Source organism: Sciurus vulgaris, assembly GCF_902686455.1.
Source record: "Sciurus vulgaris genome assembly, chromosome: 1".
In the NCBI taxonomy this organism is placed as follows: domain Eukaryota; kingdom Metazoa; phylum Chordata; class Mammalia; order Rodentia; family Sciuridae; genus Sciurus; species Sciurus vulgaris.
In genome coordinates, this window is record NC_136461.1 from 77,555,901 (window position 1) to 77,794,304 (window position 238,404).

The 238,404-nt window shown below is 38.3% G+C and overlaps 2 protein-coding genes and 1 long non-coding RNA gene across 12 annotated transcripts; 2 read left to right on the plus strand and 1 right to left on the minus strand.

Annotated features, from left to right (window-relative positions):
- The first annotated feature begins 23,392 nt into the window (after positions 1-23,392).
- Positions 23,393-145,740, plus strand: LRRC8D (leucine rich repeat containing 8 VRAC subunit D). Of its 7 annotated transcripts, none has more exons than XM_079151078.1 (4): positions 23,393-25,355; positions 47,978-48,125; positions 119,457-119,583; positions 142,778-145,740. In XM_079151078.1, the coding sequence occupies exons 3-4, from the start codon at positions 119,469-119,471 to the stop codon at positions 145,354-145,356; spliced, it is 2,694 nt and encodes an 897-aa protein (XP_079007204.1). In that variant the 5' UTR covers positions 23,393-25,355; positions 47,978-48,125; positions 119,457-119,468; the 3' UTR covers positions 145,357-145,740. The 7 variants fall into 7 exon arrangements, with proteins under 7 accessions (XP_079007204.1, XP_079007209.1, XP_079007208.1 ...); XM_079151082.1 differs by lacking the exon at positions 23,393-25,355 and adding an exon at positions 25,379-25,782; XM_079151081.1 differs by lacking the exon at positions 23,393-25,355 and adding an exon at positions 25,854-26,295.
- LOC306668304 lies at positions 100,573-117,083 on the minus strand. The gene is made up of 2 exons (XR_013765845.1): positions 109,731-117,083; positions 100,573-109,662 (listed from the first exon to the last, which is right to left on the minus strand). It is a non-coding gene; the product is annotated as an uncharacterized lncRNA (long non-coding RNA).
- A 49,511-nt stretch (positions 145,741-195,251) lies between the features above and the next one.
- ZNF326 (zinc finger protein 326) lies at positions 195,252-230,482 on the plus strand. 4 transcript variants are annotated; one of them, XM_079151297.1, is made up of 12 exons: positions 195,252-195,417; positions 197,328-197,372; positions 204,095-204,184; positions 206,469-206,629; positions 206,758-206,874; positions 209,207-209,405; positions 214,792-214,903; positions 219,828-219,975; positions 221,455-221,554; positions 223,083-223,213; positions 224,772-224,867; positions 228,829-230,482. In XM_079151297.1, exons 1-12 carry the CDS (start codon positions 195,402-195,404, stop codon positions 229,174-229,176), a joined length of 1,563 nt encoding a protein of 520 aa, XP_079007423.1. In that variant the 5' UTR covers positions 195,252-195,401; the 3' UTR covers positions 229,177-230,482. The 4 variants fall into 4 exon arrangements, with proteins under 4 accessions (XP_079007423.1, XP_079007422.1, XP_079007425.1 ...); XM_079151296.1 differs by adding an exon at positions 204,225-204,336 and having other exon boundaries at positions 195,253-195,417; positions 204,095-204,130; positions 206,469-206,874; XM_079151298.1 differs by lacking the exon at positions 195,252-195,417 and adding an exon at positions 204,225-204,336 and having other exon boundaries at positions 204,095-204,130.
- The last annotated feature ends 7,922 nt before the right edge of the window (positions 230,483-238,404 follow it).

A 238,404-nucleotide genomic window follows, 5' to 3' on the forward strand; every position in this document is an offset into this window, starting at 1 on the left:
TGACAACTTAGTTTTTAATGCAATGAAGTCACTGAGTTTATTGCTGGTTAGAATAAACCCATTTTTCTTATAGAGTATTTGTCAGCTGAGACAATGCAAAACAAGGTCCAAGAAGATCTCAAGTGTCTTTACCGCCCACCCCCACACACATACAACTGTGTGGTAATAGATGTGTTGATTGACTATGGTAATCAGTATGCAGTATATAACTGTATCAAATTACTATGTTGTACACCTTGAATATACAAAATTTTTGTCAATTATACCTCAATAAAGCTAGGGGAAAAATACTCCCAGTTCCTAACTGACAGAAACTATGATATAATCAACCCATGATGTTTAAAACCATTAAATTTTGGATTAATTTGTTACCCAACAACAAATAACAGTTACATTCATTGACCATGCTTGGTATGCTACATTATAGGTGCTGTAGCACATGACTTTCCCTGGTGAATAGATTAATTCCTTGGAAAATTTAACTTAAGCTCCTTAATTTTCTATAAGATTGGAGGTAATAATGAAATGGTTAAAATCCCTTAATTTTACAAAAGAGAATATTTAGATGAAAATCTCTTTACCATTTTTGTCATCTGGGGCTAAAAATTTCCTACTTCATTAGATTGCCCCTTCTCCTCCAATATGTTCCTGTCCTGGGTTGAATAGCATCACCCTAAAATTCGTGCCCTCCCGAAATTTCAGAATGTGACCTTACTTTGAAATAAAGGGTTTTTATATGTAATTAGTTAAAATGACATCATTCTGGAATTAGAGTGGTCCCAAATCCGGTGACTGATGTCCTTAAAAGATCATGTGAAGCCATAGAGACATACGTGCAGAAGTCCATGTGTTGATGGAGACAGAGACCAGAATGATTATCTGTATGCTAAGGAACACTAAGGGTTGCCACAGCCACCAAATGCTAGGAAAAGGCCAGGCAGGATGCAGCCTCCCGAAAGCTTGATTTATGACTTTTAGATTTCTGAAGTATGTAAGAATAAATTCCTGTTGCTCAGTTTGTGGTACTTTGTTTCAACAGCCCCAGGATGCTGATACAGAGTCTGAGACCCTGACCCTGACTTACTGAGGCCTAGGTGACACTCTTCCTGTAGGAAAGTCTACACTGATGATGTGAAACTGACTGAAATCCCGGGCACAGACACATAAAAGAGGGGCAGCAGTCATGAACCTGGAGAGCCACCAGCTAACACAGGGCCAAGGTGGTGCCAGTTGTAACTCTTCCCTAAGCCTCTGCTTAGCTGCAAGTGCTATCTCCATGAACTTCTATCAAAGTCTGTCTTCGGATCCTCCCTCCTACCAAAGAGTTAGGAAATGGGGACACTGAGAATAAACAACTGTAGACCTTTGTCTGGCAAGAGAAGGATAGGACTGTGTTGAGAAGACAAGGTTGCAGAAAAACTTTCTTTTATGCTTCACTTACTGAATGACTGGATGCTGTGGTCATTCGTCAATACACCATGGACAAAGTCTCAGACCTCACAGAGATTATATTTTAAAAGGATACTTTTAAAAGGATAAACAGATATTAATTGTAAAACAAGTGTAGAGTTGCTACCATGAAAAGAACATCTGGGGCAGGACGTTAACATGGGATTTTGACAGCACTTTGCTTAAAGACACAAGTTGATAGTTGGCAAGAGCTCCCTCGTTCCAAAATGAGTTGCTAGCTTGATTGTGTGGTGCAGGACTTGCAAAGGAGACTCTGAACTGATTTTGAGACTTTAGTCAACTACCTACCTCCAGCCTATGAAAGAGGTCAGAGAGTCTGAGAGAGAAGTCAGAAAGTATAGGAGGAGGATTTGGTAGGTGGATGATGCAGGAGAGATGGCAGGCCTAAGGAGACCCTCTGGAGCAACTGAAACATGTCCCTGGAGGCAGGGCTTGACCTGCTATCTGCTTTATGCCTGAGAAATACTACAGGCATCTGCATGAAACTATCTGTAGTGAGTGCACAGAGGCTGCAGTTTGAAGTGTATGTTTATTCCACTGACAACAGGTTAGAGGTGCATAAGTACATGACACAGAGAGCAGACATTGGGAGAGTGTGCTATGAACTGACCTGGATCCTCCTTAAAGGCACTTTGCCCGGAAGGGCCATTCTTAAAGTTATTCCAACAGAGAGCACTCAACCCAAAAGAACAAGGCCACAGGAGAGATTCAAGTGGCCAGTTGGTGAGAGGATTGCCCATGTCATGGAGGCAGGTGAAAGGTCCCCAGGATTCTTCAAGTCTCTGAAGAATCTCAGAGGAGTGCAGTAAAAAAGCCCACTTTGAATGCTTGCCCAGCCAAAGAGCACCAACCACTGGCTCTCAACAGAATATTCTCGACCTTTTTATCAGCCTTAGTATAGTAGAAGTCAGAAGCTACACCCAGTAGTAGAAGAGGGAAGTAAATGGCATTCCTGTTGTAGCCTTCCTTCACACAATGGGCCAAGTTTGAATGATTCACAACTTTTATTATTCCTCTTATCTGGACACAATTGATTACTGCTATAATTTGAGTCTTAAATGTCCCCCAAAAGCCCATGTATTAAAGGCTTTGTCCCCAGGGTGATCCTTTAAGAGGAGAGGCCTGATGAGAGAGGTTCTTAGGTTAGCAGAGATATAACCTTTCAAGGACAGTAAGACCCAGGCCCCTTTCTCTCACTATCGTTTGCTCCCTGGCCTAAAGCCAGAGGTTTTACTCCACAGCAGACTGTCTCACCACAGGTCTAAAAACAACGGAGTTAATTGGTCATGAACTGGAACCTTCCAACCTCTGAGCCAAAACAAACATTTTTTTCCTTATGAATCGATTACCTCAGGTATTTATTACAGTAAGGGAAAGCTGACTAAAGCAATTACCAAACAGACGGGGTCCTGAGATCTAAGTGACCAGAGCAGTTTCTATGATCCATGACTGAGCAGATGAGCCAAGGGGCTGGCTGAGGCCTCATCCAGGGAAAACTGTCCCATTTATGGGGAAATCATGGGGGAAAAAATAAGTCTCCTATATGACTGTGCTCTCAAAATCCTGCACTTTCAAATGCACCGTGAAAGAGAAGTTCTAGGTGCCATAAATGAACATGACAGGGCACTTGACCTAAGTAGGAAAGAGCTGAGGGGAGCACAGAGAGCAAGGGCCTCAGGGAATCTCTAAAGTTCACAGCATCAGTGTGAAGATCAAATAAGGAGGGGGAGTAGGAACTGAGGTCATAGGCTGCTGCAAAAGACTCTCATGAGTGATGGAATAGTTGAGGGTGACTTTTAGGTGGAGAGCATGCTCACAGTGAAACTGGAGTTTTGAGATGAAACTTGATTCCCTGCTTCTGCTGGCAGGTGAGACTAGAGTTTCTTCTCTTCTGCTGGCAGGGGAGTCTGCATAAGGTTGCAGGCCTCTGCTGGGGAGAAGTGTTATAGCTCTTAATGGTGGATTGTGCCCTCCAGTATTGCCGTAGACCCCAGCAAATTGCCAATAATTTCTTCTTCTTTCTGGGTTCTTGTCTTGGGAATTTGAAGAATGAGATCACAGGATGAGTGAGTAAGAGTAGGATTTACTGAGGAATAGGAACAGGAACAGAACTCCATGGTCGCAGATGGTAAGTGACTGGACAAGGCATTTGTAGGGCAGGGATCATAATAAAACAGTAAACAAGACAGCAAAATAATATTTATTTTCTGTCAACAATTAGCACAAAAGTAATCAGTATTTTATTAGCTACTCTCTGAAAACTATGAAGACAGTGACTCATTAAATCTTAGGGTGTGGTCTAATATGCCATTGATTTGTGAGTGAAGGTCATTTAAGACAGAAACATTAGCAGAGTTGTTAGAAATATATGCGTGATATTTAGATTCTATAATATCTTAGGTATCCTCTTGAGTTAAAGTAAAGATATTTAATGCCATCTTTTTTTGGGGGGGGTGCATGGCAAGGAGGGTGCTGGGGATTGAACCCAGGGTCTTGTGCATGCAAGACAAGACTATAAGCTGAGCTATATCCCCAGCCCCCATCTTGTTTTGTTGTTGTTGTAAAAAAAGTCATTGTCTCTCCTTGTAAACGTCCAGGTATGACTGTGCTTTGGTTATGCTCTCCGGCCAGGTGTTTAAGACCAAGTTGATTAAAATTGATCTTATTCCTAACTACTACTAAGAGGCAGCTGAGATTCGTCAGGGTCACTCTTGGGAACTTGTGAGAAGCCTCTTGACTCCTTTAGTTTTCCTCTACCAGTTGCACCATCTTCCAGGATGAGTCAGGGTCTTGCTGACCATATGTGCCTTCCTTCTAAAGCAATAGGAAGTGGTGTCTGGGATGAAGTGGAGAAGACAGTCAACTAAAAGCTGTGGTCCAGGGCCACCCATGAGGAGGAACACAAATCAAGATGACAGCAGGACTGGAGACAGGGAGGAGGACTACAACCACAGTCCCAGTGAGTGTGAGGAGCAGCTCAGGAAGTCTGTATGGATCACAGAGAGACATGGTTCACAGATATGAGCAGGAATTGGGAACATAGGGGATCTAGATGACTCAATAGGAAGGTTTGAGGAAGAGGACACAAGTGGGAAACTGGGTAGGGGAGAAGGAGCACTATGTTTGGTTGGGATGAGATCATGGGATAAGGCTCAAATCTGTAGTCAACCAATGAACATAGCAGTGTGAGGAAGATGATTCTATGCCTGATTGTCTTCTACAGCCCGGCTACTCAATGTGTGCTCTGGGGAACAGCAGCATCAGTATCACCTGGGAACTCAATGTCAGGCCCCACTCCAGGCCTACTGGATCAGATTCTACATATTACAAGTCATCTTGGGGTCGGGGATTTAGCTCAGTGGCAGAGCGCTTGCCTTGCAGGCGTAAAGCCCTGAGTTCGGTCCTCGGCCCTGAAAAAAAAAAAAAAAAAAAAAAAAAGTCTAAAAAAAAAAGACAAAAGGAAAAAAAATCCAAAAAAAAAAAAACAAGGTAACAAGTCATCTAGGTGGTTCTATGCACATTAAAGTTTGAGCAGCTCTGTTCTACAGTATGAAAAACTTAATCCAGCTGTACTTAGCAGAGCAATGTGAGGTCACCAGAGGTACATGGATATTCCTTTTCTCTTGAGTCCATTGGGGCTATTGCATTGAGCTCCTGGTACAAAAAAGTAGATGTTAGGAAGGGTTACAGGTGACCCATTGGACACATGGTCAGTCACACGTAGATGGGCTCAGGCTGCCGTGACAGTATTAGAGAATCTAGTGCTCCCTATATGGGTAGCTTTCATGGAGATAGTATGGTTGAAGGAAATTGAAAGTAATTTCATGTCTGGATAAATTACTGGAGAATGTAAGCAAAGACAAAATCCCAACTATCTATCTCCCCATTAGCTTTGCTTGCTTCATGCCTGATACCCTACCTATCTCACTCCAGTAGTCAATTCCAGTTATTTATTGGGCTTGACCCAGGGCAGGCTTTCTTAAATAACCTTTCGGTTTCCAGAGCCATTGCATATACTGAATCACATTTTAATTTTTTTTTTTCTCATAACTACCCTTTGAGTTCATGAGGAAAACTAGGATATACTTTCTCTATTTACAGCCCCTGAGGACTGACCCTATATCACAGGAATTTGAACCTAAATTTTCATAGAACACTAACACAAAGTGAGAAAAACCACAGAAAGCAGAGAGGCCCACTTTGGCAGACTTTTTTGGACAATGTTTGAAGTAACCCTGATAAGCTTTGCGGAGGAGGAGCCCTCAGATAAAACTTTGGCCTTTGTTTTTTTTGGTTTTGTTTTGTTTTGTTTTCTCTCATTCCCTGGGGTGTCAACTTTACAGCCGCCAGACCATAAAACGCCACTGTCTTGTCATGCTGATTCTACATGAACATATATCATGCTAAATATATTGCTGGTACAGGAGTCTTCATTTTTAAAACAAGGGAAATGTGGGAGGAATGAGCCAGGCTGGCCCATCACTTCAGACTCTGCACCTGTTTCTCCACATGATCCTCACCGTCCTCCACCCTGCCAGGGACTCCTCTGCAGTCAGGGAGACTGGTCTGGGAAAGAAGTGGAGGGAGGCTCAGAGACTCCTTCAGTACTGAGCTTTCTCTTTCAGTTACACAGCTTGAAGACAGGAGTGGTTTTTCAAAATCTAGGGGAAAGTGCATTAACCTGAGCTTCCTCCTAGTGCGAAAGGTGCTTCTCCCATCTCCCCTTTGGACAAAAAGGGCCATCTAGCTCCCCTGGGGCATTTTCCTCTGTTGCTTATGTAAATCTTTACCAGAGTTGGAAACTGTGACTGGGAAATCAAAGCAAACAAGCCTATTAAAATAGTCATTTCTTGGCCCAAAAGTACTTACCAGATTCCACAGGTTTTTGCTCTAATGATGGTTTAGAATGATTCATTGGGTTTCCAATTACAATTTGCTTTTATTTTTTAAAGGATACAATATAGTTACCAGAGTCAAGGACCCAGTGATAAGGAGTGTCTGTTCTACCATTAATTGTAACATTTTGTCTTTAACCAGGCAGAGCTGGTGCCTGCTCCCTGAGCAGCATAGTCCAGCAAGGCAGAGAATTCAAAGTTCAAAGAATCCACTTATTGTCAATTTTTGCATAATTGTCCTGTTTCTATTGCCTCCTAAAATCATTCAGGATGCTGAATTTCTAAACTGACTGTTCAAGTAGATTGCCACAAAAACCTCTGAACCACGCATGGGCCTTAGCCTGTCATTTCTACATTGTCTGAGGCCTTCTGATGAGTTTCCTGTTAATACATTTCTAGAATTAAGGATGTAGAATATATAGCAGGTCAAAATTTTTTTAAAATATTTAAAAGCCCATTTAAGGAATACAGTCACTGATGATATGAAAAGTCATTTACCTTTTCTTTCTTGGCTTCTTTACCCATTAAATGTTACAATGAAATTGATTAAAGAAAACAATACTATCCATGTATTAAGCTCTTACTGTGTGCCAGGTCTTGTGTTAGGCCCTTTCATGCCTTTCTTATTTAACCCCCACAATAACGTAATCTCTACATCCTGCCTAGACAAAATTCAGATATGCCTATTTAAAGCCCTTACCTGCCATACATCAATTACAAAAAGTTGACTGGAAAGGTGTCTTTATTTTGGAACATTGCATTTCTATAGCACTTTGTAGTTTTCAACTATTTTGTCAACAGCATTTTTTAAAAATAATTCTCCTTTTTTTTGGTATTGAAGATTGAACCCAGGGTTGCTTAACCACTGAGCCACATCCCTAGCCTTTTTAAAATATATTATTTAGAGACAGAGTCTCGCTGAGTTACTAAGTTCCTTGCTAAGTTGCTGAGCTGGATTTGAACTCATGATCCTCCTGCCTCAGCCTCCAAGCTGCTGGGATTATAGGAATGCATCACTGTGCCCAGCAATAGCATCTTTTCTGAATCTAATAATAACTGAATAGAGAAGAACTTCTCCCATTTTATAAATGAGGAAACAAACTATCATACAGGTTAAATGATTGACCAAGATTCCAGAACTAATAAATACTGGAATAGCAACAAGAATTTGGGTCTTGTGATTCCTACCAAAGTGTGATATCCATTCCCCCAATAACCTTTCTAGGTAAAAAAAAAAAAAAAAAAAAAAAAAAAAAAACATTTATTGGAAGAGACCCCAGTGATTCTGGAGTCTACAGTTCTCATTTTATATTTGCAAAAAGTAAGATCCAGACAAGGGGAGCTACTTAGCCAAGGTCACCCAACCAGCCAATAACAGAATTGGCCCCAGAAATCAGACTCCTGACGTTCCCAGTTCAGTAGCATCATTATTTGTAAGTAAAATCATAATCAATAAAAGAAACATTTGAAGGAAACATTTTTTCAGTTGCTTTGGAAGTAGGAAAGAGCAAACCTTAGAATGGAAAACCTTTGGATCTTGATTCCTATCCTCTATCTCTGCAATATTTACTGAGAGATTTTGCTTCAAGAAGAAAATCATTCATCAGTCATTGATGTTATGGTTATAAAATCACAAAGTAATTCTCCTTTGGGGTTAATGTGTGGTTTTCTAGTAAAGTTGTTATTATCTGCTTTCCTAAAGGATAGTTGCTTACAAGTCAGGAACATCTTGGTAGTTGGGAGATAGAATGAGTCATTATAGCATCTGACACTAGAGGGCACTCCATGAGAAGGCTGGATGCACAGACTTCCAGGGAGCTTCCAAATGAAGAAAATAAACAGTGAAAAGATACAGATATACACCAGATATCATCATGGCAAGTCATATGATGGGCTATGTAAAGGGGTGTGTGTGTGTGTGTGTGTGTGTGTGTGTGTGTGTGTGTGTGTGTGTCTGTCCTTCTGTCTTTGGTTTTGTTTTTGCTATTGTTTTAATATAACCTTGATCCAGAATAGAATTGACTTTTCATACATGTACTACTCAATCCTCACAACCCTGAAAAGTGGGTATTATTATTGCCACATTATAGATTAAGAAATTTAGGTTAAATAAAACTAAATGACGTGTCCAAAGTCATGAGTGCAAAAGTATTTTATTGTTAAAATCCTTCAAATAGCATTGTCAAAGCAATAGAGCTTTTATTGCTGAAGAACATAACCCCCCCATTATCTGATTAAGTGCTTTTATTTGCATAATTCCTTAGGATTTCTTTAATTAGAACTTTGTTATTCCAAAACCTTGCCCTTCCACTCCAGTTAGTCCAATATTTTTGCTATTCTAAACCTACCATTCTGGATCCCCTCACTGACTTTACTCCATATCCTCTCTTTTCTTCTTATACCTCAGAGAGGGCAATGATTTCATGTCCTAGGGTGCTCTCCTCTGGGCCCTAGACTACTCCACCCTGGTCCTGACTGCAGGGGCCTACTGAGCTGTACAAAGTGCTTGGTAAGTACTGACCCACAATGGTTCTCAAATCCTCACAGGCATCAGAATCACCCAGGGTGCCTGTCCAATTTGCAGATGCCCAGCCCTACCTCAAGACAGTATGATTCATGAATCCAAAATAATGTCTTTGCCTATTTAACAAGCATCTTGAATAATTCTGATATAGCTATAACTACACAGTTCAACCCAAGTGCATATTTTGGTGTGCTTTCAATGTGACAGGAACTGTGTTGGACACTGGGAGATCAAAAATACGTAAGACACACTTTCTAACTTGAGGGTGTGATATATAATGGGAAATTATTTTGTGATCTATATGCCAGTGTGTTTAGCTATTAATAGGAAACAAGAAATTATACTCTTGCACTCTAGGGGGAGTTCAAATGACTCTGGGTCTTATAATTGCCATATTATGTAAGATAAGATTTTTAAGAGCTTTATAAAATAGTTGGGTTCATCTCAACAAATTCATGCATTCACGGAATTCTATTTCAATCCACGTCTCCTCTCCTTCCTCCCCCATTCTCCTTCCTCACTCTACTGATCTTCCTTTCACTCATCTATGTGTTTTGATGGTTCTTTCTATTTATATTAAGGTGAAATTCCATGTGGCACACTTACATATGCACATAGCATAATTTTTAAAAACTTGTTCTCCATTTCCTCACCTTTCTAGTCCCTTCTCTCTTCCTCTTGATCTCCTTCTACTCCACTGATCTTCCTTTTATCTTTATAACATTCCATTCTCCCCTTCTTTCCTTTACTTTGCTCTAACTTCCACATATGAGAAAAAACATCTAAACCTTGATTTTCTGAAACTGACTTATTTCTCTTAACTTTATGTTTTCAGTTTACATCTTTTTACCAGCAAATGCTATAATTTCCATTTTCTTTATTGTGTATATGTACCACAAGCTCTTAATCCATTCATCTATTGACAGGCATCTGTGTTGGTGCTATCATTTGGCTATCGTGATTCATGCTGCTGTAAACATTGAGGTGACTGTAACATTATAAAATGCTAATTTTAGCATAAAACAAGTCTTAAGAAGAAATAAGCTTAATTGGAAAAAGCCAGGTATTAAAAGTCCCACAAACCCATGTTGGAATGCCTTAGCCACCTGCTCTTACTAATCATGCCACCAGCAGCCTGGGCTGCATCTTTTTTATTTTTTTTAGATGTTGATGGACATTTATTAAGATGTGGTGCTGAGAATCGATCCCAGTGCCTCACATGTGCTTGGCAAGTGCTCTACTACTGAGCCACAACCCCAGCCCCTGGGCTGCATCTTTAAAGTAAGTCTAATAATAATAATACCAATCCTGACATATACTAACAACAAGTAACATTTTTAAGTGCTGTTCCAGGCACTCTGCAAAGCACTTTTCATGCATTATCACATTTAATCCTCTCAGCTATCTAATATAAGTACCAGTATTATTCACATTTCCATACTGAGGAAACTAGCTATTATGGACTGAATGTGTGCTCCCCCCATCATATTCTGAAGCCCTAACCCTCAGTGTGGCTGTATGTAGAGATAAGACCTCAAAAGAAATAATTAAGATTAAATGAGGTCATAATGGTATGGTCCTGAGCCAATAGGACTAGTGTCCTTATAAGAAAAAACACAAGCTGGACATGGCAGCACACACAAATAATCCCAGTGACTCAGGAGGCTGAGGCAGGAGGATTAAAAATTCAAGGCCAGTCTGTCTCAAAATAAAAAAAAACTTTTAAACAGACCTGGGGAGGTAAGTCAGTGGTAGAGTGCCCCTGGGTTTAATTCCCAGTATCGCAAAAAAGGAAAAAGAAAGATGTCAGAGACACCCGCCTCAGTGAACACCCCCATGTAAGAAAACAATGAAAGGCAAATGTGATTTAAGGAGAAAGTCCTCATGAGAAACCAAGTCTCCTGGCAACTCGATCTTAGACTTCTAGTCTCCAGGACGATGAGAAAATAAATTTCTGTTGTTTGAGCCACATTGTTTTTGGTATTTTGTTATGGCAGCCTGAGATGACTCATTCACTAGCTCAGAAAGGTTAAGACCTAGATAATAAATGGTGCGGCAAAGATTTGAACCTGGGACTGGCTGATGAATTAATGAGATAAAGTAGGTAAAATGCTGGCCCAAAACCTGGCAAATAGTAAACCCTCAATAAAGGATTTATAATATTCTTATTGCAATCCATAAGTTGAGTCCACAAGATTACTGCTGTTGGGGTGAATTATTTTCCAAGATAGCAAGGAAGGCTGGGTTTCTGAGCCCAGGGCATAAGTCAGAGTCAGGTAAGGAGCCCATTGGGCCACCAGTGCTGCACCTGCTACCCTGAACTCAAGAGCCACCAGCCCTGGATCCCTTTCTTTATAGAACTGTAGCATGATGATGTTATGAAGACCTTGCCATCCCCCAGTAAGGTCCCCATCTGGTACATACATCCCCTACCACATTCCTGCCAAGTGCCTGTCTCTGAGTTAATCTCCATCTCAATCTTACCCACTGCCTGCACCAGCTCTTCACATTGCTCTTGGGTGGGGAGCATAGGGAATAGAACCTGAATCCAAAAGTTATCGCTGCTCAACACTTTCAAGATCTAAAAGTCAACCCCATCTGTTGCATGTGGGTCCTGCCTGGAGTGGAGATCACTGCTACATAACTAAGGAGAGACTGCAGCTCCTCCCTGACCCCTACAGAATGAGTCACTCCTCCCCACCCCACTTCCCTCCTTGTTTCTGGGGAGACGGTGAGAGGCAGGAAGGGGTCACACATCTGTGAATCCTAATTATCCTAGGTGCAAGCAAGGCAGCCCCTAGGTCCAGGGGTACTGGTGGGGTCAGCCTCCCCTGGGTGGTGGTTATCAGAGGACAGCTGGCTCAGAAAGCTGGAAACACACAAATTTACACCAGCTCAATCCGCAAGCCACACCTCCCAGCCGGCCTCTAAACCCTTGTTAAACAGGGTGCTGGATGGAGATGGATAGTCATCTCTAAGGCTCTCCTCAACTTTCCATTCCCAACATGAATCCTGGGCGGGGAGGTGTCTGAATACAATTTACTGCAGCCTGAGCCTTCCTGTTTAGCTTTCAGCACAGGGGATCATCAGTGAGGAGCAAGTGGATAAAATCTCACTTCCTGCTGTATTTGCACACCGGTGATCTGTTTGTCTTCTCTTTTCTGTCAGCACACGGCAGGCGAGGCCTAATCATCATTTGATGAGTAAGGACAACTGTCTTCAAAGGACTGTTGCCTCTGAATGGCACCATCCTTCAGAATTTCCACTCCCTACTCTTTCATGAAATTGTATCAGGATCCTGATATTCTAAGCAGACAGGAGTCAGGAACATATATTGGGAACACATATTATCACTGTAGCTTATGTATTACTAGATGCTTAATAAAAGCCAAATTGAATTGAGGGCTGATATATAGCTCTGTGGTCAGAGTGCTTGTCTAGCATGCACAGTCTTGAGTTCAATTCCCAGCTTGAAAAAAAAAAAAAAAAAATTGAGTGTGACCCTTGGAAGTAGTGCTCTGCCCCTACTCCCACAGGGTCTCTTTCTGGGCCTCCAGCCTGTCCCTCCTACTGGGGTTCCATAGCTCCTGCAGATTGCAATTGTGAAAACTTCCCCCAGACCTCATCATCAGTTCTTCCTAACAACTCTAAGACTTGTGCTTAGGCTATTTTTAACTTGTCCTTTCTTTTAAAAAATTACACCAGAGGAGCTTAATGAGCCCCATTTGGCTCTTTGTAGAAAAAGAAAATTTGCAGACATTAACCAATAACTGCTACAGAATGCCATGGCTGGCTGGCACGCCTCTTAAAACCAGCCTTTTTCCTCTTCAATACAATAGTTTATTTTTGGATGTCAGCCCCCGCACATCACAAACATACCACACTGCAGTTGATTGTGAACTTAAAAGAAAAATGAAGATCTAGGTGAGAAGGTCAGAAAAAGCACTCAGGGTACAGAAGGCAAGGTGAGGAGGAGGGAAGAGTACATGTGTTCTGGGAAGTCCTAGATGCCTGAAGCTGCTTCCAGAACCTCAACACCTGCCTGCTCTTTTCTTTCTTTCTTTTAAATTTTTATTCTTTTTAATTTTGCAGCACTGGGGATTGAACCAAGGGCCTCCCACATGCTGGGCTCTACCACTGAGCGGCATCCCCAGCCTTTTTATTTTATTTTGAGATAGGGTCTTTCTAAGCTTCCCAGGCTAGCCTCCAACTTGCTATTTTCTCTCCTCTGGAGTAGCTGGGATTACAAGTGCGCCACCACACCTAGCCACCTGTTTAACTGTGCCTCTAATCAGCCAGCAATATAAATGATAGGAATTAAGTGGAAGCAAGCAAATGACATTTCAGATTTTTGTATATTATCATGTAAAACTAACATACACAAACCACACCTCCACCAGCAATTTAGACAAGCAAAAAGGAACTCAAGTGTTCTTGCAGAGGGTAAGAAATGGTGACAATAAACATCTCAGCTGTTCATCCACCAAAATTCAGTCATTCACTCAGATCAAAGGTGATTCCAGGAAAGTTCCCAGAGAGATGTTACATGGCACACGGTCCAAGGCACAAGTTGTAGTACTTCCCCTGGGATCATAACAGCAGTTGGGCATGACGGCTTGCTCTCTGGACCTTAGCTAAAGAATTGTGAAGGCCCTTCCAGACATGACAGTAAAGCCCCATCATCTTGCTGCTCACACCCAGTTCTGCTGTTGTTGCAAAAAATGCTGATTACCGATTACAGTCTCTGTCACAGAATTCCCACTCTTAGCAGGAACTCAGGCAGGCCTTTATCTAATGGAGTCTAAACAAACGCTCTCTGTTTTGAAGTCTCTGGCTGCAGATTGAGGCATGCATAGTTTTTGTAACTGCTCATGGTGTGTCTAGGTCTGGGGGAAAGAGAAGGAGGTATTTAAATTTCATCAGAGGAAAATCTTCCTCCTTGGAGAAACAACTCATTCTCTCTGAACTATTAGGATTATAATGCACCATTCTGTAGAATTTTTGTTTAGGATCCATGTTATTTCAAACATCCCATAAAAATGTAGAATATAACATGGCTTGCTCAGAATACGATGAAGTACTTTCCGGACATCTTGGCTAAAAGAAAAAAAAATTAGGATGATTCCTTAGCATTACTGTAAAATTATTTGTGATGAAAAGGAGCATGAAGCATTATTCATGATGTATATAACTTTAATTAATCAAGAGGAGACAGGATAAGAGATTAATTCTTTTGAGTTACCACTCAAGTCTAGTGCTCATAATGAGAAAGGCAAAGAGTCTTGTGTGTAGATGCTTGATGAGAGATTATAAAGTCAACAAACCCCACTCAAAAAAAAAAAAAAAAAGCAATTATCTAAGGTCTTTACTTCCATGTTTGCTAGTGAGGCTGAAAAACAAAGCCAAGGCTTTTGCTTTATGCACAGTATAAACAGAAACTTAATCCTTATTCAAGGAGTCATTTAATTTAGGTTGAAAGGGAACTATCCCTGGTTACATGACAGAATGAAGGTGAAGACAAGTTCTGTGCCTGTACTTGTGCTGTTCCCTCTGTAGGTAGGATCTTTCCTGCCTTATCTACTAGGTGAACTCCTATTCATCCTTTGAGACCCAACACAAATATGTCCTCTCTGAAGGCCCCCTTGAAACAGAATAAAATCTTTCTATTTGCATTTCTGTCCCTCCTCACTGGACTATGAGCTCTTAAAGAATCAGTAAGTACTTAATAAATGTTATTATTATTTATAAAATATGTAAATAAATGCTTGTCAAATGTGCATGTAAGGCAGTGGTAAGGAAAACAAATAAAAATGATTGAGGGTGGGCATTTGTTCGTAAGCTTAATGATCATTGTCCCATCACTGTTGTAAGTAGTGGGAGAGACTGAAGGAACAGAAAAAGAGTCTAGTCCTAGTTGGAAGAGTCAAAATAAATAGCAGGAGACACACAAACAACCCCCGATTCATCTTGCAGCCAGTGGTTCCAGATAGTGAGGTAGGTGTTAGAGTTGGCTCTTTCAGTTCTACCCCTGTCCAAGAGGATCACACAATTTCATATCTAGTTGTTTTGACCCTACCTTGCTCTTTGTTCTGTTTGTTAAAAAACACTGAAAATCTGGGTGTTTGTATGAAATTTTCTGATTATTAAACATTGACAACTTCTTTTTAAAAGTTTAGAACATTATGCTTTAAATCAGACCTGTAGGTTGAGGCCGGTGGTGTGCCCTTGTAATCTCTGCTGGTCTGGAGGCTGAGGCAGGAGGGTCTCAAGTACAAGGCTAGTCTGGGCAATTTAGTTGAGACCCTGCTTCAAGATACAAAAAAAAAAAAAGTGCTGGGGATGTAACTCAGTGATAAATTGCCCCGGGTTCAATCCCCAGTACCAAACAAAAACAAAAACAAAAACAAAAAAACAAACCAACAACAAAAACACCACCTGTAGGCTTTGGGGCTACAGTTTGTCATCTCGGTGTCACACACGAAGAGAAGGGAGAATAATACCATTAACTCACAAAACTCTTACTCTATTAGAAAGAGATAAAAGAGAACAAATTTTAGGAGATAGGCAAATATTGGTGATGAAATGGTCAAGAGAAACTGTCTACAGTGTGCTGAAAATAATCTTCTGGGGTCTGATGATGTAGAGGAAAAAAACAAACTCCAATCAGTTTCTCCCACACCCTTACTCAACAACAATCATTAGAAGATTTTTATGATCTCAAAAAGTGTGGGGACCTCTCCCAACCAACCAACTAGAAACTTACTCTGCAGAGGACACTGGTTGGATTTTTTTTTTTTAAAGTAATGGCGATAGAACCCAGAGCTTCACACATACTGGGCAAGTACTCTTCTACTGAGCTTCATCCCCAGCCCTTTTATTAATATTATTTTATTTTGAGACTGGGTATTGTTAAATTGCTCAGACTGTCCTCGAACTTCCTGTTTCAGCCTCCTGAGTTGCTGGGATTGTAAGTGTGTGACAACAAGTGTCCAAGCCATTGTCCTAATTCACTTCAATTCTGAACTATTAGATAACAAAAGATCCCACAAATTGAGGGCTTAATCTCCAGGACTGCCCCTCCCCAATTTTAATGCCACTTGCAAGCAACAGGTTGTGTCCTGGGCTTCTGCCTAAGCAGTTGTAAATTGGGGTTTCCATTACTTCCTCTTCAGGTTTAATTAATTTACTAGAGCAGCTCACAAAACTCAGGGGAACATGTTTACTGGTTTATTATTAAAGCTTCTTATCACAAAGGACACAGCTGAAAAGATGCACAGGACCAGATACAGGGGAAGGAGCATGGAGCATCCTCTCCAGGCATGCCACCCTCCAGAAACTGCCACAAGCTCAGCTCTCTAGAAGTTGCCCACAAACTGTCCTTTTGAGTTTTTAATGGAGGCTTCATTGTATAGGCATTAAATTATTGAACACTGGTAATGATTTAACCTTCAGCCCCTTTCCTTTTCCTAAAAGTTGGGGGTGGGGTTGAAAGACCCAACCCTCTAATCCTACATTGGCCTTTCAGGATTACCCCCATCCTGGAGCTACTAGGAGCTGATAGCCATCAGTCAATACATTAGCATAAAAAGGACACTTACTGCTTAAAACAATTCAAGGATTTTAGGAGTTGTATGATAAGAAATGGGATCAAAGACCAAATATATATTTCACCATATCACACAGGGGATATCACAGAATCTTAGGAATGGAAGGTACTTGTTACCTGGTCTCATGTATGGATTATTTAGACTCATGACTTTAGCTTCCCTATAATAGTCAGGGCTCTTCAGAGAATCAGACCCAATAGAATACAGATGGGAAAGACTGAGAGAGAGAGAGGTGGGGGGGGGGGGGGAGGGGGAAGAGGGAAAGATAGATGGATGAGAGAGGATTTATTATGGGAATTGTCTTGTGTAATTATGGAAGCTGGAAAGTTCCATGGTATTCCTTCTGAAAGTTGGACAACCAAAGGAAAACAATGGTGTGATTCAGTCTGACTCCAAAGATCTGAGAACCAGGCGAGCCTATGGTATGTCTCTCTTAGGTTGAGGCTGAGATCCTGGTGTTGAGGATCTGAAAGTCTGACATCACAGGGCTGGAGAAGATAGGAGACTCCACTTCAGAAGGGAAAGCAAGTTCGCCTTTCGCCTGCCTTTTTGTTTTATCAGGGTCCCCAGCTATACCAATGGTGCCTGCCCACATTGGGTGAGGGCAGATTTTCCTCACTCAGACCACTGATTCAAATGTCACTTTCTTCCAGAGACATACCCAGAAATAATTCTTTACCAGATATCTGGGTATCCCCTAACCCAGTCAAGTTGACATATAAATTAAGCAACACTTGCCTTTGCTTTAGGCTCCCTGCCTGAGCTATGCAAGGGCAACAACTTCGAGAATATCAGAAATTGAAAAGGGAACCCCCATGTGCTAGAGAGCTGCATTGCCCACAGAGCAGCTCATATTAGGAAAAGGCTGACTTTGTTTCATGACTACAACCTCTCCATCTAAACTTCATTTTCAAACCATTGCCAGATCACACTGCTGTGAGGTGCTATCAGATGAAGTTTCAAACAATGCTCAGACATGACAATCCTTTCAACACTGGAATTTCACCCATGAGGAAGAAACCCCCACAGGCGGGCTTCTCTCTTCCTGTTGTCTGCATTCCTCTCTCTAACTCCAGCGCTGCTCAGCCTCATTTTGACATTTCAGTTTTCTGGTTGCCCTCGTCTTCTCTTCCCACAACCAAGATCTGCGAGGAGCCACCCCAGCCCGTGAGTTCCATGTGGATTTTAAAACATTCAACTCACCATTTGAAAACAGCAATTACTCTTCCTCTTTCCAAATGACCATACAAATCAGCTTGCTCTGGTGCCTTTTTAAGAATTTCCCAATTCCTTTTTATGGTTATTTTTCTGAGAATTTTTGTGCCATTTCAACGTTCAATTGACAAAACTATAATTAAGACTACCACTTGCTATTTTATGTCACATCTGTGTTCTTTCATTCTCACTGAAACCTTTTATTTAGTCAGATTAGAATACATAGCAACCTCACTGCACAACATGACAGTTTTAAAGTAAATAATGTTAGGGGGAAATGAATGTTTAATCTGCTCTAACTTATTCTTTTCACTCTTGTGTTACTTTGCTTAAATATTTTCCTTAATAAGAATGTAATTTAGGACTTTGCAATTACTGTTTTGTAATTTTGTCTGTTTGTTAATTCAGATAGATTATTTCCCTTATAGGAGAGTAAGAAAATGGTAACGTTTGCCACTAGGTTTCTTCTCTTGCCATGTAAAATACTAGGTGCTATTTTAGTGACAGTTATGATTTAAAAACTGAATATGAATACATTTTCTCAATCTAACAAATATTCAGGGAAGAGCATGAGATGGAAAAATCTTTTCCTGAGAAGTTTTTTCTATGTTTGCTATTGATTAGAAATCTAAAATAAGTTCATTAATTCATTAATAATTACTGACTTTTCCCTATATGCCAGACATTGTTCAAAATGCATGGTACACATAAGTAACCAAAACAGAAAATTTCCTATCTACAAATGACTTATATTCTAGCAGGGAGAGATAGGTAATAAACAAACAAAAAAACATAGCAAGCACAGGGCCCAGATGTGCATGTCTGTAATTCCAGCAGTTCTGGAGGCTGAGGCAGAAGGATCATCAGTTCAAAGTCAGCCTCAACAACTTAGCAAGGTTCTAAGCAACTTAGTGAGATCCTATCTCAAAATAAAAAAGAACTGGGGATGTGGCTCAGTGGTTAAATACCCATGGGTTCAATTCCTAGTACAAAAAAAAAAAAAAAAAAAAAAAAAATCCCAGAGTGTGCTTACACAAACTAAAATGGCTGTGACACTACTAGTTGATATAATCTTATGGGATCACTGTCTGTGGTCTGTTGTGGCCTGTTGTGAACCATCGTTGCCCAAAACATTGTTATGATCTTATACCAAAATATTAAAAGGTAGAGCCAACTGGATTCCATGACTATTTTAATGTGGATTACAAGAGAAAGAGTGCGGGGATAACTCCAGATCTTTTAGCCCAGGCAAGCACAAAGACAGCACAAAGCTGTCTAAAGAGAAAGGAAAACTGTGTGGGGTGCACAGGCTTTGGACAGAAACACAAGTTCAGTTTTGATTGTTTTAAGTTTGAGATATCTATAAGATGTCTAAGTGGAATAAACCAATTAGCCAACTGGAAGCATAAAGTGGAGCTCAGGAGAGAGAACTCAGAACTAGAGATAGAATTGTGGAGTTGGTCTAGAGAGGGAAGTCAAAACTTGTTGAAAGGAGTGAGTTTAGTGTTGTGGAAGGTGGGAGAAAACTGTCCACTAAAGAGGTAGGAGTGCCCCGTGGCGTGAGATGCTGCTGAGAAGTCAATTAAGGACCAAGAATTGTTCACTGTATTTAGCAAAATGGAAGTTCTCAGTTACCTTGGCAAGATCAGTTTCAGTGATACTTTTGAGAGTAAAACCCCTGATTTAATTGAGTTTGAGAGGAAAAGGGAAGAATGGAATCAGAGACAGTGAGTATAGACGATTTTTTTTTTTTTTTGACATGGGTAAATGCAAGACTAAGAAGAGAAATGGGGTAGAGAAGACAAGGTCAAAAGAAATTCTATTTCTTAAAATCAGAGACAATGGGCTGGAGATATAGCTTAGTGGTAGAGCACTTGCCCAGCACATATGAGGCCCTGAATTGAATCCCCCGAGCTGCAAAAACAAATAAACAAAATGAGAGACAGTGACTTCCAAGGCTGAGACAAGACGATCCCAAATCCAAAGCTAGCCTCAGCAACTTAGACCCTGTTGCAAAGTAATATATATATATATATATATATATATATATAAACATAAAGGACTGGGGATGTAGGTCAATAGTCAAGTGCTCCTGGGTTCAACCCCCAGTACCTCCAGAGAGAGAGAGAGAGAGAGAGAGAGAGAGAGAGAAAGCATCATTTTTTTTAAAGGTGATGATAATAACCCATTAGAGAGAGGAAATACATGATATAGGAGAGAGGGGACAACTGCTGCAGTTATCCTCTGAGATTGGATGAGTTCTAGTGCAAGTGCAAGAATAGGCTTTTGATAAGCACATGGGCAGTTTATTCATAGTAGTAGGCAGAAAAGCAGAGTATGTGGGTACAGATTTGCAGACAGTTGAATGTGGTGTCTCTGTACAGTTTCATTTTTTTTCTTAATTTAGTGTGAAGGGCATATTTAGTTCTACCAACAAAGAAGCACCTGCTCACCTAGGTAGGCAATCTGAATTTTACCACTTTATGAGCCTATTTGACAAAGCCTGGTTCCACTCCTTTCTTCTCATTCTGGCTAAGAATGTGCCCTTAGCTTTTCTAGCTGAGATTATAACAACTTATTTCTAACTAGAGCAGTCTGGCAATTTTCCTTCCTCTTTGGATTTTATGTTATGTCATGTTCTCATGGGAAGTTACCACACACACTCTACTCAGTTCTATTTTCTCCACGCTGTTTCTTCTCCCTCCACCTGCTCTTCTCTACTCTGGTCTCCATCTTTTGCTTTCCTCAGCTGTAAGGGAGACAATTTGCTTCCTACCTCCAAGGCTAAGAATTTATATAAATCTAAGGAGCAAGAATAGGAAGGAGAAGAAAGTGAAAAGTTGCACAGGGAGGACAGAAGATGAGAAGGATTTGCTTTACTATTTGCTTAGTTGAACTGCTAATAATTCAAAGCATTCTTCGAATTGAATTCTTTGTATGAGTTCTTGCCCTTTTAAAATATAAAGGTGCTCTAGATATTGCATTATTATGTTAGCTATGGTATTAGTAGAGCCACAATAGATTCATTCTGGCACGCTTATCATATATGGACATAATTATAATAGGTAATGCTTAATGAGCTACACCTATGTTTCAGGCACTGGCTAAGTCCTTTCATATATTATTTCATTTAACGGTTGCATTCACAGTAATCTGGGACATGTACTATTATCCCCATTTCAGAGATGAAGAAACTAAGGGGAATGAGAATAAGAGAGAGAACAATTTTAAATCCTTCAGCATTACTATCACTTTTTAAGCAAATACATTCTGAATTTGTTTGTGTAAGGTTAGCTAGCTGGTATATCTAGCTTTAGCCTCTTCCCCCAACACCAGGGCTATTTCTCACTTTATGAAGAAGTTATTGTGATAGTATTCATAAGCTACCCCAGTGTACTTGGGACCAATTTTAAGTCCAATTTCTGCACAATTTTCAAAATACGTTTGGAATTTATATTGCTTATCATATGTTAGCCACTCTACTACTGATGGAAAAAGGAAGAATGCAAAATTACTTCTTCAAGGACTTCTGATTCTTCTCTACTAGAAAAGTCAATTATTCATTAAATCATTCAGTAAGTATTACTGAGAGTCTTCAAGCATGTTAAGTGCTATATAGAGTTCAGGTGAGCACAAATCAACTTAGAAAAGAAGATGTGCAAATAATGGTTTTTATAACACATGGTTCTTTTAAACGGTTCTATGATTGAGTGCCTGGACTTTGGGAACAAGGCCGCTAGACTTAAAAGTCTAGCTCTGCCACCTAAAGGCTGTGTGATCTTGAGCTATTGCCGTAACCTCTCTAAGCCTTGGTTTGCCATCTATAGATCGAAGATACTTACATCTATCTCATATGGTTGCTGTGAAGACTGAAAATGACACAGGTATTTAGAACAGTACCATGTGTATTATAAATTATGCAACCACTTTGTATTAGCTGTTATTATTCTGATACAGATTTACCATGTGCAGGAACAATTACTAATTCCTGACTAAAACAACTCAGCAGAGGACAGTGGTGCTCTATAAATTTTTGTAAATTCTCTTCCTTTAACCTATTGTGTTTCCTACACCCCCATCCCTATAGAAATGTCTACAGTAGCCTCAGATCCCTTTTCTACCACATTTCTTAATTTTGAACCCAATGTCTGATCAATTATTTTCCTTTGTTGCCCATTTCCTGATAGTTTTCCTTAGGGAAAAGAGAAAGGTTACAGGTTTTCTTATACTTTTTTTGTTTTGTTTTTACATCCGAAACTATTAAAGATATTTTTCATTATTTGCTATGGCAGAGTGCCCCCTCCTCATCCACTGGGGATTCAACTCAGCACTCACATATACTACACACCCCTATCCCCAGTAGAGTTCATAATAATTTTACGTCTGCTATAGTCAGAATCCTTGTGTCCCCCCCCCCCCCCCCAAACGTATGTGTTGAAATTCTAACCCCAAACGTGATAGCATTAGGAGGTGGAGCCTTGGGAGATCATGAAGACAGATCCCTCGGGAATGGGAGTAGTACCCTTACAAAAAAGGCCTAAGAAAGAGTCCTGCACACCTTCTACCAGGTGCGAACAGAAGTGAAAAGTTAACTTCTGTGAACCAGAGTTTGCCGGTGCTTTGATCTTGGACTTTCCAGCCTCCAGAACTGTGAGAAATAAATTTCTGTTGTTTCTTAGCCAACCAGTTTACAGTATTTGTTATAGCCCATTGAATGTATGAAGTTAATGTTCTAATGATTTTTATTATTTTTCAGATTATCAAAATAATATGTGCTCAATATAAAAATAATTGGAATATACAGAACTTGGAAACAGAAAGTGAAAGGCCCTAGTAATCCTACATCCAGAGATAACCATTATTAATAGCTTGTCATATATACTTCCAGATTTCTTCTAGGCTACATGTAACCATATATTTTAATACAAAACCAATGAGATCATACTTCTTAAATGGTTCTACAGCTTCCTTTTTTGATCTAGAGATTTTGGACATCTTTCCATGCAGGGTCAAAGTAAACATATCTTATTTTTTAATGGTCATTGAAGGCATCATCCAGATCTTGTATAATTTACTTAAACAGTTCTCTATTGGGATTTGCTAAGATTTTTACACCATTACATGTTTCGACTGTTATGAACAAATTTGCAGTAAACACACTTGAACATTTATTTTGTACACACATATTTTTACATACATTTTTGCATAAATATGCTCAAAATATAAATTCCTAGATGTGGAATTGCCTGTTCAAAAAGAACACACATACTTTATTATTATTGTCATCATCATTATTTGTACTGGGGATTGAACCCAGAGATACTTTACCACTGAACTACATCACCAGTCCTTTAATTTTTTGAGACAGGATCTTGCTAAGTTGCTGAGGCTGGCTGTGAACTTGTGATCCTCCTGCCTCAGCCTCCCAGGTCACTGGGATTACAGGCAGATGTCACCACATCTAGCTAGAACACACATACTTTATCAACAATTTCCACATTGTCTTCTAAAAGGATTTGTCCAATTTACCTTCACATTTACAATGTGTGAGAACGCCTATTTTTTGTCTTTTTTTCCCCTTTCTCCTTCCTTTCTCTTCCTCTCTCCCTCCCCCCTCTCTTTCATTGGAGATGGGGTCTTACTGTGTTGCCCAGGCTGGCCTCAAACTCCTGTTCTCAAGTGATTCTTCCACCTCAGCCTCTGAAGCATCTGGGACTACAGATGTATGCCACCTCGCCTAGCTACACTTGATTGTTTTCTGAATATAATTTTTTTTCTTTTCTCAATTTATACCAATTTTGAAATCTCCCCTCCCCCCCCCTTTTTTTTCCCCAAGACTGGAGTCACAGTTTAAAATCCAGGAAAGATAGAAAAGTGCAGCAAAATACCGGAGAGTATTTTCACAAACAGCAAAATATTCTAAACTAACTATAATAGTGAGGCATTTTCAATCAAAACATCATATCACTAGTTAACAGTTTTAAAACTGCTCTAACATTCCAGATCAGTAAACCTAAGACTGTAATTAGATCATTGTCATACACTCACTGCCCATGAACTTCCTCTTTGGCAGGGTGCTGTGGAATAGAAGAAGCTGTTAGTATGCGGATCAAGGAGGGAAAGGGAGAAAACAAGAGGAGGGCAGGGGGCTCCAAATCTGGTGTCATCTTGTAACTGATCAGGGTCAGGCCCTTGCACATTCTGGACCTCTGTTTCATGCTCCTCCAGGTGTAGGCCACTGTTCTTTACTTCCAGTGTCTGATGCCCAGGTGTTCACCATCCAAGGGTCAGTTCTGTCACCTCCAATCTCAAGCCTTTCCTGACACCCTAGAAAAAAACATTCTCATCCATACCTCACTATATCTGACCCACACCTTCCTGACTACCTGTAACATTTTGTTTAGCTTGCTTATTAAGGACATTTAGAACTGAGTAAATGTTGATGGAACGTTTGCTGACATGGAGAAATCTTAGTAGAGAGATGAAACTTCCCACTGTTCCCAGAAACACACGGATACAGATAAAAGGAGATATTTAAGTATTGGGCCAAATCATTTGTTTCATTTGAACCAAATTCTTCCAAACGTCTTTCTCCATCCAGGAAAGACTACAAAGGAACTTCAACCTTAGGACAAAAATAAAAGTGAAAACTGTCAAGTTGGAGAACACGTATTATCACAGAACTTTTTCACTGACTTCTTCATATGTAAGATGATTTTTTCTGGTGGAAGGGACCTGGGGGAAAGGGGCAGACTGAGATTAAATAAAAATCTGACTCTCCAACATAGCTTTAATAGCAGAGGCAGATAGAATGAAGCTGAGAAACTATCTATGCAGAGATTCAGTTGCATGTGCCCCAAATCCCAGGTAAGGACTTTCTACTTAGAGTTGGAGGGCACTTAAATGACTTTTTATGTAATCTCTTACCCCCCAAATCTTAATATGAGTTTTAGTCTACATTATATGCTCCTTTGCAGAGGGCGTGAAGCTTCCAGACCAAGCCTCGCTCCTGACAGGCAACTGACTGCCTGGCACCGAGCCCAGCCCAGGTGTGCATTTGATAGATAAGTAAAACGCCGACAGCGATAATCGACTGCCATTCTTCTCCGCCCCTTGCACCTGCTTGGTGTCTCGCAGTCTCCCGCCAACAGCCCCCGACCCCGGACCACCTCCTGACTCCCTGGGGTCAGTCCGTAGGCCCCCTCTTAGGAAGCGCCGGGACCCCCGGCGGGCGCGGCAGAGCAAGCGGGGAAAGTGCTCGCAATCACATGGAGGCCCGGGCCCGCCCCATTGGCTGTGGCCGGGCCAGTCGCGGCGCTCGCTGGCTGCGGTTGGTCCCAGAGCTGCAGCGCCTGCACCGGCCCGGAGTCCATGTTACGCTTTGTCTAATTCCCCTCGTTACAGAGTCATGTGCTGCTGCTCTCGTCGCCGCCGCTGCCGCCGCCCGTGGTGCCCCGGCTCCTCCGCCGCGCTTCGAGGTGGCAGCCGCGGGAGGGGCCGCGGGAGCAGGGTCCTGGGCGCCGCGCGCCTTCGCCGCTCCGGCGCGTCCCGGTGCAGCCACCGCCCGCCGCAGGTGATGCCGCCACCTCCCTCCTCAGCATAAGCCGTGGCTCGGCGGCCGAGCTGCCTGGGCTGCCTCTCAAGGTTGGTACGCTACTCTTCGGGCCCCGAGTCTACGAGGGAGGGCAAAGCGCAGGTGGAGCCGCGGGAGCCCGAGCGCGCCATCCCGGCGCAGGCGTCCTGCCTCCCTGTGCGCGGCCCCGCAGCCGGAGCGGAGGCTGCGGCCGGGAACTCGTTCGGGGACGGGCGAGGGGTGTCGGGAGTAGAGGGCAGCAAGCGGGGCCGTGCTCCCGCCTCTGACCGCCCAGGCCGGGGAGATTGTTCCGCTTTCGGCAATCTGACTGGCGGGCGCCTTGGCGGCCGGCTGTGGGCCCTGAGAGGGAGGCGAGTGCCGACTGCTTGCTTACTGCTTGCTTTCTGCTTCCCGGCGCGCGCGCTCCCTTCTCTGCCTCCTTCCGCCCAATCGGAGGAGCCGGAGAGCGGGTTACGGCTCCACAGATTCATCCCGGAGGTGGGTGTTGTGTGTCTGGCCTTGTTGGCCCGGTGCCCAGAAGGTGAGCCCTTTAACTTCTCCAGAAACGCCTCCTCTCCGCCTCCGTCCCGCGCCGGGTGGGCCGCGCTGGGAGCCCCCGGGCAGGGGTGGGGAGGTGAGGGCTCAGGCTCGGGCTCCGCCCCCCGCGTCTGGGGGAGGGAGCTGGGGCCGCAGGTGCACCCAGCCCGCCGCGGGCCGTCTCTGGGTTGAGTACCGGTATAATCCGCTTCTAGCTTGTTTGGTAGCGTGGGCTCTTGGGAGCGGGACTTGTGCTTGAATCTTATGTAGGGGCTTGGAAAGCAGGGAAATTGGGGTGCTTGCCCAGAGGCCATCGCCTCCAGTTAGTGGAGAGTTGATGGGGGCCATCCCCCTTCTGTCTCCTTTTATTTGGGGTATGCCTGGCAAATAAATGAGATTTTTTTTTTTAAACTAAAAAAAAAGAAAAAAAAATCCGCAGTGAAGAAGAACTGCTACAGGTCAAGGGGAGGAGAGGTAGGTCCGCTGGAGAGGGAGAGGTGGGGTGTGACGTCCCACCGGTTCTCACACAGTTGGGGTGTGTGTGGCCGACAGTGGAGAGGTAGGGTTGCGGTAAAGAAAGCGAGCACGGAGAAGAGGGGAGAAGAGTATGCAGGAGGTAGGCAGAGCAATGGGGAATAAATATTGGGGAATCCTAGCCAAGTGACCCAAGAGTCACTTGGGTCCTTTCTTGGCTCCTGTTCACAGATTTCCTCCTCCTTGACTTGAAAAATGTTTTTCATTGGGCAAGAAAACTGTGAGGACATACTTTGGAAGAAATGTAGAAGAGCTGACTTTTGGAAACTTTCCTTGGCAGCTTTAATAATAAAATTCCATCCAGGAAGCATTTATTGAGCACCTATTATATGTTTTGTGCTGGACATTGAAAGAGTCTGAACAGAAAGGGAATTCCCATCCACAGGAATGGTGAGGGCTGTTCGTAAACAAACAAGGGCACGTAAACAAACAAAGGTTCCAACCAAGTGCCAGGAAAGAGTGATTCAGACCTTCCTTCCCAAAGATTATGGTGCCTCTGCATCCTACAGACCTTTGGGAAGAATCCTGAGCTGTAACCAGTAAATGGGGTCTTCAGACAGCATTTATTTTTACAGTCCATAAATACTGACTAAACGCCTCCTAGCTAGGTCCGGTTTAGAGTTCTTGCTTTTCTGTCTTGACACCTACTGACTAAAACCCTGTTAAAATCCAAGTGCGAGCTGGGCGTGGTGGCACATGCCTGTAATCCCACAGACTGGGAAGATTGAGGTAGGAGGATTGCAAGTTTGAGGCTAGGCTAGTGTCAGCAGTTTAGCTAGACCCTGCCTCAAAATATAAAATAAAAAGGGCTAGTTATGTAGCTCAGTGGTAGAGTGCTACTGGGCTTAATCCCTAGCGTGCGCGCGCGCACACACACACACACACACACACACACACACACACACACACACAGAGACCAAAATACAAGTGAGAAACAGAAAAGAACATCATTAGATTAAAATTAGGTAGGTTACACTAAGGATCTGGCAAAGTTGGAGTGTTTGACTTAGGCATGTTATTTAGGGAGCGCTCTATAAAATAATTAGATAATTCATAGAACTGAACAAAAAAATTTCAGAATCTTGAATTGTCATTGTTTAATCATACACTTGAACATTTTATCTTAGATTTGTCTAGTTTTTATTGAGGGTGTGTGTGTGTGTGTGTGTGTGTGTGTGTGTGTATACTTTGTTGACTAAAACTTAACAGATTAGAAGTTCCGAGAGGAAGCTGTCCTCAAATGACCTGGTCCCTCTCCCCCAGTCTCTTCCATTACCATGTGGAGGATTGTGTGATGCAACAAAGTATTGAGCCATAGTCATATCTTTTTTCTTCCTACTATTTTCTCTAGCATTTAAAAAACTGGATCAAAATTTGGCCTTTAAAAAAAAAAAAAACTAGCCCTTTTTTCCCCTTCCTTTTGACATTGTACAGAACTTTATTGGAATCATCTTAGAAAATTCTAGTGTTTTACATATCCAAATTGTTAAATTGTTTTGTTAAGCCTACTTTGGGTATTAGATTTGATTCCATTCTCAGGACTAAAGGTAAATCGGCACATTAAAAGGCTGAAAAGGCTGTATCCCATTTGTTTACAATAAAAAAAAAAAAGGCTGAAATTTTGTCAAAACTTTGTATTTGTGATCACATATGTTCTTGAGATCATGGTTTGCAAGGGATTTCACTTCTTTATATCTGGACATCGTGTCTGACATTCTAAGAAGGACCAGTTATTATTATTATTAAGATTATTATTATTATTATTAAGACTAATTATTATTAGCAATAAGCAGGAAACTAGAGTGGGTGCTCTGGGACCTTAAGAAAGGAGAAGATTCTTGTCATAGAGAACAGATAAGACAGGTATACATATGGATGCCAATTCAAGTAAACAATTGTAGTTGTTCCACAGTTCAGGGTGTTTGGAGCTAGATGAAAATGGGAGTAGGGCATAAATCTGAATTTACTTTGACAGTCCTTAGGGATGCAGTTGCCTCAAAGGAAGGCACGTATTAGGAGAAGCTCTGAGGTATGTCATAGATAAAAGCAATAAACTACCTGGGCCTACTAGTGCACACCTGTAATCCCAGTGGCTCAGGAGGCTGAGGCAGGAGGATCTTGAGTTCAAAACTAGCCTCAGCAGTTTAGCAAGACCCTAAGCTACTCAGGGAGACCCTGTCTCTAAATAAAACATAAAAATGGACTGGGGATGTGGCTCAGTGGTTAAGGACCTCTGGTTCAATCCCTGGTTACCCCCACCCCTAAAAAAAATAAATAAAGTAGATTTACCTGGCTAGAGCTAGAAACTATATGACTAACTTATTTAGTGGACAACTTAACTAAAAGTCAGTGATGTTAATTGTTTGCCTCAAGACCAGTGGTTCTCTACAGGTCTAGTGAGTTATTTTTTCTTCCCACTAGATATTTGGCAATATCTGGAGGGTTTTTGGTTATAGCTGGGGGGCAGGTTCTATGGGCTTCTAGTGAGTACAGGCCAGTGATGCTATTTCAACATTCTTTTTAAACATCCCCTTGCCCCAGTGATCTTGTCCAAAATGTTGATAACTACAGAGGTTAAGACACTGCTATAGACGAATGAATGGGATGAACACTGTTGTGGCATTCTGAGAAGTGAAGTTACCTCTGAAGAACAGATCTTGAGGGAAGTGGTTCTTGACTTGTGAGGAAGAATTACCATTGAGGTTAGGAAAACAATTTAGGAGACTTCCGCTGTGCAAATCCTTGTTGGAAGAAAGGGGCAGTTTTGAGACAGATTGCTGTTGATAAACTGGCAGGGCAGCATAATAATTGGGATAAGTGCAGAGTCATAGGATCAGAACTGGCATTTTAGAAGCCTAATCTAACTTCAGTAGCACATTCTTATACTTACTAGGTAGCCTCTGTTTAAATACCCCCAGGAACAAGGAATTCTCCTTACTGGAGACATCTTTGGACACATGTCATTACATCTTTGGACTCTTTGTGCTATTGTTATTATTTGAGCTGAAGAATGCCTTCTTGCAACTTTGTTCCATTGATTCTATTCCTGAGGAGCTGCCCACTTTGACCAGACAGCCCTTTGAATGCACAAAGACAGTATCAAGTCCCCTTCCCCTTCATTAACTTTTCTTATGTAAAATTTTCCCAGTTCTTGTCACAGTCCTTTGTAGAACATGGTTTGTAGATGTCTACTGAGTTTTTTAGCATCTCTCAGGGAGAGTCTGGAATTGAATAAAGTAATTGAGACATGACTGGCCAACAAAGAGCACAGTAGATTAACTGTTCCTGGAAACCTAGGCATAAATGTCTACTTATTAAGGTTTAAGTTAACAACTGCCTCTCCCCACCCTTGCCCCCCATCCAAGTTGCACCTAATACAGATGCAGGTATAGGTTACTGATAGTCAAAATACCCAGATATTTGTTGTATGAGCTGTCGTATCCTGTATTCATTGGGCAACAAATTTTTGAGAAACTGAGTGTGTTATTGTTCCTTTTCAGTGTTATCCAATTTATTTCAGTCTAATCTTTGAGATTTCTGAATTTTGGTTCTGCTTTCTAATTCTGTCAGAAAGAAGTGGAAACCGGGTGTGGTGGTGGAAGCCGGGTGTGGTGGTGGAAGCCGGGTGTGGTGGTGGAAGCCGGGTGTGGTGGTGCACGCCTGTTAGCCTAGCAACTCTGGAGATTAAGACAGGAAGATCACAAGTTCAAAACCAGCCTCAGCAACTGAGGCTCTAAGTAACGTAGTGAGACCCTGTCTCAAAACAAAAAAATTATTAAAGGACTGGAGATGTGGCTTAGTGGTTAAGCACCCCTGGGTTCAATCCCTGGTAACCACCCATTCCAATAAAAAAAAAAAAAAAAAAAAAAAAAAAACTGGAGTAGAGAATGGCTTTACTGAAAACCTTGCAGCCAATAAGTAGTATGTGAAACCTGGTAGGTTGGGGCACTGCTGGTCTTGAGATTTGGGAGTGCTGAGTGATGGAGTGAGTTCCAAAAGTCCTTAGTTTGGGGGTTTCTGAGGAATCTGTGTTTGTGGTGGGACTACATTGTATTGTTGCATTTAGCTCTTGTGATGTGATGTTTGCACCTGAGGTGCCATTTTGAAATTGTTTGAGTCTGTTGCAAGTGTCTGAAATCTGTACTTCCTCCCCCAGGGTCTTTGTAATTCTTTTTAGACATCTGGAAGAGAGATTTTATGTTTTATGCAAATCTGAAAAAATTTGCCAAAACAGAGTTGCTTTTGAAATTTGTGAGGTGGTAGAGAGTATAACTGGCAAAACCAGGTAGGTACTTGGTTCCCACTTAGGCTGAACTTTGTTTTCTTTTTGTTGATATGCCCAGAATACTTAGTGACAGCTTTACATTTAGGGAAGGGAGAGGATTGAAGCTTAGAAACAAACCTTTTTCCAGAGCTGAACTTTAGCTTATCATTGGTTTTACTCATCTTCACTGAGTAGACATTAGCAATTACCATTCCCAGAAGTCCTTTGAGTCAGGCAGGTCAGAAATCCCATGTAATTTAGTGCCACGTTCTCCAAATACTCTAGAACTATCCAACAAAGTACATTTAAATGAACTCCTTGGTGACCATTCCATAGTGTTGAAAGAGTGCTAATGTAAAACTCCAAATATTAGAGCCAACACATAATAGCACCTTTGTTAGAAATGTCCATTGTTGGGCCTGGGGTTGTGGATCAGTGGTAGAGTGCTTGCTTAGCATGTGTGAGGCACTGGGTTCCATCCTCAGCACCACATAAAAATAAAGAAAGGTATTGTGCCCATCTACAACTAAAATAAAATAAATAAATTAGAGAAATGTTCATTGTACTCGATTTTTTACTGGTGGTCAAATCTCTCCTGATTGTTCATTCTACTGGGTCTCATGTGAGAACCTGCTTATAGCCTCTGGAGATGAGGGGTATTCCTATGAAAAGAAGGAATGTTTCATGAATATATGAGTATGAGGAGGTTTCTTCAGGAGGAAAATAGCCAAAACCCCTTAGATTATCCTGTAGTTTCAAAGATTGTCAAAATCGAATTCATCTTGGAACTGAGGATATATATCATTGTATCATTTTTAATAGAAAAGTAGAATATTATGGCTGTAAGGGATCAACCTTTGAATTTTATAAATGAAAATATGTAGGCACAAGGAGGTGATATGATTAATTTAAGCTATAGGTGTAGTTTCAGAGTGGGCATTAGAATCTATCTACCTTAAAAAAAAAAGTTTAAGAATAAACAATTCTCTACTTCAGATGTATAAACAATGAGGTCCCTCAGGTCTTATTTACATAATTGAACCAAAAGAAGGAACACACAGTGGAATTTCTACTTTTACAAATGACAGTAAGCTTTTCTGGATTATGAAATATCTAACCAATAGGGATTTGCTCCAGGGAAACCACACTAGGTTGCATTAGTCATCAGAAGATTTGTAGGTATGTTTCTTTGTGGGCAAATACAAGGTCAAGTATTAAGGGGTTATTAGGAAATTCTGTAAGATGGTATTTTGTTGGGAAAACCCAGGGAAGGACTCTGAAAATACTTGACAATGTTGTCTCAACTTGTTGATGATAAAAAGGACAGGAAATGCTAATCTTCACCAAAAAGATTTGGAAAAAAAACAGAAAACATAGTCTGACTTCAGTTTCCATTGTACTGTGTTCAAAGTCATGGGTACTTCAGCTTAGGAAAGACTGATGTAATACCTTGAAGGTTTGGATGTTCCTTGCTGGAATCTAAGCTCCACAGGACAAGGTCCATGCCTGTGTATTTCTCTGATAAAAACATTAGTATTTCCAGTATCTGGAAAGAGTCAGCTGAGAGGTGATGTTATTGAAGCCCCTGGAACCACTAGGTTAGGGACATAGGAAGCCTTGATTGTTCACTGAATTCCAGTAAACCTGAATTACAGCATTTTAATTGCCTCCTTGTCTCCATGTTCTTAATACTCTGTCAGTGTGGTGAAGGCAGGGGCCTATCTGTCTTCTTCCTCTGGTTTTCTAATGTGACACATGGTAGACTCTCCCTCAGTATTTGTTGCCTAAAAAATTGAAAAGGTTTATCTTTAAGCTTTGTAAGACATGAATTCAGGATAAATGCGAAGAAACATGGTACCAGTCCTTGTTAACAATGGGTGGTGTCAAAGTCAGTCTGGGATTATTTTTAAAATACATGTGTCCAGACCCTTCCTTATGCCTATGGAATCAGAATATCTGGAGATTTTGAAATTCTGGAGGCAGACTTTAGTTTTTAAAAGTCCTTTCTCTCCCTCAAATGATTCTGATATCGGGCTGGGGAGATAGCTCAGTTGGTAGAGTGCTCGCCTCGCAAGCACAAGGCCCTGGGTTCGATCCCCAGCACCGCAAAAAAAAAAAAAAAATGATTCTGATATCTATCTAAAGCTGAAAACCACCATCTTTATGTTGTTGTGCCAAAAGGCTACATATAGTGACTAAAAACACCTTTAAAACGTTGTTGAAACACCTGTGGCTGACAATCCCATGACGTGTTATTAAGACAAACAAGAAATTTCAAGGAGGCATCAGATTCCTTAGAGGATGATGACAGTGATAGCAGGTGGTCCACAATATGGCCTTTGGTGCCCTGGACAGGACAGCAACTCTCAGTCCATTCTTGAGCAGTTGCGCCCATAGTGGGCCCATGAGGATAGTTCCAACATGTGGGGTAATGAGAATAAATAGGATGCAACAAGCTTTTCAGTTTCAATTTCAATGCTAAGTTTATTCAGTTTAAAGGATCTTTTTTTTTTTTTTTTTAAATATTGGGTTGTCCTTCCTACTTCAGGGAGTTTTGTTTTTTAATTTCGTGAAAGGATGGCGATTGATTTTTGGTGTTAATTCTTGGTCAAGTTTTAACATGGCAATTTTATGGCGGTTTCTCTTCTGAAATCTTACTGGCCTATGAAATAAAAAATTTGAGAATTTCCACTCCTCTGAAGATTTCAAGATGTTTATTTCTTCCCTTGACACCTGCTATTGGAGAAGGCTCACAGATATGGGGTTGGATTCCATTAAAAGCATTTCTTTTAAGAAAGAGGTCTCTCCTCCACCACTCCCTGTTTGCTGGCAATAATTAGGAACATTGTCAGAGATGGCTTCATTCTCCCAGCAATGCATAAATCCCATTGTTGAATGTCAGCATCAACAGACACCAAAAAACTGCAGCGAGTTCTACAGAGCAGAGAAGAGGATGTGCAAGACACCGTTCTCTCTGCTGGCGGCCAGAAAGCCACCTCTCTAGATCTCACTCTAAAGACAGAATGGAAGCCATCAGATGGGGTGTGAACTGCCATCAGTCAAAATTCTTTTCACTGATTTTTCCCAATCTAATTCTAAGAAATGTTAGAAAATTGATTCATGGGAAATGACCCTCATGATGCCTGGAATAACATCCTATTGAATGAGCTTTTAAAATCAGTTTATTCTCAGCTATAACTTAAAAACAAAACAAAACAGAAAAAAAACAAAACAAAACAAAAAAAAACCTTACATGGTCAAGAAGTAGTTGGACAATTTTTAGGCTACCCAAAGTTCTCAGTAATAACAAATAATTCATTTATTGCTTGTCCAAACCTATGCCCTAGAATGTATGTTCATTCTCATTTAATCCTTAAAACAATCCTGAGTGAAAGGAGGACTTATTCTCGTTGTATAGATGTGATGATGAGGCTGGGGAGGTTATGTAATTTGCAAAAATATCATACACACATGGTGAAGGTAGAAGATGAAACCAGGCTTGTTTTATTTCAAAGCCTGTTCTCAAAATCACTGTACATTGCTTTCTCATTTCTTCATTATGTCTGTATTTATTTTACAATAGCATTACTATTTATGCTAAATAAAAAAATGATCAGATTTTGAGGTGGGACTGCAGGGCTCATCTAGTTTCTGCTTCTCATTTGAAGAGTATGGCTGTAGGGGCGCCCTAGTGTTCAGGTCTCCAGACCATTGTTCTTGTCATCCCACAAGTGGCTTTAGAAAATGCTAACATTTGGGTGTGGAACACTTGGGTGTGATTTCAAATCACTTAATTGTTTTGATGTATTCTGTAACTCTCTTTTCTTTTTATCACCAGTATTGATGTTAGAAATGCCACAATAGTACACATTAAGCACCCTCCTCCTAGTTAGATTGACCCTTCAGTAACTATTATACATAAATGTATGAAGATACCGCTGTTGGGGCTGGAGTTGGGGCTCAGTGGTAGAGCGCTTGCCTAGCATGTGTGAGGCACTGGGTTCGATTCTCAGCACCACATTAAAATAAAGGTCTATCAACATCTAAAAAATATATTTAAAAAAAGATGCAGCCGTTTGCTAATGTGTCTAAGCTGAATACATGCTATAATAAATATATATAATGAAACATAATCATTTCCTATATGCTCAAAGTAAAAAAAATGAATGAATATGTATCATATATTCAGAGTCTGTTTCATTTTTGCATTTGTTATACTCAAATATAATAATTTATTTTCTACTTTAACAGTTCTACTTTTCATATTAACATTAAAGTGAGAAGTGAGCTGTGGATTCACATACATGTACCCCCCTTCATACATGTACCCCCTCTCTCTCGCGCGTGTATGTGTGTGTGTGTGTGTGAGAGAGATGGTGTATATATAGAGAGAATTTCTTTTAACCTTTTTTCCATTGGTAATGGGGATTGAGTCCTGTACTTCTGCGATAAATCCTCACCCCTTTTTATTTTTATTCTGTGATAGAATCTAAGTTGCTCAATGTGGCCTTGAACTTGGCTGTACTCTTGTCTTAGCCTTCTGAATAACTGGGATTACTGGTGTGTGCCATTGCACCTGGCCCTTTAACTTAATTCTTTTAAAATAATTTTCTGTTATAAAAAAGTTCATTTTTTGCTTAGTTCTAAATTGTTTTTCTTAAAATTGTTTGTACCTGGAAAATTCTACACTAAGAAGAAACTCTATTGTATCTGTAATTTTTGCTCTAACTAAAGAGAGAAATGGATATTAGCTATAGCCTTGAGGTTCTGGGCAAATACCAAGCATTGCCTAAAGTGGGCTTCACATAAGATTATTTATGGCAGCTAGTACTCAACCTCAGGGCAGGGTAATCAGGAGATAGTTGAAGTGGGGGGGCTGGGCTGAACTAGAAGATGGAGGTCTTGTCTATAGAAGGTCTGTTGAGCAGCTGATTGTTGCCCTGTGGAAATATGGACCAGATATTCTGATTTTTCACTGTCAGCCAGGAATCTGGATTATTGTGTAAAATCTGATTTTAAAAGGTTGGCTAATTCAACATTTTAAATAAGAACTTCCTGTAGACTAAATAAAACAGCTTTGTGGGCTGGATACAGCCTGTGAGCTTAGGCTCTTAAAGATAGATAGCCCTTTAGTGGCCAGATAAATGGAAGTATAGGATTTGAATAAAGGCATATTACACTTTAAAAAGTCAATTTAGGCTGGACATGGTGGCACACGCCTATAATCCAAGTGACTTGGGAGACTGAGGCAGCAGAATCACAAGTTTGAGGTCAGCCTTGGCAATTTAGCTAGACCCTGTCTCAGAATAAAAAAGGGCTGGAGGTGTAGGTCAGTGGTAAAGTGTCCTTTGGTTCAGTCCCTAGTACTGGAAAAGAAAAGTCAATTTAAATAGAATCAAATCAAAACTTGATTTGAGGGCTAAGGATGTAACTCAGTTTTTGCCTAGAACGTGTGTGTGAGGCCTCGGGTTCAATCCCCAGTACTGCAGAAACGAAGCAAAACTTGATTCTTTTGTGCCTCCCTCCCATACACACAAAAACAGGGAAAAAAACAAACAAACAAAAAAACCAGAAACAACACATACTTGCAAATATGACAATTTCTGACCTTTTAAATTTGGGATGTTACATCTGGAGTGGATGCATTTGAAGTGTCATCTGTCTTGCCCTAGGAATAACAGGTTCAGGTAGAAATAGATAGGGAATGAGTATGAGGGGCACCAGAGAGGTGGACCCAGTGGTAGAGAGTGAGGTAAGAGCCATTTGGAATTGAGTGGAAATCAGCTACTCAGGAGGTAATCGAAGAAGATTTGCTCCTACCTTGAAATTGATTTAGGGGTAAATGGAGAAGGAAGAGAGAGGAATAAGGAATCCTTACAGGGGAACTGGAAAATTGTGACTCTGGATTTTAGAATCTATGTGGAAGGGGTAAAGAGTACTATTCTTTTCCCATTTATAGTATATTTGTGTTAATTCACGTGGCTTCTGCAGAGGGGCATTGGCATAAAATGGAAGGGATAGGATTTGGGGCAGAAAGGAGAATATGGAATGAGGAAAAGAGGAGGGGTCCACAGAGCAGCCAGAAAGTAAACCAAGAAAGCTGGGAAAGTTTTGCATTGTGGAGAGTTTGTTATGTTAGAATACAAACCAACCTTCACCCTAACAAAGAAAAATGATAATATTGGTTGAGAGTGTGTGCCCAGCAGTCCCCAAGGAACTGATGGTTTGGGATATCATTTAGTTCTGCTTGGAGGGCCCTTGTGCTCAGCACCATGGACCTGCCCCCACATTATGTCTGTGTGACATAATGGCAGCCAGGCTGCATCTGTGTTGTTGGGTACACTGCTGGGAGAGCAATGTCCCATGAGTTTTAACCCCTTGCATCCCTGGCTGACCCTGCACAGGATGCAGCCTTGCCATAGTCTTTAGTTTTATTTGCCCTGGGAAAATCTTAAATGTGGTTGAAGTATGATTTGTTATACATATGACCTCTCTAAAAAAGAGGATAGTTCTGTATAACTAAGTCCAGAGTTCTGGTACAAAAGGAGTTTTGAAAACACACACACACACAAACATTTTTTTTTTTTTTTCCTCAACCATTGGAAGTACATAGTGCCTTGTTTTAGGAATTTTAGCATCTTCTGGAAAAATACCTTTTGGTTCATCAGCAGATTTTATCCCTGTCTATAGTACTGTCTGTAGGATTGACATGCTGTGAACTGAGCTGTGTTTTTCCCAATAGATATAAATAAATTTCTAACACTTTGGTTGCTTTTTGAAGAAGTACATTTAAAAATATGCTACTACTTTAGTGCAGTAAGGATCTTTGTTTTTTTCTCATTATGGGAACCCACTTGTGGTATTGGGAAAATGGTACAGATTTCTTTGCACTGTTGAGAAGGAAAATTCTTCAAATTCTACTACTTGGCCTTCCAGGGACTGTGGTCCATGGATGGAAATCCTGGAAAATTCTATCAGGAAGTGAAATTTAAAAATAATCTTTGGATTGGTTTTAGGCAGTATGGATTAACAAGTTATATAAGAAATGTTCTTTAACCTTCTTATAAAGTAGACTTAAAAAAAGAACTCAATTCTAGTGACTGATCTGGATGTAATAACAGGAAATGCTTATTGGAGTGCTTCTTGTGTGCCAGGCGTGGCTCGGACCCTTTACATATGCATTAGCTCATTTACTCCTCGCAACAGACCCGTTCTGGAGAAGAGGAAACCAAGGCTGGCTGTCCAGTCTGGGTACTCCTCCCAAGCACAGTGAATAGCCAGGTAATTCAAGGTTACATAGCTTGAAGTATAGTTAAGTGGCAGAGCTGGGATTGGAACCCAAGCGGTCCTGGCTTCAGGATCTCTGCATTAGTAGTCCTTGAACCCTCAGAACAGCAGTCACAAATTTGCCTTTAGAATTTTCTTTTGCTTTTTACCTCACTGCAGTCTTAAAGTCAGTATCAAAGTTTGACTGACAAAATAAAATTGTACTCCCTCCCTGATAACTTCTCTCCAAACCAATGAGCAAATAAAATCATGGCAATAATGCGCATCCTGGAACAGAGGAGTGATGTAGGGACCTTCCTGAAACAGTGCCCTAAGATGATGACTGATCCTTATGAGAGCTGTTGTTGGAGCTTGTGACAACCTTCATTCTTGGAACCCAGGATTGTTTTCAAGAGCATAAAACCTGCCTTGTTTTACCTTTACCTTTATAAGTAGTGCATTTGTTGAACTTCCAAGATCATTCTTTAAATTGCCATTTACAATTGATACAGTGCTGTGGGAGAGACCTTGGGTTTGGAGTTAGAGAACTTGAGTTCTGGTCATGACTTCTCTTTTACAGTCTTGTTTGCATTTCTCAAGACTTGAGTTTCTTCTCCTTGCAAATGGGGGAGGGGATAATAACTGCAATGTGATTGGTTCGGTGAATATAAGGCGCTATTCTATTTGATAATATATTAATATTTTATTAACAACTCAAGCCACATGCATTAGGCACTGAGCTGACCAGCATGTCCTTTGTGTGTCTTGGAATGCATTTCCCATGGGTGGGGAAGGGTGGTGCTGGTCTGAACTCTTTCTTTCTCCCGCTTTTCTTACCTGTTACAGTGTGGACCATAGTGTGGGTGTCAATTCAATTTCTGGCTGAAACTTCTTTTCCTTGTTTTTTCCCCTCCTACTTTGGGCTCGACTCCAATCTCCTGACAAAGTCCTGTTTGTTGTAAGGGAGAAGCAGGCGATTCTCTGGGCAGCAACACTGGCTGCAGGGAGTTACTGTAGTTCAAAGCAGAAAGCCAGGCTGGAGGAGGAGGGACACTGACAGGGCTTGTTCCTTAGAATTTTGTACATTGATTTTTGAGGGAAAGAAAGGAAAGTAAGAGATCGCTTTTCAATAGAAATATTCTGAAATGTCTTTCATAACAGAACAAAATTGAGTAAGGATAAAGGACTTTAAGAAGTCACTGTTCATTACATTGAAATCAAAATGGTGGTTTTTTTGAAAAAGCAAACGCTTCTTGAGCATTCACTTCGGCTTCAGTGCACTCCAGTAGGATGGGAAGCAAAAGTTAATAATCAAAAATCGTAACATTTTAAGTGGTCCATAGCGGGCCCTTCTCATGTTTTGTTCTCATCTTAGTCTTGAAGATCAGTGTCATTAGTGCCCTGTTTCAAGGATTACAAATGGAGGCTCTGTGTAGCACTAGTAAATAACTAGAAGAACTAAGCTTTGAGCCTGAGTCTGTCTCAACCAGGATATAACAGACGAGTCCAATATGCCCCTGCCCTGAAGGCGCAGCCAGCACATAAGCAGTGTGGGGCGATTCAGCACACTGTGCAGTGTGTGCTACATTCTCATGTGAACTAAATCGTTTGGACATTTTCTCAGAGGAAGGAGAGACAGATTTTGACAGAAAAGACCAGAGATAAACTTGATCAGAGCCTTGAAGGATGAGAAAGATGGTGGCAGAGAACAGTGGGGACGGTGGAGGGGACATTAGAACGGCAAAGTGTGGAGACCTAGAAGTAGGAAATGTGTTTGGGGAATGGTGCTGTGACAGACTGAGGGCTGTAGGAGGAGGGGAGGCAGAGGAGCAGTTTGGGATAGCTGAGTACAGAGGACCTCGAGTCCTGCTGAGGAATTTGGACTTCATTCTGTTGCCTTTGAACAAAGGTTATTCCACTGGAAGTTCTTGAGAAAGGAAATAATTTTCTCTGATCTGTGACTTCAGGGATTCTGGTGGGAGGGCAGAGAATGGAGAATTCTGCAGCAGGGGTTCCCTCACCTAAGGGTTTCTTGAATGTACGGATTCCAGGAGCACACCCCATGTCACTGTGATAACTGCAGATCTAGGATGAGGTCCGGGAAAGTCTACTTAAAAGCCCTCAGGTGACTCTCTGAAGCCTGGGGAGGGAAGGGTTCCTCAGGGCATTAGAACATGGGGAGAAGAGTCCGGATTGAATTTGGGGTTTGTCACTGTATGGATGCTTTTAGACTATGGGAAGGGAAACCTTGGTGAAGTATCTATTTAGGTTTTATGGTTTGCTTTTTATTCCCTGTAAATAAATAGTAATCTCAGAGCATCGTCATTTGACCGAAGTTTTTCACACCCATTTTCCCCTTCATATCTAGAATGTAGTATGGCTGATCTTATGCCTCTGTGCCTGTTATGCCTCTTTTTTGTTTGTTAGAAGGAAATGGGATGTATAGGATTTCATTGTTGGCTGTCTTCCTTGAACAGTCTCTCATAAAGCATGAGCTTTGGAGTCTGCTGCCTGGATTTTAATCCAGTTCTGCCACTTGCTAGCCATGGTACCTCGGGAAAGTGACTTCATTTTCTACAAAATGAAGAAACAATTGTTTTTACCCACTAGAGTTGGTTGTGAGGATAATTCATATAAAATGCATAGAACAGTTTCTAGCACACAGTTGACACTCAGATGTTAGTTGCTGCTCTGGATGTGGTCAGTAATTCTGCAGATGCCCAGGGGTCTTCTTTGCCTATAATTCTCACATATAGAGAGCTTCATTTTAAAAAGTAACCATACAGATGGCTGTGGAGAGTAATAAGGATGACGCATTAGGAAAGCTTTGATTATGTAGTGTTCCCTCTTTCCTTTGAGGACTTTTTATTTTCTAGAAATGTTTTCTGTCATAAACAAGACTGGTAAGATATAGTCGGAGCCCAGCTCTGGGAAAGAACCTTTCCTTATGTGTTGGCCATAGAGGTATTAGTGCCCTTTTCCTGTCTTTTATGGGTTGCTTGATGCTCACTTGTATACTTCCTGGGACCCAGCCTGAATATGAACCACTTTTGTCATATGTTACGGTCCTGTCTTAACTCCTATTTCTTGAGTTCTACTACTAACTTTTAAAGTATAATTTTTTGCTGGAAAGATAAGTGCTTCTACCAAGGGAGCGACTATTTCTCAACATTAAAGAAATTAGAAATTATAATTTATGCTTAGAAAAATAATGTTGGGCCAAGTTTGAGCTCCCTATTCTCCCCCTTCCCTGCCGTTCTTTATCCTGCCATGAGCTTGCAAAGCATTCTCATGACCTTCTGCCTGTGCGGCATATTTGTAGTGGGGCCAGATTATACATACACTACTGACTTGTTCAACTGACTTGTTCATCGGCCTTTGAGTCCCTTCTTTTCTTTGGGTTTTGCTAACCATGTTCTTTTCTTAAAAGGAATATTATTTCCCATGAAATTTTACTGGTGACGTTTGGAATAATAGGATCATACTATGTGAAGTTCAGACCTTAGGTCCTAAAATTTTAGGCATATCCAATTTTCTTTTGCTTAGTTCAGTCTTGGCACTTCGGGTCTAGAAGTGGTTACCACCTCAGCCCTTCCCTGCAAATTAAAGGGAACACAGAAATGCAACTGAATTTCTTGTTTTTCTTTACCTCTCTGTTAGTAACTAAGTCCATTGGCTTGTCCTCATTTGCCCTTTTCACACCTCACAAATTTATGTGCAGATTTGATTATAACAGTGTGAATAATTTGTAAGTTACTTTCGAATGCAGATTGAATACTATTCCTTGTGGCTTTTTCTTCAACACACTAACAAATGTATCCAGTATTTTTCTTTCTAGTCTGCTTAACTGCTGTGTGATTCTTGTAGGCACATAAGTTTTGGTTGATTTAGTGATCCTGACTCCGCAGGGCACTGGATCAACTGTTTCACCAAGATCAAAGTACATGGGGTTCACTGCACTCCCTTCCGTTGCTAATTCAGTTGTGTGGTAGCTAGGCAATCCTGGAGCCTTGAAATCTAGGATTCTGGTCAAGGTGAGGAAGCAGCTCATCTTCCCGGCTTTTCCATTCTGCAGATATCCTTTCTTTATTTTCAGTATTTATTTATTCAGCAGAATGTGCCAGGCTCTGTATTCCTAGACTCCAGAAGCTTTCTATCTAGTGCCTCTGTGACTAGTGGTTATATTCTTGCCATAAAAAGGAAAATCTTAGAGCCTTTTACTCAACTCTTCCCTTTTGGCTGTATCCATGATGTCACTGTACCGTATTCACTTCTACACTAGATAAAGCAAACCCCATTCAGGTGTCCTCTTGGCAGTAAAATGTATTGGTTAAAAAAGACTCTGGCCGACCAGGCCACCTGAGTTCTGGGACTTACTAGCAGTGTAACTTTGGGCAAATCACTTAACATCTCTATTTCCTGAGCTCCACTATCAAGATAACCTCATAGGGTTGTTGTCATCACTGAATGAATTAATACCTGTAATTCACCATATAGTCATATGTTCATGAGAATTCCGTGCATCCTCATCTTGCACCAAAGACAGTTTAGTGATAAATTATTTTTAAGTAACAGACAATTTAAAAACAAAAGCTTCACGTAATGGTTGTATTCCACTTTTTTGCAAAAAAACATTTGGTATAAAATCTGTGATGATTATGCAGTGAAATATGGTACATACGAAGTGATTAGCATTTATGAACTAGGGTTAGTTAAAAGAATGATGAATAAGCTTTCAAAAGTTCATAACAAAATTTCTGGATTTTCCAGGCACTTTATTTTCCTTTCATGCTATCTGCCATGGCCATTTCACTGCAGGGGAAAGGAAAGGGGGTAAAAAAGTTTTGCAACCTTAAATTATTCATGACTTGTATTTCTTCTTTTTGATTTTGTTATATGGATAATAGAGAATTGATGTACTCAAGATGGTGATATATGTGACTTATTCCCTATCTACTCCTAAATTTTACTACTTCCAGATGTATATTCTTACAGGTGTGTGTGTGTGTGTGTGTGTGTGTGTGTGTGTGTGTGTGTGTGTTTATTTTCTGGTATTAGGAATTGAACCCAGGGTCTCATACTGAACACATGTTCTACCACTTAGTGACACCCCCAGCCATAAAGTCATTTTAAGAGTATTTGTTTCTTTTCTTAATAATGAACATTATATTTATTAAATTTGTTAGGACCAATTCTTTGAAGTTACTACACTTTTAAATGTATTATTTTAAAAATAAAAATGACCAATGGAATTAAAATAAATTTTTTAAAGAAGAAAGCAGAGATAGGCACCACAGAAGATGAGCAGCCAAAAAACATGCCTTTTAAAGAGAAAGATCCTAAAGGGCACTGTTCAGTGTACACAGTACACATACTCAGTAACTCAGGCCTGCCCATCTCTGACAGTCTGGTCCAGGAACATTTTGGCCAGTCTTCACCTGTACACTGGTATTTGTGTATAGCCAAACTTTTGCTGTATCCTACCCTTCTTTCATTTTATACTGACAAAATCACACAGTTCATCAGCCAGCATGGTCCACTTTCCATGCGTCGTTGCATATTAGCTGAAAAATGAGAAGGGAAGCTTAAAAGACATGTAGCACAGAATAATAAATCCTCAGCCAAAATGCACCCACTCATTCTTCTCCAATTAAAAGGAGGAAGAACAGACCAGGGTGAGTTTTAACTCTGTTACCCACTGCTTTGAGAAAATCACTTCACATCTGTGAGTCCCCCTGCCTGTGCTGTAACATGGTGATAATGACTCCTCCCTTTGATGGGAGAACTCACTGAGGCAGTGTGGGTGCAAGGCAGCAGGTTCCTGATGTGTGTGTTTGGAAGCTGAGGATACTGAGGCACTGAGCTTAGAAGGATGCCCTCTCGGCCTTCAGTCACCCTGGCATGATGCTCCTCTTGTGGCTGCCTTTTCCAGGTTGTGCTGGAGTTCTCTGAGTAGTGCTTTCCCTCTCCGCTTGCTCAAAACCAGGAAACTGCCTGAGAGGGAGCCAAGCCATCATTGTGCAGGCAGATGTTTTAAAAAGATGATTTGCAGGCCTTTTCTGCATGAGAAAAGGCACTTGCTCTGGCTCCTTGAAGATGGCTAATGACCCTGTTTGGGAAATGCCAGTCAAGCCAGCCAGTTGGCTCTGAGAAAAGCTTCCTTGAAAGCCGTGGCCCAGGTTTTGCAGAGACCAGGAGGTGAGCTTGAGTGCCAGAGACCTCCTTTCCAAAAAATTCTGTTGTGTGTGGGGCATTAGGTGAAGGCTGAGACAGGAACATTATGCTGTGAAGCCTGCTAGTGCAGAGAGGCCATCTCTTAGGTAACCAGACAGATTGTCATTTTTCATTTTCTTGTTTGTAAAAATCTATAATAATAACCAAGAGTACATCTGATATTCACACAGAAATTTTATGACAAACATTTTTAACCTCCAAAGTAAGATCTTTCTCTTTAAGATGAGGAAAGATAAGCAACATTGCTTTTGGAGCTGAGTTTATCATCTCATAACTTAATTTGGAGCCTCTACAATGCCAGTGCCTCACACGTTAGGCAAGCACTTTACCACTGAGCCACAACCCCAGTTCCAGAATTTTATTTTTCTTCAGAAGTTTTCCTCCTGGACTCAGAATTATAATGAGTAGCAGAAATGCAGGCAGGAATACCAAAAGATACTTTAAAATAGAATTAAGTGTTTTACAATGTTTCTATCTAAGTGGACCATGGACTGTGGTACTTAGGGAGCGGAGACTTTCAAAGAAATCTCCCCAACTCTTCCAAAAGGAGTTTTATTGTTTGTGGCATTCATTATTTGTGCCTTCCTAGGAGCATATTCCTTTCTTTCCTGATAAGATTGTGATTTTAATTTTTTTTTCTGCTTAGCAGCAGTAAGGAAGAAACACTGCTCCATGAAACAAAGAAGCTACAGGAGATTTTGCCAGACCATGGGAACCGATGATGTGGTGTTTAGGCCTTGTGGTTGTTGTGATTAGAATAATGTCATGGACTATGTTGTATTTTCCAAACTACAAACTTCGGGATCTGAATACAGAATGAATGCCGATAAATATTTTTGATGAGGAAGAGGGTTTTAGATATGGAAAGCCTAAGAAGGAAATGGGATTGTACTTACTTACCCACAGCTGGCCACAGCTCTGAAAAAGTATATTATGAGTCAGGTGTGGGGTATTAGGTGAATATGGTTCCTCAGCTCCCAGAAGGTGTATTTTGTTATCTAATAAATTGTATAAACTTTATATCAGAAAATTACCACGCAGCACAGTACTAGGACAAAGTAGGAATGAATGGTTTAGTATTGACTGCTTTTACATAATGACTTTGAATTTTTCAAGACTGAGGGAGATTTTTAAATTAGTCTAATCCTAGGAGTTCTCAAAGACAGAAATTCAGGATCTGCAGGTTAATTTAAACCCATTTCCTTTACCTTTTCTTAAGAGTTTCATTTTTCTCTTTTTTTTTAATATATTTTTAGATGTTGATAGACCTTTATTTTTATTCATTTATTTATATGAGGTGCTGAGAATCAAATCCAGTGCCTCACACATGTTAGGCAAGCACTTTACCACTGAGCCACAACCCCAGTTCCAGAATTTTATTTTTCTTCAGAAGTTTTCCTCCTGGACTCAGAATTATAATGAGTAGCAGAAATGCAGGCAGGAATACCAAAAGATACTTTAAAATAGAATTAAGTGTTTTACAATATAGTGGTTATTGGCAGGGCTTTTAAAAATGAGCAAAGTTTTGGGCTAAATGTCCTCCTTTGAGGTTACCCTGCCATTGGGTACTTTGTGGGAAAGTAATGGTAGCTCTTTAGGAAGAAGCATTGTTTGTGAAAAGACATGAAGAACTGACAGGGCCAGGGTAAGCAAAGGACTGAGAGAAGGAAATGGGTGGCAGAGCAGGACCTTAAAGGATGTTAAGGCCCTTCTGGAAGTTTTGAGTAACAAGGCCTTCTTAGTGAGTGCTTGAAGGATAGGAATGCAAGTCACTGGATCTTCTGGCCCTTGGGCTCAGCCCCTGCTGTACTTGAAGGCCCTTAAAGTTCAACTGTGCTCCACATCTGGAGCCTGTGCTGCCTTAGTTGGAGGATGGGGATGGGCAGGTGAGATGCAATTCATCTGTGCTTACTCTGAGCCAGTGTCTAGAGGTATCACCATTGTCAAGACTCCTAACCACCTTTTCATGCAAACTATTTCTTGGCCTGCTCCAGGAGGTCACTACAGCAGCATGCTTCTCACAAGTGAGTGTAAACCAAGTCCTAAGGCAAAAGCAAATGGAAAATGAGAAATGGCCAACAGTTCTACTAGAAGTTGAGGCCATGTGTTTGTTTTTATAAATAGGGTTTACCTTCTTAAAACAGCATGTTAGGGGAAAAAAAGAATTTAGGGAACAAATATTAGTCAGCTGATTAGGTCCTGAACCGGATGGACTTTGTACCTTGGCATATGAGAGCCTATCCCAGCACCTTTTGAACTTTTGCCACCAAGTAATTCTGAAAAGGCTGACAGCCAGTAATAGATAACCAAATAGCACAGTGTCCTCTGATCCAGTCTTCATCAGTGATGAAGAACCCAGCTACCTCAACTGTGGTAGCTTGTAAATTGCAGACTCATTCTGAGATGGAGTGGATCTCAGATAGTCTCTGGGCTTGACTTTTCCCCTAGAATTCACTCTTGTTTTGGGAATTTTGAATGTAGAGGAAATAGTCCAGATACTATCCTTCACAAAGACCTGTACTCAATTCTTGATTTGATCACTTTCCAGCTGAGACATTAGGATAGTTACTTGACTTTTGTGATCTTTTTTCCTGGTTTGGGAATGTGGGAACAGGATTTTTGTGGATCTCCTGAGAAATCCTCCTAAGCAAAAGGAGATTAAAATGAGATGTCTAACACTCGAGTAGTAACTTAATATGCATCAATTTCTGTTTCAAAGTTCAGCTATTTATGTAGAATAATCATTCTTTATATTCTATTCTCCATTTTGAGTTTAGAAACAAGGATGACTTTTCTTTAAGCCAACAACATGATGATAAAAGGAGTTGTTTGTCAGACAGTTCTGTAAGTGCCTGTAACCTGATAAAGATTCTGGGTGCAAAGGCAGGCAGGTTACAAATTCCAACTCCTGGGGCAGGCACCCTCTCTCTACTTACAGCAGACTTTTAAACCATCTGTTTACCTTTGTTTCATTTTGCAATGCTGGGCATTTACTATTTTTTAACACTACTCTGAAAATTCACTAAGTCAAGAGTTCAGCAAAATAAAGGTAATCCTTTCGAACTTCAAGAATCGTCTTTTGGAAGAATGCACTCTGAGATTATGTTCCATGAGGACTTGGTATATGTAAATGCTGAATTGAGGATAATGAGGCTAGTCTGAGTAGAGACCCTAGGAAGAACCCAGAGTACTGTGTAATTGGTGGTCCGTGCCCCCCCCACCCCCCGCCCCATGTGCTCCCCCAGTTCGTGACAACTCAGTTTATGGTAGCGTGCACGCTTTCTCTTTTGAGTCAGCAGGAGGGCACAAGACAAGTAATTTCCCATCCTGAAGCTTTCTCCTGCTTAGCTGTAGAGGATGTACTGGGATGTGGCTATTAACTTTTAAAATTTGCATAAATCCAGCCTCCCCTCGGCTGGAAAGGCTGAGTCTTGTCTTTACACCTTCCCGGAGGTGATTCTTTTCAGCGCGCTGGGGCGGGGGTGGAGAGATGAGAAAAGGAGGAAAACGAAGGCCGACTACTGGGGTGCCCACAGGGAGGAAGCACGGAGTCCATTGATGTAGGTACAAGTGGGGAGCGGAGAAGCCAGATGGGCTGGGAACGGAAGGGCTTTGTGCCAGGGAGTGGGCGCTAGGCTGCCGGCAGGGGGAGGCCCGGCAGCGGTGGTGCTGGAGCCAGAACCGGTGTGGCCGGGTTGGGGGCCCGCCGGGGAGAGTGCCGACCATGGAGAGGCGAGCAGCAGCGGTTGTACAAGCTGCTGCCCCTTGTCTTCCCTCCCCACGACCCTGCGACCTTCTCTCCATGCTGCCAACACTCGGATCTCTCTCGCTCTTTCTCTCCCCTGTGTTTTCAAACAGGAAGTGCACGGCTGTCTGTAACGTGCTGCCCGGTCCCAGGATGGAGGAGTGAAGTCTTGCCTCGCTGCGGTTCCAGCCTCCGGAGCCCGCCCGAAGCTGAGTCCCCGGAGAGTGCCCTGAGGGAGCAGGGTGACCGCCTGGTCCAGGTGTGTGGGCCAGGCCAGGGTGGGGAACCCTTGGGGAAGCGCCGGGCTGGCCCTGCAGTTCCTGCAACCCGGGAGAGCCTTTGAGCTGGATCTCCAGCTTGGCTCAGCAGCTGCACTTGAGTGGATTTTCTTGATCGTCTGCCCCTACTACTGCTTTCCCATCCAAGGGTTTCTGCTAAACTCTGTCGCTGCCACCGCCCAGGTGTGTCACACAGGCTGGACGGCTTCGGGCATCTCAGAGCCAGGACCTTCGGGCAGGCACTTTCCATGCTGAGTTGTCCCAGGGCAGTGCTGCTCTGGTACTGCCTGTGGCCCCTTCCTAGTCTTCAGCAGCCCTAACCACACTCTCCTCCTTTGGTTGCTGCCTGGAGCAGCCGCTCTTTGTTCCTCACTGCTGGCTTGGGGTTGTCTACATAAATGTTCTGGGAGGCTTGAGACAGTTGGGGTGTTATCGAGATTGGTGTGAGGGCAAGTATAGGGACATGGGGAGAAAGAAGAGGATAAGTTGTGGGTGAAGAATATGTGAAAATAAGAGTTTTTGCATCCAGGCCCTGAAACTGAGGGTCCTGGTTCCTTGCTTTTTATTTTGAAAGAGCTATGCCATCACCGGCTGAGAGAATTGGTGATGCAGACACACACTGGAAAGGTAGAGACCAGAAGTGAGGGAGAGCAGGGAGTTCTGAAGTGTTTAGTCTGGTGTCTGGCTTGTTAACTCCACTGTGGTTTCCACTGTGCTGAGACAGAGGGTGCTTTAGAAGTATGAACCAGACATCTTTATTTATTAAATTTTATTTGTCACCAAAGTAAAATTGAGAATGATTTTTTTTCTCAAATTTACTGGGTAGATTTTAACTTTATGTCTGTATCTGATTCCACCTCAGATGTTCATAGGGGAAGGAAACACTAGGGAAAAGGTTGGTTTATGCTGTAGACTTCTTGCTTTTTCATTTCCCTGGCTGCTCTTCACTCTGCAGACTAAGTCAAATTGACTTCTCCTCCAGTGAAGGCCTGGCCTTATTATAATGCCTGTATTTATCCACCTGGTGAAATGCCAATCTTGGGGAGGGACACTAAGGGAAGTGGGATAGTAGAGAAGACTTACTTTGATAGGATGATTTTATGAGGACAAATTCAATGTTTGAACAATATGAAAGTCAGTAGCATCTTCTTAGGCTTTTTATTTTGGAGGAAGTGATGAAAACAAGTGACTAGAGGGGAGGAAAGTGAGACTCTGCAAAAGAGGATCTTTTTCTGTACGCAGGGAGAGTGCATAATCACAGCAATACACATACGCTACTCATTCACCTCATTGGGTGGCCAAGCTTTCTCAAGAGGCAGGTTGAGTTGTAGGATTCATGATGTGTAATTCTTTACCATTCTGATACTGAAAGGTTTATAATAAAATATATTTACTATGTAATTAACATGCTTTGAAATTAATTTTATCTTATGTACTCAGGTAGACTGATAATTTATATCACCCCCTTCCTTTTTTTGTTTCCACATATGTAGTATGGAGGTGATTTGAATTATAAGATCCCATTGTACCAATAGTCACTCAGAACTTTAATCTCTTTTAAGATGTACTTGCTTTGAGCATTGTGATATGAGTAATTGGCATAATCATATTTGCAATAAGTAGCAAAGATACAGTATATAAACCGAAGCAGTTAATTTCATCCTTGACGAATAGGTAGGCATGGACTTAAGTATGATTTAAGTTGTGAGATGTCTGGTTTATGCCTTTTGCTAAATACATCAAGGTGACAAGTGAAAACAAGTCATCAAGAGAGTGTTTTTTGCTTTGTTTTGTTTTGCAGTGCTAGGAGTTGAACCAGGGCCTTGTGTATGTTAGGGAAGCTCTCTACCACTGAGCTATATTCCCATCTAGCCCTCAAGAGAATTCTTGAAAGACCTGTACAGCCTTATTGTCTTGCCTCTGTTTTTATACCCAAGTATATTCCTTGTCCTCTGCTTTATTAATTTACTTAGAAACTTTCTTCAGCATCTGTCACTCTGCTCTGAGATACAGTAGAATGGTTTCTTTGACCCTCCAAACCTATTTCCTCTTTAGGAACAGGATCTACTCCTACCTTAGTAGGATTTAAATTCAGGAATAGTAATACTGGCCTTTAAATTGTCATATACTATTTGCAGAGTATATTTTATGTATCTCGTTTACAGTTGGTAAGAGTGTGGTGAAACAGGATTCATTTACTCTTATTCTAGTTTATGGAGAGATTCCCCTATGTCCAGCTCTGTTCCCATTTTTCTCTCCGTGGCTTTGGCCCAGTGCTTTTTTGACTTGGGTGCTTGACATTTACACCTCCTCTGTGTCTGTGACTAGATTTAACTGTGTTTGCATCAATGTAATTTGTATTCTGTTTCCAAAATTCTAATGGTATACTTTCATTTGCAGATAACTTTCAAGGTGTCTTAGTGAACATGTATCTTTTTGTGGATACTTTAACATTTTAGAATAACAAAACTCTCATTGGTTTGTGCTGCTCTTGCCATACACCACCACCACAGATACCATACATATCTACTACATTCTTGCCCCAGTTCAGGATAACCAACTGAGAAGTTTACATTACTGAAAAGTGTGGGCAAACCCATATGACTTAAAGTTATATAGTAAATATTTTTGGAATATTCCCTCTGCAGAAATAGATTTATTTTCTTATCTTTGCAGTATTTAAAGTTGAGGCTCTCTTTAGTTATAATTTTGATTTTGCGTCTTAATGTAAATTAAAATTTGGGGTATATTTTCACTGGAAAATGCTGAATAAGGTATTTATTTTCTCTTAAATAATAGGAGTATCTTTAGTGGTACATAATTTCTCCTCTAATATTGTGTCAAAATGTCAATAGTAGGAGAAGATAGGAAAGAGAGGTAAGATGAGGGCTCTTTCTTTTATAAGGTAGGAGTGAAATGATTGATGTATATTTCCTTAATACGCAATACACTGGCCATTTTTGTCTGTACTCCTGGTGAGCTCCAATGGCTTATGAAGTAGCTCTGTGTCTCTTCCAACAGAGAGTCTAAGAATTAAAGGGTAACTAGCTTTGATGTTAAATGCCAAGGAAAAGTTAATGGTCAAGAGAGAAATAGGAGTGGAAATAAAATCAAGTTAAGCTTTTCCTTTTTTTCCAAAACCCTCTTTTTTTCTTCATGTGAATTATAAAAATTATCATCTCAGTCAGAAATTGTAAGCAATTTGTAAATTGTAAAGCATTGTTTCTCAGCTCTTAAAAAATCAGAAAATGTTTAATACTAAAAGATTTTAAAGCTCTTAACTTTAGAGTTTTACTTTTTATCTCTGATAACAGCAAATATTTTGTAGAAAAGCTGCTTAATACCACTTCACTGGGTGTATATTAGTGACCATAGCATCTTCTGCATTTGTAAGTCATAGCACATATCCACATGAGATGGGTTCTGTCTTCTCATCCTTCCAGTACCTCAAGTCCACAGGTTGCAAATCAGGGCCAGAATAAAACAACTGCTGTAGACCAGAAATGCTGAAATGGTGATTAACATATATAGTATATTACCCTCAGGCTATAAAAACTTCTAGATGGAATTTTCCCTCTTTCTTGTACATTAAATTGGTAATATGTGAAGTTCTGACTTTGGATCTAATCTTGTTTCTGGGTTGTTTTCATGGTCAGCTTTGAAATCTTTTTAGTTACTCAATCATGGATAATGGGATTTCTTCAAAGAACATTTCCCTTATAGTACTTCTGTGAACATTTCTTCCTTATGTTTACCAGGACTCCAACACCAGTCACAGAATCACCAGGGTCAGAGCAGTCACCACAGCCTTGTATTTGTTTCTCAGAAGCTCAGAGAGGCTTCCCACCTGTAATCTTGATAGTTTGATAGTTTGCGGTAAGTGTATGGAAGGGGAGATACATTATTTGTCCCTATTCTGCAGTGGGAAGAACTGACATAGTTCATGTTGAGCCAGTCTCTGGTTTTTGCACCTGTTGTTAAAACTGTTTAGTCTGTATTCTGCTTAAGATGGGTTAAGCAGAGCAATGGAATAGTTCTTTTCTCTGGTTAAAAAAAAAATGACTTCCTATTTTTCATATTTGTCAGACATTTTACGTGGATTATGTCTAATTTTCTTGGTATTGTTCAGTGTGGGTTATAACCTTGGTTTATGTGAATACCCAGAGGCAGGCAGAGATTTTAACTTACTCAAGTCTCATGGACAAGGCCTTGATTCATCCCAGATGGCACAAGCCATCTCCCATCCTAAAACATTTCCTTTGCTGTCTTTTCAAGCTTTCTATATCCTTAGCTTAATGTGTGAAAAGACGTGATCTTGGTTTAGTCCCATTTGCCTTTTCAGCAAAGACTAACTTAATCCCATAGAGAAAATGCAGACATTCGGAACATAAAAGAGTCAACATTTTTTTTTTTTTAGATATACATGACAGACATGACAGTAGAGTGTATTTTGACATATTATACATACATGGAGTATAACTTCCCATTCCTGTGGTTGTACATGATGTGGAGTTACACTGGTTGTGTATTCATATATGAACATAGGAAAAAAATCAATGTTTTTATAAATATTTTTTACTTTCTTGTGGTATATTTTCATTTTTTTTCTAAAGAAACCTCAGCATATGGGATTTATTGGCCCTCATGAAAGTTTCTTGAGATGGTTGACTGTATGCATAAGTAATTGCTGGATTACAGCATATATGCGTACTACTTTCACTAGAAACTGCATAGATTGTTGTCAAGTTTATGCTTCCACCAATATTGCATAATGATTTCTTTTTTTATTCATGGATTTTCTGGTTATTGCTAACTGGATAGATGTTAATTGTACTTCATAGTTTAATTTTGCTTCTTTTAGATTACTGGCAAGGTCGAGATTGTTTCATTTATGTAATTTTCCTTTTCTGTGGGTTGTCTCTTCATATCTTTAGTCCCCCTCTTTTCTATTGGAGCTCTTGCCCTATTGCAAGAAGTTCCTTGAGAGTTTTTGTGGAATTCCTGTCTAATCTAGAAGTTAATCCTTTGTTGTCTTTAGATATTATGAATACTTCCTTCTGGTATGTCACTTCTCTGATAACTTTGTGTGCCTTTCAATAACAACAAAAATCTTCAGCTTTAATGTAGTTGATTCCATCAAAATTTTTTTCTTTTTCTTTCTTTCTTTCTTTCTTTCTTTCTTTCTTTCTTTCTTTCTTTCTTTCTTTCTTTCTTTCTTTCTTTCTTTTCTTTTCTTTTTCTTTTTTTTTTTTTTTTTTTTTTTTGCAGTGCCAAGATGGAACATAAGGCTTCACACATGCTAGGCAAGCACTGTACCACTGAGCCACATCCCCAACCCTGAACTAAGCAATTGTGATCTGTGCACTTTGGGTCATTTAAGAAATCCTTCTCTGTGACTGGTTTTACTTTCTTCCATTAACTTTATAGGTTTAATCTTATCCTTTGTGTTTTGAATGTCTCAAATCCCAAATAGTTAGAGTAAAGTACTATTCCAATTTTTATTTTTAAGACACTGGTCACATTTTGAGTCATTTCCCCAGCACTGTTAAATAATTCATTCTTTCTCCACAGATTTTTGGTGCTACTGTTAGCATGTAAGTGCATATTTTGTTCAGTTGACTTACTTGTGTGCTCCTAGCCTTTGATACACTGCTTTAATAAATATTACAAATAATAGTATATTAAAATAAATGTTATAAATTTGTAGATGTTTATATAACTTATTAGCAAGATTTCATATTACATGTACCATTTATTTAACAATCGTTAGCATGATTGACATACCAATGTATATTAAAAAGTTCGAAAATGTTTAAGTTTTTGTTTTGTTTTGTTTGTGATGCTGGGAATAGGACCCTTTTGCATGTTTGGCAAGTGCTGTACCACTGAACTACACCTCAGCTCCAAGATTATTTGGGGGCAGATTTCTTGCCCTTATTTTTGTGTGGTAACTGTTACATCTGCAAATGTATTTTTTAAAAATATGTCTACCTAAGGGGGAACATTCTGAAATTATTTGGTAACAATTTACTTTTAATGTACCTAACATTCCTTTTTTTTTTTTTTTTTAGCTTTTTTCGTTTGTTTTGTTTTCTAGTAGTTATGGCTCCTCTTCACACATAGTTCTTTATGTAGGGCAGTGTTGTCTCACTTCAAAGACTTCGCTTTCTTTTTTCAGTGCTCCATATGTGCTTATACAGCTATGATGTGCATTCTGGGTATGGCTTTGAATGAATGTTTTATGAGGTGTGGTGCTCTAATACATGGGTGCACACTCTTGAAAGCCTGTTAATTATAGATGTCCTTTCATTATTGGGAAAGCTTCATCAGTTTCAGCCTAGTTTTGTCCAAGTGTACTTTGCTCCAATCTATTCTCAGTTCACTGGGTCTTATTCCTTCTTCTGTCTCCATTTTATGTCACCGTGAATGCTATGTTACTTTATTTGATGAGTAGGTATTTGCATGCTTGTGCAAAGTACAATGCATATAACATGACTTTTTATTATAAATAAGTTGGAGATCACTATGAAAAACAAATTATGGTCTCAAGATAGAGGGCATGACAAGATTAGTATAGGACAAAGATGCTAGCTATCAATTTTAGGGTTATGTGCTGATAGACTGTAGTTTTATTTTTTCTTTCATCTTCATTTCTTAAGGTGCTTTGTAGATATAGGAGAGAGTTGCAGTGTTTTTTGTTAACTACTGAGATTTACTTGCATTAAGTCTGATAAAATTATAACAGAGTGTTATGGATTCTAAAACCTGCTTATGTAGATGAGATAGATATCTCTGGGCTATAGGAATTATTCTGTTGTGCTTTAAACAGAGTTTCTTAGGTATTTACCTGAGTTTGATTATAACAGCCTTAGCTATGACTTGATTGAACTTAAATACTTATTAGAGGACCTACCTCATCAGTGTGGATGTTTCCCAGTTCTCATCCATATTCTTCTGTGCTACCCTAACAAGCTGTCAGATCCACCTGTCCTACCAACTTCCTCTCTTATTCATTTATTCTACTATAATTGACAGCCAAGCTACTTATCCATTCAAAAGACATTTGCTGAGCTCCAAATTATGAAATCTTAGTTTCCTGTCTTCCTACCTCCTTATACCAGCCATTGTATTAAGTTCAGGGGATACAATGTGAATATCATAAAGTGCCTGATCTCAGAAGATACTGACATAAACCATTAACTGGAACATTGAATATAAGACATTTTACAGAATATATTCTGATAAATAGTAAAGATGGGACACAAAGGAGAGAGTGGTTTGTTCTTATTTGTGAGGAAAGAATTCCTGAAGGAGGTGATTTTTGGTGCCATTGAAGGGATAAGATTATTTACCAGGCTAAGCGGAAGTCTAGATAGAAGAAACAGCTCAGATTCAAAGCCCAAAGAGCTGAGGGTGTGAGGAACATGTAGCATGAGTGGTTGGAGCAGAGAGATTGTGATGCAAAGTGAAGAAGAGGTTGGGGACACCTCTGGGTTTGAGTTCTTAGCCCAGCCTGTGTCTGGGACCATGCATGCCACTTCTGGTAAGATGAACTTCATCCTTACAGCATTGTGGCGTCATCAGAGGTAAAATAAATGCTCAAATCACTATCTTATGATACGTGGAAAAGAAGCAGGGAGAAGTCCAGGGGCAACTCCAATAATCCAGGCTGAGTTCATGAGCACCCGAACTGAACCTTCAGTTGTGAGAAAGGAAAGGAGAGAATGAATTGAAAAAGATGTTTAGAAGAATTGGCTCCAAATTAGGTAGAAAGTGGAAGAAGAGTAAGAAGAAAGAAGTAGGATGAATGCTGGGTTTTCTGGTTGGAAGATTCACCTCAGATCTGAGGATATAGCTAGTGAGGATAAAAACGTAAGAGGAACAAGATTGGAGAGAATAGTGGGTGGGTCCAACTTGAGGTGAAGTTGGGGGATCTGTGGGGTATTCTTTTGACTCTCAGAAGTCTGGGTCTCAGGAGAGAAAGTCAGGCTTAGATATGTTTTAGAAGTGACTGAAAGCTGTGAATGTGGTTGAGATCCTGTAGGAATAGCTGAAGGATCAAAGACAGCAGACAAATGAAGAGGAGTTAGCAAGAATCAAGAAAACGTAGGAATAAAAAATGTAATATTCAGCACCATATTAGAAACATTTCATTTCCATATTTTATGTCATTAATCCCCCTAAAGTAATCATTGTTACTATCTTTCTACAGACAAGGTATCAAAACTCAAGTGACTTACCAAGTCACCCAGGTAGTAAATAGGGAACAACTATCACATCTGTCAAAGGACTCAGGAAGGTCAGTTAGAGTGAAGAGACATTGGATTTGGCAATCAGGCATTCAGTTGGTAGTTAGATGAGTTCTAAAGTCTAAAGCAGGATTGTTAAGTGATGAAAGTAGGAGATGGGAAGTATGGGCAGAGAGTGTGTACATGTGTGCATGTTTATAAAGAGATATTGTGTGTTGTGCGAGATGGTGACTGGAGCTTAAACTTTGAAAAGAGTGAAGAGGAAGTGACCAAAAGTTGAAGAGGGAATAACTAATCGAGGAAGGTTTCAAAAAGATAAGGGAGCCAGGTTCAGGAGCACAGGCATGCTCAAAAGGGGTTGTCTTGGTAATTGGGACATTCGCTTCTTTGCCTGTATGACTGTAGATGAGGGTACAGGTTGTGGGAAGGAAGTTGAGAGAATTCAGTCCTGACGGCTGGAGTGTTCTTGGTAAAGGTGGAGATGAAACTATCTTAAGAATGAGGAGCCTACAGATCGGGGGTGAGAGTTGTGTATAGCTAAGGGCCCCCTTGGAGCTCGGTCAGTGGGGTGAGATGTCAATGGTGGATTTTTTTTCCCTGCTTGATATAGTAATATGATTTAACATGAATGAACTTTTGAAATAGAACACAGAGGCCTTGCCTGAAACATTTAGTCTGAAATATCAAGTTTAGTCAGTGATTCAAGGAAGCTTAAGGATCTGGGGGGAAGGGAGGAAAAGGAAAACAGAAGGAGCAGGAGGTTGAACATCAGGGAACTTGAGTTCTAGTCTTAGGAAGGTGAGCTGATCTCTTGTGCCTTAGTTTTCCCATGTTTCAATAGAGAAAATTACACTTTATGTCAGGTCTCATATAGCTCTCAGAACTTCTATGAGATGTGAATACTATTAGGCAAAAATGAGTACATGAGAAAGATGAGCTAGATTGCTGTCTTTTATTTCCCAGAGGTTCTTTTGATAGCAGCTCTTGGATCAGTAACAGCTGTGAAATAATTGTGCCCCAGTTTGTGGCTGTGCATGGCAATCAGAGAGAGGTCACAAGTCAGAAAAGGGGACAGACAGGAGTGGGAAGCTGCATGTGAGGTAGACTAGTAGATCTGCACTGGGCCCCACCTGCTGTGTCATATGGTTCCCTGATAAATAACTGGTCACAGGTGATATTTCATAAGGGAGGGGATAGTTTTGCTTTCATCTTGGTGGTCTTTCTGTTCTGTATTTCCTCTCACTGGACTTCTTTTCCCCTCTCATTAAAAATATGCTGTTGAGGAAGAGAATTGAACTGTTGGAGAAGCCCAAGTCTAAGTAAGCACCTTACTTAAGAGTCCTTTCTCCTCTCTGCCTCACCCACCTAGAGTTTCCTTGCTCATAGAGAAGTCAGAAAAGTTGTTAGGACTTCCTCTCCCTGCTGAGTCGGGTCTGCTGTGCTCCTTTAGAGAGTGTACTCTTCAATCTGTTTAACCGTTTACTCCTCCTCAAAGAACAGGAATAACACTTTGAAATCCCAGAGGTGTGGCTGGCATTAAAAGGTGAATCCAGGTCAGGTAAGTGGCTCCAGAGATCACGGTAATAATTTAACAAGCCTAGGCAAGTGAAAGGACACTCTTTTTTTTTTTTTTTTTTTTTAAGAGTTAGCCTCTAATCTTTTTCTATGCTCTTACAGATTCTGGAGAAGCCTCAGCATTTCCTTTTTTCCTCATTCTGCTATTATACAACTTAATGCTTGGAAAAATTTTCACAGGAAGAAACAGAGTGTAATAATTTTTGTGAGACATTTTTACAAAAATCACGCTTTTAGCTTATGTCTGAGGATACTATTCTTTCTTCACTCAACTGCTCTATTTTCTTTCTCAAAGTCTTAATTTCTCCCTATAATTAAATACTCTTCAAAGTGAAACATAGTTTAAAAATTAAAACCTTTTAAACTTGAAGTTAAAACATAGTCTATAAATGTGTTCTTCCATTTCCTGAGAAACAACAGGAAGGATTTGCTTTCTCAAAATAAACGAAGTAGCCTGACTATGAACTCAGAGCAGTAGAGATCAAAGATTTCCAGCATGATCACATAATGGGAAATTTTCAGTCATTTTTCTAACCCAGAAAACCAAGTCTAATGCAGTTTTGTTGTTGTTGTTTTGGGAACAAGGCATCAAAGTGTACGTACAACTCACAAATGCACCTTGAGCATATTTGAAATAGCCCTTAGTATAAATGTTGGCTATCTACTATGTCTAAGAGTCTGTTGCCAAGATGTATTTGATTTGAATGGACATACAGCAATGGAAAATGTCCTTCTTGAGCATTAAATTTAGGAAGAATAGAGGACAACCAACTTACTTCCTGCATCCATCCAGCATCTAAACTTTAATTTGAATTCACTAGATCAGTAAATAATTTCCTAACTGTGCTAGTAGAAGTTTAGCAGCTCAAACACTGAACTGCATTGAAAATAGAATCTGCTGCAGGAATTTTATCTGTGTGTGTGTGTGTGTGTGTGTGTGTGTGTGTAGAAATATGGGCATTTATTATATTCATCTATTTCCAGAAACATGATAGGAGAGCCTGTTTTAAAGAAAGGAGGTCAATTCTGTTATAGTTGGCAGATTCATATTTGTGGGGAACAGGCAAGATGAGGGAGAAATGTATGCATTCATTTTTCATCTGTGATTAATTGTGCCAAATAATATGTGAGTCTTTGTTTCCCAAATGCTGTGAAATAGGTCAACATTTCGAAATATTGGGCAGTGTGTTGGGAAAATTCTGTATACTTTGAAAACTTCTAGAATTTTCTTGCTAGAATAATTTTTTTTTTTTTTTTTTTTCTGTATTAGTCTTTCAAGAAAAGGTAGGGAACTGGGGGTATAGCTCAGTGGTAGAGTATATGCTTAGCATACATGAAACCCTGTGTTTACTCCCCAGCAGAAAGAAAGGTAGAAAAAGAAAGGGAAGAAAAAAGGGTTGAAGGCAAAAGAGCAGATCTCAATGCATTATTCGTTATAAAACTTAGGATTCATTTTCTTCTCAGTTCCTTTATTTTAAACTGTCTTTGTTTTCAAAGTGGGTCTTTTATACACATCACATGTTTAGGTCTTTTTATCCTGTCCAACAGTCTGTGCTTTTAGTTGATGTATTCAAATCTATTATATTTGAGGTGACTTGGTAGAATTAAATTTATATCTACCATGTTTGTAGTTTTTTTTTTTCTGTTTATTGCATTTGTTCTCTGTTTCCATTCCCACACCCCCATCTTCTTGCCTTCTGTGATTTTAAGTGAATAATTTATATAATTCCATTTTATCTCTTTCTCTCTTTTTTTTTTTTTTTTTGTTCCTGGGTATTGAACCCAGGGCCTTGTGCTTAAGAGGCAAACACTCTACCAACTGAGCTATATCCCCACCACCCCATGTTTTCTCTTAGCATACCAATATACTTACTTTAAAAAAGTTTCAACTAGGGATGTAGCTCAGTGGTAAAGCACTTGTCTTGCATGTGTGAAACCCTGGGTAAATCCCTAGCACCAAAAGAAAAAAAAGCAAAAAACCTTTTAATGACCGCCCCAGAGTTTTCAACTTATTTCAGTCTTTTTAAAGGAAAAAAATAGTAATATTTATGTATATATGTACAGAAAAAAATTTGAAAGTATGTACACCAAGACATTACCACTCAGCTATCTCTGAGTAGTAGAATAATAGCTGATTTTTGCTTTATTTTTTATACTTTTCTGTATTATCTGATTTTAAAAAATGTAAGCAGGTCTTACTTTTATAATAAGAAACAACAAAGCTCTTTTCATTTTGAAGAACCAAGAGGTAGAATATAGCAAAACAAACTGAAAATGTCCTCTGAATCCGAAATTTACACCCTGACTCTAGCTTGGGGTAAGCACATAGTCTCTCAACAGCCTGCAATCCAATGTAGGGAAGAGAGGTTTGGCTGCTTTGCACCAAACCTGGGAAGGTTGTCAACCCTGTCCTGTTCTTCTGAGCCCACAGAGTGGTCAATCCTGACAGTGTCCTGGGAAACAATCCACGCTGGGTTTGGCATGAAACTTCTAAATGTAGAGTTTTTCGGACCTCGTCTATCTTCATGACTAAGGTTTTCTTCCAGGTTTTCCCTCACGTGAGAACTTCTTTATGCTTCTTCCCTATCTTTCAAAAAATAATGAACAAAAGATGAACACTTGAAAACTAGTTTAAAGTAAAACTTTTTAAATGAAACTTGTGATAGTTTTTGGTTTGTGGATTTGAAACCTGCTGCTGTCCTTTGGGGCAGCAGGGTGGAGAGGAGATGCTGGGGTAGGAGAGAACACTTGGTGACGAGATGGTGCCTCACGTGAGGCTCTTGGTCCATCTCAGTATCAGGGAACTTGGGCCTCTTGTAGGCCACAAGAGAAAATTACCATTACTCTTCTTGCCATGTGACTTATACCTTTTGAATTTATTTGGGTTTAGTGTGATTTAATTAGGTTTTGCATGGCTGTGAGCAGAATACCCAACAAGAACAACCAAGAGGAGAAAAAGTTTATTTGGGTCTCAGTTTCAGAGGTCTTGGTCCAGAGATGACTGACTCCTTTACTCTGGACCCAAGGTGAGACAGCACATCATGGCAGAAGGATGTGGCAGAGGAAAGCTACTCAGCTACTCAGGAAGGGGTGGGGTCTCGCGGAAGATGGATCCTTCCAAGGCATGCCCCAGCTGGCCCACTCCTCCAAGCATACCCCACCTGCCTACTGTTACCACCCAGTTGGTCCATTCAAACTGGGGTGAATTGATTAGAATATAGCTGTCACTATCTGGATCATTATTTTACCTCTGAATATTCCTGTTAACACAGGAGCTTTTGGGGGCTGCCTCATATTCAAATCATAACAGGGTGTAAACCAAACCCAAAATAAGGTTAAGAAAGTAGCACAATGGTGCAAACCAATGAAATAGTGTTTTTTTGTTTTGTTTTGTTTTTATTTAATGGTTTTAGTACTAAGTAACTTCCCAGGTGTTATCAAGAAAGTCTAAATTTTATAAATAGTAACTTGTTAGTCTGTAAAATAAGGACTATTATGTCTTGCTGCTTGCCTATGGCATTGAAATAAACAAATTACAAGTGTCTGAGTCTTCTGAAAGAAGGGAGTCTGTAAAAGAAAATGCCTTTTTTTTCCCCCTGCATTTCTAGATGGAAAATTAGGTCTCCATTTTCATGTATTTTACTATTGGAGCAAGAGCATTTTGCTGATGGTAAGAGATGAGGTAGTAATCATTTTAAAAAAAACTAATGTAAGTAAACATATAAATAAAAACAATTAGAAAATGTATGAAATAAATGTAAAAAGAATTTATTCACAGTATACTGATTATTGCAACTATATTAAAGTTCATACAGATTTTGAGGGGAACACAAAATATAAACAATTGCTGTGTAAGAGATATGAGTAAAATTTATTTCTTCACAATTAAAAAAAAATTTTTTTAGTTATCGAATGACCTTTATTTTATTTACTTATGTATGGTGCTGAGACTTGAACCCAGTGCCTCATATAGGCTAGACAAGTGCTCTACCACTGAGCTACAACCCCAGCCCTTCACAATATTTTGATGTTATTTTACAAGCAGTACAGCAGTCAGAAGGCAAGTTTCTAAGGTGCTTATGAAGATAATCCTGAGATGTGAGATGTTACTTGAGTTTTTATTATTTGTAGTGCAAATCCTATTTGTAGTATTCAGTAGATGTAGCAAGTAAGGATAGTTAATTTGACTTCTTTTTCTTATTTCCAAATGAGAAGTTTGACATGGAGTGGTGGTATCAGCGGAGGAACCATGGTGGCAGTCTAGGGACTGCTACTGTCTCAGCTCCTGTCCCCAAGCATTTACCCATGACAGCCTCGGTGCCTTTGGTCTCTTCCTCTGTTTTTAACTTACTGAAATTCGCAGCATAGAATTCTGTCAGCCTCTTGCTCCTCGGGTGCAGCTGTGAAAATTACTTGAGTGATAATGGTTCGGGGCTAAGGACTGTGAATGGAGGAAAGAAATAATCCTCTCATTATTTTAAATACGGGGAAACAGGATTATGTACAACCCTATGCTTTCACCCGAAAAGAACAGGTAGCATAATAAGTTATCTTTACTTTTATAAATGTAAACCATAATGCTTTAATAGCTACTCTTAGGAAAAGATTGGCAGGCACTAATTTCTACTTGCCTTTTCATCCTTTTATTCCATGATGATTCCTCTGCGTGTTCAATCATTTGCTCATTGAAAAAAGTGAGAACTCGTGGTTAGCTTTGCCACAAATGCCCAGTGTGAGATCTAGATATTACAGCAGTGCATTATAAATAGTGAAGTGAAAAGTTTTAAATGACAAAAAATTGCTTTGACAGTACCCTATAAAAATGTGAGCACCAAAATAATATTTATATGATTGTTAAATTAATGTACACTTTATAAATGTTACATATGTATAAAATTAATAAGGCATTTATTTGCATAAGTGAATTCCTCTTTCGTTCTATATGAATCGTTTGTATGTTGTGGGGGACAGTAATAGGCCAAAAAACAACATTTTACAGTAAGTTCAAAATATTCTTGGCCAAGTATTATTCCCATTTTGTGTCTGGAGCCTAAAAGCCAAGTAGTTTGTTTTGAGTTGAATGTCATTCAGGTTACTTGGTAGGTGAAGGATCTCCTACTTAACCTCAGGCTTATATCTTGAATATAAAGAAAATAGCTATTTAAGCTCTTCTGGAAGACATAGAAAACCTATGTACTCTCTGATTTGTCTCAAATCAATGACTTTATGTTAACACTTTTATGGTAAAACCTAATTAAGAAAACTGACAAATATATATCATCCTCCATGAAATTACTAACCAAAGACAGACCCACCTTCATCTTTCTCCTTAGTAAGTTTATGAGCTCTTTACTATATGCCAAAGTTCATTTTTTAAAAATAAGGATTACTTTTGGGATTTTCCTTAATCTTTTAACATTCTTCATTTTATCTTTTGAAGTTATTGATAAGGGCTTTGACAAGAAACCTTGTTTGCTACCACGTGATGCCCTTCTGGGGTGCAGGCAGGGAACGTTGTAGAAAGATATTTTCTTTATCTGAGGAAAAGACTCCCTTCAAAAGGATGGCAGTGCGAGGCTGCTGGGGCCCCTAGGTGCTTTGGGAAGGTTGTCCATCTTTGGCCCAGGGAGTGGAGAGATTCAAAACCTCCATGGAAGGGTGGGCCAGAGGCGCCTTCTGAGGTCACGGAGAGTATATATACCAATAAATAGCAAGCAGTGTGCTAGAAAAGCCCATGTGAAGGACTGTCTCTTCCCTGTTCTAGCTCTGTGACCCTAGGAGAATAAACTGAATTCTCTAAGTCTCAGTTCTCTCCTCTTTATTTTATTTTTTAAGAGTTACAGTAAAAATCTTTGTTTAGGTTTGGTCAGTACAGGTAAGATATATTGGAGTCACGGAGCAATATGCATTAACAGGATACAACAGTTCATAAAAATTGAGTTAACTGTGCACACAAATATCTTAAACATTCAGTCACCTAAAGAGAAAATGCACAGATGTATGGTGGAAAAAACGGTATCTAACACTGAATCTACTATAGGATTCCATCAACAAGTTCAACTTTTAGTGATAAAAATCTACGGTACTGAGTTCCCTTCTCTTTAAAAGAAGGACAAAATGATGTGAGGACTCGTGTGAATTTCACACATGTAAGGAAGGCGCTGTATAGTTACCCTTCCAGGTGAAGACGATTCTGTGGTTTTTTCATTCTGTGCCCCTTTTCCTTTTCCTCTGTTCTCCCTTTTTCTGTCTTCTCATTCTTTTAATACTTATGATTTTTTTCACCTTTTGTTGCCCTCTTCTCTGTCTGTGCCTTAGGTCTGTCTGCGGTGCCCAAGGGTGCCCTGCGTTCCTTTGGCGGCATCTCCTTCTATCTCCATTATCTGAACAAGTCAGTGGACAGGGATTGATCCTCTGTGACCCTATAATGACTCTGAAGACATGATGCCTTGCTATGTTAACTTCTTGTGTGCTTCTGCTGTACCACTTTGTGCCTCACAGATGAGGGGTCATGAAACTATCATATAGGAGTTGGATGTGTTTAGAGAAAAATCTTTTTATATAAGGACTTATGGATTAGAAATCTATGTTGGTAATTTTTTTTTTTTTTTTTTTTTTTTGACTCTAAGTTTCTGTTTTGGAGCCAGGATCTTAATTTCAAACATTGTATTTGAGAAAGAAGAATATCAGGTCCAGGAGGGCCAGAGGCATTCATTTTCTTTAAGAGGAACATTTAACATAACTTTGTGGAATAGTTAATAGTACTACAGAAGCAACGTAGAATTTTAGTCATTATGAACTCTTTGAAGAACCACTTGATTGGCAGAGTGATATTTTTTGAAGTACGATAGAATCTCATTAGTACATACTTTATGACTGAGAGCGAACTGGTTATATCATTAGAGAAATATGGATTATTAGAGCTAGAAGGAATATTTGGGGTCACTCAATGCAGTGATTTCCATAATGAAATGGAGAATCAGAGCAGTGAAGAGACTTGTTTGTTAAAACATAACTCTTGATATTAGAAAGGGCAAGTCAGGGAACTGTAGCCCCTAACACTGGTTATTTTTTTTTTTTACATCCCTGTGCAGCATCGACCCTCCAGCCTCTGGGCCTAAGAGTCATTTCTCTGTGGCTCAAAAATGGTCTTTGTCCTATTAGGACTAACTGCTTAGGAAGACATTAATGAAAAACTTTCCTTATTCTTACATTCTTCCTTTGTCCATATTTGATGACTTCATGAAAAGTTTGGTTTCTTTGGTTCCTGAAGTCCAGCAATATTTAAATAATCAAGTATTTGGACAATTTCTTTCTCCAGTGATCATCACTTTTTGACTTCCTACTCCATTCTGGATACTCCTGTGTTCTTAAGGCTTCATGTGTCACCTCTAGCAGACAGATCCAGCTGTACCCATTTATCAGGGGAGAGCTTGCAAAACTAAAGCATCTTGTTCCAGGTTGTACAGCTTCTAAAGGGAATCTAGATCCATCCCCCTTAGTATCCATGTGCTGGGAGAGCAGGGCATGGAATTGAAGATCGTATTGTGACAATTGAGCTAATGGTCATCTGGTCTGGTCTTTTAGCTTTTAGTAGATCAGATTCATGTTCCCTGTGATTTCATGGATGAAATATTTAAAGCCGTTGCTTCTTTTTTTGTTTTGCTCTTTCAAAATCAAAGTGATTTTTAAATTCTTTGTTATTAGAAAAGTAATAAAGCCTCATTTGAAGAAAATATGAGAATATAGGAGATCAAAAAATAAAATAACTTTAGTAGCTCCATATTCTGATTTAGTGAGTTCAGATCTCAGCTGTGTCACTTACTCTGGGCAAGTTGTACAGCCTTTTCCACGCTTCAATTCCCTGTATGTAAAACAAGAGTTAATAATAGTACCCGCCTCATACAGAGTTGTTAGGAGGATTCACTGGGTTCTTGTCTGTGAAGTGTTAGAACTTTGCATAGTAACTGCAACACAAGTGTGGAATAAGTGAAATAAATCACCACTCATGTAAGTAGTCTTCCTTTCTGTGGCCCCTGAAGGAAGAGGCAGAAGCAGACTCAGAATGGAGATCATGGAAACCCAGGCAGGGCAAGGGTGCCGAGGACCCACTGCCCCTGTTTGCCTCGTTCATAATCCTAACAACCAGGAATACTAATAAAGTTCTCCTGTCTCATTTTCCTTGTGCCAAAAATGATTGTGCTTCTCCTTTTTCTACTTCTTGCTTTTAGGAAGCCCATGTAAATGAAGCCTGTTTATTTGAGATCTTACTGTTGCAGGCTAGGCCAGACATGAATTTCCTTTCATGTGATATTTTCTGTGGTCTGTGTTGGTTTAGTTCATCCTTTGTTTTCTTGTGCTTTGGTGTGAAGAAGATGCCCTGTTTATAAAGAAAGCCTTGGTGTCTTTCATGTGTAATGCATTCTTAAACTAATTCCAGTTGCTCTGACCCTTTGAGATTTTAAAATTGCTTTGTTCCGGTTTTTTAAGCATTTCTGAAATATTAAAAATGTTCATGACGGGGAGGGTCATGGGAACATTTTCTCAGAGTTGTTTGTTTTTAGGAAATTATGAATTTGAGTAGAGAGGTTTTATGCTGGGTTAAATTTCACCAGGTGCACCGGTCAGTTGAACTTGAATTTGGTTCTTTTGATATTTAAATCCCTGTTCCTATGGTATGAAGTGCAGAGGCTGAACCTCTTAAATTTAAATGCCCATTATCCTTGAGCTCTTGCCATTGTCCCATCAAAGAAAGGTCTTAAGTAGTGCTTGGGTTTGCAGTGAAGCACCATGTCAGTAGTGAGGATCAAAAGATTTGTCTGTTCTCTGTTTTTTGTCTTTGAACCAAGGCTTTCCAGAGAGAACACAGACTTGTTTTGAATATTGCCGCCTCTGGGTGTGAGTGATTATGCAAGTCAGTTGTGTTTTTGTTTTTTCAAAAAACTTCATAATGGATGTGGAGATATGAACTCACAAGGAAAACAACAATATTTTTTTTTTTCAAACAACTTGTACAAAGCCGTCTTTGAATGTAGGTGGTCCTCAATATCCAAGGATTTGTAATTCTTCATCTTGTGAAAGACACCACTGCCCGCAGGTTAACCACTTGGGCATTTTCCATAACTCCCACCTGCACTGCATTGCCAAGTTTTCTAAATTTTTTCTTAAACTCAAATTCTTCGTATTATCTGATAATCCCTTGAATTTCCCTAATGTGCTTCCTAATATGACCCTGGAATCTGGCCTGGTCTGCTTCAGCTGTCTGTAATTGCCTTCCCTGCCTCTTGAGCTCTGGTACCCTCTATGCATTGAAGCCTCAGGTTGGCATAGAAAAAAATGCAATGTGTCATGACCTGTGTAAAGCCCTAGTGACTCCTTATCCTCAGATTCCTTCACAAGGTGTTAAAAACCAGACTTCTTTTAAAAAAACCTCAGGACCCTTCAGGAGGAAGTCCCTGCCTCTGTCTCCAGTCTAGAGCTGTTGCCTTACCCCGCCCCTACAGTCCTCCACACACCACATTTAGAGCCACACACAACCTCTTTCTGTGCCTCAGCTCTGCTACGCTTTGTGACCACAAGCCTTGACACAGGGCATGTCTCATGCTTAGCGCTCCCTCCCCCGTCTGCGATTTTACTTTGGCAAACTCTTTTTCTTTTGTCTTAATTTAAATGTCATATCCTTCAAGTTTTTTTTGACCCCTAAACCAGATCAGGTCCCTCTATTCCCATGGTACCTTGAAATCTCCAACCTGGCATGTTATATTTATTTGTCTTTTCTAATAGATTTAAACCTTATTAAGAGCTTAACCATGTCTGTCTTGTTTCTCACTTACCCTGGCACACAGTAGGATCTCAAATGTTTTTTGAATGAATGAACATGATCCAAATCATTCCTATATTATTGCTTGTAGTACTTATCAAACAGCTTGTGAATTAATTTCTTGCCAATAAAAGTTCATAGCAAACCCCTTTTATTGACTTAAGTTAGCTTTTAGTTGTGTCAAACATGTAGACATGAAATAGATATAACACATATACTTATAGCTCTTATGCAATTATTAAACCATTTGAAACATCACAAGTAAGTACAAACAATACTTTAAAATTTAAATGAATATGTATACAATGAGCAAAATCACCTATGATAATTTAAAAATAAATGTAAAGTTGTTGCCTTGCTTGCATAAAGCCATAGGTGCAATCCCCAGCACAGCAAAAATTAAAAATATATTGAAGTTGTTAATTTGGGTCCAAATATATAGAGTTCACAATAATTAATGGTACATGAAGTGGTTAAAAATATATACAAAAAGAGTGTTTGGGGCTGGGATTATGGCTCCTTGGTAGAATGCTTGCCTAGCACACATGAGGCACTAGGTTCGATCCTTAGCACCACATACAAAACTAAATAAAAGTTATTATTAAAAAAAAAAAAAGTGTTTTGCTGGGTCCTTAGGCTAAAGCCCCAAAGTTAAGTTTGACTTTGATAATAATAATGCAGAGAATACTCGTTTGCATAAATATGTTATTTAGAAGCACATTATGGATTGGAAAGCCTTGCATTCTAACTCAGGACTCTCAGACCCTATCAGACCACAGCTCCACCAATGAGCACTCCTTGTTACAGATTTTAATGACTGATAATTTTGTTGCTAGAGAGTTAACAGTCTTGCTCATTCAAAGGTTAACTTTTCGGTGTTACTAAAATCAACATAAAACGTATCTAATTCAGCTGTCACTAGAATCAGGAACAAATATGTTTGTTAATTTTAGTTTAGTCTGCAGTTAAGTGTCAGACTGTTGAAAGAAGTCAATAGATAATAGAAATGACTCATTCACACTACTTTGAAAATAACTTGAACACACCACTTTCTTATCATTGCCCCTCTTTGTAATTTTTGAAGTGCTAACATGAAGCCTTTATTCTGTAGTACCTTCATGCACAGAACAAGCCTTCATGTCATTTGACCTTTGCTTGGTATGACTGTGTGAACTGTGTCCCACCTGCTTCTGTCCTTTTCCCATTAGTCTGTGGCAGTTAGAGTAGTATGTTGCTCTACCTCCTGTCATTATTTGCTGGCATGAAATCAAAGTCTTGCTTGGTGAAAGTATCTTAATTGCACTTTATTGTTGCCACATTTGCTTACCAGTGTGCCATGAGAAGTACTGCAGGTGAGGGACACTCGGTGTCTCTGCAATCATAAATGCAACCTGGGCACCATATTGATAACAACAGGTTATTTACACGCCCCAGTTTGTATTTATATCAGTTTCTTTTTGATGAACATTGAAATAAAAACAAATGAAAAGATTACTCTGGAGAAGTCATAAGCTCTTGAAGGTGTCTGTGTTCTCTTGAGAGATCCTTGTTCCCGTGTTTGAGAACACTTGCGTCTAGTGCTCATAGTAGAAACTGTACATACACAGAGCCAGAGCATTGTGTTTCTGGAAGTGTTCTAATTACTGGTTCATTCCTTTCTCTACTCTTTAGCCTCATATTATCCCTGTGTCTTACAAAATCCTGTCTTGGTGAGAGGGATGGTGAACTGTTTTCTGGTCTTACTAAGGCCAGACAGGCTCTTTAGTGGAATCTCTCTGGCCATTTCTGGTTACCTTGGTCACTCTGCCCCAGGAGCATGGAGCACCTGTTTGAAGAAGAGGTGTAGTCTGGACCTGCAGAGCAGCCACGGGAGTTAAGGGAGGCAGTGAGGATTTCAAGTGTATCAGATTCTTATACTTCACATTAAAAGGAGACATTGGTGCTAATGTAGACCCAAAACTTGAAGGCATTTTGCTAAGCCAAACTTAACTTTTGGGCTTTAGCCTAAAGACCCAGCAAGGTATTTAACTTTATTTGTATAGATTTTAAACCACTTTATTGATATTAATGTACCATACCATTGGCCCATTTAAAGTGTACAATTTATTGATATTTAGTACATTCACAGAGTTGTGCAACCATCACCACAGTCAATTTTATCACTGAAAAAGAAACTTTGTACCCATTGGAATTCATTCCCTATTCTTAATCCCACTAATCTTTGTAGCTTTGCCTATTCTATATGTATAGCATAAATGGAATCATACAATTTATGATCCTTTGTGCCTGGTTTCTTTCTCTGGGCATAATGTTTTTAAGGTTCAGTCATGTTGTAGCATGTGTCAGTATTTTATTTCTTTTTGTTGGCAAATAATATTCCATTGTATAAGTGTGCCATATTTTTTTTCTTTTTCTTTTTTTGGGGGGTACCAGAGATTGAACCCAAGGGGCACTCAACCACTGAGCCCCATTTCTAGCCCTATTTTGTATTTATTTAGAGACAGGGTCTGACTTAGTTACTTAGCACCTCGCTTTTGCTGAGGCTGGCTTTGAACTCTCTATCCTCCTGCCTCAGCCTCCCAGGCCACTGGGATGACAGGCGTGTACCACCATGCACAACTGTGCCATACTTTTTTAAGTGTACGGTTCAGTATTGTTACTTGTACTAAAATTGGTGTGAAACAGAGCTTCAGAACTTTTTCATCTTATAAAAACTGGAAAATGGACCTTGTTTTATTTGCCTGTTTGTACTGGTTAATGGACATTTGCGTGATTTTCCACATTTTGGCTATTGTGTCTAATGCTGCTAATGAATATTGGCATACAGGGTTTTGGGTAGAGAGATGTTTTCACTTTTCTTGGATGTATGCTTAGTGGAATTGATAGATGATTATGGTAATTCTTTTATTTAACATTTTGAGGAACTGCCAAACCATTTTCCAAAATGGTTGTGCCATTTTACGTTCCCACTGGCCAATGTATGAAGGTTTCAATTGCATCACATCTGGCTAACACTCGTTATGATCTTTTTGATTGTAGCCATTTTAGCTGCTATGAAGTGGTATTTTGTTGTGATTTTCAATTTGTATTTCTCCAGTGGACTAAGGATGCAGAGCATCTTTTCATACAAAGACTAAAAAATTTTAACTAGGATTTATTTTCTTTTCTTGAAATTTCCTATTTTCTTGGGGTTATAACTTAAGAAAATACATCCAAATACATCCTTTGGGGATTTTTTTTTTTTTTTTTTCTATACTAGTAATTGAACACAAGGTCTCATGAATGCTAGGAAAGTTCTCTACCAGTGAACTATATCTATATCCCCCTTTTTAAAAATTTCATTTTGAGGCAAGGTCTTGCTAAGTTGCCCAGGCTGGGCTGGAACTTGTGATCTTCCTGCCTCAGCCTCTTGCCACTCTAGTGGCTGTGACATAGGCTTGCATTACTGTGCTTGGCTTCCTTTGGGAATTCTTGAAGGGTATAAGTTTTGACACAGATTATAAGGAATGGAAGAGGGAAGGACTGAGTATTGGCAGATCAGGATTTAAGTAGAAGCAGTTTAACAATCTCTCATTTTTAGGAAAATACTCAAGTCCTTGTTTATGATAAGGAAAGAAAGGCAGATAGGATGGGTGATGGACCGGAATGTAAGAGATTCCCTTTCAAGATGCCAGCATAGCCAAGCCAAATGGAGGGAAAATAGAAGCCAGGCATTGTGGCATACATCTGTAATCCTAGTGACAGGGGAGGCTGAGTCAGGAAGATTGCGAGTTCGAGACCAGCCTCAGCAACTTAGTGAGACCCTGTCTCAAAATCAAAGGGCTATGAGTGTAGCTTGGTAGTAAAACACTTAACTGGCATGTTCAAGACCCTGGTTTCAATCCCTACTACCATCAGGGGGAAAAAAAAAGCCATCTTAATAGTCCCAGTACCTAATTTAGGTGTTTCAGGCAGAAAGTATTTATTCTTGATTATAAAAAATATAACTTTGAATATAGCCAGCATACTAAGAGTTTAGAATCATGAAATGAAAAGATTGTAGCTAATGATACCAGCAGGAAACTTTGAGATTGAGTAAAAAGGGGTTGCCAAGTAAAGGATCCCTGCATCAAGTTTTTATAAATTGCTGGGGGCCTCCTCAGATTATTCAGATTTTAAAAACTATCTGCCTGTCCTCCTCTCTCCTGTGACTACCACACCACACATGCATGAAAGGCATTTGTGAATTCAGTGATATCCAGGAGGTCGATTTATGTAAATATATCTCACCTTATTCCCCCTTAAAAGGCAGATCCGTTCTTGTAGTCACAAAGAGCTAATTATTGAATTCAGTTATATAGTAGGTATTGTTATAAGCAATGTATTTTTGAGGGAAGGGTTTCTGGGGATCAAATCCAAAAGTGCTTTGCCACTTAACTACATCCCCAATCCTGTTTATTTTATTTTGAGACAGAATCTTACTAAATTGCCCAGGTTGACCTCGACCTTGCACTCCTCCTGCCTTAGCCTCCTGAGTCACTGGGATGATAGGCATGTGCCGCTGTACCTGGTGTAAGCAGTGTAATTTTGTCATTTAATTGACAACAACTCCCTGAGATGATCCTACTCTTATTACTGTTATTAACCATTTTATCAAAATGGAAATTTCATGATTCAGAACGTGGCCAGTATCACAACTTATATAGAGGCAGGCTCTGAGGATCTTGGGCTTCTACAGACAGTGTATTCAACTACTGTACTCAGTACAAAAAAGTCCCCTTCCTTATCCTCCTTAGACTTTGCAGCAGGAATTGGGGAGGTAGAGAATGAACACTTGCTATGCATGTCAATACTGTCTTATTTTGAGACTTTGTAACTGTTGCCTTGGTGTGCTTACCGCAGGTGCCCGGTGCAGGTGCCCGGTGCAGACTTACACACTTTGGAAAGTTGACTTGCTCCTAGATGTAGCAGAGGATTTTAACCAGGGGAGAGTCAGGATTCACTTTTCTTTTGCACTTGTGGCATTGAGGAGGAGGAATAGGAGAGTGGAGATGGAGAGGGAGTTCAGTTTGAGTTAGCCCTTCGATGTGGGCAGCGGGGAGGAGAGGGCCAGCAAGATTTCTGTGGGAAACCATTAGGTCTTGGTAACCTGCTTGTGAGATAGAGGACTTGAAGGGTGACCTCAAGAATTTTAGCTTGGAGACATGAAAGAGCTACCATCCTTGATATGGAGATGGGGTGGGGTGTGTAAGAGCCAGTGATGGACTTAGGTTCAGGGCTGTCTGAGAACCATGTGGTTCTCTTGATCTTGAATGTTTTTGTCAACTTAATTAGATGGTAAATGAAGTTAAATTGCATTAGCCTACCTTTTAGGTTTTCTAGAAAAATGCTGAAACTGAAGTGTCTGCTGGTGTCAGGTAATTTTTTTTTTTAAAGCAAGAAAAGGGTTTAGTTAAACTATGAGTATTTCTACCATAGTTTTCATTTGTTTTTGAAATTTTTTCTCTGAAGTAGGTGCATTTAGAAAAGAAATTTAGAAAACATTTTGTCACTGAGGAGGCAAGGGTCATTTTATACCCCTCCCTTTCCCAAGGGAATCCAGCCTGGTCATACTGATGCTTTCATGTCCATTCAGTCCCTGCATTGAGATTCTTTAAGATTTAACTTTAGTATAAGGGAAACAGACTGTGTAGGAACCATTGACAGCCTGGAACTAGGTGTCCCTCCCATAAATGTTTGTGAACATTTGTTTGGTTTGGTAAATTTTGAATGAACTAGTAGTTATTTTGGGCATTTTATTTTTGGAAGATTTAAATTTGTGTAATTTCTATAAATCAGTTCATACTTTAACCTAGGCAGAGAACTCAATTTTAAATAATTCTCCTGCAAAGTCTGTTTCAGGGTTGAGGTACTTAATTAATAATATAGCATGGAAGTGATAGATGATGAGGTTACTTCCTGCATTGTTTCATTCATGCCTCAAGGTTGCAGTTATGTAAGTTGTTTTCAGTAAAACGTTAGTGAAGAAAAGTTCATTTGCTGTTGCTAGAAGGTACAGACCTCAAGCATTTGGTGTGATGACTATCTGGCTTTTTCTTCCAGCTGTTTTATGTTTATAGAGTCAAATTATCTTATTTCTATCTAGGGTTAAATGTCACTGTCTCATGGGTAATATGGTGTTACAAAGTTTGTTTTTTGGACTCTGTTAAATAAAGTGAGTAGATGATTACCTGAGGTTGAGTTGGTATTTGGAGGCTTATTAATGATTAATTGAAAACACAGAAATTCTAAGTAACCTGTGTGTAGTGGTCTTTGGGGTTCCAGTATTCAGGAGAGACCTGCTTACTAGTCATAAAAATATATATTTACTCTTAAACCTAAAATATGTTTGAGCAGAATACAAAGTTTATGATTCTTAGAGTGTTTGTATTTACAGTAATTTATGCAGGGCATAATTACTCTTAAGGTCTCTGATGACAGTAGAGTTCCTTGTTTTTTTTTTTATCAACACTATTGTTTCTTTCTGCTACCTATAGGAATATTCACAAGGTAGCTAAAATGTTATTTCAGGGGCTAATGTTTAATATCAGTGAACTTATTTGAAAACTTCTTAGTGATTTACAACTGGAAAATGATGGCAACCCCTAGTGAATGCTTTGTTATCTATGGTTTAGTACAGATGATGGTTAGATTTATTTCAATACCTTCAATATCTCTCTTCTGTAGTAAAAGTTTGATGAAATTGTTATGAAGTAGGGTTGGGGGTGTGACCAGGTGGTTGAGCATGTGCTTTTAGCCCTGGTTTCTATCCCTAGAACTGCCAAAAAAAAAAAAAAAAAAAAGTCTATTTTTTGTACTTTTACCATCACTCTTTGCTTGTTTGTTTTCAAATGCTACCTCGTGTTTCTGTTTTGCTTTGGGGCACTTAAAACTTTTGCCTTCTTTTGGCATTGTGAATCAAGGTATTTCTATTGACCTGGTATTACTCAGTTCCTTATATGATTCTTCCTCAGTGCTGAGTTGCCTCTTGCAGAATTTAAATTGGAATAGATTTAATAAATTGGAATGTCACTTTCCTAAGTATATTTATCTCTAACTTAAATACAGGTTCTTGGTGCTTTCTCAGTAAATGTGCACTGAATTCTGCTGCCCTGAGTGCATGATAGACTGTCTTATCTGAACGTGGAACATAGGGAGTGTTCTGCTAGCTGTTTTCAGGCCATACCACTCATTGCCAAGATACAGACCTAAAACTACCCTATAGGTGAGGAGTACAGGTAGTTGGTACACGTGTTGATGCTTTGTTCCTTATGAGAGTCTTTCTATGGTAGTGACTAGGACTTTGCTCTGTTGTTTGTTAGAGGACATAGGACATGAGCCAACCCAGTTGTGTGCTGTACAAACACATTCTTGGTCTGCTCTACTTTCTCCAGCTTTGGTGTCACCATTCCATATCTCCAGGAAAATCCCCTTAAGGATTAAGGAAATTGTTAGAAATATATCTTGATTGATGTCAAGTGTCTGTATTTAGACATTTAACTTTCCTGTGAGTTGTCTGCTTACCAAATACAACTCCATTTCCCTGAAGTGAAATTTATAAAACATAAATTTCAAATTCTGCAAGAGATTGTGTTTTTGTTATCTCTCCACAACTTTGACCCTCCCCTCTTAGGCGAATGTGCATAACCAGAAAGTCTGCACCATTGTGTCTCCTACATGGCACAAGGTAGGCAATAAATAGGTAATTAGTGATGTGTGTTCAAAACTTGCTTGAAATAATATTTTTAAGAAGTTTAACTTTTAATATTTTGCTTAATTTCCAAATGTGGGAGCAGATTAGAGTCGAATTGGGATAGAATATGAGACTTTTGGTGGGAATAATTTGTCACCCAAGATGAATAATAAAGAATGATTTTTAATAAAGATTGATATTTAGACTAGAAGCTTTAAAAGGTTTTCTTTTTCTGTCCAGACTGAACAGTTGTCTTGTTCTCACCAAAGGCAATTTTGTTGAAATGTTCTTAGAAACAGTGTGTACAGGCTTCTACAGTTGAACAGGGTAGAGATCATAGAGATCCAAGGAACATGGAGATACTAATTCAACCTGTCCCCTTTAAAAATATGTGAGTCCTCCCCTCTAAATCAGCAAGCCCCTGAAGCTGTCAGCACTGTCTTCTTGGAAGAGGATACTAGGAGAAAAATGTATCTGAATATGTAATTGCATGTATACCCTTCATAGGGTCCTCCTGTGTTTTTAATGACCTAATACCTTGAACATTTTGACAAGTCTGGCTCTAAGAGAAACACTAAGCTGCTAAAAATGAAAACCAGCTGGGGGTGATGAGGGTCTAGCTGGTTTTGAAACTCATGGCTTTCTCTCAGTGGCTCCTTCTTTGCCCCGCCGCCACATTTATGACCACAGTGGACTGATAGGATTGATATGTTATAAGTGTGCTCTGGAAACAAAAGCAGGATGCTACTATCAGAAAAACTAGGACCCTTTTACAAATGCAAAGCTAACAGTTGAAGAAGTAAAATACAAAGTACATCTTTGCCATGAAGTAGGATTGAATGATCCTAGAATTTAAACCATGGAATCAAATTTGTAGCATGGTTCTCACAATCCTAAAATTTATTATCCTCTTAAGTTTGTTAATAAAGCCCAAGTGTTTTCCTTGATTCTGCAATGAATTTTGAAGGACCAAATATCAACCATACCGTAGCAAATGTAAGAGTGCCTTTTAATGCTAAATGACCTAATCAGTCCTTAATCTTTTCTATGGGGATTTTTTTTTTTTCATCAGCTGTCTGAAATAGTTGGGAAATTATATCTTGTGGGAGTTGCCATTCATCAGGAAATGCTTGTTCATAGATGTAAGCTAGACCACATGTAGCAGTAAGTGTTATTTATCACTATGGAAACCAGAAATTACAAATGGGATAGTTGTATTAAGCAGTCTGCTTTTATGGGGATAAGTCATATCCAGATTCAGTTCAGTTCACTCTAATATTTATGGAGCACTTATGATGCAAAAGTCAGTGAGTCCTTCGTTTAGTAACTAAATTCGTCTACATGAAACCCAAAAGAGTATTAAAGGGAAAAACTAGGAGAAGTGCCAGTTTACATGGGTTATCCAGCTCCTAAATGTGAATCTTCCTATTGTGAGGCAGAAGTCTAGGGTCTAACTCTGGTTCTTCCAGAAACTAGCTATGTGACTTTGGACAAATTTTTAACTTCCCTGCACCTCAATTGTTTCATGAAATAGAGTTGAACTGTATGACCTGCAAAGTAATGAATCTGTTTTCTTATATTGAAGACAAATAGAAACTTTTTGTGTGTTTTGAGGGAGGTGTAGTGTTTGGATGTTTCTTGTTATATCAGAAGTAATGAGGTGCTGCTCATTAATTCAGTAGCTTTACTCCTAAATAAACGTGAAAACTGGTGCTCAGTAAGAATTTGTGCCGCACATTGCCGTTTGTCTGTGGATCCTGCCCTCCTTTCCATTCCATATCGATTGACAAAGGATACCAGTACCATCTAGCAGTGATAGAGTATGTGATAATCTGAATTGTAGCTGGTTAATTTGATTTGTAGCCAAGAGGTGGCATTTAAAAGGTATAATTGCTATTCATAGATAAAAGTAAAGATAGTGCCTTCAGCAGTGATCCAAAGATGTTAAGAGGCTGGCAGAAAAACTGGCTGATTGACTAGCAAGGGTGCTGTTAATATAGCCATTAAGTTCTTAATTCTGAGACTTGGCCATGACTATCGTTCAGTAGTCCCTACAATGGGAATATCTCATACTGGAATTTGAGTCACTGTGCTCTACCCATTCAGCAGTGCTGTTGGCAGGGGACAGATGCCTGGTTTCCTGCTTTGTGATTGATCAGGTTCTGTGTGGATAAGGCAACCTCTTGCCTGTTTTCTCATTATTAAGTGGAGGAAATATCTGTCCCATCCTTGGCCCTCAGGAGCATTTTGAGGATAAAGAAAATATGTAAATGAAGCCATCTACTAATATACGTCAAGCAACAGTCAGAATCTTTTAGACTTGATTCAAAATACAAATCCCCTTTTCAGAGTCAGATATTGCTCTTTGATCTTTTTAATATGGTAAGAATTTACCAGATTACAAGTTTTAAAATATAATGTGATTAAAAAGTAAGAACTGGTCACTGTGGTGCACTCCTATAATCCCAGTGGGTCAGGAGGCTAAGGCAGGAGGATCATGAGTTCACATCTAGCCTCAGCAACCTAGTGAGGCCCTAAGTGACTGAGAGAGAGACCATGTCTCTACATTAAATAGAATAAAGGTCTGGGGATGTGGCTCAGTGGTTGAGTGCCCCTGGGTTCAATCCGTGGTAACACACACACACACACACACACAAATTTGACAGCATAGCCTTTGTAAAATATCATAGTAGGGATCCATTAAATGTTCTTCATTCACTTATTGATTCATTTTGTGAGCTATCTCTGACATTTGCCAAACACCAAGAACTATTTTAGAAGCTAGAGATACCACCATGATTATAACAAAGTCCTTATCTTCATGAAGACCATTTTGTGAATGAGCCTAAAAAGATATACATATCTTGTATATCTATCAGATGTCCAGCAATAAATGATCATAGGAAAAAGAAATCAGGATAAGGAGACAAGGAAGTGGAGAAGGTGGTATTAGGTGGCCAAAGAAGGCCTTTCACATATAACCATATTTTAACTTCCATCCTCCTAGAGGTTCTCTTTATTTCTATTCTCATCTTTCTGTCTGCATATGGCAGGTGCTTATTAAATGTTAAATTTTACTTTTATTTACTTAACAAATACAGAGAACTTACTCTAAGCCAAATAGTGTTTTTGGTGCTTTGCAAATATTAATTAATTTGATTTTCATGAGTACCCTTTGTATACTGTTTCGTTTTCTGAGGAAACTGAGGCAAAAGATGTTCCTGTCCAAAGTGTCACAAGAACTTGTTGCAGCAAATAATGAGTGAATCCATTTATCATGGAAGAAAAAATAATAGGAAGAAACATAGATTCTTGAAGAGTCTTTGTGCCACCTCCTGGGTTGCAGGTACATGAAGTAGGGCGGCACCCCACAAGCTAAGGGCAGAGCAAGTCAGACCTGATTACAAAGCTCCTTTCCCCTCTGCCTCCCTGACTGGGCTGATGTCACTTGCTCTTCCCCAAACCCCTTCCCCTCAGAGCTCTTTCCTGATCAACCCATTTGAAGCATCAGTTGCACCCTTATCTGCTCTGTTAAATGGGTACTTTCCTGGGGCTGCTGAGGTTAAGTGATGGCCTTTTCTCTCTGATTAGGTAATCATAACTACTAGGGGGGATTTACCACCTGCTTTTCTCTCCCTTCTCTCATCTACTATGTAAAAGAGAAGCAGTGTTTTTCATGCTGTGGTCTATAGACCCGCAGGGTTAAAACCACCAGGTGGCTCATTTACCATGCAAATTCCCCGGTTCCACTTCAGCCCCACTACATCAGTCCTTGGCAGATTAGGCCCCCAAATCTGTATTTTATGCTTCTTAAAAACTAGCGGATTAGAGTATGTGTACTTACCCTTGGGAGAGGAAGGAGATGAAATGAGTAAAGAGTTAACATGACTCAAGTTTATCTCCTTGAAGTTCAGGGTGATTCTATAGTTCTGTGCAATTCTTTTCTCTGCTAGTTAGTAAAGGGAGGTTGTAGGAGAATGGGAGATCAAATATTAAGGGAAAATCCAAGTATAAACTTTAAAGTAGAATAGGGGTCTGTGAACTGTGGCCCATGAGACATGGGGAACCTCATTCTTGTATTGTCTGTGAATGCTTTGCATGACAGCAGTGGAGTTAATTCCTGCAAAGACCATATTGCCTGCAAAACTTGAAATATTTATTATTTTACTGTCACGGAAAAAGTTAGTCAGGTAACTAAGCTATCCAATAGAAGTTCCAAGACAGAACTGTATCTGCTTTTTTCCAATATGGTCGCCACTTGCATTCGAAATTTGAGTGTTGAGTACTTGAAGTGTGAGTAATAGGATTAACTGAAAATTTCTCTTATTTGGTTTTAATTAATTTTATTTTTAAAATTAAATATAAATAGTCACATTTGACTAGTGGTTACTGTATTGAATAATATAGGTATAGATAGACGGTTTCAGATTAGGGTTGACTATAAGGTGTCATACTGACAAGGGTCTACTTCAGGCTTCTGGGAAGAGAAAGACTTGGGAAAGGACTATCTAGAAAGGATGCATTCTAGAGGAAATTTAAAACAATTCCCCCTTCCTCTTTCCTGTGGTTATTAAGAGTTACTTATGCCAGGATCCAGCTCTGGCACTTACCAGATTTTTAACATTGGTCAGATTAGCTTTCTCTGCCTCAATTTCCTCATTTATAAAACAAGCATAGTTATGGTACCTACCTGATAGGATTGCTATGAGGTTTGTGTGTACGTTCTTAAAAAGTGCCTTGCATAAAATAAAAGCTTTGTAAATGTTTATTGCTCTTATTATTCCAGAAGTACTTTGTGACATAGTTGAGAGGAATAATTCTCATATATTTACCCCAGTCCTTTTTTTTCTGGTATTAAGGAAAGAGGATTCTAAATTCCAGGGTGATGTGTACTTTAACCTGGCTAATGTACTCTGTTCCCAGTTTGGAGATCAGCTGTGCTTAGTATCCTTTTCTGTAGCTTCATTACACTTAAACTGGTTGGGTCCAGCATGTGACAAAGGCAATGTGGTACTGTCTGGGTTTTACTGGTGGTTACTTTACACATTGGTAGGTGACCAGATTATTCTACAGAAACTCTTCGAAATATAAACTAGGCATTTTTAATTGGAAGCAGAACATTGCGTAGTATGAGCACTTGTTCTTAAGCTGAAAAAAATGCTAGTAATAGTTGAAAGGAAGCATGTTTCTACTTTATCTTGAAATATGTCAAAGTCTCCTAACATGAGTAAGCTTGATGCCTTCCCTTTTATAGCATTGTGAGCAGAGCCGACAGGAACATACTGGGAGTTGGGTGGGACAACTGTTTATATAAATGATAACAGAGATGGAAATGAAATGGTGAAAAAAATCTTCAGAACCATACTATGGGTTCTTTAATTGAATGATTATTTGTTCACTTTCTCATCTTCAGTATTATCTACTTATAATCCAGTGCCGTGTACTTGCCATAGATAAATAGTATCATTTAAAAATGCCCCAGAAATCAACGAATGTAGCCCCCTGAAAGTCTGCTTTGAGGTTTTTTTGAGATATCAGTGATGTAACATTACTTTTTGGTTCTTAGGTCTGTTTTCCAAAGCTGGAATGACTGTCCATCAGACAGTCTATGTCCAACAGTCGCTCTCCAAGACTGCCTTTTGGATCTATAAGACATTGTTGCAACACTCCTCGATAAGCAAATAATACTAAGAAGAAAGCTTTGCTTCTGTACCAAGGGCTGTTTTATTATGCAAGCAGCCCCATCCTTTAGGACTTGGTATTCTATTTGTTTTCTAATTTCTGATTCTAGAATGTATCTGGGATGCATGGAACCTGCTGAGAGTTTTCATGGACTGATTTTGCATTGAGTAGAAAGAATGAGGGAATGGTCAACTGTTATTATCTTATGGCTTGAAACCATGAAGAGCCCGAAACTTGGGTCATATTAAGGAAGAAGGATGTGGAAGTATGGAAGTCTCTGATGTGATGTGGCTCCTGAGGGATTTGGTTGTCAGTAAGCACAGCTGTTTGGCTGCAGGCTCTGTTTTTCCTTGCACATCCCTGTACCTCCCCACTTGGTATCCAGCTGCCTTTGCCTGCTCGATATTATCAACTGCTTTTCTAGCACACTTATCTACAGCCATTGACAACATTTGCATCACTTCAGCTCAAAGAGAGTTAGCAATAAAAGCCATTTTCTCCTGCTACAAATTCATTATTTTTTTTCTTACATTTGAAATGTAGAGAAGGGGTACAGCTTGCAGTTTAGAAGACTGTGGTTCTAATTATCAATTTCCTAGGGTTATAAACCTTATTAATATAAATTGCAGAGCTAGAATTAATCAGAAGAAGTTTACGAGAAACTTGAGCTGAATATTAGGAAATATTTGTTAAGAATTAGGAGTGGTGATGGAAAAGACCTTGTATGCTGTCAGTGGAAACACTGGTAGGAGGCTGACTGTGTAGAAAGCTGTCAGGATGGTCTTGTGTACTTCAGTGTTGTACACTTTGAAGGTCGAATAATAGTAACTATTTTCCCATTAAATCTGTGATGTTATTTATAATATTGTGTACAAATAACTATTTTTTTACTAAATTATAGGTGAATGAGACTAACTCTAGTATCTATCATTTTTCTAATGTGTTATATAACCATTTTAAAATTAATTAATGATTTACTGATTACAGTATATTTGACTATATTTGGCAGTTATTTATTTGGTACTTCCTATACTCCATCACTCTGCTAGCCTGATGGGGAATAAAATATAAAGGAGAACCTGCTTTTGCATTTATATTGGAGAAACAGACACATGCACATGAGCCAGAATATAAATAGCACTATAAAAAACATTAAATTATAAAAACAAAAGTAGAAATGATTTAATTTTTCTGGAGCAACATAGAGGTGGTTTGGACTGAACTTTAAAAGATAAGGATGGAAAAGGAAAGAATAGAAATAATTTAAATTTATTTGGTATTTACTGTGTGTAAAAAAACAATCTTCTGTGTGTTTTGTGTGTCCTTAAGAGATTTGATACTGTTATCTTCATTTTATAGATGAGGAAGTTGGTTAGGGAGGGAATATGGTTAGGATGTATAAGGAAAGGAGTATCAAGTAGTCTAGTGTAGCTGATTATAGTGTCTGTGGGGACAGGGAGTTAGAGAAGAGATGAGAAAGGTAGTTTGGGTCAGATTATTTTATCTCAATGAATACATTGACTTCTCAGTGTTATTTCTAAGGACCATAAGAGGCAAAGAGTTTAAAGCAAAATTCTTTGAACTGAGAATGAGAAACTTCAGATTCCAGTGTTAGACTGTAATATAGTAAAATTTCATTAGATTGAACATTCATCATAAACCAGAATAATACACCAGAATAGTAGTTAAGAGACCTAGGTTTAATTTGGGGGGCTGGGTAGGGGAGGAGTTTCATCTACTTATTTTGTGCCCTTTGGAGATTTAGCCTCTTTATCCGTATTAGTAGGGGTTTTAAAACTCCTGTATGAGGATACAAAAGTTCTGGAATTGGTGTTTTGTGCTATATACAAAGGATTTAATAAATATTGACTGACTCTAAATCAGAAAATAAGATTTAAGGCAGCAGTTCTTGCCTTACTTGCTCGGTACCCTTTTATTTATTTATTTATCTATTTACTTTAATTTTTAAATTTGTTCTAATTGGTTCATATTTATATTTCATTTCTACATCATGTTAACCTTTGAGTTCACCACCGTATTTCTTCTTGCATGGACTATTACAGTAGTCTCTGAACTGATCTGTGCACTGCTTTACTGAATATAGAATGTCAGATTAATTTTTTCAAGTGTAATGTATCATGTTACTGCCCCGTTTAAAGTTCTTTGGTGGTACTGCTTCCCACAGAATGAAGAGCAGGTGCTTAGCTACTTGCTTTAGCTGTTCCCGTGTTAATCTCACCTTTCTCTTTCCATTTCCAGCTCCATTTCTCTTCCTAATCCAAGTCCAAATATTTCTCCTCCCTTTCTTGCTCTTTTCCTCTCGTGATATTTTTCATCCAATCGTCGGTCTACCCAACACTTACCCACATGATGTGCTGCACACTGCTAGACCACACACTCATCTTTTTCACCTAGTGTTATAGGTGTGCATATTGTATTTCTTGTAGACCATAAGTACTCAGGGGATTGGAACCATGAATTTATACCTTCCAACCTTGCATTTGTGACATCTAAATGGATGTCCAATTCGTGGTTGAAATCTTGCTAGTTTCACACAATTATTCCAACTTGTATAAAATTCTGGATGTACTGTGGAATTTGCATAAGACAAGGAACCACTTAACTGTCTTTGCATTAGTGAAATGAGTGCATTGTTCTCCTATAATGAAAGCATCATGGGCTGTCAAGAAAGTAGCTATTCTTTGAATTCTTCACACAAAAAGTAGTATTGGTAGGTATTTTTATATGTAATTCAGTCTGTTGTAAGAGGTAACATTTTAGATGTCTGTTAACTTCTCTATATATTTAAGTCATGACTTTGTTTATGCAAATCTAAACTGCTTGGAAATTAAAACACAGCCACCAAATACAGAATATTGTCTCAAACTATTTAAAGAGGAAGTTGAGAGTGACTGGGGACTTGGAACAGGATATAGACTCAAATATCAAGGTGCAGTAGTATGCAAAATAGAGTATGCAGTTGAGCTTTTTTGTGTGAATACGTATCAAAATTGTCTATTTTCTTAATTTAAAATTTTAGTTACATATTTAAAGTATAAATGCTGTATGATAATTTTTGGAAAATAATGAAAAAACAGCCTCACACAGTTGCTATTAATATGTAATCTCTTTCCTTTCTGTTTCCATAAAATGTGGTTAAAGCTGTAGTATACAAAGCATTTAAGTCACTACATTTTCATATCCGTATATAACCTGCACTGTTACAGGTTGTATAATATTCCATTTTGTGGCACCATTGTTTTTCTGTGGTTGGAAAACTCAGGTTGTTAGCAGTGTTTTACTGTTTTGCACAGTGCTATAAGTTGTAAAATGTTCCAAAATGACCATTCTTCTCCTAAGGTAATAGCAGAACCATTTGATGGAGTAGTTTTTCAAAAGATGACACTTGTTTTTCTTTCAACTTATTCCCTCCATGGACAATCACTGAAGAAAGATGACAACAGTTTATCCAGATAGTTTGAATATATTCACATTGATTGCAGCTTGAAAGCTTTGGGGAAAAAAGATCATGCCTTTGTCCACCAAGTGATTTGAGCATTGGAATGATTGTGAAATAATCTTGAAAACATCATTGACAAGCAACTGATCAAACAATATTATGTGCAGTACAGATGTTTTTGTGATTTGGTAAGTGGAAAGTTTATGTGTGACCCATCACATCAGGATGTGTGAAGAACTGTGTTGTAGTTCCCATTTACCTCATTGGAGTGACACATCTGAAGAGCTTCCTAGAGCCTTCGTAGCTGCAGGCATGTATCCTACAGAAAGACCTGGTCACCTCATGGTGAGGACCAAGAGGTCCCAATATCCCCCTCAAGGGCACCCCCAGTGATCTAAAAACCTCTCATAGGCTCCACCTCTTAAAGTTTCTACCTTATCTCAAAAGTGCCAAGCTAGGGACTAAGCCTTTAACAGTGAGCCTTCCGAACCTGTTCTAGATCCGACCAATAACAGTAAGATGGAGAAAAGAAGAGTCAAAGTGAGCTACAGTGGGGGTGGGGGGTTGTACTAGACAAGTGGAAGGAGAGGACATGGGAGGGCTGAAGAATGGTGCAAATATATAGGATGAGTTAAATCTAGTCCCAGGGGGAGTAACAGATCTTTAGAGTCAGTACCAGAGCCAGTGCCTGGAACAATTAAAGGGTTTCTGAAATGTTTAAAAGGTAAGGGAACCGTCATAATTAATTTATTGTGACAACTGAGGAAGAGTGAAGTCAGGGATGATGCTTGAGTTGTCTAGGTCACTGTGGTTTTTATACTCGAATTTTCACAGGGCCAGTCTATTGGTGAATGACAGGTACATGATCCTTCTAAAAGGGAGCAATAATTGTTATTATTGTGGGGCATGTGGTTCCAGGCTGCAAGATCTTTCAGTATCTAAAAGTGGATACGATTTTAATGTGCACCCTTCACATTTATAATTAGTTTTTGTTTTTTTTTTTTTAAAGGTAAACATAATGGCAATTTGTGTTTAGACCCCAGGCTAACACTTTTTCCCTTGAGGTTTTTCCTTTCTGTCAGGGAAATAAGATTTATGTTCACAAAATTGCATCTTACTTCACCTTCAGGAAAGAATTTGAAGCCCTGTGATGGAGGCAAAGCAGGTGCTGAGTTGTGTTGCCTGGGCCACAGAACACTGGGGTGGTTCTAGGAAGGGACACATGGGAGGTTACAAGTGCTCAACAGCGTGTGCCGTTCCAGGACCACTGACCTTGCTCTCAAGCACGGATTCATGGTGGTTTCCATTCCACTGACCTTGAAAGACTTCACTAAATTTTATTTTTAGCTTTTGCTTTTCATTTCCAAGTTGATAGCTGAGCAAAATGGTCATGGGCCTGGTGACCCTTGGCCCAGAGCAGCAAGGTCCTGCTGAGAGTGCCCCTGGCAGTGAGTGAGGAGAGGGAGTTGGTGCTGCTAACTTCAGGCCTTTCTGTGAGCTCTTCATGAGTCTTTACCTGGGCACAGCCCCTCCCTGCCCCTGGCCTTGGTGATGGGTCACTGTGTTGGGAGGGGTTGCAAAGTGAAGGTCCTGCCCAGCAGAGCAGCCCTCTGGAGTGGGGTGGGGAATGAGAAGAAGGCCTCACATTCATCAGAATTGGGACCAGAACCTCAGTTACTTGTTATAGGTCTTTCCACAGTTCTTTGGGACATATATTGGTACTAGAAACTAGATACTCTTGACCTTTGGTTGAGAGAAAAACTCCTCGAGAATAGTGGCTGTGGCTGTGGCTGTTTGCCGTGCTTGATATGTCCCCATTATATGCCAATTCTGCTGGACCCAGGGACACAAAGGTGAACAAAGCAGACATATCAGTGTTGTCATGGTGGTTTGTTTCTTGTTTCCTTCCTCCCATTCATTCATCAGATTTACTGTGTGACTGTTTGGTGTCATGGACTGGACAGACTGTTGGACATTTTAAATATTAATTAATGTGAGTCTACTCAAGTATAAGCAAGTAAATTACAATACCTTTATGTTTCTTCTGTAACTGAGATATCCTGAAAGTTCTGTGCGTTCACAGAGGGTAAGAGCTATGGGAGATTTTAAACAAAAGGGCGCAGCCTGCCCTTAGGAAGTCAGAGCTTATGTGGGATAAAGGAACACACACGCTCAAATACCTCCAGAAGTGCAGACTGCCACGTCAATTCTTCAGTATTTGGTCATTTATATTTCAGACTCCAAATGTCTTTGTGTCCCCAGCAGAGTACTGGTGCTTAAATGCTTAATAAATGTTTATTGAATTAATGGACAGATAACTGTTTATTGCAAGACAGAAATTGATATGCTACTATAGTAGTGATTCTTAGAGGAAAGTTGACATTTGAGCCATGCCTGGGAAAACAGGGGGCAGTCTCTTCCATAAGAAGAGAGGAGGAGGCATGCCACACACCAGAAGTGGCACAAAGCAGCCACTCATAAAACCCAGGAAGCAGCAGAGGACTCTGCATAGAGCAAAATGGAGAAATGGAGGGAAATGAGGAGAAGGGATGAGGACAGGTATTGGGTAGCACTTTGCTGGTGAAGTGAGTTTAGACTTTTATTTTCAAAGTAGTGGAGTTTTTAAAGGGCTGTTGGCGGGTGCTTTCTGAAGCTGCTGTGGCTGGAATGTGGTGGGCAGATCTGAGAGGTTGTAGAATCAAAACAGGGCTTCATTTTTTAGAATGGGAGAAGTTGAAACAGGAATGGAGGTAAAGAGAAGAGACCACTGGACTTTTCTGATAGTGCAAGGTCACTCTGAGATGATTAAAGAAGAGGAAGTGTGGTATACTCTCTGCGAAGTCCCTGCTAGAGAGAGATGACCTGAAGGACCTGACCCAAGCCCTTGACTCTGGGCCTTTGAGGCCACTGTTAAACACCTCATCATGGTGTTTCTGCTGGGTGGAGATTAGGACAAGAAACCCCAGAAGAAACTAATGGCAGACCCCTTGTGTGTTCCACAGCATCTAACATGGAGTACAAGTGTTATAACTGGAATATTGATAGTTGGGCAGAAAATACAGAACTGTTCATCTCTTGGGACCTTAATTACCTCATTACTGAAATAATCCTTCAGATCCTTTTCATCACTAGCAGCCTGTGAATGTCATTGGAGACACAGGGACTTTGGAAATGCTGGGTACTTCCTGAAAGCCCAGACAACCATCCACTGCCAGCATCCAGCTCAGGGAGGGCATGGGGTCCTTGCAGAGGGTGGACCCGCCGTCCATTTCTTGCTTACTTATTATTGCTGCTTCTTTGTAGGTAAGGTTTACAGAAAAACAAGTCAGCTAGTTGAGAGTTTCATGTTAACCTTTTTTTTTTTTTTTTCTTTTCCTTTCTCACTGCTGAGGAAAGTAGGGCACGGTGTTTGAATAGCATCTGTCGTGCTACAGCCTGTACCTAAAATTGCAGATGGGCCTTTCTGCAAGAATCCCAAAGCGTGAACACAGATTCTTCATTTGTTCTATACATCTTGGTGTAAAGGCAAATGATCTCACAGTAAGCCTTAATAAGTTCATCTTTAGGGTGGGCTGTAGACGAGGTAGACTGTGCGATGGGGCCCTTTCTATTTCCTGACATTAGTCACTGAAGGAAAACGCCCACCCAATAATAAAAATAATACCTAACATCTGTTCAGCACTTTAGAGCTCCTAAATGCCATATATATTCACGTCCAAATATCAGAAATCTTGTGATATTAATAATCTAATGAAAGCAGGAACAAGTCTCAGGCACCCAGGGAGTGCACTTATTTCAGGGTGATTTTTGGAGGAGAGCGGACTGCTCTGTTTCGGCAAGCCTTGATGCTGGGGAAGCAGGGAAGAGCAAGAGCCACAGAGGTCCATAAAATGAGCTTGCATCCCACTGTTTTCAGCAAGGTGACCTTCAGCCTGCTTAAGATCTCTGAGTCCCAGCTTCCTTCTTATAAACTAGAGTGATAATTACCCTCAGAATTGACATGACAATGACAAGAAGTTAGGTTTATGAAACTTCTCAGACAGGGCCTAAACCAGAGAAGTGCACAGTAACTGATAAGAACTTATTTGGATCCTGGCTTACTTACTGTTAAATCTTGGCATCCGGGGCCTGTTTCCACACCCAGCCTATCAGAGTTCCCACCCACATTGCTCCATTTAAAATGTTACATTTATTCTTTCTGCTTCAGTCCCACCAATACCAGCTGGACCTCCTCTCCAGTTAATTATGGCAGCACCTCCCAGACAGTCCCTCGTGGCTCTCATTCTCCTATTTCTGCCCACCCCCACCCCATCTCATATAGCATGGTGAGACTTCGCTTTCTAAAACTCTCTTCCATGTTATGAGCCCGCACTGTCTCTGTTGCCTACTAAATAAAACAGACTCCTTTTGGATCTTGGTATTCTCTGAAATCTGGCTAAATCTTTCCTTTTGACTTTATTTCTTAGGACTACTCAGTACATATTCTTTCCTCAGTCATACCATACATCTTAACATAGAATGAGCTCAGCTGGGGTGTGTGTGTGTGTGTGTGTGTGTTAGTGTTACTAAGGATTGAACCCTGTACCTCATGCATGCTAGGCAAGAACTCTACCACTAAGCTACATATCCCCAGCTCTTAAAGTAAATTTAATTTTTTTCTTTCTTTCCTTTTATTATTAATTTTATTTTTAATTTTATGGTGATGCTAGGGATTGAAACCAGCGCCTTATGCATGGTAGGCAGGCACTTTACCAGTGAGCTACATCCCCAGCCTGCTCATGCTGTTCTTCTGTCTAAAATACATGGTACATAGCATTGACTACATTTAAAAATATACATGTATGTATGTCTATGAAAGAAGCATGAGGGCCTCAAAACATGTCTTCCTTTTAAAGAATGGTGGGGAAACTCATATCTTGAAACCCCTCTTCCTTCCTCTTTTTTTAAGTAGTTGTTGTGGTGCTGGGATGGAATCTCCGGCCTTCAGCATGCTGGGCAAATGCTTTACCACTGAGCTGCACCCCCAGCCCTGCCTTCCATTTTATTTCTGCCTTGACGATTAGTTTCCTGACACTGTTGGGGTACGTTAATTTTGTAATGACATCAGTACATCCTGGTGAGGTTAGTGCCAGAGTATTTAACTGCAAGGAGGAAGATGTTATTGTGTTAGAATGTTTAGGAAGAACAAGAGGCAGTGAGTTTCCTATTTGTGTGTACTAAGAAATGTGTTTCCATACCTATTAGAGAATCCTTATTTTGCAATTGCTGGTATTTACTATCTTCCCTGAACTCTGTTTGCTTCAATGGAATAAGCACCTTGTTCTGAGGCCTGAGCGAGGACCTGGCATGCAGAGCCCCGTGTTGTAAAATGACCCACTGCCTGTCCCTCCCAGGAACCTCCTTCCCCAAACCACTGGCTGTAGAGGAAGAATAGGCAAAAAGTCATTTTAAATTCACTCCCTAGGTTTCCTTTACATTAGTTTTCTTAAGTGTAGCCAAATGTTTCTTGGACATACAGACAAATGCTATTTAGTTTGATCTTCGAAATGTAAAGTTATTCTGGTTTGTTGAGTCTTTTAGTCAGTTCTTTCACTGCTATGACTAAAAGACCTGACAAGAACAATTTTAGAGAGTAAGAGTTTATATGGGGGCTCATGGTTTCAGGGGTCTCCGTCCACAGCCAGCCAGCTCCATGACTAAGTACTTGAGGTAAGGCTGAACATGGCAGAAGAGTGTGGCTGAGGAAAGCAGCTGGCTCCATAGCACCCAGGAAGCAGAGAGAACACTTGGCTCAACAAGGACAAAATATAAACTCCAAAGGCACATCCCCCAGGGAACCACCTCCTCCAACCACACTCTACCTACCATAGTTACCAACAAGTTATTCCCTATCAGGGGCTTAATGCACTGATGAGGTTAAACCTCTCATAACCTAGTCATTTCACCTCAAAGCCTTCTCTCACTGTCTCACACATGACACCTCATATCGAAACCATAACATTGAGATACTTTACCTCACTGACACATTTTTCCTTCTATCCTTCATCTCATCAAAGATATGTTAAGAGATGGAGCAAAGGAAGGAGCAGTAAGGGGAGTATTTGTCCCCTCTTGCACATCATCCATGGTAAATTTCATTAATCTTCTAAACTCTCTTCCATTTTCTGGAGTACAGTGTCTCCTCCATGACAGTTGGTAGATTTCTCTTCATGCCGGTTCACAGACCTCTGGAGAAGGGAGGGACTACCTTAGACCCGGGAGTAGCTCTTCTTCAAAGGCACTGTCAGGGGCAAAAATTGATAATTGCCTCAAAGATGGAAGTCACACTTAGGATTTCCTTTCTCCTCCAAGTGTCTTAGAAGTCTAAGTCATGGAAGGATTCGGTAGCTCTTTAACTCACTCAGAAGAATTTCTCCTTATCTACTCAGGTAAGTGCTCATTGTCACAGTGGCAATTAAGAGACTGCCTTTCTTTTTCGATGAGCATTCATTTATGAGGACAAGGATATCTTTTTAGCAACCTTAGAAGACCCAGTAAAAAGTGATGGAAATGGGTGGGAGTGGCAGGAAGCATTTTCCTTGGTTTTAATCTAAAAACATGTTATATTCACAGCCCATAAATTGAAACTTAAACAGCCTATTTAATAATAGGGAATATCAGGTTAGCCAGGTCAAATACATATATGCATATGCAGTACAGCTTTCATTATAAAATGAAAATCATAAACTTATTCATAGCAAAAAGGGGGATACCATAATAATTAACAATAATCAAAAACTTTTATGTAATTTGTTTAGGTTTTCTTTTACTTCTGTGTCTGTATTCTGCAAATTTTCTTTGTTGAGTGTTACTATCTTTATAATCAAAAAGTCTCTTTTTAAAAAAGTACTTTTTAGAAATAAATGCCGAGTGATGATGAACATGGTGGTTTATTATTATACTGCTATTCTTATTTTATTATTATTATTATTATTATTTGATACTGGAGAACCCAGGGGTGCTTTACCACTGAGCTGCATTCCCATTCCTTTTGAGACAGGGTCTCACTAAGGTGTTTAGGGCCTAGAAATTTACTAAGTCTAGTCTTGAACTCACAATCCTCCTGCCTCAGCCTCCTGAGTCACTGGAATTACAAGCGTGGCCCACCATGCCTGACTTGGTGATTTGTTATTTAAATTTTACTTTTTAAAAGAAGAAAACTTATGAAAAAAGCATGTAAAATATGGAAAAATAAGTGGTTAGGTACAACCTGTTAAATACAGTCGTTATTCACATGTGCAGGAATCTGGAAATCTTAGTATCTGGGAGAATCACTCAGAAGTAATTTGCCTGATTAAATTAATACATACATGTGAAGTGCTTGGAGCAGTGGTTGGATATGATAAGCTAGTTTAATTATTATTTTCATCATTATCACTCCTGAGTACTAGCACATTTTATAATGCCTTATACAATAGTAGTATATACTAACTCCTTTTGAATTAATTTTTCCAGCCACTTTACAACTCTGGCTCATCTCCTTATGTCAGTTAGGACTTTGATGCCCAGAACTGAACTAAACCTGTAGGGACAAGCATGATCTGACAAGTGAAAAAAGTATGGGACCCTCTTTTCTCTAATCCTGATCATTGTCCTGGTAATGCTTTTTGTGACCAAGTCTCTCTTTGCCTCATCAAACTCCAAATCTATGAAAACACAAAATCTGTATCAGAGATGCAGCAGCTGTTAAGCCAGTCCTCTGACCCTGGTCTTTACTCTTGAGTTTTTAAAATCAAATTACTTAATTTGATTCCTGCTAATCTAGCCATTGTTACTTTGACCTTTTTTTCAATCTTTTAAGGTGTTTTTCTTGCTAATTCTCTTTCTGTTCCATTTGCTGTCCTCTTAAGCTTTGTGTAATCAAAACTCTTCCTGCGATAGTATCCTGGATTTAGAATGTAGGACAGGTCAGAGAGCCCTGTTGCTTGGCATTTGAGGCTTTCCCATAGGCCGGCATATTTGTAATGTTAACAGAACTCATTTATTTAGTTTGATGACTAATGACAGATTAGGGAGCAACAGGGAAAGAGATTTCTTAGACAAGGGGGAAGACTATCAAACTAAAGGCAAAGGAACTATATATAAGCACTATACTGTAGTTGATAAAGGTGTTTCCCTGGGTTACAGGTTAATGATTGGGAAACCGCTATATGTATATACTGGAAGTGAATGAATAAGTAAATGGATGATGGGTAGTGGGAGCCAGGTTTCTCACTTTGAAATGGCAGGTTATAGATAAGGAAGGGGAGGATTGATACATGTGATGGATTAGTTTGAGTTAGCAGTATGAGTTCATGGTTAACTTGATATCAGTACTGATAGATACATATAGAAATACAGATGTGTGTATGTACATGAGTTAGCACACTTATACACATTTCTCTACTCTTGTCAGCTGACAGGGAGGGTTTAGAACCAACAGTGTCCTAGTAGTAACAAGTCCCTTTTGTGTCCAGATCTTGGTTTCTAATACCATTTTCCCGTAAAAGAACCATTTTCCCATATTCCTGGCAGATGACTGATTCTGGATTCTAGACTGGGACAGAGAGTATAAACATAAAAGTAAGATGAACCTGGGGTATCTTGCATTGCTGGAAACAGGAAGTGCTCAAAAAACACAGTGAGGGAGGTTTGTCAAAGTGATACAGAACCTAACTGAAGTAGCTCTCAATAGCTAGAACTGAAACAGTCTGACCCTAAAATAAACTAGCAATGATCTAGAATCCAGATTAAGCAATATTTATTAATTCATACTGGTATAAATAAATGATTGAATAAGTAAATAAATGAGGAAGAATAAGCTGTGTAGAAAAAAATCCAACTGATTTATGTGGGTGTTTCACCCTCAAGGAGATGAATCACAACTTGCCACTCCCTAAGAGTGAACTGTGTCTGGTGCCTTCCCTCCAGCCTGTGAGCATGGAAAGGGCAAGAAACCTGACAAGTACTACCTCAGCCAGGTGAACAAATTCAACAACAAAAAGTCATGTTAATATTTCTCCTTGACATGATAAGAATAGCACTTTACCTCTAAGACCTTGCTCCCCAAAACCCCATAATTTCAGGCTAATCCTGAAAAAGAAAAAAAAAAAAAAAAAACATGAGACAAATCCCACCTGAGGGTCCTGCTAAAAAATACCTGACCAATACTCCTCAAAGCTGTCAAGATCATCAAAAACAAGAAAAATCTAAGGAACTGCCAAACGAAGAGAAGCCTGAGGAGGCATGACTGGTAAGTGTAGTGTAGTATCCTGGATGGGATCCTGGAACAGAAACAGAGCATTAGGAAATCTGTGGAAAAATATGGACCTTAGAGTTTCATACTGTTCTCATACTGATTCATACATTTAACAAATGTACAGTTCTGGTGTATTTTATTTTATTTATTTATTTTGTTTTATCTGTTTATAATCATTTAAAATATCTGAAAATTTTAATAGAAGCAGGGATTTTAATTGCACATGGCAGTCTACAAAGCAAAACAGAGTAACAAACAAAATACCATAGAAACAAAATTTACATAAACTGATAATATATTCAAATTACATTTAGATAAGGATCTGAACAAATGTAATGTATGCATATTTCTCAGAGAAGGTTTTTTTCTTTAGTGACCTAAAATTTGGGAAATTCTGTAAGCAGAATTAACTTTCTTAGACTGTTAACATTCTTGAGGAAGCAAATGGATATAAGCACATGATTTTGCAATTCACAAATTGTCTTTTTTATTCCATTAACCACTTCTTGGTTGATAGGCCCAAGGTATCCAGGAGCCTACACAAAGGAACGTGCCCAGGAGTCATAGAACAACAGTTGGATGGGCACTTCCAAAAGCTGTTGAGAGCCGTCAGAATAGCCTCCACCAACTGTGGGACTCCTTCCCTTCCTAACACTGGCATTGGCTGGTAGGCCAGATGCCACCCACACTGAAATTCTCCTGGCTACCATTCTGGTGGAGATTTTAGGAGAACTGTTTTTTTTTGTTGTTGTTGTTTGTTTGTTTGTTTTTCCTACATTCTGTCGAATCTGTATAAAAAGTATATCTGGGCCCTGTGTACACCTTTACAGAACCCTGCCATTAGAAAGGAAGATTTCTAAGGTAGGGAGCTCAGTGTCTGTTCTTTGTTTGAAAAATTCTGATTAATTATCAGATTTTATTTGTGTTTTATAATTGATTATATCAGAGACCCAAGTTGTATGGAGTTGGTCCCACAGTTATAAAACGCAGGTACCTCTTTCTTAGCTTCTTACCACTCTTACATGTAGAGCAGTAAGCTACAAATACCCTCATGGAAGTGGAAATTCATTCACTTTAGGGTAGGAAGAACAAAGGGAGCCCATGGAAAAGAAACTCAGAACTGGTGTATTTTATTAATAACAGGAAACGGGATATGGGATAAATTGTAACTCCGGGTGGTAGCCTCACAATTTTCTGTAAGTCTAAAACTGTATTTTAAAGATGTTTATTTATTTATTTTTTAAGAAAAAGCACCAAGAATTAAGCAGAATTGCAGGACAGGGCTGTACACCACACCCAGGAGCCCTGGGGCCTCCATGTTATAAAACTGTGTTGATTAATGCTCTTGATACTGGAGCTGAGTCATCAAGAACGCATTTGGCTATACCCTGAGAACCAGTTCACTTCTCCTCAGAGCAGTTCTCACTACATTCTTCTAGTTAGAGCCAATTTTTTGGTATTTATAGCCCCGGGCTCTGTACACTCTATCATCCGTTCAGTGTTCTTCCTGACATAGGTTAGCCTGGTAGTCCCAGTAACTAAAATTTAGGTCTGAGTCAGCCTCTCCACCTTCCCTTGATCTCCTGTCAGAATCTCTGGTTCCTGGCTCAGGTATATCCAGTATTGTAATGTTTTATTTTGAAATATTTTTTAGATTTAAGGAAAAGTCACAAAAATAATAGAGTTCTCAAATACCCTTCATCTGGCTTCCCCTAAGGTCATACATGTTGAAGGGTAATGACAGAAGACAGGAAATCAGTCTTTTCATACAGCACTATTAACTCATGTAGAGGCTTTACTCAAATTTTCCTACCAATGTCCTTTTTCTGTTGCAGGATCCCGTTCAGGATCCCACAGTCTCCTCCATTCTATGGTAGCTCCTCGGGGTGTCTTCCATGACATTAAGATTTTGGAAGCACACTGGTTATTTTGTTCACCATCACTTAGTTTGGGTTTTCTGGTATTTTCTCATGGTTTGATTGGGATTATGCATTCTTGGCAAGAATACCGCAGAAATGACATGCTCTTCCAAGTTAATCATACCAAGATGTACATGATGTTGCTGCTGTGTCTTATCCCTGGGGATATTAACTGATCTCTTGGTCAGGGTGGTGTCAGTGTTTTTCCCCCTTTTAATTAGTATCTTGTGTAAAGATACTTTGAGACTATGCAGATGTCTTGTTTCTCATCATACTTTTGTCCATTAATTTTAGCATCCATCAATGAGTCTTGTCTTGTAGTGATTATTACTAAAATATTTGCCTAGTGGTTTATTTTTCATAGTGGTTTTCTATCATTCCCTCTACATATATTAGTTGGAATTCTACTCTACGAGCTGGCAAGAAGTCATTCTTAGTAATTACTATAACTACAGCAACAATATTGATTATAATAATAGTAGTACCCAACATTGTTCTTGTGATTTGCTCTGTGTGGTAATGTACTAAACTCTTGATTTCACTTAGTTTCATCACACCCTCTGAGTTAAATCTTCTGATTCAGAAATCATCTTTTCTGGAGAACTTTCCTTAGCCCTTCCATGGATTGTTCAACTCTGCTCCCATAACTTACAGTTTGCCCCTCTGCCATTGCCCTCCCTACCTACCCTCTGTGGTAATGAAGTTCCTTCCCCCACACTGGACCTTAGATCTCTTATGCCTTCAGCTCCTGTCCTATCTGTAATGCCTGTCACATCAGAAGTGCTCAGAAACTGTTAATGAGATCAGACATGAAATTTATTTTGAGAATATTTAAAACTCTGGTTCATCCTCCCAAAGCATGTTTCAGATTCTTGCAGCCGTTCTTTGGTAGCCATGCTATGTGGGTGACCCACAGGAAGTTTCCAATAATAACACTAGACTTTTTCACAGGTGGTGCTGCTGCTGGTAAGTCAGGCATCAATCTCTACTCTTAGGGTTTTAAATTACATGCAAATCTTCAATGATTCTTATTAAATATCCTTGTTTGTTTCAGCCTGCCTTTTCAACCTGTAGAGGTCTTTTTGATGATATCTGATTCTGTTCTCCCACCCATTTGCTATCCTTTTTGGCTTTGTGCAGTTTAAAAATTTTGACCTCACAAATGTTTGATAACAGTGTAGGGCCAGGTGGGACCAAGTCCACAGAGACACCCTCCTACTCCATTGTTCAGCACTCTTGATACAGTCGTTCAGCCTGTAAGGAATCTACAGAACTGTCAATAGATCGCTCTTTCTGTCAAATTCATAAGGTTATTATTTCAGACTTCGTTAAATACTTTCCTGAAATCAATGTAGATTGTCTCTAGTGTTCTTGCCTACAGCATGCAGAGATAAGGTTCAATCAAACAAATTCATTTGTGATTACATGTTCATTATGACCTCTCATTGACTTCTGATTAATTTGTTCATTCATTCAGCATACAGTTATTGAATACCTATATGACAGGCACTGTTCTAGGAACTGAGACTATAGTGTGAGCAAAATAGACCAGGTCCTGGTTTATGGATACACGCAAAGAAATCATAAACAAGATAATTTCAAGTAATTACAAATGCTTGAAGACAGTGAATTAGGGTGGAGACTGTCAGGAAAGCGTCAGTGAAGAGGTGAGAGTGGATCTGTGGCATGCATGATGAGAAGACAGGAGCCCTGAGAAAATCTGAAGAAGCACAGTCCTGCAGAGGGACAAGCAAGGCAGAGTTGTCAAGGCACATGTGATCCTGGCCCACCAGATAACAGAAGGGCGGCCAGTGGGCCAAAACATGGCTATCGTTTCTGAGTACTTGATGGGTATACTTAAATGTTTTTGTTCTAGAAAACAAGAAATTTAATGCTGAAAATTTTACCTTGTTTGCTGAGATAGCTAGAAGAGAAGGTAGACAGAACTGTAAGATGAGATGTAGCACCTTTCCCTAGGAATAAAGTCTCATCTGAAAATAAAACAAAATACTGGAAAGTACAGCTTCAAAAGGGTTTCTAAGAACGTTCCTGTCTCTCCAAGTGTAAACTTTTCCCTAGATACAGTGGTACTCCATAGTAAAAAACCTGTCTGTACTGTAATGGGTCATGTTATCATTTGGGAGCTTTAATATCTAGTGTAAAACACTGTCTTGGGATGTGCACTTGATCTTCAAGCTTAAGACCTTTTACAGACTTGGTCTTTTTTTCAGAAGAGGGTAGTGGAAAATGAGAGTTTCATTACATGTGTATCTGGAGTAATTTATTCATTAGTTTGGATTGTTCTGCTTTGGTATTTGCAAATAATTGGTGTTTTGAGATTTTGACAACTTTTTCCGCCCAATCAATTTAGGATTTAAATGTTCTAAATCCTTACTTTATAACTCTCATTGGAACAATATATGTTGAAAGCAAAGGGGTCCTGTTATGGAATGTACGTTTAAGTCCCCCAACAAAATGCATATGTTGAAATCCTAACCCTGTTATGATGGTATTAGGAGTTGGGGCTGTTCGCTGATAATTAGGTCATGAGGAATCTGTCCTCACAATGGGATTATTGCCCTCAAAAAAGGGAATTCAGAGAGCTCTTTTGCCCTTTGTCCACCGTCTGAGGATAGAACGGAGGTCAATTCTCTGCAGTGTGGGAAAGTGCTCTGCCCAGAACTCAACCATGCTGCCTTCATGAGCTCAGACTTCTCGCCTACAGAACCATGAGAAATAAATGCTTGTTAAGCCACCTGGGCTTTGTCATTTGTTGTAGCAGCTCATGTCTCCTTGCATCTCTCACTTTGTACTGTCTCAGAGTGGGCCCTGTGCATAGCTTTCTTGGCATCAGCATGAGGGTTTGAGAGGAAATGCTTGGCAGATGTTTGGAATGTATAGTAAAAGTGTGATTCTTGTTTATCTGTGTGTGTTACATTTCAGAACATAGGAAATTCTGATGGTCCTTATGGTAAACATTTTTTTTGGACAGCACTTTAGACTCTCCTAGGGGACTTACTGTTTAAATCCCCTAGTAAATCAGATGGGATCACATTCCGTTGGATTTAGAGGTAATTGGTATAATCAAGGCTGTTGACATAAATTGACTAAAAATGAATTGAGAATAGAGTAAAACCAAGAAAAGTTTTGTATACAATATAGACTTGATATTATGAGCTTAGTATTAGGTAAATGGGTTATAGAAAAATAACATATATTTACCACTATTTGCATATGAGCATGAGTGTATTCATAAAGACAATATAAGTAGTCACTCAAATATTTGTCTCCTTTTCTCAGGATACAAGTGTTCTATATCTTACGATTGAGAAAAGGTATCAACTTTCTGTAGTATGGGAAGTTCTGGCAAGTTCAGGAAGAACAATATTATAAGAGGAAAAAGCTGTATTTCTCTGCAACAGGCTCATGTTCTTTCATTGTCAGCCCAGGACCCAAATCTGCCTTCAGACCAAGGTTTCCCATTCCTACCTTACTCACGCATCATGCAGTGAGCATGTGGTTTCAGGGACAGCAGTGACCGGTGTTAACTGACCTCTGTACTTGCTTATCTGAGGGCAGATGGGAGCTGTGTAAATAATAATAGTGGGTATGGTACTATAGTGAACATGTTTGAGAACAAAGTTGTTACATACTCTTATAACAATACACTAGGAGCACATGTAAGACTTTTGTATTACTGATAAGGAAAAGCCTACTCTATTCACAGAATGTATTATGAAGTCTGTGAGATGGAATTTTAATTTGTTTTTCTTACTTGACATGAGTTTTAAATCCCTATGTATTTACAAACCTGGCAGATGGGATATATTTTCTTCAAGCCATTATTGTAAACAAACAAGTAGCTTAGAAAATTTTTCAGCTATGTATCTGCTTGATTTCAAGGCAACTCAAGCTGGTTCTAAGCAAGCTCCAAAAATTGTGTATAAATGTGTGCATGATAAAATTTTATTCTGTGTAGTACATGTATTGTCTAAGGACCATAATGTTAAAAGTTTTATATAAAGATGTACGCATTCATTCCTCTTTTTACTTATCTTTAGTTTCCAATTTTCTGTGTGAACAGATTTGACTTATGTAATCTTTAAATTACTAAAATATCTTCATATCTACAAGTTTCTATTCATATATGACATATTTTATACAGCATTTGAGCTTCTGAAAAATTGTTGAGACCTTGAACTTTTGTAAGATAAATTATTTTTAGATGTCTTAAAAGAGCTCTGAGAAAATGAATAATCACATCTCATTCTTTTATGATTCTAGTGATCTCCATCATGTTTTCTTAAAGCTCAGTGTGCATCTGTGTATAATTTGTAAGGCTTAGGACAGAATGACTGAGCCCCAAACTCCAGAATATTATACCCAGCTCTTTGGAGAAGAAAATAGTTATGGCAGCAAATATGTTTTGAACATCTTACATAGTGTAAAGTTCCTAACAGGCAAGTGTTTGGGGCATTATTGGATACTGTGGTATTAATGTAATATAATCCCAGTGTCATTTATAGATACATTATCTAATAAACATAACATGTACATTAACGAATTAGTCAACTTTTGTATCTCTGTGACATAATACCTGAAATTTTGAACTTAAAGGAGGAAAGATTTATTTATTTATTTATTTATTTATTTAGGTGGTGCTGGGGATTGAACCCAGGGCCTTGTGCATGCTAGGCAAGCACTCTACCAACTGAGCTATATCCCCAGTGCAGAAAGATTTATTTTAGCTCATGGTTTCAGAAATTTCAGTCCATGGTCACTTGCCCCTGTTGCTTTGAGCCTGTGTGGCAGGGTTCATCATGGTTAGCGTGCTTAGAAGACTCCTGTTCACCTCTTGGCAACCAGGAAGCAATACAGAGAAGAAAGAGGAAGGGCTTCATTCCTAATCTGTCCTTCAAGGGCATGCCCCCAGTGATCTGACTGCCTTCATTAGTCCCCAACCTCCTAAAGTTTCCACTAATCTCCCAGTAGTGCCTTGACATGTGAGCCTTTGGGTACATTTCTGATTCCAACCATAGCTTTGAGTTTTAGGTTTCCAAACTAATCCCCCTAAATCCACGTCTCTAGTGGCCTCTTGTAAGTATATGGTGACTAGTGGTATATTTCAAGGGCTTGGGGCAGAGGTCAGAGTTTGGGGAGAAGGGAAGTATAAGTATCTGTGGATGAGGAGGAAGGTGGGGTGGGAGGGAATGTGTTAAGATAACTAGAAAAAAGGCCAGGAGTTGGGGAAAGAAGGGGTCATGAAACTCTGAATCTGGAAGAGACCTTAGAAATCATGACTAATGCCATCATCTTACAGAAGAGGAAGCAGAGGCCCACAATGTCATGTACTTGGCCCAAGATCACACAGCTGGTGGCCAAGCAAGACCTAGAATGCAGGTTTGCAACTCTAAGCACACTCTGTACACTGGTAGGTGCTAATAGAGCTGCAAAATGCATACCCTGGGGCTTGGAGAAGAGAAACTGTGAGAAACTAGAGAGCAGCCCAGTTATAAGCCCAGGGGCATCTTCTATGTGAGGATCAGAGTTTACCATCCCTGGAGGGCAGAGATATACGAACTAAGTGGGCAGTCAAAACCCCCGTTCAGGGCTGGGTCTGTTGCTCAGTGGTAGGTGCTTACCTCGAATGTATGAGGCACTGAGTTCGATCCTCAGCACCACATGAAAGTCAAAGATATTGTGTCCATCTACAACTTAAAAATATTAATAAAAAAAGAAAAAACCCATTCAAAGAGATTTCCCATTCCAGGCAGAGTCCAGTCTAGGATCTGTGAATTCTCAAACCACACTAGTGATAGCAGTAACTGTTACTACTTGTTGGAGATACCTGTCGTGTGCTGAAGGTTGGACTATAGACTTTATTGCCACATTTCACTTCATTTTCATATTAACTCTTTTTGAAAAATGTGGTGTTTCTAATATTTGTCAAAGGGGTTCTGGCTGATATTCAGAGTTAAGTTATTCACAATCACCTAATTTACTCTGAGAGAGTGTGCCATGATTTACACCTGTCTGCCTTAGCCAAATCTCATTAGATTTCTACCATTTTGTTGCCAAGCCAGAATGACAGATAAAAGAGCTGTCCAAATGCAGAGAGGTCAGTGTTTGCCTGGTGCAGCAAACAGCATTGTCCTAGAGGACACCCTTGGAAGTCACCTCTTTGGGACAGCAGATAACAGAAGGAATTTTCACCTAATTTCCACACATATTCCTAAGGAGCTGAACAAAGATGCCTCTGAAATGTAACTAAATCTCTGAATAGGGTTAGGGCCCACAGACAACTGCTACTGGGAGAGAAAAATCTTAGGCTCTTTATTTTTAGAAGAGTTAATGTGAGCCAGTAAGTGGCCACTGGTTTACTGTACCCACTGTGTACCAGAGTTCCCTGATGCTGTGATAGTGAGGCCACCACAGACACTTATCAAATCTAAGAGAAATTCATAGGAAGAGAGCTGGGATGTGAAGAATGGAAAAACCCATCTGATGAAGAACTATTTAAAAAGTCCATGGGTTATCAAGTATTATGGATGTCTAGCCTAAAAAATGCAGAATTTTGGGGGAAGACTGGTGCCCGTCATCATGGAGAAGGGAGGGAAGGAAAGCATTATTCATTGAATGTCTTTTCAGTTTTGCAGATATTAGATGCTTTGAGCCTGTGGTGGCTCAAAAATTCTACAAAGGAAATATGCTCACTTCCTATCAGGAGATTGGAGCTTAGTGAGAAATTATGTACTATGGGTCACTTATAGAATGCCTGAATTCAAACCCAGGTGTACCTGAATCCAGAATCAAGTAGAAGAATGAGACTTAAATTTGAGTAACTCCAGCAGCAGCGAAACTGAAACCAGTAGATATAAAGAAGTTAATTTCTCAGAATAATCCCAAAGCACTATCTAGTAATAATTGCTCTTCCCCAAATAAAATATCTTAAAAAAATAAAATCTTTACTAAGATATAATTTACCATAGCATGCTCCTGTTCTTAACACGAAACTCTAAAAGATCTTTTTAAGGTAGTGAGATCCCATTCATTGGAAATGTTTATATAGAGGAGGTTGGAAAATCTCCCAGATGTCATGAAGGAACATTCTTCTTCTGTCTCCCATGAAAGTTATACTAAGTGACTTAAACATGATTTACGTGTCTTAAATCTTGAAGGGCATAGAATAGAGAAAGTTTCAAAAGGCATTCCATTGTGCTTGTCATGTTAATTTTGGATCAACTAGGTGAGCTACTTTGAAAATACCCAGGCCTTTCGCACTGACCGTGTATGAGAATTGCAGAGGAGCTTTTAATCCACTCAAATGACCATGCAAGGGCCACCCTACGCCAGCTAATGCAGCATCTAGTTTCAGGTGCTTTTAAGAGGCTGCCCCATGCCATTATAGGGTACAGCTGTGCTGAAAACCACTTTCCTAAGCTGAGGAGAAGCTAAAGTGCTCCAGGGGTTAGAGTCGAGACCCACACCCATCCTGCCTCCTTCCCGAGCCTAATGGGGAATCAGCCACATCCAAGTTACTTCTGCTTTGGCAGCTTGCAGCTGTCCCATGAGGAGCTCTTTCAAGACGTCTGAGGCAGTGTTGGCAGTTCCCTAGAGACAGTTTGTTTCATGACCTTATAACCAGATAAACTTTGTTTGTATCTACTGCATGTGTACCAGACATTTCTGCAGAGCTTTAGGACCAAAAGGTCCTTGAGAAGAGAATTGATGTAAACTCCATCTCCATATCTGATCAGCATTCCTGCTTTCAGAATAGTTATTCTACCCATATTAGAATGTTTTGTATATTTGTACTTCACTTGTGTGGGTCTCTAGCAGATGTCTACATCAGAGGATCAGTGCTCTCTCTCTTGTCTTCTGTACTTGTACAGTCAACTGATTAGAATGTGGTCCTGTGAAAACTGAACCTGGGAGCTAGAGGAGTCAGAACTAATGGGTTTGGAGATTCTGTACAACCCCTGTGAGCGTCAGTTTCATAGTAAAAGGAGACCAGTGATTCCTGCCTGACAGTGTTACTCTGAGTCCAGCTAAAGAATGTGGTAAGCCTTACAACTGTATATTTATTGCACTCCTTCCCTCTGCTGGGTGCTGTACTAGTCCCTGGAAAAGCAAACAAAGGTTATAATCCCTGTCCTGCAAAAACTTACAGCTTAGTGAGAGAGACACAAAACCAAGCAATTGTTAAAAAGTTTGGAAGGGCAGAAATGTGGAGGATGTTCTGGGAGAATCAAAGAAGGATTAAGTAGGGTTACTAGCATGGAGATTTCAAGAATGCTTCCAACAGGCACTGATGCAGACAAAGATGTAAAATCAACAAGGAGAATTGGAAAGCAGAATGCTCCAGGCAGAGAAAACAGTGGGCAAACAGAACCTAGAAGGGGGACATTTTGATGCTGATGCTAATGGTGTTTTATTCAATTATTGCTTTCCCTTGGAAGAAATAAATGTTTATTGGGTCAAGGCTTCATTGAATTGAATTCAGAGGACAAAGCAGGTGAGAGATGTAGATTAAAACTATCATCACCTGTTTTCTTTTCTGCCTGATTTTGTGTAGATATTTGGAATATGGAAGAGGAATGAAGTTGAGTGATTTTTGTACATCATCAAAAACCCATGGTAAAAAATAGGCCTCTGTTCAGGTCAGGTGTAGTGTGTGTTTAACATTTGAGGCAGACTTTATAGTGACGCAGAAAGAATCTCTGAGGCAAAGGAGGCTGGTTTTCTCAAAGTCTTTTCAGCTCAGGAAGTCTGAATTGTAATTTAAATCAGAGAGTTGATCTACAAACTGCAGGGAGTACCGAACTGGAGTTTCTGTAGAGCCCCACAGTAATTTTTTGTGCCTGTCCCAGTTTTTCAACCATCAAAGCTACAACAGCATCCCTTAACAACTGCCTCAGTCAGTGTGTCTTGTCCTCACCCTGTTTCCTTCACAGTTGCACCATCTTAGCAATCAAGAATCACAAAGCCAGGTAACCAGTGGTGACTTCAGTCTTTCTGCAATGGTGAGTGGAGGCAGAAAGGGGACAGGAAGTATTAGGGGTACATAATTCTTGTGCTGTGGGCTTTCGTGCCATGAATTGTCACGTGTCCTGATAACATGCAGACTTCCTCTGGGCTGGGAAACAGACTGTGCCTCATACATTTTTAGCTAGTGAATCCTATCAAAAATGAATGGCCTCATCAAAAATAGTGTGATAAGCAGAGAGAGGCCCATTCTCTCTGGCATCTTCTGCTGACTGTCGACTTGCAGCACTGAACCAGAGAGTCCGTAGGGATTCCTCTCCACTGTCTGAGTACTGAGCTCTGTCCTGTAGGGGTGAGGAGGAGATATAGGAGTGGAAAGAGCTCTAAAGAGGCAACTGGTACAGTAAGAATGAAAGGGTGGGGTAGCAACGAGGGCAGCAGTGACGCATTACAGTAAGGTTAGCAACTGATTCCTGCCAGCCTAAATTCAGAGAGAACTTCAGAAACGATCTGAGCACAATCTTATTCTTTTACAGGGCAGAGACTATAGCCCATGATGAGAACTGGCCCCAAGGTCCAGCAACCAGCTGGAGGCAGGGCAGGAACTGAAACCCAACTCCCCCTCCACCTCACCTGCCCCTGCCAGATTCCCTTCTGTCATGCCTGCTTCAGTCGACCTGGCAGGAATCCTTGGTGCAAACAGGACTAGATCACCACATAGCCAGACTAGACATATTCAGGGCACATGGAGATGGGTCCCCAATAGGAAATATTTTTAAAAGAATTTGCTATTCAGTGCTTAAAAAGAAAAAAAAGGGGGGGGGGGACAGTGGTCATAGGGAAAAGCATGCTGAACTTCCTCAAACTTATTTTATGGTTTATCATTTCAATTTCAATTTTGGTTTGGAGAAACACCATGTTTTTGGCACTTGGGACCTTCATCTTCTTCCTTACTCTAACCTTCTCAGACTCAGCCCATTCACCAAAGCCTCACAGAGGCAGAGACAAGCCAGCATAGTCCCATCCATCTATATCAAGTGGCTCTACTTCACCATGTACTTTTCGGGTGAGCATCTCCATGCAGGGGATTGGTCCTGGGGCACAGGAAGGCACATTTGTCCTCCCTTAGTGTTTATAATTGAATTGAAACCTGTGCTTTCTCCACAACAACTAAATAACAGATACAGCCCTAAATATTTGAAGGCAAGCTGTAGGAATCCAAAGGCTGTGTAGTTGTCTAGAGGAACATTTGGCTTCTGCATATTCCTACTTACCCCCTAGTTCCTTATTTTCACAGTCTGGTTAAGCACATGTCATTATCATCAAAGTTAAACGTGCTGAGTGCTTGTTAAGTGTCCTGCACTTGTTGCCAGGGTCCCTGCCTGACAGTGTTCAGTCCTTGTCCCTGATGCCAATCCAATAACAAGGACACAGTTTTGAGAAAAAGGAAAAAGAAGTTTTATTGCTTTGCTAGCAAAGGAGAAACACAGGGACTCCTGTCCCAGAAGCTGTGATTCTGCCTATCAGCAGGAACAGGGGTCTTTTAAAGAGGTGGCTTAAAGGCTACATTCCATGTGTTCTCTGTTGAAGTTGTAATTCATTTGTTAATTTAGGAGATAGTTATTTCTGAGATCTTCTAGTACCATCCCCAAAGTCTGGATTACTTCATTCCTATGGTGGATGTGTGCTCAAGGACAGATAAATCTGCTTAAGATGGGGAAGAAAGGTAATCCTATTTCCCCCTTTAGAGAAGGGGGAAATCAGGGAGGAACGGGGAGAGAGGAAGAGCAAGAAACATGTTCATTTTACAAGTGGGTTGCAGTGACAGAGCAGCAAGGGATATTTTTTGTAAACAGCCCAAAAGCAATTAGTATTTTAGCCAGTTTCTGAAAACCATGAAGACAGTAACTCATAATCATATCGATGAAAAACAAATCAAGTTTATCAATGTAGGAGGTTAGGAGGATTTGTAGGTCTATGAGATCAGGCTCAAATTAACTCAGGACAAACTTGACTCTCAAGTACTTTGTGATCATTATTATTAGGCACTCCCACACAAGAACACTTCCTATTTAGCCTCCAGCTTAACTTACTTTTGGTAGGGCTAACACAAGTGTACATCTTTAGTTACATTAAAAAAAAAAGAAACATTGTTTTTCCTTTTACATGTCCATGTAGGACTGTACCTAGGCTACTCTCCTACCTACTCTCCTACCTACTCAGATGTTTAGGACTGAGTTGATTAAAACTGACCTTGTTCTTATCCACTCTTAAGGGTCAGCTGAGTCCTCAGACATCACTCTTGGGGATGCGTGTGAAGCTTCTTGGCTCCTTTAGCTTTCCTCTACCAGTGGTGCCATCTGCCAAGATGGGTCAAGGTCTGGTTGACCATATGTGGCTTCTCTTGGAAGCATCAGGGACATTTTCCTCTCTGATGACCCTCCTCTTTGCAGAATATGTACTGATTGGCTTCCTGTTTTCTAGGGTCCTCTCAGTCTCCCAAATCAGCAGATTGGGTGACTCACTGGAGTTGCAGGACCCAAGAGGTGTCCCATCATTCTCTGGGACTTGGCTGACCTTAGACGGCAAGTGCTAAAATGTTGGCTCCTCTTTCCTTGGTCCTTTTATTTCCTTGATTTTGGTCTCCAAGTTTTTGGTTTTAAACCCATCAGGCCAGTTTCACCAGTCTTAAAGTGGGAGTAACAGGTTAGAACTTCAATATCTATCATTTTACAATTACCCCTTTCATTTAATTGGGGTCAGTATTAGAACTGGAAGTCAGCATTATATACTATCTGTCCTGTAGGTGATGGCTTATTATCTCAAATTAACTCAGGTTCTATCAGAAGCAGTACCTATGCAAAACACTAACAGGCAACAGTTATAAAGTTTACAAGGAAAAATACAAAATGAAATTAACAGCAAAAAAAATTCAATTTATGTAATAGCTATGAACCAAGAAAAATGATTTTTATAATCTTAAACCTTTACTTAGTTATATCCACTATTCGAGATCTTTACAACAATTTCGATCTTTTGAACACTTTCTTTTGGGGGGTGTTTGCTGAGGTTCATAACTTTAGTACAATAACTATAATTCACAAGAATTCATCTCTTATGAACATTTCAACCTGTTATTTCCCCTGAATGAATTAAGAAATTCTTAATTCATTGAGTTGAGCCCAGAAGTTTGATAGTCACCTTTGTTTTGATTTCCAAAACAAATGTGCTTTTAAGATTCACTTAATAACTCTGGTATATAATATCCATATGTCATTTCATTTAATGATTCTAGTGGTTTGGGAAGCTCCTTTTACTTGTTGTTTTCACCCTTAATAATTATTATCATCACTAAATTCCCAGTTTGTCTTGAGACCACCCAAGCTGAGGACTCAAGTCTTTTGCTGTGTCTACAAGGACTAACCAAAGAAGGTGGGCCTAAAGAATCCAAGTGGGTGGAGCAGGATGAAGGGCTACTAGTAGAGACTGCTTTCCCTCCATTATTCCCAATACTGCTATCAAAGCCAAAAGTCTTTCATCTTAGCTTTGCTCCTTCAAGAGCCCCAGGCCAGCTTTCATGGCAGCTGTAGGTGACCATCTGACCACTGGCGAGTTCAAGAAAGCTGAACCTTCAGGTTCTTCTTTGAGTTTATGGGGCATCCTGTAGTTAGCAGATGGGAAACTGTTTCCCATCAGCTGCCTACGATCTGGTTCCTGGGCTGTGCCTTCTCAAATCAGGCCAAGGGCAAGGAGGGAAGGAAATAAAGTGAAAGACTTTACTCACTTTTCTTCCTTCAAAGGACTGTGCAGGAATAAAGAAGAAGGGTTGCAGGGAATTACCTAGCTCTTCTGTATGCTCCAGATTATTTCATTTGGGTCTTGCTGCAATGTCCAGGTCTGAGGACCAGAGACTATAAAGCTACAGGGAAAAGTGTAAACATCTTAGCATCCTCATTCCAGAATCGTGACTGAATGGAATGGACAACACCTAAGTTTTATTTATTATCAGAAGATCTGGGTGGGCTTCTTAGTGCCACTACTGTTAATGAGCTAATAATCTTGGTCAAGGAATTGAACTTCTTGAACACAAGTTTCTCCCGACTTGGGGTTGATAACAACACTAATTTCACAGGATTGTTGTGCATTTGTGGGCGTGAATTGTGATAACACATGTTGAAGTCACTGTGGAAGCTGTCAGGTGTCCTTGCTATTGTGATTCTACACACAGCTAACTTTTTCAATTGCAGGCAGATGGCTAGCTGCATGAATTTTTATATGAAAGCTGTTCATTTTGAAAACTTTTAATAACCCACACAGGAATGATAGCTTAAAATATTTGGTTGTAAAAATGGAGAAGAACTTGTGAAGTTCATGATGCCCTTCAAGTTTATTTCAGTACACATAAAAGAAGACTTGATCTTAGGTTTTCACCTGTCATTTGGTACATAAAATATCTGGGAGAAACCTTCTATGACATCAGTGTTCTGCATGGTTGAAAAACCAGTTTACATGTGCTAAGTAAGCCCTTTTTATTTTATTTTACTTTTTTATTTTGAAACAGGGTCTCACTAAGTGCTTAGAGCCTTGCTAAATTGCTGAGGCTGGCCTTGAACTTGTGATCCTCTTGCCTCAGTCTTCCAAGTCCCTGGGATTATAGGCATACACCACTGTGCCCAACTTGAATGTAGTTTATATTACTTTGCTCTAAGAATTCATATAGGAATTTCTGCATACCATGTTTTGTACTATCTTTTCAAAAATTTTGTGGGATAAGTTATGGTCAAATATCCACTCATGAACAAATAAGATGAGATTTTTGTTTGTTCGGGGTTTTTTTGTTTCCTTCTTACTGCATTTTTTAATTTTTGAACTTCTTGACACAAGTTTCTCCCATGACTGGGGTTGATAACACTAATTTCATAGGATTGTTTTGCACATGTACCACATTTTCTTGTGGTAAGAAGTTTCCTTACCACAGTTTTGCATATATATCTTCAATAAATATTCACTGAAACTGTAATATATATAGGCAATTCCTAACCACTGTTGAAGTTTAAAGGCTCAGTAAATAACTCTTTCATTCCCAAATTCAAAAGCAGTTAGATAGAAAGGAGTCAGGTTGATAGATACAAAATACCATCTTTAGTGCTGATAATGCTTTTTAAAGAATGTGATTCTGGGTCTGCCGCCAAGGGAGCCTTCTGAAATTTCATCCCTGAATTGGGTAGACTTACCCACCCTTTCCCTGGCACAGCAGGACAACAGAAGCCAGCAAGCTGCAGGGAAAGCCACCTATACCCACAGGAGAGGGATCCAGAATTCATCACCTCTGCACAAAGGCAGACCCCAGAGAGAAGAGCAAGATGGAATATTCAGGGAGAGAGCGAGCCCAGATGAATTCTTTTAGGGAGTTCCCTCCAGGTGATGTAACCTGAGGAGGCCTTTAGCCCCTGCTCAGTAAGCACATTGAGTGGGGAGGGAAAAACAACATTGCTACAGGGAGAATTGAATCTCAATGGCCCTTCTGCCCAGCTCTATAGAGGCAATTGTTTCCTGGTGTTTTAACTGACCCCATCGCTTTTCACTTCTGGCCCCCTTCCTACCTCTGAAGCTTATTTATGGATTATGTGTGGATTAATGCATTTATTTATGTTTCTGGGGCCTCATACATGCTAAACAAAGTGTTCTACCACTACCTCCCCAGCCCTTCTGGAACTTCTTTAAAAAGCACCTTTCAAAAAATCAATCCTTATTTGACTAAAAAAATGAAAGGATTCCTCTTCATAAAGTGCCAGACACCCTCTGGTGAACATGAGGTAGCCCAGAACGTTTTGCATGGCAGCTATCAGCTCTGAAAGCCATGCATCGCAGCTGCTGAAGAGTAGAGCCACTGCTGTCACTGAAAGGAGTTGATCATTGTGGCCATTACTGATTGCTCAGCTTTGAAAGTCGATTTGTGGTGCTTAACAGCCAGAACCCCATAGTCCCATCCCACCCTGCCTGTTCTTTTCTACATTCTTTAACTTGTGTGCCTGTCCAGGGAACAGTTTTACAGGATTTCAGTAGACTGTGATTACCAGGTGTCTGCTCTGTGTCCTTTATGTTGGTGTTCTTAGCTAAACTTTTGGGAGCTGATTGTTACCCAGAACCTGGGAATTGGGCTTCTTTAGAGAAGACTGCCTGTGTGTGTTGTGCCAGGTTGTTCTCAGATGGGCTCTGGGGTAAGACCAGTTCCTGTGCATGCATTTGTAGCAGCACTGGGTAAAGACTCCGGAAGTGAAGGGTTATAGCTCTACCCTGCTGAGTCATCTGGGCTCAGCCTTGCTGGCAAGGGCTCCCAAGCTGCATTTAGTTTGCTTTTCCTGCTGGTTGCATTCCAGTGGCTGTCAATGGCTCTATTTTGCAGGTCTGGGAGGACTCATGTAGAAATGGAATAGATCTAGGTAGAGCCCAGCAAACTCTGTTTTTATCTATCCCAACTCATCTTAATTCAACTGTTACTTCTTAGTAAACACCAGAATGGGTAAATCAGCCTCCTCCAAACCAACCTGTCAGCCTTTATTCATGCAGGGAGGCTACTGTGATTTGTCATTGTGAGAACACAGAGGGTCCCAAAGGACTCCCCATCCATCTTCCAGGTTGCTGGACTTCCTGTCTTCCACTGTGCCTTTATGCATGAGTGACAGCAACCTTCACTCCCTTTTGTTCCCAATCGCCTGGGATGTGCATGAACAAGGAAAATAAATGCCAAAGAATAGACGAGTAGTACGTGAAATTTTGTTTTGGAACTTGAAAGCTAAACACTTCAGGCCAAAAAACATATATCTTTTCTCTCCCTGGCCTTATGTAACCTCACACTTAATTTATACCACCTCTTTAAAATCTTTTGTTAACCTTTCCTAAATTTTTTCCCTCCTGTGAAGTACTTTAGTCTTTTCCAGCTCTGAATCAGTCTCTCCCTTTATGAGATCACTTTCTTTTCTGAACAGTTGAATCTTTAAAAATAAGCATGCTGTTGCAGAGCATGGTGACACATACACACCTGTAATCCCAGGGACTGGGGAGGCTGAGGCAGGAGGCTGGGAAGTTCAAGACCAGCCTCAGCAACTCAGCAAGACCCTGTCTTAAAATTAAAATTTTTTAAAAAATTAAAACAAAACAAACAAAAAAAAAAAACTAGGGAAGTAGCTCGGTAGTAAAGCTCCCTAGTTCAACCCCTCTACCTCCCTCTCAAAAAAAGCAATTCATTCCCATAATATGGAGGAAGGAAATAAAAAGTTAACAGCTCTACAAGGTGAATCACAAGACACTAAGCAAAGAATCATAGAGATCTGAAATTCCATGAGGATGTTTTTCCTTAAACTTATTACACACTTAAAACTTACATTTTTAAATGAACTAAACTTAAACTTGTAGTATTATTCACAGTCTCACATGATTGCCCTGTTTCCTCTTTTTGTTTTTTTCCTCTCTCTCTGTTCTGGGGATTGAACTCAGAGGGTGCTTAACCACTGAACAACATCCCCAGACCTTTTTATTTTTTGGTAAAAAAATAATAATAATAATAATTTTACTAAGTTGCCAAGGCTGGTCTTGAACTTGTGATCCTCCTGCCTCAGCCCACTGAGTTGCTGGAATTAGAGATGTATGCCATTTTGTCCAACTGCCCAGTTTCTTAATTGCAAATACTTTATGGATGAGAAAACTAGTGTATCTTTAAAATATAGCCAAAGCCCCCGACAAAGACAACTACCAAATGAATGCTTGAGAGTGTGATTGGAAGAGTTTATCCAGTATTTGTTGCTTGTCTTCTGTGTATCAGGCAGTTAGAATCTGTTAGATGACAAATGTGTAAAGATGAATAAGACACAGTCTCTCCTGAAATCATGTATAGTCTAGGCTGTTGAGTAAATAGTAATTATATGCTGATGATTAGCCTAATAAACTGAATAAACTAGGATGGAAACTCAAGAGAGGCCCAGCTAACCCTACCCCGGAGTGGGATGGAACACAAATAACTTTTCTCTAAGGACACATTGAGTTTGAATTTTAAGTGAACCAAATCTTTGAGATTAGGAAGGGGCCCTGGAAGACAATCTAACACAGTCTTTCTTTTATAGATAAGGAACCTGAGACCTAGAGGTGTTCATTATCCTTGCTGGGATCCAGCAGCTCATCAGTGTCAGAGCTAGAGCTCTGTTAGAACTCTCCTGCTTCTGCTAGAAATAGAGCTTGGGCCACTCATATGTTCTTCTCATGGAAATAATTGTTTTGGGGAAATAGAATCAACATTTGAATATAAATTCTCATGGAACTGCCTGGTTTTTATAGAGTTACCTTTATCATAAATCTTGGAAGGATTGCCTGTTAAAATTTTTCTTTTGTAGAAACCTAAAGTAATAACTCTTCTGGTACATGAACTATTTACATTAATATTTCATTATGAAGATAATAAAAAACAGAAGTCTAAAAAACCTGTTTATTGGTTTTTGTTTTTGTTTGTACTGGGGATTGAACCCAGGGGCAATTAATTTCTTAGTCAAATTCCTGGTCCTTTTTGTTTTGAGACAGGGTCTTGCCTAAGTTATTGAGGCTAGACTTGAACTTTCAATCCTCCTGCCTCATCCTCCTGAGCTGCTGGGATTATAGACATGTACCACTGCACCCAACTAAAACCTGTTAATTGCAATAGTTTTTGGCCTTTGGGTAATTTAAGAATTATAAATCATTACACCAAATACATCAGAACATCACACAACATAATTAGGCAGATAAAGGAAGAAATGAAAGAATCTTATTCATCTGTTGCTGAGTACAGATCCTGGTACCCAATAAAAACTTAAGAAATAGCATTGAATACTTGAATGTTGAACCCTTTGTCCTAGATTAACCTTTTCTATAAAACATTACATTCTCACCAAACTTTTGTTTTTAATTCTGTTTATAAAGATTGGTTAAATGATAGTGGTATAAGCTTTTGACCTTATACAGGTACTTAAAAGGTGAGTTCCTTCAAGTTTATACCTACATTTTTTTTTTTTCCATAGGCCCACCAAACACTTATAAATTAATTTTATCCTATAATTTGTAATTCCCGATTTGTAGAATTAAATGAACCAGTCTAATACCATCAGGAAGAAATGTTTGAATGCTTTTCTTTCTTTTATTTTCCTAATATGATTAGGTGGACAGTCTACAAAACAATAGGTGTTTTAGAAAAAGACAGCAGTTGCTGGGTGTGGTGGTGCACACCTGTAATCCCAGCAATCTGGAAGGCTAAGGCAGAGAATTACAAATTCAAGAGCAACCTGGGCAGTTTAGTAAGACCCTGTCTCAAAATAAAAAATAAAAAGGGCTGGGAATGTAGCTCAGTAGTCAAGCTCTCTTGGGTTCAAGCCCCAGCATCATAAATAAATAGGAGATGGATACGAAGGAAGAAAAAGGAAAGAAGCGGGCGGGGGGGGGGGGGGGTGTTGGAAAGTATAATTATTTCTTAAATTTAAGACTTGTTTTTGTTTGTTTCAGTTTTATAGAACTTGTTCTAGGCCAGCAATGTCTTTAAAGTAGGGTTGGTTAGGACCTGTCTAGAGCCAGCTCCAGTTCACCTGGTATCATTCATTCTTGCCAGTTTAAAAAAAAAAAAAAAAAAATGGGGACTGGGGTATAGCTCAGTGGTAGAGCACTTGCCTGCATTCTCACAACCCTGGGTTTGATGCCAGCACTGAAAAAAAAAAAAAAAAAAACAAAAAACAAATAAACCCACAACTCTTATATGTGTGTATACCCACATATTTGATTTTGCTTCCTAGACTATCACTTTTTAGCCTTTTAACTTCATGAGGACATAATGTGTTTTGTTTTGTTCTGTTTTTCGCACCAGGGATTGAACCCAAGAGCACTTAAATACTGAGCCACATCTCCAGCATTGTTTTAAAATATATATATATATATATATTTTTTTTTTTTTTTATTTAGAGACAGGGTCTTGCTGAGTTGGTTAGGGCCTTGCTAAATTGTTGAGGTTGACCTTGAACTCACGATCTTCTTCCTTAGCCTCCCGAGCCCCTGGGATTGTGCCACACTTAACGTTTGTAAGTTTGTTGTATTTTTTTCCCCCACTTGAAAAATTGAGAAAATAATTTATTAAATGAAATGATCTTGTAGAACCCCTCCCCCAGTGTGCGCAGCACATGCTTCAATTTCAGTAAATTATAGTTTGAATTATTTCGCTTCATTTCCTGTGGATATGTTGTAAAGCATTAAGAGCCATAAAGCCAAACCTGTTTTGTATTGAGAAAAAATTATCCCATTCTTTCCAGAATATAACAAGGGTATGATAGATCTCTTCCACCCCACCCCCACCCACTTCTCTTTCTCTTTACTCTTTTGGGGCTCTGGTAAGCACTTTTGCAGCAGCAGGTTTTAGTGATTAATTTCTAGGCCTGAACCTAAGCATTATTGACTACAATAAAAACTACAAGTCCCAAGAGTCAATAAGTATTGATGTTGGTTTAAAGCCAATGGATGAATGATGTTTAATATATTAAATATTAAAGGCAGAAACTTATGGTTTGGTGAGTGCTGCTGATGCTGCCAATTAAAACAGCCAGTTTGATTTACAGAAATTTAATTTTATCTGGATGCCATCTATTTCATCTGACAGTTACTATATAATAATGATAAAATACTGTTAAAGGCCCATATGATTTTCTAAAATTCTGTGTGAATGGAATAATAAAAAAATGAAAATAACTTCAATATTTAATGGTCTAAATTTTTTGATGGGTGGCCAAATTTGCATCTTTAATGTTACATGAATTCTTACAATTTTAGAGTACTGTAAACTATCTTTTTAAAAGATAGTACTAAGACAATGGAATAAAAGAAATCAGGTGGGAATATATAAATAAATACCCTTCTCCCTTTGTTTTTGTTTTTCTGTAATTTCCAAAATATCATTCAAAGACCTGATATAGTCATTTTTAAGGGGAATATTTTTAGAAAATACAAAGATTTCTGATTATGCCACCATTAAACTTGCATTAGTGTGTTGGCTTCACATCTGCCACTTCAAGTAAGTTTTTAAAATCATACTTGATATATTACAGTCCCCTAAATTCTGCTTAAGTATAGGTTGTTGAAACACAGCGTACATTTGATCATCAATTATTTGAACCTTCTATACATTTCTAAAAAGTGAAAATTGTGGGTTAAGACTAAATCTGAAACTTTCTATCTTAAGATAGTAATTTTTTGACTATCAACCCAAAAACACCAATTATTGCATTTTAGAAATGCACAGAGCCGCTAACTCAGGTCACCTTCATTTTGTGCCAGGAAAACTCTATGTATTTCTGTATATATATGAACTCATTAAATCCTCACATTGACCGTATGTGACAGGTGACCATTACTATTCTTACTACCACAGCACTGCTACATTTCATAAGGAAACCGAAGCACAGAGAGATAAGTAAGTTGCCCCAATTCATGTAGTGAGTAAATACAAAGTCAAAAGTTGAACCCTCCCAATCTGGCTGTAGGATTTTGTCTCATAATTATTGCACCTACAACTAGATATGGACTCTGTTTCCACAGACTTCTACAGACTTGCAAGTATAATGTATGTTTGAGTAATATTCTGAAAAATGTTATTTTTTAGAATTTTGTAACCTACAGTTTTCCCATACTTGAGATATCTGAATTATTGCAAATGATGTATTCATTGGCTGTGAGCAGGTGAATAAGAGGAATTGTGTTGTGTGTTGAGATTATTGCCAGTTGAATCCTAGTTTTCTCAAGAGTTTTAGCCCCCAAACAACCGTTGATGAATTTGTCTCTGATTCCCTTCTTTTCCCAGTTTACAAATTAGAGGAATTCTTCCATGAGTTCCCCCAGACAAAGTTAGTCATTTCCTGTCCTGTGATCCCACAGCATTTTGTTCATACTCCATATTTTAAGTAAATACTCTTTTGTAATTAATCTGTTTATATGTCACTGCTTTCCACCCCCACCCTTGCTTCCAAGAGTTCTTCAAGAGCTGGAACCAGGTCTAATTTATTTTTGTCTGCCACCAGCCTGTTGACAAGCGAATGAATCATGTTGCCAGAGAGGTGAAGGGACTTGCCCAGAGTCACAGGCCTGAAATGTGAGCAGCTTTCGAAACTCATCTGATACTTGTCACTCACTTGGTGCCAGAAATGTTTTAAGTGATTTGAATACTTGCAAAGGGGTTTCCGACCATGTTCCTTTAGACTGCTGATTTATAAGGATGAGAAGATGGTGAGGAGGAGGAGCATAGTGCCATGGCCACTGATGCTGCCGTTCTCATTTAGAGGATCAAATGAAATGATGCTGTGAAAGCTTTGAAACTGGTCAAGCCCCTTAGATAAGTATGTGTATTGCTGTGCCTCTGACCTGTTACTCTTCACATGTGCCTTCTAAGTATTTCACAGTCATTATCTCCTTAACTTTTTGAGACACCTCTGTGAGGTAGATGATCTCATTGCCATTTCACAGTGGAAGGAACTGAGGAACCAGGTACTTCAGCTATGATCACAAGTGGCTGAAAGGGGACTGGAATCCAGCAAGCATACTGGCTTGTTTCCAGTACAGCCACCAGAATAAGGCCACATAGTCCCTCAGGGTGTGTCCTGGTCATCTTCTGATGTCCTGGGACTCTGGAAACCTCTGAAATGAGGCAGGAAGAAAATACAATGAGAGATGAGAGCCAGGCTTCTCTAGGGCCAATTATATATATATGTGTGTGTGTGTGTGTGTGTTTAGCTGTTAGTCAGATTTTTCATTTTATCACAACACAGGGCTTGGACACCAAACGCTCCATAAGATAAAGTGAGCAGTTTGGTTTTGAAGTGGCCAACCACCATCTGCTGTTGTAACTGTCAGCTGCTGAGTGGGAATCCTGTAGGTCTGGCGGGAGGAGCTAACCTCTGCATTGCTTTTGTCTCAATGGGGAGTTCCTCACTGTGACTCTCAGAGGAAATGAAGGCTGATAAATCCAGCTGCTGCTTCCTGTTCCTATAATTCTGAGATTTATTTATTTTTTAAGAGCAGAATGCTTTATTTTTAAACCAGTGGAAAATACCCTAACCTGTTCCTTATTAGTATTTCCTTAAAAAGTGGATGTATTCACTTAAGCTCTAAGGACTATGTGTATGTGTGAAAGAGAGAAAGAGAGGGAGAGAGAGAGAGAGACTCATGATGCCGCCTGAGATGGCTCAGTTTTCTGTTTTTCAACAACAGGATGAAAACCAATTAAGGCAGATTTGACAGGGCAGGAAGTTCTATGTGAGGTTGATGACAGAGTTTGATTTAGGGGAGGCCTGCAATTTGTATCTGTGGCGTTACTATCTCTCACCCTGTGCTTGTGCAATTCAGGTCTGGTTTTTCTTCTGCTTGTGATTGTGACATTAGTGAATAAACACCTGCATCCTCTAAGAAATGTACTACTTCCTCAAATTCCGTCATTTACACAAAGCAGCCATTAGGATGCTAGGATGCAGTTTGGTGGCTTGGATTGTGTGACTAGTGATTCCATAGCTAAAAGTAATGTGTAGAAATATTTTCCCTAATGCCACATTTTTTTTTTTTTTTTCATTTCCTACTTTAAGAGATAGAGAAGGCATATGGGGACCAACGGTGCATCTTTCAGGAGCACTGAAGGAAATTTATTTGGCAAAGTAGAATTCTAAGAATGAGGTAAAATACCAAACCTCTTCACAGAGTAAGAATCTTAGCTCTGAATTAAGCCTTTTAAGCCCTTTCTTTATTATTTGTAAAATCACAACTAAGTTACTACTCTGTTCACAAAGAGTAACAGTACATATTTTACCCTTTGAATGTCAAAGTTACAGTTAATATTAAAAGATTTCCGAATAAAAGGAAATCTTCATGACCTAAGTTTAAAGAAGGGCTTATCCTGAATATTTGGTCTGTGTTTGATAACAGCTTCTGATGATGATAAGTAAAGAATTGATACATTGATGCTCATAGGAGGCCCATCTAGCACACTTGATGTCAGAGGTCTCTTTCCATTTGTAATCTCTGTTCTGCCATCTCCTTGTTGCAGCTGTTTCTTGGCTATAAAATGAAGTTCACATTATTTCTTTGTCTCTCAGTATTTGGTAGAGATCAGGTGCCTTGGACTCAGTGAAAGTGCTTTCAAAAAATCAGACTGATGATAAAGGTGTGAAGTGATGTTGTCATTAAATAGCAGTTAGGTAGTAAGTTGTAGCTTCATTTTTTAAACTTTGTTCCTGGTGTCCTGAGGTAGCCTTTGAACCTAACACGTTGTCTCCCTTGCTTTAAAATTTCATCTAAAATTTATAAACTGGGGGATTTAATTTAATTTGTGCTAATCTCTGATTTAAAGCGAGAGAACAGGGCAACTGTGGGTTTAGTAGTCAGTCAGGTCTGGAGTGAATCCTGGTTCACCATACATTAGCCATATGACTTTTTGGCAAATTACTCAAACTCTCTATCCCCCAGTTTCCTCTCAGTAAAACTGAAACTATAATCCTACTGCTCAGGCGGACAATTTAATGAGCCAAGTATGTGGGTGCTGGGTTCCTCAATAGAGATAATTTTCTTCCCGCCTTCCCTGCATGTTTTCGGAGCCCGGGTGTTGAATGGAAGGCACAGCCGAAGACTGCCCTGTGAGGACACCAGCATACTCTGCACCTCCCCTCCCCTTCCCTCTCCATACTGTGGCCAAGGAAATTAGAAGTAAATGGAGCTACTTAGGTAAACACTGACACTCTCCATAGCAATAAATCACTGTTTCTTTTCCCACCTTCCTTTCAGTATGATCTGACTTGAGTTCTTTGAATGTTTAACCTTCCCAGGGAGTTTCTCTAGTGAGAAAGTTAGGCCTGTTTGCCTAACTTAATATCCAGAGCTGCTCACCCCTGGGCCAGGGGCTATGTCGTGTGGGTGGGGTGAATTACATGGGATGTGGAATTGTTTTGCAAGGTATCTTTTTTTCCTTTAGTCTTTCCCCAGAAAGGACCCTATTAAATTTTAGGACTGACTGAGTTAGGTAGTGGCTAGCAAGGTTAATGTTCACCAACTTACTGAAGCGAAAAGCAAACACTATATATCCAAACTAAGAACTTCTATCAGAATTGGAATTCCTTGGTCTTAATTGTCTTCTGAAGGTGTGAATAGTAAGCATCCTATATATGTGAGTTGAAGGTCCTAGTGGAAATATTGATAGTATTCAACTTGCTTCATGCAAAAAAACATCTCTCTCTCTTTTTTTTTTTTTTTTTGGTGGTGGTGTTGGTATTAAGAATTGATCCAGGGTCACACGACCACTTGGCTATATTGTCAGCCATCCCACCCCCCCACCTGCTTTTTTAAATTTAGAGAAAGGATCCAAGTTGCTAAGGCTGGCCTCAAACTTTCAATCTTCAGCGTGGGATTACAGGTATACCCCACTGTGCTTGGCCTCACCCTGCTATTTTCAACTTCTACTTCCCTACTCCTTTCCCATCCTTAAAAGTATATTCTTCCATCAGTCCTTCCTTCCTCCTGCTGTTGTCCTAGCCTTTCTCTCCCCAGGCAGGTTTTGAGAAATGAATATTCAGTATTCACTTTCTCACTTGATCTTTGCATGTTATGATCCAGGCTTCACTGAAAGAGTTCTTCAGGAGTCTCAGGTGGCTTCTGGCAGGCACTTTTACTCCTGACTGCAAGACTAGTTTGTGATAGGGGTTGCTGCTCACCACTCTGTTCCTGGAGTGCTTCCCTGCTGTGGCTCCCAGGACAAGCCTCTCTTCCTAGTTTCTTGTGTGTTCTCTCTTTGGGTGATCTCACTTTCCATACACTGATTAGTCATAAATCAAATTCTATCCCAGAGCCTTCTCTTCAGATTCAGATCGACTATCTCTACTTAAAAAAATTATTACATCAATCCTCATTATCAAAACTGAAAAATTGCCAATTGTGGTGGTGCACGTCTGTAATCCCAGCCTCAGCAGATTAGCAAGGCGCTAAGCAACTCAGCAAGACCCTGTCTTGTGAATAAAAAAAATTTTTTTTTTTTTGGGTGCTGGGGATCGAACCTAGAGCCTTGTGCTTACAAGGCAAGCACTCTACTGACTGAGCTATCTCCCCAGCCCCGTGAATAAAATTTTTAAAAGGACTGGTGCTGTGGCTCAGTGGTTAAGCCTCCCTGGGTTCAATCCCAGTTCCCCTCCACCCCACCCCACCCAAAGAAACTGAAAAATTGAGTTTACCTGGAAATCTCCTTGACTCTCTTGACTAGGAACCTATCTGTAGTCTTTCCTCTCTCCTGTCCCACTTCTACACTCTGGACAGAGTTCTTTCTAAAATGAACCACTGATCTCATTGCCCCTCTTGTTAAAATCCTTCAAAGTTTTCTAATTTTCATCTGACAGTGTCAGTTTCCCTGAACCCTACTCCTGGAAAATCCCCCACCCACATCCTTCTTTAAATTTTTTTAAAATTTACCCCCTCTTTGTGTTCTGCAAAACCACAAACCACCACCTTGCTTTTCTAAGACAAGACCCATCTCCATCATTTCTCCTGACTGAGACACAGGTGACTCCTGTTTACCTGCCTCTATAAAATGCTAGGTCTCTGGTCCCCACTCTTCCTTTAAGACAGCCCTCATTAATGACTTTTTTTTTTTTTTTTTTTGCAACAGGCTGAATAAAATCATCTCCTTAATTTCCAGTGCAATTTTGTTTCTCACTGGTCTTATTCTGTGGACTTTTTTATAGTTATTATAATGTCATTTTATGCTTATTTTAATATATTTTAATATTGTACTAATTTATAACACATTATAGTGTATAAATTATTGGGGTTTTATTATTTATTAGTATAAAACCCTTTTATGTTGAGATCTCTACTCAAGTCTTTCAGTAGTATTTGTTAAAATACTAGAATTCTAGTTAAGGATTGGCTGTAAAGTGTGTCCAGATCTTTTTATTTCTAGATACTTTTATTTAAGAAGCATTTTTAGTAGTCAGATTTTATTAGTTAGGATACTAGCTGCACTAGTATAATGAAGACTCTCCCAAACAGAATGGCTTAAGTAAGTTAGATGTTTATTTCCTTTTCTCAGAATAGGGTAGGTATGAGCAGCCAAAGTCTGGCAGAAAAGCCCTGCCACACTTCACACGTGGGCTCCAAGGCTGTGCCTACTCTCCCCATTTCAAACCAGCAGGAAAAAGAGAAAAGAAAGGCCAACACAAATAACCTTGTCTTTTGGAAGGTTACCAGGAAGTTGAACTTGAACTTCTCACATCCTTTGGTCCATCTTCCCTGCATGATCATAACTGGCTGGGAATGAGACTGGGGATAGTTACCTGTACAAGGGCATTGGTGCACACCCAACTGAACTGTGTGGTGGCAGCAGTTACCAAAAAGTAGAAAAGGAGAGTGGTTTTCGGGAGATACTTTAGTGGTCCTTATCACAAAAATGAAAAATTATTTTGATTAAAAAGTCAACATGGGAAGAAATGAGGTCTTTGTTTTTATTTTCAAACACATCTAGACTACTCTGAAAGTTTCTGCAGTTAACATTTGTAGTTAATAGGATTCAGTGCTTCTTTTTTCCTTCCCCTTGTAGCTCTTGTCCTCAACCATGCATTTGTGGTGAAAATTAGTGGTACCAGATACATGAGTATATGTAGACTTGGAGCATGGAATTTCTCTCTACACTCTCCGCTTATGTCTTTGCCCATATTTTTATACTCATAACAATTTTTAGAGTCATTTTTATCACCATATTAAAAAAATTTTTCTGGAAAAAAGTTTTGACTATTCTCTAAGTAGAAGAGTTATCATTCCATTTCCACCATCTTGTGTTCTTCTGAGGAGTGTAAATAAGCCTCTTCTATCAGTGTGTTGCATAATTTGGGTTAATTTCCTAGCCAGTTTGCCCTGGCACATTAGTAACAGAATGAATACAAAGTGGGCAAAATGCAAATCCTCTCAGCCCATGGCACAGGGCATCCTCCAGGGTGGGCAGCTTCAGCTGTTTTCCATTTCATGCACAAGGAATGCTCTCTCTTTCTACATACATAGAAAACATTAATACATACACATACATGTATACATATTTGGGAAATGCTGTTTAGATGGCTTACATTTCATCATTTTTTAATTCAAATAATCGTATGCAACATACTACAACCACAATAAAATGTCAAAGTAATCCACCACCTGGAATGGGCTACAGTGTAAAATATCTAAGGTATCATGTATCTACAGATTGTATGACTTAAAAAAAATCTAGACTTGCGCTTATACATTCCCTTTACATATGGCATCAGGTATTTCTAGCCCATGTGACTGCTAGTAATACCTGGGTTTGTTTGTTTGTTTGTTTGTTTGTTTGAAAGAGTCCCTGTTTATACCTTATCCCGACATCTCGCCTTGTCTGTTATTCTCAAAAGTTTTCCAGTTTGGACAGTAAGTTGTATCTTTATTATATATTCCTGGTTTCACTTACCGCAGTTTTCTTGACATTCATATGCTTTACTATCATTTTAAATAGTATGATTATTTAAATAATTCTGGGCAGAATGTAGTGGTCCTTGCTCCATCTCTTCCAGAACATTTAACGTAAGCATGGACAGATGATTTAAGCTCTGGGAGGGCAAAGTCCTTTCTCTCTCTCTCTCTCTCTCTCTCTCTCTCTTTCTCTCTCTGTCTCTCTCTGTGTCTCTCTCTCTCTCTGCAATCTATATACAGCTGGCATCTCATTTATTACCTAAGTAAAACATTTGTGAACCTTTTGTGAGGCTCGATAGCTTCAATGACAAAGGTTTTGTGAAGTCTGTGATGGGGCAAGATTAATTATTTTCAACCAAAAATACCTAATATCTAGCATAGTGTGTAACATCTGAGATGAATTGATGAATGAACAGTCACCCTGAGTCTCATATCTCTTAGCATTAGCAGTCTCTGTCTAAATGATACTGGTCCATCATGACATTTGATGTTATTACAATTGTAGTGCTAATGTGTGATGTGTATAAAGTTACACAAACAAGTAACCTGTTTCTTAGTTACAATGTTTTATTTACAGTCTTGTGCTTTTATGAGGAAAAATCAAGGTAACGTTTAGTCACTCTAAAAATTGTTACATCTCAGATGGGTAAATTTTGTTACTATAAGATTTAGACCTTAGTTTATGTCAAATTTCTGATATGTTGGACTGGGATTCTCAATGGATATACCAGGAATGGGTTTCACATGTCAAAAATATTGGTTAATTTGAGAGGGGTCTGATTGTGCTTACCCCTCCTCAGTTTACCTCAGAGTGTGAGTAAGTATAGTCCTTTCATCTATAGACCATGACGTGAAATGAGCTGGGAAGCTTAATTATTACCTCTAGTATTAAAATAGCAGGTGCTTAAGTATAGGTATGAGTATGCAAAACAGTTTTTCAGAATGTTGCCTTGAGGGTCGGATAGCCCTCGATAGCAGAGTGCTTGCCTAGCATGTACAAAACCTCAGTGTGTTAGTCAGCTGTCACTAACCAAAATATCTGAGAACAACTTAGAGGAGGAGAAGTTAATTTGGGGCGCAAGGTTTCAGAGGGGTCAATCCATGGTCAGCCAACTCCACTGCTCTAGGGCTGAGGTAAGGAAGAACATCATGGCAGAAGGGTGTGGAGGAGGAAAGCTGCTCGGCTCTTGGCAGCTGGGAAGCAAGGAGAGAGCAAGGAGCCAGGGACAAGATGTAGTCCCCAAGAGCACCACCACCCACCCACTGGTGTACCTTCTCCAGCCACACCCACCTATATACAGATACCAACCAGTGATCCATTCAGATTATTAACCATCTCACATCTGATCATTCCTGCATTTCCTAACACATAAGTTTTTCAGGGGACATTAAAGATCCAAACCATAATACCTTAAGAATTCCACAGTTAAAGCCTATAGTTGTTCAGGCTAACAGTACCTGGAATAACTAGAAAACTAGTGAAACAAGCAACATACACATACACATAAAATACTTTCATTATTTTATCTAGGGAGACAGGGAAAAGCAGCATAGTTTCATTCTTCACTGGTTTTTTTTTTTTTTTTTCAGGCTAATATTAAAATGAGTTTATACTCCATAAGTAAATGATAGCCAAGATGTAGGGCAGTGAAGGAGGCGGCAAAGCTATAAGGATGTAGAATGAGGATAAAACCAAATACTCTAAACCTATACAAGATAATCAACAAATAGCATAATTTATACGTAGGTAGCCTAGAGTCTCTCGTTGAGCTAACTTAAAATAGAATTTCAATTTTAAATTGTTCACATAATACAAAGAATGTGGTGTAAGGAGTTTCACTTGCCTTTTATGAATTCATCTGAAAAATGAGAATAGGCGATATCTGACATCCCTCACTGGGTGATCTCGGGTCTCTGTTTTTCTTATCAGTGAAATGGATTAAAACACGGGTGTAATAAAGCATACATATTGAATGTTCTCATGCCAAGGGCTCCCTGTAATTGAATTTAGACCAGAAACATCTATGGGGGAAGAAGAAGAAACCCATGAAGAAAATCCAGAATTCGGAATGTGGTGGCGATAGGAAAATAAAGGGGTCATGAAGGCTTTGAGAGGAAAAGAAATCAATAAAGAAAAGAAAGAATAGAAAAATCAAGAAAACCAGGAAGACACTTTAAGAGAGTAAAGGCATAAATCAGTCAATTAATGCACAAATTAAAGCCAACCCAAACTCTTAAAAAATCATTAATGACCTTCAACAGAATAATCTCTGTTGTGGTGGAATTCATTATTAACATTAGAAAATATCTTAAAAATAACTAAAAATTTCCCCAACTGGTTGACCTTTTAAAGTAACAGAAATAGAGCCTGATTTAGAATTAGTGATAAATCAGTAAACTTGATATTACTTTTGTCCTATTTCAAAGGATTTGATAAAACAAAGACACAGTTTTTCATATTTAATCTTGTTTTTAAGTACTTAGCATGTATTTCTGTAGCTCTTGTGAAAATTTACAAATAATCCAGGGAAGCAGTTCTGAGAGGACATTTAGCAGGAAGCCTTTCACTAGATAAGTTGTGCTGGAATTAATGGTCATTTCCCTGTCCCCAAATTATATGAACTAGTGGAGTTTTAATGGTGAGCCATAGTCAAGACATTACATAACACTTCTCCCAGTTATAAAGAATTAGTGGAGTTATAATACTGAACCAGAGTTAAGCAGCATATGGTTTATTTAAAAAATAAAAAATGAATTAAAAAAACTCCTAAACCTTCTTCCTTCTTGTGGTAGGAAGGTACAAAATATGACAAATGTAATTCCTAATTCAGAATGTTGTTACTTATTTTAGATGAGTTGCTGCTTTGGAAACTTCATGAAGATCTTTATGGATCATTTTGAATATTTACTTTCTGATAAAGCAAAACTATTTAACTCTGGGAAAATAGTACAAGGTAGCATTTTTTTTTTTTTTTTTTTTTTTTTTTTTTAGGTGTGGTGCTGGGGATCAAACCCAAGTATTATGGTTTGGATCGTTAACATTCCCCAAAAAACTTGTGTTAGGCAACATAGGAATATTCAGGGGTGAAATGATTAGATTGTGAGAGCTGTATTCTTAATCAGTAGATTAATCCATTTGATGGATTAATGATTTTAATAGACAATTGGGTAAACCGGTGGAACGTGGCTGGATGAAGTAGGTCACTGGCGGGGTATGGCCTTGGGCTGTGTCTTGTCCCTGGTTCCTTGTTCTCACTGTTTCCTAGCTGCCACAAACTGAGCAACTTTCTCCACCACACCCTTCCACCATGATGTTCTTCCTCTCTTCAGACCCAGAGCAATAGGGTTCACTGACCATGAACTGAAACCTATGAAACCACAGACCTAGAATAAAATAATCGTCTTCAAAATTATTCTCATCAGGTATTTTGGCCATAGCAAGGAAAAGCGGACTAACACATAAGGCAAGGAGACCCCTTTTGACTATTTTCCACGCAGTGTTGTATTTTTTAAATAAAGGTAAAGGCAAAATTAAGTATTTTTGGTTTTCAACGTGTGCTTCACTCCAGATATGTTTGCAAAAGAATAGTTATCAATTACCTATACATTGATAACACACCATAGTTCCAACTAAAGCTTATAGATTTCATGGTCTATTTTTTGTTCAAGCATAGGAGGGCTTATATTTCTTTTTATTTCATATAATCTGCCTACTTTTCAAAAAAGATTTGAATGCATGTGAAAAAATCAATTAACAACTAAACCTTGCAAATCAGAGTGAAAGCACAAATAGTGGAACAATGAAATGGAGAATTAAAAGAAATCTGGGAGTCACACTTGACACCTTTTCCTTCTTGACTTCTCCATGCAATCCATTGTTAAGTCCTGCCCCCCCCCCCCCCTTTTTTTCCCCTTCTTATAAGACTTGCTTCTACTCTTATAAGTCTTGCTCACTTCCCTGTCACTCACAGCCTGGTCGTAACTACCACATGTCACTTAACCAGAGTGATGCAAAAACTGCCTTCCTGAGCTCTTATCCTCTTCCACTAACCTGTACACTAGGCCCGGAGTATTCTTTTGATAAAGATACACAAATCTGATTTTCACCTGTCTCCAGCAAAAAACCTCATCCTTGTCTTGCCCCACTACCCTTAGTTTGATGATCTCAAACTAGCCTTCTAGGGCTCTGCATCATCTCACTCTCCAAGCCCTGGGCTCTGGCTCTGTATTCATACCTCACTTGTCCTCCCTGATCTTCTTGACTGAAGAAAACTCCTCATTGTCCACTTCCAGCTTACCATGCAATCAGGGAATGGTCCATGCTCTCTGGGATCAGAAATTTATGAAATTTGGGGAACTCTAAGAAAAAGAGCAAATAGAGATACAGAAGTAGTGCCAGCCTTGGGAGGGCCCTGTGCAAAGGTGGCGTGCTGGTGCATAAGCTGCTTTTTGCTGCATGACACATCTGCCTCTGCCCATTCCTCTTCTTGGCAGCTCTTCACAGTTGACAGTTTGATTTATGTATCCAACTAGATGGGTATTTCCTTACCCTACATTTTACACTGTGAGAGAGAAAGTATGGCTGAATTTGATCACCAAATTTTCTTCAGCAATTTGTGTAGCTTTAACCTTGAGTGTATATATAGTATGTGCTTCTTGGCCAGAGGAAACATGAGTAAATGAATAATTAAATGAAGACTTAGACTAAGAATCAGAGCTTATGATGCCTGTATAAAATTTAGACGAATTTATAGAAGCCAAAGTCAAGTGAGGAACAACTAAGTTCCATGGTTCTTTGCATAAGTTAATCTTGAAAGATGCTTATCTTAGTACCAAGTGGTAAAGATGAATTTTTATAGGATTCTTCATATAAAACATCTTATTCAATATGGTGAATATTAACAGCAACTAATTTTTATTGAATGTTTGCCGTGTGCCTAGACACTACTACACTTTGACATGGTATTCTGTTTTGCTCATTAGCTCCAGTGACCTGTGCACACACAGTGAGATGTGGCATTCACTGCTAACTCCAGGATCAGCCTCAGTAGCAATCCCAGCCCCATTCCCTCTGCAGAAGGGAAGAAAACCTCATGTAGGACAAGAAGACCTGAGGCTCTGGCACCTTCATAAACTCAAGGAGACTCCCTCTCTGGAGCTCCTTTGTCCCTGGCCTTTTCTGTTACCTGCTGTGAGATAAGACCAAGTTCTAAGCCTCTGAATCAGCTGGCTTCATACCTGCCCTCCATCAGGAATGAGATCTTGATCTTCACTCCTAGTAAGGATATGCCCACACTCACCTTTGTCTTTTTGTCCCTGTAGAATGTTTAAATATGAGCCAAAACTGCCTGATATTTGGTTTATTGGAATGAGTTAGGTTCCTAATAACCTGTTACAAAGAGCTATAATGTGCTGTCCATCTGGGCATTGAAAAAATGCCAATCAGAGCTGATCATTTTTACTTCGGGATAATTAATAGTGACCTTTATTTTTTAAGTTCTAGCCTGTGCATTGCCCTGAGGACATGCAGATTAAAGAAACTACCTTCCCTGTAGGGGAGGAATTCAGTCCCAGATGAGGAAGAAAGGAAGACAGCGTAAGGGTTGTGCCAGCTTCAGGAGCAGCCATTATTTGACTATGCATAGACTATGCAACCCTCTCAACTAAATCAGCTACCTTGGATAGGAAGAATTAGAATTTGTACCAATATCTTTACCTCATACTACCTTTGAGAAATTTTTGAGGGCTCACAGGATAAGCACTTGTATGTACTTGGGTGCTTTGCAGCAGTCTTCACCACAACAGGAGTAAGGACTGACAGGCTCCCAGCTGTCCAAGTCCAGAGCACCCCTGTATTAAACAGAGGGGCTCTCTGTCCCAGAGATAAGCCTCTGGGACCATGGAAAGCTGCTTAGGATGTTGAGGAACTCCATTCTAGCATGTTTTCCTTAGCTTGGTTTCAGGCATGTACCACGCAAACTCCAGGAAAATATACTCAAGATAAGTAAACAGAAGAATAAAATTGTCAATTTTAGTCCAAGATGCCCATCTTACAGGTAAAAGAAGGGAATTTAAAGATGTAAGCAAGGCTCTCTCCTTAATCCCACTGGCTACATCGTAAACTGGATAAAGTTAGGATTGTGAAGGTTTGAACACATGCTTCACTCAAGGCTTGGGCCAGCGTTCTCTGGAGCTTTAGTTAAAGACAGGTAGCTGCTAAAATCTGTTGTAGGGGCCAGTCAGATTTTTGCCATTATCCCCTGCCCGTTTTATGTTTCCTGTAGGATGTGTTCTCAGCAAGGGCACCTCTGGTTTCAAGTTATTCCCCAGTTTAATCCCCAGGAACTGTATCTGGCACATAACAAACACTCTGTAAATGTTTGTTAAATGAAATAAAGTTTCTAGTGGAGGGTGTTAAACTAAGTGGGGCCTGTAGGAACTAAAGCATTTGTGATATTCTGTTGTCCTGAGTTTGTAATTTAGGGTATGCGAGTGACGGTCTATTGAGGAACTCTGGGTCCTGTCAGTAAAAAACGGGTAAGCATGGACTTGGAGCCTCCTTTCTTCTGTTCCATGAGTAAGATCTCCTCTTTAAGCTCTCACACATGAGCTTGGGTTTTTAGGAGTGAGAGCTAGAACAAAAGGCCAGAAGTTCACAGTAGCATATTAACACTTTTTATTAATTCCTAAACTACTTTGCCTTAGATCCATTAACAAGTATTTAGAGTTTTGTTCCTTAGCTTTGAAGCAAATTTTCTCTGAGAATAGCATTGCTCTTGGGAGAAACTACTAAAGAGGTACTAAAATATTCTTTGTGTAAAGTTCTTTTTATATTTCACGAGTTCTAAATTTTCTTCAGAACTCTTCTTCCGGGTGTTAGATGGATTTATAAAAAGTTTTTAGTGGTTCACAAAATGGGTGAATTTTGCTCAGTGTGAAATCACATAATAGTAGGTTCTATTTAAGAAGTGTTTCTTTGGGCTAGGGATGTAGTTTACTGGTAGAGTACTTGCCTAACATATGCAAGGCCCTGGGTTCTATCCCCAGTGCTGCCCCCCAAGAGGTTTTTTTTTTGTTGTTGTTGTTATTAATTTAGGCGTCCCCCCAGCCCTTTTTAAAAACTTGTCTTATATTCTGATACAGGGTCTTGGTAAGTTGCTGAGGCTTGCCTTAACTTGTGATCCTCGGATCTGCCTCAACCTCTGAGTACCTGGAATTATAGGCATACACCACCATTCCAGGTATTATTTTCTTTAATTGTATGAATTTTTACTATCTCACTTGAGTGTATTGTGAGTCTTCGTACCTCCACATACATGCTTACGTGTATATTGAGTGTTGGGAGAGGGTTATTTGTGGTGACAGTATGGTTTATCATTCCTTCATAAACGTTAACTATTTTTCCTTTAACTCACTTCAGTGAAGGATTTGAGAATTTGGCCCTCACTGGATCTCTTGAATAGTCTCCCATTTGCCCTCCCAAGGGACAACAGTGGTCTTCAGAACACTGTAAAGAGAAAATGAAATTTAGTATTTGGTGGGTCAGAAATTCATACCTACATGAAAAATTAAGTATTGGATTGGTTAAGAAAGCCATTTGCTTCCTTACACATTGAACTCTTTTCTTTAAATATTATTTCAAAGCTACTCGACTAACTTATTTTAATAGGCATATTAAAGAACTTCTTAGTGCTAGTGGACCTAATATTTAAAGTTTCAATTTAGGTTATCATATTTTTCTGTTTGATACTAGAATCTTGCTGATTGGCAGTAGAAATCTAATTAATGTGTGTTTTCCAGTGTGTACGTAGTTACCTAGTACACTTAACAAATGTGAACAAAGAGCAAAATTTTTGAATTCAGGTCTCTGGGGCATCACAGTTGTGCCCAATCTAGTATAAGTAATTTATATTTACATGTTTTTTTAAAAAAAACTATGTGATATCGAATAACAAATTTTTAATTTTTTTTGGTTCTTTTTAGTTATACATGACAATAAAATCTATCCTGATGTATCTATACATATATGGAGTACATCTTACTCTACTTAGGGCATCTATATACATACATAGGAAAGGTATGCCAGGTTTATTTTACTGTCTTTTCTGTTCCTCTCCCCACTCCCTTCCCTTGGTTCCCCTTTGTCTAATACCCCTAAACCTCTATTCTCCACACCCTCACCACCTCCTTGTTGTGAGTTAGCATCCACATATCAGTGTCGTGTTGGGCTTACGTTTTCTTCTAGTGTATGCAGAGGTTCTGGTTTAGTACCTAAGTCTTTGATCCACTTTGAATCGAGTGGTGTGCAGGGTGAGAGAGAGGGGTTAAATTTCATTCTACTACATGTGGATTTCCAGTTTCCCCAGCACCATTTGTTGAAGAGGCTATCTTTTCTCCATTGTATGTTTTTGGCACCTTTGTCTAGTATGAGATATCTGTATTTATGTGGGTTTGTCTCTGTATCTTCTATTCCATTGGTCTTCATGCCTGTTTTGGTGCTAATACCATTGCTGTTTTTGTTACTGTAGCTCTGTAATATCCTTTAAGGTCTGGTATTGTGATGCCTCCTGCTTCACTTTTCTCACTAAGGATTCCTTTGGCTATTCTGGGCCTCTTATTTTTTCAAATGAATTTCATGACTGCTTTTTCTGTTTCTTTGAAGAATGTCATTGGGATTTTAGTAGAAATTGAATTAAACCTGTATAATGCTTTTGGTAGTATGGCCATTTTGACAATATTAGTTCTGCCTATCCAAGAATATGGGAGATCTTTCCATCTTCTAAGGTCTTCTTCAATTTCTTTTTTTAGTGTTCTTTAATTTTCATTGTAGAGGTCCTTCACCTCTCATTAGATTGATAACAAAAAAAACAATTTTTTTTTTGAGGCTACTGTGAATGGGACAGTTTTCCTGATTTCTCTTTCAGTTGCTTCATCATTCATGTATAGGAATGCAACTGATTCTTATGGGTGTTAATTTTGTATCATGTCATCAGCAGATAGAGACAATTCAAACTCTTCTTTTTCTATTTGTATCCCTTTGATTTCTTTCTTTTGCCTAATTGCTCTGGCTAGAGTTTCAAGAACTATGTTGAATAGAAGTGGGGAAAGAGCATCTTTATCTTGTTTCAGTTTTTAGAGGGATGCTTTCAGTTTTTCTCCATTTAGAATGATGTTGGCCTGGGTGTGTCATATACAGCTTTTATAATGTTGAGTTATATTCCCACCGTCCCTAGTTTTTCTAGTGTTTTAAACATGAATGGATGCTGTATTTTGTCAAATGCTTTTTCTGCATCTATTGCAATAATTTGTGATTCTTGTCCTTAAGTCTATTTACATGGTAAATTACATTTATTGATTTCCATATGTTGAACCAGTCTCACATCCCTGGAATGAAACCTACTTGATCATGGTGCACTATCTTTTTAGTGTGTTTTTGTATGTAATTTGCCAGTTTGTAAAATATTTTTTTGCCTTTTTTTTTTTTTTTTTAGTACTGGGGATCTAACTCAGGGCCTTGTGCTTGCAAGGCAAGCACTCTACCAGCTGAGCTATCTCCCCAGCCCACTTTGCCATTATTTTATTAAGAATTTTTGCATTCATGTTCATCAAGGCTATTGATCTGAAGTTTTCTTTCCTTGATGTGTCTTTGTCATGTGTGGTATCAGGGTAATACTAGCTTTATAGAATGAGTTTGGAAGATTTCCCTCCTTTTCTATTTCATGGAATAATTTGTGGAGGATTGGTATTAGTTCTTCTTTAAAGGTCTGAGAAAGCCTCAGCTAAGAATTCATCTGGTCTTGGACTTTTCTTTGTTGGTAGGCTTTGAATGGCATCTTTAATTTCATTTCTTGAAATTAGTCTATTTAAATTTTCTATACCCTCCTGGTTCTATTTGAGTAGGTCATATGTCTCTAGAAATTTGTCAACATCTTCCAAGATTTTCTAATTTATTGGAGTATAAATTTTCCAAATAGTTTCTTATTTCTTATTATCCTCTAGTTCAGAAGTATCTGTGGTGATATTTCCTTTTTCATCATGAGTTTTATTAGTCTTTCCCCTCTTTTGCTTAGCTTGGCTAACAGTTTATCAATTTTGTTTATTTTTTCAGAGAACCAACTTTTTGTTTCATTGAATTTTTTTTTTAACTTTTTTTAAAATTTCAATTTCATTGATTTTGGCTCTGGTTTTAATTATTTCCTGTCTTCTACCGCTTTGGGTGTTGATTTGTTCTTCTTTTTCTAGGAACTTGAGATGTACTATTAGATTATTTATTTGGCATCTTTCTATTGTTTTAATGAATGAGCTAGATGCTATGAACTTTCCTCTTAGAACTGCCTTCACAGTGTCCCAGAGATTTTAATATCTTGTATCACTATTCTCATTTACCTCTAAGTGTTTTTTTTTTTATTTCACCACTGATTTCTTCTGCTGTCCATTCATTATTCGATAGTGAATTATTTAATTTTCAGTTGTTAGAGTAGCTTCTTTTTTTATCTTTGATTTCTAATTTAATTTCTTTATGAGCTGATAGAATGTATGATATTATTATCTTTTTTTTTTTCTTTAAGAGTTGCTTTGAGGCCCAAGATATGGTCTACTTTAGAAAATGATCTGTGTGCTGCTGAGAAGAAAGTGTATTCAGTCATTAATGGATGAAATATTTTATATATCTCTGTTAAGTCTAAATTACTAATTGTATTTTTTGTTGGGAAGATCTATCCAGTGATGGGAGAGGCATGTTAAAGTTCTGAGTATTATTGTGCCATGATTTATTTGATTCTTGATGTTGAGAAGAGTTTGTTTGATGTATGTAATGCTCCATTGTTTGGGCATAAATATTTACAGTTGTTGTTTATTGTTGTGTAATTCCCTTAAGCAGAAGGAATTGACCTTCTTTGTCTCTTCTGATTCACTTTGGTTTGAAGTTTGCTTTATCTGAGGATAGAAACCCTACCCTGCTTATTTACATGATGCATGTGATTGATAGTTTTTCCCAATCTTTCACCTTTAGTTTGTGGCTATCTTTGCCAATGAGGTGAGTGTTTTAGAGAGAGCATGTTATTGGGTCTTATTTTTAAATTCAATCTGCCAGCCTTTGTCTTTTGATTGATGAGTTCAGGCACTTAACATTCAATGTTATTATTGAGATATGATTTTTATTTGTCATATTGATTTATGTCTAGTTTTTAATGTGTTAGTTGCTCCTTTGATTGACTTCTTATAGTATAGTTCCTCCTGCTGATTTTCATTTTCAATTTTTTTTCTTCATGAAATAGTTTATTGACTACGTTGTATAGTGCAGGCTTCCTAGTTGTGAATTCTAACTTTTGTTTATCACAGAAATGGTTTATTAATCTTCAGTTCTGAAGCTTTATCTTGCTGGGTATAGTATTCTTGGTTGATGTCCTTTTTCTTTTATAGCTTGGTACATATTATTCCAAGACCCCCTGACTTTTAGAGTGTGAGCTGAGAAATCAGCTGAGATCTGGATTGGTTTACCTCTAAATCTGACCTGTTGTCTTTCTCTACCACCCTTTCTCTCTCTCTCTCTTTTTTTTTTTTTTTTTTTTTTTTTTTTTGCAGTACTGGGGATTTGAACCCAGGGCCTTGTGCTTGCACATCCTTTCAATTTTTAACCTTATTCTGTATGTTAGGCATTTTCGTAATAATATGCCTTGGACGTGTGCCTGTTGTAATTTTATATATTTGGAGTCCTGTATGCCTCCTGTATTTGATTTTCCATTTCATCCTTAAGGTTTGGGAAATTTTCTGGTTTTATTAAGATTATATATATTTGTCTTCATTGCCTGCTACTCTGTCTTCTAAGTGGTCTAGTCTGCTGGTGATGCTTTCCATTGAATTTCTAATTTGGTTTATTGATTCCTTCTTTTCAGGTATTTCCATTTGGTTCTTTTTCAAAATTTCTATCTTTTTATTGAAGTGATCTTCCACTTCCTGTATTCTTTCCTTTTTCACTCCTTACATTGCCTTTTACCTCACAGATGAATTTAACTGTTAACTTTCTAAACTCCTCTAACATTTTCTCCACTGTGGTGTCAGTGGATTCTATCACTGAGGTATTTTGGTTTGTTTATTCCCTTGTTTTTTTCATATTGTTTGTATGTCTACCTATTTATCAGTATGAATATGAGGCTGCAGATTTTCAACCCTGTGAACCCTTATTATATCCCTGAAGGTTTCTAGTGCCTCACAGTTTATGGGGAGACATAATAACAACAACCAATGCAAACACTATATAGGATTTGAGTAAATACTTAGATCCTGCTGTGACATATACAATATTGATTGGCACAATAAACAAATGGTATGGTAAGCAGTTGTCAAGAGTAAAAACATTAACTTTGCCAAGTTTTTTTTTTTTTTTTTTTTTTCTTTATTTCAAAAGGTGAACAGGGAGAATGCAGAAGAGATGTAAGGTGTGATGATTATGAGGGATGAGGAGAGAAAGTAGAAGTAAAAAATTTAAGTGAAAGAGAAAACAATAAAATTTGTGTGTTGGTGAAAGGAAAAAGAGAATCAAGAGAGATAGACAAGTGAAAAATGATACAAAACCACAATATACTAATTTAAAACGCTTGCCCTCAGAAGACAGTCATGAAAAATAACTACCTTCAAAAGATACTAGAAATGAGAAAAGAGAGACAAATATATATAAATGTTCATGCAGCATTCAGCACACAAGCAAACAGAGAGAGAGAGAGAGAGAGAGATGAGAGGGGAAAAAATTGTTATTGTTGAAAAATTAAGGAATTGTTTCCATTGTGGTGGTCAAAATTGTCAATGAGAGTATATATGTTCATTGTCTAGTATTACACACAAGAGTAGTAGCCAGGCTAACAAGCCCTTTCTCTTTGTGTTGCTCCTCAAGTTGCCAGTTGGAGTTCAAAAATTCTTGACTTCCCTTCTCAGCAGTATGGGGTGGCGCAGGTTGAAATATGTTGTCTGATCCACTCTCAGGGTAGAGTCTCTGCAGAGTTCTCTGAGAAGAGTTCCTGTAGATACAGCTCCTAAAGGTAGGGTTTAGATCCAGGTAGGTCACAGGTGCTTCAGTTGAATGGCAATTTTCTGAAGATTTAAAATCAGCACTCCTCCAGGGCCCGGCAGCTGCTGATCTACACTGGGAGACTGCACCTCAGGAGTCTCCCCTGGGTTCCACTTCATCAACGAAGGAGCCAATCCTTCACCCACTGCGCAGCCTGTGGATCACATCCTTCCTGCCCTCCCAGGCTCAGTCCCCAAAACCATAGTCACTTCCACCTGCCCAGACTAGTTCCTGGCCCACCCCAGCTGGTTCTGCCAGCAGCCAGACTCCATGGGAAGGAGGGACCCAGGATCTCAGACCCATATTCCCCTGGGTGAAACACTCTCTGTGCCTGATTTTCTCCTGATCTCCTAGATACACTCTGGGTCATGTGGCAGGTCTGCTGGATCTGATTTTTGGATCTAGCTCAGATTTCCCAGGTCTGGGCTTTTGGACTTGTTCCCATAGCTGCACACCACCATAGCATGGTGGGAATATGGCTCCTGCCTCAGCTCTCTGTGAACAACTGGGAGGCATCTTTTTCACACAAGGATATAGTATAGCATACTCTCCTATCAGTTCAGCAATGTCCTTGATTTCTGATTTCTTCATATCAAGACATGCCAAGGTGCCACCTGAAATGCTGGTTCTCTTAGTCCCTCTCCCCAATTTGCCTGTGGTAGATCAGCTCAGGCAGTTGCTGGCACCAGTAGTGGGCTTTCTTCTTTTATTTTACTGTATCCAATCTTCTGAGCCCCAAGTGGTTCTGAGACTCTAGTGTTAAATCCCAGTAAAATCTTTCATCCACCTCACTGATAAGCTGTTTATCCACTTTCTTGTTCTTACACCACAGAGCAGCTTGGAAAGCAACCTAAGTTACCCTGTCATCTTCCCAGTTGAGTACCTGAATAGCATATTTTTATCATCGATATTTATTTCAGAATGATAATGTGTACTTAGTGCTGCATGCTAGGTCAGAATTCAAGAAATTGGCCTAATCATCTTTAGTTGAAGACTGAAACTGGCTTATCTCCTAAAAATTATTTTTTACATTCAGATTCAGTAACCATCTTCAGAGGCTTATTTTGTGCCAAACTGAACTGGGTGTTTCTGATACATTACCCTGTGAGGTTATTGTGAAGATTTTATAAATGAGGAATAAGTACATGCTGAAGATTTTTCTCCAAAACCAGTTCTATGTAATAATGATAACATGTAGCAATCACCTTAACACATATTTGAATTAGACTGTAGTCTAGCATGAATAGCTACAATAGGCTACAGCCATACCTACTTTCACTGTACTTTTTCTGTTGAAAGGCAGTGTGCACAATAAAATGATGATTTAGGAGTTCTACATTTTAGCAACTTTATTTGAGATAAAATTCACATACCGTAAACTTTACCCACTTAAAGTATACAAGTAATACTTTTTAGTATATTTACAGGACTACCCAACCATCACAGCTTTCTAATTTTTGAACCTGACATGTGGCCTATTGATTTATTACCTTTTGAACCTAATTTATTGGTTTTGATACTATTGACCATATATTTGAATAAGAAAACAGGATCATAGTTGTAAAAGAATTTAGATTGAATCCCTGTTCTTTTCTGATTTAGTTCTGTTCATCTGAAGTCCAGTAACTTCCCCTTTCAGTTCTGGCACACAAAAAAGAGGTTCCTTGACTTCCATGAGAAAGGTTAGCTTACAAGAATGTTAGCTGGTTTTCATCTGCACTATTGAAAAATAGAAGCCTTGAAATGTGAAATCACTTCCTTATAATTTGAAGTCCTTTGCAATAGACACACACTGTCTATCAAAGGATAACCCAAAAATAAATGTAATTAATACTTAAACTAAAGGTGCTTTACTCGGGTCAAAAAAAAAAAAAAAAAAACTAATTTTCTGTAAACATTTATAGCCAGTCCTGATTTACTGAGGTGATCAAAGTCCATGTTACTAGAATCAGAAAACTAGGCAAAGATCTCTCACTGACTTGAGCTCATATTAGAAAGTAACCCAAGGATCGTAAAGTACTTAATATGCTGTTAGGTGAATGGTATTTTAAGATACTTTATGCAGTCCTGTACATACACACTAGATGTATGAAAAGGTACTTTTCAAAGTTCAGCTTCATCTTAACTCATTTACTGGTTGAAGCACCCCTGGGAGGTAGGAAAGATTTGTGTCACGATCCCAGTTTTAAAATGGGATAGCAAACGTGTTTATTTAAGTCCTGTGTTCAAGATCCAAGCTAGTCACTGGCCAGTATTTCAGGAAAGTAACGCCTTCCTGCCTTGCGGGCCTGGGCTCCTCAAGACTGCAGTTGACCATCCATCGTCCATGCCTTGGTGTCCATATCTTAGCTTACTCTTAAGATGTGATAACACATAGTCTCTCTCACATCTCTATGCCTTAGCACTTATTATTTCTTTTGTCAAAATTGCATTCCCTCCTGTTCGCACCTCCCCATGTCTCACTACTCCTTCCTGTCTCATCAAAAAAATACACACTGTGGTGAATTCCTCCCAATTGCTACATGCTGACCTGGCCTGCCTTGTCCTAGACCTCTCCTGGACTCTGTATGGACCAGGTCAGGACAGGTTTCTCACAGTTCCACAGCTTATCATCCCCCACTAAACCAGGAACCCCTTGAAGGCAAGGACTACTTCATAGAACTCTGTATCCCTGCTTCCCCACTCTTCCTGCATGATGCCTGACACGTGGCTAGTGATTTTCTTTTGAGTGAATGTCAATAAAGCTTGTCTTAAGGGCATAATTCCATTGCTCTCTCATCAGAACCAAGGACACCAGTGAGAAGTTCCCTCCTTTGGTGGTCAAGTCTTTGCTAACAACAGACTTTGGATAGAAAGAGATTTGGAGATGAAAGATCCTATTAGCGCTTTCACTTAATTAACTCAGGGAGGCCATTTAAGCTTCTTGTGCCTCAGGTTTCCTCATACTCTTAATCAAAAATAAGGCCAAAATCACTGTGTTATTGTGAGAATTGATTGAGAGCTTATATAGAAAGCAGTTTGCAAATGTAAAGTATAGCATTGGGTAACATAAACTGATAGAAAGGACGTGTTTTGGCTGTAGATGGAATTAAAATATATATATATATTTTAGTTGTAGATGGACACAATAACTTTATATTTTTATGTTGTGCTGAGGGTCAAACCCCAGTGCCTCACACATACTAGGCAAGCCCTCTACCCCTGAGCCACAACCCCAGCTCTGTAGAAGGGATTTAAAGTCTGGACTAGAAGTTAGGTGGAATTCAGGCAGTGTTCCTTTTGTGTTCCATCTGTGCGTGTTCAGCTTCTCCATGTCAGTTTCAGTCCTTTGTAGTACAGGGAGAGTGAGCACGTTCCTTCTATCAGGCCAGGAAAAAAGATGTAAGAGGAGATGCAGACCAAGGGACTGGCTTCCCTGGGCCATGACCCCAGCCAGCCTGGATATGCTTTGGGAGAGGGACTGAGGCATAGTCTGGTCTGGCATCACAGTGCATTCCTAGGTTAGCTGTTTGTGCTATGGCTTCTTGTGCATTTCTTTTTGATACTTTTTATGAAGTAATAGCACACATTACAGCAAAGGCACGTAACCTGAGTATACAGATCACATTTTATAGACTGAACACACCCATGTAGCTTTATCATTCATTCTCATTGCTTTCTAATTTTCCATTGTGCAAATATACCAAATTGTGTTTTTCCATTCTGCTGGTAGACATTGAATGGCTTCCAGTTGGAAGCTATTACAAATTGTGCTACCATGAGAATTCTTGTACATATCTTATGATGAATGTATGCATGTTTCTCCCAAGTATATACTTAGCAGTGGAGTTACTGGGTCATAGAGTATGCATATGTTCAGTTATAGAAGATAATGTTCAAGGTTTCCCAGCATGGTTATGTAAATTCACAACTTCCCTCAGTGGTATTTGAGTTCTAGTTGCTGTCACATCCTCACCAGCACTTAGAATTATCTGTCTTTTTCATTTTAGGGATTCTGGTGGTTTTAAAATAATTTGGAAATGGAACCATTTGCTTTGCCCCTAAAACCTTAAACTCTAATCTTTTCATACACTCATTTTCAGGAATGCATTCTCTACAAACTCAGGGGTGGTATCGGATGTAAAGCTCCTGGGACAGTGCTTAGTATGTGGAAGGAAGGTGACAAATGATAACTATTATTACTATTGTCATTATTATTAAATGTCTTTTATGTGGAAGTGGGACATGGTGGATATAAAGGTGAACAAGACACCTTGTCCACAAGGAACTTACAACTGGAAACAGATTACTATTCAACAATATAATAGGAATTTTCAGGAAAAGGTGGGCTGGGAGTTAAAGAGTAAATAAAATTCAACAGAAGGAAAGTGGACTAGAGGAAATGCAGGGGCATAGAACCTCTGGGGGGTGGCAGAGTACACAGTGTACTGGAGAAGAGCTCACCTGAGGTTGGAGTTGCTGTACTCTCTGTTGTCATTAGTTGTATCAGGTTCTAGAAAAGTCAGGCTATTTGTGTTGGAGGATTGAAGAAGTGAATTTTGCCAGTAACTATCCAAAGAACATTGGTTACTTGTCTTTTACATCTTGATTATTTCAAACTATTCCCCCTTTCTATTCCCTTTTCCAAGAAACCTTTTAGTGAAAGAATTCAGCTTAATAAAATGCTCCTCTACCCAGTATCATATGTAGACAGCTAACAAGTGTTCCTGGAACTTTTATGTTGATGAAGGTGATGATCAAAATCTTGTACATTCTTTCATTGATTGAGCACTTGCCATGTATCCAGCATTGGAAATATAGGACACAGAAGGAAGATGGCCATAGTCCCTGTTCTTATTGAATTGATAATCCAGTAGGAGATCAGAGAGTTCAGTGTGATTGGGTCATGATGGGGAGAGGTACACAGTCATGCGGGAGCCTCTGACTCAGACCCAGAGTCAGGGAAGGCTTCCTGGAAAAGGGAACAGACACCTGACAACCTAGTGTAGAAAGGGGGAGGAAGTATTTCAGGAAAAGGAAACAAGAGGGGGTTGAACTCAAGGGGAAGAGCTTGTTAGAGAAACTGAAGTTACTAATTTAGAGCATAGGGAGTATGGGGAAGAAAGGAGTTAGCCAAAGGACCCGCATCAACGTGGAAGATTGACAGATTAGAGGAGGTCAAGACCAGAGGTGGGGACACCAGCTAAAATAATCAAAACGTAAAAGATAACTAATGTTCTTAGGATAGTCACTGTCAGAATTTACTTCTTGATTCAATCTTCCAACCCTAACAGCCTCTCTAAAACCTGATAGAACTATTTGAAAAGTAAAAATCCTAGCAGGAAGAAGTGTTATATGCATATGTGTGTGTGTGTGTGTGTATTTTTTTTTTCTTTATTTTCTGTTATCCACACAAATGGTCCTTTAAAACCATGGTCCTAAGTGGGCCATCACTTTTTTTTTTTTTAAAAACCAGGAATAAACCTGTGCAAGGTGTAGTCTCCATGCACTTGAAATAAGAGTCTCTTTGTAACCTGTGGCTTGGTGCTGTTTTGTGCTTTCTAGATTGGGACTGAAGAACTCATGGCATGAGATAGTGGTGTTTATCTTTTTTGATTCCAGAGTTTCAGCTATATATGTTGATAGATCCCAAGCGTGTACTCTATGACTTCTCTTAAAGTCTAGAACCTTTATTTCAGCTTCCCATGGACACTTCCAGCACAATAATAAGAGCTAATATAAACAGATAACAAGTACTTGTGACCAGGGGATATGCTAAGGGTATTTGCTGTCTTTTCCTAATTTAACCTTTCCAGTAGTCCTTAGAAGTTGCATAAGGGAAATACGAGGCTGAGAGAATCACACCTTTGGTAAGTGGCAGGATCAAGTCTGGCTGTCTAGAGTTGAATAGTATACACAGACCTGTTTGGGCTTATATAATAGAAGTCATCCCACAACGCCCCTGCCCTGAATTTAAGTCTGAATGTTAAATCAGTCCAGTCCATGACAAATGGGCCCCGCTCTCCTGTCCTCTTCCAGGTCCAGTCATCACTAGACTTGGTGCAGGCTGTAATCATTTCTTACCATGCAATCCTTGTTTTGTTTCCCCTCTTCTCTTGCAGTAGGAAAGAAACTGCTATAAACAATTGAGCATTTGCTTCATATATATTCCTTTTTGTTTATTTTTACTATGCCTAAGTTGGATAAAAAGTTAGGGCCCGAATGAGAACACTTTAGTTTGGAGCAGACATAGGAGTTTTTTTCTCATTTACTATTGTCACGTGGATCTCTGTAATAATGTCTTTTCTCTCTCTCTCTCTCTCTCTCTCTCTCTCTCTCTCTCTCTCTCTCTCTCTCTCTCTCTCTCTCTCTCTCTCTCTCTCTCTCTCTCTCTCTTTTGTTTTCTAGGAATGTTTACCCTTGCGGAAGTTGCTTCACTTAATGACATTCAGCCAACTTACCGAATCCTGAAACCATGGTGGGACGTGTTTATGGATTACCTGGCTGTTGTAATGTTGATGGTAGCCATCTTTGCAGGAACCATGCAACTTACCAAAGATCAGGTGGTCTGCTTGCCAGTATTGCCATCTCCTGTAAATTCAAAGGCACACACATCGCCAGGAAATACTGACATCACCACCGAAATCCCGAAGATGGAAACAGCCCCTAACCAAGACCAAGACGGGCGGACAACAAATGACATTTCCTTTGGCACATCAGCTGTGACACCTGACATACCTCTCAGAGCCACATATCCTCACACAGATTCCACAGTTCCAAACCAGGAGGAAAAGAAAGAAAAGAGAGATCCAGCGGGCAGGAAAACAAACTTGGATTTTCAGCAATACGTATTTATTAATCAGATGTGTTACCATCTGGCCCTTCCTTGGTATTCTAAGTACTTTCCGTACCTTGCTCTTATACATACTATTATTCTCATGGTCAGTAGCAACTTTTGGTTCAAATATCCCAAAACATGCTCAAAAGTAGAGCATTTTGTTTCAATACTAGGAAAGTGCTTTGAATCTCCTTGGACAACTAAAGCACTGTCTGAGACGGCCTGTGAAGACTCAGAGGAAAACAAGCAGAGGATAACAGGGGCCCAGACTTTACCAAAGCATGTGTCCACCAGCAGCGATGAAGGGAGCCCCAGTGCCAGCACCCCAATGATCAACAAAACTGGCTTCAAATTCTCAGCCGAAAAGCCCGTGATTGAAGTGCCCAGCATGACCATCCTGGATAAAAAAGATGGGGAACAAGCGAAAGCCCTGTTCGAGAAAGTGAGGAAATTCCGTGCCCACGTAGAAGACAGTGACTTGATCTATAAACTCTATGTGGTCCAAACAGTTATCAAAACAGCCAAGTTCATTTTTATTCTCTGCTACACTGCAAACTTTGTCAACGCAATCAGCTTCGAGCATGTCTGCAAGCCAAAAGTCGAGCACCTGACTGGTTATGAGGTGTTTGAGTGCACCCACAATATGGCTTACATGTTGAAAAAGCTTCTCATCAGTTATATATCCATTATTTGTGTTTATGGTTTTATCTGCCTCTACACTCTCTTCTGGTTATTCAGGATACCTTTGAAGGAATATTCTTTTGAAAAAGTTAGAGAAGAGAGCAGTTTCAGTGACATTCCAGATGTCAAAAATGACTTTGCGTTCCTTCTGCACATGGTAGACCAGTACGACCAGCTCTATTCCAAGCGTTTCGGTGTGTTCTTGTCGGAAGTCAGTGAGAATAAGCTGAGAGAAATCAGTCTGAATCATGAGTGGACATTTGAGAAGCTCAGGCAGCACGTGTCCCGCAACGCCCAGGACAAGCAGGAGCTACACTTGTTCATGCTGTCAGGTGTGCCAGATGCCGTCTTTGACCTCACAGACCTGGATGTGCTAAAACTTGAACTGATTCCAGAAGCTAAAATTCCTGCTAAGATTTCTCAAATGACCAACCTCCAAGAGCTCCACCTCTGCCACTGCCCTGCAAAAGTTGAACAGACTGCTTTTAGCTTTCTGCGCGATCACTTGAGATGCCTTCACGTGAAGTTCACTGATGTGGCTGAAATTCCCGCCTGGGTGTATTTGCTCAAAAACCTTCGTGAGTTGTACTTGATAGGCAATTTGAACTCAGAAAACAACAAGATGATAGGACTTGAATCTCTCCGAGAGTTGCGGCACCTTAAGATTCTCCACGTGAAGAGCAATTTGACCAAAGTTCCCTCCAACATTACAGATGTGGCTCCACATCTTACAAAGTTAGTCATTCATAATGACGGCACTAAACTCTTGGTACTGAACAGCCTTAAGAAAATGATGAATGTTGCCGAGCTGGAGCTCCAGAACTGTGAACTAGAGAGAATTCCACATGCTATTTTCAGCCTCTCTAATTTACAGGAACTGGATTTAAAGTCAAATAACATACGCACAATTGAGGAGATCATCAGTTTCCAGCATTTAAAACGACTGACTTGTTTAAAATTATGGCATAATAAAATTGTTACCATTCCTCCCTCCATTACCCATGTCAAAAACTTGGAGTCACTTTATTTCTCCAACAACAAGCTCGAGTCTTTACCAGTGGCAGTATTTAGTTTACAGAAACTCAGATGCTTAGATGTAAGCTACAACAACATTTCAATGATTCCCATAGAAATAGGATTGCTTCAGAACCTGCAGCATTTGCATATTACTGGGAACAAAGTGGACATTCTGCCAAAACAATTGTTTAAATGTGTGAAGTTGAGGACTTTGAATCTGGGGCAGAACTGTATCACCTCCCTCCCAGAAAAAATTGGTCAGCTCTCCCAACTCACTCAGTTGGAGCTGAAGGGGAACTGCTTGGACCGCCTGCCAGCACAGCTGGGCCAGTGTCGAATGCTTAAGAAAAGCGGGCTTGCTGTGGAAGATCACCTTTTTGACACTCTGCCACTAGAAGTCAAAGAAGCACTGAATCAAGACATAAATGTTCCCTTTGCAAATGGGATTTAAACTGAGATATTACATGCACATCCATGTGCAGGAACAACTTCCTAGATTGCAAATGCTCATGTACAAGTTATTGCAAGATAATGCATCTTAGGAGTAGATACATCTTTTAAAATAAAACACGAGAGGGTGCATAGAAGGCTGATAGAAGACATAATTGAATGTTCAATGTCTGTAGTGTTTTAAGTCATTCATTTCCAAATCTTTTCTTTTTCTCTCTTTTTTTTTTTTAATTAATTTTTTCTTCTGGGGAAAGGGAAGGAAAAATTATAATCACTAATCTTGGTTCTTTTTAATTGTTTGTAACTTGGATGCTGCCGCTACTGAATGTTTACAAATTGCTTGCCTGCTAAAGTATGATTAAATTGACTTTTTCTTTCTATACTATCTTTTTTGAGGTGTTGTGATTTATTTTGTTTAACTGATGCAATATTGCTTTAACTCGGATCACTAAAGACACATTGGATCCAAACCTGTACATTTAGAATTGCTGAAATACTGATTTCTTTCCTGTTTTAATTTAAATAGCACCTCAAATAAGCACTTCTTTTAATATTTGCTGAATGCTGCTGCTTCTAAGAATCCACCCCCTATGGAATTTACCCTCTTGAAGGCCTGGGATGTAGTAAAGGGATGTAGATTGTTGGGCCTTTTTGTTTTTCTTAAAAATAAGTGATAACAAGAAAAATTTAAATAACACATCCTTTAATAGTAACTTTTTTCCCATGGACTGGAGTTGATTACATGAGACACTTTTGTATTGATACGATAATATTACCAATAAACAGAAAAATGTTTTTTAAAAACAAATGTGTAATTACAGCCACAATAACTTTAGTGACTTAGTGATTCGCAACTTTTCAAATATCACCATTTGGAAGATAACACAAAGTAAGTATCACTTAATTTCCTACTCTTTTGATGGGGGTAGTGGTTAAAAATTAGCACCCGCAGTTCATTGAGTTGGAAAACTTTTGACTTCCTATTCATCTTAGTGATAAGCCAAATTTCCTGTGTTTGTCTAGAGCTAGGAGGGGTCATGTCCAGGGAAATTCTGGCAGAATACACTTTTTAGATTATGGTTTTCCTACTTTATTATCTTACAGATTGCTAAGTTGGTCTCAAAAAAAAAGTGGAAAATTTCCTGACCCCCATTTAGGTATTTGTTGGCAAGTGTTTCACGGGCCTTTTTTCAAGTGGAAAGAACTGTTGGGTGTTCTGAGTGACAAAGTAGCGTCCTCTCTCTACAAGACTGCATTCGCTCAATGAAACACTGGACATCCTCTGGACCCTAAGAACAGCTTGAAGGATTATGTACAGACTATGGAAAAACAATTCATTTCCTTGTTATCCTTCCCAAAATTGAATTCTGGGGCTCTATGTAGCCACTGGAGATGAATCTTAGCTTTCTGGAGAACTTGTAAATACTCTTGAGCTGAGAAGTATTGTCATTAATAGGAAAGGCTGCAGTCATAGTCACTATATTAGGAGCTGATCCCAGCTCCCACATCTTGGCTGTTCCTCTATATTCCTAAAAGGCTTGAGGTAGGAGACCACCTTATAAAAGCCCAAGTTTTGAAAATCAGAAGACAAGGATAATTTTTTTTTTATTCAAACATATTATCTCCTAGATATACTTTTTCATTTATCAGCATTCATCAATATATTCACTAGTGTTGATTATAAACCAGCATTATGTGAGGAATTAGGAATTCAGTACTGGAATAAGTCACAGGCCCTGGCTATACAGAGATTGGTAGCCAGGTAGGGAATATTAACGTTAATATGCATGTGATTGAAATGATTGATTATAGTTGTAATACAGAATGTGCACAGAATCTTTGTGAATGGAGAATGGCTGGAGCGAGGCTAACAAGGAGATTCAGGGAAGTTCGCACTTAACAAACTGCATGTAAACACTCCTGGGCATTTACCTGGGCCCACAAGGCCCTGCTCTTCCTGCTGAACAATTGCCACCACCTGAAATTGTTATAGTATTTTATAAGAATGCCATACCAGCTTAATTATGAGATCAACAGATCAGATATGACTTTGCTCTATGGTCCAAAAATGTCTTTTTTGTTTGTTTGTTTTGTACTGGGGATTGAATCCAGGGCTTCCTGTATACTAAGCAAGTACTCTACCACTGAACTATATCTCCAACCCTTTTTAAAAATTTATTTTGAGGGTCTCCCTAACTTGCCCAGTCGGGCCTCCCATCCTCCTCCCTCAGCCTCCTGATTGCTAGATTACAGTTGTGTGTCGTTGCACCTGCCCAACATGTGGTTGTTCGAGGTGTTTTTTTTGTTTTGTTTTGTTTTGTTTTGTGTGGTACAGGGGATGGAACCCAGGAGGATTCTTCCTCTGAACTATCTCCCTATCCTTTTTTTTAAATATCTACCTTGAGACAGTGTGTCACTAAGTTACCCAGCCTGGCCTTGATCTTGCACTCCTGCCTCAGCCTCCTGAGTAGCTGGAATTACAGGCATGCGCATGGGACAAGCATGTGGGAGTTTATTTATTTATTTATTTATTTTTGTAGATGGACAGAATGTCTTTATTTTGTTTATTTTTATGTGGTGCTAAGGGTCAAACCCAGTGCCTCACACATGCTAGGCAAGTGCTCTGCCACTGAGCTCCCACCCAAGCATGTCGTTTTTGAAGGGGTGAAGTGGCAAGATGCTCACCTTGCTTTTCAGAGTACTGCCATTCTACCAGGCCTGGGATCTGGACTATTCCGAAAGCTTAGCCACTGGCAGGTCTTCCCCCAGGCAACATGTTTCCTAATTAGTAATTGGGGTTCAGTCACTTAGAACTGATTGGCATAAGATGCCTCCAAACAATATCAAGGGGTACCTTTCCTCCTGTCCACTTTCTGTTGACTTTATCAGCCCTTCATAGTGTCCTTGAAATCTGAAGAGTTCATGGTCAATTGATTTAAATGCCACATTCCACACTGCTGTTTGCAAGTACTAGTGTTCTAAAAGAGGTTTCCTGAGAAAGGCTGATTCATTTAACAGACTTGAAATACAGTGGGTCTTGGAGTCTGAGCACATAACATGAGGGATTTGTGGACCTGTTTTGTCCACCTGTGTGTCATGAATTTATGTTGGTGTCATAGGCATCAGACCTGGGGTGATACAAATTGAATGTATAAGTTTTGACTTAGTATTTCCATATCTTTCTCCAAAGTTCCTTGAGTACCCATCTGAAGAAAATTACTGTAAAGAATCTAAATATTCCATGTTTTGGTGGAACCTCTGCAATCAGAGAGAACCTAATTTTCTTGTGGCTCTTTTACTTCTTTATTCCACCATTGTTCAGTTGGATTGACAGGAAAGACTGTCTTTCTTAAGGGTTCAGAAAGATGAGCTGAAATCATTACAGAGACTCCATTCTTGGTGGAGATTTAGCAATTTAATAATAGAGTTCATTCTGTATAACTCCCGGCCAGTGGATTCTGAGTGTTTGACATTTTTTATGTATAACCTGTCTTCAACTTTTTGGCTCTGAAAACTCAATGTATATCAGCTGTCCCAGATAAATATCACTTTTCTTGTGGAAATCCTGAGAAATACTTTATTTACATTTTATAAATACCCCTAGTAGTTTCTCTGTCTCTCCTGGTTTGTACATCGACCAGGAACAGACTCTTTTCAAATTGCTAATGACAGCAAACTCCAAAGTGCCCTTGAGACCAACGCCCAACAGTTGTTTCCATTCACCTTGCTGAATAACAGCCAGAGTGCTGTCCTCTCGCAAAGATTTCTGGCAGCGATTGCGTCAGTAATTCATTCCAATAAAATGGTCCCTTTATTAGCTGAATTCCCAAACAAAGACTGTGGTTAACAAAAAACCCCTTTCATGAAAAGAAGGGGGGAAAGAAACCCCTGGAAACAAGTTTTCAAATATCTTCTAATTTATGACTGACACAAAGTGACCCCATCTGGTCCTGACCAGTTGTGGCTCTCCTAGGACAAGGGCACCAGGCATTTAGGGTGATTTTTGCTGGAGATGGAGAGGCAGAAGAGCAGCAGGGCACAAACCAGGCACCTCTCAAGCCTGGTTGAGCAGCGGGGACAGGGTCATGCTACTGCAATGGGGAAAGCCACTTCATTCACAAATCTTAAAACTCAGGCTATCTGTTCAATGCTTGTCGGGGGGAATTGTTTGTTTGGGTGCTGGGGATCCTTCCAAGGGCCATATGCCTGCTAGACAAGTGCTCTACCACTGAACTACACCCCCAACCCGTCTTCAACTTTTTGCTCTGGAAACTTGATGTATATCAACTGTCCCAGATAAATATCACTTTTCTTGTGGAAATCCTGAGGAACAGTATTCTGGAAAGTTTCATATTCCTAGTCCTATCCATCCCCACTGCTGTGGAATCCATTGGTAGAAACTGCCCCAGCCCTGCCTGTTTTCCCTATGAGCTATCCTCCTCTTACTCCTCAGATTCATGTCTGGAGTACCTGCACCTGAATCTTGCCCCTGCCTTAGCTGCACAACCATGACAAAGTGGCTTGCCCTCTTACACCCCAGTTTCTTTATCAGTGGGAATATTGCCACATGATAGGGCTTGCTATATGGGTTTGTGTGTGACAACTGAATAAGGTGATTCTTTTGAGGTAGTGTGCCTGGCAAACAGTAAATACTCAGTAACACTTTTATTACTTTTGTCCCTAATCTACAACAGTGAGTCTTTCTAATACATATTCTCTTGCGATAGTGGAATTTTCAGCGGGCAATTGGAACACAGAATAAAATTATAAAAATATTTCCCAGCCTTACTGGGAACTTGATGTGACCACATGATTGAATCCTAGCAAAATGAGTGGGAAGTGAAAAACAATGCACTATTTCTGGATTGGGCCTTTAAAAAGAAGGGCATGCCACCTCCTTTGCCCTATTCCTGCTGCTTACACTGCAGATATAGAAATGGGTCCAATTTAGACTGTGCAAAGCAGAGCAATACAACAGATGTGGCACAGCAACACAACAGTAGTCTGGGCCCCTGATAACTTCAAGGAACACAGTTGCATAAAAGAGAAATAGACTTCTCTCTTGTGTAAGCCTCTATTAAATAAGGGCTCTGGTGCATGCAGTAAGTACTAAAGACCTTGCTACTCAAAAGAGCTGTGTACATCAGGATGCTGAGTCAGGACAATTGCAAGTTCAAAGCCAGCCTCAACACTTCAGCAACTTAGACCCTGTATCAAAATTAAAAAGTGGCTGGGGAGGTGGCTCAGTGGTTAAGTGCTCCTGTGTTTACTCCCCCAATCCCCAGTTACAAAACAAACAAAAAATCAAAATCGCTTATGTGGTTACCAGCAGCAAGAATGATGACTCGGGAATTTGTTAGAAATGCACAATCTCAGATTCCTCCTCACTACTGAATCTAAATCTATATTTTAGCAAGATGATATCCAGGTGATTTATAGGCATATTAAAGTTTGAGAAGCATTGTACAAAATATTTCTATAGAGAATGAATCAGCTGGTCATCCTCAGGAGCTGGGAAGAGGATGGTGCTGACTGGTTTTTTAGCACCACTGAGTTCTGCCTCTCCCATCAGTCTACTGTTGGACTCAGAAATTTAGGATTTGGCTGGTGCTTGTGGTTTACACCAATTCCCACACCCCCCAATTGCTCCTGCTGGCAGCATGCTGTTCATATCACCATAGCAACTATAGGAAAGATGGGTGGTAAACTGCTGCTGTGGGCTGCTTGCCAAGGTGGTAGCAATATATGTCATCCTCCCAGGAGTGTGAGGTCTGGAAGCTCCTTTAATTGCCCCAGTGCACTTGGGCTACACCCTTCATCCACTGAAACTGTTCACACACCCAGTAGCTAAATGCCCCATTCCTTTGTTTAACCTGCAGGCTAGATCTGGGTTAGCAGCAAAAGCTCAGGCAACCATAGGATAACCTGCCCATTTTGAACCTTTTCAGAATGAATGCTCCTGGGAAACTGCCAGGTGATCCAACATGAAACCTGGCAGGAGTAATATCAAGGTAAGATCTGCTCAGGGGAATCACATAGGTGTTAAACCACGCCATATAGATAATATAAAGAAATATATTTTTGCCAAGTGTGGTAGCACATGCCTGTAATCTCCAGTGACTCAGAAGGCAGGAGGATATTAAGTTTGAGGCCAGCCTAAGAAACTTAGACCCAAAGCAACTTAGGCCCTGTCTCAAAATAAAAAGTATTGGGGATGTGGCTCAGTGATTACACAAGCACACTTGGGTTCAATTTCTAGTACCAAAATATACATATATATAACCTCTTCAAGGTGCATTTCCAAATGCATCAAGATTTAACCCAGATTTTTCCTACAACTTAGGCCTACTGACTATCTGGCTTTGGTTGTAGTGGAAACATCTGGTTACCATCCTAATGATAACCCTTCACCATCTTGATAATGATGATTAAATTGCTCATCATCTCATCTTCCCTGGGATATTGTGGAGATAATGTCAGCACAGTGCCTACTACTCCCTGGAGATAAACCCTGCATAATAACAGTTTGCCATTAATTTATCATTGTAGTAGGCAGGAAGTTCAGTTGAAGACAGCTTGTTCATCTTAGCTTGAGAAGTAGCTGACACATATTCAAGCCCACACCTTCCACTGATCAGTTGTAAGTAACTGCTATTCAGGGGATTTTGTGCTTTCAGGTTTCCACCTATTTCTAAAGATGGAAGAAGTCATTTGGAAGTGGACTGGACAACATAAGTAGCAATACCTCCAACTCTGTGCCAGCTGGGCACTTGACTTGATCAGCACAGCAGAACAGGAAATTGTGAATGTCTCTGTTTTATAGACGAAGAAACTGTGAGGTTAGGCAATCTGTCCAAGGTCACCCTTCTGGCAGGAGAGGGGCAGTGCTAAATCAGGCACCAGAGCTTCTCGCACTAAACTACACAGCAGTAACTGGTGTTTGTCAGCAATTCCAAAAGATGTTTTGAAATCAGCGTTGACATCCAGTTACATAAATATGCCCGAAGCTAGGATTTTCCTTCATTCTTTAGCATTAGAGTGAAATTTTTGATGGGTCTCAGCGTCTGTCCTTAGCATTACAACTTGTTTCCTCAGTTGGGCTGTTGACAGTCATGAAAGGGCAATCCACCCCAGGTAATGTAATTATTTTCCCTTGCTAAATGTTAAAGGCATGACCGTCTTTACTCATGGTCACTTACTCAGAAATGAGAAAGCTCTGTCTCAGCTATTTGATGCAGAGTCAATGTGGTAGAGTGACATTCAACAGATCCAAAAAGGTGGGTGCAGGAAAACACTAACATTTGCTAGGCCCTCCGGGCAGATGTGACTTTTCTTTCCAGTTTGGCATTTCAAACACGGATTCTCAGGCTGTTACCAACCCAGGCGGCACCAGGCGCCTGCATCATCCTGACCTTTATTTTCACTGGATCTCTTTCCTTTTCTGTCAGCGGTCACTGTACTCCACCATCTGAGCTAAGACAAGAAATCAGATATTTGTGGTCTATGGGGAGCAAGGGCCCAGTTTTACACAGAAGAAACTGCTTAATGATAGAGAAAGAAGGTGAGGGAACTAACATTCCCACATCTCCTGGAAAAAATATAACCCCTCCAGATTTACATTTCAAAGCCTCTAAAATTAATTAATTTATTTATTTATTTATGTTGTTTTGTATGTGTAAATGCTTACTGGTTTTTTGTTTGTTTGGTTTTTGGCCTTTCTTCTTATGCACTGTAACTTGTTCTAACACTTCACCTCAAATAAGCTCAGTTTGGATGTAACTCAGTGATAGAGCACTTGCTTAGCATTCAATCCCTAGCACCAGGAAAAAAAACATACGACCAACAAAAAACTCATTTTGGCAAATGAATTTTAACCAAGACATGAATTGTCATTTGAGACAATTTGTGTGTGTGTGTTTTATATCCTCAACCCTTTATAAAATTGAGTAGACTTTTTTTTTTTTTAAAGATAATACAACTCATATGCAGTCAATAATACCAAGAGAATCTTCTCATACACTGGGACTAAAATTAGAGTCAGTGGTGACCAAGAAAGTCTGCCGACAGAGGAATAAAAAAGAACTTGGACGAAGCCAGGAAAAGGGGTGGAAATGTTTTTAAATATTGTAAACAGTTATTCTGTTATTTACAGAATAAAATTAGCCCGATGACACATTCTAAGTACGGCCTCAGTTCTTCCACCACAAGCAGGAGTTGAAGACAGAGCAAATAACACATGTGCTCAGTTGCAATAAACTGAGAACTCTTGCAGTTGCTTTTGAGAAGATTACAAGAGGAAACAAGTTAACTGTACTCATACTGAATTCCTTTTGCTACAATCCTCCTAATTGTATGAAGTTAAATTAATTTTCTTGGCCTAGGACTTAACTCCCTGTGAATAAACAGAGCCTCCTGCCAGCAGCTTAACCACCTGCTCTCTGTCATTGGAACTGAGAAACTGCAGAGTGCCGTGGCTAGGGCTTAAGCTACTGGAACTGCCTCCTGGAAAGCAAATTATTTAACATGGCGTGATTTTGCTTCCCCATCTGTGAAATGGGGTTAATAACAGTCTTCACCTGAAGCATAACTGTGTTGATTAAATTGGTCAACGCATATGAAGCCCTTAGGACAATGCCTGGCACACTGAATGTTTGATGCATGGAAGTGGTCTTCATTACCAATGTTTCTGAGTTTTGGGAGATGTGTCCATCAGTAAAAATAAAAATAAAAACTGGGAAACAAGGCTGTAGAAATGTAAGATTATAGTAGAGCTAAGCAACTGGACAGCACCCCAGTAAGAATTAATTTTGCCTTCCTCTCCTTTCAAAAGCCCGCAAGGACAAGTGCTTAGTGCCTTGATGCATAAGCAGCTCTTCATACACTTATTAATTTGTTTATTTTGCTTAGCAAATCAGGGTAATCAGATTTTGTAATGTTAAGAACCCTCTTTGGTTGGTTATGATGGTTTCTAAGTAGTTCTTTAAACTTGGGATAGACCCAGTGATCCATCTGGCAAAAGGCTCAGCTTGCTGGAAGATGTATTTCAGATTCTGAAGAATAGCTGCAAGGAGCTCTCTCTTGGACTAAGCTATTGGGTCCACAATAAAGTATGCTATTTGCTTCCATGGTGCAGGAGATAAGGAATTTGCTGCTTGGCTGACCAGCATTTTATATTTCTTTTGGTTAACTTGAAACTTATACTAAGATTGGGTTGTTGGGACTGAAAGTGTTCAACTTTTCTAGTTTATTCGAGAACATGAAAAGTCATCTCTTTATGAACACGGTGATTTTACTTCCTCTGAAGAGTTTGTTTAGTATATATATATGTATATGTATATATATAAATATATAGCATATATATAATTAGTATATACATAATATGCATATATAGATGTATATATGTGTGTGTATACATGTATGTATATATATTTGTGTATGAAAAATACTAGATCCATAAAAATCCCAAGTTAATAGAACAGATGACTAAGGGGATGATCATTTACTACATAAAAAGAATCTTTTCTTCTATCCATCAGGGTTAGCTCCTCTGGAACACAGGGGGAAAAAAAGAGATTATTCATGTTTGGGAAATACATCTGTTGGTTGTAGCAAAGCACAATGGCACTTTGGACAGGCCGGCACTGAGCATCTTTGTCTGTTCCCCCATTCCTTTACCAGAAGGGGAAGAAAAAGCAGATAACCCTTTCACAAACTAACAGGACTCATACAACACTTCCAGTGTGCTTTTAACAATTTCAGTTCTAGTCACACACTTAGACATAAATGATTTGATGAGATGTAAATGATTAACCAAAGACCTGTGAGATTTTGAACTTACTTTAAGGTTCAGCTCAATTTGCCATTTTTAAAACTAGATACAGACCATGAGGGTGCAGGGCTTAAGTATAGTAGACTGTTGCTGTTTTATTATATAAAATATCAACCCTCCACTCCCTCCACTCTTGTAAGACCTTCTGTAGAATTCAGTTGTACTGTCAAAGAAAAGGGGTGGGAATGGAGAAAGTGATGGGCATAATCATTTAAGAAGACTGGTCAGGCCAGCTCACTGATTTCTTTAAGAAATATTAACTGAAGATGGGTGCAGTGGTGCATGCCTACAATCTCAGCAACTCAGGAGGCTGAGACAGGAGGATTGCAAGTTTGAGGCCAACATTTGCAACTGAATGAGGCCCTCAGCAACCGAGTGAGACCCTGTCTCAAAATAAAAAGTAAAAAGAGCTAGTAAAAAGGGCTGATGTAGATGTAGTTCAGTGGTAAAGCACCCCTGGCTTAAATCACAGGCCAAAGAAATTTTAAAAAGAAAGAAAGAAATATTCACTGAAAGACAGTCTCTCTGGTATTCATCTGTAGTTCCAGCAACTCAGAAGGTTGAGGCAGGAGGATCACTTGACCTCAAGAGTTCAAGACCAGGCAGGGTAACATAGTGAGATCCTCTCTTCAAACACCAAAAAGGAAGGAAGTTAGGAAGGGAAAAAGGAAATAGAAAAAAATTACTAATTGAGCTTCTATGCCACACAAGTCAGGCAATGTACTCAGTGCTGGCATAAAACAGATGTACTTGATCCCCAGCAAGGAAGGACTCAATCTATGCTTCGTTTTCTGTTCTTGCCCATCTACCCTCTGCTCCCAGCCTCCTATCTCTTTCCAATACCACTCCACGGGGTGTAATTAAGAGCAGGAGGTCAATGCAAACATCTAAGTTTCATAGAACCCAAGGGTAGTAGCCCAGTGGAATTGGTCTAATCAGCTTTGATCTCTCCCCACTTACTCTCTTTCTCTGCACCTCATGTGCTGGCATTAAAGGACACAGCTTGTATTTGTTTACTTATGTAGCCTTCTAAGTGTTTTGGTGCCTTTTTTCCTGATTACAAAACTAACTCAGGTTCATTACACATCATTACACAAAAGTCAAATATTACAGAAATCCGTGCCCTTTGAAAGCATGTCATTCCACCCCTCAAAACTTTGTACCAACATTTCTTCTAATCCAGAGTAAAAAGCGAAGTCTTTAAATGGTCCACTGGCCTGCATACCACTCCCCAGACTCTCAGACCTCGTCCTCCCATCCTTCCTCTGCTGTGCTCTAGTCTCCCAACATTCCAGCTTCCCTGTGCTTCAAGGCCTTTGCATCAGCTCACCCTTCTGACTGGAGTGCACCCTCCTGATATCTGCACGGTTTCAATATTAGTCATCCCAGGCGGCCATGACAAATTATCATAGACTGGGTGTTTTGAACAACAGAAATCTGTTTCTTCACTGTTCTGGGGGATCAGTGTTCAAGTAAAGTTTCTGACCAGTTTGGTTTCTGGTGAGGGTTCTCTTCCTGACCTGTAGTCGGCCGCCATCATTGTCTTCTTCTCCTCCTCCTCCTCCTTCCTCTTCCTCCTCTTCTTCTTCTCCCCTCAGTTCTGGGGATTGAACTGAGGAGCACTCTACCCCTGAGCTACATACCCAGGACTTTTATTTTTATTTTGAGACAGAGTCTTGCTAAGTGGCCAAGACTGGTCTTGAACTTACCTCCCAAGCAACTGCGATTACCGGTATGCACCACCTGGGCCAGCGTCAGCTGCCTTCTTACTCTGTCCCCCACATATACTTTTGCTCTATGGTTCTCTTCTTATGAGGACCCTAATCCCATCATATCAATTCCCTTTTCTTACCTCCTCAATTAACCTAAATGTTCCCTTAGAGGCTCCATCACAAAATGCAATCACTCTGGGGGTTAGGGCTTCAAAATGTGAATTATGAGGGGGCCACAAATATTCAATCCATAATACCTACCTTCAAGCTTTTGTTTAAATATCACCTTCTCAAAGAGGCTTTCTCTAGCCTCTTAAAAACATCTATTTATTATTTCTCACAATTTATGGGCACCTGGGTTCAGTGGAGTCCTCCAACAGCTCAACCTGGGGCAGAGGAAATAAGATTGCCTCATTCCCATGGCTGACCCTCACCGCTGCTGTTGGCAGGGTCTCTCTTTCTTCCTGGGGTATCTCATTCTTCTAGAGACCAGTCCTGGCTGCCTTACACTACAACATGAATATTTCAAAAGGGAAGAGTAGCCACGTGAAGGCCTCTCAGGACCTTGGCTCCTGGCCAGTCAGGAATAGCAGAATTTATTGCAAGAGGGTGTGATTTTTCAGGGGCCATGATTGTAATAATCTGCCACATCATCCTATTTAAAATTGCAACCCCACTCTTACCTTTCTGCATAGTTTTTATCCTTGGTTAACAAACTATAAACTATACAAGTAGGAATATCTGTTTTTATTTCCTGATTTTTCTCCATTACCTATAATAGAACCTGGCCTATGTCTGTTAAAGGATTGAATATATTAATTTGAAGTGTTTTCCAGAATGTTTTGTCTTTAGTCACATTGTGACTTTGGGTATGTTTTTACTGTGAAAAAGTACTTTCCCATAAAAAGATCTCATTTTATTTTCATAGCTATCTCACTAAGCAGGCAAGGCAAATATCAATACCTCTACCTTAAGGATGAGAAAACAAGGCCCACACAGGGAGAGTGACTAACTCAAGTAAGCTTCTTACTTTACGACCACATTTTCTATCAGCCATCATGCAACTCCCCCCACCAAGCAAGAAGTCTCCTTAGCCTCTTCTATTTTCCTCCCCAGGGGATTGAGCTTGGGAAGTTCCGTAAATATTTCTGGTTAGCCAACTGGCTGTGGGCCAGGGACCAGGAGGAGATGGAAGCATTTATTTTTCTGATATTTCCACAGGGAGACCATAACCTGAAGATGTTCATGATCCAGAGCCATCAAGACACTAAAAGGTAAAGGTGTCAAGGTCTTTTTTTAAGGACCTTGCCCCAGACAGCTCTGTGCTGTTTGTCTACATTTAAACTCTGAAGTCATGCGTCTAACCTGTGGTTGCCAGGTTGTTCTGGTCTGAGCAGAGAACAATTTTTACTCAATCTCTGGCTGCTTTTCTACCTCGAAAAGGGTTTGGTTAATGAGCCAATCTTAATATTAACAGAAAATGATACCAGACTTGAGAAAATACTCAACCAAGTATATTCAAAATGTGTCTTGATGATTTAGGGGCTGGAGAAGAAATTTTGGCCCCATCAAGAAAATCCTTTTGAGATATCTTACAGACTATTCAGTGGCTAGAAGCAAGTTAGAGATAAGTCATTTTCCAAACATGATATTTTATTCTCTCTCCCTTGTTCTTTCTGTCAACTGTTTTTAATTTCTTACTGTCATCCTATGTTTAAAAATATTAAAATTTTAAATCATTAGCTTAAACTTTATCATTCATCTATTTATTGCACTATGTCTATTTTAAATGCAAATGCAAATATAAGAGCTTAAATTTCTATATAGAATTAGTCAAATGACACAATTTATATTTCCTAGCTCAAACATACATATGGATTTTTTTTCCTTTTTCTTTTTTGGTACTGGAGATGGAGCCCAGGGGCACATTATCAATGAGCCACATCCACAACCCTTTTTATTTTTTATTTTGAGACAGGGTCTTGCTGAGTTGCTTAGGGCCTTGCTAAGTTGGCTTTGAATGTGCGATCCTCCTGCTTTAACCTCCCAAGTCACTGAGATGACAGGCCTGTGCCACTGCACCTGACAGATTTTGTTTTTATCAGAACAATGAAAATGCTATATGACTGTAACTCAACTGTTTGTACTTCACCTGTTGATATATACACTTTCTGCCAACACTACCTCTGGTTTACTGATGAGTAAGGAATGAAGTTGTCATGTGTTATGGTTTAGATATGAGATGTCCCCCAAAAGCTCATGAGAGAGACAGTGCAAGAAAGTTTAGTAGTGAAATGATTAGGTTAAGAGAGCCTTAACGTAATCAGTGTATTAATCCACTTGAATGGATTAATGGGTGATAACTGTAGGCAGGTAGCATGTGGCTGGTGGGTCACTAGGGATGTGCCTTTAGGAGTCAAGCTTAGTCTCTCTCTGCTTCCTGGTGGCCATGTCCTGACCTGTTTTTCTCTTCCACCATGATGTTCTGCATCACCTTAGCCCAAAGCAGTGGAGTTGGCTGTCTATGGACAGACTTCTGAAACCCTGAGTGCCAAATAAACTTTTCCTCCTAGAAAATTGTCCTTGACATGTCTTTTGGTCCCAGCAGTTGGGTATCATGTAATTAATTTTATTAATTGGATGTTATCAACATACTTTTCCTTCTTAATAGCTATTAATTGATGCTGTATTCCATGTAAACAATAGGAAATGTAAAGCTTCACTCTTCAGGTTTTACAAAGTCGAGAAGGCAAGAAACTAGCATAATTTACACCATGCTGAGGGCCCACTGTGATCTTATTTTATTTCTCTCGGCAGTCCAAGTTTTTGCAAATACCATTTCATTATTACCACCTCGTCTTCTGAGGCCAGGCTTCTTTCCTTCCTTCCTTCTTTTATTAAATATGATTAGCATACAGCAAGCAAATTGTGCCAAAATAACTGACATGACTAATACTTTTTCTGGCTGGTAACTTGGTTAGAAAAAGCCCAATTAAACAGAAATCAAAAATTTGTTCTGTCCCACCAGCTCCTTGATCATGAAGATTAAATATATGTTGGAATATTCGTTCTTTTATCAAGCATTAATTGATGAGGCGGGTGAGTTGGTGACACAGTAGTGGACAATATAAACATAGTTCCAGCTTTCGTGAAACCTAGACTGTAATGAAGAAAAAATAGTAAGCAGGTTAGTTAACAAATAAGATGTTTTTGTCTAAAGTTAATTGCCAAGAGAAAAATCAAGTAAGTGGAAAAATGGAAAATTATTTGGGAAACTAATTTAGATTGGGGATTGGCTAAGTCTGAGAAGGCATCAGCTTAAGATGAGACAAAATTTGCATAGGAATCAACCCAGATCTTGTAAAATGTGGATTGTGATTCAGTAGGTGAGGATTCTGGCCTGAGATTCTGCATTTTTAATAAGGATGCAGGTGATGCTTATGCTGCTTAGCATATCCTTTCACATTGGACAGAAAGGATAATGAAAAAATGTAGAGATGAGAGTTTCAGAAAGAGGAAATAGCATTTAGTCAGCTTTCCATTATTTTGACAAAAAAAAACATATAATCAACTTAAAAAGAGAAAATGTTTGTTTTGGTTCACAGTTTTAGAGGTTTCAGTCCAAGACCAGTTGATCCCATTGCTTTGGGGCCTGTGGTGAAGCAGCACATAATGGCAGGGAGAGTGTGGAAAAGCACATTGCTTACTTCCAGGCAGCCAGGAAGTGAAAGAGAGGAAGAGGAGGGGGCTGGGGTCCCAATGACCCCTTCCAGGGTGTGTCTCAGTAGCCTATCTTCCTCCCACTAGGCCCACCTCTTAGAAGTTCCACCACCCCTTAGCAGCATCACAGACTGAGGACCAAACCTTACCAAAGGTAAGGCCTTTGAAGGACACTTACCCAAACCATAACACCTGGGTGCTGAGTTTGGAAAAAGCTGGTTATTTGGGTTAGAGAAACACAAGAGTTTTATTGAAACTAGGACAGTGAGTGAGGAATATTGGGTGTGAGATTAAAGTCAAAGAAGCAGGTCAATCATGTGTGGCCTTATAGACAATGGCATGAAGTTTGCATTCTATTTTAGTGTGATGAAAGACACTAGAAGATTTAGAGGGTTGGGAGCCAAATGAACAAATTTAAGCTCTTAAAACGCAACCTAACAGCAATAAAAAGGATGGGTTTTAGGGGAGCAGGAGTGCAAAGAGGATAAATTTTAGGAGAGTAGAGAAGTATTCCTTCTGCAAGATGCTAATGACTTGAAGCAGGACAGTAGCAATAGAGATAGAAGAGGAAGACTTGGATTCTGACTCAGTGGCAGATCCAACAGGATAAATGGATTGTTTGGAGATAGGGGAAGTGAGAAAGAGAAATCAAGGATGTCAGCTAGATATATGTTTTGATCAAACATGATTGTAGCTTGGTGGTAAACGTTTTGCCTAGTATGTGTGAGGCACTGGGTTCAATCCTCAGCACCACATAAAAAAATAAAATAAAGGTATAAAAAATACAATAGCATTGTTTAAAAAAGAATTAATAGGGCATTAAAAAAAAAAAAAAAAGTAGCATGTGACACCATTTCCTGAGATGTGAAACCCAAAGCAAACCACCCCAACCAATTTGTATTTTCAGTAAACGGAGAAGGGGAATTTGTCAAGAATGGCTTACCACTAAAGCATTTGTTTGTTATGTGTGGTGATGCAAATTCCATTTAGGATATGACATTAAAATGAAGGTTTATGGACAAATGTATCTGAGAATTTAGAATGTTTGCTAATACTGTGCCATATAAAAAAGTCTACTCTAGCCAAGTGCGGTGGCACACACCTATAATTCCAGCAACTCAGGAGGCTGAAGCAGAAGGTCTGCAAGTTCAAGGTCAACCTGGGTAATTTAGTAAGACCTGTCTCAAATTGAACATAAAAAAGAGCTGGGGGGCTGGGGTTGTGGCTCAGTGGTAGAGGGCTTGCCTGACTCTTGTGAGGCACTGGTTTCGATCCTCAGCACCACATAAAAATAAATTTAAAAAAGGTATTGTATCCATCTATGACTAAAAAAATATTTTTTTTTAAAAAAGGGGGTTGGGGGTGTAGCTCAGTGGTAGAGCATCCTGGGTACAATCTCTAGTACTGGTGGTAGAGGGGGTGGGAAGGGAGTATTCTGGAAAACTATTTTATCTTATAATTCAGGTTAATTTACCTATGCCCCAAATTTTCCAGTGGAGGTAGATGATGTCTTAGGACAGAATGAGTGGTAAACTAAGGTATTTCTGAGGACCCAATAGTAAAATAGCAGTGTTTCTACCTCGGAAATGGTTCCTTTTTAGATTCTCATGAATGATTTCTCACACATGAAGTAGTTTGAGAAAAAGTTATATTTTTTCCAATGACTCTTCTCACACATTTTTCCTGGCACTGTTTATGTACTCATATTTCCATGAGAATCCCCAGTAAGACTTATAGGTTTTAGAACAGACCATTTTGGAAAAATGCTTTCTTCCTTTGCTGTCAGGTTGACATGGCAAAATAAATAGTACTTTTTATGTTATGTCAGCCTTTGTTCTGGCATATTATTTCTCAAAGCAAGGGTATAGAAGCCATGAGAATTTTTCCCTGGAGAATACAAAATTGCATCTTCACCACTCAATCCTGCCCATAGAAGATACGCAGTAGACAGTAGGTGAATTGCATTGGATTCCAAGAATCCGCTTGAAATCTTTGATCAGTTCCTTTCATCTTACAAACAGTGAGCTGGAAGAAGAGGTCTTTAAGTTCAGGACAAAAAGGCACATGTTAATTAGGAATCTCACTATTTCCTTTGAAATTGAAGAATATGAAGAATATAAAGTTTCTTAATGACATTTTATAACTCGAGTCACTGAATCAAAAACCACAATCATTGCAGTAATCTTGCTAATTGTATATATAAACATCTAAATTCCTATTTGTTTAGCTAGATCCTCTCTATCACTACTCCCATGTGGGAAGAGATTTGGGGATCAAAAAATTCTATAGTAGGCTGGGCACCATGGTGCATGGGTATAATCCCAGCTTCTTGGGAGACCGAGGCAGGAGGTTTTCAAATTTGAGGCCAGCCTGGGCAATTTAGCAAAATTCTGTTTCTGAGTAAAATTTGGAAAGGGGCTGGAGATACAGCTTAGTGGTAAAACATTAGCCCAACATGTAAGAAACCCTGGGTTCAATGCCCAGTACTACCAAAAAATAAAAACAAACAAACAAACAAAAAATACCAAATCAATAAATCTCAATTCAGGAGGGAACTTTGCAATAAAAAAAATTTCAAAATAAAAACAAAAACTTTTTTACCACAATAATACCAAAATTTTAATAATAGGAATAGATGAAGAACATTGACTGAAAATTATTCTTTGCCTGTTCTACTGACCTGCATTGTCTTTAAAAGATAATAATAATGGCTTTGGGGAGATACTTGTCTTTGATAGTTCAGAAGGAAAGTTGTCTGAGCCAACAGTTTTCACTGTCCCACAGTAAATTACTTTAATCATTCCACTTTAGGACCAACCCACCTTCTTCCTACCTCAGAGTGGCTGGAACTTGGCAGAGGGAACTTCTTTAAAATCCAGCAGAGGGCTGGGGAGATAGCTCAGCTGGTAGAGTGCTTGCCTTGCAAGCACAAGGCCCTGAGTTTGATACCCAGTACCGCAAAAAAAAAAAAAAAAAAAAAAAAAAAAAAAATCCAGCATAAGCCCAAGAGATTAATCTTTGCATTCAACAAGAAAAGACAGCAGCAACTTTTTGTGGAAATGGGGCAGAATGGAATAGATTTCTTTGACAAAGATATGAGGATGCTAGAAAGAGATCATGGAGGAAGACCTAAGAGGAGGACAGCAGAGGCCTGAGCAGATAGAATTAGCAAGGAAGAAGTTGTTTGAGGTACCTCCTAAAGGCCTAAATTGTGAGTCCTTGTCCTATCCATTTGCCTCTGCCTTTCCCCACGTAGAAGGACTCTCCTCTATAATGAAGAAAAAGAGAAGTGCTGGGGGCCAGAACACTATACCCTATCGCACGGTACTAGGGCATGCCGAGTACATTGAACTGAAGAACACCAAAGGGTCTCAGAAGCAAGGTGCTTCTTACCTTCTCCACTCTCCTGTCCTTTGTCCAACTTTAAAGCAAGCCATAAAACCTAGAAATGTCACTCTCTGAACTTCTCTCTTCTTCCCTAAAGATCCTCATGTAACAGGTGTTCTGTATATACCCAGAGGTAAGAAGCTACACAGAGAGGCTAGAAGAATCTAAGCAGATAAGCCTTGCTATGTTCCCCCTTTGGTTTACAACCATTAAATCATACCTTTGTTTAATCCAATGGTATTTCTACACAGCTGTCCATTCTTCATGAAACCAAGCTAAAAAATATATCATTTCACCTGGATTTGGGGTTCTTCATCTTTGGAGATTCTCATGCCACATAAAACTTTGTTAACTCAATTTGTAATGGTAACCTCCTGCTAGCCTACCTTTGCTATATAAATGTTGGTGATGACTCTTACCATGGGTGACAAAAAGATATCACACCTTTTTACCCCTGCACAGGTCTGCAGAGGACCCCTTATTATGGGCGACAAGATGCCTGCCTTGTCTTGATCCCACCTGGAGCACTAGCAAAGCCTGGCCACACAGTGGGTCAGGAAGGGGTTTCTGGTACACCTGGGTCACGTGAGATTTAATTGTTTTTATTACAAGGTCTTTTATTAGGAATTTTCAGGCAGTGGGGAAGTGTGGGAGCAGTATTTCTTCCATGAGTGTTAATGAAATGTCTTCAGATGTCAGACTCTATGCTGGGTTCTGAGAAAATTACTTCTTTTTGGTCTCTGGCTTTAAGGTCAGGATATCCTAATCTGCTGGGGAAGACAACCATGAAGAGATAACTCAATTCAATTAGATGGAAGAAAGACTGAGAAATTAGACTGGGTCGTTCACCTAAAATATGATAAGGAGCTGAATTCGTACAGTGGCTGGAAGGATGAAATGAAAGAAGGAGGCTGAGAGGCATTTAAGCAGATTAAAACAGATTTGATAGGCAGTTGGATATAGTAGGATGGTGGTAGAGTGTTGGGGAAGAAGATTTTAGGCTCCTGCTTGGTATTTGACCTCATTTAGTTGAAACAAAAAATGGATCCAGGGATATAGCTTATGGGTAGAGTACTTGCCTAACATGCAGGAGTCCCGGGGTTCCAGCTCTAGCACCACAAATAATAATAATATTAATATTAATATTAATAATAATAATAATAATGAAATCTTATGGGGTGTAGTGGCACACACTTGTAATCCTGGCCACAAGGGAGGCTGAAGTAGGAGGATGGCAAGTTCAAGGCCAACCTGGGCAACTTAGTGATATCCTATCTCAAAGAATTTCAGAAAAGGTGCTGGGGCAATCTGTGTTCAATCCCCAGTGTGTCTGTCTGTCTGTCTGTCTCTCTTTCTCACACACACAAAGAAAGTAAAGTCCAGAGGTCAATTTTGTCAAAGTGAAAGGAAGTACTGAGAAGCTGCTCTAACTTGATTTGTCCTCCACTGCCCCACAAGATGATATTTATTCAACTTGACAGTTGAAGTATTTTAAACCTAGGAGCTTTAGTGTGGGTTCTAAAGCAAGCCACAAAGTGGAATTCACCTCCCGGGAGTGTCAAAGCTGCCTCTGGATGTCAAAGCCTAGACATCACCCACAAGGACAGACTCAGCACAGGTCAGGTGAGACCCGGGTCAAGGAGAGGTGGCAGCTGTGGTGTCAGGGCTTTAAATCTTCTGTCATGAAGGAGGGTGTTGTTTTGCCTTTTTGGATGAGTCCATGTGTGAGTTGGAGAGTTTGTAGATTCTGGCAGTCCTAGAAGGGTGGGGCAGGGCGCTCACCTCAGGGAAGGGCAGGGAACAAAGAACATAGGCAGGCTGAGTTGTCCAACACCAACAGCGGACTCGCCGTTTCCTCTTGCAAAAAATGAAACAAATGTCAAGACAAAGGAAATATTTTCAGTAGGACAGTGAAGCAGTTGAGAGCATGAGCTTCTGAGCCAGATTAGCTGGATTGACCCCTACCAGCCCTGAGATCCCGGCTGCTTACCCAAGCTGTTGGAACTCTTAACAAGAGCCGGCACCCAGTAAGTACTCCGTAAATATTAGTTTCTACCGTTCTAAGTAATTTGGGACAGGAAAGGAAAACCAGAACTACTTTTCCAACCCTGAATAAGAAGCTAGGAAAAAATAGCTTTCAAAACAGCCCTAGAGGCTATGATGTAGCTCAGTGGAAGAGCACGGGCTTAACATTTGCAAGGGCCTGGGTTCCATTTCCAGTACCACAAAAATAAATTAATTAATAAAAATAAAACCAGCACTAAAATATAACTCCAAAAGCACAGACAACAAAAGGAAAAAATAGATAAAGTGGAAATCACAAAATTAAAAACTTGATGCTTCAAAGGACATCATTAAAAAAGTGAAGACAACCCACAAAAATGGGAGAAAACTTTGCAAATCATATATTTAATAAGAGACTTGTATCTAAAACATATGAAGAACTGCTACAATTTAATAAAAAATTAAAAACACACACAAAGCCTGATGTGGTAGTGAAAACCTGCAATTCCAAGGACTATGAAAGTTGAGGCAGAAGGATTGCAAATTTAAAGCCAACCTGTGCAACTTAGTAAGACCCTTTTTCAAAATTAAAAATAAAATCAAAAAGACTGGAATATGGCTCAGGCCCCTGGGTTCAATCTTCAGACATTTCTCCAAAGAAGACACACAAATGACCGATAAACACAGGAAAAGATGCTCAATGTCTTTACCTATCACACACAAAACAAAAACACAAATCAAAATCACAGCACAATATCCCTTCACACATACTGGTAGAGGCTATAATCAAAACAACAAATAAGGGCTGGAGATGTGGCTCAGTAGTAGAGTGCTTGCCTGGCATGCATGAGGCCCTGAGTTTGATCCCTAGCACTTTGGGAAGGAAAAAAAAAAAAAAAAAGGATTCCCAAGGGTGTGAGTGGAGAAATTGGAACAATCACACAGAGCATGTAGAAATGTAAGATGGTTTTGTCACTGAGGAAAACAATTTGGCAGTTCCTGGTTAAGAATAGTTAAAAGGTTAAAAATAGAGTTACAACCTAGAAATTCCACTTCTAAGTATATACTTAAGAGAAATGAAAACATATGCTCCCGCAGAAGCTTGTACCTGAATTTCATAGCTGCATTATACATTATGTAACAGCCAAAAGTGGAAAAACTCAACATGTGGTATATCCATACACTGGAATATCATCTGGCAATAAAAAGAAATAAAGCCTGATCTATGCTGCAATGTGGGTGAACTCTGGAAATGTTATACTTAGTAAAAGATGCTAATAAAGATAGGGGGGAAACAGTATTTTCCCTGTTCTTACACACAAAACTTCCAACACCAGATTGGGCAGTGGTGGAGGGGTGGCCCTGGTGGCAGTGGTGGCAATTCCACAATAGTTCTCCAACAGACACTAATTGGCTAGACTACAATTTAACTCAATTCTGGACCTGTCTACCTGGTGACAGCGTCATATCCCACAGGTCAAGGGCTCAGTTCCACAAAACTGCCTCTGCCTTCTTTTGATGCCAATTGCAGGACCTAAATTGTGACTTGTACTTCTGATCCTCCAGCTATACATCAGAGTTTCCCACAATTACAGTATACAGCAAACACATACAATGATTTGTATATTGTAATGAGTAAATTACATTTCAATAAATCTGCTGGGGAGAAAAGCACTAGAAGAAGGAGACATCAGTGTGTTAAGAATGTAGAATAATTTCCCCGGTTATGATACATCATATGAACTGCATTTTTAAATTAATAGATCAATATCAAATGAAAAATTTCTAGTACTGCGCCGAAGATCTCCATTCATGGTCTTGGGTGTTCTACATTTTAATTAATGACCTGGAAATGTTCACGTGCTCCCCCAGATCCACTCTCTGCTCTAGGAAGGGAGGCAGACTTGTGTGAACTGTGCCAAACGGCTTTGGAGCCTGTTGTTGGGTCTGGACATGAGGATCTCCAACGGGAGATCCAAATGGAGAGAGGAGATAGAGGACTGCTCCCTCCCTGCAGGCCAGCACATGACTAATCCTGAGACACAAGAAGTTTCCTTTGCTTAGATGTTCACCCTTCCCTTGGGGCTTCCGTGAAGTTACTAGCCCTGCACCACCCCTTGGGATTTCTCTGAACTCCAGTCAGTTTCCTGTTGGGACACTAATCAACATACTCTCAATGCATAAGTGACATAAAGCAGTATCCAAAGGACCTGGACTGAGGAGAACAATGGGATGAATTTAATATGATATTTTTTTAGATTCATAAATGGTTTATTTTTTTCCATTGTTTCTAATGTTTTCCAATATTTTCACAAAGAAAATGAACTTTAAATTCTATACAGTATTTATGTTTTTTTTTTACCATGATAAATGAAGAGTAAATAAAATATGCCTTATAAATGATTTAATGGGAAACTAAGAAAAGTTGTTTCAAAGGGCACAGTGATTAATCATAATATGACGATGTTTAATGTATAGGTGTACAACCTCAGGACTGCAAATGCCCCAAGTATACTGCTTACCAATCCCAAATAAAGAACTTGGAGGACTCACTGGAGAGGGTTTGGACATGTTATTACTCATGCATTCTTGGCAGCAGTGGGCTGAGTTACAAGGGAGGGCTGAACTGCATCTACAAGCAGGGGGAATATATATATTGCATAGGTTGCATGCCCACTGCGTAGAATTTCTTCAGATATTTATGAGTATATTCTTTTACTTTACAACCAGGGTTACTGTGCTTTGATTTTCACCTGAAGATTGGAGATAAGAGAAGCGGCCAGCTTCCCTTCCCCATTTCAGTCCTTATCACATTTTCTCTGAGTTCTGATTTTGCAGCAAGCTTTCCCAGGCTTAAATCAGTTAGTGTTTAACCAACCATAGGTCTGAAGATGTAGTTGCTACACTACATCTAACCAGAGATGTGAAGCTCTGGTTATTACCAGCATATTGAATCAAGAGTTGACATGACGTAGACTCTCCAAAGAAAATTCTAGTCATGTTTGTTCACAGTGCTTGGAATTAGAACTATGGCCCTGTGTGGGCTAGGCATATGCTCTACCACTGACCTACATCCCCAGGACCCCCTCCCATTCTGATTTGATAGTTTCCCAAATAAAACAGTGTTTGAATTCTCTTCCTCTGGGGTTAGACCACCCTTAATGCACTGCATCCTACTCTAGGTGATGCATGAAAAAAAGCTGTGTCATTACTGCACAGGTTAATTGCATCCACTTAACTTTCAGTCCCATCTCTAGGGCTCTCAGACACGAGCAAATGGGGTCTGTGAGCCTGATGGTTGGACATGGAGCTATTTTTAAAAATCATCTTTCTCTTCTAATTCTTAAGACATTGTTTTTGAACTCTCACTTTCATTAAACTCATTTCTAGGAGAAATCTCAAATCTTCATACGCGTAGACTCAGTGATTCACTCTACAGACCTTAAATAAATCCAGCCCTATGAACACACACTGTAGTCTCAAATCTGGTACACACAGAAGAACTCTCTAATAGATAGAGCAGATCAGAAATAGTTAATAAGTCTAGTTTAAGTGTATGGTAAAATTCAAGTTAAGGTCAAATAATGTCAGAATGTTCATGCTAGAAGTGCTTTTGATATTTAATCTAAACCTCTGTTTTATAAGTAGGGAAACTGAGGCCCAGGGAGGAAAAGTGACTTGCCCAAATTCATTGAGCTAAGGTGGTAGAACTAGATAAAAATCTCAGTTCTTCTGAGTCTATTCACTGTGTCATATTGCCTCCCTGATTAAATCATGGTATTTTTTGAGGTACTAGGGATTGAATTCAGGAGTGCACTGCCACTGAATGACACCCCATACCTTTTTTTTTTTTTTTTTTTTTTTTGAGACAGGGTCTTGCTAAGTTCTGAGACTGGCCTTGAACTTGTGGTTATCCTCCCTCAGCTTATCTCCCTAGAGTTGCTGCGATCACTGGCGTGAATCACCACCCTCGGCGTGAAATCATATGTCTAAAAGTTGATGAGTTTGAGCCAATTTGAAGGGAACTTTGTGGATATTATTTTCTCAATGTTCTCTGGGTGTCTACAATAGAAGGCACTGGGTACCACATTTCCAAGGCATTCATTTGCCTTGTTGAAGCTGAAACAGCACATTATTTGTAATGTTTTACAAATAACTTCAAAAAAAGTTTTCCTGATTTTTCTTATCTATTAATTGCAAAAGCATTTGAGATACTGTCATGTACTAGGTAATGTCCAAAATACGAAGCAGTGATCAAACAGAAAAAAAAAATTCTTGCTGTCAGAGAATTTATGTCATTACTCTTGCTTTTATGTTCGGGGTGGGCTTCCAGTGAAGTGAGAGAATTCCTGTCTTCTTGGGTAGCCAGCATTCAAGATGTTGCCAATGATCCTTGCCTCCTGGTGACCGCATTCCTGTAAAATGCCCGCCCATGCTGCCCTGAGTGAGCAATAGAATACTGGAGAAGTGACAGTGTGTGACTTGGAGTTTCAGTCAAAAAGAACATTGCTGGTCTGTCTTTGCTTTCCTTGGATCACATCCACGGGAGAAAGGACGGCAACTTAAACAGCACTGCAGAGCAGCCACATATTGGGAGGAACTAATCCTCCTATTTACCGTCAACATGAACTTTCCAGCAAGTGAGTATGTCATCCTTGGAAGCAGATCTTCCAGCCTTCAGATAACTGCAGCCTCATGAGAGACCCCAAGCCAAGCCTGCCAGCTAAGCTGCTCCAAAATTTCTGACACAAAGAAACTGTGAGAAATAGTAATGTCTATTGTTCTTTTACATCACTGAGTTTTGGGATAACTGTTAGACAGCAGTAGATAATTGACACACCCCCTGGGTTTAAGGAAGGCTCCCTGTAGGGCAGTCTAAGAAGCCCCTGCATGTTAAAACAGGAAAGGTGGCAACATTTTCCTGCACTTTAGGGTTATAAGAGACCGATTTGGTGGGAAAGGTATATAAAAATATTGGCCATTTCAAACCCACAGTTTCCGATCAAGCATTCCATGTTTTGGGTGCTGGCAGAAATATGTGATTTCAAAATGTGAGTAGGAAAAGATTAAAGGAGTTCTACCTTCCTGACATGGGAGAAGGAAGAGACCCACAGACAAAAGAGGAGGCAGTTGTGCTAATAAAGAAGTCTAGAGCAATGAACTTCAGGTAGCTAAACTTAGCAGTGGGCATGGCAACAGAAAACATCGCAAAAAAGTGCAACAACTCAGCAAGTCTATTTGCTAATAATTTATTTTCATCAAGGAAAGAAAAACATCCTTGGTAATACGCCAGTTCTCAACAAGCTAATTCATGGCAAATCTTTCTCTGGGAAAAGAGATAATTAAATCTTTCTGAAGTCTTTGCTCCCTACCTACAGTAGTCATTAAAGCAGTTCACAAATATTCTTGTTCTTTCTTTCCTGACCTATGGTGGATAGTAATTTCTCACCCACGGGAAGGGAGTGCTACATGACTTACTTTGGCCAATGAAGTGTCAGTGGAAGTTTGAAAAGTCAGGATGCTATATCATCTTATCTTTTTCCTGTTATGGCAACTAGTGATGTTCCTAAAAGGGGTTTCTCTGTCAGTCTGGGGCCTGAGTGAGAATGATAAAGGTGTGGGACAGAGCCTCCAGCTACCATGATAGACTATTATGAATAAGAAATTTTATTTTCAAACTTAAGTCACTGAAATTTGGGTGCTACTTGTAATCACAGAAAAGCCTAGCCTAGCCCAGCTGAAATACTAATAAGGACTTGATGTTTGTGTTCATTACTCCTGTCTCTTCAGACACTAGCTTAGCAACTCTTACTAGGTTACGAGTTACTATGAATTAAAGTCTGGCTGGGAGCCAGGTACCTTCCATCCTGCATCTCAGTTCATTTCCACAGTAAACTTGAAAGCCAGGTATTATTCAACCCATTTTACCCTTTAAAGAACATGAGAAGTGAAGTGTCTTTCTCCACCTCACTTGCAAGCAGCAGAACTGGGATAGGAAGCGAGGCTTTCTGAATATAAAACTCAAGCAGAGGCACTGTGTTATATCAAGGCCTCCTATTACTGATTGTGAACCAAGTTAATTTTATCCTACTTGATAACTCAGATGTCACCTCTTCCTGAATTAGTCACTTTTGCGTCCTCCTCGTCTCTCCTTTTCTATTTTCTCAAGAACTAGGCTGTGGGAAGCTTCCCTTATCATGTTCCTCCACTTAGAGGTAATTTTCACTCTCCCACTTAACAGGCAGGAAATAAATACTTGGCAGGCAATCCCTGAAAGGTATGTTAAGCATTTTATGTGCATTGCAATCTTGTTTAATCCTTATAGAAACTCTGTAACAGAAGTATTATAAATGTTTTTTTGAAATGTGGAACTGAAGCACAGGCAAATTATGTGAATAGTCTAAGGTCTTAGTCAATAATGATTGGTGGGTGGAGTACAAACCTGTGGCCACCTGACTCTAGACTCCATGTTCTTTCTGATACCTCTTCCTACAGTGATATTTACTGTGCCTCATTCCTTCCAGGGGAGAGTAGGGGGTCCCCAACAAAGTGAAGAGGATTCAGCCACCCTGCAGTCAATGTGGTTGGGCTTTTCTCTACAAGAGCTCACTCAGAGTCTCCAAAGACCCAGCGATTCTAACATCCTCGGCCCCTCAAGCTCTTCCGATTCAAGGAAGAAGTGAGATCAGCAGGAAAACGTCATTTAATCTCCATCCTTTGCTTTGCATGAAGGAAGTGCCCACAATATACTTGTTCATAAATTTCAGTTCTTCAGGGGCTTATCAAAGTCAGCAGAAGATGAATAAGGCCCACACAACTTCTGGCTTAGGTAGTGGTTTTGGAAAACATCTCTGATGAGGCACCTTCTGAGCTTGACTTGAATGATAAGGAACCAGACTGGAAAAGAACATTCCAAGAGGAGGGAGTAGAAAATTCTAAGGCTTGCAGACTGGAGTAAGTTTGAGATGTTTAAGGAATAGAAAAAAATTTAGCATGATTACCATTCATACACGAGCATGGAACCAGGCATTGCATCATGTACTTTTATATTTTATATCATTTTGATTCTTATAATTCCCTCCAAGGCAGATATTATTATCTCTACAGGTAAGCCTTCAGGTTCTATCAGCACTTGAAATTTCCTTATTTCTGTGTTGTGGGCATTCAGAGAAGTTCTCAACTGGGGCCATTTGGAAATATGTGAATGGGAAAAACTAGCATTTAGTGGTCAGAGACCAGAAGGAAGAGACATGCTGCTATAAGTGAGTTGGCCCATGATGAACTGCCCCTCTTCACATATGAGACTTTGAAATGTCCCACCAGATGAGGTTCATGTAGATGAAAACCTGTTTATAATCTCCAAACCTAAAATAGAACTGCATTTTATGTACACTCTGAATGAAGTCACCAGCTAAAGGGAATGAAGATTGTATTCAAGTTGGAACTTATATGAAGAAATGTTCAACATTTTAGCAAATGTGTCATCTACTCTAATGCCGCTCATGATATCTGACTCACAGAATGCCAAGCCTGCATCTGCCTGCATTTTTCGCTGTCGTGTGCAAATATGCAACACAGAAGATCCCACACCCCTCTCAATGGATTTAGAATCAATCTCTTCGGATCTTATGAATAAAGGTTGTTTTAAAAATATTTCATATTACCTACCCTGAATTTTAACACATTTAGGCTCTGATAAGAAATCCATAATGTGAAAATAACAGAGTTATTTTGGGGTTATTCTGAAACTGTCCTCAGAGCTCTACCCCATAACCTCTGTAACTCTTTTCTAGTCTGTACTATTGTTCCATTGTTCATTCAAGTGCATGTCCCCAGAGTCTTTTTAAGTACTGTATAGATGCCTCAAAGTGCTGAAGAATTTCAAGAAAAGGGATATTACCTTGCCCATGTGATAGTCTATGGTGTCATAGAAAGAACACATATTTATGACAAGATCCACTAGTATGGGCCCAGGCATTATACAATATCTGTGTTTTCCATTTACATGAACCTCATCTGGTGGGACACTTCAAAGTCATGCATGGTGAGGGACAATTCATTGTGGACCAACTCACTTACTGTGGCAACTCATCACCATGGAGCTCAGATTCTTTGTGTTTTCAACCTTGACATTGTGTAATTTGTTTTGCATGTTATCCGAACAGTAGTCAAATCAAATGGACACTTTCCCTTCTCTTACATGAAAAATTTAGTCTGTTATTACTTCTTTAAACACTAGATTTTATTCTAATGCTCTGAACACTCTTGTTCCTTCATACTTTTGTATTTCTTATTTAGATCGTATAGTCTAACTCATTCACTGTAAATAAGTATAAGCAACTGATACTTCACTTTGTCTTGTAATATAGCCCAGTTCAAGCAGAGATTTCCAATATGTGTTAATTTATCTTAATTTATCTTTTATTTATCCTTTATATTGTAGTTAAGGCTTAGTGCTGAGAGTCATGTGTCCTAGAAAATTTCTCAGTCCCAGGTGGATGAAGACTCATAGTCATCCTAAATGAAGTGGGGTTATTCTCCCTGAAATCACGTAGATAGTTTATATTGTCTATGTGTTTAGTTTTATGATGGTGAAGAGAGTAATTACAAAATATTTTGTTGCAAGAAAAGGAAATTTTAAAAAAGGAAAGAAAGAAAGGGGAATTAAGTCTGATGGGGTGGAGAACCACCGCCCTAGAGAAAAACCTGACTCATGGAGAGGTTTAAGGGTAGGATCTGTTTGCACAAGCTTTCCAAAAGGGAAAACACCCAGGGCTGAGCCCCGACTCTTCCTGCATAGATAAGATTTGCATCTATGAAGCTGGGCAAGTGCTTTGGGGGGCCATTTGACATCTGTATCTTTACCACTGACAACCTCCAGAAAACACGTCACAAGGAATGTACTAATTTTTTTCCCCAAAAGGAGAAGTTTGTGTTTGCTATTCTTTCATCCTCTTTTGACACTTCTATCTTCATGGTCCCTAAATCCTCATGTTGAAAACTTTTCTCCGGTGTAGAAGGAAGACGTGTAGATTCTGGCTGCGGACAGATTTTGATTAGGGTTCCTGCTCCAACCTAATCATTCTGTGTCTAAGCTTCCACTGCGAAATGAGGATGATATTAATATATTTGCTTTATCTGGTTAATGGGGGAAGTAAATATAGGAAGTGGACTAATGTCACTCATTCTTAGCCAAACACATAGGGATTGTCTAAGAAACTTTATCACTTTTCCTATGCCTACCCAGCTCTGTTCTTCCTAGTAGTGGTTTGTGAATTGAAATTACTTACTTTTGATTTCTTGATCTTTTCTCTCACCCAGGTCACTGTTTTCCTACGGTTACTAGGAAAGCATCATTCTCTAAAAGGCAATTTTATTCTTAGGCTGTCTGTATTTTAAAACTTATTAACCTTTACCAGAAGCTTATCTATGAAAAAAAATTTTTTTCCAAGGAACTTATTTAACCTGACTTTTATAGGGCCCCAGAAAACCGCATTCTTAACAAGACATTGATTAAAAGTGTGGTTTGGGGAAAAAATTTTAATCTTCCTTTTGTATCAGATTACATGATACAATAAACTTAAATTAAAAGTCGTACAATAACTGGGTGTGTTGGCACCCATCTGTAATCCCAGCCGCTCAGGAGCTAAGGGTCGCAAGTTCAAAGCCAGTCTCAGCAACTTAGCAAGGCCCCAAGTAACTGATAAGACCCTGTCTCAAAATGCAAAATAAAAAGGACTGGGGAAGTGGCTTAGTGGTTAAGCACCCCTGGGTTTGATCTCCGGTACCAAAAAAATAGTCATATAATTAAATAAAAATTCTTTATGCAAATTGTTAGTAGATACCAAAAAACAATCTGGTTTGGAAAATGAAAAAAAATGAAATCATGTATATAGTTGTATTAATAATATAAGTATGCTAAATCAAAAACTATATAATAATTGGAAACATTAATGGCTCAAATCCAAGTATAAATGAAGACACTTCTCTGAATTCCCATGTTTCATCAAGCATCAAAACCTATCAACTTTTGATTCTTTTTTTTTTTTTTTTTGCAGTACTGGGGATCGAACTCAGGGCCTTGCCTTGCAAGGCAAGCACTCTACCAGCTGAGCTATCTCCCCAGTCCTTTTTTTAACTTTTGATTCTTTTATTGTCCATTATTTTGTATCCACATTCTCTGCTTCTGATTGGATTCCTAGATTTTTTTTCATTTTCAGTGTGACATTATATATATATATATTATATATATATTATAATATATATATATTATAATATATATATAATGGACTGCTGCTTTGGGTTTTGAACATCCTTTTGGGTGTCCATTGTTAGTACTTATACAGCATGGAGAAGCTTCTCTGCATTTTTTGTGAATTTTTTTTCATTGGAGGGAAAGGGGAGCACATTCCCAATGCTCCCTCTTATGGGACTGAATTATTTTTTTTTTGCTACATTCCCATATTTTGAACCCCTAACCTCCAGAATGTGAAAATGCATTTGAGAATAGGAGCTTTAAAGTGATCATGAAGGCTAAATTAGGTCATTAGTATAAGCCCTAATTCGATATGACTAGTGTCCTTAAAAGAAAAGATTGGAATACCCACATGCACAGAAGGAAGAATGTGTGAAGACAGAGAGAAGATAGCCATCTTTGAGCCAAGGAGAGAGGCCTCACATAAACCAACATTGCTGACAACTTGATCTAGGATTTCTAGACTCTGCAATAGTTGGAAAAAGAATTTTTTGTCATTTAAGCCAGCCAGACTGTGGTACTTTGTTATGGAAGTCCTAAAAAATTAATAAACCCCTTTACTCTTGTTATGGACCCTTTATAGATTTAAGCTTCTGGAACCATATTCCAAGTAAGTTTCCTGAATTCTCTGTTCTGCTTTTTCATCCTTATGGCAATTCCCAGAACTTCAGTGTATGGGTTCGCAATGGGGAGGGCTGGAATAAATAATTATTGAGCATCTACCCATGCATGGGATTTAACCATCATTGTAACTTACGGATGAATATCATTATAGATCAGGAAGCTGAAAGCCAGCGAGGTTACATATCTTAACTAAAGTAATCACTCATTCAACAAGTGTTTATTAAACATCTATGCCAATTATCTGTATGCCAGGTGCTATGATAGGTGCTGCAGAAACTTCAATGTATCCAACAGACTTAGCCCTTGTTTTCATAGACCTAATAGTTTAGTGGGAAAACAGATGTTACATAATTAAAAATAATATAATTCTGATAAAGAATTGAAAATGTAATAACTTTTGAAGGAGCACAACATACTAGTAGAAGACCCAAACCAGTTTAGTTTCATTCAACAAAAATTTTCTGAGAGCACATTATATGCCAAATATTATGCTAAGTAATTGAGAAATGTCAGTGAACATGACAGACATGGAATCTATACTCAGAGAATTTCCATGTCTAACGAGAAAAGACATCAAATAGGACTTACAAAAGAGAAAGATATGTTATGAGAACCAACTTCAAGATTAGGTGAGAGAATTTAGCATCAGGAGTCAAGGTAGAGCATCTAGAGGAATCACCACACATCCTGAGGCCTGGAGAAGCATCAGTGAGTAGGCAGAAGCCTTCTCCAGTCAGGCCATCTCCAGTTCAGACAGTACCTCCTCCATGTGGCTCTCTCTGAAGGCATCTTTTCTTTGACTGACCATAAACATGTCACTCAGGTAGAACACTGGGCTCTAACCAGAGAGCCATTTCAGCATTGAGTTGTCTGGAATGGAACATGACTTTTCTCTTAAGTGATAATCCTGGAAGCTTCCACCTCAGTGGGTGACTCTTCTCCCCTACTATTCTGTCCATGACAGACACTGGGGGCTGACTTCTAAAGTCTTTTTCATAAACATGGAAGCTGTTTACCAAAATGTGTGTCCTGACTTAAATGTCACACAGGATTGCTAGATCTGTCACCTTCAGGTGTTTTTTTCCCCACCTCTGTCGTTTATTTGTAATTAAACACATCCCTGTGTGGTTCATTCATTGCCCTACCTCCCTGGTAACAAAAAACTGGGGATTGAATGATTGCACCTCAACTTTGAAGGAGTGCAAATGCTTTCTATATTCTGTTTCATGTCAGGATGTTCGTGGTTGGAAAGCTCTAGGCATGGCTACAAACTCGAGCTGAATCATATTTGTTTAGGTTCATATTGTATAGGAATCATATTTGTTAGGTTCAGGATTGCAGAACCAGCTGCCTTTTGAAGTGCCGTCATTTAAACACCCGGGGCGCTCCTGTTGATGCTTCTTGTTGAAACAGGTAAAATGTATTCAGAAGAGTAGCTACTCTCCGAAGTCTGATCACAATAAAAAATGATACAGATTAATTTAAAAACTTACAGCCAAAGGGAAATAGAAAAGGAAAATGCGAAGGGAGGAAAAACAGCAAAAGTACACAAACTGATTTCAGCTGGTGCCAGATTGTACTTCCTTTTGTCAGATATAAGTGAGTGGAAAATAGAGCCTCCTGAAGAAAAGCTTCGTTGAGATAGAAAGTCCCCCAGTCCTGTGTGACTCCCTCCTTCCCAACAGACCCAGAGTCCTGGAGAGGTATTTACAAACAGATTTTGCTCAGAAGCATCATTTCAAAAGCATTCTTACTGGAAAAGTCCTTTAATTTATAAGAAACTTTCCTCTTGGAATACAATCTTAGAGTTTGTAAAATAAAACTAAATGTTTACCTTATTATGGAGTCGGAATTTTTAATCTTTGTAAAACTGATCCTCAAAGAGCCAGATTAGTAGCCACCTGGACTCAGTAGCTTATCCTGCGTGTCACCTGCCTAACCAGTTGAAGTGGAGAGACTGCATATACCTGAGTTTTTTGTTTTGGCCAGAATCTCTCTGTAGGCAGAGAGAAAAAATCAGAACAGCCACTTTCCACAATTCCACATCTATTCCTACTGGGTACCTGACAGAGGCCAGTGCTTTGGGTTAAATCAGTGAAAAATCACTGCTTGATAGAGAGTGGAAAGGGTCACTTGGTCTCAGAGCAGAGACAGGCTGAAGGACTCTAGGAGAGAAAAGATTATCATACATGTACAAATGGCAACCAGAGAGCTGATCAGAGTTGAGGCAGCACCAGGGACTGGAGATTCCCTTTGTTTCACTCATGGCTAGTATTCTCTCCCTTTTGTCATCTCTCTGCTTTCTCTTGTGATGTGTCCACCCCCACACTTAAATTTTTTTTTTCTTTTTTTTTTTAATCTATAGGACAACTAATTCCTCAGTTCAATTGCCGGAAAGAGCTAGTGGAAAGGACTTTGCTCACTGACATTGCCCTTTGAGTAGAACTCTTTGCCCCAGACATATTCATAAGCCATGAGACAAATGATGGACAGGCCACTTTGGGCCAGGTGCCTACCTCTGGTCCACTCAGCAACTGCTTTTGCACAGACACTAGCCCAACTAAAATGATTTCCCTAATCCTGGATGCTGTGGATGTAGCAGTTCAAACTAAAGGCAATTGTCTTGTAACACAGTCCCTGGGACATGCATTTAGGCTGCGTCATATGCCTGATTTCCTTGACCAGTTGACAATCAAATGTCCTTATCTGAAACAGAGAATCATAATGAAAGATATTTCATAGGGTTGTGGTGAGGCTTAAATAGGATAATGCATAGGGAAAAGTGCTTTGTAAACTGTTAAATATCACACTAATGATATTGTTATCAAAAAGGGATAACCTCCTGAGTCATTCTGAACAATTCAGCTTCTCAGAAAGGGCATCCATTCATTTAGAAAGGGAACAAAGATAGGGAACAATGAATGGGGGGTGAGATGGGCAGGAATCTCCTGTTATCCTGCATTAAGGGATATCCAGGGGCAGCTAGGGGGCTAACCAGGAATCCTGGTCACTAGGCTCTCACAAGGCTTTAAGTACTTGGTGTGTGTGTGTATGTGTGTAAAACAAGTGACAGAATCAAGGAATCTTTTATCTATCTATCCAGAGCTTCTTCTCCCCTCCATGAGTGCCACCCCCCTTCACTACCTCTCCCCAAATTTTTAAAGGCAAAGAGAAAAGCACACAGGAAGTAAAGAAATGAGAGCTGAAAAGAGAGAAGTGACAGTGAATAGGCAGAAGTAATAAGATACTGGGTGTGAGTTCCCAGAAGGGCTGGGCAGTTCAGCCCACAGAATTAAACTCCTGGGGAATTTTGGCTTCTAATTAAACATCCTGCAGCTGCTGGTAAATATCAAGCCCTTTGAATGAAAAGTGGCTCTGACCTTGAGCAAAACTGCATCTGGCAACCCCTGGGTCCCCTGACTCACTACAGAGGTAGCCAGTGAGGGCGAGGCACTGACAAGGGTATGGCAGCTTCATTGTTGACTCAACAACCAGGAGCCCTTATTGAATAGGACAGAGAGGGGAGAGCAGAGTGGCTGAACAGATACTCTAAAGCCTCCTGTCCCAAAGGTGAAACCAGGGTCCTGTCTGAGTAGGCATAAGTTGCTCACATTTAGTTTGTCACATAAAAATGATTTAATTAATGCGTGCTGCAGAACTTTACAGTTTATCCATAGAAACAAGTTTTCAAAAACATACTGCAAACTGGAATGTCTTGGTCCAGCATAGACCGTCTGCTGAATTCTGATGGTCAAGATGGTCCGATGCAAGAGCCATGTGGGATGGGAAGATTAAAAAGGAGGCAAGAAAAGTAGAAGTAAACTTCTGATATATTCCTTTGAGAAGGATACAGGAAAGCCAAGCAAGGGGAGATAGGGAAGTGGAAAAGCAGACGAATCACTCTCTTCTATATTTGGCTAATTTCCTCATTGGCATTGGCAGATGTGGCTGCTGGGGTCCTGGCTTTCTTCTTCCAGGGCTTTTCATTCTCCGTTAATTAGGACATTGGAAGAATTGTCATGATAATTACAGTGTCTAGACTTGGGAAACTACAGAAGGCAGTAAGAGAATATTTAATTGCAGAGTCGAGAAGACGCATGAAGATGACAAGATTTTGAAAGTCTCTCCAGAGAACAATGCTATACTGAGCTGAGTTTTTCAGGATTATCCTAACACTCTTTTATGCAAAAGGGGTATCTTGGTGTTTTGTCTGAGCACTTGGAGTTGTCAAAATTCTCATTTCTTCTGAAGGTGTTGCTCAGTGGTAGAACACTTGTTAGAGGCATTGAGTTCAATCCCTAACCTTCTCCCCTACCACTGCCACATAAAATCTTATTCCTTCAAGAAGATTCTAAAGATCTGGAGAGAAAACTGTATTTAGTTTCCTAGTCTTTGTCAACTTTGCCCTCAGAAATATTATCATTGTAAAGGATGTAGAGAAATATGCTCTCAGTTTTTAGACGGAAAGATATTGACCTTTTTTTTTTTTTTTTTTGAAAGATAAGAAAAAGCAATTAGGCATAGAAGCTTCTTACCTTGCCACATCTGATCATATTTCCCCTTCCCCGGTTCCATTTCATGTTTCTTCAGCTGGTTGGTGGAAGAATAAAAATATTTTCTTTTGCAATATATAGTGAATCCCTGTCTGTTGGTATTCAAGCAAATGGGAATCCCTGTTTATCAACATCTCCCCACTTGGAGAAGACAAAATGATAGATGTTCATAATGATGGTTGGACTGTGCAAAGCCATCCCTAATTATCTTTTAATTTTCCCAAATGAAGTATCATTTTTTTTTTCTGTTGATTGTGTGTGTAAAACTAACTACCTTATTGTAAAAAATCAACATTGAAAAATGAGAAAGTTAAAAATCCCTTTGTAAATGACTCATCTCATAAATAGCTCCCAGTTATCTACTCTATAGAGTAGTATAGATTCCCTGGAAAATATACACATGTGTATGTGATATAAAATATCTTTATGCAAAAGATCACATTATTCATAGTGTTGCTTTTTACTTTGTCATAAACTTCCATATCAAACATATGGAATTACCTCAAACTTTGTAACATTTTGTTCTACAGTATTGATTCATCATAAATGATTTTTCTAAACATCTGTTAATTATTATTAGGCTACTTCCTGTTTTTTGCTATTATATTCAATTCTCCAGTGACATTTTCGCAGTGCTCTGATTTGTTAAAGATACAAATTATAGTCTTTTAAATTATTGAAAACATAGCTTATGTACAGTAAATTGAAATATTTAAAAGTATACAATTTGATAAGATTTGAAAAATGCATCCACCCATGTAACTGCCACATAGGGCTATGGAAAGTTTCCATTACCTCAGAAAGTGCCCTCAGGCCCCTTGGAAGTCAAAATCCATCTCTATCCCTGGCACTAGGTAACATTGCTCTGCTTTCTGTTACTATAGGTAGTTTATATATTCATATATGAAGATGCACATTTTTTGAGTATGGCTTCTTTCACTTAGAATAACCTTCCTTCCTTCCTTCCTTCCTTCCTTCCTTCCTTCCTTCCTTCCTTCCTTCCTTCCTTCCTTCCTTCCTTTCTGTAATGCTAGAGATCAAATCCAATATACTCTATACCACTGAGCTACATCCCCAGCCCTAGAATAATGTTTTTAAGATTCATTCACGGTGTGGGGGAAGAGAAGAATGAAGGAACTTTGGATGGTGTAGAGGACAATGGGGCGAGAGGGGGTGGGGGAAGGAAAGACAGTAGAATGAGACAGACAGTATTACCCTATGTATATGTATGATTACATGAATGGTGTGAATCTACATTGTGTATAACAATAGAAATGAAAAGTTGCACCTCATTTTTGTACAATGAATCAAAGTGCAGTCTGTAAAAATAAAAAAAAAAAATTTTAAAGATTCATTCATGCTTTTGTCCTTATCAGTAGTTCCTATCTTTTTATTACTTAGTAGAATTTCATTATGTGGATGTACTACAATTATTTATTCATTTGCTTGTTGATGGGTATATGGAGTACTTCCAATTTTTGCTACTATGAATAAACTTACTATGAACATTTGTGTAAAAGTCTTTGTATAGATATATGCTTTCATTTTTCTTGCATATGAACTTCACAAAAAAGCTGGCAAGCTGTTTTGCAGAGGTCATGCCATTTTATTTTCCTATCATCAGTATTAAAGGTCTGGTTGATCCATACATCTAATTTGAATTATTCTATATTGGATGCATAGTAATATATCATTATGACTTTAATTTGCATTTCTATAACTAAGAATGTTGAACATCTATCACAAGCTCTTGACCATTGACATGCCTCATTTTATTATGCATCTGTTCAAGTATGTTGCCCATTTAAAAAATTAGGTTGTTGTATCCTTATTACTAAGGTGCAAGAATTCTTTATGTATTTTAGATACAGTCCTTTGTCAGATGTATGTGTTACAAATATTTTCTCTCAGTCTGTGGCTTGCTTTTGTTTTTTAACAATGTTTTCCAAAGTGGAAAAGCAGTTAATTTTAATAAAGTCCATTAATTATTTTTTAAAACAGAGAGAGAGAGAGAGAGAGAGAGAGCGAGAGAGAGAGAGAATATAGCGGTCAGTATAGTTTTAATGATGAGTGCATACAAAATTTCAGTTCCTTGAAAATGGTCAACTATCAGAGTTTAAAAAGACACCATTTTAAAATTAAAATTACCCTGGATAAGAGAAATTGCTATATTTATAAGTCCCCATGACTCTGAAATTTAAATGCCATCTTAAACCTTTGTTTTAAAATATGACTTAACTGGAAAATGTAGAGGAAAAGAAATACATTAGATCTTTGTTGACCATTCATATTGGAATATTATTTACCAAATTGAGTAATCTAAAAAAATCTGTCCAGAGTGAAAACACAGTTCTTTCAGAAAGATCACACTCACATGTGCAGGCACATTGCACACACACCTGTAAGACCCCTTGTAACAGTGATGTTGAGACTCCTTGGGAAGGGGAAAGCAGGTTGTCTAAAGTCAGAATGATGACGATGAAAGCATTGAGTGCTTACTGTGTATCAGGCACCGTGCTAAATGGATAATTTCATTTAATCCTCACAACAATAATCCTATGAGCACAACAAAGGCTTGTGGGACATACCCTTATTATCCCCCTTGATAGATAAACTATCTCAGACTGAAGCTTGTTAAGGTTCACTCAGCCTGGGGCAAAGATGGGATCTAAACCCTGGATGAACACTTGCCCATGTGCTTTAGCTCCCATCCACTCCTCACCTGCTTTGTGAGTTTCCTTTGGTGCATCGAGATACATTGTATGTCAATGACAAAATTAACCTAGCAATGTCAACTAAATTGTTGCACAAGAAGGTCATTTAATACTCAAATCTATATTCTGATTTCCCAGCTTGTTGATCAATATTTTTGTTATACCAATGCTTCATTCTATTAATAGATCTATACTAACCATCTATTATATATAAATATATATTTATATATACATAAATATATAAAATTATTTTATGTTTATATAATATATACAATATAGCTGATATATTATATTATAATATTATATATAATATTATACTATATTTTCTCATATAATATTATATTTTATGAGATATGACATTATATATATAAATATATATTAGAATGTTAGTGTCTGTCTGTCTGTCTCTTTCTTTCTTTCCAATACTGGGGACAGAACCCAGGGACTTGTGCATACTAGGTAAGTGTTCTCATACTGAGCTACAATTCCAACATTTTTCTTATTTTTAAATATCTTTTCTATGACTGTCTCATTATCCTTATTAGGCATTCATTGATTGTGAGTATAAACTATTTTGAGATATGTTTTGTTGCTGTTGTTTTTATGAGTGTGCATTGTGGGGTAGTCTTGGGGGGTAGGTTTCCTGGGGATGGAATGAAATTTCCTGTTCATGCGATATAAGTACACATTCTACCATGGAGCTATGTCCCCAGCCCCATTTCAAGATTTTTGAATATTTCATTTCAACCTCAAGAAGAATTTTTACAATATGGAATTTAATTTTGAAACTTACATTTGTCATTATTCTTAAGTAAAAAAAAAAAAAATTAGAGGATCCTAGTGTTGAACATTTTAACTGATAAGGTACAGTTTACAAGACAAGAATCTGGAGGGATGGACAGAAGTTGCTAAGGGGGATTAGGGCTCCCTCATAAATAAGAAATTTTGCTGAGTCACAGCTATCCCTCATTTTCAAATCAGTTAAAGAGACTCAATGGGGGCATGCAGAAATGAGCCCTCAGGGTGTCGCAAAGCTGGCTCCATTTTCAGGTGGGACTCAGACAGTTACAGTTATAAGCACTGGTGCCATGGTTTTGAAGGTTGACTGTGACTTTGTAGGTTCTATGGTTATATTTTCTAGTGGTTCCTTGAACAGTTGCCCTGGGGGAACAATGTTTGATGAGTTGTTATAGAAGGCCATTGTAGGACATGGAAGAGGACCTCTTCCTTATTATTTTGTGTTTTAAAAATTATGTTAATAGTCAAGTGTACTCTTAACATTTTTCTCTTTGGTTTCCTGAAGCAAACAGCAATAAACAAATTAAAGAATATAGAAAACCTTTATTTTGCCTCATATTCATTAGTGGACTAAACATCATAAAATTACAACCTTTCTCCCCTTGATAATTCACACCAGCATAATAGGACATAAGAAGGTTCTGGGGAGAATGGTGTCAACAGGAACAGCTACTCATTCCTTTTCTAAAAGAGATCTCTAATTTCTAGGGCCAGAACACGTTTGTCAAAACAGCTGCCATCTGTATCAGTCCTCTCCCAGGCGGCCTTGGGGTAAGGGTGGGGAGTGAGGAGAGAAAGGTAATTCCCAAAGTTAAAAGAGTTTTTGTTCACTGATCCTAGCCACAGCAAGTAGATCCCTGGAAAAAGCTGGTCTGACTCCATCCCAGCTGCAGTCTTCTCCCTCCCCACCTGCCCTCTTCTCTAGTTTTCTTTTTAGAATTCCTGAGAAGGATGTGGTTGGAGGGAAAGTGATTAGAGTGAAGCAAGAGGAAAACAGCTTCTCAAGACTTAGGGTGGGCGGTGTATGCCACAAGGCTCTCGGGGTACCCAGTGTGAGTTGGGGAGGGGTAGAAACCAACAGGCTGGAGAGTTCAACAAATTTCTGAAAGAGAGTGAAAGGGGAGAATGAATGGTTACAGTGGGTAGGAAGGAGTTTCCTACTCCCATGCCTTAGGCATGTAATAAATTTTGTGTTTTTTCCTGTTAAAATAAAATGTAATGGGCAGAAAATGCAACAAGCTGGAATATACACAATAAAATGGCTTGTTTTCTTACACTAATGCTTTCACTTATTTGCTGAGTGATCTTGGACAAGCACCTTCAGTTCATGGGGTCTTCTTGTCCTCAGCTGAAAAGCTGGGAATAAAGCCAGATAATCCCCAAATTCCTTTCAAGACTTAACAACTTCACCTCCCTTCTGACTCTTTTAGTCCTGCCTGCCTCATTCAAGACAATACTTGAAGGCCTATGAACCAGGTAAAACAGCATGTGCTTTAGGTAGGGGTCTGTTAAAAATGATCAAGGGAGTTTTCTGTTAAAATTACTCATTTTCCTATAATCATGTGATTCTTTAAAAACAAGCAAGAGAATTGCATCAATCAAAGTAATCTACTTTTAGAAGTATTTGGTAGCAGGAAACTATTGATAGATCAAAAGAATTGTTTTTCTCCTTAAGGACTCAATCTTAAGGCCAAAAGCAAAAGACTCCATATGCTTTTTTTTTTTTTTTTCCTTCCTGATTACAGGGTTTTGCTATGTTGTCCAGATTAACCTTCAACACCTGGGCTCAGGTGATATTCCCACATCAGTCTTCTGAGTAACTGGGACTACAGGTGCGTGCCACTGGGCCTGGTTTTACTTTTCCTTTTTAAAGCTGGATGTCAGCTACTAATATACCCACTGTAAGGAATGATGTTAAACCATAGGAAAGGTGACACTTTCCTGTCATGAGAGAAGAGGAAACCTATAGGCAGTTATCTTCCACCGTGACTCCACTGAAATACAAGTAGACACCTACAGGAAAAAAAAAAAAATTAGTGTGCATTGGGGAGATATGGAAATAGAAACCAACAGTCTGGAGATTTCGACAAATTTCTAAAAGAAAGTAAAAGTGGAAAATGAATGGTTAAAATGGGCCGGAAGGAGTCTAGTACTTCCAAACTTTACACATGTAATAAATTTCCTGTGTTCTTTTTCCTGTTAAAATAGAATGGGCAGCCGGGCAAGGTGCAAGCCTGTAATCCCAGGGACTCAGGAGGCTGAGGCAGGAGGATTGGGAGTTCAAAGACAGCCTCTGCAACTAGTGAATCCCTAAGTAACTCAATGAGACCCTGTCTCTAATAAAATATTAAAAAGGATTGGGGATGTGACTCAGTGGTTAAACGCCCCTGGATTCATCTTCTAGTACCCCCCCCCCCCAAAAAAAAAAAAAAAAAAAAAAGGCAGAAAATGCTGCAGACTGTATTGTCCAAAGTAAAATGACAATTGGAAACTCAAGAAAAAAAAATTCCGAGCAATAAAGTCACAAACTATACATGGAGCAAATTATGACCAGGCATAAATGTATCTCTTTCTTGAGGTTTATCTGATATTTTTCTTACAATTGGACTTGGTTATTGGTTCTGTAAGGAAGACCACAAAGGTAAGGTGCTAGGCTGGGGAGATAGCTCAGTTGGTAGAGTGCTTGCCTTGCAAGCACGAGGCCCTGGGTTCGATCCCCAGAACTGTCCCCCCCCCCCCCAAAAAAAAAAGGTAAAGTGCCATTTTTATCACATTCAACCAAGGGTGTATATACTATACCTGATTTATCACTGTTGATGTTGACCTTGATCACCTTTGTGTTTGCCAGGCACCTCTGATATAAAATCACTCCTCTCTTCCCCTTTGGCATAGTGTACTCTTGGAAGGAAGTAAGGAAGTAGATAGGTTTCCAACTACTAAAGTCAACTTAAAGATAAAGCAGAGAAGGCTGAGGATATAGCTCAGTCAGCAGAGTGCTTGCCTTGCAAGCACAAGGCCCTGGGTTCAATCCACAGTACCACACACAAAAAAAAAGATAAAGTAGAGAATTTTTTTTTTTAAATGGCTGCAGAATACAATGAAAATATTAACAATTTTGTTAGTGGCAAAGTGTAGCTGAAAGAAAAAGAAAAGCTGAGGAATAGTGGAGGAATGGGAAGAGGAACCACTATTCTTATTTTATAAACCAGGAAATCCACAGATAATACATCAAAAGAAGTAGAAATTTGAGTATTTATTTAAAAATATAAAAGTTTAGTACCAAAAGGGAAATAAAATGCTCTTATTGCTTGGAAGTGAAGAGGAGGAAGGCAGGATGTAATGCATGTCCATTTTCAAACTGTGGTACCTATAGATGCCAAAGACATTGGTAAATCAAGAAGAGATAGAGAGTGTGGTGGAAGTAAACATCAGTGTTCTTACACCAGATCAAACAGGGGTTTCCTACTGCAGATAAGCTGGAGCTGGATCAGGTCGGGGGAAAAACAGCTGCTTTTCCCTGGAGGCTTTTTTATTCTATGTGATTTGCTACCACCTACACAAATTACTTGCTTTAAAAACAAAAGATGAGCTGGGCATAGTAGTGTGTGACTCAAGCCCCAGCTACTCAAGAGACTGAGATAAGAGGATCACTTGAACTCATCCTGGGGAACACAATAAAACCCCTATCTTAAAAAAACAAGCAAACAAAACCACAAAATAACAACAAACAAATAATCCCAAAAGATGATGTTGAGGGAGTTTCTTCAGTTATCCAAGCAAGCCAGCTTACTGCCTAAACTATATCCACACAAACCACTTTACAATGTGGTGTTTTGTTGAGGCAGGCACTTCCACTTCTAAGATAGTGGAAGGGGTAATCCTAAGTCTTTAATTTGTAGGAAAGTCATTTAAAAAAATAATTTCTTTTGTTTAATTAGATGCAAGGTTAGAAAGAGTTTAGGTGCAAAAGAGAAATTAACCAAAAGAAATTAACCAAAAGATGCATCAAATTGTCTCTGGTTGAGAAGTATTGGTAATCAGTGGAAATCCTTTGTGTGTTTCCTGTTTAGCATTTATACAACATGTTTCAGGTTTAAAAGCCCTTTACTGTCATTAGCTAATTATCTCCCAAGGGCTGCAGGGTAGTTAGAGGGAATACTGGAATCAAGCCAGCTTTTAGAGCTGCAAGATGTACACATGTCTGTACCAGCCCTGACTCAGGGTGCAGTTGTTACACCATTTACCAACATATCAATCAGTGAATGTGTGGTTATTCAATCTCTAAAGTTCTTTTAACAAACTTGACATTTTCTCAAGTACAAGTTATTGAAACAAAATAATTTATTCTAAATAGCATCTCTTAGAAATATCTTAAAAATAATTAAACACTGAAGTGAGGCTTGAGTATTGGTGTTTACTAAAAAGTGCCCTGGATGATTCCAGAATAGAGTCACTATGATTAATAACCACTGACTTAAATGGCCATTGGAACAACCCACCTCCCACCTTAACTATGTCTCCAGAGAAGTAAGTACAATATTTGACTAAAGAAAACTTGTAATAAACAGTAGTCATTAATAAATACTACATTTTATTTTATGTCAAATACATATTTTCTATTATCAAAGTGCTCAAGAAATTTGGAGAATGTAGAAGAATAAAATATGCATGTATATATAGTAGGTCATTACAAAAAAAATACTATTCATGCTTTGGAATTTTTTATATTTTATTTCTATACTTTGTCCTTTAAAAATTTTTTAACATAGCAATTATCCAATTCCATATGCAATTTCATATCTTCCTTTTCAAAATTTATCATTCTAATAAGCATTTTGCATTGTTTCATGCTTTCAAAGTCATATCTAAAAATGAAAGCTAATGAAAGAAGTAAATGGGAACATTTATATTTATGATTGCACTGTAATTGAAGTACAGGTACCTGCAGAGCATAGACACACATGAGTATTCTCTACCTTGATGTCCATAGGACAGACCTTAAATCAGCAAGAACTAGAACTTGTGCTCAAATTCTCTTGTCTACATTTGGTGTATGGTGCCCTCTACTGACTATTCTAGGACTGTGCCCTTTTCTGTTGTAAGCTTTGTTATGGGGAAGGACTCCACAAGTGGTTTTGATGGCATATCTGTGTGTTTAAATGTTAAATGTCTGTATTTTTATTTCTAGGTGTTGACTTAATGTATAATGGAAGCTAAATAAATACAGAATCTGACTGTGCTTCTTTTTCTTTTTTATTTATGCAACCCACATCAACAACCTGGATATGGTTCTAGGGGTTTGGTGGCACAAAGATGAAATCTTTTCTTGCAGGGGGCTCATTACCTAGTGGGAAAAACAGGATCATGTGGGTTGACCTACTCAACAAGACTGATATATCTCTGTGGAAGAACTCCATGTCTTGTAGATCACAGTGCACTTGACAGATGTCACAGCCAGCTTGCTTTCAAGTTACTTGGAAAATTAAAATTTATGATTTAAAATTTATTTATAAAACACAGTAATATAAAATGAATGGCAATAATTCATAGTTTTAAATGAACCCCTAAAAGGAAATCAACCTCATTTTCCAAAAAAAAGCATACTCAATATAATATGTAGCCAAGACAGGAAGTAATAGTTACATTTTGAAACCACCTGTGCATTTGGAACTTTACCCTGCTTTTTTAGAAAGAAAAGTCATATAAAGTTGCTTGGTTTTTGTAATTTGAGGAAGGCCTGGAGCATAGGACAAAGTATTCATGATCACTTCTTTTCATAAGTAGTTCTCTTTGATCACATTATGTAGAATTATGTAAAACCATCTGTTATTTCCTTTTTGCACCTAGGACTCTGATGATGATATTGGGTCTACAAGGTTGGCTTCACACACCAATAGAACTAAGCGTGACTGAATAATATTTATCATGAATACGGAGCCAGCAACTTCTAATTGTGTAGTGTTGGGTGAATTACTTAACTTCTCTTCCATTTTACTCATTTGGAAAAGGGTACAACCTATCTCCTTGAAAAGATAAAAAATTAGGCATGTAGAGTGTCCACTGAAATTTCTGGCACACAATAGCTGTTCAGTATAGCATAGTAGGTACTTCAAGGTGATAGAGCTACAATCTGGGATTATGGAACCAGACTGGCTGGGCTGGAATCTCTGCTCACTCTCTTTATCAGCTGTGTGACTTTGGGCAAGTAGTTTTACCTCTCTAGGTCTCAGTTTTCTCATTGATAAATTGGGGATGATATTAGCAACTCCATCAAGGATTTTTCAGGTGGCTAAAATGAGTTAATACATGTAAAGTACTTTTGAAAACAAATTTATGTATAGGGCTTAATAAAAGTTAGTTATTATTTTATTACTCTTCCTTTCAACTGACAGAGACTCCCACACTGTTTTTGAAGTTCTATGTTAAAACCAGGGATAAACATCTTGTTATATGTATAAAACACATTCCATCCCAGGCCATCATACTAGTTGATTTCAGTTTTCCATTGTATGGCCCTGTAACCAACTCTCCTTTGATAAGTCCTCAGAATCCTCAGTGGGAATTACTTTTAAGTTTGGCTGCTTTGCTGTCAGACAGTAATTCTTAGGTCTTGACTTTATTTCTTAATTGTTTCTGGATTCCATAAAGAACATGGGAAGAAGAATTACTTGGTGGCAAAATAGAAAAGCATTGTGAAAACTGGTCTCAACTCGACTATCACTCTCCAAAATAATTCTATAATGTAGTAGTTTTGTGCAGATGAATCTCTGGGCAACCAGTTTCAATCAAGTCTTTTTCTCAGTAGTGATTTAGCTAATGCTCCTCTCCCTCAACATATGTAGTGACAGTGTGCTATGTACAGGCCACCTAAAGGGCACAAAGAAGGGTATTTATACTCGAAAAGGATGAGCAAAGAACTAAAGAAGGATATAACTAATTCACTCACTATAACAAAAATCCGACTGTGAAACTGCTAATAAGGTTACATAAAGTGAATGAGACTCTGGTTAAGAACTTGGTGAGAGGTTTAAAAAGAGGCCACATTTATAGTGAACCTGAAAAACCGAAGGAAGGAAGAAGATACAATAGCAGCATGGTATAACATGAGCAAAGGCACGGAAATGTGAAAATACAGAGCTTGTTCAGGGAACAGATGATGGTGCTGGTTGTTGGAACAAAAGTTATATAGGCAGAAAGTTAGGAGCTGAGGAACAAAGTTCTCTGTGTCCTCAGGGAGTCCATACACTGAGTTCTTTTCAGGATCAGGGGTGGGGCTTCTCTGGCAATTCCCTCAGGAACAGGTCCTAGGTGTGACCTTTATTTCCTCCTTGTCCCTGCAGTTTGTTCTTGATCTCAGCCCCCAAATCTTTTGCCACTCTGTAAAGTAAAAGAAAAAACAAACAAAAAAACCAAAACTCTTCTTTTTTCCCCATTAGACTCTGCTCTGAAATTTACTAACCTGTCACCTATTGTGATTGTGCATGTGTATGTTTTGGGCTGGGGATTGATTTTGGGCTCTTGTGCATGCAAGTCAAGTGCTCTACAACTGAGCCACACCTCCAGCTGTTTACCTGTTGTAAAATATATGGAAAACAAAGCAGCTTTTGACTTTGTACAAAAGATTGAGATCTTAGGGTAAAAGTCTGAGCCTAGCAAAGTAGGAACAAGCCAGGTAGCCCTGTTTAGACACTATGTGGTAGAGGTGGATGAAAAAGGTGACAGTGAAGTGAGAAAATGATGCTTGGCATATAGGTGGTGCTCAATCAATATTCGTTGAATAAGTGAATCAAGTAAAAGCTTCATGGCGTCTTGTACATTCATTGCAGGGTATCCCTGGAGTATGACCACCTGTGAAAGAGAATTTCCTATTTGGGAAAGAGGAAGAAAGCAGAGAAGAGATGTATGTATTCTGACTGTCCATGCAATTCTGGCCAGGCTTCTTCTGGAGTTAAGAATTCTTTGTCTGGCGGTTTCCTTTCTCAAGGAAGAAGGATGTGTGTGTGTGTGTGTGTGTGTGTGTGTGTGTGTGTGTGTGTGTGTGTGTTATATGTGATACAAAATATAGTGACCCAATGTTTATCTCCTTCCAGTCATGGCAAGATCTGAAGACGTTAGGTTACAAAATCATTTCTTTACCAGAGCAACCTGTGGGTAAAAACAAAAACAAGAAGAAAGAATTACAAACTTTGAGGGATAGCTCAATTTTACTTGGCAAACATATGTTTGGCACTAAGGATACAAGAAGACTTACAGGAGGGTACGGGGGATTGAACCCAGGGTCCCACAGGTGCTAGGCCAATGCTTCACCACTGAGCTACATCTCCAGCCCCAGAAGACTACTCTATAAAAAAAGAGCTTTGATTGTGGAGAGACATAACACCAGAGTACTTGATACAAGGGAGACAATGCTGTAAGAGTGCAAAGCCTTGCTACTCAGAGTGTGGTTCCAGCAGCAGCAGCATCCCCTATAGGTTTGTTGGGAATTCACACTCTCTGGACTTATCCCAGACTGACTGAATGTGAATCTGTTTTAACAAGTCTCTTGGTGAATAACTTGCATAGTAATACTTGAAAGGTTATGGCCAAGGGGGTGGAGATGAGGTCTGGAAATGTTTCCTAGAAAAGGTCAATCCTGAGTAGTGTTTTGAGGATACCTTGATTTAACCAGGTGATGTTCCAAGGAGAGGCAACAATGTAAGGAAAAGTTCAGTGGCACAAAAAGCACAGGAATGTTTTGGGTACTGGTAGTCTGAAACTGCCAATTAAAAAGGAGAGTATGGGAGAGAGAAAGGAGAAAATAAAGGGAGATGGTGGAGGTCAAGCTGTGGCCAGATGTTGCTACACATGTTCTAGGTTAAGGAGCTTTGACTAGACCTAAGCCACGCTAGAGATGTGTAATGACATGTTCAGGTTTGCATTTTGATCACTGCAGCTCTTAGGAAGCTGAAAACACCAGAAGTTGAAAACACCAGAAGCTGAAGGACAGAGAAATTAATGAGGAAGCTAAGGCAATAGTTGTGTACAGAGATAATGAGTTTTAACTGAAGTAATAGTAGTGGGAATGGAGAGGAGGGGACAGCTCTAAAAAAATTTTTAGGAGGTACTAAGTAGATGAAAGACTTCAGTCAGAATTGGGGGTGGGAGGTTGGGAGAAGACCAAATCTTAAGAGGATGACGCGTAGCCTTCTGGCTGGGATTAGTGGGTGGTTGCTCATGATGCCACTAACAGATGAAAGAATACAGGAGGATGAGCAGGTTTGAGAAGGGAAATTATGAGTTCAGTTTCCAACATGCTCAGCTCAGGTGAATAGAAAACATGTATAGGAGGATAAAAAGAAGGAAACAAGTAATGGGTGGAGAACAGGATGAGTCAATCAGGGTAGAGAAGGAAAATGATTAGAAGGAAACAATGCCCTGCTCAGATTTGGGGCTACATTAATAATACATATCTATGAGTTTTTCTTCCAGTTCTACTTCCAGTTCAAAGAAAGCTGCCTCCTTTGAGTAAAGCAAAGTTTCATTAGTGGTTTCCTATCTGGTGATCAATTCATTGTTGCCACCATTTGCTCTGTTTAAAAAAAATGTTTTTAAGGTGCGGTTCAAGATATTTCAGGATCAGAATGACCAAAACAGCTGTTTTTTTTTTTTTTTTTTCCCATGTTGCCCCATGGGTTAATAACTTTGCTTATGTCCCTAACACTATTTCCAAAGTGGCAATAATACAATACTAAAATGTGTGTTTGTGAGGGACATTCTTCAAGTTTTGGATTACTCCTGCCATAAATCTAAACCAGACTGGGAACTTTTACAGTTCTCTTATTTGCATCTTAAAATTCAGAATCAGCTAATATCTTGTTTGGATCATTTCTATAATTGTTTCCTGTTCAGTAATCTGTTCTTCTCTGCACGTTCCAGACTTCTGTGTCTCCAAGGCAGAAACTTGATAATTACTTAAAAATTTTCTGATCAGTCATCACTAGCCAATAAAAAGCAGAAGGCTGGCGCGTGTTTTATTAGTTTGGGCAGGAGGAAGATGTTCCCACCAGATCCTTTCGCTCTTGCCAGGTTCAAACATGGCGGGCCACAGCCAGCCCTTCCAGAACACTCAGCTAGCTCACTTTCCAGTAATCCCCTCCAGTCTTTGGCGCTCCTTTCCTACCTTCCGTCACACTCGGTGGCTCAGGGTATTAAGAGCATGACAGCGACCCTGCTTCACGCCCCCACGCGGAGGCCCGCCCACCACCCCGCGCCAACCAATCCCAGGCCGCGCTTCGGCGGCAGGCAGCGCCGGCCCGCCCCACCCCCAGCCTCGTTGTGGCCTGCGGCTTCCCGGCCGGTAGCGCCGCTTTTGGTCGCGTGAACTGGTCCAGTGGGACGGTAGGTCGCGAGTTCTCGCAGCTGGCCGCAGCTCCACCAGCCCCGCCGAGGTCGTCAGCCCAGAGCCTCCGCCATGGACTTCGAGGACGGTAAGCGCCGCCTCAGGCTGGTCGTAGCGGCATGCGGGAGGCGGAGTGGCCTACGCTGGGGGTCTGTTTACCGTCTCAAGATGGCCGTGTGGGCTTTGTTCTGCCGGCCCGGAGGCCGCCCGCCCTCCGCGGGCCCAGCGCCCGGAGTTGGTTTCCTCGCCGACCCGCGCGCCGCTGTTCGGCCCGCCCGGGGTCCACTGCTAGCGGAGACCTGGGAGGTCCGTGCTGATCTCGGTGCGGGAAGGAAGCGCACGGAGCGCGAGGGCCTCGGGGTTCGGGCCCCGGACTCGCCCTGCCCCCTGTGCGTGCAGATTGTTTCCACTCCTCCAACTTCCTGGCCTCGGGCAGTGGGGCGAGCGGGCCGCCCCAGCGCGGCTCGCTTTGCCCCATGGGTCGGCGACCCAGATCCTGCGTTTAGTTAATCCCCGACCCTGTGATTTCTTGCAGAATACGATTTCCAGAGGCTTGTACGCGGTGTTTTTTCTGGTTGACTTAGTTTAGGGTGAGTTTAAAGGGCGTCATGTTTAGGTAGATATTTATACGGAATGAGAAGCAATATATTTCCTGGTGAGCGAGTTGGGATATTTCATCCAGCAAAACTACCTAGACGTAAATACCTAATGTGCAGTAATTTTGTGAACCAAAGCACTTTTTTAAAGCTTGTGTTAAGTCAATCAGAATTCTGGCACAGCAAGCATCAGACGCCCTTCACATCAGTACCCAGCAGCCTGTGTTGAATTTACTGGTTAAATAAACGAGATTTTTAACAAGAGCGGTCATCTCTGACGCCAGTTTTTAAAACCGTATTCACAGGGTCACATAGTAGGATTATTTTGGTTGTCCTCAAATTTTTTTCAACTTTTATAGGACTTGGCATCAAGATAAAATGATATGTAGTGACAACGTTAGGGAGACATGGGAAAGAGTTTATATGATTACACTGATTTAATCCTCCGTAACCGGGCACTTCTAAATAAAACCAGATCACTAAGAATTGTAAGCATTCAATACCACCAAAAAATGATCTCTAACATTGAATGATTTCTGAGTCTTTCTGAATGAATTTCTGATGTTTTGTTTTTATACTACAAATAAAGCTGCCAAATCTAAGTATAGGAAAAGTGACAGAATAACTCTTGTTATTCTATTTTTTTCTTTTCACCATATGCCTACAGTTATAAAGTGTTTATAATTGCTCATCACTGCTCATCCTCAGCGACCACAGCTGTATTTAGAATGTGGAATTTGACTTAAACAGTGTATCTGAATCTAATCCTGTGGGGTGTTGCAGTGTTCTTTTGTATCCAAATGACCATTGAATTGAATTCTATTCTTTTCAGCACTTGTAAAGTTAAATAAAGAATTTAACATTGTGAAATTAGTTTTTGACAAAGAAATTGGCAATATGGTTTTTAGTGATGCCACATTGTGGATAGATGTAGTACAAACTCATATACATATATATGCATTTCTCTGATAAGACCTTTAGAGAGCAAATCTTTAGAGAGCAAATTAAGTGATAAACGAAATACTAACTTTAAAAACAATTTGGGTTACATAGAATCAATTCTCAGATGTATCTGATTTTTATTGTTTGATACATAATATGTCTTTTTGTGTTACTCAGTATAAATCTGTATTAAATCCCCCTTTTGACGGTTGCTATAATATCAGGTGTTACAAATTAATTTTTACATCCACATAACTTGGATTATGAACCTACCCTTGGTGAGGTAGTGAAGAAGAGATACATGTTTTCCCAGTTGAATATTGGTAATTATTTGTACCCTGTCTGTTCAGATAATTGAGTTAATGGCATTTAAAATTTGTGTTTTTTAATAGATGGATTTATAATTTTGGGTTTTTGCAAATACTTCACTAATTCCTTTTTGTTAAATATGTCTTCATAGATTACACACACTCTGCTTGCAGGAATACTTATCAGGGCTTTAATGGTAAGTATTCTCTTTCATTTGCTGTTAAATTTGTTGAGGGAATGTATTTTATCTTTTTCCTCCATATCCATAAAGTAAAGAGGCAATGTAAAAAGCCAGTCCCACTTAATTTCAAACGTTGTTTTGGCTTGTGATTTATTATAACTCAGTGTTGTCATACTATGTGTAGTATTTGAATTTGGGCATTTAGGATTAGAAAAAGGTCAGAAGTTACTCAAATTGGTTTGAATTTTTGCCTGTTTTATTTAAATTATGATTATTTTAATTAATTTCAAAGACTGACTACATACATTCTCAGTATAGCTGAGGTCTTTTATTAATGTTTAGTAATGTAGATTAATTGGATTATTGACTTGATTCTGTATTTCTTCTATAGTAATACATTTTGTTTTTGAGGTCATTTTTTTTTCTCAGTGTGTTCAAATGTGTTGGTATATGAAGAGTTGTCTGGAGAAGTACCTGAAAAGCCTGATTGTTTATTGACATAAGCATGATGATGTTAGGTGTTAGCTAGATAAAATCATAAGAGAGATGCAGAATAGAATTGAATGTTATTTTGATAGTTATTAGAGTTAAGTCCCTGTCGGACAGGATAATAACCCAGAAAAGAGCACAGAACAATTTAAAAAGATTAAAAAAGCATTATATGAAACACTTGAAAGAGGGTATTGATTCCTGACTGCCAGAGAAAGGCAAGATCCAGCCATTGTACAAAATATAATGTGTTCACAATAAAACTGAAGTAAATGTACTACTAAAGAAGACTGCCATTTTATGGAAAAAATGTGCAGTTTTTATTTATCATCTCTAAGGAATAAGAAAAACTTTGGGTTTGATGTAGGTAAAAAAGGCTCAACATCTAGGAAATAGCCAATATATAGTAAATAAGTGTTGAGATTACCCTCTATTTATGTTGATCTATCAAAATATATAAATGCATTCTACTGTCATGTATAACTAATTAGAACAAATAAAATAAAAAATAAATATTTTTTTTAAAAAGAATATGTTTTTGAGAGGAAAAATGACACAAAATTACCAAAGAAAGTTTATTTTATCTCCACATGTGGTCTATTAGATTGGGAACTGGAAAATTAGAAAACTTCTTCACAAATTTAGATGTAGGGATTTTCAGACCTTGGATTTTGATGATGATGATGATAAGATATTCTCTAGAGAAAATTAATAGAACTTGCAAGCTGACTAGTAATGGGTAGAAGTTTGAGAGGGTTGGGTAAAAATGAATACAAGGTTTTAAACTGAAATGAGTAGGCCTTATGCCTTTACCAAAGAGAGATTTGGAAGGACAAAAGGCTTTACTGAAGAATTGGATGTATAGTCTAAAGATAGGACTTGAAATGCAAAATCATGCAGGGCCAGATATTTTTTTCCTTATGAATGTACAGTGTTATAGAAGAGATCTAATGCTGACCTTTTTCTCTAAAATTAAGAGAATTAATTAATTAATTTTAGTTCCAGTAGTGTTCTCATCAGAGGGTGATTGCTAGAATCCTCTGGGAAGCTTTTTCAAAGTATGTTTGTTCAAATAATACCCTAGACTTCATAAACTTAATTTTAGGGCAAGTTATCCTGACTGTATGTATTGCAAAAGTACTCTGAATGAATGATTTTGGCTTTCATCTCTGGTTAAAGACCACTAATTGAAAGTACTTGAGGTCTTAGTTAACTATGTTTCACAGTGAGTAACTTAACTTTAGGGATTTTATTTGTCTTCATTGGACAAATATTATTTAGTGACTGCTGTGTATTAGATAGTAATCTAGGAGTTAGGAATGCAGCAGTGAAAAAAAATGGATAAATATTCCTGCCTGTGTGAAGTTTTCAGTCTAATGGGATGACATAGAAAACAAGATTTAAAAAGTAACAATTATTGTACGTTAAAATACTAGGGAGAAAAATAATGCGGGGAAGGGGTACAAGTGTGTGTACATAAGTTGTGATTTTAAAGACATTTCGGGGGAGGACTCACAAGAAAGATGATATTTAAGCATAGATTTAAGGGAGGTGAGGATGCAAACCTTGAAGCTATCTAGAGAAAGAATGTTATAACTTTAGGAAATAATCAGTAGGTACCCAATGAAACCAACAATATACTTCATTGTTAGCATTGTATTTTCTAGCTTTCTACTGAAATGAAGTAGAAAGCATTGGAGAAAAATATCAAGATACTAATTTCCTCCATACCATTTTTGAAAGGAAGATGTATTTCCAGTGTTTCCATGTTTTCCTTTTTGCTCATAATAACTTTTCTTTTTTAAAATTAAAAATTTTTTTTTTAGTTGTCAATGGATCTTTTATTTTATCTATTTATATGTGGGCTGAGTATTGAACCCAGGGCCTCACGCTTGCCAGGCAAGTGCTCTGCCACTGAGCCACAACTCTGGCCCCAATATTTCTTGTATAAATAGCCAATAGAAAAAGGGACAACATTCCAGGTAGAGGGAAAGGCATGAACAAAGATAGGACTGAGTACACAGTGCTTCAGAAGAGACTTAAGAAGACTGGTTTGACCAGAATAGATTATTTTTGCTGAGCAATCTGAAGACAAAGGCCAGGGAGGTGAGGTGTAGCCAGAAGGCATTGAAAGTCAGGTAATTTACTTATATATAAGAAGCTATAGAAAATACCTGAAAGAGGAGAGGTAGTGAATAGTGCGAATACAGGGGAAGAGTATTCCAGGCAGAGAAGTGCATAAACCGGTGTACACCTGCTCTAGAGACAAGGAGCATAGTGTAGCTGGAATGAATAAAGGATATTAAAGTTAGGAGGTGATGGGGCAGATTATATAGGGTAGGGTTTTTCAACTTTGACACTGTTGACATTTGAATTAGATAACTTTTTGTTGTGGGGTAATGTCATGTTAATTATAAAAATGTTTAGTAGCATCCTTGCTCTCTGGCCCCAGTTGTGACAACCAAAAATGCTTTCAGACATTGCCAGTGTCACTGGGGGGCCAAAATTGCCCCTGATTAAGAACGACTGGTATATGACCTTTAGTTTATTTTAAGGCTTTGGCTTTTACTTGGAATAAGATGCAAGCCACTGGAGGAGGATATTGAGCATTGGACAATCATGATATAACTTATATTTGCTAGAATTATTCTGACTTTTGTCTTAAGAATAAACAAAAAGGGAGTAAAAATAGAAGTGGGAAAACCAGTTAGGAATCTGTTGGGATATTATAAGTTGTTTTTTTTCCTGACTGCCACACTTTTATGTTTTAATTGTAAGTTTTAGCTGTTTGAACTTATCTATATGTATCTACTTACCTATATACCTACCTTAGCCACATGTGATTGTGATCTAAGCAGTAGCATGGATTTGATTCAGAGTATTATTCAGTTTTATTAAGTCCTGAGTAAATTACTTATCTAACACTAATACTAAAGGGATGTTATGTTTTTATAGTTTTATTTTTTAAATGATTTTTACAATCACTTTGGTAAACTGTAAGAAAATTCATATATTTACAGAATCTATTTTCCTTTAATTATATTAATTGTATACAATGTAAAGACTTCCTTTTTTAATTAACTGAATAGTGACAGTACTATGAACCATAATAAATCAGAATCACTGCTACATAAAAGCATTTTTTGTGTATCCCATAGTGCCTGACATATGACGTGTTCATAAATGCTATTCTGATTCCATAGTGAAACAAGACCACACAGAATTAAAGAAAAAGGAAAAAAAATAAAGGATTTAATACCCACACAGCCACTGCTAACTCATAAACTGGCAAAAATAACATAAGATTTTTCCCATATTATGTATGTTTATTTTTTATTTATGGACACAATACCTTTATTATTTTTATGTGGTGCTGAGGATCAAAACCAGTGCCTCATACATGCTAGGAAAGTGCTCTACCACTAAGCTACAACCCCGGCCCTTAAAATTATATTTGAATGTGAGACCTTATAGGAAAACTTTTTTTATGTCTCAAAATCGTCTGCTCTAGGAGAAACGCAGGTGTATGTTATACTATATATTGAAAACCTTTTAGACAAATAATTGAAATATTAGCGTAGAAATGTGTTGCTCATAATTTGGTAGCCAACAGTTACAGAAAACTGTTGAACACTTGAGATATGGGTAGTCTGAAATGAGAGGCCGAAAATAAATTACATACTGTATTTGAAGCCTTAGTATGAACAAACAATGTAAAAATCTCATTAATGTTTTTTATTTTGCTAAATGTTTTATACTCTGTTATATTAAAATCCTGGTATGTGCTGTACTTCAAATGGACCTTTTTACCCTGTATGATTCTGTAATATTAGTTATATTATAAAATATTCATTTACTGCATTATGCAGATTCTAAATATTGACAGGTTTTATTGTATGATATTTAGAAAGCCATGTTAATACTAACAACAGTCTTATCAGAACAGCATTTAAGTATTGAGACATTGTCAAACTGATAGATAAATTTTTTTTTTTAAATTCTGATTTTCACTTAAAGATATAATTTTTTTTTTTTTTTTTTTGGTGGTGTTGGAGATGGAACCTAGGGCCTTGTTCTTGTGAGGCAAGCACTCTACCAACTGAGCTATCCCCCCAGCCCTATAATTTTTATCATTGGCAACAAATAACTTTTAGCTTTCAGATGTTTTCCTTGAAGCAACAGTATACTTCATTCATTTTTGCAAAAATGTTTGCTAAATGCTCGTCTGAAAACCAGTTTCAGACTCTCAATCTTTCTAGTAAAGAGCCACTTTCCTAGTAAAAAGTGACTTTTAATTCACAAACAAAACACTTGAAGGAAGACTTTTCCTGGAAAGTTTGGATACTTTGATAGACAGCAAAAATGCTTCATGTGTACTTCCTCTTTCATTACACAGAATGTAAAAAAGATGTGGTAACATCAAAGATTATGATTTAATAAAAATAATTATTGCTTCATCAGGGACATGTTTAAGTGAAGGGTATATATATATATTGTTTTTCATTGTGGGTGTGTGATATTAAGTCTGATGCAAGCTACTGCCTTGATGTGTGTCTGAAATGCCTGCAATTTTACCCACCAGTACTTTTGTAACTTCAATGTCAATACCATGTAAAAGGCAAATAATTTTGCCTTAGTATTATTTATGAAAATATTTTTGACATTGTGGTCCCCCCTAGAAAAATGGTCTTAGCGAGTCCCAGGGATCAGCAGACCATTTTATAACTATTCCTGTAAGACATATAAAAAAATTAGTGGTCCCTGTCCTCTCTGAGGGGCCTCATGCTTCTCCCTTGAGAATGGTTCCCCTTTCTCCTCTTCTTTCCCTTCTAATAAACTCATGCCTGTTATTCTGAAAAATAAGATTAGTAAAAATCAGACCCTTAGCACAAAACTGGTGTTTAAGATGAGGCACAAACAACAGAATGTAAGGCTTAGTATGATAGCACAGCATAACATCTACAGCAGTTTTTGTAAATGGGAGGAAGATGATAATCAATGGAGACAATATCAGTAAAAGTTTTATTCAATCAGTTATTTCAAGTGGACTTTAAAAATTGCAATAAGCAGATGTTTGGAGTGGTAGAAGAAAATGTCTCATATACAGGCAACAGTATGAAGCTAGACAGGAGTATGCCAGTGAGGTTTGGGGGAAATTATTTTATCATTCTCATCTATAAAATGAGAAGATTAAATTTGACTGTTTAGATTGCTTCCAGATTTAAAATGTCAACATTCTCAGTAGTATTTTTAACTCGTTTATAATATTATTAGAAATATTAAATGATTATAAATAATATTTAGTGTTTTAAGAATATAAATTAAGATATTTGTATACACTAATGTGTACATACATAAAATGTAGAGAGGGTGGTAATGAAGTATTTTAAGGGAATTTATAGGAAACAAATTCTAAATGGTAGTTTTAATTTTTTATTTTTATAGTAAATATAAATTAATATTGCTACCTCATTGTATTTATTTTTTGTATTAGAGGTTGAGATATAGGTAGAATTGCAGTGTAATGAAATATACCTAATACTTTTATTGTATCACAGCTTTTTTTAGTATTTGTGTTGCTAGAATTTATTGTATCACAACTTTTTTTAGTATTTGTGTTGCTAGAATTCATATTCATTTCCTTTATTCAAGGGAATTTGAGTATTTGTTGCTGTTTGTTGAGTCATTATTTATAGACATGGTGCCAGTGATTGATCCCAGTCTGTGATTTTACTTTTTAAAATATCTGTTTCAGTTAATGTGAATGTGGCTAGTAAAAAATGCGACTGCTTCTGAGTTTTTAGACATTTAAGGGCAATTAGATACACAAAATTAAGATAGTAGATTTATATCACAGCATACTTAGGACAAAATATAACCTCTTTTCACTTTATTAAATGCTCACTTTTCTTGAGAATATGAATCGTGTATTAATTATCTTTATATATGCCAAATACAAGACTTTATAATAAAAAGTTTTTTAGTCAAGTAAGTATTGGTTAAAGTAAAAATAATTCTAATCTAGAATTTTTTAGTTTGCTTTTCTTTGAAATATCGAGCTTTGTTAACAAATATGATTTTGAATAGATAATCATTTTGGTGTGTTCTCCTTCAGTGTCTCTTTTCAGTTTAGTTTAATGAAAAATTATTATCTCAGGTGATTGATGTAAATATCTTGTGTTTTATGCCAAGTTGTCTGAAGAAAATGGTATATTTTATTGAAAATTTCTTCATTGACTGTCTTTTAGGAATGGATCGTGATTATGGCCCTGGATCTTATGGAGGTCTGACATTCAAGGATATTTATCTAAAAATTCTTCTTTTGAGTGCCAGTAAAGGTGAGCATCATTTAATTTTTTTCTTTTTAAACTCTTATAGGGATGGATCGTGACTATGGCCATGGATCCTATGGGGGTCAAAGATCCATGGATTCCTACCTAAACCAGTCATATGGCATGGACAATCACAGTGGTGGTGGTGGGGGTAGCAGGTAAATTGCTTAATCACTTGGCCAAATAATTAGACAACTATAAGATTCTGGATATATTATTTTAAGTATTCCTTAGGCATGTTATGATGCTTGAACTTTGCTGTTTAGTATTGAATAATCACCTTAAATATTTAAAGGTGTTAATGCTCATAAAAATTATCTCAGGATCACTGCCAGACATTATTTTAGGGAAATCTCAGCTAACTATTATCATTTCAATATAATAGAGTAGGAGGTTCTATCTTTAGCAATGAACAATTTTTTTACTTTTATTTTTAACTCCTTAACATTCAGAATGTCCTGAACAAATGATATGAAAATGTGTTTCTGAAAATATTACTTGTGAAGCTTTTTCTTAACAAAGAAAAAATCTTTTGAAATGTGGGGTGTTACATAAAGCATCAGAACAGTCTGACTAGAATGGGTTTAAATGGACCAGTTTAGCAGCATTCAATCTCTAAGAAACAATTAAGATAGTTTTTTTTTTTTTTTTTTTTTTAAAATTCTAAAGTAACTTGAAAGAGCATATTGTGATAATAAGAGTGTTCTTTAAATCACATTCAGGTTATTTATTGGCAGTTACTGTTTACAAGAACGTTTGTTCTCAAGGTTAGGAGCATTGTATTAAAGCCACGAGTACTATACTTTCAATTACAGTCTAGATTGTATTTATATTTTACTGTTGATACTTTGTAAAACTGATCTGCAAGCTTTAGGGTTGACTGTATTTCAGGAAAAGGGGTCTACTTTTTGAGGCACAAAGCTTCCTGCTGAATATTAAGTAAAACTAGTTAGGAGACATTTGAAATCATCGTCCTTCTTCATAAATTGAAGGATCTGGATTCCTTAATGATGGACCGAATGATGCTTACTTTTCTTCTTTCTGCTTCAACTGTGCCACTATGATATATAGTAGAGAAAAATCAAGAAAACGAACAGTTAACAACACTTTTTTTCTTATGTGATAGAAGTTTTGAAATATGTAGTTGAAAAGAGGAATAATTTTTATATGGCTACTAGGATTCAGAAATAAATAGCACCTTCTCTCTAGTGATCTGTAATTAACTGAAGTAATGTAACACATTTAAATGCTTGGATATATCAGTTATTGCCCTATTATGTTGTAAATGTAATGTGCATAAACTGTTTCTGTAGATGTTATCGTTTATCTCATGTGTAATTGTGGGCCTTTATAAAAACTGTGTTGTAAGATAACAAGTAATTTTTGTAATCTATGTTTTAAATTTGTGAGAAGTAAGATGACTTTTTTTTTTTCTGTTGACTTAAAACATCAAGGAGACTGTGTGCTCCCCTTTTTTAGAGTAGTTTAATGTGATAATTTCTGATAGGAAAGAGTTTTTCAAATAATTGAAGACATTTTAAAATGTGTTCTTTCTCATCTGCCTTGAAAATTCATACACAGAGGGTATATGTTGGTGATCTTTTTACTTTTTATGTTTTAGTTTACGTGTTTATCCTTCTAGATTTGTTAGGTTTACTAGTCTACAAGTAAAAAGTGATTAAGGATTGATTATTGACCTTGGCCGAAGTTTGGCAGATTGTCAAATTTTATAACCTGAGATAATTCCTTAAATTTTGATTATTACAGACACAATGAGGCAGCTTTGTGATAATAGATTATTGGGGGTGCGAAAGGATCGCTCTCTGTCACAAATAGCCTACATCTATTTAGTCTTCAATTTGTGTCCTAATGGAAAGCCAAAACATTGTTAATGCTTTGTAATTTTCAAAATTAGGGATGGAGTCAAAGAAAGTTTGAATAGTTTGTGAACTTTAGCAAATGACCTTTTCCAAGACTAGGGCTGGGCTTAAATAATCATAGACAAATCTTTTCTTCTTCATAAAATTGAAAAACTACTAAAAAGCAGATTTTTTAAGCTAAGGTTTACTACACTCAATTCATATTTAGAAACTGACTCAGATAGCTTTCTATCTGGTCTCATGTTGAACTGCCCAGCCCTAATCAAATGTGAATAAAAGTAGAACTGTGCAAATCAGTATGGTATAAATGAATTTTAGTTGATAAATGTCATCTGATAATTTTGTCTTTTGAATTGTCTAACATTAGTAAGCTTACTTTTGTTTTTTCCCTTACTGTGCAACTTTTCCAGGTTTGGACCTTATGAGTCTTACGACTCCAGGTCTTCTCTGGGTGGGCGAGATCTGTACAGATCTGGCTATGGTTTTAATGAACCCGAACAAAGCCGCTTCGGAGGTAGTTATGGTGGTCGATTTGAGAGCTCCTACCGGAATAGCCTTGACTCTTTCGGAGGTAGAAACCAGGGCGGGTCTAGCTGGGAAGCACCTTACTCCCGTTCAAAATTGAGGCCTGGGTTTATGGAGGACAGAGGAAGAGAGAATTACTCTTCCTACAGCAGTTTTTCTTCACCCCATATGAAGCCTGCACCTGTAGGCTCTCGGGGGAGAGGAACGCCTGCTTATCCTGAAAGTACGTTTGGAAGCAGAAACTATGATGCTTTTGGAGGACCATCAACAGGCAGAGGCCGAGGCCGAGGAGTAAGTACAACAGAATCTTTTCAGATTCTTTTCACTAGTCAACTCTTTTAAACCCTTTCAAGACCATGGTTTTCAACTAGAATAAACACTGTTCATCCCAGTGTATTTTAAGCAAAAGCTGAGTCACAAACATAAGTTTTAGGTTGACTGTAAAAGTTATTCCAGCACCTCAGAAAATAGGTGGCAGTTTGAGATGAATATTCATAAAATTATGCCAAATCTCCCTTTATTAAAAAGGTGAGGATGTTAGGTTTGGTCTAAAAGGGGTTAAAAGGAGTTGCATTTTTCCTTGTAAACACTAGCAGTTTTGCTGGTGGGATAGTTCTTGGATTATTATAAAAGGTAACTGAACCCTTTTTGAGTTTTTGAGTAGGTTAAAGGTGCAATGTATGATAAAATGTTTATGCTTTGTTACTAAACCCTAGCAGTTAGAATTTCTTCAGAGCTCTGTTTCACCTTAAACACAAGAGACTAAAAGTTGGTGATAGATCAGGATAGCATGGTGAAGAAGTCGATGTGTTTAATAGATTGTAGAATGATTTGTGGTCAGTATAATTTTGATAACTTATTGTCTTTCTTATGTCCTGTTGGTGGTTGCTTTATTTCCCTTTGTGTCACTAGCTTTACTATTGAGAAATAATTTCCTACCTGAAAATAGGACATGTTTATGGCTCCTTCCTAGGCAGTAATATTTTGTAAATTATTGCTTAAATGAGTATGTATATTAGTCCTCAAGTGTTTAATTTCAGGATATATAGAGCTTATACTTTAATGTTTTTAGGTCACATGATCAATATAAAATTTTACCTAGTAAGTGTATGTAGATTGTGGAATTATTTAGTTTGATCATATAAAGACTATTGTATTTTTGCTATAATGTAAGAATTTCTTTGGAAGGAAATTGCTCTTAATATTCTCTTTTTAGAGGAAAGTACTTGTAATAAAAAATGCAGTAGGGAACATATTTTTGACTGTTCATTAGCCCTTGGTATATCAGTATAGTTTGTCATACTTGTGTAGAAATTTTGCAGTTTTAATAGTTACTCTTTACTTATGTAAAATGCATTGCACCTTTAATGGATAATTAACAAAGATTTTTTTTGATGTGACTATGTAGATTACCAGGAAAGATTAATTTCAATCTACTAGGTTAGTTAGGTATTCCTAAGCATACATACAAATGTAAGCAACTGTGTTGCTCTTCCACCATACTTGATGATTGTAGGTTAATTGAAAATAGTCGGAGTGGTAAAAGACTTGCTCTGGGTTTTGAAACTGAAAATTCATTCCAGTTTGGAAATTGGAAAACACTTAACATTGTTAATAAGTTAGGCAAAGGATTTTTTTCTTAATGAGACCTCACATACCAATTTTGTTTTCATGGTAGTAAATCAAGTATTCCTGTACTTTGTATTTACCATTCTAGTCTGAATGGACTTTTCTTTCTTTCCTCCTGTTAACCAAGTAGTAGGATCTTCATTTTTAATCTTCACTTGTACAATTCCCATTGGGTCCTTCTCTTCAGATTACTCCTCAATCTTTACCTTCTAAAAGTAAGATTAGCAGAATAAATTTCTATGTACATGTGACTTCTTGGTGTAGTGGAGTTTGCTAATGGCAAGAGAAGAGGAAGGGATACAAAGAGTCGTTTGGTGGCATGACTCTTCGTCTGTAAACTTTTGCTTCTTGGGCTTCTGGGTCAGAATGTTTCTCTAGGTAAGAATGTGAATGGAACGTCAGATGCAATTCTTTATCTGAAGTGTGTTTTGGAAGTTGATGCATGGTTATGCTTTAACTCTCCTATTTCATACTAATGTTCCATCTCGCCTTCTCATTCCCTTTTTCAACAGGGAGGAAATCCTAAATGATTTCTGGATCTTTTTTTACTTCAAACTACAAATATGATCTTCTTTGTGTATCTTAGCTTTAAGCCAGGTTTTAGTAAAATAAAGATTTCTTTTAAGGTCTTTTCATGGAAAAACATCAATTAGGAACTCTGAAGAGGAGTTGTCAGAGAGTTGTACAAGTGGTAACCTTCTGACAGGCACATATGTTGTTCATGATCTCAGATAATTTTGAATTGTAAAAATCAAAAAGTAGGAATCACATTTGTTCTACTGGAAGTAAAAACACTAATTCACTGGATCCAAGTTCATGTAAGAATTTACAAAGCTTTTTAATGTGTTTTTTCCAAGTGGACATGTAAAATTTAGTCACATTTCAGGGAATTTTCAGGTGAAAACTAGTAAATATATAAAGTGAAAATTTTGTATGAATTCATATTTTATCTTTGAACTATATGCTGATATTTCTTGATTTCACAAATTTACAGCATATGGGTGATTTTGGAAGCATTCATAGACCTGGAATTGTTGTTGACTATCAAAACAAACCCACCAATGTGACAGTTGCTGCTGCGAGAGGAATAAAGAGAAAAATGATGCAGCCATTTAATAAGCCTGGTGGAACCTTTATCAAGAAGCCTAAGCTAGCAAAACCTATGGAGAAGATGAGCCTCAGCAAATCACCTAGTAAGTAAGAAAGTATAATTGTTACGGTTCAGGGTACTTTTTATTTTTAAAAATTTATTGCTTAAAGATAGTTTTCAGTGTTTATATAAAAAAAAGCTACATAATAATTATAACTATGCAAATTAGATCCGTGAATCTCGTAGTGTAGTTATTAATCAGACATGACTGCCCAAAAATACTTTTTAAATTTACATATACCAGTCTTGCTCTTTTTTTCTGAATCCCATGAGGTGGGGCCAGAACATCTTGTGTTTTTAAAAAGGCGATGCGCATAGTTTTGATTCACACCCCTTAATTGGCTGTTATATTTGTTGTTGAGGGCATTGTTTATGAAGAGTGGTTTGTTATGTCACACATAATTCACTTAGTGAGGACAAAGAAAATTTTCCTGGTCCTTGGTAATAGGTAAAACTGTTCTAGAAAACTCATTAGCTTTTAATCTTCTGGACATGATGATGCTTAGAGATATTTCTGTTTGTACATTGGCCAGTGCAACACTTTGAGCTGAACTCAAAATGGAATTTTACTCATAATAGCATCAAGCCAGGCAGGGGGACATGACCTGTAGTTTCAGCTGCTTGGGAAGCTGGAGTCATAGGATTGCTTAAACCTAGGAGTTTGAGAAAAGCCTTGGCAACATAGTGAGACCTTATTAAAAAAAAAAGCATTAAGAATAAAATACTTGGAAATAAATTTAACAAAAAAAAAAAAGAGCAAAACTTATACTTTGGAAACTATACAACATTGTTGTAAGATATTCAATTAAATGGAAAAACAAAGCTGGGTTAGAAGACAACAATGTCAAAATTACATTACTTTCTAAACTGATGTACAGATTCAACATCATCCCTATCAAAATTCCAGTTGTGTAAGCACTTATAACTCGCGATTTCAAAACTTACTACAAAGCAGTGGTTCAAGATAGTGTATGTAGATCAGTGGAATAGAGTTGAGAGTCTACAAATAAACCCAGACATCTATGGTGAACTGGTTTATAATAGGGGTATCAAACCTTTTCAATGGGGAGAGAATAGTCTTTTGACAACAGACTAGCTACATGCCAAAGCAATAATGCAAGATCTACTTGCAAGAGCTAAAACTATAATACTCTTAGAAGAAAACAGGAATAATTTTTCATGATTTTGGATTTGGCAAGGAATTTTTAAGACCAGATGAGCAACAAAAAATAGGTAAATCGACTATCAAAATTAAAACTTTGTGCTTCAAAGAACACCATCAGTAGAAAATGAAAAGACAACTCATATACTAGAAGAAATTTATTTCTGTATGTCATGTATCTGTGAAAGGACTTGAATTCAGAATATATAAAGAACTCTTAAAATTCAGTAACAAAAAGACAACTCAAAAAGTGGACAAAGAATCTGAACATTTTTTCAAAAAAAAATGTCAATAAGCACATGAAAAGGTACTCAATAATTATCAGATAAATGCAAATTAAGACTGCAATCACGTACTACTTCACATCCATTTGGAGGGTTAGATTAAAAAAGATAATACATTTTAGCAAGGATGTAGAGATATTGGAACCCTTATACACTGCTGGTGGGAATGTAAAATGGGGCAGCCACTTTGGAAAACAGTCTGGCAATTCTATTAAACACAATCATCACATGACCCAGCAATTTCACTTCCATCTTTATACCAAACATAAATGAAAATATCAGCCCATACATAAACATATACAGTTATACACTTTATAAAGATGTTTTGGTCAATGATTACTACACATACAGTGATATATCATATATTCTAGATGTGTAGTATACTCTACCATCTAATTTTGTGTAAATACACAACAAAACAGCCTAATGATGCATTTCTCAGAACATACCCTGGTTGTTTAGCAACGTATGATATGTGGATGTTTTAGAAGCATTATTCATAGTAGCCAACCTGAAAAAACTCAGATATATCATTATGAGATGAATGGGTAAACAAAATAGGCTATGTCCATATAGCAAAGTATTATTTGTTTATAAAATGGAATGAAGTGTACTAATACCTGCTATAACTTGAATGAATCTTGAAAGGATTTTGCTAAGTGAATTAAGCCAGTCACAAAAGTCCATATATGATTTTATTCAGTGGACATCTAAAATAGAAAATAGAGTTGAGCAATACCTAAAGAATAACCAGTTTCTTTTTTGAGTTGATGAAAGTGCTCTAAAATTGATTGTGATAATAATTGCACATATCTGTGAATATATTGAAAACTATTTTATTGTATACTTTAAAGGGGGGGATTATATTTCATAAAGCTGTTTTTTTTTTTAAAAAGCACAGAGCCAAATTACTTTGTTTTTTCCCTCCTTACTTTTATTTCTGTTCTCCCTTTACTTTTATTTTTTAACATTGTGATGTATCTCTAAGTGGGGGCAAGTGTATCTGAACAAATTGTATTAAGCCAAGGATATAAATAAAAAAGCTAAGGAAATATATCAGCATTCCATGAAAACATAATAGTAAAATAGTGTACAGTAAATTATTTGCCTGTACATTGAATTATTTTTGTTTTTCAAATTTTTGCCTTGATTACTGAAGTTTTTTGTCTTTCTTAAGTAAGTGGTATTGCAAAGGTACAAAAGTTACTTTCTTCAGGATTAATATTTAATTACCTGATTCAGTTAGAGCTGAAAAGGTTTAGATAATTGTAATAAGTAATTTAAAGTTGTTCTGGTGAAATTTTTTGATTTTCTTACATCCAGTTTTAAAAATAAGATCTAGTGAGGATTACAGTGAATGTTTTAGAGTGTGTTCTTTCCTACCAGAATTGCTATGAAAGTAGTGGATAACTTTTAAATAATTTCCCCAGAAAGGGGAGAGGGCAAAAAACATGAAGACCAAAGTATGTCCTAATTTTTTAAAAAACTGGGTGTTTTATGTTATACACTTTTGAAATACTAACAGTATGTATGTTTTTTAAAATTTTATTTTAAGGATGGATAATATCTTAATTGGATAAAAGTGAGATAATAGTAAGCTGGCACTAAATGAATGCTTACTTTAGTCACTGTTAAAGAGCAGAGTGTACATTACTGTTGTAATTCTCACATCAACTTGTTCAAGTATGGGTGTGTGTATCAGACCCTCTACAGCTGACAAAACAGGAATAGAACAGATAAATAATTTGCCACCCAGGTCAGACAATCTGCAATGGCAAAGTCAGAATTTATATCAGGGCAAGTTTTGCACAGAGAAACTCTGCTCTTAAGCTTCCAAATGATTATAATAGAAATTCGTATTTTTTTTCCTTTTTCTTTTTAAACAACTTTTTTCCTAATTATTACATTATAGATACTTCGATTTTATATTTTTAAAATGGAAATTGCAATATTAGATTCTTTCCTCAAAATATATGAAGTATATAAAACTAGGATAAGGATTAATTACTAGACTTAAATCTACTTTCCTGTTATACTTTATATAGTACCCACATTTTTAAATAAGAAATAACATTCTGGGACTAGGGATGTAGCTCTGTGGTAGAGCACTTGCCTAACACACGTAAGACCTTGGGTTTGATCCCCAACACTGCCAAAAAAAATTTTCTTGAAAAACTGATACCAAGTTAGTGTTATCAGGTCTTTGGACCAGAGATTGAACCCAGAGGTGCTTTATCACTGAGCCACATTCCCAACCTTTTTTATTTTTTAATTTTGAGACAGGATCTTGCTGAGTTGCTTTGGGCCTTGCTAAGTTGCTGAGGCTGGCTTTGAACTTGATGCTCCTGCCTCAGCCTCCCAAGTTGCCAGGATTACAGATGTGCGACACCGTGCCTGGCTGTGGGTACCTATAATTTTGAAATATCTCACTATGTACTTAGCGATTGTTTATTAGGTATTTATTGTTAAGTTCAAAGGAAAAGTGTAAGGACAAATAGGATAGGATTTTTAAAAGTTTAATGTATTGAAGAGAGAGTCTGCTTACAATGAGCTGCTACTCCATACATACTAGGGTGATCATAATTTTAAAAAAAAGTATAGTAACAAGTATTGGCAAGGATATGGAGAGATTAGAATGCTCATACACTACTGGTAGAAATGTAAAGTGGTATAGCCACTTTGGGAACAGATGAGTCGTTTCTCAAATTAAATAGACTGTCCATAGGTCCCAACAATTCCACTTCTAGGGGTATATATCCCAAGGAATTGAAAAGAGGTGTTCAAACAACAATTTGTATACTAATATCACAGTAGCAAAAAGGTGGAAACAATCCAAAAGTTCATCAGCAGGTGAATAGATTTTTTTTTTAAAGTATATTCATACAATGGAAAACTATTAAACCATAAAAAGGAAACATTAATGTATAATGTCTGACATTATACATTATAACATGGTTTTAATATGGATAAACTTTGAAAACATGTTAAATAGAAGAAGAGCTGAATAGAAAAAGGCAAGACACTGTGATTCTGTTTCAATGAAATAACCAGAAAAGAGAAAATAGATTAGTAGAATCTAGAACTGTAGAGTAGGGTTGAAATGGGTAATAACTGTTTAACAGCTACTGAAGTTTATTTGGACTGATGAAAAAGTGCTGCAACAAGAGTGTGGTGATGGTTATACAACATGTGAATGTACTTAATCCTACTGGATTGAACACTTCAGAATGGTGGTTAAAACAGTAAATTTTATGTTTTGTACACAAAATTAATCACAAAATTAGAAACTAGTTTCATTTTGAAGCTTATACATTTTAAGAAATGAGAATTTGAGGTCTTGCATCCAGAGATCTCTAGTGTTCAGTGGACTTCTATTTTTATGCTGGGTCATTTTCTTTTCTTTTTTTTGGGGGGGGCGGGTACTAGGAATTGAACTCAGGAGTACTTAACCACTGAGCCGCATCCCAGCCCTATTTTGTATTTTATTTAGAGACAGGGTCTCACTGAGTTGCTTAGAGCCTCACTTTTGTTGAGTCTGGCTTTGAACTCTCGATTCTCTTGTCTCAACCTCCCTAGCTCTGGAATTACAGGTGTGTGCCACTGCGCCCACCCTCATGCTGAGTCATTTTCTTCACTGTTTCCTAAAGTGTATGTGATATGCAAGATGATTTTGGTAATAAGGATATTATTGCTTAGAGTAAGGATAAGAGAAAAAATGAACAGATTTAGAGAAGATATGTAGCAGATAATCATATAGATGAGAAGTAAATATGGCAAGATTATCATGTATTAAATCAAATGAAATTTATTCAGTGAAGTTTCTGAAATGCTGGGTAGTCTTAAATTCTAATTTTTCTGATAAGTTCAATTTAGATTGTGATCACTAAGGAATCCTTTTCATGTCTATACTTTACAGTCTGGTGATTGAAAAGGGAAAAATGATAAAATGATTTTTAGTTTGACTCTTTTGTTTGATATCCTAGCAAAAACTGATCCTAAAAGTGAAGAAGAAGAAAAGAGGCGGATTGAGGCTCGGCGAGAGAAACAAAGGCGCAGAAGAGAAAAAAACAGTGAGAAATATGGAGATGGATACAGGTTTGTTTTTAGTAGAGTTAAAAAAAAGGGGCTTATTGAAAAATAGTTTCCTAGAAAAGGCAAATACATGAATTGGAATATGAAAAAATTCTTACAAGTCAGGTGAGAAGATTTGATCAAAGATACAAAGAAATGCTTTTATTTTTTAATATTTATAGGTAATCACCAATTAGTATAAGAAAAAAGATCCTATTTATAATGGTAATCCAAAAATATAAACATCTAGAAATAACTATTTTTAAAAAGAAATACTTGTTATAATGTGAAGAAAACTATAAAGTCTTGAGTTTTGGTTATATGGAGACATTGATATTTTTGGGTGGGAAAGCTGATTATTACTGATATTTTTGGATAACAGAGCTGATTATATAAGTTCTTAGCTGGGTGTGGTGGTGCAGCCTGTAATCCTAGTGAGTGGGGTGGGCGAGGCAGGAGGATCACAAGTCTGAGGTTAGGCTGGACAACTTGGTGAGACCCTCTCAAAAATAAAAAGGACCTTGGAATATAGCTTTGAGATAGAGGGCACCTGAGTTCAAGCTCCACCACCAGCACAACATAACAAAATAATATAAGCTTTTTCTAATCCAGATCCCAAAATATTCTGAAAAAGAAGAGTAAATGAGTAAGATACTGACTTTTCTAGATATTGAGACATTAAAAGGCTGTATTAGTTAAAAAGCTTAGTGCTAGAGTGCTTCCCTAGCATGTGTAAGGCTCTGGGTTCAATCTCCAGTACCATGCACATACACAAAAAAATGGTAATAGGCAAGTTTAATCAATGTAACAGAATTAGTAGCCTATGAATAGACTGCCTTATTATGTAAGAATGTAATGTGTAATAAAAACAAAAGGATTTGATTAAACAACAAAATAATAACAAAAAAATCAGTTTAGATTCTCTTACCATTTGGAATGAATCCAAATTCCTAAAAATAATGGAAAATTACAGGAAAATCAATTGGAATATTTTAATTTGTCCAAGAAGAAATTTTTTTTTCCTTAATAAATTTGTTACTGAATAAGTTAATAAGTGAAATTTTGAACAGATTCAGCTAAGTACACACTTAAAACTTGAAAGGCAAGCAAACAGTCTTGAAAATGGAATCATGGGAAATGTCTTATTAGATAAATTAGATAATAATTACTCAATTTTTATTTTGAGAAGAGCTCTTCTTATGTTGCCCAGGCTGGTCTTAAAATCTTGGGCTCAAGTTGATCCTCCCAGTTTAGCCTCCCAAGTAGCTGAGTTCAACCTTTTATTAAAAAAAAGTATGAGAACTAAGATATCCAGTAAATAATCTGGTCAAGGAACAGCAACAGTTAATAACTTTAGGAAAAATATCGAAACTAATTTAAGTAAACAGAAAATGCAAATAATAGTATACTGTTTTACTAGTGAAGAGATAATATTTATTTGCTAACTAAGGTACAGTCAAAGGATATGTAAAATTCTGCTGCTGCCAGGTATATTGACACAGGGCTGTAATCCAAGCTACTGAGGCAGAGGGATTGCAAATTTGAGGTTATGCTTAGTAACTTAGTGGGTGTTTTAGTCACTGTTTCACTGCTGTGACTGGAAGATCTGACCAGAACAAGTGTAGAGGAGGAAAAGTTTATTTGAGGACTCACAGTTTCAGAAATCTTAGTCCACAAACGGCTGGCTCCATTCCTTGGGGCTCGAGATGAGGCTGAACATCATGATGGGAGAAGGTGGCGTAGAGAAGCAGCTCACATCATGGTGATCAGGAAGCAGAAGGAGACTCCACTTGCCAGATACAAATTATATCCAAAGCCATGCCTCAGTTCCCACCTCCTCCAGCCACACCCTACCAACTCGTTACCACTCACTTAATCCCTACCAGGGGATTAAGTCACTGATTGTGTTAAGGCTTTTACAACCCCATCATTTCTCCTCTGAATCTTCTTGCCTTGTCTCACCTGTGAGCTTTTGGGGGCCACCTTACATCCAATCTATAACAGTGGGATCCTATCTTACAAAGTGTAGAATGCTTGCCTAGAATACACAAGATTCTAGGTTCAATACCCAGTACTGAAAAAAAATCTGGTGACCATATAATGTTGTTACCATTGGAAAGCAATTTCTTTGTCTTAAATTTCTCTGTACCTATTAACTTTTTCAAGAAAATAATGTAAAAACATAGTGTAGTCTGCACAGATGCCCATTGCAACATTTTCTGTAATAGCTCTAAACAGGAAACAAAACCAACTCTAGGCTGGCATTGTGGCTCAGCAGTAGAGTCTTTGCCTAGCATGTGTGAGGCACTGGGTTCGATTCTCAGCACCACATATGAATCAATAAATAAAATAGGTTCATCAACAACTAAAAAAATTAAAAAAAAAAAAAAACAAAAAAAAAAACCAACTCTAGAAAGTGAACAGGTAGATGGAAGTTTGGACAGATTCCTTTTTTGAATCTTAAAAATGAAGATAATAAAATTTGTAATAACATGGAGAAAAATGCAGGCTAAATAGAAAAATACATATTTAAAATGCAAATTCTGTATTGGAGAAAGGGGCCACATCCAAGAGTAAAATGTCCTAGAAAGTTTTTCAAAAGGATTATCATTGATATTTTTTCCATCATTTTCTCTGTAGTCTTCTCAGGTACTATTTATGCTAGGATATAAAATTTGCAAAGTAAATTTAGTATTTTTTCCCATTTAGAATAAATATACTTTTGTTCTTTAAATGTTAACTTTGTGTAGCAAGAAGTGTTTCACATAATTTTCTGGGTAGCCGAGATTTACTCTAAAGATAAAATTTAGAATTTGAAAACCTTTTAGTAGAGATCCTTTTTTAAAGTGTGAGTTCCTTCCATTTTAAACAGGCAACTCTTTGTTATTACTTGATCTTTATATATTTGTTTTATTTATGTAAAATGTAGTAAAAGAAAATTCAGTTATATCTGAATTCCCAGATTATTATTTTGTTTGTTTTTTATTTTAGTCTCAATTATACTTGTATATTCTTTGTATCTAGTTTTAATAGCCTATTCTTTTTTGATTTGTTGCTTCTGGGATTTGTTATTGGGATTTGAGTAATAATCGGATCAACCTTATTAAGAATTAATCCATAAAAAGAAGTTCTGCTTTTAAGAGGATTGCTGTTTTGGGTACTTGCAAATGTCTTTTCCACTCCTCATTTCTTGTAATTCCTTCTTGTGGCAGAGTTAATGGGCATAGTTACTTTAGTGTGGAAATGAATTAAAGTCAATACTTTATATCAAATGTATAGGAGTCAAAAGATGATTTTGCATTATAAGATTAATTTTTATGTTTAATTATCCTATGAGTAGTTTTCCCATTAAATTATAGATTTGAATATGATACAACCATGTTAATATAATAGGTGTTGTGATTTGGAGAGAATGAAAGAACTGAACTTTGTTTAGTTATTTTCTTCATAACTCTAAATAAAAACCTGATGATATAACCAATAGAATGTCAGTTCACTGAAGTTGTCATATTAGGATAAGAACCCTTTAAAATAACTCCAAATTATTTTAATTTACCAGAGCAGTTTTTCTTTGAGTTAGAAGTGTTAGAGATTGACTGTAAATGATTGCTATCCTTATGATATGTTCCTTTGATTACTTGAATGTTCTTAATATAAAAAAGAAGAAGGAAAGGTGACTGAATACCTGGTTAAGGGAAACTAGGAATTAAGGGATAGATGTGTGAGATATGTATACAAATAACAGTATGTGGTGCAGATTGCAGGAAGAGAGATACAAGGTAGTCTTATGAGAGAGAACTTGTAAATAAGAGTGCGGGTGAATCAGGGAACGATACTTTATGGAAGTGGTATTTGAACTAATCTAGAAATGGTAGAATTGCAGGTGCTATGAGAGGCAGCGTAGGTGCTTGGCTTAAGATAAAAGCAAAGAATAGTGTGGGTTCTTTTAAAATATTCAGAAAATGAAGAACTATAGAGATTTAAGTGAGTGCAGTAGGGCAAAAGGTATAATGTAATTTAAACATTTAGTGAAGACATACTACTGTGTCCTAGATACTATTAAAGGTATGTAAAGTCAAAAAGAGATTAGGCATCTGAAAGCATTTTGACTTTGTTTTTTTGATCAATAAGGAGCCATTGAAGCATTTGAGCAGTAACTGTGGTTATTACCTAGATTAGAAAGTAATAATAATTGAACAATTGCTGTTTTAAGGACTTCATATGTAGTGATTTTTCTTTTTTTAATCCTCATGGCATCTCTGTGAAGAATCTTATTAAGATCAGAAAACTGAGCCAGAGAAGTTAAATCATTTGCCCAATCTCACATAAGGTAGCCAGGATATAAACCCAGCAGCTTGCTCCAGAGCCCATAGTATGAACCAGGAAAATAAATCTAAAGCAGTGGTGCAGGGAATTAATTGGAAAATGAAGATTGTGGTCAGAAACCATTTTGGAGACTATTGACATAATTCAAGGAAAAAGAAATAACATATAATAAAGTAAAACAATTAATGGGGAAATTTATTTTGGGATGGCTCTTCGGCTTACAAATATATGTGTTTGTCTAGTCCAGGCCTGTTGTTTGCCCTGAAGTGTCCATTAGTGAGTAGAACTTGATCACCTAAGAGCGCCATGGGAATGAGTCTAGTTTGCTACCTGGCTTTGTTGATGATACAAATGTAAAATAAGTTGTAGAGCTTTGGAATTTGATAGTCCTCTGTTTGCTTTGGCCTTGAAGTTGTATAAACTCCAAGGTGGGCTGAAATGAAAAGTGGAATAATAATTTTTGTCCAACTAGGTAATGAAATACTATATTTTTCTGACTTAAGTTAAATTCAAGCAAGTTATAAAATGGAAGACATTATTTATGCTGATAAAGTTAGTTTCAATGGTTTATTCTCTGAGAAAATAAGGTACTATTTAAAAAAAAAACCCTTTTTTTCCTCAGAATGGCATTTACATGCTCATTTTGTAAATTTCGAACATTTGAAGAAAAAGATATTGAATTGCATCTGGAAAGTTCTTCACACCAAGAAACATTAGATCATATTCAGAAACAAACCAAATTTGACAAAGTAGTTATGGAGTTCTTGCATGTAAGTAGCTGTTTTTGAGGTGAGAAGCACTTTATTGGATCTGAATTATCTTATTTCTTTTTTTATAGTTTCCCATTCTGTTTCAAAAAATTTAATAATTAACTTTATTGAAAGAAAGCTAATAAAATTAACCCAGTATTAGATGTGAATTCTTCTGTAGTAGAGTTTGGATTTGGTATTTGGAAAACCATTTTACATTTCTCATAGGAGTTCCTGGCAGAGGTGTCAGGAAAATAATTCCTTTAACAACTGTTTGTTCATGTAGATTCAGCTGTCATCCCACTTAGAGTCTACTGTGTACCTGGGGTTATGTGGTTGGCACTTTAATTCATTATTTTGGTTGAATCTCATAGCACTCATTTTTATCATACTTGAAAGATCATGCTCAGAGCAGCTAAGTGATCCTGTTAGAAGCAAAGAACCTCGTTGTTTTAGTCAGCTTTTTTCATTGCTATGACCCAAAATCCTGACAAGTACAATTAGAGGAGGAAAAGTTTATTTTTGGGCTCCCAGTTTCAAAGGTCTCAGTCCATAGACAGCTGGCACCATCCTTGGGGCTAGAGGTGAGGCAGAACATCATGGCAGAAGAGTGTGGTGGAGGAAAGTGACTTAGGGCATCACACCAGGAAGTAGAGGGAGCTCCGCTCAACACAACAAAATATATACCCCAAAGGCACGCCCCCAGGGTCCCACCTCCTCTAGCCACACCCTACCTTCTACAGTTACCACCCAGTTAATCTCTGTTGGGGATCAGGACTCTCATAACCCAATCATTGCACCTCTAAACTTTTCTTGCATTGTCTCACACATGAGCTTTTGGGGAACACCTTTCATCCAAACCATAACACTGATGCTGTTTGGTATCCTTTGTATTATCAGCATGTGGTCATGCATTTGTTTTTCTTGAATTTCTATGAAAGAGGCTGTCAGGCACTGAAAACCACAGATACTACTCTTAATGTACTAACCATTATTGGAACTAGAACATACTGGCAGATAAACAGATGGTACATTTAAGAATAAATAGCAAGAGTACAGAAGTACACCAGGGGCTTGGAGAAAAGAAAGGTAATTGGGACCAGGAATGCAAAAAGAAACTTGAGCTGAACTGCTAATTGTACAGAAAACAGATTTAGACAAGTTGAAATATAGTGATCATTCAGACTTTGCAGAATTGTGTCCCTTAATTAAAATTTCTTTTCTTAATGGGTAAATGCAATGTTAGTGTGCATTTACCTAAGAAGCCCTCTTGACTAGTTTAACTCTCTGATCTTTTTCTGTGTGTGTAAAGTACAATTTGAAAAGTCAATACTTTTTGTAGTTTTCTAGTATTTTATGATTGCCTGTTCACTTAAATTATAAACTACTTGAGAATAGGTATTAGTTCTTATAGAGCAGGTGTCATGTCTTCCATAGGATGAGCCTGGTGCTGAGCATACTCTAAGTGCTCATTGAAAACTGAATTCCATTATTTTCTAGGAATGCATGGTGAATAAATTCAAGAAAACATCTATTCGTAAGCAACAGACAAATAATCAAACAGAGGTCATCAAAATAATTGAAAAAGATGTTATGGAAGGTAAGTAGGCAAATTGTTTTAGGAAATTTACAAGTATATTTAATATAACTTTTTAGCATAAATGATAGCCCTCCTCCAGAGTGATAATTTGCTTGCCTCTGGGTGGGTTATCAGAAATGAACTCTTTTGACTTCCTGTTCCCGTGCTTACAAATTTATCATTACTTACAGTTGCTTCCTTTAGTTCAGAGGAAAATTCATCTTTTCCTTTAATTCCTTCTAAACTCTGACTTATTCATCCAATGGCCTACCGACATCTCCTCAACAGTCAGACAAAATCAGTGTATCCAAAAAATTTTATCATTTCTTTCTACATATGCCCCCTGCAAAGAAAACAAAACAACAAAACTCATTGAGTCTTGGAGCAAGACTTTCAGGGTTTGAATCCTGGTTCAGTATATAACAAGTAAATTTTACTTATCTTGAAAAGTAGCCCCACCATCTACCAAAACCAGAATTGTGGAGTTAATTTAAGACTTTTTCCTTTCTGTATTTGTAGTACTGTTTCTTATGGGTTCTATCTTAAATATTTACCAAGTCTGTTCCTTTACCTCTCCTTTAGATTTTGCCTTTATTCAAATCCTTACCTGTTCTCTTGACAGTTGTAGTATTTTCCTAACTAGTTTTCTTCCAGTCTTATTTCTAATTCTACTATATAATCTCATTACTTCAGAAAATTGCAGTGGCTCACCATTCTCTACACATTATAAAGTTCAAATTCCTAGATACCACATAAAAAGATCTTTTAAACCTAGGCCCTCTTTGTTTTTCCTATTCTTATCTTTTGTCCCTTCATTATTCTCTCTGTCCCAGTTGTACTGAATTGCTTGCAGTTCTTAGAAAGTGCTATTTTCTGCATGGTTAGCAGGGAATCCACCACTTATTGATCCTGCTTATGATTTTGTTTATGACTTATGTTCTCTTTTCCACTTATTTGTAATCCCTGACCAAATCAGATTTGATGCTGGAACCAAAAAGAAAAATAGTATTTACATGTTATTACTAAGGTACTGATTAAGAATTATATTTAAAATTTTAGTAAAAATAATTAAAATGCATCTTGAGCATATACACACAGAATATCCCTTGCATATATTTACCCCTTTCCCTGAAATAAATCCTTATCTAAAAAAGTTTTTTCTCCTTAAGAATCAAATTTTGACATCTTTCTCCCTTTTCCTACCCATCCACATTTATAATCATTGCAGTTCTTATTTTATTATAAAATCAACCTTTTTTTTTTTTTTTTTGGGAGTTAGACAGACTTATAGGTCTCAGAGCATGAGTATGTATAACACGATTAGAAAATACAGTGTAATTACACCTAAAAATTTTAACCAGTTATCTACATATTTAAAAAATCCATGTAGATTTATGAGATGTGTTAAAAATCTCAACATAAACCTATCTGTTCTGATCCTTCTTGTGGAAAAGGGGGTATAAATGATTATTAAAACTAAGCAATAAAATCTTGATTTGTCAGAAAAAAAGAAGATATCAGTTCTTTAATGATAGGATTTGTTTTGTAGGTGTTACCGCAGATGATCACATGATGAAAGTAGAGACTGTTCATTGCAGTGCTTGCAGTGTATATATTCCTGCTTTACATAGTTCAGTTCAGCAGCACTTAAAATCTCCCGATCATATCAAAGGGAAACAGGTAAGTTTTGATCTATCTTAAAATTCTTGAATCTCTTAATCCTTTATTATCTTTTGGCCATTGTTTTATAGCAACCTACTTGCATAAAATCCCATTAATCTCAAATGTGAATAATTGAAAGTATACTTACAGAAGCAGTGTTGTATAATGGTTATGACTGTGGGCTCTGGAGCAAGACTTTCAGCGTTTGAATCCTGGTTCAGTGTATAACAAGTAAATTAATCTTTCTAAGTTTCCTTAGAAATATAAGGAACTTGAAGGGATAATGATTCTTCTCATAAAATTGCTTAAAGATCAAATAAATTAAAACATCTAAGGTAATTAAAATGGTGTCTGGTTACAGTAAGCATTGAGAAAATCATAACTGTTGTTGATCCATTGTGGTTTTTTTTTTTTAAAGTTGATGCAAAATGATTTTGTGGGTGTATGCATATGATTCAGAACAAAAACAAGATTCAAGATTATAACCGATAACACAAGTAAATTTAAAAATTAAGATTACCAGTTACTATCTATTGTTACGTTTTTTAAGGAGAATATTCTGGAAAATTTACTGTTTTCTTTTTGATTAGCATATTTCTGCTCCATATTTGCTGTTTTTTTTTTTTTTGGTTAGATTTACTTCAAACAACATAAATGTTAATGTAGGAAATTAGTTCACTTGAAAGTTAGATTTAAAGATTTACATATTCAAGCTCTTAAGTTTTAAATAGAAGATACCTGTCTCTTAAATTCATATTTTGTATTGACGTGAACTTCATTTAACTCAGACTTCTATATGCAGTTTGAGCACATAATAATCTTTTCTTAATCTTTGCTCTTTTTTTCCTCTTGATAATTTCTTTGACACTTTTTGGCAACTAAACATTTCATATTATTGCCTTTCCTTCTCTGTATAATACATTATTGTGATAACTGTAGCCTAGAGGAAGACTAATTAATTATTCTTGCAGTATGAAAAAAATACTCTTTCATAGTAAGTGGGGAGGGGGATGGGAGGAAAGGAGTGGAGGAGGTTCAATGGACTGGACAAGGAGGAGTTGGGGGAAGGGAGGGAGGATGGGAATGGGAAAGAGTAGAATGAGTTGGACATAACTTCCATATATGAAACAGTGTAACTCCATCATGTACTACCCCAATAATGGGAAATTATACTCCATAAATGTATGGTATGTCAAAATACATTCTACTATCATGTATAACTAAAAAGAACAAGTAAAGAATTTTAAAAAATTCTTTCCTTTTCGATAACATGAAAATTAGTATTTGGGAACTGAGAGATGGTTTAGAAAAGAAAGAAAGCAATTGTCTAGTATATCTAGATTTATAGTGTTTAGGGACTGTGTTTTTATTGAAACTGATTGACTTAAGATTCTTCATTGTTTTAATCGATAGTGTGATTTAGATTATGATCACAGTAGCTATTGCTCTATAGCTTAATTTGCCATAGAGAAATCATTTACATCTAAGGATTTGAGCATAAAATGTTGTTTTAGTTATACAAACACTTTTCATGGCATGACTTTCTAACTCTCAAAATGTGTTCTGTTTTTCATAGGCTTACAAGGAACAAATAAAAAGAGAGAGTGTCTTGACTGCCACAAGCATTTTAAATAATCCAATAGTGAAGGCACGGTATGAACGTTTTGTTAAGGTAAGATTTGGGGGCAAAAGCTTCTTAGGAAATACGGTAGTATCACAGTAATTAAAAGTGACACAGCAGCAACTTTTTGTGATATTTAAATATAGTATAAATTGGGTGCCCCTGGCCTGCTTCACTACTCATGGTTTTTTTTCATATATTACTGCTTGACTCCTTTACATAAAATTTCTTTGAATAGTTATTGTACCAACAAGGATTTACATATACTGTTTTTAGGAAATTAATAAGTGTAAATTTTAGAGATTAGTTTTTGAGTATTTACAAAATTTTTAAAATCATTCTGTACTAATGAGAGCTGTTATATTGAAGATTTACAAAAGTCTGTTACTTGCATTTAGTAAACCTTTATAGATTAAAAAAGTTTATTTTGGCTTTTATGGTGATTCATAGCTACTTTGTGAAAAAGCTTGACGTATTAATGGCTATTAACCCTCATCAAGTGACTTCCAAGCCGAATAATCTCAGTTCTTTTGGCTAATTCCTGAAGGACCATTTTCTGATTCATTAATCATGCTTGTCACTATTCATTACATTTCTGATGCTCTTAAATAAAGAAAAGGCAGCTGTGAATTGAAATCTTAATTTTTTGGTAGGTATGGCATCAAAAAGATAGAAGCTTAAAAAGATAATAGCTCACATAGGAAAAATTAATTTTTTTATCCTTGCTTTATAACTTTCAAGAAGTTAGTGATTTCCATTGTTGTAGGAAAGTAATTTCTAATGAAGGAAGAATATAAACTAGGAATTTCTATGTAGATAGAGTTTTCAGGCTGCCTACTTGAGTCACTTCATGAAATGGGAGACATAACTGGTGGGAATTATTTTGCTTTTGTGCATATTGTGGAGAAAACACCTGAACTGAAGAGATCTCTAGAACCTCAAATATGATCTCTAGACCAGCATTCTTGGCATCACCTGGGAGCTCAATAGAATGCAGAATTTTAGATCATATTCATGCCTACCGAGTAAGAATCTTCATTTAGCAAGACCCCCATTTTAGTCATATGCATGTTAAAATTCAAGAATCATTAGAGTCACATTCTTAGTGATTTGCCTTTGTTTAGCATTCCTGTCTGCTCTTTTCCTTGTCATTCTTGAGAACATCCTCTGCTCATTATCAGCTTTTATCATGGCTTAAACCTCTTTCATCTTCAGTTGCTCTCGGCCTGACGAAAATACCCTTTTAAATCTTTGACCCTGTCAAGATAAGCAGTTCGTCAGTTTATTTTCCAGTTATATTGTTGTGTTCTATCTTCACTTCCTTCCCTGGACATTCATAGTCAACCATTTCAACAAGTAACAGTGTCTTATTTGTTCTTCAACCATTTACCAGTTGCTGCATTAAGCCACCTCTAGTTAGTTTACTAAAATGATATCATGGAGCTTGCTATAGTGGTGTGCATCTGTAGTTCCAGCTATTCAGGAAGTCGAGACAGGAGGATCACTTGAGCCCAGGTGTTCAAGGCCAGCCTGGGCAATATAACAAGACTCTGCCTAAAAAAAAAAGAAAAGAAAAAAAAAACCCAAAAAAACAAAAACAAAAATAACCATGGAATTGTGCCAGTCCTGTTTTCCAGTTTTTCACTCAGTAATTTTACATATTAATTATCAATATTGTATCTTCTATAGTGACCTTTCCAAACCATTTCCAGTCTTCACATGTTCCATATTTCATCTTTATTTCCCTCACTTCCATGTTCTTTTCTCTTTGTCAGGGACATAGAGAATATTAGAAATGAGTTTATGCATTAGATTTATGTACCTTTTCCTCATCTTCCTTGTTAAAATATTCTTTTTTGACCTTCATTTGTCTTCTTATTTTATTATTATCTCTTTCCTTACTTGAATCTGATTTTCATCCTTGCTCATTATTGTTTATTTTCTATTTTTCCAACCAGACATCCTTATGAGTTCCCCAAACTAAAAATGACTTTACTTTTCCTGGACTTTGGCCCTCCCCATATTCGTGTTAGTGTCTCTTCTCATCTCACTGTACTTGAGAACATTTTATTTCGTGTTGTGCTCTTTACTTCTTATCACTCTTTAACTAAGTAGTTCTTACTAGGAAGAGTGAAATCAGAATCACTTATGAGGCTATGATCAAGTATAAAGTTGCCAAGGCCTTTTTTTCAGATCTTCTGAATTAGGGTTTCCTCAGACTTTTCAGATTAACATTTTATGAAATGCTTCTCAAATATACAGGTTATCTTCCACCCTGGAAATTTTTGGTTCAGGAGGTCTAATACTGATTCAGGAGATAGTGTTTTTAGTAAGAGTTCTAGTACTTGACTCAATTAAAATCTAAGTGTGGACCACGACCTTTGGTTTTTGTGAATTTCACAGGGAATTGTGAAGATTGATTCTTTAAAAATTTGCTCTTCAAACTCCTGTGTGTGTGTGGGTGTGTGGGTGTGCACGCTTGTGCGTGTGCACGTGTGTCTGTTTGGTGCTAGAGGTTGAACCATGGGGCCTTGTGCGTGTTAGGCAAGTGCTCATTTCTAGCTGTCTACCACTGAGCCACATTGAGCCACATCTTCATCCCTATGTTATACATTTGAAACTGCTTCTCCTAAGATTATTAGTGACCCAATTATTGAATCTAGTGGCTTTTAAAAAATTAACATGCTGTGGTTTATTTTAAACGTGGAAAAGCAAATATTTGGGAACCCTCATTGAACTTTAATAATGATTGAACTTCTGGATGTTTTTTGTTCCTTTTTCACTTTTATCTGTGTTCATCTTTTGGCATTGCTGATCTATCACAATTTTTTTCGAAACCCTTTTGGCAGATAATATTTTACCATCCTGAGTTCTTCTGTACTGAATGGTCCCTCTTCTGACCTCTACCCCCACATATAGCATTTTCATACTCTCCCTCTCTTTTGAGTTGCAAATTTACAACTGCTTGCTCCCAGTTCTCTTCTCCCCCCCAATTTACATATTCTTTTACATTTCTCTTTTCTGGATTATTAGTGTAGCCCCTTCATTAATATTCTTTTTTCATTTTTCTTCTATTTTTTGACGCTCGGGATTGAACACAAGGCCTCCTAAGCACATGTTCTTCTACTGAGTTTTACTCAAAACCCCAGTATTTCTTCTTACTACGTCTTGTACATTCCTATCTGGGGATTAGTCCTAATACTTTCCTGTTTAATAACTTTTACTGCCTCTCCCATTTCTTACTATATTTAATATATAGTCTTCTAATATAGTCCAATTTATATGAAGTTTGACCCAGGTATATAAATTATTAAAATAAAATTGTACCTATGAATGTTTACCGAATTAAAGACTTTTTTATTTTTAATGACCTGTGCTTCTTTTTTCCTTATATTTTTTTCCTAGTTATAGATGGACACAATACTTTGTTTTATTTATTTGTTTTTATGTGGTGCTGAGGATCCAACCCAGTGCCTCATAGATGGTAGGCAAGTGCTCTGTTACTGAACCACAACCCCAGCCCTCCTTTTTGTTTTTGTTCATTTATTTGAATAAATTTTTCATTGGTACATTATAACTATACACAATAGTGGGTATCTCTTTTTTAAAGTGGAAAGAAAATATGATATCTATTAAGTAAAACAAGGTACCTGATTTTCATTTGAATTTTAAAAAGACCCTACAACAGTAGTAGGTGAATAATTATTTAATATGCAATAATATGTATCCTCTGTTTCTACCAAAACCTGCATATTTGCCTTTGTCTTTCATGCATGATTTTAGAAATTCAGTTAAGAAGAAAATATGGCTTTTAATTACTTTAGTTTGTTACTTTAGTTTATAAAAGAATGATTTAAATACGAAGTTCTGAAATAGGTTCAAACAAATATTTAATGAATTTGTCATAAGTGAAGAAACTACAGATATTATTTTTTCATGATAATAGCAAATAAAAATTTCACTGATAGAAGAAAAATGTGCTGATACTAAAAGCCATTGCTCATATTTTTAGGGTGAGAATCCTTTTGAAATTCAAGATCATTCTCAGGATCAGCAAATAGAAGGAGATGAAGAGGATGAAGAAAAGATTGATGAACCCATTGAAGAAGAGGAGGATGAAGAGGAAGAAGAAGAAGCAGAGGAAGTGGGGGAAGCAGAGGAAGTGGAAGAAGTAGAGGATGTGGGAGAAGGTGGAGGAATAGAGGGAGAGGGGGATGTAGAGGGAGGGGAGGAAATAGGGGCAGTGGGGGAAGATGGGGCAGTAGGGGAAGTTGAGGGAGCCACAGAAGTAGAAGAAGTGGAGGAAGAGGCAAAGGAAGAACCTGTCGACTTCCCTGTTGAACAACCTGAAGAAAATTAAATATAAGGTATTAGATTGAAAAGGAGCTTTAAATTTTTGTCCTAATATGAAAAAGGGTAAGAATTTTAATAGCTTAAAATATGAATTAACATCCATGTTGCATGCATTCCACACATTAAAATTTGTTTTATATAATTTCTACACGTTTGGCATTTGTTTAATAAAATCAAAGTAAGACTAATTTAGTTTTTATAGCTATTAAACTTAGATCTGATAAAATTGTTTGTATAATTTTTAAGCTTAATTTTTATTACTTTATTGGTGTTAAGGATAATAGATGTGTATTATTAGTATATCTATTCTAATCATTTGAACTTAAAAGCTGCTCTTGGGAGTGAATTTTCAAGTGTGCGTTAATTTTTTGAATACTTACCCTAGAAGAGATAAATTGGGCAAGTATTTTGTGCTCTGTGTATTTTTTTACTGCATTGGACATTGACTAGTATTTTGCGTTAAGATAGCTTAAAAGCTTTTTGTGTACATGTTTCCCTTTATAGTAATAAAATGTTTTTTTACAAAAACTTTCTCTCTGGATTAGCAATTTAAATGAATCAGTTTATCAGTTAAATTAGTATCTAAAATTAGTATTTGCCTTAATGTATCAGTTCAGCTTGCAAGGATTTCAAGATGATTGAGAAGACTTGAATTAAAGAAAAATATTTCTCAATCATATTTTTAAAAAGTGTCACTAAAGTATATTTTTAAACACATTACAAAGAGAGGTCAGTCTGTAACTGACATTGTTTATACTTGTTTTAGTTTGTTCCTTTTGTCTCTGCCTGTGTCAAATCTTGAAATCTTCCTGAAAATACATTTGAATGCAAGTAAGTTTGCCAGTTCTTTTGTCATGTCTGTTTTTGCCTGAAGAACCAAGAAGCAATCTTCTTTAAAAAAAAAACAAAAAAACAAAAAAAACCCCAAATAACCAACTTTCTCTTTCATATATTTCTCTTTTTAACTTACGTTTTATATACCTACATATTCCATAAGAGAACATGAAACTAATAGATGATCTACTCTTAAGTCATTTATTTTCAAATGACAGTGTATATATGTCACTGAAAATCAGTGCTCTTAAAAATCTTATGAATCTTTTGTGAACATGAATTCAAAGAGAAGCATCTTTAAATCTTTATTCTGGGTTCTTTTGAGGAGCTATCAAAAAATTAGCTTTTCAAAATTTTGACACAGTTGTATAAATGTACCATGTATTAAATAATAAGACATTGAATAGATGAATGTATGGGCATTTGTAGAATTTCACAGATAATTACTCTTTTTGTATAAATCAAGGCTTTTAAAACTAGATTTTTTGGACCATTGTGATTTTTTAAAAATGGTGAACTACTTTTGCTTACCTTTAAATTGGGGAAAATTCAATACTAGATATTAGATATTAGATATATGGAGCCAAACAAGAGAAAGTTATTTGAAGACCAGAAAATTTGGTCTTCAAATTATCTAGGCATTTGTGTTTACTTAGTGGAAAACCTGTTTTGCTCAGGAGTTCATATTTTAAGGGTAATAGACTTTGATCAACCTCCTATTTCTTATTTAAAAATAATTGTGGAAAGGCTAAGGAAAAAGAGTAATAGATTCCTTTGGGTTATTAATATTTAGTGCTTTTGACACTAAGTTGGGGTTTTTAAATGTAATGTCCCTGGTAATCTGATTAAGATATAAAACTTTTAGAAAGTACTGTATAATAAGAATTCAGTGTAACAACTTTCAGGTTAATGTTTTAGAGTGAGAGAGAGGAGAGAGCATCTAAGTAGTAATTTTTGTGGAAGGCTTAAGGCTTTATACAGAGCAGCTTATTTGAAAAGTATTAATAAAATATAGCTTGTTATGCTTAATTTATAAATTCAAATTTATGTATTTTTCCAGTGGATAAATTGTATATTTGTAGTTTATAGGCAGACTAATTTTTGTGATCCTTAGTGTTTATAGCTTCACTGCTTTTATAAAAAGGATTCATATAAGAATTTTAACAATTTTTCAACTTCCATTTTCCAAGTATTAATTGTTTTCTTTATTAAAAAGCAAGATATGCAGTTCTGATAACCAAAGAAATTAATTTACAGCCCATACAGTTCTATAAATTATGTCTCTAGGGATCATACTGTAGTCTTTGTTTTTTATTTTTTCCTATTTCCAGTCTATTAGGTAATCTTGTCTGTTCTACTTCCAGAATTTGTCTGCCTGCTCTTTTTACCTCTGCTGCTGTTAACCCAGTTGAAATCATCATCATCTTTGTTGAATAGCTGAAATAGCTTATAACTAATCTTGTTTCCACTCTTAACTCTGCTAGACTTAGTTTTCCACACAGTTTAATAGTATAATCTTTTAAAGATATAATTCATATAGTGTTAATCTCTTCTTTTTGGATCTGTGCAATCCACACTCATGGTGATTAGTCCTGGCCTAGATTTCCAACTTCAATATTATGCTGTTCTTCTCACCATAATGGCATTCTGTTATTTTTTGATGAAGCTCTTCTCTACGGAGACCTTTTACATTTTTTGTTTCCTGTACCTGTCAGCTCTCTGTGACTGACTCTTCCTCCTTAACATTACCTTAAATGTTCGAAAGGGGCAGTAGTTCTTAAGATTTTTGCAAAAGTAAGGATTTGGAGTGCCACCCTAGATTGACTGTAAGAGTATATTCTTTGGAAGTGATGTATTTTTAACCAAGTATTCCAGGTGATTCTGAAGGTAGTGGCAAGTGATTGCACTTTGAGAACATTAAGGCCCCCAAGTAAATTTCTGGTACCTATGACTCTCATATCAAAGCAGGAGCTTTTGCCCTTTTGTAAATAGGCATAGGTTTGGGGATTCTTCATAATAGTATATAAAAGCATTGGAATGATCTGTAACAGACTTGCAGAAGCCAGACCCCCCCCCCTTTAAATTTAATTCCTCATGTTATAAAGTCAGTAATAGGACTAGTAATTTTTCCATGTAACAAGATCTTGTATACATGACAGAAAAAAGAACTAAACAAGGGCAAATATTAGTATATGTTAAAACACTTGAGAATTCTGTTCTTATAGAAGAAGTAGATATTGTCAGGTAATCTTAGATATTATTTAACACTGGATTTGTTTATCAATTTGTTCTTATTTGGAATATAAGTAAACTTCATTATTGTGGTACAGTATACACAGCTTAAAATTGACCATTTTAAATGCTTTAGACTATACATCTGAGTGGCATTAATCATAAGCAGACTTATTTTTATTATAGTTTGACATCTGTTAATGGACAGGCAAAGAAATAGTTATGCTAGCAGAAATGTTGCAGGCCCTGTGGTAGTTACAGTTCATATTATAAATTAACATTTTGACTTTATTTGATAGTTATAGCCCCTGCTCTGAGAACTGGATCCCTGTTGGATATGCAAACAAAATGACGGACCCTGAAAAGCTAGAGAGTAAAAGTGGCAGTGGAAAATGAGTAGGCCCCACCACCATTCGAGGCCTCCTGGGAAACAACCATATCATCCTCTTCCCAACTTTCCTAACTTTTATTTAAAAAACTTTTTAAAAATGCTTTATTAGGGATGGGGATTGGATGATGTTGATTGCAACAGGGTTACCTTTTTGATGACAGGGAAGTATGAAACAGCATACATGGAAACACAAGCAGCTTAGTTATTAGGTGAGTGTGAAGTATGATTAGAATAATTCAGGATCAAAGTGGCATACTAGATTCAAATTATTCTAAAATTCTATTAAAATTACAGAATGAAACTTTGGATTGTATAGAGGGAAATGAGGTGGGGGGGCAGAAGGAAAGAGTGGTATGAGACAGACATCATTACCCTATGTACATATATGATTCCACGAATGGTGTGTACATCGTGTACAGCCAAGGAATCAGATCTAGGTGAAACCAAGAGGACCAAGAATAGAGTTACATATAGATGATAATTCAAGAATTATCCAGTTTTAGAGGCAGCTGTGAGGGAATGGTTATATTTGATAATCAGATTTTTAAAGGACTGGTTAATTATTCTAGGTACTAACTCAGAGCTGCTGGTCTACAGAATTCTTCCAAGGTTCAACACTTCTTGCTGTTTACCAAATAAAGTGGGACACAGAGCATATATGGAGGGAGAAAGAGAGTGAGTTTGTGTTTGCATGTGTGTGTGTATCAGAGTGGGACACAGCATATATGGGGGAAAGAGAGTGAGAGAGGGTATGTGTGTGTATGTTTCAGAGTGTGCCATTTCCCCTGGCGTTTTATGGATACTAGAGGCTTTGATTCCTCATATTTCCACAAACAACAAAACCTGACTGGCTATTTCCCAGTTTTTCTGCTGATTATTCTTCCTTACAAAATTAAAATGCTAGATTCCTTGCAATAAAAACCTGCCGTGAAATTTTTTCTCTCAAGTTGGGAAAAATTAGGTAATAATGAAAAAAATTTAGTGGTTAGAAAGCTACCATCTGCAGGCTATATAAAACCAAAACAAAGGATTTGTGAAAGATACCATATATGGATCTCAAAGCCTAACCTTTACAGAAAAGATTTACTGACCTATGAAGTCTCAATGTAGAGACATACAACCAAGAAACAACACTTAGGAAATTTTGAGCAACATGAAAGAGGTGCCATATGTAAGTAGAAAGAATTCTTGGGGAAACAATGGAAGGAAAAAATAAGTATAATTAGTATTATATGAAACAGTACTAATTATAATTTTGAACTGAAGTAATTCTTGCAAGAAAGGATCAAATAGATGGAAATTATGAGAAAAGATGGAAGATCCTGGAGGACACTATCCACTTAAACTTCCTGAAATGAGGAACATATAGAGAGAATACAGCATTGAAGATCTTGACTATATCATAGTGTCAGGCACGTGTTAAGTGTTCAGTTAGCATTTTTGAACAAATGGTTGTGAGTATGTTTATATAGATGTTTCAGATGGTGAAAAAAAATGGGAAAAAAGGTTTTGATGAAAGACAAAAAGGCTGAAATATTGAGCAAAAATAATGAAAATGTAGTCATACAGGATAAATTCTGACAAAATTTCTGTAATTCCAGTATAAAGAGAAAAAATCTCAAAATGTCTAAAGAGAAACAATTTTCCTATAAGGAAAAGAATTATATTGTTCAGACTTCTTTGTGTTGGAGTATTAGATGATACTACTATTTTTAAAGTTACGAGGGAAATTTTTTTTTTTTTTTTTGAGGAAAAATTAGTTTAAACTTAGAATTTAACTTGAGGTCAAACTACAATCTGAGAATGAGGACATAACAAGGACATAGCAGTTGTAGAATGCAAAAATTCAGAAATAACTGTCAGAAATTATCCACTAAATTAAGCATCAAATTATATAAAGAAGGGCTGGGGTTGAGGCTCCGCCGTAAAGTGCTCTCCTAGCATGTGTGACGCACTGAGTTCGATCCTCAGCACCTCACATAAATAAATAAAAAATATTGTGTCTACCTACAACTAAAAAATAAATTATATGAAGAAAATTTTGGATACATAAGGAGATACTGATTTGCCATCATAGCTAAGTATTTGAACAAAGTTCTCAGAAGCTGTCAGTTCAAAATTGAAACAAAATTTTGAATCTTACAGTTCATAAATTTTAATAGTGATAGACTGTATATTTCTTTTCAAACACCACAAAAAATGACCATGAAAGCAGGCCACAAAAAGAATTTTTGTTAGGTAAAATCAGGCTCCATCCTGTCATCACAGTGCAATAAAACAATTGAAAAGTGGGTAGCAATTAGTGGTAAACAAATCCAGTCAGTTGTAAAACTCCTTGTGATGCTCAAATTTAACAGGAAATAAAAACTTTGGAATTTTTTAAAAAATTTAAGTTCTAGATTATACAAGATCTTGAAATAACTCAGATTGGTCTCAGAAACTATCATGGCCCTTATTCCAGAAAAATGTCCATTAAAGATAACTATATCTCAGTCTTTTAGGAACAGATGGAATCTTTGGAAAACATTACCAATTAAAAAGTTGTGTCATGGCAAAGTAAGGTTTGCCCAAAGAATGCAACATAACGTGACTCATTGGAAAATACAGTACTGTGTGGGGGTAGAAAGGATAGTTATTACTTTGTGTACATATATGACTGTATGACCTATGTGATCCTACAATATGTACAATCATTTTTGTATGATGTATCAAAGCGTATAAATGCATTCTACTGTCATGTACAACTAATGAGAACAAATAAATTAATAGAAAATAGTGGTAGAGAAAAAAAAGATTGGAAAATCATGATTATTTTGATGGATGATGAAAAAACACTTCCTAACGTTTAACACTTAAATTTCGATTTAAAATTTTTCAAGTTCACATCAGGATCAAAAGATCACTTAACCCCAAGAAACACTGGGAAGAGATGCCACAGTCACTGTTTCAGGCAGTGCAACTGTGGAGACAGAACATCCAAGGGAAACAGTTGAAATCTATTAGAATAATAATAAAAGATAGTTTTGTGTGATAGTTCAACAAATGAAAGTGTAGCTTTCTATAGACTAGCACTGATCAGTTAGAAGTGTAATTTAAAATACCTCATTTCCTTGTGCTGGGAAAACTGGAAATCCATATGCAACAGAATGAAGCTAAACCCCTATCTCTCATCCTGCACAAAAAATCAACTCACAGTGGATCAAGGACCTTGAAATCAGACCAGAGGCCCTGCATCTTATAGAAGAAAAAGTAGGTCCAAATCTTCAACTTGTTGGCTTAGGATCAGACTTCCTTAACAGGACTCCCATAGCACAAGAAATAAAAGCAAGAATCAATAAATGGGACAGATTCAAACTAAACAGCTTTCTCTCAGCAAAGGAAACTATCAGCAATGTGAAGAGAGCCTACAGAGTGGGAGAATATCTTTGCCACTCATACTTCAGATAGAGCACTAATTTCCAGAATATATAAAGAACTCAAAAAACTCTACACCAAGAATACAAATAACCCAATCAACAAATGGGCTAAGGATATGAACAGACGCTTCACAGAAGAAGATCTACAAGCAATCAACAAACATGAAAAAATGTTCACCATCTTTAGTAATAAGAGAAATGCAAAAGAAAACTACCCTAAGATTCCATCTCACCCCAATTAGAATGGCGATTATCAAGAATACAAGCAACAATAGGTGTTGGCGAGGATGTGGGGAAAAAGGTATACTCATACATTTCTGGTGGGGCTGCAAATTAGTGCAGCCACTCTGGAAAGCAGTGTGGAGATTCCTTAGAAAACCTGGAATGGACCCACCATTTGACCCAGCTATCCCACTCCTTGGCCTATACCCAAAGGACTTAAAATCAGCATACTACAGTGATGCAGCCACATCAATGTTCATAGCAGCTCAATTCACAATAGCCAGACTGTGGAACCAACCTAGATATCTTTCAATTGATGAATGGATAAAGAAACTATGAGATACACACACACACACACACACACACACACAATGGAATATTACTCAGCTATAAAGAATAATAAAATTATGGCATTTGCAGGCAAATGGATGAAATTGGAGAATATCATATCATGCTAAGTGAGATAAGTCAATCTCAAAAATCCAAAAGACGAATAATCTCACTGATAAGCGGTTGATGACACATAATGGGGGGTAGGAGGGGGGGATAATGGAGGAAGGAGGGACTGTATAAGGGAAAAGAGAGGTGGGAGGGTTGGAGGGGAGGGAAAAATAACAGAATGAATCAAACATCATTACCCTATGTAAATGTATGATTAAGCAAATGGTATGCTGTTACTCCATGTACAAACAGAAACAACATGTATCCCATTTGTTTACAATAAAAATAAATTTTAAAAAGTACCTCATTTCCAAAGACCCTGTACTATATATAATCTAGGAACAAAAAATGGAAAAAGGCAAGATCCATATGAGGAAACTATACATTTTAATGGAGGATATAAAATGCCTGTATAAATAGTGAACAAGGTTACAGATAGATAGAGCTGTCTATATTTCTGTCTGTAAAAATACTATCTACATGTCAGTTATCTTCAGGTGATTCAGTTAATTTATCATTCCAGTTGTTACTTAGGATTCATTTGGGCTATGAAAGTTAAAAATAACTGGCTTAAGGAAGATCGGTGTTCTCATAAAAAAGTTCAGGTAGACAGTGGAGGGCTAGTGTAGAAGCAGGGGTTCTAATATAGGAAAATGTAAGAATGGATATTAGGGTTCTTCTAGCAGTATATGCCACTTAAGCTGATTCAGAAGTTCCCAATATATCACAATATACACAAAAATAAATGGTTTAAAGAAAAGTTAAAATTTCACAAATAATATGTAATACTAAAATGAAACATAGGAAAAAGTCATTTATAAATTTGTAATAAAGGTCTTTCTAAGCAAGAAGTCCTAAGGAAAAAGTATGATAAATTTGGTGTGTGTGTGTGTGTGTGTGTGTGTGTGTGTGTATATATATATATATATATATATATATATATATATATAAAATACTGTAGGGTGAAAGGCACCATAAACAAAATAGGTAACAAGGAGAGAAAATATCTGTAATACACAAGAGACAAACAAAAGAATAAAGTTGGTTGCTTCAGTTTAGAAACCCTTATGCTGATAAATATTTGGAAATTTATAATAACTGTCAAAGATGAAAACAAGACCTTTCCAATATTGATGACTGTATAGATTGCTTCCCTATTCTGAGGGCAATTTGGGCGTATCTAGCAAAATTTAAAATGTACATAGGTCCATCAGTCTCACTTATAAATAGCCATGTATTTGCCTGAAATTGTAAATGCCTGGAAGGATATTACAAAAGAAAGATTCCTAGTTAATCTAAAAGGTATTGAGGCTAATTTTTTTTACTCTTAAAGGGAAGTGTAAAAACAAACAAATTTATACTGCAAGTCCATCTACCTGACCTGGCCGACAGTAATGGTAACTTGCCTTAGCATGATAAGATGCATACAAGCACCTGAAATGACAAAATGTAGGGGATTTACTTTTTGTCTAAGAATTAATGAAACAGTGTATAAGAATGGTCTTTACACCATTATTTGTAGTATTGAAAAATTGGAAATAACCTAAATATTCAGCAGTAAGGGGAATGATTAAATTATGGAATAGGTATCACAATTGAATACTCTAGCATTAGTAATGATGAGAAACCTGTATATTTTGGCTTGGAATAATCTCCAAGATAAGTTGTGAAGAGGAAAAAGCAAGTTACAATATAATGC

Coding starts and splice junctions, on each gene's coding strand:
- ZNF326 (XM_079151296.1), top strand. Junction 204,131..204,224: donor TGGCCCTGGATCTTATGGAG/GTCTGACATTCA, acceptor AAACTCTTATAG/GGATGGATCGTGACTATGGC. Junction 209,406..214,791: donor GAGCCTCAGCAAATCACCTA/GTAAGTAAGAAA, acceptor TTGATATCCTAG/CAAAAACTGATCCTAAAAGT.
- LRRC8D (XM_079151078.1), top strand. CDS start 119,469: ATGGAAGGCACAGCCGAAGACTGCCCTGTGAGGACACCAGCATACTCT. Junction 119,584..142,777: donor AAGTAAATGGAGCTACTTAG/GTAAACACTGAC, acceptor TTTGTTTTCTAG/GAATGTTTACCCTTGCGGAA.